The sequence below is a fragment of the Stenella coeruleoalba genome (genome assembly GCF_951394435.1).
Source record: "Stenella coeruleoalba genome assembly, chromosome: 5".
Classification (NCBI taxonomy): domain Eukaryota; kingdom Metazoa; phylum Chordata; class Mammalia; order Artiodactyla; family Delphinidae; genus Stenella; species Stenella coeruleoalba.
This window is the reverse complement of record NC_137150.1, coordinates 87,372,730-87,596,097: the sequence shown is the minus strand read 5'-3', so window position 1 is coordinate 87,596,097 and position 223,368 is coordinate 87,372,730. Positions and strand designations below refer to the sequence as shown.

At 37.0% G+C, this 223,368-nt stretch overlaps 1 long non-coding RNA gene across 1 annotated transcript; it reads right to left on the bottom strand.

The window, feature by feature from the left end:
- Positions 1 to 61,645: 61,645 nt before the first annotated feature.
- On the bottom strand, positions 61,646 to 203,194 carry LOC307186546. The gene is made up of 5 exons (XR_013828398.1): positions 203,082 to 203,194; positions 192,235 to 192,309; positions 182,418 to 182,474; positions 95,569 to 95,786; positions 61,646 to 61,911 (listed from the first exon to the last, which is right to left on the bottom strand). It is a non-coding gene; the product is annotated as an uncharacterized lncRNA (long non-coding RNA).
- Positions 203,195 to 223,368: the final 20,174 nt, after the last annotated feature.

Here is a 223,368-nt window from a genome sequence, read left to right as displayed (position 1 = left end):
GACAGTCCCACACAGGATAAATCCTAGGAAAAACACACCACGACACATATTAATCAAACTAGCAAAAATTGAATTCAAAGAGAAAATATTAAAATCAGCAAGGAAAAAAACAAAAAATAACATAAAAAGGAATCCCCATAAGATTATCAGCTGATTTTTCAGCAGAAACTCTGCAGGCCAGAAGGGAGTAGAAGGATATACTTAAAGTGATGAAAGGGAAAAACCTACAACCAAGATTACTCTACCCAGCAAGGATCTCATTCAGATTTGATGGAGAAGTCAAAAGCTTTTCAGACAAACAAAAGCTAAGAGAATTCAGCACCACCAAACCAGCTTTACAACAAAGGCTAAAGAAACTTCTCTAAGTGGGGAAACACAAAAGAAGAAAAAGACCCACAAAAACAAACCCAAAACAATTAAGAAAATGGTAATAGGAACATACATATGGATAACAACCTTGAATGTAAATGGATTAAATGCCCTAAACAAAAGACACAGACTGGCTGAATGGATACAAAAACAAGACCCATATATATGCTGTCTACAAGAGACCCACTTAAGACCTAGGGACACATATGGACTGTAAGTGAAGGGATGAAAAAAGATATTCCATGCAAATGGAAATCTAAAGAAAGCTGGAGTAGCAATATTCGTATCAGATAAAATTGACTTAAAGACTGTTACAAGACATAAGGAGAGACACTACATAATGATCAAAGGATCATCCAACAAGAAGCTATAACAATTATAAATGTTTATGCACCCAACATAGGAGCACCTCAATACATAAGGCAAATGCTAACAACCATGAAAGGAGAAATCGACAGTAACACAATCATAGTAGGGGACTTTAACACCCCACTTTCACCAATGGACAGATCATCCAAAATGAAAATAAATAAGGAAACACAAGCTTTAAATGACACAACAGACCAGATAGATCTAATTGATATTTATAGAACATTGCACCCAACAGTGGCAGAATACTCTTTCTTCTTAAGTGCTCATGTAACATTCTCCAGGATAGATCACATCTTGGGTCAAAAATCAAGCCTCAGAAAATTTAAGAAAATTGAAATCATATCAAGCATCTTTTTTGACCACAACACTATGAGATTGGAAATGAATTACAGGAAAAAAAACTGTAAAAAACACAAATACATGAAGACTAAACAGTGTACTACTAAATAACCAAGAAATCACTGAAGAAATCAAAGAAGAAATTTAAAAATACATAGAAAAAAATGACAAAGAAAACACAATGACCCAAAACCTATGGGATGCAGCAAAAGCAGTTCTAAGAGGGAAGTTTATAGCAATTCAATCTCACCTCAAGAAACAAGAAACATCTCAAGTAAACAATCTAACACCACACTTAAAACAACGAGAGAAAGAAGAACAAAGAAAACTCAGTAGAAGGAAAGAAATCATAAAGATCAGAGCAGAAATAAATGAAATAGAAATGAAGAAAACAGTAGCAAAGATCAATAAAACCAAAATCTGCTTCTTTGAGAAGATAACATTGATAAACCATTAGCCAGACTCATCAAGAAAAAAGGGGAAAGGATGCAAATCAATAAAATTAGAAATGAAAAAGGAGAAATCACAACTGATACTGCAGAAATACAAAGAATTATAAGAGACTACTACAAACAACTATATGACAATAAAATGGACACCATGAAGAAATGGACAAATTCTTGGTAAGGTACAATTTTCCAAGACTGAACCAGGAAGAATTAGAAAATATAAACGGACCTATCACAAGTAATGAAATTGAAACCATAATTTAAAATCTTCCAACAAACTACAGTCCAGGACCAGATGGCTTCATAGGCAAATTCTATCAAACATTCAGAGAAGAGCTAACACCGATCCTTCTCAAATTCTTCCAAAAAATTGCAGAGGGAGAAACACTCCCAAATTCAGTCTACGAAGCCAACATCACCCTGATACCAAAACCAGAAAAAGATATCACACAGAAAAGAAAATTATAGACCAATATCATTGATGAACATAGATGCAAAAATCCTGAACAAAATACTAGCAAAGAGAATCCAACAGCACATTAAAAGAATCATACACCATGATCAAGTGGGATTTATCCCAGGGATGCAAGGATTCTTCAATATACGCAAATCAATCGATGTGGTACACCACATTAACAAATTAAGGAATAAAAATGATATGATCATCTCAATAGATGCAGAAAAAGCTTTTGACAAAATTCAACACCGATTTATGATAAAAACTCTCCAGAAAATGGGCATAGAGGGAACCTACCTCAACATAATAAAAGTCATATATGACAAACCCACAGCAAGCATCATACTCAATGGTAAAAAACTGAAAGCATTTCCACTAAGATCAGGAACAAGACAAGGATGTCCACTCTTGCCACTCTTATTCAACATAGTTTTGGAAGTCCTAGTCACAGTAATCAGAGAAGAAAAAGAAATAAAAGGAATACAAATTGGAAAAGAAGGTAAAACTGTCACTGTTTGCCTAGGACATGACACTATACATAGAAAATCCTAAAGATGCCACCAGGAAACTACTAGAACTAATCAATGAATTTGGTAAGGTTGCAAGATACAAAATTAATGCACAGAAATCTCTGGCATTCCTATACACCAACAATGAAAAATCAGAAAGACAAATTAAGGAAACACCCCCATTTACCATTGTAACAAAAGGAATAAAATACCTAGGAATAAACCTGCCTAAGGAGGCAAAAGACTTGTACTCAGAAAACTGTAAGACACTGATGAAAGAAATCAAAGATGACATAAACAGATGGAGAAATATACCATGTTCTTGGATTGGAAGAATCAATATTGTGAAAATGACTACACTACCCAAAGCAATCTACATATTCAGTGAAATCCCTTTCAAACTACCAATGGCATTCTTCACAGAATTAGAACAAAAAATCTTACAATTCATATGGAAACACAAAACACCCCAAATAGCCAAAGCAACCTTGAGAAAGAAAAACAGAGTTTGAGAAATCAGGCTCTCTGACTTCAAACTATACCACAAAGCTACAGTAATCAAGACAGTATGGTACTGGCACAAAAACAGAAATATAGATCAATGGTACAGGATAGAATGCCCAGAGATAAACCCACGCACATATGGGCACGTAATTTACAAAAAAGGAGGCAAGAACATACATGGTGAAAAGACAGCCTCTTCAATAAGTGTTGCTGGGAAAACTGGACAGCTACATATAGAAGAATGAAATTAGAACACTCCCTAACACCATACACAAAAATAAACTCCAAATAGATTAAATACTTAAATGTAAGACCATACACTATAAAACTCTTAGAGGAAAACATAGGAAAAACACTCTTTGACAAAAATCACAGCAAGATCTTTTTTGACCCACCTCCTAGAGTAATGAAAATAAAAACAAAAATAAACAAATGGGACCTAATGAAACTTAAAAGCTTGTGCACATCAAAGGAAACCATAAACAAGACAAAAATACAACCCTCAGAATGGGAGAAAATATTTGCAAATGAAACAACAGACAAAGGATTAATCTCCAAACTATACAAACAGCTCATGGAGCTCAATATCAAAAAAACAAACAATCCAGTTAAAAAATGGGTGGAAGACCTAAATAGACATTTCACCAATGAAGACATACAGATGGCCAAGAGGCACATGAAAAGATGCTCAACATCACTAATTATTAGAGAAATGCAAATCAAAACTACAATGAAGTATCACCTCACGCCAGTCAGAACGGCCATTATCAAAAAATCCAGAAACAATAAATGCTGGAAAGGGTATGGTGAAAAGGGAACCCTCTTGCACTGTTGGTGGGAATATCAATTGATACAACCACTATGGAAAACAGTAAGGAGGTTTCTTAAAAAACTAAAAGTAGAACTACCATATGACCCAGCAATCCCACTCCTGGGCATATACCCTGAGAAAACCATAATTCAAAAAGAAACATGTACCACAATGTTCATTGCAGCACTATTTACAATAGCCAGGACATGGAACCAACCTAAATGTCCATCTACAGATGAATGGATAAAGAAGATGTGGCACATATATACAATGGAATATTACTCAGCCATAAAAATAAATGAAACTGAGTTATTTGTAGTAAGGTAGATGGACCTAGAGTCTGTCATACAGAGTGAATGAAGTAAGTCAGAAAGAGAAAAACAAATATGGAATCTAAAAAAACCCACAAATGGTACTGATGAACCTAGTTGCAGGGCAGGAATAAAGAGGCAGACATAGAGAATGGACTTGAGGACATGGGGTGGGAGGGCAAAGCTGGGGTGAAGTAAGAGTAGCATCGACATATATAAACTACTGAATGTAAAATAGTTGGCTGGTGGGAAGCAGCTGCATAGCACAGGAGATCGCCTCGGTGGTTTGCGATGACCTAGAGGCGGTGGGATAGGGAGGGTGGGAGGGAGGCTCAAGAGGAAGAGGATAAAGGGACATGTGTATGCATATGGCTGATTCGCTTTGCTGTGCAACAGAAACTAACACAGTAAAGCAATTATACTCCAAAAAAGATCTATTTAAAAAAAAAAAGAACAGTTGTGTGGCAAACAGCACTACGGGGCTTAGAAAACTCCAAACGGAAAACTAAAGAATGAGAATTCTAGAACTTGCCATTTTAAGTTCTTGAGATGCTGGAGATAAGGCAAAAGGATAGAGGAAGTCAAATAAGTAAAAGAATAAAAGGAAGAAAGTAAAATTTTAAGGTCACTGACAGCATAGGAACTAAAAATAAAAAGAAATAATAGCAGAATGCTAAAGATGCAGGCTGTGACTCCACATCTCAGTTAATTCAGTTCAGTTATCCAGGCTTATGTTTATAAGATTTTTGTCCATTCTGGATTCATACGGATTACCACATGGAGCCTCCTCATTTCCTCTGTGAGACTCAAATCTGCTATTTCCTGATCTCGCTAACACATCCACTTTAATTTGCCTTGCAATTCCCAGCGATTTCAACTTCAGTTTAATGCTAGCAATAATTGACTTCTGGTTAATTCTGAGCTTCATTTACAGGAAAGAGGTCAACATTGTGTGCTGCAGTTTCTGAGAGCCACCCTGACAGCACTCAGAGGGAGCCAGACCTAGCATTTTAAAGACAGAAATCATGGGATTTATTGAACACAGTGAAGCAAACGTCACAAAATAGAAGCTAGTAGTCAGCTCAACTCTAGAGTTTGAGGCAAAGTCCACATGAGCAGCATTTCTGACTCAAAAAAAATCCCAAAGAGATTCTCTTACGTTTTTGTTTATTAAATAATCATAATTCAGGCAGAAGAAGATGTATTTTACAGTGATTCAGAACAGTGTGTAGACTATCTTCTCAGAGTTTGTGTGAAAAATAACCTTTCATATTAAAACAGCAAAATAAACAACATTCTATATTATAACATTCTAAATAATTGTGTTATTCAATGTGTTTCCAAATACCTTCCATTGTTTTATCTTCAGAGCAGGAGACAGATTTGATCCATTGTGTTTTATAGTGAGAAGCCAATATCTAGACTAATGAAAGATCTTGCCACAAATCATTCAGTAGGGCATCGGTGGAGACGAGATCAGAAATCAGGTCTCACCATTCTGAGGCCTTGGATAGTGTCATTATCTACTCTGTTATCCCTAATTAATTAATAGCAACATTTAAGATGTATTCTTAGATAAAAGTGTCCCAGGAAAAAGGATAAAGGCATGCAAGCAGTATATAATATATATATATATAAAATATATGATATATGATATGACGTCTCATATGACATGAGAACTTATTAAATTTGACAGATAATCGAGACATGCTAAGAATACAATGGTAGCCAAAAATCTGTAATCCTGCACTATGCTTTTGTTTCCTTACCTGTACAATGTAGATAATATTAGTATTTACGAAACAGAATCACTGTGCAGATTAAAAGGGTTAATTCCCATAAAACAGCATATGCAATGGCATTTTACTTATAAATGATATTGGTATAGTCATAAAATATGAGAGATAATGTATTAATTCACATTTAACTTTAAAAATTTTTAAACATGAAATGCTCCAAACGTACACAAAAACACAGAAAATAATATAATGGACATCTATATGTTGAAAATTCAGACTTATCAAATGTTAACATTGGCTGTATTTCTTCCAAATCACTCTTTTTCAATAATAAAACATTACAGATACAGCTATGACTCCACTCTCTATTCCTTCTCCCTCTTTCCCCAGAGGCAACCACTACTCTGATGTTGGTGTGGATCAGTTTCAAGTATTTATCTTTTTATATGTATCATTTATATATTTTTAAATTTACATATACATCATCACACTGTGAAATATCTTTTTATCACTCAACCTATTGATGTTTATATATATAAAATATAAATATATATTTTGCTACATGAATCTCTGGTTGATTCATTTTAATTAGTAAGTAGCACTCTACTTTATCAATTAAAACTATACTTATTGGGGCTTCCCTGGTGGTGCAGTGGTTGAGAGTCCGCCTGCCGATGCAGGGGACGCGGGTTCGTGCCCCGGTCCGAGAGGATCCCACATGCCGTGGAGCGACTGGGCCCGTGAGCCATGGCCGCTCAGCCTGCGCGTCCGGAGCCTGTGCTCCGCAACGGGAGAGACCACAACAGTGAGAGGCCCGCGTACCGCAAAAAACTAAACTTATTAATTCCCCTATTAAGAGATGATTAGGTAGGTTGTTTTCATTTTTCTTCTATTACAAAGATACTACAATGATCTTTCTGCACATTTGGGAGAATTTTTCTGAGTAGATATCTAGATAGCCACTACTCTAGATATCAAGTAGATTCCATGGGCATCGTTGGCTCTCTAGGTTCCAACAAATTGCTTTCCAAAGTTTTGGTAATAATTCACTCTCCTACCAGCAAGACTATTTTCCTGCACCCTTACCATATTATCAGACTCAAATTTTGCCAACTGAAAGTATATGAAATGGTATACAATTGCTTTTAAGGCAGCAAGCATCTTTTAAAACCTCTCTCAATGGGGCTTCCCTGGTGGTTCAGTGGTTGGGGGTCTGCCTGCCGATGCCGGGGACACGGGTTCGTGCTCCGGTCCAGGAGGATCCCACATGCCGCGGAGCGGCTGGTCCCGTGAGCCATGGCCGCTGAGCCTGCACGTCCGGAGCCTGTGCTCCACAACGGGAGAGGCCACAGCGGTGAGAGGCCCGCATACCGCAAAAAAAATAAATAAATAAATAAAAGAAAAGAAAACCTCTCTCGAGAACCTCAACAATAGCATTTATAAACAGAAAAATAATCCGTAATCACTTACACTGACTTTGTTGTGTTTGTATTACAGCACCCATTCTCATGATTCTTATGCACTTACTCTGCTCTTCTTAAAATAATCGGCAACCACAGAGAAAAACAAAATCATACAATAAGAATAACTTGGAATAATGTGATACATTTCTCTCAAAACTGAGATGAATGAGTAAACTCCCACACGCCTAACTGGGATAAAATGACCCTTTGAATATTTAAGTGAGTTATGACTCTGAAAAATTCAATTAATGAGCAACAACTAAAACACAATAAAAGGCCAGCATGGACAAAGTCTATCGGCTGCTTCTGAGACAGGAAGACTAACACGACTATGAAATAGCTTCTTATTTTTAATTAAAGTACCATCAATCATATAAGATTTTACTGTGGGGCATCTTTCTAGAAAAAATCATCCACTGTGTCTCATGAAAATTGAAAATGAAAATTCTTAATTTCTCCATTCACTGTAATTACATTTGATATTAATTGCCATAGACTTTGTGGATACCTTGGGTGGGATGTTTCAAACAAGCACAATTACTATGACAGCTCTGCATTTTATGACATTTTCTATTTTTCCCTGATTTATATGCTTTTAGGTTATCCATTAACATGCTTTGTTGCATTCCTTATAAAATGAAATGGGATCAATACACATCTTAAACTCATTATGCTGATATTACAAATGCAAATTGCCTGCTACCTACAGAGTAGTTAAATATCATCCTGCAGTTTCCTGTTACTTATAAACAATTTAGAAATAACATCTGTAATTTTAAATATGTTTCCTTTGTCTACTCAACCTTGTAGTGCTCCCAAATATATGCCGTATCTTGGAGGAAGACTTGCAAGGTCAAACAGACTACCATCCCAGAGCTTGTCAGATTATTGAGTTAAAAATAAAAGTGCAGAGTCACTTGTTTTCAAGTTGAAATACTAGGAAATTATGAATCACTTTATCGTACATCTAGCATTTCCATCTCTCTGTTGAAGTGTCAACACAAACACTTTGCTGACCAGAGGTCACACTTTCAGGGAGGTGGCTTTCAGTCTTCAGTGCCTCCCATGACAAAGCAGCAAACACTGACTATCCCTGTGATCTCAAAGCCATGTTTTGTGAAGCTTCTCCCACAAGCAGCATCACAGAATGGTACTAATCAGGAAATGAATACCCAATTTGGCCCCAGTATATGACAGCATTTCCAGGACAATATAGGCTTCAAAAGCATAATTACAGGACCAGTTCCTGCTTGCAAATGTCATGGGAGAAGTTTGATCAATTAGTATGAAGGACATATTCAATTCTTAATCATCAGAAAATGTTTGACTCCTTTGACTCTCTTGGACCTCACCCTTTCCAAAGACTAGACTCAGGGTTCAATTATGATTTCTCTTCTCCTCTGTAGACTTGGGACTTACTAGGTTTCTCAGTGAATGAAAATTTACAGCTTCCTTTTTTTAAAATCTCTACTCCCTTTATTTCTTCTGTACACATCCATCACTTGTCTATTTGTACATGCTCCTTCCTGGATCTCATCTCCTGACTGTTTGTGAACTTTACAGACCAGCAATTAGCTAATCTGATAAACTCATCCATGACTCTGTTCCAATGGAAAGAGAACAAAGAAGTAAAGATACTTACTGATGGCTACATTTAAAGATTTCTTTCTGTATTTCTTTCCTGTTGTCCAAGTAGTTAACTTTAATTGGAAATTTCAAGCCAGGAGGAAGACAAAGACAGTGAAAGAGTGGTTTAGAAATATAAGAGAAGGTGGTATTTTGGGTTAGGTTAAGCCTTAAATACAATGTGTGAGATCCCTTTCATGTCTTTCACTGCAGTATATCTAAGGGTGGTCCCATGTATAATGATAATTCAAACAATTATCCATTTATTTCATCATGATGAAATTTTATAATTAAATTTACATGATGAAATATTAATGAGGACATTGTATTGGTTTCCCAAGGATTCCCTGACAAAACACCACAGACTGGGTGACTTAAACAATAGAAATTAATTTTCTCACAATTCTGGAATTCCAAGATCAAGGTTTCAGCAGGTTTGGTTTCTCTTGAGGCCTCTCTCCTTGGCTTACATATGGCTGCCTTCTCAGTGTGTCCTTACACGGCCTTCCCTCTATGTTTGCATGCCTGCTGTCTCTTCCTGTGTCCAAATTTCCTCTTTTAAAAGGACACCAGTCAGATTGGATTAGGGCCCACCCTAAAGGCCTGATTTTAACTTAATCACTCTTTAAAGATCCTATCTCCAAATACAATCAGATTCTGAGGTACTGGGCATTAGGGCTTCAACATTCAAATTTGGGAGGACACAATTCAGCCCATAAGAGACCTGAAAATAATTATGCTCCATTTTTAATGCTTAAAGTTTGAAGTGCTTTAAGAGGCATTCTGACAAAATAAAGTGTATGTATAGCATCATAAGACAGTTCTGAATCTACTCACTCTTGCCTTCAGAAAACAGTTATGCCAGTCGGTCATGACAAACACTTGGCGCAAGTAATGTCACTTCTCTGTCTCACCAACCCGACTGTTGTTAGTAACTAATTAAAGCGTTCCAAGCCCAGACATAGTTTCTGAGTCTTTTCACCATATTTCTAGGCTATTGTTAATAATCAGTAAGAGTTGGTACATAAAAAGAAACTTATTTTCCCTATCCAATTCATACTTTAAACTGCATGACATAAAATTTAAAAAAAAATAATATAGATGAATTTTAGTTAATAGCTTGGTTTTTCCCTTCATACCTAGACACCATTCTATTAACAGAACCTATAATTGGAATTGCTCAGTTTTTCAAAGATGGCATTATAGGCATTTCATGTAGAACTATTCTTCATTGTGCTAGACTTTCCTCTGCATTATCTTCTACTAAACGTATGCAATGTCCCCAGTCATTGTTAACAACCCAAACATCCCCTCACATTTCCAAATATCTCCTGAGATAAGTTCTGCTACCAGTTTTAAAACATAGACCTGAAGCAGCCACACATTAGTAGAATAACATCATCTAAAATTCTTTAATATTTTTCAGTGATAGTGCTTCTCACACTTGCTGTGCTTATTTACAGAGTCTTGTAGGTGCACCTGTTAAATATCATCTTGTTGATTCCCCTGTATACATTACAATTTGAAGGAGTTTACACTTTTGACCTTGTATTTGACCTTGTATAAGTAAAGGTACTTATAGGCAAGTATATAGAGATGAATACACATGGATGTTTATAAAGACATTTTTTGTAATGACAATAAATGTCAAGCTACTATATATTAGTAGGAGGAGATTGCCTAGTGGAGTATTATATAGCCATTATCAAGATCAATGAGATATAAATGTATTAACTTGGAAAGATGACAATAACTAAGAAAATAATAAAAAAAGTTACCATATGATCTCATTTTACAAAGTTTGTGTGTATATAAATACACATAAAATTATTAGTATATATCAAGCTTTATAATTGATGGTTTCAAGGTACTAGAATAAATTAATATATACGTTAAATTAATATTTGTGTTTATATGTATGACAACTTGCATATAACTTTTTTATATGGCTCTAATTTTTTACAATAATATATATTGCATTTATAGTTATAAAATTTTTTTTCAAAATTATCACATTTAATCCATAATTCCACCCTAAGATCTGTGGATTCTGTTTCAATCATTTGATGTAGTGATAGTCTATATTATTTCTAAATCTGAAAAAGAAAGTCTCCAAATCTTTACTTAAATTTTAGATAAAAACACTCAACTACACAGGACTAAGGACAGAGCTTAATCTAAGCACTAGAAACATTCATTTATTAGTCAATACCCTCTCACTAAAGTTAATCAACCATGTAGCCCGCAAGGGTATCAGAAGAAATATAGTGTATGAAATTTCTGAAATGGTATATCAATTACATTGTTTTTATTCATTCAGAGCACTAGTTAGGAAATGTTAAAGAAGAAGAAGGAGGAGGAGGAGGAGAATGTGGGAAGGAAGGCAGGGAAAAAGAAAGAGAGAAACCAAGAAACAAAAAAAGAAACAAAGAAGGAAATTTAATAATTTGATTTGATTTTTTTTAAATCCATGCATGCTAATCCCTAATAACACCTTCAATGAACTGTTTAAGAATCTTTTTTTTACCCCCTAATATGTCTTTCAACTACATCATGCTCTTCTTTGCCTTCAGATCTTGGCCTATGTCATCTTTTCCTTCTGGAAAGTTCTCTCAGTGTCCCTCCCCCAATTTGTCCTGCCCACTCCCCCCCTCCCCCACACACAGGTCTTCACCTCTTAATCTCTTAGTGAGTCTTCTGATAAGAGAGTAAAATCTTCCTCCCACTTCAGGCTCTTTTGAATTCCATTTTGTATTACTTGTATTAATTGCCTATTTACTTGTCTGTAATCCCCACTGGATTACAAACTCTTTAAAGTAATGAAGTTTCCCCTTTATTTCTGTACCCCAACACCTAATACCATGTCTGGCACATCTGAGTTCAATAAATGATTACTCAATAACTGAATCAAAGAATTAATCAATCAGTCAATGTATTACTCACGGTAGACATCAAAGTCACTAGCAGTCTGGGGTTCACGCAACCTTCCCATTTTGCCTTTTTGTATTCTGAAATTACATCTGCTTGTTTGCAACCTTCTGGGAATCTGTTCATCCTCTAAAAGCCCTTCTAATTCCAAGCTGAACCTGCAGCCTTGAATTTATTTAAGGGACCCAAAGCCTCTTTTATTTTTTCTGGCCTCAGTTCCCTTTTACCAATGTCTCTTCACATGCTTTTTATTCTGTAGAAAATCCAACTTGGGATTCATGTTTAATCAATGAAAATCATGAAAGTCAGTGATGTAATTTAAACTCCTACAAAATAAATCCTTGATTTTAATTTTTTTAAAGCAAAGTGATTTTTTCAGGATTAATAAACACAAAGTGTTTGAGTATTTACATTTTGAAAACCAAAAGAAATTTGGCAGAGAAATCTATGAACTAACCCCTGGTAAATGTTGACCAGAAATAATTAAATGATAATGGTGATAATCAGAATCATGAAAGTAACCAAGTCTGGCATCTCTTCTCACATTTAAATGCTCTCAACTGTAAAACTCATTATAGACTGTGAAATTACAATTGTTTCATAGCAGGAGTGATCATTAATAGTGCTTTTGACCAGTTCCTAATTGAAATAGAATTTTATTATTTTTTTATTGAAGTACAGTTGATTTACAATGTTGTGCCAGTCTCTGCTGTCCAGCAAAGTGACTCAGTTTTACACATATATACATTCGTTTTTAATATTCTTTTCCATTATGGTTTATCCCAGGAGACTGGGTATAGTTCCCTGCACTATACAGTAGGACCTTGTTGTTTATCCATTCTAAATGTAATAGCTTGCATCTACCAACCCCAAATTCCCACTCCATCCCTCTCCCTCACCCCCTTCCCTTGGCAATAACAAGTCTGATCTCTATGGGTCTGTTTCTGTTTTGTAAATAGGTTCATTTTATTTTTATTTTTTGAAAATTTTTATTGGAGTACAGTTGCTTTACAATGTTGTGTTAGTTTCTACTGTATAGCAAAGTGAATCACCTATATGTATACATAATCCCCTCTTTTTTGGATTTCCTTCCCATTTAGGTCGCCACAGAGCACTGAGTAGAGTTCCCTGTGCTATACAGTAGGTTCTCATTAGTTATCTATTTTATACATAGTATCAATAATGTATATATGTCAATCCCAATCTCCCAATTCATCCCACCACCACCCCTTGCCCCCTTGGTATCCATGCGTTTGTTCTTTACATCTGTGTCTCTATTTCTAATTTGTAAATAAGATCGTCGATAAACATCTGCCTCTGATTCATGATATTGGAGAAACACAGACACACAAACTGCAATTTTATTATGCACATTTTTCTGGCTCACAAGCACTAGATTTTTTTCAAATAATTTATTTAATATGTTGGCATTGTCTAATAAGTATCAACCGTTTTATTGCCCAGAGGTTATAAAAGGGCTTATTGGGCATTAGCTCCATTTGCCTTCACAATTCCAAAGACTTTTTTCCAGAGGAGATAATCCACATAGAGAGACGCTAGAAAGGAGGATGCAGTGCAGAGGTGAATTAAATAGGAGGTTATACTAATGACTTTCTGAAAAAAAAATAGCAAAAGCAAAAGGGAAAAAAGTTGACAAAAATTTTAGAAGCAGTCTTTTAATATAGACAAAAATAATTCACTTCCAAAGGCATGTTGTTTACCACTCTGCTGAGTGAGAAGATCAAATACTTAAATTCTGGTCCATAAATCATGGTACATATATCTCTGTAATTTAAATATACAGTCCGGTTAGTTCTGAAACACAAATGTGTAAAATTCCCTCAGAACAGACCTGAAGAGTGAATACTGTCTTCTGTGGAATTCCTGAGGGCTTTCTGGGAACTGTAAGTCTCACTTTCACTCCTACGCTAGCAAGCTGGTAGGGTCCATGACAAAGAGAAGCTTCTCAAAGCAACCAAACAAATACGAGTTTAGCAGAGTCACAATGGGATGATTTGTTTAGTCCTTTGAGAGATTTTTTAAATAAAAGAATAATTAGCTGGGGTCATGGATGACTATTCATTTTCTACCTTAAGCTTTCCTCTAGTTTCCTAACTTCTCACAGTTTGCATGTATTATGTTTGCAATTGTAATCAAAATTAAACGTTTTGTTGTGGTTGTTGAGGATGAGGTGGCACAGCCTGGCCGGAGTGCAAAAGAATAAACGTAGATTATTGAAGAGGTTTGGACTAAATCACACTAAAGATTGTTTTAAAATAGAGTCACAAGGAGATTGGGGAAAGGAAAATGTCATTTGGTCAGAATAGAAGTGGCTTTTAAGAAGCAAATTACTGGTAAGGATAATTGATTACTTCTATCTACGGCAAAGGGTAAAGAGTGGGGTTCTTCATGAATAATTCTGGGATCAGTTTTACTTAACATCTTATAAATGATCTGAAGCAGGAGGAGTGCAGAGTGAAATTTCACAGTTTGGGTGCACACAGCTCTTACAGAGTATAAAGTGACAAGTGAATGAAGATAACAGTAGTTTCTCGGAATCTGGGCAAGTAGATAGAAGTACAGCAGATAGAGCCCTTTGAAGGCAGAGACTACATTCATCTATGTATCTCCAGCCCCAATCACAGGGTATGGACCCCAATATTCTTGTGTGAAAAAAAGAAAAGTTCGTAAGATGAACAATTTAAAAGTTAAGAAGTCAAGAAGAGGAAATCTAAGACACAGGTACAAACTAAAGAACAGTCAGCAGTTATTCACAACCCTGCAAAGGAATGTGGGAATGGATGGAAGAAGTTGGCTCAGTATGCCCGGGGGACCAAGAAAGGCATCAAAATTAATTCGTTGGATTCAGCAAACATTAAGTACATAAGAAGACCCAGGCACAGATAGACCTGAAGTGAAAGGAGGCAAAGAGGACTGGATTAAATCATTCCACTCCCACTTGTGCATAATTAAACTCATTACGACTCCAATTTTAGTTAGCTATTGGTGCTTAGTGGATACTATGATAAATCCCTATACCTGTAGTAAAGTAACTTTAGCCAAGACGATGACCTAAATATGTGTTGCTACAGAGACTTTAGAACAGGAGATGAAGTTGAAAGACTTTCCAAGAATGAAGCCCTGGAGGATTTGAGTGGTGCCCACAGAAAGGACAGCTGGGGAGACAGCTACCGCTTCTCCCTCAGTAAGCATTTAGCTTGTATTTATTAAGTCTCTATCATGTGCCCAGTACTGAAGATATGAAAGTAGAAGCAATAAAGGATTACCAAAAATTCATCTAATTAAAAAATGCACCAGAACTTTCTGTACAACAAACATATTTAATCCAATCCAAATTAGTCACCTGTGATGGAGAGGGAAAGGATACAAGGAAAGAAAGAGATTCCAAGGAGAAGAGGAACTGTAAAATATCTAATGCTTCTAATGCATAAAATATTTTTACAATTCCCTTTGGAAACTGGCTTCTGAGGTGGTGGGCGCTGTATTGAGCATTATCCATTATGGCAGGCTCTCTTCACTTGAAGAGATTTTTTTATTATTTATAATTTTAATGGAAAATTTCAAATATATACAAAAGAAGAGTAAAGGCATGATAAATCACCATGTACCTATCAGTCAGCTGCAACAAGTATAATCCCATAGCCAATCATGCTTCATATGCCCTTGACCCATTTCTTCAACCTCAGATTATTTTGAACCCAATTCCAGGCATCATATCATTTCATTTCTAGTTTTTACAGTTTTCTGAATCACTAAAGGATAAGGACTCTTAAAAATGTAACCACAATACCATTTTTTAAAAATAATGCCATTTGCAGCAACATGGATTGATCTAGAGATTGTCATACTGAGTGAAGTAAGTCAGACACAGAAAAACAAATATATGGTATCACTTATATATAGAATCTTAAAAAAGGGTACAAATGAACTTATTTACAAAACAGAAGTAGAATTACAGATGTAGAAAACAAACTTATGGTTATCGGGGGTAAGTGGGGGGAGGGATAAATTGGGAGATTGGGATTGACATATATACACTGCTATATAAAAAACATAATGAATAAGAACCTGCTGTATAGTACAGGGAACTCTACTCAATACTCTGTAATGGCCTATATGGGAAAAGAATCTTAAAAAAAAAAAGAGTGGATGTATGTATATGTATAACTGATTCACTTTGCTGTACAGCAGAAAGTAACAAAACATTGTAAATCGAGTATATTCCAATAAAAATTAAAAAATTAAAAAATTAAATTAAAATTAACAATACCATTTTAATAACCATTTAATAACAGTATAATAATTCCTTAATATCATTAACTATTTAATCAGTGTTCAAATTGCCTATATTGTCTCATTTTTTATAATTTGCTTACTTAGATCAAGATTCCAAAAGATTTATGCATTGGAAATAGTTATGTTTAAGATTTTAAAAATTTCTTTGATTTATAGATTCTATCACCATCACCTTTTATTTTTTCATTGCAAATTCAAATTTTTGGTCCTGAGACTTTTCCAGGCTGGATGTTGTGGACTGTATTCCCATGGCAACATTTAACACACTTCTCTGTCCCCTTGATTTCCTGTAAATTGATAATTAGTTTTACAGATTTCAGCAGATTCAGGTTCAACTTTCAGAAAGACTAGTATTTGAGGATATATTTATTTTAAAGAAATACCTAAAGGTTTTTCAGAGTCCAATGTAATGAGAAAGATGGGGTGTTCACTTAAATAATACCACTTTAAGGGTATATCTTAGAAGAAATGTGATTCAAAGATAAAAAGATTTATTTATTCATTTTACTCAAAATGGCCCTACATGCAATTCCAAGAATGGTTGCAAAGACTTTTTTTTAAAGCAATAGCAATGACATTGAAATAAATAGAAAATTGTCCCAAGGTGATGTTAACTTTTTGTGAAGTATGAAGTTTGAAAAATTGGCTCTTGTTGCTTTTGCTTTAATATGTTTTATGACTATGACTCTCAAGACCTTAAAGCCTTTTTGGGAACACACAGTAAATACAATTAAACAATTAAAGAATACAAACTAATGCATGAGAAGTTACTATGAAATGTGTTTCAAAGAGAGAATTCTCACCAAAAAGAATAGAGCATATTCTATATTTGGGAAATACAACATACTATAAAAAGCTTGATAATTAAGCCAAGTTGGAAAAGGTATAGTCAATGGCAGGAAGAGATGCTTAAGGATAGAGTCATTGGATGACAGAAAAAGAATGGTAGAAAGAAAAATAACCATTAAAACTATTTGATTTTCATAAAAGCAAAAATAAACAAATGGGACCTAGTCAAACTTATAAGCTTTTGCACAGCTAAGGAAACCATAAGCAAGCCAAAAAGACAACCTATGGACTGGGAGAAAATATTTGCAAATGATAAAACTGACAAGGGATTAATTTCTAAAATATACAAACAGCTCATACAACTCAATAACAAAAAAACAATCCAATCCAAAAATGGTCAGAAGACCTAAATAGACATTTCTCCAAAGAAGACATACAGATGTCCAAGAGGCACATGAAAAGATGCTCAACCTCGCTAATTATTAGAGAAATGCAAATCAAAACTACAGTAAGATACCACCTCAGGATGGCCGTCATTAAAAAGTCAGCAAATAACAAGTGCTGAAGAGGGTGTGGAGAAAAGGGAACCCTCCTACACTTGTTGGTAGGAATGTAAATTGGTGCAGCCACTATGAAAAACAGTACGGAGGGTCCTTAAAAAAACAGTTGCCATATGATCCAGCAATCCCACTCCTGGGCATATATCCACAGAAAACTCTTAATTCGAAAAGATACATGCACCCCAATGTTCATAGCAGTACTATTTACAATAGCTAAGAAACAGAAGCAACCTAAATGTCCATCGACAGATGAATGGATAAAGAAAATGTGGTATATATACACAATGAAATACTACTCAGCCATAAAAGAGAATGAAATAATGCTATTTGCAGCAACATGGATGGACCTAGAGATTATCACACTAAGTGAAGTAAGTCAGAAAGAGAAAGATAAATTCCATATGACATCACTTATATATGGAATCTAAAATGTGACACAAATGAACTTATTTACCAAACAGGAACAGACTCACAGACACAGAAAACAAACTTATGGTTACCAAAGGGATAAATTAGAAGTTTGGGGTTAGCAGATACAAACTAGTATACATAAAATAGATAAACAACAAGGTCCTACTTTAGCACAGGGAACTAAATCCAATATCCTGTGATAAACCATAATGGGAAAGAATATGAAAAAAAAATATATATATATATCTGAATCATTTTGCTGTACACCAGAAACTAATAAAACATTGCAAATCAACTATACTTCAGTAACTAAAAGAAAAAAACTATTTGATTTCCCCAAATTCGATGAATATACAAATGTTTAGACAAGTTACACCTGTGCTTAATTTTAGATTTCTATAAGACAGACTTCAGACAGGTGCAATCCTGTTTTGTTGAATGCAGCAAAATTAGTAGTAAATATGATTGTATTGTCTATGAATAAACAAATTCGTTGTAATTTTAATAACCTGTGAGGATAAGTGAGGAAGTAGTAGGTTAGAAAACATCACTGTATGTTGATAGAGTCACTTACATTAACAGAATCAGAGTGTGCAAATGTGTTCAGAGGAAGTTATCAGTAGAGTAAGCTTATCAAAAAAAAATTCAACAGAACTTCTCATCCAAGGACATTTCTCTATTGAGATTTTTATTTAGGAATTCTCACATAACACCTTCTGAGAATAACAAATATGCCTTAATGAGACACGCTGATCAGTGGAATCCAAAATATACTGTATGGCAAAATATCATGCGATTCTACAGTGAGACTCAATGTGGTGAGATGTGATCCAGCGATAGTATAGTATAATGTAACTTGAAAATTGCCTAATGACAATTTTGCGTGGGCAAAATACAAAGCATGTTTGTGCCACCCCATCTCCTTTGCTCATCATGGATCTTATGAGAAAAACCTGGATTTTGCCCACAGGACATCACCTTACAATGCATTGTGGAGAAAGAAGAGCTCCCAGTATCAACCTACAGTAATCATAGCATTTAAAAAAATATGTGCCTGGGGCTTCCCTGGTGGCGCAGTGGTTGAGAGTCCGCCTGCCGATGCAGGGGACGCGGGTTCGTGCCCGGTCCGGGAAGATCCCACATGCCGCGGAGCGTCTGGGCCCGTGAGCCATGGCCGCTGAGCCTGCGCGTCCGGAGCCTGTGCTCCACAATGGGAGAGGCCACACAGTGAGAGGCCAGCGTACCGCAAAAAAAAAAAAAAGTGCCTGTACTTGTGTGTGTATGCTTGTATATTTATTTGAGATGAAACTGTGACTAATAAATTTTGTGCCCCTTGGGAATTTACCTAAATGTTCTCTCTGGTATTTCACATGGCAAAAGATAGCAGATGTTTCATTTATCCTCCTGACATTTGTTCAAACATATTTCCAGTGACAAAGACAATGTATTCTAACTAATGCATCTTACTTGATCTATCAGCAGCATTTGACACATAATCATTCCCCATTTATTGAAATTCTTCTCTCCTGGCTCCCACCATCCTTCTCATTTCCCTTCTACCTCCCCGGTTGCTCCTTTTGCATTCTCCTTTTCCTGGTTTCTCATCCTTCTGGTCTCAAAATATCAGTGTATCTTTTCTTTATCTACACTCAGACCCTTGGTGATCTTATTCAGTCTAGTAACTTTAAATACCATTCCTACGCCAAAGACTCTCAAATTTAGTCTTCCAGCATAGACTTTCCCTCAAACTGCAGTCTCATGTTTCCAACTGCCTCTTCAGCACCTGTGCTTGGCTATCAAATGGGCATCTCAAATGCAACATGTCACAAACTGTATTCCTGGTTTCCAGCCTCCTCCTGTTTCCCCTGTAGTCACCTCCATCTATTAAATGTGATGCCATCTTTCCAGGTGCTCAAACAGGAACATGAGAGTCAGCTTTGGCTCTTCTTTTCCTCTCAAACTCCAAATCCAGTCTCTCAGCAAATCCTGTTGGTTCTAGTTTCAAAATATGTTTAGAACTATTTCTCTCCATTTCCTGGACCCTGGTTTATAAGCACCCAGTTCCAAACCGTTGTCGTACCTCGCCTGGATTAATTCAGGAGCCTTCTAACTGGTCTCCCTGCTTCAAACTTTGGCCACCACCCCTCCCACTCCATTTCTGTCTGTCCTAAACCCAGAGGCCAGAGAGACCCTTTTGAACCTAAGTCATGGCATGAAACTCTTTTGCTCAAACCAATTTTGATCTTACCCAGAGTAAAATCACCCTGGAAGAGTGAAAAAAAGAGATAAGGTCATAGAGGAAACGGAGTTGGAGCAGATCATAGGGACTCTGAAGTCCTTTGTGAGAGCTTAGGATTTTACTGTGAGAGTGGGGGAAGCTTTGCAGTTTTTTTAATAGGTGATTATATCAGATGGTGATAGCTACTGCAAGAAAATATAAAGCAGGGAAATGGGAAAAAGGTAGTGCTAGTGGGAGAGGCTAGTTGTAATAATACACAGGGTGGGTTAGAAAAGACCCTAAAACCCATGTGGAAGCAAGCTCTATGAAGATCTGCGGGATTGTTCCAGGCAGAAAAAACAGCAAGTGTAAAGGCCCTGATTCATGAGCATGGCTTACTTATTCAAATAAATTTCAAGAAGGACAAGGTTTTTTGAAACCAATCACAAATCATAATCTCTTGCCTCCCCCTTAGAATGTATATTTCATGAGATTTTGGACTTCAACATTTTCCTTTTCACGTCTATATCCTCAAGTTCTAAAACAATACGTCATATGATATACATTTAATAACTTGTTGAACAAATGAATAGATAATGCTATAGTACGGTGTAAATACATATGCTGATTCAAACTTAAAAATTATTTTCAGTGACCTGATTCCGTAATTAATAAGATCTCAGTGTATCCCAGAATCCACTGGCTTTTACATGGCATGAGCTAAAAAGAACAGAGAATTCTATGAGTACACGTAAAAAAAATCCTCTCCTGACCTCCACAGTCGCCCCCCGCAGTCTGGGTAAGGTGCCCCTTCTCTGTGTATTATTGTACTCTCTATGACACTTATTTTAACACTCATTATACTGAATGTACTTGTCTCTACTCCCACCATTGAGATTTTAGGGTTTAATAAATAAATCCTTCTTCCTTGCCCAAGAAAGATAGATAGACACAGGAATCAAACAGAGAGAGATTTTTAAATGTCAGTTTTTGTAGTGACTTATAAAAAGGAAAAACACTGAAATGAAGGATATGGCTGAGGTATACGAGCAAATGGTCATGATAATTATTTGCCACTGAGTTTGATATACATAGTATTCACTCTATACTCATCGCAGTTGGACAACCACTGCCTTCTGCCTGCATGGAAAGTGTCCCTTTTACTGCATGACAGAGAGCAGACCTGAGCACTTGCTATCTGCAAACAGAAAGCCTCAAATCTGAGTGGTTCCACAAGGGAGAAGCCAGGCATATGCAGTATCCGATCCTAAACTCCCCATCAGATAAACCACTAAATGTCTTCTGAGAAGGAATGATAAAAGGGCAGAGAAAATCCAGGATTGATAATTATCCTCTACTTGGAAACATGAAAAGTAGGGAAAACTTGACCATCCCACCTCCAACACCCACTGAACTATAAATCATGAATGCGTGTCTGTTGTGTTCTCCATTTAATTCCCAGTGCTTAAGAAAAAGCCTGGTACATATAAAATGGAAAATATATATATTTCAACTAAGTTGTTGAAGGATCATGTCTAAGAAACTAATATTATCCTCCCTCCAAAAAAAAAAAAAATCATCCAGAGGCAGAGTAGACAGAATATATGCTTAAGCATCTTACTTGCCTTCCACTGGCCCCAGTAAAAATTTCCAGAACTTATTTTTATGTCTAGTTTAAAATTAATCAGTAGTATAGGATTTCCCATGCAGAATAACTGCACACTGAGAACAATATCAATAACAACTCTTCTGCTTTGGATGAGTAGAGCCAAGGACTGGTCAGAGGGTATGGAAGGGACCATCAGGGTGATCCAACACAGCACAGACAAAAGGGATGTTCCATCCAACTGAGGAGCCATTCCAAAGAAACCAGGCAGAGATGTAAATTCAATTTTAACACAGCAATTTAGAAGCTAGGAATACTAGAACAGAGCACAAGAGGGTAGGCAGGAAAAGTAGGAGACAATGCCTGAAGAGATTGCCACTCAGATAATCCAGAGAGTTAATGTTTATGCCTTCGACCCTTCAAATCCTTACTATCATAATCAGCAAAACTTTAGATCCACATTCACTTGCTTTTGCATGAGGAGGGATCAAGAAAATGAAAATCCACATAGAAGAAGCACGTTTCAATTGACGTGCTTACTGACACACTGGGAATCATTTCACATGTTTATGTGAAACTCCCTTCTACCATAAAGGATCTTATTTATGACAGGATGGCAGGGGGTGTGCTACCTTCTTTGAGTTTTATTTTTAGTTTCCAGTATGTCTGATTTTAAGCACCTTAAGAAATAATTAAATAATCACCTCCTAGCATTCTTATCATGGCTTTCCTCCATGTAATACAGATTGTGCTCCCCTATTTCAACTCCTTTAAAAATTTTCCTCTCATGTTTTTTCAGAATTTGGACTATGGTGTGTGTAGGTGTGGTTTTCCTCACATTTATTCTGTTTGAAGTCTCTAGGGTTCGTGGATAAGCGGTTGATGTTTTGATCAAATTTGGAAAAATTTTAGCTAATATTCCTTCAAAGTATGTTTTGCTCCATTGCATTACTCTTCTTCTGAAACTCAAAGTACAGATATGTAACTCTTAAAACTATCCCACAAATTTCTGAAGTTCTGTTCACTTTTTTTCAACTTTTAAAAATCTGTTTCAATTTAAACGAATGCTATTTCCTGTTTTCAAGTTTATTGATTTTTTTTATCTGCTTTTATATCTTTCAATATACTTCTTAAAATTTCGAACAGTGCATTTTTAGATCTTTGATTACATTTGATTTTTTTAAACAGTTTAAAAATACCTCCTGTCAATGTACACATTATATGATTCTTAGTTTATTTAACAGTTACTTTAAAATCCTTGACTAATAATTTTAACATCTGGGTTACCTGTCAGTCTGCTTCTGTTGATACTTTTATGATTTTTGTATGTTTTGTATTCTTTTAAGTTTAATACTGAGCAATGTGTCTAAAAGGACAATAAAGATCTCTGGCAGGCAGACTTCTAGAATGGTCCCCGATTACATCTAACTTCTGGCATTCTTGCCCTCGTATAATGACCTCCTATTATGTGTGGACTAGACTTCGTGATTTGCTTCTAACCAACAGAATTTGTGAAGGTAACGGAATAGCACTTCCATAATCAGGTGACAAGAGAGTGTGACTTCCATCTAGATAGCTGACTGTCTGTTGACTTATTGTCTCACACACTTGTATGAAGCAAGCCACCTTTTGGGAATGGCTGTTTGGGAGAAGCCCATGTGACAAGGAACTGAGGATTATTTTGGTGTTTGGCAATACTCTAGACTCAAATTCAACATTCAGCACACAGGCGCATCAAAAGTTCAGGTGGTTTCTCTTTCTCTGAGCAAAGACTGTCCTTCTGCAGACTGACTCCTCTGCTTGCCATCCCCCACATCAGCAACTGGATCCAAACACGAAAGCATCCTATGCTGCTTGCTCATGTAGGGCTTTTCCCTCTGCAGTTTTAAATGCTTTAGACTTATTTGTGTACACAGTTTCTCAAGGAAATTTTTAAATGTCTGATTTTTTTGGGTTTTTCCTTTAATTTTTGCTGTGTCAGCAAGAATGAAGGTGTTACCCTCCTTCTCCATTATATCCAAAAGCAAGACACTTGTATTTATTTATGAAATCATAAAATTACTAGTTAAAGTAAGGTGACTCTCTTTTATCTGTACTAACCTTCTACCTATATGATCACTAACTGAAGTGAATACGCAGAACAATAATTAAAATCTCAAAGCGAACATATTCTTAGGTTGCTAGAATACATGTTAGGTGTGATTATCTATTCTAGCTCAAACTTTGTATTATTTTTGCCTAAAGAAGGATGAAATGAAATGCATATTTCCATTCTTATAAAAGACCTTAGAGAATCCAGCTGAGGCTTGTGACTGGGCTTTAAACATGGAGAAGGGTCAAGAAATATCTTTTGTCTGATTAATTAATCTCACCTTCTATTTGTATAGCAGGACTAAATCAAACAGAAAATAAATTGTGCTATTAAGATCTAGTTCCAGAATTTTGACGTATTGCATTCTCAAATCAAATTGATAAAATTCACTTCTAAAATTTCTCTACAGAATCATGAAATTGTTGTGTAATCAACTTAAGATATAAATATTAGGGACTTCCCTGGTGGTCCAGTGGTTAAGACTGCGCCTCCCAATGCAGAGGGTGCAGGTTCGATCCCTGGTTAGGAAGCTAAGATCCCACATGCCTCGCAGACAAAAAACCAAAACATAAAACAGAAGCAATATTGTAACAAATTCAATAAAGACTTTAAAAATGGTCCACATCAAGGTGGGAGGGAGGTGCAAGAGGGAGGGGATATGGGGATATATCTATACATACAGCTGATTCACTTTGTTATACAGTAGAAACTAACACAACAGTGTAAAGCAGTTATATTCCAATAAATATTTTTTTTTAAAAAAGTTCACACCAAAAAAATCTTTAAAAAATCTTAAGACATAAATTTTAAATGATTTCCCCAAGTTCAAACATTTATATTTATAAATGAGGAAATTTTACATTTATTTACTGAGAGGCAAAGAAATTGACCACTATTTTGTATGAAAAATGTTTATATTTTCCTTCTTTAATATCTTAATCCCTTTGATTTGATGTAATTACAGTGAACTTTCTTCTAAAATATAGGTTTAATTGTTAAACCTATGATAAATAACCTACAATAACTAACCTATACTTCTAAAGTATAGGTTTTGTTTTCTTCAAAGGACATAGGAGAAGGGCAGAGAAAGGACATGATTAGGTAATTTATATTGGAAAACCATCTTTTAATTTAAAATTGAATAATTAAATTCCAACAGTGGTCAGTGTTCACAAGAAAAATCTCTAATGAAATATCAGAAAATAACATTGCTTCTTTTCCCTGCATTTGAAACTACAAAAAGTACAAAAAAATTATTAGTTATTCTGAAGGTTCTAAACAAAAGAGGAGTACCCTCCTCCAATTATCAGATAATTTTATTTAACTTAATTTACTATTTCAAATCAGTACCAGTCCTTATTAAACAAACATAAAAAATACTCAGACTTGTTGATTTATATAAACAGTGATGGAGCTTATTTTATAAATATATTTTTTCAAAACTTATGCAAAAAACTTCATTCAAAAATCACTTAAATGGTGTCATAGAACATGGAAGAAACTTGAGAAAGAACAAAAAACAAACAGGGGGACTCTGAGAGTTGACGTCTTAGTCTCTTGTGAATTCTGGAAGATTCCTTAATAGAATTGAGGCCCATTTTATTATGACCTACATTTGAACTAAGCTAACAATAACAGGAAAATATGCACAGCATTTCAAAGGTTTGGGGCTGTTGTTAAGTAAATTATTTGTTTTTTTCATTATAATTTTTCACCAAGTGAAATAATTCATTAGGACTTTATGTCTACCAGAAAGCTCATAAGTAAAGAATACAAATGTTATCTTCTTACATACATTATTTCTATAATGAGACTCAAAATGAATGCACCACATTGTTCACCTAGTTATATTAGCATTATGGGAAAGGAAAATAGCTATGGTGGGCATAAGTTGATATTACAAATTGAGCTGAGTTCAGAACTGGCCCAGGTGGCAATTTCATAAAATGGGCTATACAGCTTTACACTAGGCAAGAGTGGCCCATTATTTCTGGGCCTCAGGTTGAAAGCAAACTTTCCAATCTGAACCTCTTAACCTCTAAATTTTAAAGGATATGGTCATACTTTACTTTTTCTATACTCAAACAGCACTTTTAACTTACATAACTGGATAATTTTAATCTTATATCAACTATTATTTGTGGGTCAAAGAGCCTTTTACTTTCATTTTCTTTTCCTTTTTAATCCTAAAACTTCCCCTCAATCCATTTCTAAATAAATGCTAACCCCATATTGACTTTGCAAAAGAATTCCAACTTTTTAAAAAATGAATAAACGTTACCTTCGAGCACAAAACAGATATGGGCAGTTTTACTGGGAGATCAATGATTTAGTTTCTAATACATCCAAGATATATGCCTTCATTGTAAAGTTAGTCAGCGAAGAGAAAATGAGAAGCCAGACGACACATCTGCATACCACAATAATGAAAACAATAATGTTTTCAAATGTCTCAGCATACCTAACTCCTGTATTCAAAATGAAGTCCTGTAGCACAGAGTGCAAAAAATCTATACTCTGCCACACTGTATTGATAGCCTTGATACAGGAAGCTACAAGTTTTCTTAATGACCTCAGATTCTGAGCTCTTTTCCCACACATCAACAGTAGCGAAGATGGTATGCACTGATGAAGTAAGAGGGTAATTTTCTTTCCAAATCAGTGGTGCTCTTGGAGCACTGTCTTACCTCTTTTAATTCTCGTATGCCACCTTTATCCTTTCCTATCTACTTTCATCTGTAAAGGCTCTTGAACTCCTGAAAATAATATATGCTTCATTTTCTATCAGTATAGTTTTAACAAGATGAGATCAGGTTAAATAAAAAGGGCAGCCACTAAGGGATCCAAAATTTACAAATTGTACTGAGGGGACTTGTACTTATGAGACTCATACATAGCTTTATGCTATTGAATTAGTATGGCATAATTTTAATACCTCAGTTAGCATTTTTGAAGCTTCCTTTGTTTCTCTCTCCTCTAGCTGGTAGATCCTTTCTCTATTGCATATATTTAAGTCAGTATGGTTTAATCTCAGCTAAGTACAGCAGAAATATATTGAACACCCACTGTATGCCACAGCTACATGATAAGCATACATCGTCTTTGTCTCAGCAATACTTAATATTTAGCAAGACAAAATATTATACACAAGGGAGACTTCAAGGCAAATTCAAAAACTATGATGTTTCATCAGCAAGAGAGAGCATCTTCTTATAGATTTGACAAACTAAGATGCTATTGGATTAATTCCCTGCCCAAAACAACCATGAAACATGGACATAATGCAAAAAACTTTGAGAGTACTGGAGACCAACAGAAACAGATTCTCTCAGAAGCGCATAATAATTTGAGAAAGAAACACAGGAGCTACACTGGTAAGTAAGTCTACAAGGCTTTTAATCTTGAACTAAATTCAGTCCACACTGTTTACACAGTGGCAACAAAGACATATGTGTTAAGATCCACAGTCTTTCTAACCTGGGGAAAATACTGAAGCCAGAAAACAATAAATGCTGAAGAGAGCAGGGGGGATCTCAAAGGAGAAAGGGTCAACTCAGCTAAAGACAAAAGATCAGAACTGAGATCAGAGATGCTGCCCAAGAGTCAGAGTTTACAGCTCAATTCCAGCCCAGAGATGCTGCCCAAGAGTCAGAGCTTACAGCTCAATTCCAGCCCAAAGAAACTGACATTATAGGACAAAGGAAACACTCACTGGAGAAAATAGCACAGTCCAGAATCTCTACAACTTAACATTCATACTGTCCAAAATACCACCCAAAATTAACTGAAATAAGGAGAACCAAGAAAAAGGAACCCTTTCTCAAGAGGAAAGAAAATCTACTGAGTCTGACTGCTAAATAAACCAGATATTGGAACAAATGGGCACGGATTGTAAAGCAGATGTTGTTAAGTTGTTCTCAATGAACTAAAACAAAACATGTTTCCAATGAATAAAAATATAAGCAAAATCATAGAAAGCATCTGCCAAGAAACAGAAACAATGAAAAACAACCAAATGGAAATTCTAATATAAAATTCTGAAATAAAAATTTGATGATGAACTTGAGACAACAACAACCAAAAAAGACAACCTCTCCACCCAAGACAGCAGAGAAAAGATTGTTAGATAGATGATAGATAGATAGATAGATAGACAATGTTATATTATTCAACCACAAAAATGAAGAAAATCTTGACATTTGCAACAACATGGATGGACCTCGAGGATATTATGCTATGTGAAATAAGCCAAACAGAGGAAGATTAATACTATACAATCTCACTTATATGTGCAATCTCAAAAGCCAAACTCATAGAACCAGAGAGTATACCAGTGATTGTCAGGGGCTGGGCAGATGGGGGTGGGGGAAAATAATGAGGAGCTGTTGTTCAAAGGGTACAAATTTTCCATTATAAGATCAATAAATCTTGGGGATCTAATGTAAAACATGGTGACTATAGTTAATAATACAGCACTGTATACTTGAAATTTGCTAAGAGAGTAAATTCTAAGTGTTCTCATCCCACCAAAACAAACAAAAAAATTAACTGTGTGAGGTGACGGATATGTGAATGAACTTGATTGTGGTAACCATTTCAAGTGAAGTGTATATGTCTACCTAACCATCACATCGTACACTTTAAACACATACATTTTTTATTTGTCAATTATACCTCAGTAAGCTGGGGAACAACAGGAGAAAAGGGAAAATAAAGGCATTTTCAGGGAATCAACAGATGCAAACCTGCACTACAAGAAGAACTAAAGGAAATTCTTCAGTCTAAAGGAACATGATACCAGATAAAAACTGATTCCCAGAAAAGAATGAACAAGTGGTAAAGAGCTATATAAATGGTAAATATGGAAATGGTAAATGTCTGGATAACTGCAAGTTATTTTTCATGTTGCCTTTTACAAATTTGTTTCTTTATAAATCATGCAATGTTTAATACAAAATTTAAAACATTTCCTTTTAGGATTTTAAAATGTATTTATGTAACATAAGTAACATTTTTTATTAAACAAGTTTCATATATATATATCAAATAAAACAAAAAGGAAGGGAAAATGGATCTACTGTATATGTTTGCAAGATTTCTATAATTTATTTCAAGTAATATGTATTAACTGTAAGTGGACTGTGAAAAGTTAATGATGTATGCTGCTGTTATTCTATAAGGCAACCACTTAAAATGTAGACATATAACCCAAAATTTCACAGGAAATTTTAAGGGGAATTCTAAAAAGAATATCCAAATAATAATTTTTTTAAAAATCAGGAAAAGAGGAACAGAGAAACGAAACTAAAAGAGACAAATAAAAGAAGAGTAAAATAGCAGACTCAAATTTAAAAGATAGCAATTATTACACTAAAAGTTAATTAACTAAATACTTTAATTAAAAGGTAGAGATTGTCCAAATGTTTTTTTAAAACTCATAGTCTACCTCCAAGAGACACACTTTAAAGCATAAAGCTAGATTGGCTAGAGGTAAATAAATGGAAGAGATATACCATACATATACTAAGCATAAGAAAGCTATAGTAGAATATATAATATATATATCTATCAGAGAAAGTAGATATTAGGACAGAAAGAGGGGCACTTGATAATAAAGTGCCAATTCATCAGGAAAAGATAAAAATCATAAATATGCAAGTACCTAATAACAGAAGTTTAAAATACATGAAGCAAAACTTAACAGAATTGAAAGGAGAATTATAAAATTCCACAATTTTACATGACGATTTTAACACACGTTTTCTAAGCAATTTATTAAATAACCAGGCAAAAATCAACAGACATGGAAAATCTGAAGAGCACTATCAAATATCTTGACTTAATTAACATTTATAAAACTCTACATCCCAAGGTAGCAGAATGAACATCCTTTTCAAATGCACTGGTATGTTTACCAGGATAACCATATTTTGAGTAATTAAAAAAAAGCATCAATAAATTTTTAAAAGTTTGAAAGCATACAGAATATATTCTCTAACCCCAATATAATTAAATTAAAACCCAATAATAATAGGATTGCCAGAAAAATTCCAGATGTTTGGAAATTAAACAACATATTTCTAAATAAATATTGGGTTGAATAAAAAATTAAAGATCAATAATAAGAAAATATATCACAATTTGTGGGCTGCAGCTAGAGCAATGCTTAGAGGGAAATGTTTAGCACTAAAAGCCTATATTAGAAAAAAAGAGGAGTCTGAAATGAATGACCTAAGCTTCTACTCTAATAAACTAAAAAGAGAATTAAATTAAATTAAGCCCAAGTCACGCAGAAATTGGGAAATAAATCTTAGAGCAGAAATCAATGAAATAGAAAACAGAAAACAATAGATAAAATCAATGAAATTAAAATATTTTGGGGGAGAATCATTTGGAAAATGGATAAATGTTTAGCCAGAGAGAGAGAGAAAGAAGGAAGGAAAGAAGGGAGGGAAGGATAGAAGGAGGAAGGAATGAAAGAGATGACATCATTACAGAGCCTTCAGACTTTAACAGGATAATAAGGGAATAGAGTGAACAACTTTATGGCAATAAATATGGCAACCTGTATGAAATGGACACATTTCTTAAAGACACAAACTACCAAAACTCATCCAAGAAAAAGAGAAAAATTGTGCTGCCTATATAAATTTTTAAAATTGAATTCATAATTAACACTCTCCCCTACCTCCAACACACACACATGCACAATCCCTTAGGCTCAGATTGTTCCACTGAAAATTTTTTTCCAAACATTTACAAAGGTTATAATTCCAATCCTTCACTTTCAGAAAAAAGGAAAGGGAATGATTCCCAACTCATTTTGTGAGGTTAATGTTACCTTGACTTCAAAAATACATAAAGACATCACAGGAAAAGAGAACCACAGACTAATATTCCTCATGAACATAGACATAAAAATTTCTTAAGGAAACATTAGCAAATAAAATCCAACAAACGTACAAAAAGAATAATACATTATGACTATGTGGAAGTCAATCCTGGGAATTCAAAGTTGGTTTAATACTTGAGAAACCAATCAATATGATTCACAATAATAATCAAATAAAGGATAAACCATATGGTCACTTCAGTGGATGCAGGAAATTGATAACCTATTTTAAAATTTATATTGAAATGCAAAAGACCAAGAAGAACCAAAATAATTTTGGAAAATAAGCACAAAGTTGAAGCACTTACACTGTCTAATTTTAAGACTTACCCTAAAGATACAGTACTAAGACAATATGATCTTGGTATAAGGGTAGACCAATTGATCAATGGAACAGATTAGAGAGTCGAGGAATAGACCCATATGTATACAATAAATTGATTTTTGACAAAGGTGCAAAGTTAATTAATTGAGAAAAAAATATATCCTTTTCAACAAAGATGCAAGAACTGGATATCTTTTTCTCTTGGTTGTTTTATCTTTTTATAATTTTGTATTTACTTGTTAAGATTTCGTAATTTGAAAGTATCTTTCTCTTTGCTTTGAAAGAATATTTAAAATTGGTGAGCTAGATTTATTTGTTGTTTTCTGTTGCAATTAACTTTCCTTATGTGTTATCGCTGTGTTTTTTTTTTCTTTCCAGTTTTGCTGAGATATAATTGACATACAGCACTATATAATGATGTGACTTACATGCATCATGAAATGATTACCACAATGCTGGATATGTGTATGGAAAAGAAAACTTTGACCCTCACTTCTCAGCATATGCAGAAATTAAGTCAAATAGGTAATAAACTAAAACTATGAAACTGCAAAAGAAAACACAGAAGAAAATCTTTGTGACACCAGGTTGGGCAATGAATTTTTAAACAGGACCCAAAAAGCATAAATTTTTTAAAAGAAAAACTTGATAAAATAAACATCAAATTTAAAACTCTTTCTTTCTGAAATCCATCATTACCAGAACCAAAAGGCAAGTGACAAAATGTGATAAAGTTTTTGCAAAAATATATCCAACAAACAGCTTATCCCCAGAATATATAAAGAACACTTACAAGTCAATTATAAGACAATAAATAGATAGATGAAATAAATGAAAAGATACTTCACAAAAGCACATACACAAATGCCCAGTAAGCACACAGAGTGTTGCTCATCATCACAACTATCAGAGAAATTAAAACCACAAGGAGATACCACTACACATGCATTCGAATGGCTAGAGTTAAAAAGACTGACCACATCAAGTGTTGGTGAGGATACGGAACAAATAGAACTCTCTCAAACATTGCTGGTGGGAATGCAAAATGTTATAGTCACTTTTGAAACCAATATGCAGTATCTTATATAATTAAACATATATTTATTCTAATTCTAGGTATCGACCTAAGAGAAATGAAAACACATGTTCACACAAAGACATGTACATGTATGGTCATAGCAATAATAAGCAAAAATTAGGAACAAACCAAATGTTCATCAACTGGGCAATTGATGAACAAGTCGTGCTATATCCATACTATAGAATATTGCTCAGCAACACAAACAAAATAGTAATACAGCCAACAACATGAATGCATCTCCGAAACATTTTGCTAAGTGAAAGAAGTCACACGGTGTACTTTATGGTATTGATTATATGATATTCTAGGAAAGACAAACTTATAGTAACACCAGGTGGATCAGTGGTTACCTGGGGGGGAAATCAACAGCAAAGTGGCATGAGAATACTTCTAAGATAAAGGGAGCTGTATACATTTTTATTAAAATGGTGCTTACACAATTTTATACAATTACCAAAATTCATCCAGCTATAGCCTTAAAATGGCTTTATTGTACATAAATAATATATTTTAAAAGAGCAAGAAAGACCTGCTCAGAGGGTCACAAGAGCTTTTATTAAGAGCTCAGTCCTTGCTCAGAGGGTCACAAGAGCTTTTATTAACAGTTTGTTGTGGAAGCTGGGGCTTGAATTATAAATGAAATGCCCTGATAGGTAAGAAAACACCAGTCGTGGGGACCTCATTGCTTGGCACAGAACCTAGTAGATATAAGAACACTAGAAATGCTTATGGAGGAAAGAAGGGGAAAAGAAAAGAAGAATAGAAAGAGATCAGCCATGGTCAAAAGAGAAGAGAAAGTCCAGGACGGCCAATTTTCTCAAATTCCTTGATTGCTGAAGAAGAGTCCTTGATTTGGTAAAGCATTTGGATTTTACTTAGACTGTGATATAAATCCACTGGAGAGTTTGGAAAAGTGGAAAGACATTTTCTCATTTATGTTTTAAGAAGATTTTTCTGGCTGCTGGGTGAATTGTATATAAAAAGGAAGACAAAAGTGGACACAGGAAGATCGGATAGAAGGCTATTATCACAGTCCACATAAGAGGTAATGTTTGGTAGAGTGGTGACCCTGAAAATAGAAAAGTGAATGGATATATTTTGGAAACAGATCTACAAGACTTGCTAGAGTGGTGTGCAGGAACATGAAGACTCAAGGATGATTACCTATACAGATGGTTTGAGTAACTAAGTAAGTAGTGATGCCATCTCCTTAGATGGACAAGATTTTATCTAAAAGCAGAGGTGATATTGTGAAATTTTAGTATTTTAAAACTCTTCTCTTTAATATGTATCACTTGAATTTTCAACATTCAATTTTTATGAACATAATATGTATGAAAGTAGGGAAGACTCTATATTTAAAGCGGGTTTGCTATATCACACTTCACAACTGGGTGCTGACCTCTAATATTCTAAGCAGTAATGTTCTTAAATGTGAGACTTTTGATATCAAAATATAAGACTGCATGGGAAAGATATAATTTCATTAAGCATTAGGATATAAGGTATAAGATAAATATATCAGATGGAATGACTAAGGGTTTTACAATGCTGCTTAAACAATCATTGGCTGGCTCTGACCCCATTTTCCTAATTTCTCCGGAATCCTGACAAAATACAATCTGAGACAAAAAGAAATCATTTTTCACATGGTTCCCTGGTGATATCTTGTCTGTCATAAATTACTTCATTAAAATTAAACCACTCATTGTTATGAGGATTAAGATGACTTGAAATTAAAATGAACCTCCATGGAAAAAGAATCTCCTATTACTTATATTTATGAGCACTAGAAATCCTGGGAGTTTGCAAGTCCACACAATACTGCAGAATTTAAACTAACAAACATATCTCTGAAGAGATGACTCAGATTTAAAGTTCCAAAGCTGACAGAAACTTTAATAGAATTAGTTTTTTGTAATTTATTAAAGTCCAGGAATAAGGACCCAGAGCCTATTCTCTGCCCCCAACATACCTGGCTCTGTAACTCTGAAGCCTCCCCTTCAGAAAGAAGACATACAGATGGCCAAAAGGCACATGAAAAGATGCTCAACATCACTAATTATTAGAGAAATGCAGATCAAAACTACAATCAAAACTCACCTCACACCAGTCAGAATGGCCATCATCAAAAAATCTACAATTAATAAATGCTGGAGAGAGTGTGGAGAAAATGAATGCTCCTACCCTGTTGGTGGGAATGTAAATTGGTACAGCCACTAAGAAGAACAGTATAGTAGTGCCTTAAAAACCTAAAAATAGAGCTACCACATAATTCTTCAATACCACTCCTGGGCATACATTCAGAGAAAACCGTACTTCAAAAAGGTGCATGCACCCAAATGTGCAGCACTATTTACAGTATCCAAGACATGGAAGCAACTTAAATGTCCATGGACAGATGATTGGATAAAGAAGATGTGGTATACATATACAATGGAATATTACTCAGCCATAAAAAAGAATGAAACAATGCCATTTGCAGAAACATGGATGGACCTAGAGATTGCCATACTAAGTGAAGTAAGCCAGACAGAGAAAGACAAATACCATATGATATCTCTTATATGTGATATATTTTTAAAAATACAAATGAACTTATATACAAAACAGAAATAGATCCACAGACATAGAAAACAAACTTATGGTTACCAGAGGGGGAGAGGGGGGAGGGATAAATTAGGAGTTTGAAATTAACATATACACACTACTATATATAAAATAGATAAGCAACAAGTACCTGAACCACTTTGCTGTATACCTGTAACTAACACAACATTGTAAATCAACTGTACTTCAATAAAAATAAATAATAAATAAATAAAAATTAAAATAAATTAAAAAGGCAATTGTTTCCCCGTCCACCAAAAAATGAAGGAAATCTGTAGGGAACATGCCAGAACTAGATGGTGGTTTTACAGAGCATGATGGAAGCACTGTGAGTCAAGTACCTGTGTTTTAAGATTAAAATTTGGTGTTCAGGAACTTCTTAGTATATGAATGATCTCCTTCAGGCAAGGAAAGGTAGGGGTATAGACGAGAGCAAGACACTTCAAACAGTGCTGAGTAGACACACAGCAGGCATTCAGTAAATTTCTGCCTACTGATATATTAATTGCAAAAAAGCATTCAAAGGGGAATGGAAGAGATACAATTCCACATCTTGAAAATACCTCATTTTACCATAATATTTACAAATAATACCATGAGTGGTATATGTGATTTGGAAGCAGATTAGAAAGTTTGCAAAATAAACCACCTTTTGTTAATTCTTTGTATAACTCTTCAGGGCTTTAAAAATTTTTTTTTGCATTTACATTTACACGAGGCCATTCCTGTTCACTACAGATTATAGAACATTTTAGATAGAGAGAGTTACAGGGTTTAATTTTAAAAGAAAAAAACTCCACGTTATTTCAAATACTAATCAAATACAATTTGAAATAACTTTTGAAATAATTTGGTTTAAAGGCAAACTATTGTTTTCGCTGGTGCCCTCCATAAACGTTTGCAAAATAAATTAATTTTTTTAAATAAGGAGGCCTCTCCTCCACTCCTTGGCACCATTGCTATCACAGCTGTACTGAGGAATATAATTTTCAATGCATTTTCAAGCGCACTTACCTGAATTGATGTACTCAATCCTTCCATACACAGTACTGAACACCTGCTCTGTACCAGGCATCATCATATTAGGCTTTGAGAAATATGACATTCATAATAAACCATTTTAATTATTCATTAAAATATATGCCCAAATCCTTTCTAGGCAACACTTTGCTAGCCTATATTAAAACAGTAATTTTGCCAATAATAAATCTGAATTTATTTTGTAATAGTTTAAAAGTCTTACAGGCCTTGCTCCTATCAGGCTGAAATGACAAATGCATCTGACACCTCATGCCCTTCTCAGGGTCAGGTCTTCTCAGCATCCCCCTCCAACTGCAGTCCTTTCTGGCAACACCTTTGACAAAGTCTAACATGATAGCATCAACCCTCAGCTCTACCATGACTTTCTCACATCTATTCTTGGGCTTTCTGACAGAGCAGCAAGCACTCACAAAAATGCAATGGAAAAACTGAGGGAGTTAATACCCCCATGGAGCAGTTGTGAATAAATGCTCCCTTCTTCCGTCCCTTGGGTAATCATTTTGTGGGATAGCTCCTCAGAAGCACCCTATACAGGGCCTGCTTAGTATTGAAGCTGCATTGGCTTTACCTCCTTCCCTATTTCCCTTCTTGTCCCTCACTCCTGATTCCTGGGGTAACTTCTCAACATAAACAACTTCCATGCAAGCCCTTCTCTCAGCCTCTGCTTTTATAGGGGAACAAAGCTAGGATAGGGAGGTTTCACTAGTCACAAAATCCTCAGTGAGGCACATAGCTGCAAATCCATACACCACTGAAGTCATTCTCCTCCCCTCAAGAAAGCCTTCATTAATATATTCTTCTATTCACAGCTTATTTAACAAAACCTAAATTTCTTGCCTAATGCTAAAGGTTCTGAATAATCTTCACCTCCACCTCAGCTACCTCCACTCTCAATATCCAGGCTTACTCCCTCCTTTTTGCTCAGCCAGAACCTCCCTCTAGATGTCCTCTCACTACTAGTCAAGCATAACCGGCCTTGACCTGTGCTCTGAACTCCCATGGCTTTCAGAGCCTGTACCACCAAGTTCAAAACAACAGTATTGTCTCAAAATCTGATTATTTTTTTTTACTCTCTCCAATTACACTTTTAGGATCGAGGCACTAGTTATATTCTATTTTTGCATTTCACAGCACTTAGCAAAATGTGGACACATAGCAGGTCCTTAATAAATGTATACTGTTGATAGATTTTCCTTCCAGAATACTTCACAGGACACTGCAAGCTATTCCAACATTAGCTGGGCAAGAAAGAGAACCTAGGTTTTCCCCAAGGTCAGACTTGTTACTCTCTGCTTTTGAGAAAAATGAAGGATATGACCAAATCTGACAGAAATTAGCATGCATAAATGCATGTACTCACCCCCCAAAAATAACTACTATGCTTCTGCTTCAGGTTAAAATGTCCTTTTTTTTTTTTTTTTCAAAAGAAGTGTTTAATCAGTGTCAGTGACTCAAATTGTTAGGGAAATGTAACTCTTCAACTTTTGGGGGAAGTTCAGGGTACAGAGAAAAAGCTATCTGTGAGGAATCACTACCAGTAGGTTACTTCCAGACTCCAGTTATAGCCTGTTATTGAACCCCCTTCCTACAGTCGATAGAACTTAGCAGTGTATAGAGCAGTTTGGGGGATGACCATTTCTGAAGTGCTGAACGTTCCTGGCAAGCTCTAACAACAACAGCAAGATGTGTTTGTTTGCTGTCATCTATAGTCACTGCCTTAGTTCAAGCCCGTATTATTCCTTTTCTGGATTAGTATAAAATTTCCCAGGGACTATCCACTGAATAAAAGTCAATCTTTTTACTATGACCTCCGAGGTCCTTCCTGGTTTGATCTCTGAATACTTCTTCAGTGGGATCTCTCACACACTTCTACCCCTCCCAAACCTAAATTCTAATCATTCAAAATTAATTGCAGTTTTCTTTCAACTCTGCCTTTGAACATTTTGTTTCCTCTTTTTGAAATGCATCACCCTTTCTTTGCTTGATTAACTCATTTTTGATGTTCACACTCACCTCAGTCACCATTTCCTCCAGAGAGAAACCCCTAATGCATCTACCTCACTTAAGAATTTATTGGTATGTGTCCATCATTATAATTCTATGTATTACACTGAATTTTATTTAGCTGATTTTCTGTACCTGAGTTCCATTAGGGCATTAACCAGTTTATATTTGTATTGGTTTCCTCAACATATACTAAGCCATCAATAAATTTTTAAAGAATAAATAAATTAATACTAGAGGATATTGAAATAAAAGCTAGTATGTTATTGCTGTTAGAAAGTAAATGGTAAGGCAAAGGTCTTAATTATAAAGAGATATTTGGAAAAAACAGGACTAAAATGAAGCGAGAAAAGTATAGAGGAACAATGTGGAACAGAGGTGGTCACACGAATCTATCACTGGTGATCCCCAAGATCCCAGGATGGCCTAGGGAGGGACAAAAGAGCTCAGATCAGAGAGATTTAGGTAAAGAGCTATGTACATGTAGTTTGCTGTATAAGATTTACAGACTGAAATTTCTGACACTGGTAAGCATCTCGTATACACTAATTGACTAAATGATGACTGAATTTGGGTTTTTGAGCTACTCTGATGGGTACAGATCCTGGATCCACCCTTTACCTGCTGTATGTGCTTAACCTCTCTGAACCTGTTTCTTCACCTACAACATAGGGCTACCTGAGTATTGGGGTTGTAGCGAGGATTAACACTGATGTGTGCAGAGAATGTAATACAGATGCTCAGAGAGTATTTATGTAATAAATGGCAGCTATATTAGTCAGAGTTGTCCAGAGAAACAGAATATAAGGATATGAAAAAATATATATATATTCATAAATATACATATATTCCAAGCTGGAGACGCAGGAACGCCGGCAGTGTAGCCTGAAGGCCTGAGAATCAGGAGCACAAAGGGCAGGAGAAGATCAATTTCCCAACTCAAAGAGTTAATCAGGGAGAAAATTCAATTTTTCTTTGCCTTCTTGTTCTATTCAGACCTTCAATGGACTGGATGTTGCCCACCCACATTGGGGAGGGCTATCTACTTTACTCAGTCCCTCAATTCAACTCTAATCTCTTTCAGAAACACCCTTACAGACACACCCAGAAATAATGTTTAACTACCTATGTGGGCATCCCTTGGCCCTGTCAATTTGACATGTAAAATTAACCACCACATTGGCTGTTGCTCTAGTAGCAGTAGTACCAGTAGTGGTTGTTGTTTTCATTTTAGTAGTAATAATAATCATCTTATCTAAAGAAGAGATACCCTTGATTCTTTGGGTGTCAGTAGCAGAACTCGCCAAAGGTAAAGGTGGGAACTCCTCTACTAAGAGTCCACTTTTATCATTGGCTCTGGACCATTTCCTCCTTTCTCAAATTTGCTGCCCTCAACAGTCTGGGCCATCTCAAGCATACCAAACTGTGCTAGTACAGATTAAGTGAGAGAGAGCATCATGGCTACTCTGAGTTCTTCATTACCATATTTAACTAAGAAAATGCTTGAGTAATCCTTCTCTCCATTAGGAGCATTCCAGTAACTGAGCATCTTCTCACCCCTTCATTTCATGACCATTTTAAGACCAACAGAAAAAAGTCACAATGTTGAATAGATTGGATGTAGAACTATTTTTCATTATTCTTCTACCGTGTTTTAAATTATCTCTAAGCCCGCCTGCTAGCAGCTCCAGACACCTCTAAATCCCTGAGGCTAGGCAAATGTATTCTCTAAAATGCCTGAATAGCAAATTATTTTTAACAGCATCCCATCTCTCTTTCCAAGCAGAGCATGACTCAGAAACCACCCTTTCTCCTGCTGACTGCCATCCCTCTTTCATCTCAGGATAAACAGACCACTTTAGTGTTGATAACCAGTCCATTTATGTTGAGACTGCCAAATTAAAGGGACCCACACTTGATGTTTGTGGGGATCCAATTATCGATAGCTATTACTAACAAACATGAGATTTGTGGGTTGTTTTTTTTTTAGTTTTGATGTGCTGCAACCAGGATCTTTCTTGCAACTCACCTTTAATTCAAGTTTGAAGCAAAATATAATAATGAGACACAGGTCTACTGAACAATATTCAAATATCCGTCTGATGGCAAAACTCATTAAAAGCCATGGGCCTCTTATGATGAGCCAGTACTTTCTGCTAGACACCAAAACAATATGTGCATGAACTGCTCAAAGAACCAGCTGGAAGTATACCTTATCAAAAAGCAGGGTCAAACTTATGCATCAGCCCATAAAGTTTACACAAAACTTACTAGCATACTGGAAGAGTCAAGAAACAACAAACCAACTGCCTGCAGTAGTGTCCATTTAATGATTAAAAAGAAAACATTGGATTTCTGTGATAATCTATCTTCACAGCTTTTACAGACACCTAGTCCTAACATCTAGCAAATTTCAGAAATATAAAATGAATAAATTTTATCCTCAAATTTATATAGGATATCTTTTCCATTTCACCATATTACTTTAGTAAACAACAGAAATATTTAAAAATAAATACAAAAAGGAATAGCTTTGCAATGATGCATTTGAATGTAGTATGTATAATCACACAGAGAGGAAACTTTATGGAATTACACTCACTGCTATACAAATTAAAGCACAAAATAGGACAACATATTATCAAAGACCTATACTTATTACTCTATCTAATTCGTAACATAGCAGCTTTCAGGAAAATTACATGTTTCTATAAAAAGCCAACCCACAGTCTTTGGTTGATATTATTCCTTTGAAGCTGTATGCTCCTAAAACTAGGAATTTGGAGTTTTAGAATGTCATACCTGTACAATCAGATACTGTTCTTCATGCTATTGTCCAACCAATTCTTATCCCAAACTCCACTTATAGCAATAACAGCAACACATTTTTTTCTGTCATTAAGTATAATCATGATTATAACAATGGCAAAAATGTATATACTTTTTTCTCAGAAGGGCATGGAGACATTTACAGATGTGTATATTTACAGATGCATTGTCTTTGTGAAATAGGTTGAAATGGATTATACACAGTTTTCACCTAGAAAAATGGGAGCAGAATAATTTTCCTAAGGTTGGCCTTGGTATGACTATATCATGGGTTTTTATTTATCAACTAGTTAAACACTTATTTCACTCTGTTCCCCTCTCTGTAATGTTAAACATCCAATCAGAAATAATTTTTTATTCATGTAATATCTATACTTCTATGATTCTTACCAGTAGTTCCTAAATATACCCTCAAATTAAAATGAGCTTTTCTCACATGTCTACTAGTGTTTTTCCTAACCACTTTATAACACCCACTACTTTTACTTATCACATTTTTTTTTTTCCTAGCCATAGCAGTTCAGTGAGAAGCTCTCTGAGATATCTTTGATATGGAAGAGAGCCACTGAAAAAGGAAGCTTTGAAAAAAACAGGAAATTCTATTTCTAAACACTGAAGTATAGAAATAAACACAGTCACGCACTGGTGAAGATAACATACTGTTGCTATCATAATGAGGTATGGTATTTGGATTAAGTTGAAAGGAAAGCATATCTAATTATACAGCTAAATGGCAGATGACAATTTGAACTGCTTGATAGAGTTTATAGATTAAAAAGTTCACAGAGCCTTTATCTAATTTTTTCTCCCCATCCTTTGATAACCTCTTAAATGGAATGTTGAGAAGAGCAAACTTCAAGTGACTGAGCACATAGGAGACTTAACTTTTCCTAATGACCTTTTAATGCAAAGCAAAAGGTCAACAGTTAGTGCTACTCACATTGAGGCTGACAAAGAATGCGGACTAAGTCTAAATGACAAAAGCTTGTTGTTGGAGGTCACTTCTCAATTGACTTTCTTGACATTAATGCTTGTTATAACCCAGGCAACTAGTTTTCAAGTTGCTGTTCTCTCTTCAAAGCCTTGCTTATTATAGATAAGATATTTGTCAAAGACATAGTTAGCTTACTCAGTTACTTGAATAGTCTGTACAAATAAACCTTCAAATGTTGCTCATTCTTTCACAAGAAACATATTTTAGTACATTTTCTTTAAACTAGGTTGAAATTTTGAGCTGCGTCTCTAGAACATACATGTAATGAGCTTTAGGTCTTTGGCATTCCTTGATGTGTCAGTGGTGTTAATACTGTGGGTATATTCTCAGGGTCTTCTTGGTTTATGTGCATTTTCAGAAGGTGTGGTTCAGTGGAATGTGTACTGGATTCACTCAGCTGAGCAGAGTCGCAGTGCCCACTCTGATATTCACCAGTTTTTAAATTAGCATTGTTTGAGAAGCTGCTCTTAAACTCAGGGGCTGCCTAAACGTTTATATGAGAGTCTAGTGGACAAGAGTCCTGTTTGGGTCTCAGTTTTCTAATTTATACATTTGGGATTTGTATAAATGATCTGTAATTTTACCTACACTGATATTGTATTTCACACGTTTGTCCTCTGTCACCTTTAGCTGAATTATAACATCTTGAACATTCAATAGCCCCATCTGTTCATACTAGATTGAACACTCTGCTCTCTCCCACTCCTTCAGTTTTGGCAAACATGTTTTTACAGTAATTTGGACGATCTGAGGCATGTTCCTCAGCCTTTTCCAGCTAGGATATATTTCTTTCTCATATGGGGCACAGAAGAAAGAATTGTCCCATAACTTCAAATTCAAAGAATCATATAATTTTAGGCTAGAAGAGAGCTTAAACAAATACTTCAACTGTGTTACTCATTCATCATTCAAATTGGTTGTCCCCCTGCCAAAAGGTCTACTAGACCTGCACCATCCAATAAGGAGTCACTAGCCATATGTTTATGCATAAATTTAAATTAATGAAAAATTTTAAGTAAATATCCAGTTCTTCAGTTGTGTTAGCCACATTTCATGTGCTCATAAGCTGACACATAGGGCTAGTGGCTTCCCTATTGAACAGCAGAGGTATAGATCATTTCCACCACCATGGAAAATTCTATTAGGTATTGCCAATGTAAACTAAGCTTTAACACTATCATTACAGAAAACTCACTACCTCCCAAGAGTATCTATGATGCTTTTAGAATGCAATTTTGGGGGGAATGTTTTCCATATATGTAATCAAACTTCTACCCATTTGTACTAGTTCCATTCTCTAAGATGAGCCTACAAATTACATGTTCTTCTACATGGTACCCTTTCAAATATTTCAAGAAATTTGTCATGGGCCTCCTCTTCTTTTTGTGTCCTTTTACATGACTATCTCCTGTATTTTAGGTACATAATAGAATTTGATGACTTTGCCTTAAAAATTCTGAAGTGTGAGTTTTATTCTGAGTCACAAATTTACAAACCTAGGGCACAAATATATAAATGCATAAACATTTTACATAAAAAGAAACAGTTAACACTCCCAAATTCCTTCTATGAGGCCACCATCACCTTGATACCAAAACCAGACAAGGATGTCACAAAGAAAGAAAACTACAGGCCAATATCACTGATGAACACAGATGCAAAAATCCTCAACAAAATACTAGCAAACAGACTCCAACAGCACATTAAAAGGATCATACACCATTATCAAGTGGGGTTTATTCCAGGAATGCAAGGATTCTTCAATATATGCAAATCTATCAATGTGATAAACCATATTAACAAATTGAAGGAGAAAAATCATATGATCATCTCAATAGATGCAGAGAAAGCTTTTGACAAAATTCAACACCCATTTATGATAAAAACCCTGCAGAAAGTAGGCATAGAGGGAACTTTCCTCAACATAATAAAGGCCATATATGACAAACCCACAGCCAACATCGTCTTCAATGGTGAAAAACTGAAACCATTTCCACTAAGATTAGGAACAAGACAAGGTTGCCCACTCTCACCACTCTTATTCTACATCGTTTTGGAAGTTTTAGCCACAGCAATCAGAGAAGAAAAGGAAATAAAAGGAATCCAAATTGGAAAAGAAGAAGTAAACCTGTCACTGTTTGCAGATGACATGATCCTATACATAGAGAATCCTAAAGATGCTACCACAAAACTACTAGAGCTAATCAATGAATTTGGTAAAGTAGCAGAATACAAAATTAATGCACAGAAATCTCTTGCATTCCTATACACTAATGATGAAAAATCTGAAAATGAAATCAATAAAACACTCCCATTTACCACTGCAACAAAAAGAATAAAATATCTAGGAATAAACCTACCTAAGGAGACAAAAGACCTGTAGGCAGAAAATTATAAGACATTGATGAAAGAAATTAAAGATGATACAAATAGATGGAGAGATTTACCATGTTCTTGGATTGGAAGAATCAACATTGTGAAAATGACTCTACTACCCAAAGCAATCTATACATTCAATACAATCCCTATCAAACTACCACTGGCATTTTTCACAGAACTAGAACAAAAAATTTCACAATTTGTATGGAAACACAAAAGACCCCGAATAGCCAAAGCAATCTTGAGAACGAAAAAAGGAGCTGGAGGAATCAGGCTCCCGGACTTCAGACTATACTACAAAGGTACAGTAATCAAGACAGTAGGGTACTGGCACAAAAACAGAAAGATAGATCAATGGAACAGGATAGAAAGCCCAGAGATAAACCCACGCACATATGGACACCTTATCTTTGATAAAGGTGGCAGGAATGTACAGTGGAGAAAGGACAGCCTCTTCAATAAGTGGTGCTGGGAAAACTGGACAGGTACATGTAAAAGTATGAGATTAGATCACTCCCTAACACCATACACAAAAATAAGCTCAAAATGGATTAAAGACCTAAATGTAAGGCCAGACACTATCAAACTCTTAGAGGAAAACATAGGCAGAACACTCTATGACATAAATCACAGCAAGATCCTTTCTGACCCACCTCCTAGAGTAATGGAAATAAAAACAAAAATAAACAAATGGGACCTAATAAAACTTCAAAGCTTTTGCACAGCAAAGGAAACCATAAACAAGACCAAAAGACAACCCTCAGAATGGGAGAAAATATTTGCAAATGAAGCAACTGACAAAGGATTAATCTCCAAAATTTATAAGCAGCTCTTGCAGCTCAATAACAAAAAAACAAACAACCCAATCCAAAAATGGGCAGAAGACCTAAATAGACATTTCTCCAAAGAAGATATACAGACAAACACATGAAAGAATGCTCAACATCATTAATCATTAGAGAAATGCAAATCACAATTGAGATATCATCTCACACCAGTCAGAATGGCCATCATCAAAAAATCTAGAAACAATAAATGCCGGAGAGGGTGTGGAGAAAAGGGAACACTCTTGCACTGCTGGTGGGAATGTGAATTGGTTCAGCCACTATGGAGAACAGTATGGAGGTTCCTTAAAAAACTACAAATAGAACTACCATATGACCCAGCAATCCCACTACTGGGCATATACCCTGAGAAAACCATAATTCAAAAAGAGTCATGTACCAAAATGTTCATTGCAGCTCTATTTACAATAGCCCGAGATGGAAACAACCTAAGTGCCCATCATCGGATGAATGGATAAAGAAGATGTGGCACATATATACAATGGAATATTACTCAGCCATAAAAAGAAACGAAATTGAGCTATTTGTAATGAGGTGGATAGACCTAGAGTCTGTCATACAGAGTGAAGTAAGTCAGAAAGAAAAAGACAAATACCGTATGCTAACACATATATATGGAATTTAAGAAGAGAAAAAAATGTCATGAAGAACCTAGGGGTAAGACAGGAATAAAGACACAGACCTACTGGAGAACGGACTTGAGGATATGGGGAGGGGGAAGGGTGAGCTGTGACAGGGCGAGAGAGAGTCATGGACATATACACACTAACAAACGTAAGGTAGATAGCTAGTGGGAAGCAGCCGCATAGCACAGGGAGATCAGCTCGGTGCTTTGTGACTACCTGGAGGGGTGAGATAGGGAGGGTGGGAGGGAGGGAGACACAAGAGGGAAGAGATATGGGAACATATGTATATGTATAACTGATTCACTTTGTTATAAAGCAGAAACTAACACACCATTGTAAAGCAATTATACCCCAATAAAGATGTTAAAAAAAAAAAAAAAGAAACAGTTATGTATCCTCCAAATTCTCCCTTCCCATCCTGACTGCCATGCATAGAATAGGCAATCAATAAATACTGGTTGAATTAATAAATGAATAAATTTAACCAGGACATGTTGCTCTTAATATATCAATAGCTTGCTCTTGATGTGTAATCTTCTCCATGTAGTAAATTTAAAACTCTTCTGATTATAAAATAATAATATTCATCATAGATAACCTTGAATATGCACAAGGAAAAGTAACCAAGATGCTACCACTTAGAGATAACTACTATTAATCTTTTTGTTGCCGCAGTTTTTTTGTGAACAAATTTGGAGTATATGTTCATATTTTAGAAACACTTTTTTCATCTAATACATCATGAGTTTTGTTTTGTGTCACTGAGGAAATTTCTAACGGCTTCTATTTCTTTATTAGCTATATTGTATTAAATTATTTTATATTACTTCATTTTGGATTAGTAAATATTTAATTTATGGACTGAATTGTTTCCCTTCCCAATACATGTGTTGAATCCCTAACCACCAGTCTCTCAGAAGGTGACTGTATTTGGAGATAGGGTCTTTAAAAAGGTAACTAAATGGGATCCTTAGTGTGGACCCTAATTCAATATGACTTCATAATCTTATAAAAAGTAGAAATTAGGACACAGACAACAGAGACAGTGGGGTGACCATGTGAGGACATAGCCAGAAGGCAGCATCTGCAAATCTGCAAGTCAGTGAGAGAGAGAGGCCTCAGAAGAAACCAAACTGGCTGACACCTTGATCTTGGACTTCTAGCTTCTGGAATTATGAGAATATACATTTCTGTTTTATAAGCCACCCAGTCTGTGATCTTTTCTTATGGCAGCCCTAGTAAACTAATATGCTTTATTTCCAATTTTTAATTTTCGTAAATAAAGCTATTGTTTCAAAAAACATCTTTGTGCACATCTCTGATTATTTTCTCACATAAAAGTTTTACAAAAAATTGTTTTAAAATTTTTATGGAAAAACCTTTAATATACATTTTCAAATGGTCTCATTAAAAGTTATATTTTGAACCATGCAAAAATTTTACCAACTCAATAAACAAAGAAAAAAACATATCACCCTGTGTTTAATTTTGCATTTTTTCAAATTCAAGTGAAGTAGAACTTTTTTCAAATGGTTATTGGCCATTGTTTTTGTGGTATTGTGATGTGCAAACTTTATAGTCTTAATGCACATGTAAGTACACAGTGATTAGTTTTGCATGTATTCGAACATATATATTTACATATGATATGTGTTCTCTGCCCTTGCTTTTATCAGTCAACATTACTTCGATATTTATTTGCATGGTACAGTTAGTTGCATGGTATAACATTATTCTGTATGACTACATCTCAATTATTTACCTATTCTCTTATCAATGGATTTTTCGATTATTTGTTTTTTTATTACCAACATAATTGCTATGAGCATATTTGTATCTTTGCACCTTGGACAAAACTTTGCTATGATATGTGTCAATAAATGAAGTTACTGCCTTTACTAGTTGGAAGGAACAGTGTAATATAATGGTTAAGAGGATGAACTCTGAAGCCAGACTGCCTAGATTCAATGCTGTTTGTACCAGTAATGGGCTTTTGATGTTGGCCAAGTTACCCAAACTCTCTATGTCAATTCCCTCATATATAAAGTGATAAAAATTACAGTATGTACCTCACAGCTATAAAGATAAAATGAAATAGTATTTGTAAATTTAGGAAAATAACTGGAACATAGTAAACACTCCACAATGTTCACTGTATTTCCAACAATATAAGATAATAATAAATTATTTTCCAAAGTGGTCATATGAATTGATACTTCCACTAGTGGCACATATGAGTTCATGCACTTGATGTTGTGGGCTTTAGTCCAAGATAAATGGAAATAGCTATAATTTTCACTGTCACTGTTATACATTTTTCAAGTGTATTCATTTATCTCAGTTTAGTCATTCTCCTTTCAAAAAACTTTTAGGGCTTCCCTGGTGGCACAGTGGTTGAGAATTTGCCTGCTAATGCAGGGGACACGGGTTCGAGCCCTGGTCTGGGAGGATCCCACATGCCGCGGAGCAACTAGGCCTGTGAGCCACAACTACTGAGCCTGTGCGTCTGGAGCTTGTACTCCGCAACAAGAGAGGCCGCAATAGTGAGAGGCCGGCGCACTGCGATGAAGAGTGGCCCCCGCTTGCCACAACTAGAGAAAGCCCTCGCATAGAAACGAAGACCCAACACAGCAAAGATAAACAAATAAGAAAAAAAAAAACTTTTAGATTGTTCTCAATCTAATCTTGCTATTACAAACATCACTGCTTTGAATATTTTTGTATGTGACTCTTGGTGTCTGTTGGCAAACGTTTCCCCCGGTTCATGCAAAATGTAGGTTATCTCAAAGATAAGAATGTATACAATATTTGAGAGTAAATCAATTACAGAGCCCTAGATGATGTATCTATGTCTAAGGTTTAGATTCTAATGTCCAATTCTCAAAGATTTCTAGAATTTTTTTCTCCCAAGCAGTCCTAATATGTAGTCTATTCCCAAGATATAAAAGCTGATTAGTTTTCTCTACTTGGAATGGATTCAGTTGTGGCTGTATTTCTGGAAAGGAATGGAGAGTTTAACAGAACTTCAGAAATGGAGTAATAAGTGCCATAGCATACCCAGAGACTATATATCATATATAAATAAATATATTTAATACCCTCAGGATTTCAGAGCTGTATCTGCCCTCCACCAGCCATAGTTTCTCACCATTGGACAGCAGCAGGAATCATCATGGAATAAAGGAAACATTCCAAGGTTATTCCAGAATGTGCAGGTGAGGCACATGCAGCCTCTGAGACTAAGAAAAAAAGTGTCTTCTGCCTTCCCTTTTTGCTGAGATGACATCAATCATCCTCAATTTCTTGCCCTCTTATTTAGTCACTTCTTTAGTATTCATCTCTACTAACGTGTCACCACAGCCTGTCATTATAATCAAAGGATAAAATCAAACATAAAATGTGAATAGAGGCTACATTAAAAAATTATCTGTGTGCTCGTCGCAGAACCACTGGCAGCTGCCTTAATTCACAGTTGGCTCCATCATCTTATTTGCCCTTCCTCAGGCTGGGGCTCTCATCCTTCCTTCTGCAATGGCCAGAGTCATTGGTTTCATCCACCTTGTCAGCTGCAAGGTGGGAAAAAACATTAATGGGTACAAATGACCTTTTAAGTAATCACTAACCCCAGAAAAACAAGACGGTAGGAGTCTCCACTGGATTAGATTATAGTATGTCTTTCAAACTAATTCAGATCTAGAGTCCTAGGTCTTGAAATAAAGACAGAATGAAAGTGTCAAACATTGTGTTTTTACAAATATGATGAAAATGACACACAAAGTTAGTGCTGGTTTACAAACTACTTGAGCTCAGGGCTTCAAATTCCTCGTAGTTATGGTGCTAAAAGTTGTTTTAAAGAAGCACAATGGTTCATGTTAACATGGCTAAAACAAGATGGAAAAGTGAAACGAGCACTGGAAATGAAGTCAAGAGGCATCACTGGTCTTTTACAGGCTGTGTTACTTTGTGCAAGCCACTAAATTCTCTGACTTTATATTCTTACTTTGGTAAGAATAAACATGGAATTCAATAATTATTTTCACTCAATAACCTGAATAGTTGTCTCCTTGATCCATGTAGGAAGGCAAATGGGCAGAAGTCTGGGATGTTCCTCTCCATGTTAACCAGAGTTACTTTGATCTGTTTCATATACTGGATTAGACAATCTCTGAGGTGCTTTGCATGGTCTCTGAATCAACTTAGAAAACTACAACTGTTGTTCTCAACCCCGGCTGCAATTAGAATCTTCTTGGGAACTATAACAATCCCAGTACCTGGAACACATCCTCAGAGACTGACTTAATTGGCCATGGTAGGGACATGCCAGCAATAATATTTAAAAGCTCTCCAGGAGATTCTCTGCAACTAGGGTCAAGAAACCCTGCTCTCAGGGTTTATGAATACATGACTGGATTGGGACTCCTGCTTTGTCCATTTACATTAGTCCACATGCCAAACACCCAAAACCTTTCAGTCGGCAAGAAATTAGGCAGCAGACTTGAAAGAAATTGAATAAATATTTCCTCTTTTTATTAATCTCTCTGGCTAGACTTTTCATGGAGATGGATTGTTATGAGTCTGAGCAGCAACTGGTGTGTTCCTAGGCCACTGAGATGATGAGCAGGGGAGAGTCTGGGAAAAGCTAGACTAGGATGAATAGATTCAGTGAACCTCAGTGCATTTATAGGAAACTTGGTAAGCCTTTCAGAAAGCCAGCAGACTTCCTAAATCAATATCCTAGGGCAGCGTTTCAGCAATAACCATGCCAATCTTTCCTACTGTGTATGGGTGAAGCAGCAAGAATCCATGAATTAGTGACAGTTCCATTCTCATTCAATATACACCTAATCTGTCCCTGGTTCAACAGTTGTGGCTACTCAGCTGACTCCTGTTGACTCTTCTCAGCTCCAAACTTTGTGGCCTAGAAAATCTGTCCTTCCTATATACATAGCAACTCAGTACCCGATTCATTAGCTCTACTAACATTCTTCCCAAGACATGGGATCATTCTACATTTCATGTTTTACAGAGATGCTTTTGTAAAATTTGCATCAGAGAGCTGTATTAATTCCATTTCTATTGCCAAAAATGCAAAAATTTATTAATCTATTTTAAACACAAGTGAGAAAAACTATTAAACTTTCTTTGTAATATGAATGTACCTATTATGAACATAAGCTTGATTAAATGAAAAGTTGACTTTTATTACAATACGGCAGCATACTGATAAGTGATAAATGGGGATAATAGTTTATTATTAATATGTATGACAATGCAGTAATTATTCATAACCTTAGGTATACAGTCTGAAAAATAGCTTAATAAAAGTAGACAGATGATAGCTAGAGATAGATACTCATAAATCAGGGAGAGTATGAAAATGGCCTATGAAATCATTAAAAATGAATAGTCTAGGAATGGCAAAGAACAGAGTTATACCAGACACCAGTGCATCCATCCTTATTTTAATTCAGAAGCTACCTTAGGCAAGGGGATGATTGGTCCTGGTTCAAGGCTGCTAAGTACAATGTCAAGTTTTAAATACTTAACATGCAAATGCTCAGATTTTAGGGTAAATGGTTGAGAGTAGAGGAAAAGATGGTCTCTCCTCTTTGTTTGAGAAAATAAGTGATAAAAAAGAAACCATTAAGATGTAATAACTAAATACAGTAATAATAGGGGCTATCATTTAAAATCACTATGTGCCAGGCACTAATAGATATAATAGATGTTTTATATATTTGATCTCATTGAATCATGCAAGATGTATATTATTACCTTGTGTTACAGGTGAAGAAACTGCCTCTTAAATATTAAATAACTAGCCCAATCCATATAACTCCTAAATAACAGAGGTAAATTCAAACCCAGGTCTCTCTGTTTTAGTTCTCTGTGAGTGTCAGTGGATATAATTATTAGGATGCATAGCAACTGACATATGAAGCCAGGAACTATTTTGACTAAAGCATTGGTAAAACATCTTGGGGAAAATAAGCCATTTATTAGCTATTTTCTGTGTCAGTCCCTATTTCCTCATTTCCAGAATGAATAACCGCACCTTCCTGGAAGCAAGTTCATGCTCATTTAATGAGATTCCCATAGCCCCCATTCCATGAATAGCACCTTTATTCACCCAGCTAGATACCTGAAAGTCAACCTGACCTCACACCCATGTCTGATTTGGCCAAGTCTAATTGTTTCCAATTCTAAATAGCTCTCATATCCCTCTCTTAATTTCTATCTCACTTACATACATTAGTTCAAAGACATATCAGTTCTCACCTGGATTATTCTCACTATTCTTTAATCCATTATTTTCACTGCTATGAGAAAGATCTGTCTAAAAGGTTAATTTGATCACTTTTTCATGATTCTGCAATCAGGCATGTACTATAGTTCAACAACTTCATCCCTATGGATATACCCAACAGAAATGCATACATGTTCACCAAATGGCATATACTAGAATGTTCATAACAATTCTATACAAAATAGTAAAAATTAGAGACCACCTAACTGCCTGCCTTTGGAATGGATAAAAACATTGTGGCATATGTACACAATGAAATATCATATAGCAATGAGGACAAAAAAAACTGAACTACATACAAGTAAAATGTTTGTATGTACAAACATTTTAAAAAGTCAAAAACATGCAAAACTAAGCTATGCTTTTAGAAATAGGACCAAGTTTATTCATGGAGCTGGGGATAGCATCTGGAAGTGGGTGCTGGTAATGTCCCATTTTTCTGTCTAGGTCTTGGTTACATGTGTGTGTTCATATGAATAGTTATAAACAGTATTAACACTTATGATATGTTCACTTTTCTTTTATGTGTGTTATATGTCAATAAAAAGTAAAACAAAAAAGAAAAGAACAAAAAACCTTCAATCATTCTCCAGTGCCTTTCAACTCTTGCTTCTCTCCTACATATATCTGTATTAGTCAGGATTCTCCAGAGAAACAGAACCATTCAAGTCCAAAGGTGGGTTAAGGAAGAATTCCCTCTTCTTCAAGGGAGGTCAGTCTTTTTCTATTAAGGCCTTCAGTTGATTGGATGAGGCTCACCCACATAATTAAAGGGAATCTGCTTTACTCAGTCTGCTGATTTAAATGTTAATCTCATTTTTAAAATACCTTCACAGACACATCTAGAATAACACTTGATCAAGAATCTGGTTACTGTGGCCTAGTCAAATTGACACATAAAATTCACCATCACAGTACTCTCTTATAAGCCATATGGAATTACTTAGCGTTCCTCAAATGTACCCATGTCTGTAATATCTTTTTACTAGCACATCTTTATCCGCCTTCCTCCTCAGACCTTTGCTTTATCACTTTCCCACTCTCCTTTTCTGTGTCATTTACTCCCATTCATTCTTCAAGTCACAGTTCAGGCATTACTTCCTTTGAAAATCCTTCCTGAACCTCCACCTTTTTAGTCTTACCTCTGCCATAAAACTTAACCACCGCACCCCGGTATCATATTGATTGGTCTAGTTCTCTCCCTCTCTCTCTAAAGCACTGAGTTTCACTGAGACCAAGTCAGCACATATTTAAAATCAGAGGCATCTGGGGTGGTTACCTTGGGGTCCAATGTGCTATGCAGACACTGAAGATGATGAGATCTGGTTAAATGAAGGAATGAGTGAGGGAATGTACAAATAGGATTCACACCTTCTAATACAGATTTCCTAGACACTACTGTTGCTATACCGAGCTTTGGCCCCACTGCCTCCCCTTCCTCGCTCTAGCCATTTTTGTCTCACAGCAAATGTCTGAGGTCATCTCCATACAATACCAAAACCATCACTTGGTTCAGTTGTCAGTAAAATCAAACAAAAATAGTCTGATCACTTGCTTTTAAGATGACCATATTGATTGTTACTGAGTTAACAGCCTAGGGTACTCAAAATAATTGATTACACCACTGAAGCCTCAATGTAAACTTCTAATAACTCTAACACATACCATCCAGTTAAATTGGGAAGTAATTGGTATAAGTTCACATTAGTGGAGTTTTTCATATACAAGATGGGATTATGTCACAGGTAAAGAACAGGTAGATCAATCACCTTCTCAGGGATTCTTTTTTTCAGAAGCAGTGGTAACTATTGGTTTGTACTCTGTTCCTCACTATTTCTGAGCAATATTAAACTGGTTTAGGTCTTCTTGTCCTTCTCCCAGCACCTCATTAGTAAATCTTTTTTTGTATTTAATACAAAATGTAGCCCATAGGCATTAATGAGGACTCATTCAAAAAGTCACAAGGTCATATTTAATAAGAAAATTCTTTTATAGATCATTGCTTCATGCCAAGTTATGCTCTGTTCTGAAAATGCCCAAACTGAAGAAAATAGTCATTTGCTTGCTGAATAAAGTTAATATTTCACTGCTTAAAAATGTAGCTTGTTAACAATTTTTGAATCCATTTCCTTTTATAAATTAATTTAAACTTTCCCAAAGTCCAAGAAAGTGTTTACCCAAACAGGGAAATCCATGCTCAAACATCTTTAATGAATGTTGCGTGCTATGATGTATCAACTTGACTAGATTCACAACAAATATGTCTTCTTAAAACCTTTGAAAAGTCTTGCTGTAAGAAAATCTGATCAACCCAGCATTTTCTAAACCTATGTGACCATAGAATTTCCCAATTTTTAAACCAAATAAACCATTGCATTCATTTATCCTCTTTTAAAATTCTATCACTATTATACTAATTTTCAGTAACTTTTATTAATTGTTATTATTGCCTTACTCCATGCAGGGCACTATCTAGGCATGGAAAATGTGGAGTGGGATAAGACATGACTCCTGAACAGAAGGTGCAATAAATTCTAGAAGAAAGAGAGAAGATACTTACTATTACTAATAAACTGTAAGTTCAAACAGACTTGAGTTTAAACTTCAGCTCAGCCACCTAAGAATTTTGCAACCTTGGACATAATATTTAAACTATTTTTATATCAATGTCTTCATTTGTAAAATGAAGATAAATAATACTGTGTACTTCAAGTCATTATTTTAGGAATTAGATATTGTGTATAAAATATTTAATACAGTATATGAATCATAGTAAAGGCCCAATAAATGGCACCGATAATGATAGTAAAAAATGAGGAAGGGGACAGGAGCAGAAGGAGGACAATTTGATGGAGGCAAAAAGATAACATAAGAGATTTTGTTAAAGGTCAAATTAATTATGCAATTATTCTGATCAATGGTGGAAAAGATCAACTAAGGTGGACGAAATAGATCAATCAAAAAGAACCAACTTAGAAGTTATGTAGAGATTTGTGGTTTGTATTCATACTTTGCCATATATATCTTTTCTTATTTAAATGCAATGTTAATGTTAATAATTTTCATTTTCTTTTTTATACTTATCATTATATAATTTATTATATTGTGTGAGCCTTGAAACAGGCAGATGCTGTGATTTTATTTCTATATTAGAGATGAAACTCCACAGAAGAAAACTGCCAGTTAGAAACAAAGACTCCAGATAAATAGAATCTTCTAGTTCCTGACAAGTTATCATCCATTAGACTTCATTAATTCCAGGATCTAGTCCTAGCCCCAGAATACAAATATGTTACTTTTCTCCTATCTGATTCTCCTATCTATGAACAAAATGGCATGGCTTTCAAATCACATGCTGACAAAATTTGCTTTAAAGCATCACAACTAATTAGCTTTGTAAATAGTAAGAATATTTACAGGGGTATGCAAATGTCTTCTATAAAGAGCTAGATAGTAAATATTTTAAGCTTTGCAGGCCATATGGTCTCTGTCACAAATACCCAACTCTGCCATTTTAGCACAAGAGCAGACACAGATACACACACACACACACACACACACACACAGAGGCACACCACAAGCCATTATTATTAATATCATTTTAAGCTTTAAAAACTGGTTTAACTGTACATTCCCTTTAATTCTTTTGAGGAATATGTTATTGGTATATTGTTGCTCTTGAAGTTAATGAGTATTCATTACCTCTGAATTATTTTCCTTGTTTTAGTTTCACTCATTCTATTTTAATACATATGGGTGTGCTTTTATTATATTCCATTCTTTCTTCAAAAATTTCTTCTTTCCACTCTCTCTCTCTCTATTCTGCACCTAGGATTCTACTCACATATATGTTGGATCCTTTCACACATTCTAGAGTTGCTGCTTACCTTTTCTTCTGTATTTTCCACCTTTTAATGCCTCATTGATTTTAATACTTTCTCTGGTCCTGTACTCTCTTCTTTTATATCAAGTATGCAGTTAAATCACTTTTTTAAATCAGTGCCTAATAAGTCTCAGAGATATGTTACCCAAACAAAAAATAAGCTAAATTAATCATGTACTAGCTTGTTGGCATTAGTAGTTGAGGCTACTTTGGGAGAACTGAATATTCAAAGCTTGCAGTCTTCTCATACATAAGACAAATACACTTCACCAGGAAGACAAAAACTCTCAGGAAGAAAGTCCAACAGATTTTCAACATGTAGAAGTGAGTGCACTGAGATAACTGCTGTAGCACTAAACATGGATGCTATGAACTCTCTCTGGGATCTTGGATCCTCAAGTTCTTTCTTCCTTGGAACCTGACTTCCTTCATGGATCTTCAAGAACTTAGTATTTTCCTGTGTCTTATAATATTTATTTCAGCTTTAATAATTTTTCTTGGTGGGAAAGAAAATTTTCAGCCAAAATGACCAGAAGCAGAAGTCAACTAATTCTTCTATTTTTTTTAATTTAAAATATGAACAGTGAGATATAAGCTCCAGAACACTAGAGATGAGTCCATGATGACTTCTAGTAACTAGTCCTACAAAATACTAGGTTTGAAGCTAAACAAAAATGAACACTTGGGGGAAATTCTCAAATATTTGGAAACCAAATAGCACACTACTACATAAGCCATGAGTTAAGGAAGAAATCAAAAGAGACACTAGAAAGTGTTTTGGGTTAAATGAGAATGAAAATAAATTAAAATTTGTGGAATTTAGTTAAAGCATTGTTTAGAGGGATAATATAGCACTAAATGACTATATTAGAAAAGAAGAAAGATCTCAAGCCAGTTCTTAGCTTCTACTTTAAAAATTAGAAAAGAAAATTAAAAATTTTTAAAAAGCAGAAGAAACACCAGAAAATAAATCAATGAAATAGAAAGCAGAAAAACAATAAAGAATACCAATAAAATGAAAAAACTAGTTCTTTAAGAAGATCAATAAAATTGATAAATCCTCAGTCAGACTAATTGAAAAGAAAAAAAGATATATATGTCCAATATCAGGAACGAGAGAAGTGACATCGCTAGATTCTATATATATTAAAAACAAAGTCAGAAAATAACATAAACAAGTTTATGCTCATAAATTTGGCAACTTATAAATAGAAAAATTCTTTGAAATACACAAATCCAAAAATAAACCAAATAAGAGATTACTACAAGCAACTATAATGCCAATAAAATGAACAACCTGGAAGAAATGGACAAATTCGTAGAAATGCACAACCTTCCGAGACTGAACCAGGAAGAAATAGAAAATATGAACAGACCAATCACAAGCACTGAAATTGAAACTGTGATTAAAAAACTTCCAACAAACAAAAGCCCAGGACCAGACGGCTTCACAGGTGAATTCTATCAAACATTTAGAGAAGAGTTAACACCTATGCTTCTCAAACTCTTCCAAAATATAGCACAGGGAGGAACACTCCCAAACTCATTCTATGGGGCCACGATCACTCTGATACCAAAACCAGACAAACATATTACAAAAAAAGAAAATTAGAGACCACTGACACTGATGAACATAGATGCAAAAATCCTCAACAAAATACTGGCAATCCGAATCCAACAATATATTAAAAGGATCATACCATGATCAAGTGGGATTCATCCCAGGGATGCAAGGATTCTTCAATATATGCAAATCAATGTGACACACCATATTAACAAGTTGACGAATAAAAACCATATGATCATCTCAAAAGATGCACAAAAAGCTTTTGACAAAATTCAACACCGATTTATGATAAAAACCCTCCAGAAAGTAGGCATAGAGGGAACTTACCTCAACATAATACAGGCCATATATGACAAGCCCACAGCCAACATCATCTTCAATGGTGAAAAACTGAAACCATTTCCACTAAGATCAGGAACAAGACAAGGTTGTCCACTCTCACCACTATTATTCAACATAGTTTTGGAAGTCTTAGCCACAGCAATCTGAAAAGAAAAAGAAATAAAAGGAATCCAAATCGGAAAAGAAGTTGTCACTGTTTGCAAATGACATGACACTATACATAGAGAATCCTAAAGATGCTACCACAAAACTACTAGAGCTAATCAATGAATTTGGTAAAGTAGCAGGATACAAAATTAATGCACAGAAATCTCTTGCATTCCTATACACTAATGATGAAAAATCTGAAAATGAAATCAATAAAACACTCCCATTTACCACTGCAACAAAAAGAATAAAATATCTAGGAATAAACCTACCTAAGGAGACAAATGACCTGTATGCAGATAACTATAAGACACTGATGAAAGAAATTAAAGAGGATACAAATAGATGGAGAGATTTACCATGTTCTTGGATTGGAAGAATCAACATTGTGAAAATGACTCTACTACCCCAAGCAATCTACAGATTCAATGAAATCCCTATCAAACTACCACTGGCATTTGTCCCAGAAGTAAGACAAAAAATTTCAGTTTGTATGGAAACACAAAAGACCCCGAATAGCCACAGCAATCTTGAGAAAGAAAAATGGAGCTGGAGGAATCAGGCTCCCTGACTTCAGACTATACTACAAAGCTACAGTAATCAAGACAGTATGGTACTGGCACAAAAACAGAAATACAGATCAATGGAACAGGATAGAAAGCCCAGAGATAAACCCACGCACATATGGTCACCTTGTCTTTGATAAAGGAGGCAAGAATATACAGTGGAGGAAAGACAGCCTCTTCAATAAGTGGTGCTGGGAAAACTGGACAGCTACATGTAAAAGAATGAAATTAGAACACTCCCTAACACCATACACAAAAATAAACTCCAAATGGATTAAAGACCTAAATATAAGGCCAGACACTATCAAACTCTTAGAGGAAAACATAGGCAGAATACTCTATGACATAAATCACAGCAAGATCCTTTTTGACCCACCTGCCACAGAAATGGAAATAAAAACAAAAATAAACAAATGGGACCTAATGAAACTTCAAAGCTTTTGCACAGCAAAGGAAACCATAAACAAGATGAAAAGACAGCCCTCAGAATGGGAGAAAATATTTGCAAATGAAGCAACTGGCAAAGGATTAATCTCCAAAATTTACAAGCAGTTCATGTAGCTCAATAACAAAAAAAACAAACAACCCAATCCAAAAATGGGCAGAAGACCTAAATAGACATTTCTCCAAAGAAGATATACAGATTGCCAACAAACTCATGAAAGAACGCTCAACATCATTAATCATTAGAGAAATGCAAAACAAAACTATAATGAGATATCATCTCACACCAGTCAGAATGGTCATCATCAAAAAATCTACAAAAATAAATGCTGGAGAGGGTGTGTAGAAAAGGGAACGCTCTTGCACTGTTGGTGGGAATGTAAATTGGTATAGCCACTATGGAGAACAGTAAGGAGGTTCCTTAAAAAACTACAAATAGAACTACCATATGACCCAGCAATCCCACTACTGGGCATATACCCTGAGAAAACCATAATTCAAAAAGAGTCATGTACCACAATGTTCACTGCAGCTCTATTTACAATAGCCAGGTCATGGAAGCAACCTAAGTGTCCATCAACAGATGAAGGGACAAAGAACATTTGGCACATATATACAATGGAATATTACTCAGCCATAAAATGAAACGAAATTGAGTTATTTGTAGTGAGGTGGATGTCATACAGAGTGAAGTAAGTCAGAAAGAGAAAAACAAATACCGTATGCTAACACATATATATGGAATCTAAAAAACAAAACTAAAATGGTCATGAAGAACCTAAGGGCAAGACAGGAATAAAGACGCAGACCTTCTAGAGGATGGACTTGAGGATATGGGGAGGGGGAAGGGTAAGCTGGGACAAAGTGAGAGAGTGGCATGGACATATATACACTACCAAACGTAAGGTAGATAGCTAGTGGGAAGCAGCCTCAAAGCACAGGGAGATCAGCTCAGTGCTTTCTGACCACCTAGAGGGGTGGGATAGAGAAGGTGGGATGGAGGGAGATGCAAGAGGGAAGAGATATGGGGATATATGTATATGTATAACTGATTTACTTTGTTATAAAGCAGAAACTAACATACCATTGTAAAGCAATTATATTCTAATAAAGATGTTAAAAAATTAAAAAAATAAACCAAATAGCCTTCTATTAAATAGATTTATTTTACAGCAAAAAAAGTGTCCATAAAGTAAATTCTAGGCCCAGATGACTTTATTAATGAATGCTATCAAATAGTTAGGAAGAAAATAAGAGAAATCCTCCAATGAAAAACAGCATTACCCTGAAACCAAAACCAGACAAAGATGTTAGGAGAAAGAAAACTACAGACCAATATTCTTCATGAGTATAATACAGATACTTAAATTTTTGTTTTTTAAATTAAGAAATCAAATCCTATGATATACAAATCATGTCCAATTGGGGTTTATACCAAGAATGCAAAATATTTAAAAATCAGTCAATATAATTCACCATATTTTCAAACTAACAAAAGAAAAACCATGTGATATTCTTAAGAAATGCAGAAGAAAGCATTTGACAAAATCCAACATATACTCCTGATAAAAATTCTTAGCACAAAGGGAATGGAAAGAAGCCTCCGTACCTTGATATAGTGCATCTACAAAAAACATATAGCTAATAAATAAATAAAATTATCTATGTAGAAAATTCTATGGAACATAGAAAAACACTACTACAACTAATAAGTGAGTTTGCAAAATAGAAGATTGTCATATAAAAATCAATTGTTTTTCTATGTATAGTATTAGCAAAAAATTGGAAATTTCAATTTAAAAATGTCATTTACAATATCATCAAAAAACTATGAAATACTTAAGGGTAAATCTAACAAAATGTGTTCAAGACCTGTACACTGAAAACTACAATATATTGCTGAGAGAAATTAAAGATCTCTAAAAGCACAGAAAGTGACATATACAAAGCTCATGTGTCATAAATCTCAGTATTTTTAAATACCAATTCTCCACAAATTGGTTTATATATTTTACACAATACTATACAAAATCTCAACAGTATTTTTGAAGATATTAAAAAGCTAATTTTAAAATTCATATGGAAATGCAAATGGCAGAGAATAGTTAAAACAGCTTTGAAAGGACTTTAAGAGTTCTTTAAGTTATAGTAATCAAGAGGGGTTGAATTGGCATAAAAATAGGCAAATAGATCAATGCAACAAAACAGAGTTCAGAAATAAACATACACGTGTATAGAAAACTGACTTTTGACAAGGGAAAGATCAATTTAGTGGAGAAAAAAATAGCCCCTCACTAAATGGTACTTCAACAACTGGATATGGTTATGTCAAAATAAAAGCAAATAAGCAAAACAAAATAAAATACAGCAGAAAAACTTTATACCTATACATTTAAAAAAACTGAAAATGGATCTTAAAACTATAAAATTCTAGAAGAAAATCTTTATAAATTTGGATTAGGTTGATTTCTTAGAAGTAATATCAAAAATATCATCCATACAAGAAAAGAAAACATAAATTAGACCTTAACAAAATAAAAACCTTCTGTTTTCTGGCACAATTAACAAAACAAAAACATAAGCCACAGACTGGGAGAAAATATTTGGAAATGATATATTTGCTAAAGGACTTGTATCCAGAATATAATTTTTAAAGCTCCAAATTCAATAATAATAAAACAAACAACTCAGTTAAAAAATGGACCAAAGATTTCAACAGTTACTTCACCAAAATGGCAAATAAGCACATAAAAAGATGATCATCTTTTCTTTTTCTCACCTTAATTAGTCATTAAGGAAAGGCAAATTAAAACCACAGTGAGATACAACTGTTCACCTGCTAGAATGGCTAAAAGACTGACATACCAAGTACTGGGAAGAATGTGAAGGAATTGGAACTATTATATATAACTGGTAGGAATGTAAAATGGTTCAAGCACTTACTTTGACAGTTTCTTTGAAAGTTAGACATGGGCTTCCCTGGTGGCGCAGTGGTTGGGAGTCCGCCTGCCGATGCAGGAGACGCGGGTTTGTGCCCCGGTCCGGGAGGATCCCGCATGCCATGGAGCGGCTGGGCCCGTGAGCCATGGCCGTTGAGCCTGCGTGTCTGGAGCCTGTGCTCCACAACGGGAGAGGCCACAGCAGTGAGAGGCCCGCATACTGCAAAAAAAAAAAAAGTTAGACATACATTTAGCATATTATCTTGCCATTCCATTCTTAGGTACATGTTAACCCAAGAGAAATAAAAGAATACCCACACAAAGACTTAAACACAAATGTATTTGTCATGTATTTGTCATGTATTTGTAATTGTAGTTGTAATACTCATGTATTTATAACGTATAAAAACTAGAAACAACCCAAAAATCTATCACAGGTAAATGGATAAACAAACTGTTGTATATTGGTACTATGGAATACTAATCAATGATGAAAAGAATGAACTGTTTATACATACAATAACATAGATGCATCTCAAGTTAATTATACTGAGTGACAGAAACAGTTCTAAAAAATGCAAGCAGACAGCAGATCAGTTGTTGCCTGAAGACAAGGGAATGGGAAGACTAGAAGGGGAGACTACAAAGGGGCATGAGGGAACTTTTGCAGGTGATGGATAGGTCCACTATCTTGATGGTAGCGGTGGTTTCATGAGTGCATTCATACATCTAAATTTATAAAATTGAACATTTTAAATGTGAAATGTGTTCAACATCCTACATCAGTGAAACTGTTTCCGTTTTGTAAGATGAAGAAGTTCTGGAGATTGGTTGCACAACAATGTGAATATATTTAATACTACTGAACTATACACTTAGAAATGGTTAAGATGGTAAATTTTATATTATGTGGTATTTTGTACCACAGTCTTTTAAAAATCCACTTTTAAAAAAGTTCAAAGCATTCAGGACATCCATTTATTTATTGTTGGGAACAGACAGGATATTCTACCTGCCACACCCAAACGTGGGTCTGAGATGACTACCTTCACTTGTAGAGGAATGATGGGAAGTGGAAAAAATTCACTCATAACTCTGGAACACCATTTGAGGCAGTTGCAATAGATAGACTTGTTTTAGTCTTTAGTAAAAGCATTAACAAATCTATGAAGAATAATTTCTGTGAAAGAAAGCTCTCACAAAAAATGTTGATAGAATTACTCATTATAGTATTTTATTTTTAAGGAAAGGCCTACAAAGCCTCATGCAATCCACTTCATTGTCACAAGTATTAATTCTGTTTTTCCCAAGAAAGAGAAAAAGTTATTAGTTTCATGGTGAAAGTCAAGGGGATCTTTAGACTCAAAAAGGGAAATTTTACCCGAGATTGTACTAGATTGTACCAAGAACCAAGGTGTATCGTGAACTGGGTCTTAAATGCCAAAATTTGACAAGGGAGAGGATGTTTTAGGTATAGGAAACAGAATGGTCAAATCACAGTTTTGAAATAAGATTAATGAAAAATGTAGAGTTTTTTTTCAAATATCAATTTTATTGCTTTCCCCACTTTTCAGTTATCTGCTGAAATGCCACCTCATCAGTCAGGACTCCCAATACCACATTGCATAATGTTAACCCTCAACCTTCTTGCTCTATCACCTTACTCAAATTTATTTTTTTCTTCAGAGAATTGTTAGTACCTGATATTACATTATGTAGTAATGGAATACTTATTTGTTTACTCTCTTGCCTACAATAAAATAATATCCATGAATGCAGAGACACTGTCCACATGTCATTCACACTATGTCCTCAGAGCCTAAAATATTGCCTGGTGCACAGAAGGCACTGATTAAATATTTGAATGAATGGAGTTAAAATACCCGTTGGATTTGTGTATCTCCCTTGTAACTACTGTGCCATGAGGGGATTAGGAGTCAATCAATGAACTAGATTCTATCCTGCCATTTCTCACCCCAAACTCAAAGCATTTGTGGGTCACAAACACGTTCTAACATAATCATTTGGAGTCAAAGCCCATACTTCATTTTAGTTCTTTTTTTATGTGTTCTATATCCCAGTCAGGTGTAAAATTCCCTTACAACTCACATTCTAGAAAGTCTCCTCATTATAGGCTCCCTGGATATCCTTGTAAATAACAAAGGAAATCAGCAAAAAAGAGTTAAATCTGCATCTCTGGACTGGCAGATTTATTTTATTTTCTGTCATAAATGTAGCTCTTGGAAAAAAAATTCACTAAGATTTATGCAGGTCATTACCAAGAAACTTCACACTGTAAAACTCTTAGAATAAAACAAAAAGAATCCTCATTAGTATAGCCAGATATCCCTGGGTGCTGACAAGGTTCTGTAAACATAGAGACGGGCATCTGCTTGGTGAGTTTGATGAACCACTATAAAAACAGGTACCAGGCACCCTCTCTTTAGCTCTCCTGGGTCCCATCCCTGGAGATCATAACCTCCTCCACTTTAGAGATGCAGGGTCAATTGTCCCAGCATCAGGACTTCCAGATGGGTCTGAAGGTAAAAAATTACATGGGTTGCTATGACAACTGTCTGACAGTGATATCTTGATCCCACATAATTTTAATAATGTCTATCGTCACTTCTATAAGCTGTAGGAGAGAGAAGTTCTGGAATAAGTTCTCCTAATGATAACCGGGTGTAAAGCAATTAGAACTAAAATATGCTTGAACCACTTCACAGCCACACCTCAAAATGCCACTTACCTGTAATTAACCACAGCTCCCAAGGCTCAATCATCCCCTACTATTACAGGTGCCCCCAAATTAAAATTACTTAAGAGATGACAACAGAAAGGAGGAGTGATAAAAATCAAATTATGCTGCAAAATACATTTCCCCATCTAGGTGTCAAGAGCTGGAAGGACTCTAATTAATGAGATGCGTAGATCCTGGTCCAACTGACATAAAGAAGGGGAGGTTCAGGAGGTTAAACAAAGGAGGCACTGTAGGAGGAGGCAGAGCTAGAAGAAACCTGGGTCCCCCAACCACCATTTCAGTGCTTCTTCTACAAATACCTATAACATTCTAGAGTTGTGGTGTCTCAACATTTTTTCTTTTGTGGAAGAACCCCTTTCTCAAATTCCAGCTCAAAGCCTGATGTTACCAACAGGTAAAAGAGAGGTGATCTTACGGTAGAATTGGGGAGATATTCCCTAACACAAAATAGCAGGGCCCCAGCTTTGGTTTTCCTATCCATAGTTGAAGATTGGAAGGAACGACTAAGAAACAATTGAAAAGTTGTTGCAATCTGTCATTAGTGCTCATAGAACTGCTGCTCTACTACCCTCTTCTCTCTTTGGTAACCTGGCCTGTCCCTACTCCTGATGCATATAGCCCTTCTGTGTGCTAACCCTCTCTTATTTAAAGCTGAAAGCAGTCACTGATACATTGATTTGAAACTATTCACACTAATACGTACACAATCACAGTCCAATTTGCTTTATAAGGCTTTCTTTTCTCTTTAATTGTGAGATATAAGCTCCTCTCCCATTGAACATTTCACACCATTAGGACCAGTTTGGGGTAATCATTTAGATGAAAGAGCTCTAGTGTGCTCCATGATTTCCAATGACAGTGGTCACCATGTAGTGAAAAGAATGGAATAGGCACTTGAAACCTAGTAAAGAGCAATTTTTAAAAAAATGATATCTTTCTAATAACATAAATAATGCTGACATATATTAATGTTCTAAAAGAAAAGAAGGCTACAACAAAGACTTCAAAGTTTCCAGTCAGGATGCTTAGAGAAACAGCAATATCATTTACAGCAATAGTTGAAGTAGAACAAGCTGGAAGGATTATTAATTGAGTATGAGATAATAGTAAATACCCCAATTGAAATGCCCAGAAAGATGGAAAATTTCAAATCTGTAAAACCTTCAAACTGGATTATTTGCCAAAAGATAACATTAAACTTAATTATTGGTGCATCACATTCTTGCTCAGCTAATTAGTTTGTCAAATGCCGTAGATGGAAGAAAAGAAAATTCACATTAAAAGGTCCACTAAGAATTGTTTCTAATGCAACAATGAGAGGAAAGCCCAATATTTTGATTTGTTCATATAATTGACAGTAATGAATACTGGTTTTGCTCAGATAAGGTGAAGAAATTCAGGATTTTCGAAGCAGTAGCCAAGTATGATTTATTGGCTTCATCCATAATCTTCTTCTACATGAGAGTCTCTTTCTGAAGAAATGTACACTTCTTCCTCCTAAGGTCTTTATAAAGGAGTGGAGTGCATTTCACTTTGGCAGATTTAATTTAATTTAATTTAATTATTTATTTTATTTTTAAATTTTTAAATTTATTTACTTATTATTTTTTTAACATCTTTATTGAAGTATAATTGCTCTACAATGGTGTGTTAGTTTCTGCTTTATAACAAAGTGAATCAGCCATACATATACCTATATCCCCATATCTCCTCCCTCTTGCGTCTCACTCCCACCCTCCCTATCCCACCCCTCTAGGCGGTCACAAAGCACCGAGCTGATCTCCCTGTGCTGTGCCGCTGCTTCCCACTAGATATTGATTTTACATTTGGCAGTGTATATATGTCCATGCCACTCTCTCACTTCATCCCAGCTTACCCTTCCCCCTCCCCATGTCCTCAAGTCCATTCTCTATAATTTTATTTTATAATTAACAGTAACTAGTTTGGGAGTTACACTGTGGTGTCTCTTGGTTTTGAATTTTCATTGAGTTTTTTAAATGAAAAACTTACGAACTCATGAAAGGGACTGCTGTAGTTTGTTGCCATGGATAATCGTCTCTAAATAAACTCAAGGGTAGTTAAGTGGATATGAACAGATGGAAATAAATGGATGGAAGTTGACTATTGAGTCTCTTGGCTCCTATTTATTTGTCACCAGCAGTGTATTTTTTTGTCTTGTCATGCCTGGCATTTTATGCACTTGAACTTTAACAATGTCAGCTGGATTCCCCCTCAGAGTCTGTGTAAAACTGAACTCCAGGATAGAGCTCTCTGCAAACCTGGCCAGAGCCACAGTAGAGACCAATGGCCTAATCACAGTTCTCTAAGCCCTACAGAAAGGAAGGTCACACTTATTGGTACAGCTGTCTAACCACGTCCATGTTTACCTAACCTCAGTTGGAATTGCAGGCAGGCTCTGTTAAGCACCACCATTTCTCTCCCCTTATTTAACACATAAGGAAAATAAAGCCAGGGGAGAGGAAATGACTCAGCCTAGTGTTTAGTCATTCATTGAGTTAATTTCACAATTAGTTATTAGGTGCCAACCATAGACTAGCCACTATTCTGGACACTGGGAATACAATAGTGACAAGGCACCGTCTCTGCCCTGGTCGAGCTCACAACCCAGTAGGGGAAAGGGACAGGTCACCAGAAAATTAAAATGTGGCATGGTAAGCATATCTCAGAGTGGTATGGGAGCTATAAGAGGGGCACTTAATGCAGTTTTGATTAGTGGAGAAATAGCTTCTTAAAGAAGGGACACCTTAGTTGTGACTTGAAAGATGAGTACTAAATGGTTGATTGGGAAAATAACTCACTGCCAAACTTACTGCCCATCTAACCAAACCCCTACATATTTCACTTTAAACCAGTAAATGCTTAGGGGGAACTTGTATGTTTCTAACATTCTCATAGAAATTTCAAGAGGATCCCAGAAAGATATAATACCAAGATGCCTGCCCTCAAAAGATTGCAATTTTGTTGGAGAAAACAGAATCAAAACACTTGAATCAATTAGGGTACAGTACAAAAGAATACTTTATTATAAATTAAGATATATAATGTAAATAATATTGTCACATGAGAGATCCTCAGAGTAGTTCAATAGCCTTCAGTTAAAAGGTAGAACTAAGCTGAGGCTTGAAAGGTGGGTGAACAGTGAGGCTGAGAATTTGTGTCTTCTCCTTCTGATTTCATTAATCTCATCAAGTTCTTATTAGATTCTATGCCCAATATTAATTCTGAATATACTTTTTAGCCTGATTCTTTTGGAAACCACTTCTTTTTATCAAACCAATTCTCATGGGTTGTATTGTGTTACCCAAAAATATAGGTTGAAGTCATAACCCTTGGAGCTTGTGAATATGACCTTATATATAAATAGGGTCTATGCAGATGTAATCAGGTTAAAATGAGGTCCTACTAGATTAAATTCTAATCCAATATACTAATCCTACTATAAGAAGAAAAGGGACACAGAGAAGGAAGATGATGTGGAAGCACACAGAGAGAATGTCACATGACAAGTGATAGCATATTTAAGATCATTTAAAAATCAAAATGGAGTAACTGCGGTTCAGGCATCCGAAATGGAGCCTGGTAGCCATCATGGATGTAATTTCAGACACACTTATGCATCAGTGAGAACTTGAATTTTCTCTGAACTGTATTAAACTCAAGGACACTACTAGCCATTTTCAAAACAGCATCTAATAGAAGCTGCTAGCTGCAACTCTGTCATTTCAAAGTCCCACCACCCACTCTTCACAACTCTGTAATCATTTCAAACCCCCGCCCATCCTTGCTAAACAGGCACCTTTAAGCTCCAACACTAATTCTTGACAAACAATTTATATAATCTTGCTTTTCTTTTGCCTTTATAAGCTTCCCCCATTTTGTAGTCCAGCAGAACACAATTTAAGTGATTCTTGAATCTGTGTCTCCCGGCTGCAGTCCTAACAAACTCCAAATAAACACCTCTTTATTTCAATTAGGTCTCTGTTTCTGAAGTTTTGGTTAACACAACCGAGGCAGAGATTAGAATGATGTGTCTACCAGCCAAGGAATGCCAAGGATTGCTAGCAACTCAGAAGCCAAGAAAAAAGCATGGAACAGACTCAACCATAAAGCCTTCAGGAAGAACATGGCCCTGTGGTACCTTGATTTTGGATTTCTAGCTTTCAGAATTGTGAGAGAATTTCTGTTGTTTTAAGCCACCAGGTTTGGGATACTTGGTTATGACAGCCCCAGCCCACTAATACACCAACTAAGCACGTGGTCCCTGAAAGGAATTTGGCATCTATGAATACCCTATATGAATAATATCTTTAAGATCACTTGAAATACTGAATGATGTCAAAGACAAAGAATTCAGCAGCAGGATGCATCTGAAGATTACTCAGAGTGGTTATTGCAGATGGCAAGCTGCTCAACACAGGCATCAGGCCTTCCACAGCACCAGGCTCAGACATAACGACACAAGGAGCCAAAGAATATCAGCTGTCACAGCTGGTGCTGGGTTCTTTGGACCACTGACTCTCCCCCCCCAGGAATATCATTTTAGAATGAAAGATCATAATATTTAAGATGTTAATATTTTGCTCAGTGGGTACCAAAATTGAAATAGTATTTTGTGCAGTTCTGATTAACTGATCAGTTTTATATCACACAGTTATTTTATAGTGTATTTTGAAAAAGAAAAACAAAAGCTGGGGTGGACAGATAATATATGATGTATAATATTTGTAAATACTATAAGTAAAATATGTTTTATTAATTTAAATATGTAAAGATTTTCTGATAGTTATTAGAATGCCTATAAAACTTCAAATAACTAAGTGAGCAAAGTAAGATGAAAGAGACTATCAATACAGGCAATATCAATAAATATGCAGGGCAATGTTCACACTTGTTAGTTCATGAAATTAAAAGTAAACTTTAGAATGATTTTATAATATTCGAAAATTGTTTATATGTGTGTGTGTGTGTGTGTGTGTGTGTGTGTGTGTGTGTGTTTCAAATACTAGGAAGCACACCTTTATATTGATGGTGGCATTGTAAACATCCTGCCAGCTCTACCTTGAAAATATATATGGAATCTGACTACTCTCCAAAAACATCCCAGCTACCACCATGGTCCAAGGCACCTCCTAACAGATCTCCCTGCCTTTACTATTACCCCATAAGAGTCAACACAGTTGCAAGAGTAATTCTGTTAACAAGTCAATGCATATCATTTCTCTGCTTAAAACTCTTCAATAGCTCCCTTTCTCACCTAGAGTGAAAGACAGTCAGAGCCCTTACAGAATTCCTCAAGACTATATAAGATCTGGACTGCATTACTTATCTGACCTCCTCTTCCACTGCTCCAGTCACATGAACTCCTTGCTCTTCCTAGGACCAGAATCATGCTGGACATGTTCCTGCCCCAAGCCAGATATTCTGTGACTTATTCCTCACTTCTTTAAGTCTGCTCAAGTGTCACCTTCTCAACAGGTCTCTCAGACCATCCTATTAAATGACATCTTCTACCCTCTACATTCTCCAGCCCCTTCCCTCTTTATTTTTCTCCAATGCACTTATCAACTTCAGGTATACCACATAATTTGCTCATTTAATTTATTTCCTGTGTTCTTTCCCAGTGGATATAAGGTCCATGAGGGGAGGAATTTTCATCTCTTGACTCATATATTTTATTGCCTAGAATGGTACATGGGACATAGTAGGCACTCAATAAGTATTTATTCAATGATGGGATAAGCTATTTACCTTAGCATTATTTAAAATAGCAAAATACTGGAAACAACTGGTATGTTTAACTAAGGAATGGCTAAATGATTATGGAAGCTTTTCAATAGAATATTATATACCTATTAAATTATTGATTATATTAGCTACATCCTCTGTATGAAAGTTTACAATGAAATAACTTTAAAAGTAGAACTCACTCAGGGCAACTACATCAAATTACCTATGAATATGGAACAAAGAAAAGTTTTTAAATGCTTTGTTAATATGACAGGGTTATGGTACATTTTTTGGTTTTTAAATGATGTTTAATGCCTTTGTTACCATAAATTTTTTTAAGTGAAGTTGAGCTATATTGGAATACTAAAAACAGAACCAGAGTTATATTTTGAGCTAGTTGGATATATTGTCACTTGGTGGAATTAAAAAACAAACAAAAAAAACTAGCTTTTTTCTGATGACTGAAACTAATGGCTTCATTCTTTGAGAGCAGATAACTTCATTGATTTGTTCAAAATACATTGATGAAATAAAACTTCTCTGTCCTGTGATGCTTAGTTAAACTATTACAAAGTTTTAATTTTACTCTGAAAATTATGAACATAAAGTTTCCCCGTTGATGTAGAGAGGTATCATTATGTTGACAATACAGTCCTTGGGTTTAGATTGGCTTAGAGAAATTTAGGATTTTCAAATATCTCGAAGTAGAACCATATGTAATAAAACCTGAATATCAACAGGGGAGCCCAGGGCTTTAGAAGAAACACTGTTTATGAGAAAAAAGGTCCCAGTCATGGAGAAAGGCTGATACATTTCCAGGAAAATTTATGTCTAACACTTAGGTGAAGTTATTTTCTGGCTTTACTGTAATCACTGCCATATCGTCAACCTTTTCTAAAAGCCTGTGACACCCAACAGTCTTGCATTAATGGTGCTCTGCAGAACCTGGTGCATTCTTAGAACTGTACAGGGCCGAGAGCAGAAAACAGTCACAGGAGTTTGGAGGAAAATTGGAGCTGGTGCTGGGCAGACCACTGCACACCTGAGGAGGGGCGGAAGGGGAAGAAGTAGGGGGGACGCTGGACCCTGCTCCTTCGTGGGTGGAGACCATGCAAGTGGGGACCACTTAGGTCATACCCAGTTCCTTTCCTATCCTCAAGGTTATATCTTATGTTTTATGAAAATTAATGGAACAACACACATGGTAGTTCATTTTTACACACACACAAAATAAGTAAAAATAAATAATAATATAAATAAATGAGTGAAAGAATTAATGAGAAGGAAGAAAAGGAAAGGGAAGAGAAAGGAGTGAAAAGAAAGAAATACCATCTTGAATATGAAAATCAGGAAAAAGGAAAGCAAAATAAATCACTATAAAATATTGAAATGAAATAGATAAAAAAGAATCAGGAAAAGGGAAGAAATTGAACTAAGATAGGAATCTGGGAAAGGAAGCAGAAGGGGACAAAAGAAAGAAAAAAAAAAGCATGTCTAAGCTTCCTCAAAATTCTGTAGGAGTCACACATGCAGAGGGAAGCATGACTTTGTCTTGGAGTAGATTGGAGAGATGCCAATGGAAAGATACATATAAAACATTGGTTTTAAGGTACCTAGTCATATTTGCTCTTTTATCACTTCGTGTATTTGCAATCAATCATGCTGAAAGAGTATTTCGCTAATATTATGTTTATAATTACCTTGCGACAAAACACTGCATATTCCAAAAAGCACATTACATCCTGAGGCAGATATCAAAGAATTCATGAACCCTTTTATGAAGGACATTAGTATTATTGCATTGAAAGGCTAATTAATATTTAAAATGACTCATTTTAAAGATGTTACATCTCTGATGAAAGTTAAAAGTCCTAAAAGAAAAGTTCTAGGGATTGGTTGCACAACACTGTAAATGCACTTAACGCTACTGAACTGTACACTTTAAAATGTCTAAGATGGTAAATTCTATGTTGTGTATCATATTTTACCACAACTTTTTAAAATCTAAAAGCAAAAGGCTTGCCTTAGATCATACAGCAAGATCACAATGGCTGGGGAGCAGCATGGTTAGATCATAGGAAGTCTGACATAAATTTAAATTGCAAAATCTAAACACCTATCCTGAAGCAACTTTTTTTTTTTTTTTACAATTTGTAAAGACCTTAAAATTAGGCAATGTGGGAAATTATGAGTGTAATAAGACAGTCGCCTAGGAGATCAAACTCTGTAAAATAAAACAGAGTCTGCATCTAGAAGCCATTAACTTCTAGCAGCTTGATAAATAAATGTCCACAAGATTCCAGATCTTAAAAATTCTTTATTTTTGCTGTTTATTTCTCAGTCCCAAATGCTAGAAATTATATGCATGCATATTTTATATTCCACTATCTGACCATCTCCAGATCTTTTTATTCCCTCTTTGCTAACCTATACATATTCCCTACTTCTCTTATCGAGGGCCCAGGAGAGTGCCTATAGCTCTTTGCTTTTTTTCTACCTTCACCATCAATAGCCGAGTTTCAGTTTAACTTCTCTGTTGCTTAAGAAAACGTCACCATTCAAACACTTACTTTGGCAAAATGCCTCAGAAGCTTGCCTGTGGAGAAAAAAATTACATGCTGAACTTCAGAGCAAATCAGTGTATTATATGTGGTGAAAAAAATATGAAAATTCTCTTTTATAGAGATCCTGCAGAAAAATTGAGGTCTCAATGCTACCCATGCATTAGAGCATGAAACAGTTCAGTACCAGTGAGGCAGAATTTCACATAATAAGGGTGGATGTTTGACAGATTTAGATAGAAAACAGCCAAATGTCAACCTTGGCCCTCTCCCTTTCAAGGATACTCGCCCTAAATAGGTCAGGGAATGCTAATAGGTGTGCCCGCCCAGACTGAGAGTGACACCTAACAGCTCCACTACCACGGAGATTTTTAAGGCGCAGACACTTGCACTTCATTTTTATGTGATGGGAGGGAACATTTAAATTATAAGTACTTATGTTCACCCATTCAGACACCCTTCTCGCAGCATTTTAAGGAATATAGGCCCATGAATGTATCATTTATATTTAGCTGTATAAGGTGAATGCAAGTAAGAGAAGCAAAGTCCAGCCTGGCCCACTTTACTACAAAGGTTGCCAATTTGAATGTCCAAGAAGTGGCCAAGTGGAAGCTGCTAACTGCCGTGAAGCATAGAGTAAAAGGTACCGTAAGGGAAGAAAGCACAGGGTCACCAGATCTGGTTTGCCAAGGGAAGCAGAGATATCTGGATTTTAACATGAACTATTCTGACTTTCAAAGGTTGGCAACTAACTCAAATTTTTTAACACTCTGTAAAGGCCAAACTCCAAATACCCATGGGCTATATTCAGACTGCAGGTCATCCAGCGGTGACCTCAGCTTTACATACCAAAGACTGAGCCTGAGCCACCTGAGGGGGTACTGGGAGGGAAAGATAAGAAAGACAGAGCTTTAGGTAGCTCTTCTGTGGAGGAAATTTGGAAGGAGATTCTTAAGGGAAAATTTCAGAGATGTTTTCAATATGATGAGTGGTGTAACTGAATTTGTAAACCAAAACACTTTCAGTCCTTTTAAAATTGGATTTGTGTCTTTTTCTTTTGGATGTGTTAATACGCTAATGCTGTCCTTAAAATAAGAGGGGAACAAGCCTGGCTATATGTGCTTACATTTATAAATGATAAATATTGTCCAGCCACATTTTTATAAAAAGATCATATTGGATTTCATGTCAGAGTTTATGATAAAAACTTAGGTCTCAGGGATTTAGTAAGGCCTTCAAAGCCATTCAAATACAGCATCACAGTGTAATGCATCGCCAGGTTATCACTATTTCCAACCAACAGATCCACTCAATACAGAGGATCAGTGCTAAAAGATGGACTGAATGATTCTAAGACACCTGCCTGTTTTCTGATCTCCACCAGATACACATGCACACACACATGTGCTTAGTTGTCCAGTAGATACTCCGTATTTGCAATGTATCATTGAAAAAGCATTTGTAAAACTTTCTTCCACTGAGTCTTCCCTGATACAACCTCAGAAATCGCCATCATCCATTCAACCGATTAGAATAAATTTTAAAATCAGTCCTTAAATAGGGTGTCATCATGGAAGACCACATTTAACACTGTTAGCTATTTTCCTCCTTTAAATGCAGTTTTTAAATTTAGTTCTTGCAGTCTCCATAACACTATAAATATTACTTGTAAAATCTGCAATCCACATTATGTTAAATGAAAGAATGTAGTTTTATTTAAAGAAGACAGGCTTTGAAGTTAGCAAGACCAAAGTTAGACGGTGACTCTATCACACGCTGTGTGGTATTAGCTACCTTATTTAACTTATCTGAGCCTGAGATTTCAGCTTTCTAAAATAGGGATATTATTCCCTACCTGGTAGGATTTTTTTAAATGTTAAAATGAGATTTGTAAAGCATCTAACACTATGGAAACCACGAAATTTATTTTACCTTTTCCTCTTAAAAATGAAGCTATGGCTTAAATCCAACTACAGTGATTTTTAGAATTGTCCTTTGTTAGTTGTAAGGGGCCAAGTTTTCCCTTGAAGCAACTGCCAATTCAGGGGGAGGTAGCTAAAAAGTCTAAGAACCTGATCAGAACTAATGAGACCAAGGGGAAAAAAATAAAAGTGAAAGGTTGGACTCTAGGGCCTGCCAGAGTCAAGATCTCTTAAAAATGCAAGTTTCAGGTTGAAACCATGAAGGACTACAGACTAGGAGTAAGACTGAACCAGAGGTAGATCAGCCCTTGGTGTAACTAAAGCCCAGTATTGAGGAACTCAAACTCTGAAAATAGATGAAGGAAATTTTAGTTTTCTATTGTCCCAGATTGCCAGAAAAAAAATATATATCCACTCTGAGGTAGATATTATCATTCTAGGTTGTAAATTATTTCTAAAATTTTTCACATACATTATCCAGCATTCAATCAAAAATAATAATGCCTGTGAAGAATCAAAACAATATGAAAGAAATACAAAAGCAGACAAGAGCAACAGATCTATAAAGGCTTGAGAGACAAAGTTAAGTTACACAGAAAAAGTTTGATCTTTTCTGATCTAGCTTTTAAGCAAGGCTGCTTCTTGGGCATGTGACCTGGTCAGTCACACAGGGACCAGTGCTTAGAGAGGTTCTAAGCTTGGTTTAGTACTCTACTCTTGACAGTTTCAAAGTCTTAATGATTGTGAACGAGGGGCCTGGCGTTTCCATTTTGCACTGGGTCCCACAAATTATGTACTTGGTCTTGCTTTTAAGATTTGTTAGGTGGAACCAGAGCAATGTACTCCATCCCAGTGCCCTGTCTGAAGGGGATCAGATTTTCTAGTCTGAAGGGGATCGGGCACTATTTCCATCTTGTGTGAGTACCAAGTGTTATTCCCTCTAAAATGGTTCTTTCCCTCCACCTCAGGTAGTTTCCTTGCTTGTATGTGCTGATTAGTTTTCTCCTGAGCACTCAAGGGGAACCTTCAAGATTCCCAGAGTTCTCTCTGTGCTGCTGTCTCCACTCTTACACTCCCCCTTACAAACTCAAGGAGTCTACTTGGAATCCCCCTCCTGCACCATGGACTGGAAACTCTCCAGACAGTAATCTGGGATAACCACAGGGCGACTTCATGCATTTCCATCTCATGGGGATCACTGTCCTTCACTGTCTGATGACCAACCTCTTGAAAACAGTTGTCCAGTTTTGTTGTTATTTCAGATGAAATGATGTATCCCTGTTATTCCATCTAGGTTGGTAGCAGCCGACAGCATTTTTTTGTAATAGCCCCAAAACCTAAACATCCCCAATGTTCATCAGCATAAAATACATAAATAAATTGTGGTATGTTCATAAATTGAAATAGTATTACAGAAATAAAAATAAATGAAATATAACCATATTCAGTGCAAAGATGAGTCTCACAAACAATTGAACAAAAGAAATCAGATATAAACTAAGGTATGATGTGTGACTCCAAAAACAGGCAAAACTAAACTATTCTATTAGAAGTCAGGATAGTGGTTACCTTTGAAAAGAAAGGAGGGAGTGTCATGATCTATAGGCGATCCACAGGAGGCTTCTGTGCCTCCTTCCTGGGTGGTAGTTGTGCAAATCATTGTGTTAATTATTGAGCTGTACAATGTATGTTTGGTGCAGTCTTCTGTATTCATGATGAAGTATAACACAAATAATATAAAAATAATAACAGATAGTAAAAGGAAACATATATAATACACAATAGTACATATCATTTTCACAAAACTCAGAACTGCAATGAGCACATTTGGAAAACATTTTTGTCAGGAGGTGTGTAACATCTTTGCTGGGAATATGCTAAAATTACTGAGAGGCAAGCTGTAAGATGGCTTATGAAGCAGTGTGGTTTTCTGACATTGATATACATTGTTATGAAGTATGTTATGTGTCAAAAAATCTTTCTGCTAAAGCCACATTTCACTAAATTGCTTCCTTGTTGATGGAGTTTTTAACTGTATTTATCAGTAATCATTTCCATTAAAATGTTTAGTAAATGACTATTACCTTATTTCTAGATTACTGACAGGTGGCTTGACACTCCCTTTGAAGTTCCCAGGTACTGCTAAGAATGCAATTCTGTAGCCAGTTCAGCTCAAATGTCCAGATTCATCCACACCTGCAGCTTATGTGGCAGAGCTAGAGGCTAATAGAAAACATCAGCTCTGGCTTTGCTTTGTTATCAAATCATATGTGATAATGTCACGACCAGTAAGTTTTGTTTTCAGATATGTGTTTGTACTGACTTGACAGTGAACCTAAAAAGTGAAATAGATATGAAAGAACAAGAGAAATTCTAAATTCTCACCCTTCAGGAGTTTTGATACTATCAACTGCCCGTGTTATGTTAAAAAAAAAAAAATCATACAAAAATAAGTCTCTCGGGGCTTCCCTGGTGGCGCAGTGGTTGAGAGTCCGCCTGCCGATGCAGGGGACACGGGTTCGTGCCCTGGTCTGGGAAGATCCCACATGCCGCGGAGCGGCTGGGCCCGTGAGCCATGGCCGCTGAGCCTGCGCGTCCGCAGCCTGTGCTCCACAACGGGAGAGGCCACAGCGGTGAGAGGCCCGCGTGTACCGCAAAAAAAAAAAAAAAAGTCTCTTCTTTCATTACCATTACCCTCAAGGTAAAGAAGATCAGGACAAGTACTATAGTAGCAAATTAATGACAATACTAAGCCAAGTTATTTTGAACTTGATAAAATATTTTGATTTGTAATCTACATTGTCTTCCCACTACAAATAGCAAAGCACTTTGAGGTGACAGAGAAGGGAGAGTATCTGAAGGTGGAAGCTCAGAATTGAACTCTCCACCCTACCACTTACGAGCTGTGCTACCTTAATTAAATCACCAAATGTGTTTAATTTGATTATCATTTTTCCTATCTATGAAATGATGAAAATATTAATGTGTCTCACTGGGCAGTTATGGATATAAATGGAGGTGAGGAAAAGATATTCTATGTCCTAAAACTGTATGAATAGCACCTATACAACAAGCCCCTCATTTTACAGAGGTGTAAACTGAGACTCAGAGAAGTTAGGCAACCTGCTGACCAAGGTCGCAACTGACAAAATCCCTTGCATTTGATGTTCCCTTTTATTGAGTAAACCGACTCCCTCCTTCACATTCCCATGTTGTGCTGTCCTCACCAGTGCTGTGAGGACCTCGGCCAACAAGCTCAGTCCCCTCAGATGTTCTGAGGGCTGTGAATGGAGGAGTCTTTATGACGAGAAAGTGAGTGTCCCTGCAGCTCAGTTTTCATTAAATAATGGGGTTGTTTCAATGCCAGTGAACATTTTAATTTTTCATCACAGCCTTTAGTCATAATTGACTTAACAAGAGCAAAATCTTTTCAACTAGATTCTATCACACAATTTACTCATATTTGGTTGATGTGATTCTCAGCAATATCACGTAACATGTTTTTCTGTGCCAATCCTTTTTTAAAATTAAAAAAAAATTTTTTTTACTTATACATGTATCTATTCTTTTTCAAATTCTTTTCCCATTTATTACAGAATATTAAGCAGAGTTCCCTGTGCTATACAGTAGGTCCTTGCTGGTTATCTAGTTTCAATATAGCAGTATGTACATGTCAATCCCAAACTCCCAATCCATCCCTGCCCACGCACTCTTTCCCCCAACTCTGAACCCGTAAGTTCGGGTAACAACATATTTTTTAAAAATAGATGGTAGAACTTTGTCAGATTCTGAATCCCCATTGGGGTTCAGATCTACCGAAAGCTCCACTCCAGCTTTTCATCCTGTGATTCTCCCTTTATTCACAATAAACCTCCCTCACATAGGCTTCTGCCAGCAAGCTTCCCCTCATTTCATATTTGGAAAATACTTTTAGGTAATGAAGGCCACTTATTTTATTTAATCAATCAGTGTCGATTAAAAATATACATGAATGCGCTTTACAAGTTTTAAAGTGCTGCATAAATTTAAGCAGCTATTGAAATGGGGAAAGAAATCTACAGATTAGGATTGTAAAAGATTTTGTTGAACATCTTAGTTCTATACTACAGGCAATGAAAGGTTACAAAAATTAAAATAACATAAAAGAGAGTCTCTAACTTCATAGAACTCATGATCTCATTACGGAGGCAATATGGATATCCATAAAATGTCAAATAACAATACTAGGCATTTTATGATTAAAGGTAGAATTAATTAGAATAAGAACTTAAGGAATTATGGGCTGGAAGAAATGTTACTTGATCTGGGTTTTGAATAATAAGAAGTATTTCCACAGTGGGAAGGAGAGAAGAAACAGCAGGAGCAAAAGTGAGGAAGCAAAAACAAATTCCACATGCCTGCAGAGGCTGTGTCAGGAAGCTGTGGAGGAGATATAAAAAACCTTAAATTCTTCTCACTGAACAATCAGACAAGCTCTAGATAATGGAAAACCACTGAAAGCTGTACCATCCTCTGGTAGTCAGCGACCTAAGCTCCGTGTATACTCTGTCCCAGAGTTGCACTCTCAGACACTGCCATAAATAAAATAACTTCCTTCCTAGTCTGATTCTGATGCAGACTGAAAACGTACTGAAGATACTGATAGATACGTATTCTTTTTAACACTAGATTAGATATTTGAGACAGGGGACCAATGACTGATCTCCCTGTTCCCACACTTATTAAGCATCACACATGCTCTCTGCAAGCACAGATGATGATAACGATGAAGCCTGGTCAGTGTTTACCCCCTCAAACACCTGAAGCGATACCTTACGAATGGTTTAGATCATGTCCCATACTAGGCGAAGGAGAGGCATTTCCTGGTATCTACCCAAATGAGTCAGCAATAATCCCAATTGTTCTGCATAGTAACTGATGGAGAAAGGGTAGTTGTTCCAGGAACTCTTGAGTGCTCTCAGAGTTTATTAGTGTAGTAATTTAGAAACAAGATTCTGATGACTGCAAACTGTATTTGCCTCAAAATATCAACCAATACCCAATATCTTGGGGCAACCAAGAAACTTCTTGGAATTATAATTTTTTTTTATTTTCATTCAATCTAAAGGCTGCGTTATGTGATTAGAAAAGGGGGTAAAATTTTCTCTCTCTTTTAACAAAATATACTGAATGGAAATTACTGCCTATGGCACAGTAATAGAAAGTATATCAGAACCAGAAAATACAGCTTAAATGCAGTTATCGACAGCCCTCAGAAGCATTTGAAATTTTCAAAACAAGTGAAAAACTTTATTACCATTAACATCACCATCATCTTTATCTTCAATGAGCTATTTGTAATTTAATAAGCAGCTTTCAGTAGTGGTGTTTTGATTTGAAGCATTTCTTAAAATACATTTTTTTAAAAATTCACCCAAGACAAAGATTATAAGACCATTCAGTTAATCACTTAAGCACGTATATTCATTGGGGGAAAAAAGAGAGAGAAAAAGAAAAAGAATATTTTTTTAAAAAGGAAGCACTTATCTGACTGGTTAACTAATATACGGATCCTGATAAGCCCTAGATTTCCTAAGTCTCAACTTTAGGCCACTAGCTGCATTTTCCTTCTGTCCATCTGATATTCCCAAACTGTAGAGCAATTGATGCTGTTTGAGGAGCAAAATAAACATTTAATAAAATATTTTTGATAATTATTTAGAAAAACTTCAGCACTGCAAGAAAAAGTTATATTCCAGGTACTGCCTACATCCTTAACAGCATAGTTTGAAACACTTTGATTCCTCAAAGACCACAACCTCTAAAGTCTGCCAAAACCAGAGCCATTCACACTTTCCTGAAAGCAATCACTGGCCCAATGCAAGAGCCTAAGAAGTGGGGATGACTCCGTAACTGGTTGGGGGCCAAGACCCTGGTTGACATACTGCAGTTGGTTTTAACGGACTTTGAAAACCATCATTTTCTCTAGGACACCTCAGACAGAGCCATGAAATGAAATAATAGTGACAGCTGGAAGCAAATTTTTGAAATTTCAAGGCACAGGTGAGAGAAAATTAAAGACAAAAAATTCATGTGAAGGAAGCTTAGAAATTACTTCTTATGCAACATTTCCAAGTGAAAATGTAAGAAGTAACTTTATGTAGCATAATACTGATTGGAATTTGCAAACAAAAATAAAGCTTATCCCAAATATATCAATCTAAATACACCTCTGAATAATTTGTTGATATATATGTATGTATATGTATATATGTTTGTACATGTGTATATATGAATATCCACCCTATTGTTATTATATATGTTTTTAGGGTACATAGATATGGTATGCAGAATTTTAAGATAGGCCCCCAAGATTTCCACACCCTAGAGTACCTATCTTTATATAATACTTTCCCAATAAGTATAAGTACCATCTGTGATTATAATGGATGTCACTCCTGTGATTAAGTTGTATGGAAAAGATGAAGAGGTTTTGCAGCCATAATTAAGGTCCCAAATCAGTGCGAGTTAATCAAAAGGGTGATTGTTTTAGGTGGGCCTGACCTAACTAGGTGAGCCATTTAAAAGAGTTATCCAAGCCTTCTCTAAAAGGGAAATTCACAGTGAAAGTCTCCTGCTGGCTTTGAAGAAGCAAACTGCCATGCTTTGGATAGGGCCACATGGCAGGAGGCCTATATTCCCTGAAAATGCCATCTGGCTAATAGCCGGCAAGAAATGAGAGACCTCAGTCCTACAACCACAAGGAATGGAACTCTACAAACCACTGCAGGCACACCTCATTTTATCGTGCCCCACAGTTATTGCATTTATTAGAAATTTAAGGTTTGTGGCAACCCTGCCTGAAGCAACTCTATTGGCACCATTTTTTCAACAGCATTTTCTCACTTCATGTCTCTGTGTTACATTTTGGTAATTCCAGCAATATTTCAAACTTTTCATTATTAGTAGTATTATATCATTATTATTATTATTGTATTTGTTATGGTGATCTGTGATCAGTGTTCTTTGATGTTACTATTGAAGTTGTTTTGGGGCACCATTAACCCATGCCCATATAAGATGGCGACCTTAATCAATAAATGTGTGTGCTCCAAATGCTCCACTGACTGGCCTTTCCCCCTTCGCTCTCCCTCTCCTCAGGCCTCTCTAATCCCTGAGTCACAACAATACTGAAATTAGGTCAATTCATAACCCTACAGTGACCTCTAAGTGTTCAATTAAAAGGAAGAGTCACAGGTCTCTTACTTTAAATCAAAAGCTAGAAGTGATTAGGCTTAGTGAGGAAGGCATGTTGAGAGCTGAGATAGGCCAAAAGCTAGGCCTCTTGCACCAAACAGTTAGCCAAATTGTAAATGCAAAGGAAAAGTTCTTGAAGGAAATTAAAAGTGCTATTCCAGTGAGCATATGAATGATTAGAAAGAGAACCAGCCTTATTACCGATGTAGTGGAAGTTCTGATATAAAGTTAGTGGTCTGGATAGAAGATCAAACCAGCCACTACATTTCCTTAAGCCAAAGCCTAATCCAGAGCAAGGTCATAACTCTCTTCAATTCTATGAAGGCTGACAGAGGTGAGGAAGTTGCAGAAGAAAAGTCTGAAGCTAGGAAAGGTTAGCTCATGAGGTTTAAGGAAAGAAGCCATCTCCATAACATCAAAGTTCAAGGTGAAGCAGCAAGTGCTGATGTAGAAGCTACAACAAGTTATCTTGAAGATCTAGCTAAGGTAATTCATGAAGGTGTCTACCCTAAACAACAGATTTTCAAAGTAGATGAAACAGCCTTCTGTTGGAAGAAGATGCCATCTAGGATTTTCATAGCTAAGGAGGAGAAGTCAATGCTTCGCTTCAAAGCTTCACAGGACAGGCTGACTCGGACAGGCTGACTCTCTTGTTAGGGGCTAATGCAGCTAGTGATTTTAAGTTGAAGCCAGTGCTTATTTACCATTTCAGAAATCCTAGGGCCCTTAAGAATTATACTAACTTGACTCTACCTGTGTTCTGTAAACAGAACAACAAAGCCTGGATGACAGCACATCTGTTTATGACATGGTTTACTGAATATTTAAAGCCCATTATTGAGGTATACTGCTCAGAAAAAAGATTCCTTTCAAAATATTACTGCTCATTGGCAATGCCCCTAGTCTCCCAAAACTCTGATGGAGATGTACAACAGGATTCATGTTGCTTTCATGCCTGCTAACACATCCATTCTGCAGCCCATGATTCAGGGATTAATTTCAACTTTCAGGATCATTTAAGAAATACATTTAGTGAGGCTACAGTTGCCATAGATAGTGATTCCTCTGATGGCTTGGGGAATGTAAACTGAAAACCTTCTGGAAAGAAGTCACCATTCTAGATGTCATTAAGAATATTCATTATTCTTGGTAAGAGGTCAAAATATCAACATAAATAGGAGTTTGAAAGAAGTTGATTCCAACCCTCATGGATGATTTTGATCAAGACTTCCATGGAACAAGTAACTGCAGATGTGGAAAAAGTAAGAGAACTAGAATTAGAAGTGGAACCTAAAGATGTGACTGAATTCCTGCAATCTCATGATAAACCTTTAAGGGATGAATAATCAATCGCTTCTTAAGGATGAGCAAAGAAAGTGGTTTCTTGAGATGGAATCTCGCCCTGGTAAAGATGCTATGAAGACTGTTGAAATGACAGCAAAAGACTTAGAATATTCCATAAACTTAGTTGATAAAGCAGCGGCCAGATTTGAGAGAACTGACTCCAATTTTGAAAGAAATTCTACTGTGGGTAAAATCCTTCAAATAGCATTGCACGCTACAGTGGTTTTTCATGAAAGGAAGAGTCAACTGATGCAGCAAACTTCGTTGTCTTCTTGTAAGAAACGTCCACAGCCACCCCAGCCTTCAGCAAACACCACCCTGATCAGTCGGCAGCCATCAACAGCGAGGCAAGACCCTCCACCAGCAAAAAGATGATGACACACTGAAGGCTCAGATGATGGTTAGCATTTTTTAGCAACGGAGTATCTTTTAATCAAGGCATGTACATTGTTTTTTTTTTTAAGACACAATGTTATTGCACACTTACCAGACTACTGTAGAGTATAAAGCTAACTTTCATATGCACGGGGAAACCAAAAAATTTGTGACTCGCTTTATTTCAGTATCCACCTTATTGCAGTGGTCTGGAACTGAACCTGCAATATCTCCTGTAGGTGGTTTTGTCAGAAGATTCTGAGCTCCAGATTAGCAGGCAGCCATAGCTGACACCCTGATTTCAGACTTGTGAGACCCTGAACAGAGAACCCTGCTATGCCTCGTTCAGACTTCTGACAGACACTGTGAAAGCATCATTAATGGGTGTATTTTAAGGTGCTGAGTCTGTGGCAATTTGTTATTCAGCGTAGAAATCTAAAACTGTAGGTTCGTATTGGATAACTATAATTTTTGCCCCTTCCCTATCTCCCTAACTACCCATTACTTTTTGCCCTTGCTCTGGAAGTAAATCTCATTTCCTTTGGCAAACTAGTCCTCCCAAACTCCAACCACATGGCTGTTGCTGGAGAGGTTGCTAATCACAGTATCATTTACCTTGGACTTAAGAAAAGGGCCCGTGACTATTCAAACCAGGTGTAGAATCCAGTCGTGGTGACCTGGCATGCTGAGTGGTCCAAGCATAAGTAAATGGCATAAACCAGGCCAAGAGCATCCCTCTACAGGATGGTTCACAGCATAAGTAGCCAATAGAAAAAGTTCTTTTTAGTCACTCAACTGGAATTTTGCGTGTGGTTCTGTTCTCTGAGTCATGGAGAAAGTCCGATTGCAATAAGAGACTGTAAGACCAATAACTAAAGGAAAGCAAAGAGGAAAGATGGCAAGAAAGAGAGCCCTGACAGCAATGAAGTCCCCAGTTCTAATCCTTGGTGCTGCCCTTGTCCCTACCCTGTTTTTCCCATTACTTATGCTCCCTTAAGGGTTTTTTGTTGGATTTTAGTAACCAAAAGATTGCTGAGTCAGGTTTTGGTAACCAAGAGTGATGCTCTTTACTTCTCACTTTCTCACTCCAAAATTTCTAACGTGACATCCACCATTTTTTCTCTTGCTACAAAAAATTAACCTAGAGGAGGTCAAATCTTTGCTCTTTTTTCTGTGCCAAAAGCAAACCCATGCTCTTTTTTCTTGTTAAGTAGGAGGAGAGTGGAAACAACAGTCAATTCTTAAAAAAAAAAAAAGAAAGGCAGAATCAAGACACAGTTATGTGTTCATTAAAGCTTTCTTTCTTTTTCATTCTCCACAAAGTTAGTCTCGTCAGGAAAACCACTGCTTTTTTAAGTAAGAATTTTAAATTTCTCAAATTGATGATGTTATCACACCCAAAAATGAAAACACCAGTCCCTCCAGGTTGCCTGCTGGGAACGGAGGTCAATGCAGGCAGAGGATGACCAAGGTAATTACTCAGTTTAGACAACTCCCAATGAAAAAAGTTATGAAATCATTTCAGGAGTGTGTACCAAAGTCCTTATTACAACCTGCACATGAGGATTCTGTAACACTCTGGAGTTTGATACTTCAACGTTTAGCTAGCTCATCTGTAAGACATCTCAATGATCTCAGCCCTAAATCCTCATTGGTAATAGCACTGGGATCTTCAGTTCTTGATGGTCTTAATAGGGTGCTGTAAAGGCCCAAGACCTTTTGAAGCAGAAGTGTTCTTTATGCAAGAACTAAGGTAAATAGAATTAAAAAAAAAATAGAGCTAAGAGGCCCTGCCTTTCTTTTAGACCAGCTTCTACCTTTGGTATCCATCTCAGTGATACAATTACTACACTTCAATATCTGCCCCCTACTCACCACACTAAAATTTGAAAAGGAAATTCATGTTTTTCTCATGTGGAATTGGAAGGACGCATTATATAAATTAAGAAATATAAATGACTTCCCCCTATTAAGAGTAAAGTAAGAGAGTGAACAGTGATTACTTCTTCCAGTCCTTCTTATACAAGGCCCATCTGTGAGAGTATCGCCCTGCACTCTGTGCTGATCCCCAGCAATGGCATCCAGTGGAGATTTTCTCTATTTAAGTGGCAAACATGCTTATCAAAGTGGAGGGGAAATTTTTATGACTAAATATAATAATTTAATTTTATAATTACTTGTTGAATGAAAATTATTAGCTGAGTGATGTCAGGACATGAAAAAGTATGAAACATGGTTTCTACCCTCAAACCTAATATAATTGGAAAAAAGAAAAAAGCCAAACAAAGTAAAACTTCTAAGGAAGAATAAAAGATTGTGCATAATTAGCTTTTGGAAGAGCTTAATACATAATTGTGAATGAATGTTAGCAAAATACCTTTTATAATTTTTAACTTCTCGAGGTGCCAGTGTCTTCATCAATAAGATGTAAGAAAACACCTGCACAAAGTGAGGATTAAATGGGATAAGGTATAAAGTGATGATGATGTATTGATATACAGCAGATCCTCAATATGTGGGACTATTGTTATTACTCTTGACTTTTTTTTTATAGGTTATACTGTTACCCCTTTTCTTATAGGCCAAGCAATGAAATGTGAGAGATCTAAGCCTATTAAAGTGAGAAGATTGCTAAATAGAGGAAAAGATTATCAAACCAGGTAATTTATGTCGATACAAATAAGATATAAACTCAGGTGCTTAAATATAGTCAAAAGAAATTTCTGCTGGAAGAAACGGAAAAGAGAAAGAGTTTGTAAGTTGATCTATATTTCAGGGTTTAAATAACAATGACCAAAAAAATGTCAATTAACTATCAGAAGCAGATTAACTAAAAATGACTTAAAAAAATCTTGTGCTCAATGCATATTTGCTGTGAAAGAAAAAAGAATGAGAACAGAGATCTCTATGCATGTGAAACCTAGGATTTTGAAAGGGCTTGAATTTTAGTCCAGGCAAACGGCAAACTAGTAGCTGTAGCCTCTCACCAGTAGCAATCCCCTCTCACCTGGGGATTACCCCAGGATTCCTCCAAAGAACACAGGAACTAAGAAAAGAGAAGGTGCTTGCTCAGCAAACATGGCTTCAGAACAATAATCTAGTTCACCTTCTAAACAGGTTGACAAACCTAAGACACTTCTATCTAAAAATTCTAGCCCCACCACTGTCTGAGTGCAGGGTCCACAGAGGCCAGGCAGAAGGGACAGTGCTTGCCTCAGTCACTGTCTTAGATTGGGTGTATGAAGATACATATGAGAGAAGAAACTGAAAATGAAATGAGAGGTGACAGTTCAAGTCTGATCATTATTTTAAGCTCAGTGAAGCAGAATTGAATAACAAGACTGGTATTTGTCATTTTAGAGGTTTCTCTTTGCAAGATTTTGTTAGATTTGCAACAATGAGTGATTCTTACCAGTTGAGCACTGATCTGAACTACAGATAAAAGGTACAGATCTAAACCATGAATTTCCCTCTCATTATCCTTGTTAAATGAATTAGAAAATCTGATTGAAATTGATGGAAAGAAACATGAACTAGTATTACTAGACATTATGTTTAGATGAAATAAGATTTCTAAAATATGAATCTGGTATTGTTATATCATGTAATCACCAATTCAGGAGAATTGGACCTTACTTGTTTACTTATTTTTTCACTTTGCCTGTTTTAAGTAAGTAACCAAAAGAAAAAGGAGAAAAAAAAAAAGTGAGAAAAATAATTTAAATAGTGCAGATAATTCTGCGGACCACTCCATCCAGCAAGTACACACCATACCTAGAATGAGTGTGAGATGGGAGATGTGCATCTTCTGTTGTTATTTTAATCTTTTTCATTTCCCTTATGCCTCTCTGTGCGTGATCATTTTATTGTATCGAATGTGATTCAAATATTTAAAGATTACTATATATGTATAGACACACACACACATATATGATTGCACGTGCACATCTATATTTTTTCCTCACCATAGCTTTTAAACACAAGCCAACCACTCGTTCCTGCTAAAAAGGAACATCATTGTGTGTACATTGCATATTTATAGATGCATAATACTGTACACGGTTGCAAGTTTTAAAAAGCATCTATTCTGTACTCTGTGGACATTTCAGAGGTTCTTTTCAAGCTTAATTTGGACTCTATGCAGTTTTAACCTTATGCACAGATAGCACTACCTAACTTCTACCAAGGCTGCCTCTATGCCTATTAATTTATGTGAGGAATAAGCTTTCTGGGACACTAGAAAACTGAAGGCAGAAATACAGCTCAGCATTAACCCTCTTTGTAATCATAGATGAGGAAATGTCTCAAGAATCTGGGGGGCCCCCGGAGGGGGCAGAAATAACCACACAAATATCAGTTTTAGGTAAAATAATGTTTAGAAAAAAGTGAAAAGTGTGATGAGAAGCCTTCAGAGAATGCTCACATAGTGATCAAAATCAAATAAATATGAGAAGGGAAAAAGAAGTTTTTAAAAGATTGACAGATCAGAAAGAAGTAGATATAAAAAGTTGTGGGGCCTGCCTTAGAGAAACTTAAAATAGAGAATTAAGAAAAGTTCGATAAGGAGTAGGGCAGTGAAAATGGTGGTGAGAAAAACTGAAGGAAAGGAAGGGAGGGGGAAACAAATCAGAGGATCTGAACGAGGTCAGGGTACCCCCAAATGAGAAACTATTCACGGAAATGTCTGTGAATGGAAACTGTGAGCACAATTGCTTAGGGGATCGGGAAGCTGCTTTACCACAGAGGACCTCAAGGATTTATTGGGAAGTAGAGGGAAACTGGGCCCGGAACTTCTCTTTCTCTTTGGGTGGAGGCCAGAAGAGATACTAGGAAGTGATGATAGGAAGTGTAGGAAAAATAAAATAATATGCTTACTGGTGGGGGGGGGGTGGTACTTTCAGTTCTAGAATGAACTAAAACCACGAGCCAACTGCAGAGATTGAGACTGCGGGCAAAGGGAATGAGCTGCTTAATCTATGTATGAGGCTGAAAGTAGGAATGTGTAAATATCCAATTCATGCAGAAACCGAACCAAAACAAAATGAGAACTACAAAATATGTGCTTGCTAATCCCATTTATTCAATCTGTAGTCCAAGATCCCCGGGTTGGTGACGTGCTTAGGGCGAAGAGATGGAATGACAAGCAATGGGATCAAGCTAACATCAGGCCAGGAAAGAGAGCTCTGTAGGTAGCTCTGCACACTGAAGATAGACCTTTGATGCCCGCCCTGCCCCTGCCCTAGGGAAGGTCAGAGCTTGTTTCTGAAAGGGGTATCTCAGACATCCTGCTCTTGATTTTCTCTGCACTAAAGTTTCAGGTAATCTCCGCTACTCCAAACTGGTAAGTGGCAACAATGTCGCCATTGAGAAGAGGTACAAAGTCTTACAGAATTAGTATATTTTTTCTTTCAAAAAAATTTTTTTAGTTTTATATTGGAGTATAATTGATTAACAGTGTTGTGTTAGTTTCAGGTGTACAGCAAAGTGAGTCAGTTTTACATATACGTGTATCTATTCTTTTTCAAATTCTTTTCCCATTTAGGTTATTACAGAATACTGAGCAGAGTTCCCTGCTGCAAAAATATTTTTAATGAAATAACTGATAAATGCCAAAGAAGTTACTAAATTTCTTTTATCTGGTTAAATGTCTAGAACATCAATTAACCTAACAGATAGAAATCTCAAGTTTTAGAATTAAACAAACACAGATTTTAATCCCAGTTTTTCCACCTAGCAGATATGAGATATTTGCAAATTCTGTAAAGTTAATGAACTTCAGTTTCCTCAGCTTTTAATCAGTGATAAAAATAGCTAGCTTGAAGAATTGTTGAGAGTACAAAATGAGATAATATATGTAAATACTTAGGACTCTGCCAAAAAATAAGTACTTAATAGAGGTAACTATAATTATTACTTATACATCTCTTAAAATACATATTTTTAAACCTTGTCTCTAGATCCCATCTGAGGCTAGTACAGCTCATGACAAAGACACGAACCTCCACATCCACAGTTTCAGTGACCATGGAACTCGTTAGGTACTTGAATACCTACCATGGTACAGCACCTTCACTTACTAGAGCCTTACATTTTAGAAGTACTAAGTTAACACGGACAAAACAACAATGATTTCTAACTACTGTAATCACACACTTGAGCTCTACGTAAACATAAGCAAACATGTAAATGCTGTTTTATTATCCTGAAGGGAAAAATGAGAAGTGATAAATTGAATTTTTTTAAAGACTTGTTTGTTTTCAAATAACAAAAGATTCAAGTTATTCAATATTTAAATAACTAAGAAAATCTAATCATTTGATCATTGCATATCACATTGGATACCGTTAGACAAAATCCAAGGACATATTTTCAAGTCATAAGTATTAATAAGCCCAGTTTGACTTCAAATTTTAATGTGGTTGAATCAGCCAGATGTTCTTCCATTTATTTCTGTTATTTTGGTTTCTGCCCAGGTATTCATTCTACCATAAAAATGCCTTCAAAGATTATGAAAATATCACTAGAAATTGAAAGATAAAAATAAATGGAATGTTGTGTGCTTCCTGAATCTCTTATTGGCTCATACCTACTATGGCTGTACTAATAATCCCATCCAGACATCAACATTTAATTTGAGAAGGTATATGAAACAGTAGGTCAAATAAAGGGCCAGCTGAAGGATTAAATGATATTCAGTGTCTGGTTCTGCACTGTCCTTGTCTCTCTCCAGCAAGCATAGAAAATCAGCAGCTCTTGGCTAAACGGTGTACCTTCCACACACATCCACACACATTGAAGGGAAAGAATGTCATTATAATATTTGTTAAAACCAACATGACTCTCAAAACTTTGCATTAAAAGATGTGGTAATCACCTATGAACCATGTCTCCTGTGCCTTTCCTCTGCTTCATTTACGTGCAGGGACTCTACCCTTCTAAGTTCTTGGTTGGGACTCATATAACAAAAGACAGATTAACAAGAGAAAAACAAACAGAAGTACAGTAACATGTATATCCCATATACACATTAGACACACCCAGGGAAATGAGTAACTCAAAGAGGTGGCTTAGAATTCAGGTTTAAATATCATCTTCAGCTAAATCAAAGAAGGGAAGGTGTGGGCGGATGCCAGTTATGGGAAGGTGACCAGGAAAAAGTATGACAGACGAGTAAAGTTTTTTAATGCAGATTTATATTAGTGCCTTCTCCACTGACAGGATTCTCTTATGATTTAGAATCATCCTCTTTCTGGTATAGAGAGGGAAATATCCTTACAAATGTTTATCTTTACAAATGGGAGATAGTCTTACGAAAAGATAACTTCTACTTTGCAGAGGTTCTCCTGTGTCTGCTATTTCTCAAAATAATTAGCTCAAAATAATCCTCATGTCAAAGAGGTATGTTTTGAGTAGCGTACTATAGTCTCCTACAGTCATAGTCTGGGGTGGCATATTCTGGTCTCCTGCAGTACCATGAGATGGGAATCAACGACATGACAAATGGAAAAAAGCAGTGACCATAAGAAACAGTATTGATTAAGGAGTCAGATAAGAACCAGAAACAAATGGTTACAGCAGAAACCAGTAAACATTACAATGACTCAGTATATATTTACAGAACGGATATTTCATTTAACCCCACAAGTAACCCAGTAAAATATGCATTTTTATTCCCCATTAATAAATAAGAAAACTGATGGTGAAATGGATTGGGTAAATTGTCCCACAGCAAACAAGTAGCAAATCGGAATGAAAACTAACACAAGTTAGGAAGCAAAGCACACATTCTTGCCATTATACCATTCTTGCCTTCCCACTGGTCTCTGTCTATATATGTAAAGCTCTCTCTATATCTCTCTTCATTTTCATATTGTTTCCTCCTATCTCCTTTGTCTCTTTCTTCCTTAAAATAACCATACCATCATGCAGAACTTTAGAATATTTTCTGTGATTACTGGGTAACATTTTACATTCTCTGGTTCTTATTTTAAAAAGGGGTTGGAAGCATGAAGGAAAATGTTGAATTTCTTTCATGAAAGAAAGAGAGTAAGGTCAAGACCCTATAATTTTTCCTCTCCCCTGTGGACCAGGTTAATGATTAAAAAAAATGAATTTTCTCTCCCTCCTTATAACCTAAAACAGCATCTTATGTTTTACTGCTATCAGGCAAGTAAGCCAAGATCAAAGCACCTCATATGTTTGAATGTTTATACTTGAATAACTTACAATATAAAAGGAAATACAACAGATGTAGGAACAGAAAAGATAAAGCCATTTTTAGTTAATTACACTTTTTGAAGGGACATTTATTTTTAATCCCATTCTGCTGCATTTACCACGGTCACCCTGAAGTCAAGTGAAACAGGAAGAAAAAAGGCAGTGGGTGAGATCAGAAAAAGGGAGACAGCAGATAAAAGATGTTAGGGCAGGCAAGGACTGGGAGAAGAGGGAACAAGAACAAATCTGGAAAGATAATGTTTCATATAAGGAGGTTTAAGATATATATATATATATTTTTTTTTTTCAAAAAAGTCGCAGGGGAGAAAAGAGAGCTTCCAAAGCATCATAAACCCCTTGGCACCCCAGGGAATCCATTTCTGTTGACAAAGCTTCCCCCTTACATGTACCCCTGGTAACTAAGGTATAAACATCTGAGCGTCATGTCAGGTGTACTCTTCTGCTTCCTTTACTTCCCACAGACAGGAGATACATAAAAGAATGAAATAATCAAACAGGCAGTTCAGCTCACCTTTAAATGCCAGTTTGTAAAGCTTCCTATCACTTCTTTCAAGACTGAATTAGGACTTTCCAGAAGTTGTCCCTGATGAGGCACACTCCATCCTAATCTCTCCTTCTCCACTTCCGCTCTTCCATTCATTCAGGTATTCTATTTGTACTAGATAATTTTAAATATTTTAATGTAGAATCAAAACGCCAGAAAAGAATTCATTAGAGTAGAATTTAAATTCCCTTCTGGTAATCTTTCTTGTTCTAACCAAGATAAGGACTAGAGAGGTTAGGCAGCTTGTCAAAAGTCACATAGCCAATTAAAGGCACCCAAATCCCATTCCAGGGCTCCTTCTACTAGATCACGTTGTTCGATTCATTTATTCCTTCTAAAATGATTAATGGCTGTGTGTTTTGAAGATTTGAAAAGAATACTTTAGTCATTATTAACCTGCTTACATTTAAATAACCCCACAAATCCAGTAGGTACAAAATTTCGTATCTAATGTAAAATTCCATGTTTTAAATATAATATTTTAAAATGTTTGAGACTCCTAACATAAGCAAAGCTAAACATTCAAATAATGCTATTTCCTACAAAATCCTGACAGAGGAAAATATTCAGGACATGTATTGATCTCAGATAAAATAACACACACACACAGATATAAAGGACAACTTTGGACCCTCCCCAATCTGGAAAATTCTAATCTATAATATTCTTTACCTCGACCTCACAAGAAGACTCCATTCTCATTCTTGCCCTTTAATAACAACAATAGCGATAACTACCAAAATTTATAGAGTACTTTCTGTGTGCTGCTAGGCACTGAGCTACATTGGAGGAAAGAAAGAAAAGGAGAGAGAGAAGAAGAGAAGAAGAAGGAGAAGGAGAAGAAAAATGGATGTAGATTTGCAGCTTAATGGAGAAGATAGGCATCTAATCAGATTTTTCATGTACTGTGGAAAGAGATGGCATTGAGGCTTGCCAGGGTGCCCACAGTGACATAGATAAATCATTAAGGTGCTTAGTCCAATCTGCGGATTTAGGGAGAGAGGTATTCTGGGAGCTTTGCCCAAGAAAAGCCTTAAAAGATGTCAGCGTTACCAAGAAAAGTAAAGGACATTTTAGGCCAAGCAAAATCACAGAACTAGAAGAATGTGTTGTATACAGGGAGCCATAAGCAATCTGAAGTCACTGAAATATAGTATGTAATGTGAAGAGCAGTGGGAAAGAGTTATGAGAAACAGATATGGGCAGGTTCATAGGGGGCCTTTCCTCTGTGTAAGAGTTTTACCTGGAATTGATATGAAATAGTATGATCTGCAGTCATCTCTTGATTACCTTTCAATTATTGTAAAGTAGATTTGTTTATATTTTCCCAGCCTTCTACTACCACTACCACCTTTCATAAAAAATTAAAGTGAACACATATGAGACTAATAATCTTTAGTATTCTTTCAAAGACAGCTGTGGGTAAGATGAATGCATTAAATGTTTTTAAAATGGAGACTTACTGAAAACTATGAAAATATAAGTGAATATTCCTGATAGCTGAGATTATTCATATGCCTCTGACATAGAGAAATAAACTTAGTAAACAAAATGGCAAATATTTTTTATTTTTGTCCCTCACAAATGGATAGTAGCAAAGCCTTGTTTTTCAGTTGCTTTTTTATAAAGAAATCACAGACGAAGCTTTTGAAGAGTATGGAGATCCCAGAAAATTGTGAAGCAGCCATGCAGCACTGGAGCCCTCTGTTCCTGATCCCCTTCCAGGCCTAATGACTATTTTCAGACATTGTAAAATGTAGGTAAATCAACAAAATCCAAATCAAGCTGCTCCGCAGCGAGCACCTGACCTTGAGTCACCTACAGTTTCTTTTCACTCAGATAGGATGTCGCCTTTCAAATTCTCTTCTCCATTTAACACATGCAATCTCAAGCTACATCATGTGTTCACTTTCTTGGTTCTCCTGAGAAACTTGCCCTGCTCTTGGCATGCTGGGATAACTAAATAAATTTCCCTTCCAAAGGCCAAATTTTCCTAAGCTCATGGATTTATTCCAGTCAGCATCCATCAACTTTTGAGTATCTGTGTGCGTTCAGAGCTGTGCTAGGCACAGCGGGAGACACCAATAAAAGACCAAATCCCAGCACTTGCTCACACTGAGTTTATGATCGAGTCCGGGGAGACAAGATGAACATACATGCAACAACTGGGAAACAATTTGAGACAGTATATAATTAAGTGCTGAATGTAATACTGACTGTAAGTGCACAATTCTTCACTAATTACCAGTTGCTTGAAGGAATTAATACTTAACTTTGGGGATTTCAATCACAATTTCTCTATAAGCGTTAATTCTTGTAACCAGCAATTCATTTCCAAGAGTTACAAACATACCCTAGTTTTAGCAAATTATCAGCGTTGTTCTCATAAACGCTTTTTTCCATTAAGCAATTAATTTAAATCCTGATTGTTCTGACCTCCAGGGCATTTGGAGGGGTGCTGGCACCTCAGACATAATTTAATTTTTCAAATGAATTTTTTGGCTGGTGCAGGATTCAGAACCCGGAGGGGAAGGAACCTGCTTTCTCCCCCGGAGCAGGGCAACAGGAGACCTCTGGGTCCAGAGCAGTCTCACTCTCCCCTCTGACACGGGTAGATAAACTCCAGTACTGGGCTCCTTTCTTTACCTTGTCTTCCGTACTTTTTTTTACTCCAACTCCTTTCCCTCCTCCTGTCTCCCCTGCTTTGGTTCTCTTCTTTTCCCTCTTCTCCTACCTTTGTTTCAGTCTGACCAAGAGCATCTGCAGAGAAAGTTTCCCTAGCTAGTAACCCTCAGGATGGAGGAGGATGCTAACCCAGCCTCCCCTGTCAGCAGGGTCTAGCAGGGATCATGGCCCTAGAGAACAAGCTCAGTCCACCTTCTGGAGCTTCAGTCATTTTCTCATCAGCCAGCAGATGTGCTAGGAGAATTGCAAACTATTTTCGAATGTCCTTCCACAGACCTCACTGTCTTCTCACACCTGCCCTGACCCCTCCTGAGCACCTTCGTGACCTTGCTCCACCTGGAACAGCATGCAGGGCTCTGGCAGACAACCACAGGTGGGCATAACCACATCCAAACCTGCTTTCTGTTTACCTTTAACCAAGACATAATTGGCCACTAATATGTGTGAGATGACACACTCTTACCTGAGCGTGGTAGAGGGTAGAAGGCAAGTTCAAGCTACTTCGCTCCCCTAAGCTTCTGTTTGCCCAGTATGAGAAAGTGGTATCCACCCAGTGGGCTGCTGTGGGGATTATATGGTGGTGAAGAGCCAGGTTTCCTGGCTTCAAGTCTCAATTCTGCCTCTTCCTAGCTGGGTAACCACAGCAAGTTGTGTCACTTTTCTCTGTTTCAAGTCGCTCATCTGTAAAACAGGAAGAATAAGACAATCTACTTCAGAGACTTTATATCCCAGGATAAAATAAGTTGAATTATGTAATACACATACAAAACACTCTATAAATATCAGCTTTTATTAGATAAAGTAACTTGCATACCATGGATGCTCTATAACACCAGCTCTTTCCATTCATTTGTACCAAGTTAGTGGAGGGTAAAATGCCCAGGAGAGCGACTGCTCCACAGCTGTCAACTAGGAAATGTCCCTTCCTTTGGCCAGAACTAGATAGCTTCAGCCCTGTTCCCCCACTCAAAAGCACCATATTTACCATCAGTAGAAGTAATATGTTCTATGATCTCATAAACTTCAGAAATATGCACTGAAATCTTCCTGAACAGAACAGAAAAACATTAAAGACTGGTCCAAAAACAGGTGTCACCATTAAAAACATTTTTGCAGTGAAACATGTCCCATGAGATCTTATATAAACTGTGCAATTAGGGGATTTTGATTTGATGAAAATAAAGATTCCGAGAATACTTTAATAACCTAGAAGATGGACGTGGAGCCAAGTGGACTTGGGAAAGTTCTGTCATTATTCTACTTCCTACAAGTCAATGGAAAATAAAATTGGGGGAATAGATGAATAAAGATAGCTTTTCTCTTAACTGTGCCCTACCACAGTTAATAGCATTTCTCTCCTTCTACCTAGGAGGAGGGTTCAAGAGTTGTTTTTGTTTTTGTTTTTTTTTCGGTACGCGGGCCTCTCACTGCTGCGGCCTCTCCCGTTGCGGAGCACAGGCTCCGGACGCGCAGGCTCAGCGGCCATGGCTCACGGGCCCAGCTGCTCCGCGGCATGTGGGATCTTCCCGGACCGGGGCACGAACCCGCATCCCCTGCATCGGCAGGCGGACTCTCACCCACTGCGCCACCAGGGAAGCCCCAAGAGTTGTTCTGACTACGAGCACATTTCTAGAGTGACCAGACTGATGGCAGGAACCTAAAAGTACAATTTCCAGTAAGTCTCCCACCCTCCAACTACTAAAGTTTGGAGGAACAATTTATTTTCAGAATTAAACTCATCAGGAGCCAAATGACTTCGATGACAATGATGATGATGATGGTGATGGCTGATATTTACTGAGTGCTTGCTGTACATCAGGCACCATCCAAAACATTTTACATATATTATCTCACCTAATCCACTTATATGATCTCATTCAATCCTATCACAACCTAAGAGGCAGAAACTATGCTTATTTCCATTTTACTAATGAGGAAGTTGGTTCAGAGAGTTAAAGATCAAGCAGCCAAAAAAGGATGATTTTTTTTCTAGTAAGAAGGCGAACAAGGCAACTCCAAAAGCACATTGCAGTGAAATTTTAAAGCAATTGAATTAGGTCAGGCTTTGTCAACGGCAGGAGTATCATAATATAAAAATCTGAACACTCGTTAATTTTTATGGTAGCAATATTGACTTTAAATACCAACTACCTCCTTATTTGTAAAGTCATATAATTCTGCTCTTAGGAGCCAAAGACTAAGAAAACTCACAAGCTACCACCAACATCCAGTCTTATTTGTACTGCACCAAATCCTTCCAATCCAGTTTATAAGCCGGGAACCCTTTCATAATAGATAAGATCAGAATACAATTTAATCATTCTTTTCCTTTCACAAAAGAACAACTGACAAGGCTGCAGGCCAGTTTATACGACAGGTACTATGGGCTTCAAATTTCTCTGTCTTCTGGTTATCAAGGAAGTTAATTATTATCAAATCCCCAGCTCTCAAAAGGAAGGCAAAAGTCACCTTGCTCCAAAGCACTTGCCAGGTAAATAATGTAGGTTAAAAAATGGTAGTTTTATTGTGAACCGAATTCTTGATGCTTTAGAATAACACAGATAACTTTAGGAAACCAGATAAAATTTTTTAGAAAAGTTGCTATATGGGACTGGGAGTAGGGGGTTAGGGGTGTGAGAGAGTGAATTACTTAAGAATCACAAAGATAGATAGTTCTGAATAGATGATCAACTATTTCTAAGGCCATATGATAGAGCTTGAGTAATGTATGTTAAAGCATTGCTTAATGAAGAACTAATCTAATAAGGTCAACTGCTCTTTTAATGTGCCTAGAATCTTAAAAGCTATCCAGGCAGTGTCTGGAGAAGAAATGCCCATAAAAGATCTGAATGCTTTGGAATTCATGCTCTGCAGAATCCCTTCCATGCTCATAACCAGTCTGAAGCATAGAATAAGGGCACAGTCCACATATCTCCATATGCAGAGAGTGTAGGGGGAGAGAAAGTAGAGAGGGAAAGAGAGGAAAAGAGATGACAAAGAATGAATTTCAAAGAAAAGCCCATAGTCAGAATATTTTTTAGTTTACAGAGTCATTTAAAGAGTTCAAATTCTTGTTTGTATGGGGATTTTGGAAAAATGGATTTTTTCCCTAAAGCCAAATAATGAGTGAATTGTATTTTCACACAGATCAAAGTAAAAGTAATCATGGTAGCCTTTAACATTCTCACAAGTGACTCTCTTGGCTTTGAACATATGGAGTGATGTGGATTTAACAGATTCTAAGAGAATTCTAATTTATAAACCCAATTTGTTCAGATGCATTAGGAAAAATAATAATAATCTATGCAGGAATATTTTTTAACGTAGTTGAGCCAAAGAAGAAACAACTTTGTAGTGAAGTTGATAGTGTATATGAAAATTTGATTAGGAAGTATTGATTCTATAAGCCATTCTAAAAAAAAAAAACACTTTAATTCATGAACTAACCATCATATCATATTATATCATGATACAGAAATAGTACAGCATCACATATAATTTATGTGATTCTTGAATGATTGTATTCTGGCAAAAAGAACCAGTGTCAACTGGGTTTGCAACAAGTCAATTGTCCGAATGACATGGAAAGTGTATGTATCACATTCTACACTTCCAGAGAAAAAGGCAATGCCTCTCTCTTTCAAATGGACAACTTTACAGTTATCTTCTTTCGCAACAGTGATTACATTTGGGTTTTACATTATGGGTGCAATGAAGCTGGCATTTACTGCCTGAATAATAGATCAAAGCAAATCAGAAAGTAATTAGTTGATAGAGCAAAGGGCTGCTTATCTGAATGACTTGGTTTATAGAACATAAAGGAACAGGAAACCCTTGACTTAAAGCTTTTGAAATAAAGAAGAGGAAAAACTATATCCAAGCGCAGTTTATCAGTACGGAGGATATCAACTACATCTATTCTTTTCTCTTGCAAATTAGGTCCCTTTCTTACTTGGTACTAAATTTCCTAATCTGAGAATCCATTTCCCTTCATTGCATATGTTTCTCTGGAGGTTGCATATTCATTTTCTGGATATTAGATACCCTATTTTCCACAGCCTGTAGCCTGGAGACACTTGCTGTGCAGGGTTTTTCCCCTCCCCTCTCAACACAGAATTTTACAGTAAAAATGACTGATAAAGGAAGTGAGTGACAGACCCCTGTTGGGCAGCCAGTGATCACTACACATTTCGATTTTATATTATTATTATTTAGCATATTAAGTGCCCACTCTCTCATCATCGTAGGTGACTTCTCAGGGGGTAACAGAGCACTCAGCTTTAGGAGGACAGGGTTTAATATGAGGTTGAAAATGGTTAACAGGCCGAAAGCCTAATGAAAACACATTTAGAAAGTCAACCAGAGGGATTTTTATTTTAATGAAAAAGAATAATGAAAAGCTCTCTGTAGGGAGAGCAAATTTGACAAGGTTATTTAAATATATATGTAGGCTTTAATGTTTCAAAAGAGTTGTGTTTTTTTTTTCAAATAATGGGATTTAATCTAATTTGTGGGTTTGGGCCTGAGTCGCAGGGTGGTTGCAAGATAGTCTTAGAAAGCAAGACTCCCTTGCCAAGTAAGAGTTTAGAATAGATTTTAGGATGTTTGAGTTGGATGAGGACTTAGAGATGATCTAATGTGACCTTCTCACTCATTGGACAAGATACAGAAGCCCAAAAATATGAAATGAGTTCCCCGAGGCCACGCCGTTAGTAATAGAGCTGTACTGAGGGTGACATATGGAGAGCACTTATGCAGGCCACGATGGTTAGTAACCTTCCTCACAATAGTCCGTGAGCAAGTATTATTAGTGCCAGTCTGTAGACAAAGAAATAGAAACTCAGAGGAATTACGTAATTTACCAAAGGTCACACAGCTAGAAAAAGGTGAAACACACATTTAACCTGTATGATCCTAAAGGTGCCTTATCCGCTCACCCCAACAGGAGGCAGAGCTCTCTGTTGTTTTCCACAGGCCTTCAGCCTCCGGGACACTGGGGTTCTGCAGATCCAGTCAGGCTCTGTCTACTAAACCTACCACTTGTCCTATTTCTTAGTTACTAATGCTGTAATTCCGACATCCCCGACTTGGTATCTTGAACCCGCCCTAGTTTCCACTTCAGCCCTAACTCCTCCAGATGTTAGATTCTATTCCCCTTGAACCCTGCCTGGGATCATTCCCACTCCTCCCCGCCTCCAAGTCCAGCTCCTGAGACCCCAGCTCAAGCCAATGTCCCTGGTCTAGAATCAGCTGAGAGGCAGGTCAGATGGAAATAAAAATCTACCCAATTCCAAATACAGGTGTAATGGAAAGTGAGGTAGAGGCCTAAGCTACTATCAGCGGCTGGTCAGAGCTCCAGCTGAGACACACCTGATAAGTAATTGAAGAACTAAATAAAAGGGCCAAGGCTAGTTTTTCACACAGTTACCAAGGAAAAGAGAGAAAAGGAAGACATACATATCCAAGGAAGAAAGTCAGGAGAAGGAATGGATCTGGGACAAATCTGGTAGCCCAGTGATTCAGCTACCAACTGTGCCACCAGATTCTAGGTTCAGTGATAGAACATAACCCTACAGCCTGTCTCAGTCTGGGGCAGAAGCTCCTGCCTGGAGGAGAACAGCTTCAGAACACAGTCAGAGCTAGTGGCAGCAGGAACCATGCACAGCCCCAGAAGCGAGGAAATGGGGAGGAACAAAGCAGGGGACCCGAGGCAGGGCCTGAGATGATGGCATGGAGAGACAGGAATTGATCAGTACCTCCCTTTATACGTCAGAGTTGTCCCTGTAATTGACTAGAGGCTTAATCTTTGGTCTGAATAAAGTTCATCTCTTTCGTTACCAGCTACCTTCTCATTTCTTTTGTTTCAATTGGGGAATACTTGCTTTACAATGTTCTGTTAGTTTCTGCCGTGCAAGGAAGTGAATCAGCTATATGTATACATAATGTATACGTATATCCCCACCCTCTTGGACCTCCTTCCCAACCCCTCCCCTATCCCACCCATCTAGGTCATCACAGAGCACAGATGTGAGCTCCCTGCGCTATACAGCAGGTTCCCACTAGCCACCTATTTTACATATGGCAGTGCACATACATCGATCCCAATCACCCAGCTCTTCCCACCTTCCTCTCCCCACCCCCACGTCCACACATCCACTCTCTAAGTTTGCAGCTCTATTCCTGCCCTGCAAATAGGTTCATCTGTACCATTTTTCTACATTCTACATATGTGTTAATATACGATATTTGTCTTTCTCCTTCTGACTTACTTCACTCTGTATGACAGACTCTAGGTCCATCCATGTCTCTACAAATGACCCAGTTTCATTCCTTTTTATGGCTGAGTAATACTCCATTGTATATATGTACCACATCTTCTTTATCCATTCATCTGTCGATGGACACTTAGTTTGCTTCCATGTCCTGGCTATTGTAAATAGAGCTGCAATGAACATTGTGGTACATGTCTCTTTTTGAATTATGGTTTTCTCAGGGTGTATGCCCAGGAGCGGGAATGCTGGGTCATATGGTAGTTCTATTTTTAGTTTTTTAAGACTGTTCTCCACAGTGGCTGTATTAATTTACATTCCCACCAACAGTGTATGAGAGTTCCCTTTTCTCCACACCCTCTCCAGCATTTATTGTTTGTAGATTTTTTGATGATGGCCATTCTGACCAGTGTGAGGTAATACCTCATTGTAGTTTTGATCACTATAGAACTCTTAGAGGAAAACATAGGAAGAATACTATTTGACATAAATTGCAGCAAGATCTTTTTTGACCCACCTCCTAGAGTAATGAAAAGAAAAAGAAAAATTAACAAATGGGACCTAATTAAACTTAAAGGCTTTTGCACAGCAAAGAAAACCATAAGTGAGACGAAAACACAACCCTCAGAATGGGAGAAAATATTTGCAAATGAAGCAACTGACAAGGGATTAATCTCCAAAATATACAAACAGCTCATGCAGCTCAATATCAAAAAAACAAGCAACCCAATCAAAAAGAACAGACAACCCGATCAAAAAATGGGTGGAAGACCTAAACAGACATTTCTCCAAAGAAGACATACAGATGGCCAAGAGACACATGAAGAGATGCTCAACATCACTAATTATTAGAGAAATGCAGATCAAAACTACTTTCTCATTTCTTGAAGACACTGAACAAGTCACAGCAGAGTTACCATGGCCTCTGGGCCTCTTTCCTGATCAACTTGGTTGCATCCATCATGGGCCAGATAAGTTTGGTCATCGTACTTAGCTACCTAAAGGCCTGTAACTCCTGTGGTTCTGTAGATCAAGCTCTCCGAAGTCCCTACTTAAGTTCTTCTCTCTTATTGCAATATTGGGTTTAGTATCATCTATCTCATTACTTGAAAAGGCACTGGGACATCAGGTAGCATGTCAGGTATAGACTACCTGATCCAGTTCAGATTCAAACTGATCTGGCCCATGGTGGATCCATCCCTGTGCCATCCCAGTTCCCCTGGAGAGCTGCCATGACTGCCTCACCTGTCTTCAGGTGAGACCTGTTGCAGATAGTCAGCACTGATAGGACCAACCAGCCTACTTTATCCCATAGGCATGCCACCTTGGTGGGAGAATCATGGTTTTTGAATTTTCCTCCATTATAACCTGAGCCCACCCTTTACTATCACGGCTTGCAAGAGCCTTTTAACCTCTTTCAGCCTCAGTTTTGTTGTCTCTTAAACTGTGTATACCTCAAAAGTTTTATATGAAGAATGGATGGGAATTTCATTACAGCTTGTGGCTCCAACTCTGAGGTTCCCTACTGGTAGTGCATTAGGGTTCTACAGAGAAACAGGCCAATAGGATGTGTGTGTATTTGAGTGTGGTTGGGCAGATAGATAGATAGATAGACAGACTTGTCATAAGGAACTGGCTCACGCAATTATGGAGGCAAGCAAGCTCCAGGATCTGCAGAGTGAGCCAGCAAGCCGCAGACTCAGGAGAGCCAATGATACAGTTCCAGTCTGAAGGGCAGCAGGCTCGAGACCCAGGAAGAGAGGATGTTTCAATTAAAGTCTGAAGGTAGGAAAAAAACTGATGCTCCAGTTTGAACGCAGTCAGCCAGAAAGAATTTTCTCTTAGGATGGTCAGCCTTTTTATTTTATTCAAATTTTCAACTGATTGGATAAAGCTCACCTACATTAGAGAGGGCAATCTGCTTTACTCAGTCTATCTAGTTAAATGTGAATCTCATCCAAAGACACACTCACAGAAACACCCAGAATGATGTTTGACCCAATATCTGGGCACCCTGTGGCCCAGACAAACTGACATGTAAAATTAACCTTCACACCTAGCAAACTTAAACATGCTAAACATGAGCCAACTTAGGCCAGCAGATAAATGGGGAAAAATTCACAGATATACTTCTAGTTTTATGATGAATTTTTATGTCAGGTAAATCATATTTTGTTATTCAAACTCACAATCAATGTGCCTGAAAACCATGACTAATATGGCATATATCATAAAAATATGGGAGCTTCCAAAGGAAATTTAAGAAACCACATCCTAATAAAACTAATTTTCTTTCTTGGGTAAGTTCATTGAGAATTTAATTAAGGGCAAACCAGTATGCTCATAGTATAAAGTTTACAGAGTCAAAGAAACAACTCTCAAAAAAAAAAAAAAATAAGAGGTGCATCTCTAATTTATTAACCCCCACCCCGTTTTAAATAAGATCTACTTAAATCATACTATATAAGTAACCCAGTAAGTATAATTTGCTCAGCTTTTTCGAAAAGCTTTCTAAGTTTCCTTCTAACAGATTACTAAGGGAAAGAAGTCACTAGAGGATAGAGGGCAGAATAGTGCCAAGAGTTGCTGTGAAAAGCCATAGAAGCAGTCGTAGTGAACAGCTGTGCCAGGGAGTGAAGTTAATAATTAGACACCCAGGGGTCTAGCACTGGTTCTGGCATTGTTCAATAGCGTATTTAATGAGGAGGAGGAGATACTGGGAGAAGAGTTGGTAGGCATATAGGGTCTGACTGCCAAATCTACAGTGATTCTGCTTTAGGTAAGCAGAGGACATCAGTCAAGAATGATGAAAGTGACTACATGGATTCTGTGCTCTGGGATTTCAGCAAAAATGAAAGCACTTAAAATGCAACTTGTATTGGGCTTCCCTGGTGGCGCAGTGGTTGAGAGTCCACCTGCCGATGCAGGGGACCTGGGTTCGTGCCCCAGTCCGGCAAGATCCCACATGCCGCGGAGCTGCTGGGCCCGTGAGCCATGGCCGCTGAGCCTGCGCGTCCAGAGCCTGTGCTCCGCAACGGGAGAGGCCACAACAGTGAGAGGCCCGCGTACCGCAAAAAAAAAAAAAAAAAAAAAAGCAACTTGTATCAATTGTGATTCCAGCAGAAATTAAGTCAAATCTCTCTGAAATCACTTCTTAGACATTAAACTGTTTAAAGGATGATCTAACATCTACCCAAGTAAACAAGAGACAAGACAGGAATGCAGTTATAACAAATAATGCAGTTACACAAATGCCGTTGTACAAATAAGGAATTTAACAGGTTATCCATAGATTTCTGTAAAATCATGGTAGCAAAGACAACTGCTCATTGATTTTAAAAGGATTCAATACTCCTTGGTTTCAATTTGAAGGAGTCAATTTGAAGTTGGATTCAGGAAGAAAGAAAATAATTCTGTGATATTCAGAAACAAAGTCATTGGTGTAAAACCATACAGGATTAAAGCTACTCTTAGTGATTGTTGGATATTCTCATTAGCCTGCATTGCTCTAGGACTTACCAGCCTGTGGCACAAACGAATTCACATTAGCATTGATATACACATTTCCGTGCCTAATAGCCTTCACTTGCAAAACTGCCTCAAAGACTTCAGGGTTTCCTGGAGAACTACATAAAACACTAGCATCATTCCTTTCCTGTTTCCTTATCTGGATCTCCTGTGCTGTCTTTTGCCTAAGAGCCAGGAAAAGGGCACACTGCACCACTAGAACTGATGCTTAAACACTGTATGAGAAACCTGCATCTCTAATGTCTCCTCAGCACTTCTGAAACTGCTTAAGTGTGATGAACTTCTGCAACCACATGAGTATGGAAGGATGGTATTTTCCGAAATTGGTCACAGCATTACTTTTGGTCCCGCCTGCTCTTCCAGGATTTTGCCACTCCCTCATCAAGAAGCAGATTCTCTTTATCCTCCCCTTGAACCTGGGAAGCTAATGGCTGTTGAGTGCAATAGAGCAAAGCAGAGGTGATGTGTGACTTCCAAGACTAGATCACAGAAAAGATACAGCTTCCTCCTGACTCTCCCCTTTAGAATCCTGGCACTTATAACCCGGCCACCATATTGTGAGGAAACACAAGCCACATGGAGAGGCCATGTGTTTCCCCCAGCAGCCCTAGCTAAGGTTTCAGCCCACAACCAGCATAAATTGCTAGATGTGTAAAAAGAGAGACCTTCAGATCATTCCAGGCCCCAGCTTTAGAAAGGCCCCAGCTTTAGAAAGGCCCCAGCTGACACCTCGTTGAGCAGCATTGAGTTATTCCTGCCAAACCCCGCACAAAATGCAGAAAAGTGAGCAAAAGAAAGCTGTTATTGCTTTAAGTCGCTATTTTTAGGTGGTTTGTTATGCAGCGCTGCATAGCTAAAACAATCCTTCATCAGACCTCACATAATTCAACACAGAACTGAGGAGGATACCAACATCCCCAGTTCTATGTGGACTTTTGAATGTAAATTCCAAGCATACGCCTACCCAAATACTAAAGATGCCGTCATGATAGCAAGCCTCTAAGCTTCTGCTTTAGACACTAAATAAGAAGCAGCTGAAGATCCTTGGCCAGGCACCATGCTGTCATCTTCATCTCGCTATTTCCCCCCAAGGAACATTAACCCTAAATTTCCTCTTGGCAGATTCCTCTCCTGAGTGCATTTTGACTCGTGTAAATAGATGCCTAGAGGTTGGGGGTAGGTGTGAGGAACATCATTTCTGATGGAATAACCAGACTGACTGAAAACCCCATTTCAGGCCCATACCTACTCCCACTATTTTTTATAAAACATTTCTGAGAAAGAAACCTTCTAAGTGGCTGTGATTTCATTTTCTGTCATGGTAATGTCATTTTTCATGGAGTAAAGCGGCCGGGAAATACAAATAAGAACAAAAGAGATTTTGGAGAGAGAAACGTTCTTGTCAGAAATGTACTTTATGAAGGTTATGGGGCTCCAACAGAAGAAACTTCAGGTATTTTGTAGCTCTTAGAAAGCTCCCATGCTACCAATTTAACGTCTAGTGAGGTGAGATGGGAGGGCTATAGAAAAATCTCTTCATGCTTTATACAACTAAGAAAAAGCATCAGCTGAAGGGCCCTACGCTAGACAATTAGAGAAAAGCTGAAAGAGTATTTCAAATAAGAGATCAGCAAGGGAACAAATGTCTTACTAAGAAACGAATGGAATCTAAAATCAAATACAAAACTCTGTAACCCTCACCCCACCCTGTAAGATTGTGTATGCTCTTTATGGCAGAGGACTTTCCTACACAAACATTGCATTTCAAGGTAGCCAACTGAGATACTCAGAATTTAAAGTAGGTACAGTAATTTTATATTTTCCTTTTTGTTAACCTAATCCTACTCACCAATACAATTTGGCGAGTTGTAAATTTATATTCAAAATAAATACAAATTTGAAGAACATACTTAAATATAATGGTCTATAATATCTCATAAGTCCATTTTAATAGTTTTATTTGGGGCTATGTTTGGCTTTATAATTTCTAAAAAATTATGGGTTTTTAATTTTAATATCTAATTACAGCTAATAATAACTGTAGCTGTAAGCTGTTTAGAACTCTATGGAGCCAGTTGCTGTACTAATTGCTAACAGTATTTCCCTTCATACTCACAACAACCCTTTGTTGTTGATATTACAACAAGGTAGATATTATTATTATTTATTATCTCTAGACTCAAAGAACTTAAATAACGTGCCCAGTATCCCACAGCTGGTAGACGAGTCATCTAAGGTAGGTCTGTCCTATCCCAAAACCTATGTTCTGGATTCCTGCAGTAAAATCCTCCCGCACACAGTCACGTGGACTGCAACATCAAAACTTCTGTGTTTAAAAACGTCCTGCACACCTCAGTTTACAGTTAGTAAAACACTACAAGCTGAGTCCATTTCTGATTGTTCTTCTCTCACTGCCTCCCTCCCAGAAAAGAAGCCAGTTTTCTTCTCTCTCCCCTGTAACAACCACTACAGCATTCTGCCTCAGTGATCTTGATTTCCCTGTATATTGCAAGAGTAAGATCCAGGACCCAGAATTTAAGGTGTATCAGGAATAGGAATTTAGTTCTTAAAGAAAAGATTACTTCCATGCCAACTCTCATCACAACCACATACCTCAAAACTCTGTCAACCTCCGAACTTCTCTTTTGCTTTTTAATTTTCTTAAGAAAATATTCAAAATTCGTTCAAGCCAATGCAATGACACTTGCTTCTCATTTAAAAGGTCAGACAATTTGGCTTTTAGAAAAGGAAGTAATGGTAGGCAAATTCCAAATATTGAAACTTCTAACTAGTTTGGGCAGAAAGGACATTCCAGTCTGTCAATCACTAAGCTACGAAATCACTGATGGTCAGCCTTACGTGATCAGCAGTGTCAGAGACTTAATGCAAATATACATTTTGCACTTTATTAAAGGGTGACCACTGAGTCAATCTTGTCTCTTAGCCAGAACAATTTGTCCTTAAGATAGCACATATTTTAACGATTGATACTTACGTTATTTAATGTACTCTCAGACAACATTTGTAGGAGGGCTGACTTAATTATTATGATATAACTAACAATAGAGACTCACAAATAAAAGAAAGTTATCAAACAACCATCATAGATGTTCCAGGGGATGTGGCTGAGGTTGATTGTGGAAAGTGACAATAATCTTTCCCATGAACCTTTGCAATGCAACCTTGCAGCTCTTCCCATCAAGAGGAAGCGTCCGTTTCCTCTGTCCTTACATCTATACTGGACTTATAGCTTCTTTGACAAATAAAATGTGGCAGAAGTAAGGCTGTGTCAATTCCAAGCCTATACAACAAAAGGCTGGCAGCTTCCACTTTAACTCTTGAGACCAAGCCCAGCCACCATAAAAAATAGCTCAGGCTGGGCTACAGAATAATGAGAGACTCTATGGAAAGAAAGGTCTCAGCCTTCAGCCATCACAGACATAGAGATGAAGACACATAAGACCCTCTAACTCCAACTCAGAAGACCCCTCAGAAAAGCATGAGTGATGTCAAGTAAGAGCAGCATAAGCATTCCACAGCCAGACCACAGAACTGTGAGACATAGTAAAACATTGTTTTAAGCCACTAAGTTTTGGGATGGTTTATTATCCAGCAAGGGACAGTCAACACAGTGAATTAACTTAATGCAAAAATAAGTTTGGCTCTTGTTTGGCTCTTGTCCTCAAATACCATTAATTAAAAGTGCTTCTCAAAATTTAATCATGTCAAGGATAGTTAGTCCCCAAAATTAATATACATGTTTACGCTGACAGATTAATCGGCATTCTTGTTCAATGTCAGCTATAGACCAGATATTATACCTTACTCTTATCAACAGTTGATAAAGAAATAACATTGTTACCTTAACATATCGATTACCTTGCCTGAAAGAACTGGTCTATTGCTTAACCCCTTGTTTTAGCTTTGATGAAAATGATTTTTTTTCTCTGAAGCACCAATGTCAGAGTTCCCACATCTCTCCAATGGATGAAGGGGAAACCCCTTATCCTTCTAAATCCCATTCCAAGCTTAAGAGCTTTGACTCAAACTCTGGGGGTGGGGAGGTTCAAAATTTAAAACTTTTAAAATAATGTCATGTTTCATGAGAAGGACAATAAATACTAAGGGGAAAAAAATGTGTGTACTGAATCTAATTTACAATCCACTCACACTTCAGCTGCCAGTGTCACTTAGTTCAGAACTAAACACAACCTTGAGGGGTCACTGGTTCAGTGTTTTTTAAATGCTGTTTTTAATCCATAGATGTTTTCTTTCCTTCCCTCATGCCTTACTTTTCCCCAAAACAAAAAAGTTAAAGAATTCCCCAGCTTAATAATGATTTGGTTAAGAAATATTTTATTCAAATATTCAAAATTATAAGTGGAAGGGTAATTTTTTTTTCTTTCAGGTAATCTTTTGCAGTGGTGTGTGGTAAATGTTTAACAAGCAGTTCTCGGGGAAAAATGTGTGCATATAAACACGTACGTAATTTTCTACAAGTTTATTAAAAGATGTGTGGCACACAATTTATAAAAAGTAACATATGAAATACTATTTATTATAAATTACGTGCAGCCAATTGATTGTCACAGAACGCTTCCATTAATTTTTGCCTGTCTTTTCTCCATAGCCAACCTATGGTGCAAATTCACTTATTATGTGACAAACAGAATTGCATCTCAATCCAGTAATTCTTTTCCCAATAAATTTATTGTCATTAAATATGATATGTGATGTGCAATTAAACTAATTCTCACTTTTGTATAAATTCTAAGCATAAAACTGAACCCTCTTTCAGCTTCAGCACTGGACATGACACACTTTTAAGTTTAATTTTCATTATTAACATTTTCTTCCTCTAGGTACTTTCTTAAGTCTAGACAATCAACAAAACAATAAATCAAACCTTTATCCCAGTGCCTGCTGATTTCCATGGTGTAAATACCCTCACCATGGCTGGCTTCAAGCTATCAACACCACTGAAGTCAGCATCACTGAATTCAGAGTTGGAAGGATGGGTGCAGTAACATGCCATTAAATGGCATTTCCACATTCAAAGACGTAAGAAACCTCAAGAAGTCAGTAAAATCATTAGAAAGGGATGAGGTTTGAGAATTTATTACCTTTGTTTTTAGTATAATTTATTTAATTTTAACTCTATATAATTTAATTTTAAATGGTGGTTATGATTAATAGTAGGTTTGTAAAATCCTGTGAGCCTGTATTAACTGGATCCAGTATATACTGTTTAAGTGCAGTCAGGTGAAGGTTATTACTTTCGTTTCAGTTTCTAAAGAAAGAATTTCTCATCAAGGCTACCTCTATAGTAAAGTTAGACCTAAGCAGAAAGGAACAGGACAAGAAAACTAAATTTAGAGAAGGAAAATGCACAGCCTTATATGTGGTTATGAAATTCTTTTTTATATTAATCTCTTATATTCCTATTTCCTTATTCTGTTCTTTGTGGATATGAAAAATAAATGGGTTTTGACGTATATACAAATCTGTTCCATCATAAGCTTAATGTCTATTTGGCTATGACGACTATCGTTCTTAAAATATGATTTTATTTCTCATTATCCAATGTCAAAACTCCTAAAATAAGGAGATAAAGATAAGCAATTTGAATTTAGGAAGAAGAGTGATATATAAAAAGAAATCAGGGAAAATGTTTAAAATCATATATATCAACATTAAAGCATCCTCATTTCAATCTAATCACAGTGTAGATCCAGGCAGTTGGTCAAGCCTCACAGACAAGCAGACTCCAGTCTGACAAACCCACAAGGCCAGAAACCCTTGAACTCTTCTCGCTCACCTGATCAGATAAAAACCTTCCTGATTCTTAATGCCAGGCTCCAGGACAGAGGTGGTTGAGATGAATGCCTTTTAAACTCTAGTACTGCAGCTGTGCTCAGGAGGACTTCTAAAGAACTCATTAACGCGTCAGGTTAATATCCCATTTGTCTGCTAATGTACCCAGAGAATGCTCTTCTGCATTTACCAGTCAGATGCTCAGAACCTCCACTAAGATAGTACATATTCAAGATTGAATTTTCACACTTAACTCTGGCCAAGTTTCTGAATGATAAGCTAAGCACTAATTGTAGGTAAATTCCTTTATTTCCTTGGCTTTTTTTTTTGACTGTAGGCAAATGGTTTCTCTGGGACCTTCTTTGAAAGTAAAACGCAGTTTCTGCTTTAAAGTCATTTATGGCCTTTACCTTCATTTTCTGTGTTTTGGTCTTTGTGTGTCTTTCCAATCCTCCTTCCTAGACTGTAATCTCTTTGAGAGAAGGGAGGGTGTCTTATTCTTCCTCATGTCCTCTAAAGGTCTTAGCAAAATGTATTGCACAAATCATAATCGATGTTCTGTAAGGTATCTTACAGAATCTATGTAAGGCAAGGCCTGAGCTCTTTGTCTTATTTTACAGGTGCACAAGACTGAAGAATGCCAAACTCATTAGTCCCTTATATGTCTAGGTAGAACAAGTACATCAATCAAGCAAATAAATGTTGTATTTATTTAAAGGATTTTTCCTATGTGAATAGTGTTTTTTATTTGACAAGAAGGTGAAGCACAGTATCTGGAAACAGAAATTTTGAGCAGGTCAGTAACAAGTGTCAAAAATGAAGTTCAGAAAAAGCATAAACCAACTTTAGTGATAAATTAATTTAGAAGAATGAATTTTGGTGACTTCCCTGTGGCACAGTGGCTGGGAATCCGCCTGCCAATGCAGGTGACACAGGTTCGAGCCCTGGTCTGGGAACCTGACTAAGCAACTAAGCCCATGCGCCACAACTACTGAGCCTGCGGTCTGGAGCCAGCTAGCCACAACCACTGAGCCCGTGTGCCACAACTACTGAAGCCCGTGTGCCTAGAGCCCATGCTCCGCAACAGGACAAGACACTGCATTGAGAAGCCTGCGCACCGCAATGAAGAGTGGCCCCCAGTCGCCACAACTAGAGAAAGCCCGCGCAAAGCAACAAAGACCCAACGTGGCCAAAAAATTTAAAAAAAAAAAAAAAGAACAAATTTTTTATAATCTTAGATGGTAAATATTGCAATTGATGAATTCAAGGTATGTTAGAGATTTTTGCCTCTTTCCCTTCAGCTTGTAGAGTGCTTTCTCTATATGCTTGTCTCTTATATGAAACACTGAGGACACAAAGATTAGTAAAATATTGGCCCTATGTTTAAGAAGCCACAGTCAAAAAAGAGCTTCTTTCCTGACTGGGGAGAAACTGCCAATATTTCTGTGTCCAGCCAGGGGAAAAGCATGGAAAATACATTGAACATTTACTCTGTGCTAGACACTGGCTAGGTACTTTGTACACAGGCTCTCATTTGCTGCTGTGCTGTTGTGTGCTACATCATTACTGTGCTAGCTTATACGGCTGTGGGGCTTGTCTTCCCAGTGGGCATATAAACTCCTGTGTTTAAATTCTTTATGCTGCCATGGTACTTTAGCAAAGTAAATAACATCTGAACGAAACATTTTCCAAACTGAATTTTATTTCCTAGTGTTCAAAGAACTGCTTCTTTTACCTACTTTAGATTTTTTTCTTTAGTTGTCCTTTTCTATAGTTTCCGTTTCAATTCCATGCCAATTCTCCTTTCAAAGTTCCTAATATCCCACCCACCTCCTATAGGCTCCTAATACTTGTATATGGATATGCACATTCATGTTTTGTCCATCATCACTCCTATAATAGTAGGTATGTATTTATTGATTATATCTACATATCTTTCCTCTGTATATTCTTGTATTTTAAATTCAAACAATACTAAATGACAAAATATTTAAGTGGAGATTTAATGCTTGTGTGAGCCTACTACATCAGAAGTATTATGTAATAAATTAGCCATCTTTTGTTACTATAATAATCTTTCATCCCAAACTACCCCAAACTCAGTGACTTATGAGTATTTACTTTCCTTGCCAATGGGTCTGTGAGTTGTCTGGGTCATCTTTGCTTCAGGTTGAAGTTTGGATTTTCAGGATTTCCCCACATATATTCATTATAGATCATTCTAGGCTGAAGGGACAATGACTTCTCAGGGCATGTTCTTTTTATGAGAGATCATGAGAGTGAAAGAGTAAGCTCTAAGGTTTCTTAAGGCCTTAGCGTGAAACTGGCACACTACCACATCTGCCCTCATTCAATCCACCAAAATGAGCTGCATGATGAAGGCCAGATCAATGCGTAGGAAGTATACATCACTCATTCTTGTGCACTGCAAGACCACATGGTGGAAGAGAATAAAGACTGGGGAACAATCCAGTCCACAACACATGGTTTATCTCATTTATTCTCCATATAGGGAGGTGTTAATACCTCCATTGTAAACATGAGTAAACTGTCGCTCTGAGAAATAAAAAGCCCAAAGTCACAAAGCAAATGACAGCATAAGTAGTAATTTGAATAAGGTATAGTTTTGACGTTATAAACCACATATTATTTTCATGCAACAGTCATCTCTTCTACAACACTCATATTCCTGGTTTAAAAAGAATAGGAAAGTTGAGATTTTGTAGGTGGTAAAGCTCTTTTTGCTATACAATGGATTAAGATACAAAAACAAATGGAGGTACTTATAGTCAATAGCATCAATCACTCCTTTGTTCTTAGCCCTGGAAAAGAAATGGAGTTGGCCTCAGAGTGACTCTCTTTCCATTGTTACATAAATTATCTATTGTGGCTGCAACCACTGGAGTCCACACAGCATATGCTGTTAATTAGCTATGTGTGGTGGCTTAAAATAAAGCCTTTCAGGAGGCTTGTAAAGTTAATTTAACTTTCTCTTTCTAGGTGAAGAAGTACTGTAAAGGGTGACTGTAGTAACAATGAGAGTAATTTTAATGCAGTTCTTCAAAAACAAAGATGAGAACCAACAGAAGGTAAATTTTCATTAATGTTCCATGAATTGGGGGGTAAACTTATTATGACTGAAAGTTTATGTTCAATGACCAATTACAGTGAGAGGGTCACCTTGGGCCAACACATCCACCCAAAGCACCTTCTCTGCAGAGATGGGGCTTATGCCCATGGCTTTGGCTCCTAAGCAACATTGTCTAATGCACTGTTTTCCAAATTTGTCAGATCTTAAAATTCACCTTGGTTTGCTTGTTAAAATTACAGATTACCAGGTTACTTAGCTGGAGAATCTGATTTGGTAGATAGAGTATACTCCCGAAAGCTGAATTTTTACATATTGCTCCTAATGATTTTCATGATCAAACAAATATAGGGGTTAATGCATAAAAAAACTGAGTAGTTTTAAGGAAGACATACCTATTCTCTAAAATCTCTTTCAGAGGATAGAAGCAGAGAAAATACTTCCTAACTCATTCTATGAGGCTAGTCTTACCCTAACACCAAGACCAGACAAAGACATTACAAGAAAAGAAAACTACCAATTAATATCTCTCATGAACAAAAATGGAAAAATCCTCAACAAAATATTAGCAAATCAAATCTAACAATGTATAAAAAGAATAATACAGCACAACCAAGAGGGATTTATCTCAGGCATACAAGGCTGACTCAACTTCTGAAAATCAGTTAATGTAATCCATTACATAAAGAGACAAAAAAAAAAAAAGGAAAAACTACATGATCATGTCAATAGATGCAGGAAAAACATTTGACAAAATGTTTACCTATGCATGATGAAAAGTCTCAGTAAACTTGAATAGAAGGAAAATTTCTCAACTTCATATACACTATCTACAAAAACCCTACAGCTAGCATTATACTTAATGATGAGAAACTCAAAGCTTCCTCACTAAGATCACGTACAAGGCAAGGATGTCCCCTCTCACCACTCCTTTTTCAACATTGTGCTGAAAGTCCTTGCTAATTCAATAAGGCAAGAAAAGGAAATAAAATATACACAGATTGGGATGGAACATAAAACTGTCTTTGTTCATAGATGACATGATTTTCTATGTAGAAAGCCCAAAAGAATTGACCAAAAAAAACCTTCTGGAACCAATAAGTGATTACAGCAAGGTTTCAGGTTACAAAGTTAATATGCAAAAGTCAGTTGCTTTTCCTATACCAAAAATGAACAAGTGGAATTTGAAATTGAAAATCCAGTACCATTTACATTAGCACACCCCAAAATATTTAAGTATAATTCTAACAAAATACATACAAGGTCTATATGAGGAAAACAACAAAACTCTGATGTAAGAAATCAAAGACTAAATGGAGAGACAGTCCCTGTTCACACACAGAAAGACTCAATATTGTCAAGATGTCAGTTCTTCCCAATTTGATCTATAGATTCAATGTAGTCCTGCTCAAAATCCTAGCAAATTGTATTATGGATATTGACAAACTGATTCTAAAGTTTCTATGGAATGGCAAAAGACCCAGAGTAGCCAACACAACATTAAAGAAGAAGAACAAAATCGGAGAACTGATACTACTTGACTTTAAGGCTTACTATAAAGCTATGGTAATCAAGACAGTATGGTAAAAAAAAAAAAAAAAAAAAGGCACTATGGTATTGGCAAAAGCATAAACACATTGATCAGTGGAAAAGAATGGTGAGCCCAGAAATAGGCTCACATAAATACACTCAACTGATCTTTGAAAAAAGGAACAAAGACAATACAATGGGGCAAAGGTAGTCTCTTACAAATTGTACTGGAAAAATTGGACAAAAAATGAATATAGACACAGACCATACATCCTTTACAAAAAAATTAACTCAAAATGGATCACAGACCTAAATTTTAAATGGAAAACCATAAAACTCCTAGAAGATAACATAGGTGAAAACTTAGAATACCTTGGGTATGGTGATGACTTTTTGATACAACATCAAAGACAATTCATGAAAGAAATAATTCACTAAAATTAAAAACTTCTGCACAGAAAGACAATGTGAAGAGAATGAGAAGACAAGTCACAGACTGAAAGAATATATTTGCAAAAGACAAAATTATGAAAGACTCTTATCCAAAGTTTTTAACACTCAACAAAATAACAAAACAATTTAAAATGGGCAAAAGACTTAACAGACACCTCACCAAAGAAGATAGAGAGATGAGAAAAAGTAATTAAAAAGATGCTCCACATCATATGTCATCAGGGAAATGCAAATTAAAATAAGAGTGGGATCCCGCTGCACACCTATTAGAATGGCCAAAATCCAGAACACTGACAACACCAAATGCTGTTGAGGATGTAGAGCAACAAGAACCCTTATTCATTGCTGGTAGGAGCATAAAATGATACAACCACTTTGGAAAACAATTTCCTAGTTTCTTATACAACTTAAAATACGATCCAGCAATGATGCTACTTGGTATTTACACAAAGGAGTTGAAAACTTATGTTCATGCAAAAAACCTGCACACCAATGTTTATAGCAGCTTTATGTATAATTGCCAAAGCCTGGAAGCAACCAAGATGTCCTTTAGCAGGTGAACGGATAAATAAACTGTAGTACCTACAGACAGTGGAATATTAGTCAGTACTAAAAAGAAATGAGCTAGCAAGTCATAAAAAGACATGGAGGAAATAAGTGCATATTATTAAATGAAAGAAGCCAATTTGAAAAGGCTACATACTATATTATTCCAACTATATGACATTCTGGAAAAGGCAAAACTATGGAGACAGTAAAAAGATCAGTGGTTGCCAGGGGTAGGGGCAGGAGGAGAGATGAATAGGCGAAGGATTTTTAAGGCAGTGAAAATACTCTGTATGATATTATAATAATGAATGTATGACATTGTCCATTTGTCCAAACCCAGAGTCCACAAGACCAAGAGTGAACTCTAAGGTAAACAATGGACTTTGAGTGATTATGATGTATCAATGTAGGTTCATTGTTGATAAAAACATACCATTCTGGTGAGTTATGCTGATAATGGGGGAGGCTATGTATGTGTGCAGGTAGGGGGCATATGGGAAATTTCTGTACCTTCCTTTCAATTTTACTGTAAACCTAAAACAGCTCTAAGAAAATTATCTTTTTTAAAAACTAAAAAAAACAAAAAAACAAAAACCTAAAAACGAAAACTGATCAGTCATGATTCATGTTGGATGGTTGTTCCTCACAGCACTTGGAATTTAGATGAAAGCTGATGCTTTAAGAGTCTGTCTCACATTATTCTTAAGCACTTTCTATTTTCTAACTTCAAAATTATAATGTATATGCATTTTGAACTGTAATTACATTCTTGTAAATCTGTTTGGGGGAAGTCATGAAATTTTTTAAATCTTGAAATTTTTTTCTTTATATCCAGTTGTTTAAACTTTCTCAGACTTCTTCCTATTTTCCATTCTTCATTGTGTTTCTTTTCCATTGCTTGATCCTTTGCATCTTGGCCCACATTCTCCTACAGCATACTTCTGACTCCTCTCCAAACTACATGGATGCAAGTAACCTCACTTGGTTACTATCTGCCCTGTGCACTGCATCCCTCCTTCAGATAACAGCAGCTGCATTTCTCTGCATTCTCTCTCAATAGATTGGGGCATAGGCTTCATACATTCTTTTTTTTTTTTAATTTAATTTAATTTATTTTTTTATACAGCAGTTCTTATTAGTTAAACATTTTATACTTATTGGTGTATACATGTCAATCCCAGTCTCCCAATTTATCACACCACCACCACCCCCTCTCCACTTTCCCCCCTTGGTGTCCATACATTTGTTCTCTATATTCTTCAAAATTAATGGAGAAACAGGGAAATCTGATGGGATGACAAATAGTTCTATATCTGCAAAAGGAATATCAGAAAATATTATTATGTTGGGATTGTGATTGAGATTAAATCTAAGGTAGGGCTCAGACTGGATTTACTTTTAAACCAAATCTCTTTTTGTGGCCATTTGTGGACTGTGTGTGTGGTCCACTGAACACCAGTTTGAAATGAGATTACACATCTTTCATTAGCAGCAATTGTGTAGTGTGCTTGAATTTGGCTTGTTTTATAAAATGCCTGTCAAAATGATCCTTTTAGGTATGCGTCCAGCTACAACTTGATCATACCTTAGTATGTGTCATCATGAGCATATTCTGGTGAATGGCAAATTACCCTGCATGACAGAAAGCTGAAATCTATTTTCTGTCTGGGCTACTGATTGGCTGCCGCTGTGGTCAAGTCTTTCAACTTTTTCTGTCTCAAATTTGGAGCTGCAACATAAACGAGCTGATGTAAAACACGTTCCCTATAAAACAGCTGTCTTCAAAATTCTAAGCATAATCATTTGTGATTGTTATCTAGGCAGTTCAGAAGCAAATGAAAAAGTTAGTCTTTTGCAGAAGCAACACAGATTAGCAATGATATGTCCAAGAAGGGATCTCGATGGTATATCTTTTCTTTTCACTCTTCTTTTTACAATCCAAAAGATTTTTCTTTCTTTTCATTATACAAGAATTCATGGGATACGATATCTGCATGAAAGAGATTGCTAAATCTTTGAAACCCCTCGAAGGGCATAACCCTGTATCATTGTAGTCATGGGTACATTGTGTGACAACCAGCAATATCTACATCACTACTATGAAGTTTCTTTTTGGTTTTTCTTCTCATACTGAGTGAAAACCTGCTATACTGCAGGTTTCATTCATTGGTTATTTATGTATTTGTTTATTTAATGCTCTGTATCATTATTAGAAAAATGTTCACAATTAAATAGGACAAAATAAATTTAAATTAAATGAGGAAATTAGAGAAAATAAAAGGAAAAATAAGGCAATACCAGGAACTAAATTATTACATAAAAGACTTTCCTTGATCTTGTACATTTGCTAAAAATGGGACATTAATTTCCATCCAAGATTTCTAACAGCTACCCATTGGTGTGACTTTTGCTCCCTGAAGCTCCACAAGGAAGTCCCTCAGATACCCAAAAAAGGTTCTGAGTCCTTTAAGCTAAATCAGAATGAATAATCTTACCCATTGCCCAGAAAACATTATTAATTTACTTCACCTTTGGAAGAAAATTCTAGTCTGTTCTATTGCTTCTATGCAACAGGACTCTAGGGCATTCAATTGCCTAACTTCATTCCATTTGACTTTTAAAAGTAGAACACATTTTTACATGGAATTGAGCCATTTGTAGATGAACAGTAGAACTGACAATAGCAAGTCCTTGATGGTACCAAAGTCAACCTTTCAAACTTTCTGTCCCATCCTAGGTGAAGTCAGAACCCATTTTGGCATTCCTTCCTACTGACCCACAATAACCTGCATAGACTGAGAGTCATTTTAATACTAGGGACTTGAGTAGTTAATGGTTTTCCTTCCTGGCTTGATAAAATTACATTAAAACCATTTAGACCTTCTATTTTTAAAAATCTCTGGCTAAGGGGGTTATGTTCAGGCATTGGATATTAGCATGATTTAGCTAATGTCAGCATTGTAGTTCAATCTCTTTAACTGTTAGGTGTGCTAGGCCTTTCTCTCACTCTCTCTCCTGCATATGTTTCTTCTTCACCAAAGCCTGGCATTTGGTGAAGAAGAAGACATTGTCAGACAAGGTCTCTCCTCAGAAAAAGCACAGAAGTGTCTGAATGCCCGTGTTCCAACTCCAGTGAACATCTCTGAGCATATTTGAGCAAAAGAAACTAAAAAGTCTTTTCATCTATGGTCAGTAGAATCAGATTCTGCCTCAGCTTTTTAAATCGTGGAAAGTTTTAAAATATATTCAAGCACATCCACATCACCACCCACCCACTGCCACTGTAGGCAGGAAACAACCAGTGTCTCTGTCTGCAATGATCCCACAGCATATCAGTCTGAACCACATACCATCTGGCAGCTTTAATATGTTTAAATATCCCTCAAATTCAAGCGGCAATTACGCATCAGCCAGCTGTGATCTTCATCTAATTTATCACCACATTCTTCTCAGAGATCATTCGATTCGGCAATCTGGAAAGACTCAAGATGAACAAAGACCTCAGAGATGAGAGGTAAATATGTTCCCCATGGTTGTGTCCAGAGTAATTAGAGTTCAAAATTCCCAAAAGACAAAAATATTGCTTCAGCTACATCATGAACCAACAATAAGCCTGCTAAGCATCATCTTATTATTATAATCGCTGTAGAACCAAAGATTTCACAGCGGTGTCTCCTGGAATTTATTTTCACCTTCAACCTCTCAGATATAAGTGGCTCAAAGTTATAAAGCCATTTTTGATAGGCAGAGTGGTGATGGTACCCACGGCAAGTAAGGCAGTGTTCAGTTGTCTTGGCAACAAGATTCAAGAGGAGTCCAGAATTCAAACACTGCTCTTGTATATTGTTTTTGAACCTGGTCCCTTGGCCTTCTTCAGCATTCAGTTACCAGAGCAATAAAACAACAATTTTTTTCGTATCGTCATATAGACATATGATTTGAGAGATAGCCACCGTACCTCTTCCCAAGAGGATATCAGACTTTTAATAGTCATCCAAGATACTTTGAAAAATCCTACAACTGCAAACACTGAAAAAAAAAATAACACAATCAGAACTCCAGGAAAAGAAATATAACTGTGCAAGAAAGGCACGGTCCAAATGAAAGGCAAACTACAATACAGGAGCATGAGTTTGAATGACTGGTGAAATATATATCAAAAAAATAAACTTGAAATTTATACCAAGGCTAGAATATTTTGTTTATCACAGGGACTGTGACCCTGGAACTGTAGAAAAGGATATCTTATCATTGTAAATTACTTGGGTATATAGTGAACAAAAGTACTTCCCATAATGATATAAGCACATTTTTTAAACTTTTAGGACCAATCTACGGACAAATCACAGAAGTCATCAAACTTGACTGTGCACAGTTCATTATAAGTTTCCAGATAGATGTGATAAGAATAGACAGAGGAAATACATCCCCTTCTTCCAAGGTGGAGAAGAAAGTATTTTATATGATTTATGGAATAAGAAATAAATATTTAAATTATATGAATAGAAGTTGAAGTGAAAAAATGTAGAGTAGCAAAAAGTTAGAGACAGAGATGGGTGAATGAGAAATTTTGCATCTCTATAGTAGGAGGAAATTCTAAACAATTTCTAAAGTCAATATTTTGAGCAGTAGTTATAGTACCATGGTTAATAGGATTATAGAGGCATCACCAGATGAACTAAGTAGAGAAATGGGAATAAGTAGTTGTTTCTGAGGAGTGGAGCTGGGAATGGAAAGGATAGAGTAGGGAGGGGGTTTTTACTTTTCCATTATAAAAAGTTCTGTATTATTTGTATTTAAATAGCCATGTAACTAAATTTTTTTTCAAAGCTATCCGTGCCTATTTCCTCTGTACATTCAACAGAAATCCAGATAGACATCTACCATTGAAGTAGAAACTGAGAGAGGGCCTAGAACTTTCCTGAGAGCCCAAGGACATGTCATAAAATTTACCTAAAGTGCATGGTTATGTGGATAGAGATCACAGGAATGAAGAGAAGAAAAAAAACTTAGATTTCTGTTTTTGATAGAAACAGAGTTAACTTCAGTCTGAAGTTATAAGTGCCACTACATTTAGTAAAAAAACTTTCAAGATCTACAGATCAGTTTGTGCTTCTAATCACTCCCACACAGCCTCTCTGCAATGAAATGTGACTCTGCTGTGCAGGAACCCTAAGGAAGAAATGTGTTTAAGAACATAAAGCTATGGTACTTATATACAATGGAATATTACCCAGCAAGAAAAAAAGAGTGAAATAATGCCATTTGCAGCAACATGGATGGACCTAGAGATGGTCATAGTGAATGAAATAAGTCTGACAAACACCATATGATATCACTTATACGTGGAATCTAAAAAAGATGGTACAAATTAATTTCTCTACAAAGCAGAAATAGAGTCACAGATGTAGAAAATAAACGTATGGTTACCAGGGGGTAAGGAGGGGTATAAATTGGGAGATTGGGTTTGACACATACACACTACTATATATAAAATAAATAACTAATAAGGACCTGCTGTATAGCACAGGGAACTCTAGCCAGTACTCTGTAATGACCTATATGAGAAAAGAATCTAAAAAAGTGTGGATATATGTATATGTATAATCGAGTCACTGTGCTGTACACCTGAAACTAACACAACATTGTAAATGAACTCTACTCCAATAAAAAAATTTTAAAAAAAGAACATAAAGATAGGGATGATATAATGATTTGTTTGTATAGCACATGAACTCCTAAAGGCTCAGATTTTTTTGCTGTTGATATTAATTTATCTAAATTTTAAGTGGGGGAGGTTGGAAACAGTGAAGTTATTTCTCTCAAAATTAAGTCACTTCTTATAAGGTCACCTGGTCAACGGAGAATGTAGGCCTCAAATACAAGTGATCTGACTCAAATTCAGTGTTCGATTTGCTAGGCCCAGACTCACAATAATAGCCACCCTTTATTGAACACTAACTATGTGCTAGTCTCTGCATATGGCTCATTTATTCCTCACAAGGTACTATTATCATACCCATTTACCAGTAATAAAACTGAGGAATGGAGAAACAAATTTACCCTAGCAGGCTTGGGGCAAGTAATAAATCTAGCATTTGATCCCAGAGATCACTTGCATAACATAGGCTTAGATTGGAAGAGACGTGTGAAGTCATTTTAGCCTAACTTCTTCATTTTATAATGGAGAAAAGCCTGGATCATAGAAGAAAATTAACTTGTCCAAAATTACACAGCTGGTCAGTAACAGAGCCAAGACTAGAACCCACATATTCTGGCTTCCAGTCCAATTCTTTTCAACCACAGAAGGTCAGAAAATGTTAAACTCTTTGAGACTCTGCAGCCCATCTGGGTTTTTGAAGTGCCAGTATTGTAAGTCTCAAGGTTAAGTTAACTTACAATCTGAAGATACTGAAAACTACCACAACGTTCACATTTGGCAGAGCCATGAGATGTCATGGAAAATCACTGCACCAATGGTACTTATGGTATTTATGTTTTTATTTAAATGGATGTCCTAGAGCATGTGATGTGTTCACGCTGTGGCTTTGCATAACTCCTAGAGCTCCCCTTAGGGATTCAGAGACCCCCAATTTAAGAATTATGATCACTGGTGGTATGTGGAAATGGGAAAAAACTATAACTCAAGGTGAAAAGAGAGCAATTTTTCAGTACGACTTTTCATAAGCTAGAAACAACAAGCTTACACAAACTCTTCTGATGTTTGCAAAAGTAGAAACAATTCCTAGCTCTTTAATAGGTAAGCATAACCTCGATTCTAAAATCTGCCAAAAACGTTAAAGAAAAACCTAAATAAGCTAACTGAGTAAGCAAACTCCAGGAGCCCAAGAATAGCTCTCTGAAGAGAGTTAGTCTCAAGTACAACCATTAGAAGGAAATATACCCAGAAGCTGGGGAAGAAATGCAGGACCCAGTGGTTTCTGGACAGAGGACCAACAGTGTTCATATAGGCATTCCACCGAAGTAAATATCCAAATGGCCATCATGCATATGAAAAATTTCTCAGCCTCATTAGGGAAATACAAATTAAAACCCAGTAGGATATCACTTCACACCAACCACAATGACTAAAATTAAATAGATTAATAATACTAAGGGTCAGCCAGAATGATACGGACTGTGGCGAACACACACACTGATGCTGAGAGTGTAAATTGGAGAAACATGCCGCTCTGCGGCATGTGGGATCTTCCCGGACCGGGGCACGAACCCGTGTCCCCTGTATCGGCAGGTGGACTCTCAACCACTGCACCACCAGGGAAGTGTAAACTGGGGAAACTGGTGATACCTATGAATGCTGAACCTAGACATCCTCTTTGATTTTATCATTGCACTCCACAGCAATTCACAAATATGTTTACCAAAAGCATGCACCTGAATGTTCCTATCAGTGCTATTCATAGTAATACCAAACTGTACATTATAAATTTCCGCCAAAAGTAGAATAGATGAACAAATGGTGGCATATCTACATAAGGAATACTACACAATAATAAAAATAAATGAAAGGGCTTCCGGGAAGATGGCGGAAGAGTAAGATGCGGAGATCACCTTCCTCCCCACAGATACACCAGAAATACATCTACACGTGGAACAACTCCTACAGAACACCTACTGAATGCTGGCAGAAAACCGCAGACCTCCCAAAAGGCAAGAAACCCGCTGGCAGGGACGGGACCTGCACCAGTGGGAGGGAGCTGTGAAGGAGGAAAGTTTTCCACACACTAGGAAGCCCCTTCGAGGGCGCAGACTGCAGGTGGAAGAGGGGGAAAGCTTCGGAGCCGTGGAGGAGAGCACAGCAACAGGGGTGCGGAGGGCAAAGCAGAGAGTTTCCCGCACAGAGGATCAGGGCCGACTGGCACTCACCAGCTCGAGAGGCTTGTCCGCTCCCCCGCCGGGACGGGCGGGGCTGGGAGTTGAGGCTCAGGCTTCGGTGGGAGCACCAGGAGAGGACTGGGGTTGGCGGAGTGAACACAGCCTGCAGGGGGTTAGTGCACCACGGCTAGCCGGGAGGGAGTCCGGAGAAAAGTCTGGACCTGCTGAAGAGGCAAGAGACTTTTTCTTCCCTCTTTGTTTCCTGGTGCGCGAGGAGAGGAGATTAAGACCGCTGCTTAAAGGAGCTCCAGAGACGGGCGCGAGCCGCGGCTAAAAGCACGGACCCCAGAGATGGGCAGGAGACGCTAAGGCTGCTGCCGCCGCCAGCAGGACGCCTGTGTGTGAGCGCGGGTTACTGTCCACGCCCCCGTTCCGGGGAGCCTGTGCAGCCCGCCACTGCCGAGGTCCCGGCATCCAGGAACGGCTCTCCCAGGAGAGCACACGGTGCGTCTCAGGCTGCTGCGGCCTCTCACCGGCTTCCGCCGCCACGGTCCACGGACTCGCCCCCGCGCTCCATGCCCCTCCCTCCACCCCCGGCCTGAATGAGCCAGAGCCTGCTAATCAGCGGCTCCTTTAACCCCGTCCTGTCTGAGCGCAGAACAAACGCCCTCCACCGACCTACACGCAGAGGCGGGGCCAAATGCAAAGCTGAGCACCTGGGAGCTGTGAGAATAAAGAAGATAAAGGGAAATCTCTCCCAGCAGCCTCAGAAGCAGCGAATTAAAGCTCCACAATCAACTTGATGTACCCTGCATCTGTGGAATACATGAATAGACAACAAATCATCCCAAATTGAGTAGGTGGACTTTCAGAGCAAGATTTATGATTTTTCCCCATTTTCCTCTTTTTGTGAGTGTGTATGTGTATGCTTCTGTGCGAGATTTTTGTCTGTATAGCTTTGCTTCCACCATTTGTCCTAGGGTTCTATCCGTCCGTTTTAATTTTTTCTTTCTTAACAATTACTGTTTTATTTTAAGAACTTTATTATATTTTATCTTACTTTACTTTACCTTCTTTCTTTCTTTCTTTTTTTCCTTCCTTCCCTCCTTCCTTCCTTCCTTCCTCCCTCCCTCCCTCCTTTCTTTCTTTCTACTTCTACTGATTCTTTCTTTCTACTTTTTCTCCCTTTTATTCTGAGCCATGTGGATGAAAGGCTCTTGGTGCTCCAGCCAGGAGTCAGTGCTGTGCCTCTGAGATGGGAGAGCCAACTTCAGGACACTGGTCCACAAGAGACCTCCCAGCTCCATGTAATATCAAATGGCGAAAATCTCCCAGAGATCTCCATCTCAACACCAGCACCCAGCTTCACTCAACGACCAGTAAGCTACAGTGCTGGACATCCTATGCCAAACAACTAGCAAGACAGGAACACAACCCCACCCATTAGCAGACAGGCTGCCTAAAATCATAATAAGTCCACAGACACCCCAAAACACACCACCAAACGTGGACCTGCCCACCAGAAAGACAATATCCATCCTCATCCACTAGAACACAGGCACTACTCCCTCCACCAGGAAGCCTACACAACCCACTGAACCAACCTTAGCCACTGGGGACAGACACCAAAAACAACGGGAAATACGAACCTGCAGCCTGCAAAAAGGAGACCCCAAACACAGTAAGATAAGCAAAATGAGAAGACAGAAAAACACACAGCAGATGAAGGAGCAAGATAAAAACGCACCAGACCTAACAAATGAAGAGGAAATAGGCAGTCTACCTGAAAAAGAATTCAGAATAATGATAGTAAAGATGATCCAAAATCTTGGAAATAGAATGGACAAAATGCAAGAAACATTTAACAAGGACCTAGAAGACCTAAAGATGAAACAAGCAATGATGAACAACACAATAAATGAAATTAAAAATACTCTAGATGGGATGAATACCAGAATAACTGAGGCAGAAGAACGGATAAGTGACCTGGAAGGTAAAATAGTGGAAATAACTACTGCAGAGCAGAATAAAGAAAAAAGAATGAAAAGAACTGAGGACAGTCTCAGAGACCTCTAGGACAACATTGAGCACACCAACATTAGAATTATACGGGTTCCAGAAGAAGAGAAAAAGAAAGGGACTGAGAAAATATTTGAAGAGATTCCCTAGTATGGGAAAGGAAATAGTTAATCAAGTCCAGGAAGGACAGAGAGTCCCATACAGGATAAATCCAAGGACAAATATGCCAAGACACATATTAATCAAACTATCAAAAATTAAATACAAAGAAAACATATTAAAAGCAGCAAGGGAAAAACAACAAATAACACACAAGGCAATCCCCACAAGGTTAATAGCTGATCTTTCAGCAGAAACTCTACAAGCCAGAAGGTACTGGCAGGACATATTTAAAGTGATGGAGAAAAACCTGCAACCAAGATTACTCTACCCAGCAAGGATCTCATTCAGATTCGATGGAGAAATTAAAACCTTTACAGACAAGCAAAAGCTGAGAGAGTTCAGCACCACCAAACCAGCTCTACAACAAATGCTAAAGGAACTTCTCTAGGCAAGAAACACAAGACAAGGAAAACAGCTACAATAACGAACCCAAAACAATTAAGAAAATGGGAATAGGAACATACATATCGATAATTACCTTAAATGTACATGGACTAAATGCTACCATCAAAAGACACAGATTGGCTGAATGGATACAAAAACAAGACCCATATATTTGCTGTCTACAAGAGACCCACTTCAGACCTAGAGACACATACAGAATGAAAGTAAGGGGATGGAAAAAGATATTCCATGCAAATGGAAATCAAAAGAAGGCTGGAGTAGCAATTCTCATATCAGACAAAATAGACTTTAAAATAAAGACTGTTAGAAGAGACAAAGAAGGACACTACATAATGATCAAGGGATCGATCCAAGAAGAAGATATAACAATTGTAAATATTTATGCACCCAACATAGGAGCACCTCAATACATAAGGCAAATACTAACAGCCGTAAAAGGGGAAATTGACAGTAACACATTCATAGTAGGGGACTTTAACACCCCATTTTCACCAATGGAAAGATCATCCAAAATGAAAATAAGTAAGGAAACACAAGCTTTAAATGATACATTAAACAAGATGGACTTAATTGATATTTATAGGACATTCCATCAAAAAACAACACAATACACATTTTTCTCAAGTGCCCATGGAAGATTCTCCAGGATAGATTATATCTTGGGTCACAAGTCAAGCCGTGGTAAATTTAAGAAAATTGTAATTGTTTCGAGTATGTTTTCCGACCACAACACTATGAGACTAGATATCAATTACAGTAAAAGATCTGTAAAAAATACAAACACATGGAGGCTAAACAATACACTACTTAATAACGAAGTGATCACTGAAGAAATCAAAGAGGAAATCAAAAAATCCCTAGACACAAATGAAAATGGAGACACGATGACCCAAACAAAACCTATGGGATGCATCAAAAGCACTTCTAAGAGGGAAGTTTATAGCAGTACAATCCTACCTTAAGAAACAGGAAACATCTCGAATAAACAACCTAACCTTGCACCTAAAGCAATTAGAGAAAGAAGAACAAACAAACCCCAAAGTTAGCAGAAGGAAAGAAATCATAAAAATCAGATCAGAAATAAAGGAAAAAGAAATGAAGAAACGATAGCAAAGATCAATAAAACTAAAAGCTGTTTCTTTGAGAAGATAAACAAAATTGATAAACCATTAGCCAGACTCATCAAGAAAAAAAGGGAGAAGACTCAAATCAATACAATTAGAAATGAAAAAGGAGAAGTAACAACTGACACTGCAGAAGTACAAAAGATCATTAGAGAATACTACAAGCAACTCTGTGCCAATAAAATGGACAACCTGGAAGAAATGGACAAATTCTTATAAATGCACAACCTGCCAAGACTGAATCAGGAAGAAATAGAAAATATGAACAGACCAATCACAAGCACTGAAATTGAAACTGTGATTAAAAATCTTCCAACAGGGCTTCCCTGGTGGCACAGTGGTTGAGAGTCTGCCTGCCGATGCAGGGGACGCGGGTTCGTGCCCCAGTACAGGAAGATCCCACATGCCACGGAGCGGCTGGGCCCGTGAGCCATGGCTGCTGAGCCTGCGTGTCAGGAGCCTGTGCTCCACAACGGGAGAGGCCACAACAGTGAGAGGCCCACATACAAAAGAAAAAAAAAAATCTTCTGACAAACAAAAGCTCAGGACCAGATGGCTCCACAGGCAAATTATATCAAACATTTAGAGAAGAGCTAAAACCTATCCTTCTCAAACTCTTCCAAAATATAGCAGAGGGAGGAACACTCCCAAACTCATTCTACGAGGCCACCATCACCTTGATACCAAAACGAGACAAGGAAGTCACAAAGAAAGAAAACTACAGGCAAATATCACTGATGAATATAGATGCAAAACTCCTCAACAAAATACTAGCAAACAGAATCCAACAGCACATTAAAAGGATCATACACCATGATCAAGTGGGCTTTATCCCAGGAGTGCAAGGATTCTTCAGTATATGCAAAACAATCAGTGTGATAAACCATATTAACAAATTGAAGGAAAAAAACCATATGATCATCTCAATAGATGCAGAGAAAGCTTTCAATAAAATTCAACACCCATTTATGATAAAAACACTGCAGAAAGTAGGCATAGAGGGAACTTTCCTCAACATAATAAAGGCCATATATGACAAACCCACAGCCAACATCGTCCTCAATGGTGAAAAACTGAAAGCATTTCCACTAAGATTAGGAACAAGACAAGGTTGCCCACTCTCACCACTCTTATTCTACATCGTTTTGGTAGTTTTAGCCACAGCAATCAGAGAATAAAAGGAAATAAAAGGAATCCAAATCGGAAAAGAAGTAAAGCTGTCACTGTTTGCAGATGACATGATACTATACATAGAGAATCCTAAAGATGCTACCAGAAAACAACTAGAGCTAATCAATGAATTTGGTAAAGTAGCAGGATACAAAATTAATGCACAGAAATCTCTGGCATTCCTATACACTAATGATGAAAAATCTGAAAGTGAAATCAAGAAAACACTCCCATTTACCACTGCAACAAAAAGAATAAAATATCTAGGAATAAACCTACCTAAGGAGACAAAAGACCTGTATGCAGAAAATTACAAGACACTGATGAAAGAAATTAAAGATGATACAAATAGATGGAGAGATATACCATGTTCTTGGATTGGAAGAATCAACATTGTGAAAATGACTCTACTACCCAAAGCAATCTACAGATTCAATGCAATCCCTATCAAACTACCACTGGCATTTTTCACAGAACTAGAACAAAAAATTTCACAATTTGTATGGAAACACAAAAGACCCCGAATAGCCAAAGCAATCTTGAGAATGAAAAAAGGAGCTGGAGGAATCAGGCTCCCTGACTTCAGACTGTACTACAAAGCTACAGTAATCAAGACAGTATGGTACTGGCACAAAAACAGAAAGATAGATCAATGCAACAGGATAGAAATCCCAGAGATAAATCCATGCACATATGGTCACCTTATCTTTGATAAAGGAGGCAGGAATGTACAGTGGAGAAAGGATAGCCTCTTCAATAAGTGGTGCTGGGAAAACTGGACAGATACATGTAAAAGTATGAGATTAGATCACTCTGTAACACCATACACAAAAATACGCTCAAAATGGATTAAAGACCTCAATGTAAGGCCAGAAACTATCAAACTCTTAGAGGAAAACTCTATGACATAAATCACAGCAAGATCCTTTCGGCCCACCTCTCAGAGAAATGGAAATTAAAACAAAAATAAACAAATGGGACCTAATGAAGCTTCAAAGCTTTTGCACAGCAAAGGAAACCATAAACAAGACCAAAAGACAACCCTCAGAATGGGAGAAAATATCTGCAAATGAAGCAACTGAGAAAGGATTAATCTCCAAAATTTATAAGCAGCTCTTGCAGCTCAATAACAAAACAAACAACCCAATCCAAAAATGCACAGAAGACCTAAATAGACATTTCTCCAAAGAAGATATACAGACTGCCAACAAACACATGAAAGAATGCTCAACTTCATTAATCATTAGAGAAATGCAAATCAAAACTACAATGAGATATCATCTCACACCAGTCAGAATGGCCATCATCAAAAAATCTAGAAACAATAAATGCTGGAGAGGGTGTGGAGAAAAGGGAACCCTCTTGCACTGTTGATGAGAATGTAAATTGATACAGCCACTGTGGAGAACAGTATGGAAGTTCCTTAAAAAACTACAAATAAAACTACCAGATGATGCAGCAATCCCACTACTGGGCATATACCCTGAGAAAACCATAATTCAAAAAGAGTCATGTACCAAAATGTCCATTGCAGCTCTATTTTCAATAGCCAGGAGATGGAAACAACCTAAGTGTCCATCATCGGATGAATGGATAAAGAAGATGTGGCACATTTATACAATGGAATATTACTCAGCCATAAAAAGAAACGAAATTGAGCTATTTGTAATGAGGTGGATAGACCTAGAGTCTGTCATACAGAGTGAAGTAAGTCAGAAAGAGAAAGACAAATACTGTATGCTAACACATGTATATGGAATTTAAGAAAAAAAAATGTCATGAAGAACCTAGGGTTAAGACAGGAATAAAGACACAGACCTACTAGAGAATGGACTTGAGGATATGGGCAGGGGGAAGGGTGAGCTGTGACAAAGCGAGAGAGTGGCATGGACATATATACACTACCAAACGTAAGGTAGATAGCTAGTGGGAAGCAGCCGCATAGCACAGGGAGATCAGCTCGGTGCTTTGTGACCTCCTGGAGGGGTGGGATAGGGAGGGTGGGAGGGAGGGAGACGTAAGAGGGAAGAGATATGGGAACATATGTATATGTATAACTGATTCACTTTGTTATAAAGCAGAAAATAACACACCATTGTAAAGCAATTATACTCCAATAAAGATGTAAAAAAATAAAAATAAAAAAATAAATGAACTGTTGCTATGCACAACCACATGGATGAACCAAACACACACAAAATTGATCAAAATAAGACAGTCAAAAATGAGTACATATGGTATGATTCTATTTATACCATGTTCAAAAACATGCAAACCTAATTATGGGATTAGAATTAGTGAAAACTTTTGAGAGATTTCCTTTGGAGAGTGGTGAGTAGTGAGTGACTGGGTAGGCGATCAAGAGGAATTTCTGCTATGATAGCAATGCTGTATTTCCTAATGAAAGTAGTGGTTTAATTGATATGCTCTTTTTGTGTATATTAAGATATATACTTATGATTCGTGCACTTTTCTGTATGTATGTTATCCTTCAATTAAATTTACTTAAAACTAGTAACTTTGCAGAAAACTTTAACAGGAAACAAAGTATCGCATGTTCTAACATTCATGTAATTGACTCATGAAAACTTTAAATTATTAATTTACCAATTAAATTGTTGATTGATTAAAAATATATAGCATAAGTGGGAAGAAAAGTTTTGGGACAAAAAAATGTGAAACCTGATATCACTGAATACTAAACTGTTCTCTGTCATGACTGCCAAGAGTGAAACGGAAAGATGATGGTTTATATAGCCACATTTTTAAAAAAATGTTCACAAAGCATACGAAGTCACCAGAAAAACAGGATGGCATTAATTTTGGAACAAATTTATCATATTTATTAATATATCTTGAACATGGGGTCTTCCCAAGCTTCAAGAGTGAGATCCATTACTTTCTCACAATTAGAAATTTTCAACATTACTGATATCATATGAGATAAAGAATTCAGGAATATTCTTATCAAAATGAGCTTGAACTTGGTAACTATCAATATTCAGAAAGCAATCAATATTTCTTGAGTAGCACGATATTCCAAGCATACTATCAAAAATCATGGAAATGCAGATAAATGTAAGTTATTACCTTTGTCTTCCTTGGGCATTTAATTTAATTGGGTATAATAGGAATACACTTTATAATAAAAATAGATCTTACCTGTGTTATGGTCATATTAATGCTTTTAGAAAACAACCACTAAACCTCAGCAGCATAGAGGGCACACATTAATTTAACTCACCAGTCTGCAAGTTAAATGGGCATTGGACGATCCGAGATGACTTCCTTGGGATTTCTGCTAAATAGAACTCAAAGATGCCCCCCCCCCCCATGAATTCCAGCTCCTGACACTCTGACCCTTGTAAAAAACCCTCCTCTTGCATCTGGAATGAGTCTAAAATTTTTTTTTTTAATTTTTATAAAAGCTTCTAGATTCATGAGAGGTTGCATAGAAATGTGCAGGGAAATCTCATGCACCCCTCTCCAGCCTACCCCAATATTAATATCCTATACAATTATATTATCAAAACCAATAAATAGTCCACTTATGAGTCCAGTCCACTGGTGAACTTATTTTCACCAGTTGCACATGCACTGTGTATGTGTGCGTATGTGTTTATATGTGTATATAGCTCTATATAATTTTATCACATATGTGGCCTTACACAACCACCACCATAATCAAGATAATCAACTGCAGCATTACAAGACTCCCTCAGGTTACCTCAGGTTACTATGGGTACAGACCTACCCACCGCCTCTTCCCCCAGTTCCCAACCACTGTAAACCACAAGTATGTTCGCCATCTCTGTAACTGTGCTACTTCACAAATAATACATCAATGGAGTCATAAAGTATTTATCCTTTTAAAATCAGCTTTTTCACTCAGCAGAATTTTCTTGAGGTCTGTCCAAGTTATTGTGTGTATGAAAAATTTGTTCCTTTTTATTACTGAATCATATCCCATGATATGGATATACTAGTTTCTTTAACCACTGACCCGTTAAAGGACATTTGGGTACTTTTCAGTTTGGGTTACTATGAATTAGTGGCTAGGAACATTTGTGTACAAGTTTCTGTGTGAAAATAAGTCTTCATTTCTCTTGGATAAATGTCAACAAATACAACTGCTAGGTCTAATGATAAGTCCACGTTTAGGTTTGAAAGGAACTGCCAAACTATTTTCTAGAGAGACTGTACCATTCTACCTACTATATATCCTTTTCAGCAAAGTGTCTGTGCATGGTTTTTTTTCCCATTTTGAACTGAAATTTTTTTCTGCATTCTACTCCCCTCAACTCTTTCCCAAAGGTAACTCTCATCCTGAATTCCTTTAACAATCACTCCTTTAACAATCACAATGATTCTGATACATAGTAACATTTAAAAATTAGAGCCCAAGGAAAGGAAATTGATGGAGAGCCTGAAGAGACAGCCAAAGCTCTGCTCTGATCATTTAGAGAACGCCACCACCAAGGGATGGGGGAAAGGAAGATGAGAAGATGGGAAAGGGTCTCAAGAGAGAAGTGAAAAACCCCAAAGATAAATATGATTTCCTTTGCATTGTAATTCACCCAACTGTGCTGCTACTGGAAATCACCCTTCAGAGACTGCTCCCCCAGAGTGTGCTCTTGGGGGACCCTGCAAAGTGGGACCATGACTTTGCTGAAGGCAGAAACCTGGGCCAAGTAGTCTTTCCAGGTCTTTTCCATCTCTGTGGCAATAACAGCTGTGGGAAAGTGGAGTAGAGGGTGTACTGAGCCAGAGCTGACGGTGAGAACAGATAGCTGACAAAACTGGCATATTAACCTTAAACCCACTTCACACTCTGTTGCTCTTTCAGCTGAAAACAGTAATGTTCCCAACTGTGAAAGCATCTAAGAGAAAGGAAGGGGCAAAACTCTGAGGTTTCCTCCAAGTATCACAGGGAACTGAGTGGAACTTTGGACTGCAAGAAGCTGAGTGAGCAAACTGTGACTCTGGTCTTGAACAATTATTAACTGAGAGAGTTCAATGCACACTTGACCTCTGCATGGCTGACTTTGTTTTTATGAAGTAGTAATAAATTGGGCAGATTCCTAGACCACTTTAGCAAAGTTTACAAGAGTCAATCTGGAGAGTCTGCCGGTGGTATTTAAAATAGTTGATGTGGACTTCATCTAAGGATGATGCTAACCTTCAGAGTTTAGGTTTCCTGCTTCCTTTATCAACTCCCTTTCTGTTCCTCTTGGAGTCTGGCAGAGTTTTATGTCCCGTAGCAGATGGCACTCACCCGGGCAGGCTTGGGAGGGTCCCAGCAACTCACAGACAGTTAAATGTTTTTCTGGAACATTTCAGTCAGGAAAGAAAAAGTGGTCTTTTAGGAGGCTAACTCTCCTAAAAATATTGTAGACCAAATGCCCCCTTTACATAGTAATCCTCAGTTGAATCAAACACACTTCAGAAGCTGTTTCAGCAGAGATTTCTAATAGAACAAATACCCAAGCCTGATGGAATAGCATATCAAAGTTTAATGAGAAGTTAAGGCATCTTTTTTTTATTAAATTTATGGTTGAAAATCTTTTAATGAGTCAAGTTTTTTGTTATTTTTTTTTAACAGCCTCCTGGCTTCATCCAACCAGCCATCACATTGACCAAGTTCAACAGAATTGCCACAAGAGGAAAAATGTCTCCAGCCATCAGCAGTATTAATTAGCTCTGACTATAAATTTTCAAGCAAAAGTTGACATCATCATGTAGGGCAACAACCTCTGTGGTTTCTCCGTAAGGACAAAATCGGGCAGTGACTGAAGGAAACCAAAACTGAATACTCTGCTAAAGGCTTAATATCACAGGAAGTATGAATCTAATCCATTGATGTAAACATTGTTTAGTGTCAGAGAGTAGTAAAAGGGAAAGGAAAGGAAAGAGAAAGAGTGCAGAAAGAAGGCAAGGGGAAAAGGAAAAGCAAAGACAAGAGATCAATTTGAACACTGGAGGTTTGTGCTAAACAGATTATAAGTTTCTAGGAGCCGGGCAGATCTGCATGTATTTAATAGATCTGTGTTATGTATCAGTAAAAAGCATGCCCGTATGATGTCAGGTATTCATTAGAATATTTGTTATTTATATTCTGCCTCCCTATAAAGAAAAAATGCAATAGTTTACCACAAACACATTAAACGCGTGGATATAATTGGGGAAGGAGAGAGAGTGTTGCTTGACTGAATGGACATATTATCTATTGAACAGAATCCAAAAAGCAATTCTCCCTCCAAGTTAAAATAGGCTGCTAGAATGATGAGAGACAATAAACATAAGAGGTGAGGACCTCTCAACACAGTGACGTTAGGGATGGTAGTTGTACCATAAGATTCTCTGTTCAGTAGGAACAGCTACTCAACATCATGGCTTCCTGAAGACAAAATGCCAAGAGATCTGGCTCAAGAAGGCAGGATCTAGGCTGTAAGCCCTAAGAGAGCAGGGGCAATGGTCTTCTGCCTTCACTACTGAATTCCTGGCACATAGACCAGGGCCTGGCATGTAATAAACACACAGTGGGAAAGAGTGAGACTGGTTTGACCCAGACAAAGCTGAGAAATAATTCCTCTAAAAGTCAGCCCATACCCATGAGTCCTGGGAAACTTGAAAGAATGGAAGATGTAAAGAAAAGAATTCCAAGCTCTTCAGGAAAAGGAATAAAGAGTTACTAATTATGAAGTGATAATTTGAATAGATTTTGCAGACTGCAAACCTGTGTTATCATTAATGTCTATATGCAGTTGGTATATTTCAGGTAATATATATATATAATATATATTAAATTGTACAAGTAATATTAGAGTATTTGTTTACTCATAAAGTATTAGATTAGATTATTTTTGTTAATTAAACTTCTTAATATTACTCTGTGAAATGACTGCTTGCCCTGTTTCAAATTTATCCAGAGTTTGGGTAAAGTTGATTCTGTCACCCTGAAATACCCCATGGAACAAACTGTCTAAAGAAATTGATACAAAATTACATACATGAATATGATAATACAAAATTTAAAAACTTGGAGCCAAGGAAAATTAGAGTTGAAAGTGAAGACTGAGGTTAATACACAGAATTCCTAGGCCATGACCAGCAAATGCCCACATTCCTGCCACCTCCCTTACAGTCCTGCTGATGGGACAGTAAGAGGAAGATCACAGCACCCTTCCCTTTAAGTTTTCATGCTGCCATGTAACTTTCCAACCAGTGTTCCAGTTATCCAAAAGGAACTGATTGCTCTGCAGGATGAAACTTCTTCACAATCCCTGACTTTGGCCATAAGATGTTATTAGCTGCTTAAAAAAAAGCAACCCAAATTTACATTCCTAATAGCCTACGCAAAAATGGAGTGAGTTATACAGGTTTAATTGGTAAAATCAAAGCAGTTCTTAGAGGAAGCAACACATTTTTTAGTACTTCTTCCTATAAAAGAAATTTCTCATAAAGCCTTTTTATAGGGACACTATATTCTCAAAATATTTGTATAGGAAATGTAACAGGTTTCCTTATTTTCCTGGATCATTGCTCAGTGAAACCAAGTTACATAAGAACAATAAAGCATTATTTGGTGAAGGCAAAAACTATTTGGTGAAGGCAATAGTCCAAAAGGACAGCATTCTGTCCTCTGGATCTGGAGACTGTCCAAGGAGAGAGCAGAGAAAAATTAGAGAAATGACTGGCCTATGTGTCCTTCAAACACCACCTTTCTCAGCATAATTTTGATAGCAGTTTGAGCTTGCAAGATCTGGAAAATGAAGCTTTCTGTGTTTTTATTCTCATTAGATATCAGGTTGCTATTCTTTTGTAGAAAATAAAGGGCACAATCAAAATCACTCAAAGGATTCTTCCCTTGGAGGAAGGTGGGTGATGAAAACATTTATTGATTTTAAAACAATGATTGAATACCTACATTGTGGCAACCACTGTGGTAGTCACCACAGGAACAAAAATAAAACAAAAGTTCATGATTTTAGTGAGCTGAAGAGTGAATAGAAATGAGGAAATGGAGACCCAGTGAAACACAGACTATTCTTGCAAGACGCTGGCTCTCAAAGAAAAGGAGTGATACAGCTAACAATGAATGTAAGTCAGGCTCACTTAAATCTTATTATGGAAATGCCTGAAATATAAGACAACCAGTCTGCCCCAAATCTGTGATGTCCAAGCTTCCACCATTACAATTTCTTGGTATTAAACCATAACACTGACAATTATTTTAAAGACAATATTTTTAAATAAGATATCCATTGATCAGAAACTAGCTATATACAGTTGTTTATATTGTAATACTCTCAAAAGTAGCATGAGAGATTGGAACTAGAGATTATCAAAATATATTATTTAAAGAACAAAACTACAGCTGGACTTTGCATTTAAAAATATATCTGAATAAGTCATAAGGGTTATTTGATCCAATCTCTTCATTTTAAATATAATTCTTACAAAACTATTCTTCTGCTCTATCACTTTCTGCCTTCCTTTATATTCTTTTATTCATTAAATGTTGACGTTTCAAGGAACCTTAAGAGATAAGGTCCAAATGAACCATCCTCAGAGGAGAGAAAGAAGAATGGAGGCTAGTCCTTCAAGACTAAGAAACAGCCTGGGAAGAATTATACAAAAAGCCCTGGGATACTATGTAAAAATACAAAGTCTTATTTTACTGATTTCCCGTTGTTGTTATAATAAATCACCACAAATTTAGTGGTTTAGAGAACATAAAATTATTCTCTTACAGTTCTGTAGGGACGGAAATCTGAAATCAGTTTCACTTGGCTGAAGTCAAGATGCGGGCGGGGACATGGTCCCTCTGGAGGCTTTAGGGGAGAATCTGTTTCCTTGCTTTTATCCAGCTTCTAGAGCTGCATTTCTTGGCTCACAGCCCCTTACTCAATCTTTAAAACCAGCAGCATAGCATCTCCAAAGCTCTCTCTGCTTCCATCATGTCACCTTCTCCTCTGTAGGAAAACCTCCCTCTTTCTGTCTCTCATAAGGACACTTGTGATTACATTTAGGTCCCATTCAGAAAGCACAGAATACTTGCCTTATCTCAAGATCTTTAACTTAAACATATCTGCAAAGTCCTTTTTGCTACATAAGGTAACAGTCACACATTCCAGAGATTAGGACCTAGGTACCTTCGTGGCCAACTACGATACCAGGCTTATACAGGGAAACACATCTTTCCAAAAGGCCATTGAGGTTGTTCTAAAGGTGCTTATACAGAACATACTCCTCTGCTCTGGTCAATAAATACATATATATATATATATATATATATATATATATATTTATATACACACATATACAAATATACACTCGCTTGGAAAAAAAAAGTACAAACTTACAAGTAACTATTTTTTTCACTCAAAGATATAATAAACATTTTCTCCTGTCTTCTTCCACAACGTAATTTTTAATTACATTAATATTCCACACTGTGGCTGCATTTTTGTTCTTATACACTGTTGAAATAGCATTCATGTATATGCCTGGTTAGTTCCTTAGGATATTTATCCTAAGTATCCAAGAAGTAGAATTGCTGATTCACAGGATGCGAACAGTTTTAAGGTTTTTAATGCACATTCTTATCCATTCTTCAAGACACATCACACATCATGGCCTCTGTCATGGCTTTCTTGATGACCCTCTACCCCAACCCAGAGGAAGCATTATTTTCTGTTCTCTTATACTATGTACTTTACAGCTGCCTCTATACACTATACATATAATACAGTATTGTATAATCATTTCTTAATGTGTCTGTCTCTCCTGTAAGCTCCTTTAGTAAGTAACAACCATTCCTTATTTTTCTCTTCATCACCAGCACAATATCTGAAACAATAAGAGCATTTAATAAATACTTCTTGGAAGGAGTGAATACATGAATAAACAAACAAAATAATAAAGGAAAGAATTAATAAAAAAAACTATGTGTCCTTTTCAATCATTGAATTTAGGTTTTCTATTATCCTTATATGGAAAATTCTTATCCGTCATTTTGTGAAGGAAAAGACAATAATTTTCCTCTCCTTTCCTCAAATTGCCCCAATTCACCTGCTCTTCTAGCTTTCTGAGCGACAGAGGTTTTCGTCTCAAAGCCCAAACACTTTTCAGTGCATGGGAATAGACTCAGTCCACAGCCATTGTCAGTGAAGGATCTGAGCAGACACAGCCAAGTAAATAGAGATGGTGACCTCTTGCAGTATTATATTATAGAGTTTTCTCTGACTGTCATGGTCATCTTTGGGGGAAAAGCAGTGAGACTGCCTTGTACTAGTCATAATCTTTTATTCACTTTCCTTAGTTGGAAAGGCACATCTTAAAAATAGATATGAAATTTAATTATTCATTAAGAAGGTATGTACCCCACTTTCACATGCATAATCTCATATAATAATTTAATCAAAACCAAGAAAATAACAAACCAAGTGGAAATTGCTCTTCCCATTTGGAAGACAAGAAATAAAAGGACATCAGCTAGTCAGAGCCCAAACCCATCCCCTAACACACAGATTCTTCTCCTTATCATGCCAGAAGCTGTAGAAAAACAGAAACATTGGTTTTGTTCTCTGAGATCAAAAAGACAAATATATATCTCTCTGTGATCTCCGCTGTCTGACAGAGACATCCCTGCTTCACCTCGAGATAACGAGAGCGATGATATGGTTGGCCTCTTAATCTCTCTCCACTTTTTTTGCATCAGTAGCAGATCTCCTTGCACACTCCTATCTCTTTTTATATGCACTGAACATGCATTAGCATCAGAATCACACAAGGAAACTTGCCATGGTCAGCAGAAGCATAAAATCAGTCCCTATGCTAAGTGGTTGTCATAGATTTCCACTTCTGTGCTGTCAAATCTCCAAAGAACTGCAGTTCTGGACAGCTTATTTGCTGAACCTGGGGGTAAAAAGGGTCAGAAGTGTGAAAGTAGAAGAGGCAAATAGGTAAGTAAAGTACCTCAAACCCCAGGAAGGATTAGGACTGCTGTTCCACCCCTTTATCCCTATAGTGGAATTTCAAGCATTTGGGAGATCTCACAGACTTTCCATTTCAAGGATGACTAGAACAAATGTACTTAGAGAAACGTCTAACCTTTTTAAACATCTGATTCTTCATATGAGGAAAACACTAACAATCATTGTATTTAAATTTTGTTTATTTTGGCAAAAACTGAATATTTCTCCTAACCTTAGTATTCCAGAATACAGCTACTGCAAACAGATATTTTTGATGTGATAAGTGGAAAGGGAGCAGAAGCCCAGATTAAGCATTCTTTGGAAACTGCTTTGAATCAGTAAAGGAAATGCTTGGCAAAGCATATTACACCATAGTGAACCTGCTAGAAATAATTTTTACTTGCTTTACAAGGCCCATGTGCAACCTGTTTATTCTTCTTAGAACTACCTGTAAAGAGCAGTTTATCAGTCTCCATTTCAGTGAGTGTTATAACTTCTGGGGTTTATGTGTAAGTTGTTCCTGTGATACTGGGAGTGGCTCACTAGTAATGGTTTCATTTTGTTTCTTCTCCCAAAGTTAAGATGAGCAATACTATTATATGAGTATCATCTAAGTCCTAAAATGATGCTTAAAGAAATGACATCTGGCTTCATCTGAATTTAGAGTATACTTTAGATGCCTTTCTCAAAAGTATTCAAACTTGACCCTAAAGAAATAGGACCGAGAACATTCACTCTTTTTTTATATATATATTTATATATATATTTTTATATATATATATTTATATATATATATTTAGTACTCTTGGAACCTTACTACTTCTACTTCCTAAATTAAAGATTAGCTACTCAAAGCCATTTGTCTATGTTTTAATTTCTCAACATAGCAGGGATATTTGTATCTCATTTGTCCCACTTTTCATATACCAGAATGGTTTAGGATCTTCTAGAACTTATTGCTACTCAGAGTGCAATCCACACATCAGCAGCATCTTGTGGACAAGGGAGGTGCCTTGTTAGAGATGCAGGAACTCAGGCCCTGCCCCCAATGATCTATTGAATCAGAATCTGCATTTTAACAAGACCACAGGGTGATTCGTATGCATCCTCAAATTTGAGAAGCATGCTGCAGAATAAAACTAGGTGTCTTAATCAGTTCAGGCTGCTGCAACAGAATACAATGGACTGGGTGGCTTAAAAAACATTCCTCACACTTCTGGAAGCTGGGAAGTCCAAGATTAAGGCATCAGCAGATCCAGTGTCTGGTGAGGTCCTGCTTCCTGGTTTGCAGATGGCCATCTTCTGGCTGTATCCTCACATGACATGACTCTTTGCAGAGAGAGAGCACACGCTCCTCTGTCTCTTTTAGAAGGGCACTAAATCCCATTCATGAAGGCTCCACCCTCATGACCTAATTACCTCCAAGGCCCCATGTACTAACACTATCATATTGGGGGTTAGGATTTCAACATATGAATTTGGAGGGGGACACAGGCATTTAGTCTATTGCAATAGGCAAGTAAATTCCACTGTCTTTTTGGTCCGGCTTCAACGAGATGAAAGCAAATATATGTAAGTCTATAAGGACAAATAAGAACTGACTTCATAGGAAGGTGAAGTAGAAAGCAGACTATATGGTATAATTTAATACTCTCCAAAAGGAATTAAGCAACAGTGCTTCCGCTGGGACAAACCTATATTAGCAGCTCTCACTTATATTTGCCATTTCACAAACCTACTATGCCATTGTGGCAGAAAACAACCAAATATGCTGTTCTAAAGCTTTTCACGCCCCTTTCACATGGAAAGGGGCGTGAAGTCTTTCCATGTACCTGGTTCTGTGGCAATGTTTTATATGCATTATCTCTTTTAATCTCATTCAAATAATTATTCTATGGTGCTCCAGTTTCATATCCCTATTGCTTCTCAGGAGGACAAAATGTCCTAGGCCTCAGGTTCCATGTTGGCAGTTACTGTCAATAGAGATGTTACAAGTTTCTGGTACGTGACTCAGAGGGGCCCAAGGTTGTAGAAAGATCAAACACCAATAGATCAAGTGTAAAAGACCTCTAATACCAATGGAATGTAGTGAAGATAGTGTCAATCACAGTGCCAGAAAAAGCAAGATCAAAGGAATAAGCTAGAAGAGGGACACAAATTATTTGGGAATAGCATCAGAGGCCATCTGGAAACAGGTAGAAATCCAGATCAGAAGTTTCCAGAGCACAATCCAGAAACCAAGCTGGGCAGTCCTTGCTTTGGCCTCAGCTCCCTGTTTGTAACGGCCTCCAGTCTGCCTTTTTTGCCATAACTTAAAGATCACCACGTACAAATGCCACCATGTGATAAAAAGTGGACTCTGGGAAAATTCTTTTTGCACTGTTACTCATCCTGTGTAACTTAGTTTTAATCCACATAAACCTTAGTTACATGGGGCTTCAGAAGTCTGAGTTTTGAACTACAGTTTATGCCAAACAACATCAGACGGCTCAAATACATATAGGTATACACAGATTTTTTTTTTTTTTTTTTTTTTTGTGATACGCGGGCCTCTCACTGTTGTGGCCTCTCCCGTTGCGGAGCACAGGCTCCGTACGCGCAGGCTCTGCGGCCATGGCTTACAGGCCCAGCCGCTCCGCGGCATGTGGGATCTTCCCGGACCAGGGCACAAACCCGTATCCCCTGCATCAGCAGGCGGACTCTCAACCACTGCGCCACTAGGGAAGCCCTATACACACATTTTAAAATATATAATTAATTATATTTATGTAATTATAATTTTCCTCACTTCCAGGTGCTCTCAGGAAAGTAAATGCCCAGATGATATGATAAGTATTAATGACAGCTGGGCTGGCTGACATCACTTCTCTACATGTTGCCTTCTGCTAATGCTGCTTCTCTGGGCACAAATACCATTTTTTAAAGAACTGAGGGTAAGGATTCCGGGGAAAATGTTTGTATTTTTACATGTCCTTATGGTTTTAGGTATTCGTCGTTAATAAGAAAAAGCCTTTTTATTTCTAGCAGCTATGTTTCTAAAGAGAAAATATTGAAGGCTTTTTTCCTGTCTTAAGTGGATTTGGTCTGTATTTGCTGTGCATGAAAAGAGTTTTTCTTATTATTAATGTCCTATGAACCATGAAAGTAAATATAGGAGAAAATTAATATGTTTACCTGCAAAGAAGCATCAATTGATATTGAGGGTTTTTTTGGGGGTGGTGGGGGTGGCGGGATTGTTGCCTTGGATTAGCTCCACAGGGTAGTACGTAGATGCCAAGAAGAATCCTATTTAAAGCTCAGAATTGCAGTTTAAGTTCTATGTACATTTTGACCTATCAGCTCTCATATCCATGTAGCAATATATTCTATAATAATAATAATAACAGCTCTGACAAATAATTTCTATAGAATGTTTACATGACTTTTGCTAGTTGGTTTATGTAAATTATCTCATTTAATGCTTACAGTAACCCTAGGAGGAGAAACAAATGCCCTTATTTGGTGGCCCAAGATGTTGAATCACAGGCAGGATATTTCCCAGCATGACACAGGTAATAATGATGGAGACTGAATTCACATCCAGGCAGGCTGACTCCTGAGCCCAAGCTCTTAGCCATCATGCTAGCTTGACCAAAAAGGAAGAAAGGGGTTTCCCAAAATCCAGTCCAGGACTTCAACTAGATGGGTAGTAGAGGAAGATTCTAGCAGGCTCACGAGAAGAAGGCAGAGGGTGGGGAGTTCTCTCCAATTCCATATCCCACTAGATGCTCAGCCACTCAAAAGGGAGACCCAGGACCCAAACTACTTTTAATTTGTTGTGGGTTCAATGCAGAACAAGGGAAACAATGACAATTAACGTTCCTAAACATGGACACTGCTGTGCTAAGAATGGCCCACTCTGCAGCTCTCTGTTTCCCAGAGAGCTGAAAGAAGAAAAAGAAAAAAAAAAAAACTTAGACCAGAATAATAGAGAAAATAATTCATTAAAAGCAGCCTTTCTGGCATCAGGAACTCAAAATGAACTGTCTAAGAAATGGAAGATGCTCTTAAATCCTGCTGTTAACAGCTAAAACACCAGGATAGTGATTTTTTGAAAAGTGAAGCAAGACCTGAAAGTTACGCTGAGTTAAGGTTTGGGGACGACTGACATCTTTATGTTACACTTGTTTTATTTTACAACCTATACACCTCCTATCTCTCTAGCTAGTTATCAGCTCCCCAAGGTCAGGGAAACGGTTATATGCATTTTGATCTCTCTCTTATGATGCCAACACATTAAAGAAAAGCACAGGAGGCAGTCTCTTCTCTCCCACCCTCCTCCCCACATTATTGTACTCATTGTTGGTAGCATGTTCTGAGAAATAAAATTCATTAAACAGCACTTATGCATGAGAGCAATGTACATGGCTTTTACCATTCCAAATATCAAACGCTACTCCTAAAACTGCAGTTCTACCCCTAAAACTGGGGAGTTACTGGCTCCATGGCCTTGGCAAAATAGATTACACTTATTGTAACGTGTGTTCATTTTCAGAAGTCCAGATTATTCCATGTTTGCCCTAGTCTCTGTATTACATTTACTAAGATTACTAAACTAATCTTAACTTTTGCAGTTTCCAGAAGGAGAGTCGTTAAGTATCTTCTATGGAACATGCTGTTTTCCTCCAATAATCTTAGAAAATGCTGGCTGATGACTTGCTTTCCTTGTTAGCTCACTTGAATAACAAAGTGAATAAGAACACAGCCTCAGACTTGCAGGCTACAATGTCAATACTGTGTGACTGTGGAGAAGTTATTTAACTCCTCTCAGCCTGTGCCCTTATCTGAAGAAATCATATGAAAATAGTTACCTCAGAGGGTCAGTACAAAGATAAAATGACATATCAAGCACCTAATATAATATCTGGTATACAGTTCACACTGAATAAGTGTTGGGCATTATTATTATCTTTCTTTTTAATCCCTTAATGCTTGAGTTTCTGTTACCATGTCCTTCTTTGGAACATTATGAACCTTCCTGGATACCATCTTAAAATGTCACCCTGGGGTCAGTTGCTTCACACCTTCCACCAAGGTACTGGAGATTATCATTGGAGACACTGCACTGCAATTTCCCACTAAGTGTCTTTAACATGTAACTTCTCTTCACACAGAACTTTATTCACCTCTCTCCATTCTGAAGTTGACCCCACCTATCTCAATCCATGGGTTTTATTTGCGCTCAGTGCAGCCTGAAGGCAATTTCATCAACAGGTTTTAGTCTTTCTCTATCAGTATGATTTACTGTATATCTGCAGGGTCTGGGCTAAAACAGTCTAAATGTGATTAGCTATGAACAAAAGCAATACACGATAAAGAATGACACAGCCACTGTCGTGTCCTTCAGGGTGTTAAGAGTGATCACATTTTCCTACTTTATTGGGGAAAACCTCGTTCTGCTGAAGGCATTAGGGCAAGGTGATTAAATGTTACTGTGTATAATTTGATATTAGGTATTACCTTTATAATACCTATGTCTTCCTGCCACTGAAGCTAAACCATTTGCGAACATTAATGTGGTGCAATTGAGTACAAACCATTTTCCTTTGTGTCTCCTTGGCTGTGGTGGAGTTAAAATGATAATAATAATCATAAAGTGTTTTTTGTTTGCAAGGCAAATGATTAGCAATAAAGATGAATAAATTTTTATTAAAAATTAGAGTAAATAACAGATGGCTGAACCCTTGGATACCCCAATAGAAAAAAATCCGTGGTGTTCTAGCTTGAGCACTTTGGGAAATGTGTATGGTACTTACTTTCTGATGAGTAACAGCATGCAGCATTGTTAAGCTTGATTAAACAAATTTCATTAGCGTTAGTCAATACATTTTTGTAAGTGGATAAAATATATTCCAGTTTAGGCATGACTGTTAATCTTTAATTTATGAGATAAAAGTTAAAATGCAACCATAAAATATTAAAATTGCAATAAACTGCACTTAAAGGAACTGATTTTGTTAGATTTTCTCAATTATTTTTTAATTCTACAATTCAAAGGAAATTGCCTTAGTGTTTCCCTGTTTCTTCAGTTTTGTTATTATATATCAGTTAGCAGAGGTAAAAATGGTAACATGAGCCCTGCATTCCCAACTGAGGATATCTAATTTCTAAATGAACTAGGACTGCATTACTCTAAAACCAGGCTTTATAACATTCTTCAAACCTGGGCTTTTTGTTGTATAGGACTTAACTTATTTAGGGTTCTGGAGACTAAAGACAGGAGGAAAATCTAAATCAAAATCTCATCTTAGAAAATAAAATGACCTTAGAAAAAAATAACAAATTAATTAATTTAAATATTCAGAAATCATTCAAACAAGATATTCTCAAGATTTCAGGAAATCACATCCCAAACTAACTTGAGACTTTTCAAGTCTCAATTCATACTTTTAACGCTAGTCACTAATAATTAAGCAGACCCTGGCAGAGTGCAGGACCTTTTGCTCCACACAATTAGCCTTCCTGAAAAATACTGCAGCCTGATCAAGCACAGGCACAAGATTTTATGGAGTTTTCTAGAACTTGTATGTCATAGCCAACCATGATAGAAGAAAGATTTGTAAAAAAAAACATTATTTTAGAAATGTGTTTAAAATTATTATCTCTCTCTGACTCTTCTTTTCTCAGACTCTCTTTTTCTGCCTTTCTCTCTCTCTTCCAGATCAGCTGCTCTAAAGTTTAAAAAGCTGGTCAGAATAAAGCGCATGTGTGTGTGTGTGTGTGTGTGTGTGTGTGCGCGCGTGCGTGTGTGTGTGTTCGTGGACATATATGGAGGCAGGTGGAGAGAGCATTTGAGCCTAGCCACTTTACAGGAAAATGGGAGCGTTGGCCTGATCAATCTGATCCCCAAAGTTATCAAATCCCAAATCCCAGCAGGAGCTCTAAAAATGGTAGCCACAAACATTGCTCCCAAGAGCATGCCTGGCCACATAGGGAGACCCCTCCCCACTGGTGTAGGAGCACTGAGACTGCAGACCTCAGAAGTACGTGTTTTTTGACTATGGATATAGTGGGGGAGGGATTGTGAGAAACGGAAAAAGCTGTACAGATTCATGGTGAGGATGTGGTTACAAGGTCAGAATGGGAGACGTATCCTCATTCAGAACACTCATTTCATGTATTCATGCAGTCAATGTGCCAGGCACTATGATAACTGCTAGGGTTACAACACTGAGCAAAACTGACACAGTTATTATATTTCATGGAAAATTTACATGAAAAAGCTTACCAGAGGAAAGAGACAGGAAAATTCCACAAAGTCCTTCATTATCTAGCTCCTGTCCGTTTCTCTCATCTGTTTCCCCTCACTCCCGACTTACCACCTTTGTCCTATCCATACAAAACTAATTGAAGCTTCATCAAAATGCATGATCATACTTCCTTGACTTTTCACCTCCTCTGAGAAGCTCTTTGATTTCTCTCTTCTGGTTTGGTGCACACCCTATGATCTTATCCTCTCCCATGGTAAATAAAAAAGATTATGTGTATACATATATTTTTTCTTGTCTTCCCTTAATTTCTTTAAAAGTCATATGATAGTTAAAAGCAAAAACTATTATTCTGTATTTTTGGTATACAACTATATTGATGTTTTATAGAATATCAATATAGAATTCTATAGTCTAATTTTATATATATATATTTATTTTACTGCAACTAATTCAATATCAACCTTTAGTATTCTGTTTTAATTTGTCTACTGTGATTTTGACTATATATCTTTATATCTTTTTTAGTGGTTGTTCTTGTAATTATAAAATACATACTTGACTGTTCACACTCTATTTAGAATCATATTTTGCCATTTCAGTTGTAATGTAGAAATCATATTGTTATACAGGTGCTATTATTTTTCCTTCTTTATGTTATAGTTGTCATATATATTACAACTATAAACATTTAAATTCCCATCAGAAAATATTATCCTTTTTGCTTTCAAATGCCCAGTATATTTTAAAGAATTCAACAGAAGATTTCTCTACTGTATTTAGTAATTTTATTTCTCTTCCTTTATTCCTGATGTTCTAAGTTTTTTCCGGTTTTTATATTTTTCAGTTCAAAATTTTCATTTCTTTATGTTATGTATTTCCTTGTTAATCTTTCAGTTTTAACTTTTATGATAGCTGCTTTTAAAATCTTTGTCAGGTAATTCTTATCTTGCCATTGGCATCTGTTAATCATCTTTTCCCATGAAAGTTGATATTTTTGCCTTATTCTTTGTATGCAGAATAATTTCCATTGAATTCTGGGTATTTTGAATATTTCCTTATGAGAATCTATATCTTGTTTAAACCCTATGGAGAATATTGATATTTTTGTTTTAGCAGGCACATGACTTGGCTAGTTTCATCCCACAGGTTCCAATCCATCTTCTGTGGCCTATGGTTTCAAAGTTAGTTCAGTTATCAATGCCTTTGTAGTTAGGGCTACCAGATAAAATATAGGACACCAAATATTGCATGAGATATACATATACTAAAATATTTATATTTTTATCTGAATTTATTTATATATATATGTGTATGTATGTATATAGAATTTATCTGAAATTCAAATTCAACTGGCATCCTGTATTTTTATTTGCTAAATCTGGCGGCCCTATTTGCAGACTTTGAATTTGTCCTACATGTTAGCTACCCAGTGGTGGTCTATATCTTATTTCCCAAATTAAAAATATATATATATCTATATGTCTTCATCTTAGTTCTCAAAGCCATTAGTATGCTAATAAAGATCAGACTCCAGTAAGTACAGGTCAAGGATGAGCCCAGCAGTACATTTCCTTTGTGCTTCCCCCTTTCTGAGACTTCTGCAGCAGTTTCTGATCCCCTGTGCCTCCTCTTTTACGTCTCCTGGCCAGAAACTGCCCACTTCTATAATTGTACTACATCCTGGCCCATGTAGAGGGAGACCAGAGAGACAGGAAAGTGAAAACCAACAGGCTTTGGCCACGCCCTCATAGCCACAGCTGCACTAAAAGGAGAGGAAGCTGCTCTTCCTGGCATGCCACTGCCCTCATTGCACAATAGCCAGGTCCTGAGGATTTGAGAATAAGGTAAAGGGAGAGGAAAAAAACTGGATGCTATGGGCTGAATGTTTGTGTGCCCCCCAGAATTCATATGTCGAAATCTTAACCTTAAAGGTGATGGTATTAGGAGATGAGGCTTTGGGGAGGTGATTTGGTCATCAGGGCAGAGCCCTCATGAATGTGATTAGTGCCCTTAAAAGAGACCCTAGAGAGAGATCCCTTACCCCTTCCACCATGTGAGGACAGAGAGAGGAGTCAGCGGTCTGCAGCCTGAAAGACAGCCTTCATCAGACACCAGATCTACTGGTGCCTTGATCTTGGACTTCTCAGCCTCCAGAACTGTGAAAAATACATCTCTGTTGTTTATATGTTACCCAGTCTAATACTATTTTTGTTACAGCAGCCCAAAAGGACTGAGACACTGGGGTATTTTCCCAGTGAGCTTTAAAATTTCCCTGTTTTACTCCTCAAGCCAGAACTGGAGGATTTCTCCTGGATCTCTTTCTGTATGTCCCACATTGCCCATGTCAGGGTTTCAGACTGCTCTTGAGTTTAGGCTGGGGGATACTGGAAGTAAAAATTGGTAAACTCTCTGTCAGTTCAGTGGTACTTCAGAATCTGGTATTCTTTCCCAATTTTCATGCCAACATTTACTTTTCGGAGTTCTTTTCAGGGAATGCTGTCTATAGTTTCTCAAGTTTTCATAATTGCAATAGGAGAGGAAGGTTGACATGTGTTTATTCCATCTTACCCAGAGCCTACAACATTAAATCTTAGATGACTGCAATGAGTTAAAGATACATGTTATAATCCTTAGAGAAATCAATAACAAATAATGAAAACATATATAACAACAGATTCAAAAGAGAAACTAAAATATATACTAAAAAGATTTTTAAATATAAAAAGTGCAAGAAAGGAAGAATAGAGGAACCAAAAAGACATGAGACAAATAATAAATAAATAGCAAGATGGCAGACCTAAATACAACCGTATCAATAGTTACATTAAAGAAAAATGGGCTTCTATATACATTATTTTGGAAAGACTAGAGATTAGCAAAGTACATTTTATTAGCAGCCCCTTAAAATTTAATATAGGATAGAGCTGAGAGGCTGGGAGTCAAGAAAAGCCCTAAGTATTCAAGATGGTTGTCTGTGGGAAAGAGAAGGTGAGGAAGAGAAGAAGTCTGGGAAGAGAGCATGCCTACACTGGACCTGGTCATTCTTGGAAAAAATGAAATACTGATGACATTAGTTACTTCTAGATCTCTTTGTTTTACCTTCTCCTTCTCAAACAACATTTGGACAATAGATCCTCCTTTAGATCAGACTCTTCTGAGATGTTCAAAAATCACTGAGACTAGCCAAAACCTTTGGCAATTTTCCCCTAGTTTGAGTCAAATGCTTACACACTATCAGGTGCCACACTTCAGTATATGATAGATAGGTAGATAAGATAGATAGATAGATACTCTTTTCATAGTCGTCAATCAGCACAGGATACATTATAGTCCATTTTATAGTTAAAGAAGCACATGGTTTAAAAGTGTAAATAATTTGCCCTAGGTAATACAGCCATGAAGCAGTGGGGCTCAGACTTTGAATCCAGGATTGTCTTTAAATCAAATCCATGCTCTTTCCACTATACAATGCTTTCTTCTTGTCAACAGACCTGAACATCTACAACAGATAAAGTGAAGACACTTTATTGGAACAATTATTGGGAGCCTTATGTAGAACTGAAGCAAGACCAATCTAGACTATAACAACCAGAAAATGGATGAAAAAGCATGGAGACTGAAAACCTTTTTGACTTGCTACTCAATGTTGTATCATATTGCCAACTCCCCAAGGAAAGGAGACAATGCTTGACTGATGATTGAAGAGATACACAAGTGAAGCAAATGTCAACATTTCAAGAACAACCAATCACTGAGTACATGTCAACAAGCAAAAGGCCACTTATTTGGCAATTATACAATTGAAATGGATCATTCAAAAAAAAGGCATTATTAGTGCTACAAGCACAATATTTGACATTTCTAACAAGGGTTAATAGTTAAAAGGCAAGGACCAATTTAAATAAAACTATATTCAAATCAAAATCAAATTAAAATTCTAAAGATGCAGAGCACCTGGAAATTAGCTTTTCCAGACCTTTAAGTTAACAAATAGAGTTCTAAATTACTCAAGTGTTTTTTACTCTTTTAATAAAAATGCTGCATTTCATATTTTTAAGACATAGCAAAGTATTTTTAATTCAATCAAATTAAGAGTCATTTTCTATATGTGCTGAACATGTAATAAAGCATTCTCCATTCAATTTATTTTGGGGGAACAGAACTTGAAAATATACATTCATTTAAATTTAATAAAGCAGGAATAATCTGACCTGTGCTCCTACATTATACATAAATGCCAGGGGAGTCCACACTTCAGGGTTAGCATTAATGCATCTTTGGCATTCCTGTACTTATATGCTGTGGTGATTTATGTTGGGGTTAAGCGAGATCATATTTACAGCGATAAAACTCTCTTTTTATTGAAGAGAGTCATCCTTTACTTCTGTTGCAGTTATTCAGTACCACTCCATGTGTTCACGAATGGGATATTGTTAAAAAGTAACTCAGCAACAGTAGGCAGTGTAAATTCACTCTCAAGAACTGCTGGCACACGAACAAACATGGCCTCTAATGAAGGAATCTTGATGCTCAGCTTCTGAGCACATATGAAACAGTCAATCTGCCTGCTTTTTAAGATTCTTAAGAAGAAGGAGAAAAAAGCACTAATGTTTTATGAAGTACTTACCATGCACCATGGTCCATGAAACAATCTCATTTAAAACTTACAACTAAACCCCCTTTTTTTTTTACAGATGAGGAAACTGAGAATCCAATCTGTTCAGATAACACAATAAAAGATTTCCATCCGTCTTTTAAGAAAAGAAAACCAAAGGTCACTGATTGTAGTACACTGTGCTTCTATCTGCCTATGAGACTCTAATACTGCCAAAAAAAGAACCTATTCCAAATAAAGCACATTGTATCAGGGTTCTGCAGAGACAAGATTAATAGGATGGATACATAGATAGATAGATACATAGATAGATGTCTCAACTCAAAGGGAGTTGGGCAGGAGTTCCCTCTTACTCAGTCTTTTTGTTCTATTCAGGGCTTCAACTGATTGAATGAAGCCCACTCGCTTTAGGGAGAGCAATCTGCTTTACTCAGCCTACTGATTCAGATATTAATCACATCCAGGAACACCCTCACACATATACACAGAATAATGTTTGATCAAATATCTGACCACTCTGTGACGCAGTCAAGTTGATGCATAAAATTAACCATCACACACATGCTAGCACTGCACCTATCCTTTCAGCCACTGTCCCAAACTATTGATTTACTAACAATATTAACAACTGCTTAGAAGTATTATGAGTTACACTGCAACCTGTTTCAACACTAACATAGGGACTGTCTTAAATGTGATAGTTATCATAACCTTCAGTGATGCCTACCAGCAGTGGTAAATTTGGCACCTAAAGACTTTAAAATCTATCCTACAGGACTACACAAGGCATAGGTACAGTATATCTGTGGACACCAGCTTTATTTGTAATGTTGGAAACTTAAGGCAAAGTAAATATCCAACAATAATAAAAGAACTAAATAAATTATAGTGCAACCATATCATAGGATACTATTTAGTCATTAAAAATCATTCAATATGTTTTTATTGGCATATAAAATGTTTATGATGCATTTCATGATCATACTTTTATAAAAATATATTTAAACACATGTATATATACATCTATCTATCTATCTATCTATATGTGTGTGTGTGTGTGTGTGTGTGTGTGTGTGTATGCACAGATCTGAAGTTTACAAGTCACAATGGTTTTCCCTGAGAAGTAAGAGGTCATATGCTTTCATTGTGAGAAGAAACAATTCCTGCCACATGGCTAGGAGTTGAGGGTGACCTCTAGGAAATGAGAATGATCCACTGCTGATAGCCAGCAAGGAAATATAAACATCATTCCTACAACCACAAGGAATTGTATTCAGCCAAGAACTGAACTGATTTGAGAGAGCACTCTCATCTCTGGATGAAAATGCAGTCAGTTGACACCTTGATTTCTGCCTTGTGTGACCCCAAGCAGAAGACTCAGCTATTCTGTGCCTGGACTTCGGACCTACAGATCTGTGAAGTAATAAATGTCTTTTTGTAGCCACTGTTTGTAATAACTTGTTATATAGCACTAGGAAACTACTATAATCATTTAGCATAATACAGAAATGCTGTACATTCTCAATAAAAATAATAATAATATGATAAATGGGAAAAACTGGATTTTCAAAATAATCATTTGATTTACTAAGTTGAATAATGTTATTAAAATTTTTGTAAATTTGTATGGTGACAAATGAAAGATAGACTTACCTTGTTGATCATTTTGCAACGTATACAAATGTTAAATCATTATTGTACACCTGAAACTAATATAATGCTGTATGTCAATTACACTTCAGTTAAAAAAAATTCCTTATCAGAGTTTTAATTTAAATATCAAGCAAAAAAGAAAGTTGTCAAAGCTGCATAGGTTTGAAATTACCTGCATTTTCAGTTTTTAAAATATATACAAATATCTTCAATTAAATGATATGCAGGACCAAGTAATAGATTTTAATTTAATTATGGATAGGTAAATTGCTATGGAATAAACTAAAAACTTGCAATGTTTCAAAAGCATTCATTCACTTTTATCTCAAGGCAACTGGAAATCTTCAGTGGTATCTCAATACATCAAAATAAATCGTAGACTACAATGTTTTCCACAATTGGATTCTGTTTTGTTTTTTTCCCAATTTGTGACTTAACTCCACCTTATTGACCTCATCATATTGACTGTCTACTACTGTTTTCTTCCCATTTTATGTGTCTTTGCTCAAGACCTTCCCTCAGCCTGCCTCTTAGGTGGAAGTCTTACCAGCTAGGTAAGGAAGACCCAGCTCAATTCCTCTAAGAAGTCTGCCTTCCTCCTTATTCACTACCAGTAGAACCCATCACTCCCTCCCCACATTTCCAAAGAACTTGTTGGGTTTACTATGATAAAATATACTGTCATCGGTTTTGTTTTACATTTATATACGCATGTGATGTCACCATCACTAGACTCTGAGTTCCTAAATGGCAGGGACTGTCCTCTTCCTGGTCTGTAACACCTGGTAGAGTGCTATACATTTTGTTTATGGTCAGAAAAGTGATTACTGAGTTTTTAAAAACTTCCATCTTGCCAATGCACAAGAACAAGACATGAACATAAGTATATAATTTTAACTTAAGAAAGTCGGAGTCCAAATAAAGATCTAATGAGAAGCAGAGAGAGAAATTCAGGTTTTTAAAGATGAGGAGAATGATTTTGCTCAGAGATTGAACAGATCATAATAATTGACAAATAAAATTGGGAGCACAATAAAAGATTCAGAACAGGAGGAAGGTCATATTTAAGAACTAGAAATACAGCACAATATGTATAATATTCATTACACCTCTACAGTTCCTGCTGTAGCATTTTACATTATTCAAATCTTTTTATCACTGCTTATGACAATATTTGCCTCCCTTATGAATTCATTTTCAGTACAGTCTGGTACTGTGGTTGAATTTGAAAGATATTCTAATTTAAGTTTATCAGAATTGGACAGAGGACCATATTGACTGAATAATAGGAAGTTTTATGCATATGAAATTCAGAATGCCTCAAACGTAACTAAAATCACTACAAGCCCAAGGGAAGTATAAAATACTATGTACTAGTAACTAGTTTACTATCTCTACTTCACATGCATTTACACTTTCTGAAAATAATATTGATGTACTTGTATAAAATACAAATAATATAAAAGGGTGGTTGAGATGTCCACTTATTCAGTTGAATATTATTGAGTACACAGCATATGCAAAATTTATTATTATATTCTGTAAATGATACAAATATAAAGATATAAATATAAGGAGGAAGGAGAAGTGGAGGAAAACGGAAAGTTAATTAAACATATTTAGTACTCTATCTATGCCAAGCCCTGCGTTGGAATATTGATAATAATAGCTAATATTTGCTGACTGTTTACTATATCTAGTTATAATTCTGAGTGTTTATATTGATTGAATCATGTAATATTTAGAACAAATCTATGAGCTTAATAATATTAATTTTCCCATTTTTTTAGATGAGGAAATTGCAGCATAGGGATTAAGAAACTTGCTAAATGTTGCAAAACTAGGAATTTCAAAGGTGAAACTTGAATTTAACAGCAGACACTTTGAACCTAACCTCTACATTATATACTTCCTATTAGGTTTTATTAGCTCCATTTTGCAGAGTAAGAACTTGAGATGCAGAGCAATTAAGTGGGTTTCCCAAGATCATATTCCTGGTCAGTGACAGGGTTAGCATTCAAAATCAAATATGTCTGATTCCAAATCCTTTGCCAATTCCTCTACATCACCTCCAAACTACAGGAAAGAAAATATTAATAAAATGTATTCAAACTATATTTCATCTCTTCTATTATTTAAAACCAACTGCATCTCTTCAAACTGCATCTGGTTGTGTGATATTAGTTGAGGCAAATTACTTAATCCCTGTCTACTTCAGTTTCCTCATTTGTAAAATGAGGATAATATAATTGTTTGGAGGATTAAATATGATAAAGCAGTTGAATAGGAACTAGCACAAACTTATTATCATTGTTATTATCATTATTACTATTATTATTGTTTGTAGATCATTATACTTAATAGAGACAAGGAATATCTATGAATAATACTGCTAATAGGTTAAGTGCTGATCTAAACACTTTTCAGCATTATCTCACTCCAACATTCCAATTATGTAGATACTGTTGTATCATTTTACAGATGATGAAACAGGGGCTTTGGGAAATGAAGGAAGTGACCCAGAATCATACAGCCAGTGAGTGGCAGGACCAGATATCAAACCTGGGTTTACTGACTACAAAGGCCACAGGGTAGTATGATATCAGTGTCAAAAGAAAGGTGCAATCCAAGTTCTGAAGATATTTGGAAAATACAGAACACTTCCTGACTAGAGATTGAGAAGGGTTTGCCTAGGTGGGTTAACATTTGAGCTAATCTCTGAAGGTAAGTAGAGTTCAATAGGTTAGAAGTACATCTTTTTTTTTTTAACATCTTTATTGGAGTATAATTGCTTTACAATGGTGTGTTAGTTTCTGCTTTACAACAAAGTGAATCAGCTATACATATACATATATCCCCATATCTCTTCCCTCTTGTGTCTCCCTCCCATCCTCCCTATCCCATTCCTCAAGGTGGTCACAAAGCACTGAGCTGATCTAATATTACTCAACCATAAAAAGAAACAAAATTGAGTTACTTGTAGTGAGGTGGATGGACCTAGAGTCTGTCATACAGAGTGAAGTAAGTCAGAAAGAGAAAAACAAATACCGTATGCTAACACATATATATGGAATCTAAAAACAAAACAAAACAAAAAAAATTGGTTCTGAAGAACCTATGGGCACGACAGGAATAAAGATGCAGACGTAGAGAATGGACTTGAGGACACGGGGATGGGGAGGGGTAAGCTGGGAAGAAGTACATCTTTTGAAGGATAAAACAAGCTTACCTGGTATAGCATGAATAAAGGTCTCGAGACAGGTTTAATACATCTGCCATTGTAGGGAAGCAGTAGAAGACAGAGCTGGAAATGAGTTAATGTAAACTTCATGAGGGTGGGGCCTATGCTTCTGAAAGTGTGCTATTTAACATGTCGCCATGAGACACACGTAGATTGTGAAACGTGGCTATAGAGACTAAGGAACTGAGTTTCAAATTGTGTTTAATTTCAATTAAATAAAATTTAAATCTAAAAACTGATACTCAACCTACTTACTGAAAATTCTTAAGTATGTTTGAAGCAACGTAGATATGTGGGTCTGCTTTTTCAACTGTACATCTTATGAAATCTAAATACAAATTAAGGATTTTCAATGAAAATTTGCCTTCTGAATTTAGATGTGATGTAAGTGTAAAATATATATTGATACTTGAGATTTCTTAAAAATGAATGTAAAATATATCATTAGTAATATTTAATATTCTTTATATTTTGATATTTTATATATTGGATTAAATGAAATGTATTATTTAAATTAAGGTTAACTAATTATTTTTACTTTTTTAATATGGCTACTAAAAAATTTAAAATTATATATGTGAGTTGTTATATTTCTATTAGAGATGTTCTATCTTATTCCTGGTACACAGTAGGTACTCAATAAAATATTTGCTCACCAACGGCAGTAAGAACCAGATTGTAACTTCAAAGGCAGACTAAGGATTTTGCATTTTCTTCAATAGACAAGAGAGTTACTGAAACCTCTCAGTGGGGAAGTGATATGCTTTCTCAGAGTACTATTTTAGGAGGCTCCTTCTGGAAGAGCAACTAAAACAGAGGAGGAGATGTTCGATTAGAAGAATATTGCAATATTAAAGTAGGACCTGAAACCCCCAAAATTCTTCCAAAGCAGCTCAGCTGAGCAGCAAAACATTGTGTAAAAGTTCAATATTTCTCATAAAAATGCTAAACACTCTCGCATGTAAAAGGCAATTCCTTCTTGAGTCAAGCCTTACCCCTCTGTGCTCCTGATTTCATCACTGTTACTTTTTTTTTTTTTTTTTGCGGTATGCGGGCCTCTCACTGTTTTGGCCTCTCCCATTGCGGAGCACAGGCTCCGGACGCGCAGGCTCAGCGGCCATGGCTCACGGGCCCAGCCACTCCGCGGCATGTGGGATCTTCCTGGACCGGGGCACGAACCCGTGTCCCCTGCATCGGCAGGCGGACTCTCAACCACTGCGCCACCAGGGAAGCCCCATTGTTACTTTTAAAGAGAATCAAACCCAGAATCATCGGGGTTATCTCTGAAAAAAAAAGTCATTTGGGCTATAAGTCTCTTCATTATAGCAATCATCTCTCAAATATAGCTCCATAGCAGAATTCTGAAATATGCACAAGTGTAGCTACAGGTATGAAAAAGCCTGAATATACCACTCTATTCTCCACCCGGTGACCAGAGTTTTGTCTGTTTGTTTCTTCATCACATCTCTCTGATTGTGTCATTCCATGTTGAAAAGCTTTAATGTTATACCGTAGCTTAAAGGATGAAGTCCAAACTCAATTAGCAGCCCTTCCCCAACCAATCCTGTTCAGCCTCAACTCTCTCCAAGCCTTCCTATAAACCCTCACACAGGTCTCTCTAAGTAGCAGGTGACAGGAATCCAACCCAAACTAGTCAAGGAATTTGTTGGTCCCACAATAGGTAAATGTTAATAAAGAGATCGACACATAAACTGATGGGTGAATGGCTATCTTGATTCTGTTGTTCCCTAGGTGCTGGCCACATTCACCCCTGCTATAGACAGACTTGCTCCATGTGGCAGAATAAATGTCTGTCTTCAGTCCCTACCTCACTTTCTTCCAACCACTTGACCAAAAATGCAAAGCACATTTTCCTCCACTCTAAGTAAATAAATGCCACCATGGAGAGTGTGTACCATGTTCCAGGCACTGTTCTCCATGCCATATATATATATATATATATATATGCCATATCACTTTATATATATATATATATAAAGTTTATATATATATAAAGAACCATATATAAATATATAATCACTTTATATATATATATATATATATATATATATATATGGTTCTCCATGCCATATATATAAAGTGATTTGGTCCTCACAAAAACCCTATCATCAGCCCCAATTTGGAGGTTGAGACACTTAAGCATAGAGGGGCAGAGTAACTTGCCCAAGATCACTGTGGTAAGAAATGGCAGGACCGGAATTTAAAGCCAAACAGGCAGACTTTGCTATCCAAGCATCTCTACAGGACTCACTGTGGTCAGAGGAAAAGGAATTTTGATTGGCTATGCCTAAGTCGTTGATGAGTCCCCATGGGGAGTAGGGGAGTACTGGGAATGACAGCCCCCACCAGAATCACAAGGTACTATGGAGTAGGAGAAAGAGGGATTAATAGGCAGATCAAAACAACAGTCTGAGATAGGTTCTATATTCCAACCATAGTGAACAGTACAGGACAGCCTTTTTCAAATTTTCCATGCACTCTTTTGTCTCTATAATTTGCCCCTCTTTCCATCCCTACTTCCCAACCCTCTTTCTGGAGAACTGCTATTTATCAATCTATGAGGCCAATCTCAAGCAATGAACTATCTTTTCAGCAACATTTCCTCAGTCCTTAGAGGCAGAATAAATCACTCTCTCCTCTGTGTTCCTTTGGTGTCCCATGCAATCCAACATCCATAGAGCAAACAGAAGTTCTGTGTGCAAGCCTTATCACTCCTGCTCCTCTAAAAGGAGTCTGTGGTAGCAAGACTCAGTCTAGTAGGATTAAAATAAACCTCCCGGACATTTTTCCTCCACTTATTCATAATTGTTTCTTTCTTTGGATCACTTCAGGGTCTTGAGAGTAGTACTGTTCCTCTACACTCGCAGGTTCTCTCTGATATCAGGCATTGGTGGTGGCTTCCCTCTCTACTCTCTGCTCTTGCCTCTGACCGGCTCTGCATTTGACAGTCATTTCTTTAGTATGGATTCCTGGCATGGTTTTAAGGGGCTTGTCTCTGACATACACCTTGGGCATATCCCCATTATGGTGCTCATTTCACTGACTTACAGTTCTTTGTTTTGATGTCTATCTCTCCTGTAAGACTCTGAGCTCCTTTGGGCAGGCATTAAGACCTAAATCACCTTGTTATTCCTAATGCTGAAAGAAGCTCAACATAAAGGGAAGGAAGGAGGAAAGAAGGAAGGAGAAGGGAGAAAGAGACCAAAGTGTGAGATTATTCCAGTACCTACATTTTTTCTTGGGAAAAGGCAAATACAAAATAGTATGCTCAATTCAAACTTAAGTCAAATAATCTTCTAAATTTACGATGGTGAAAAAAATTAAATTAATGAAACAAAGCAGTTTCTCTTTTTGGTTAAGAAAGAAAGTTCTCAGAAACAAACTTTTTCCTTAAGATCTTGAGCACATTTGCCTTTAACTCATATGACAACTTGAACCTATGGTGATAATGCAAGAAAATTGGGTTGATTGAAGTAAATCTATCTCCTTTCAGACCCAGACAAGTAGTTTAGAATAGAGGACTGCTCATCTGATCATTTTGTCCTAACCTCAATCTAGCCTCCAAACAGAATAGAGTTGGCATTGCCCTGTGTCTGGAATTGACACTGACCTTGGCAATGATTTTGTCACCCAGTTTCTTTCCTTGCTGTGCCCAGGACAGAGTGGTGTGTTTGGAAATGTCTGATGGCTGAATCTGAGCAAGAATGCTCACTGATTCACAAGTGTACTTTGTTTTTTGACATGCTTCAAGAGATCCTATGTCTGACTCTACAGAACAAATATTATGAGAGGTAATTTCCTGAGGAGCAACATCTGTCTCTCTCTACAAAATGAATGAATGAATGAGTGCTAACATTTAATACACTAGAGTGGCTAAAAGCATCAGCTCCGGAGTTGGATGATTTTTAGCTCAATCTTGATCTTTCAGTTTATTGACTGTATGACCTTGGCCAAGCTACGCTAATCAACCTGCGCCTCAGTTTCCCCAACTGTACACAGAGATAACAGCACTTACCCCATATAGTTGTGGGGATTAAATTAGCTATATTTTTAAAGTACTTATATACCACTGTGTCCAGCACACAGAAAGAACTTGTGCTTGTTAAAGAAATAAAATTAATTCAGCATACAATATAAGGTATATAAACACCTTTGAAATATTACCTAAAATACTAAGAATAAAGAGAAATCCAAACAAAATAATAAATACATACACCTTATAATCTGTAGAAATATATTAAGTAATATGGAATAAACCTCAAATTTCTTGAAAATTTTAAATAATATGGGCACAAGAGTTTTATCATTTCTTTAGTCATTAGGATATTGCATTAAAATTATTCTATTGGATAAAATTCAAAAAACCTCATGCTTCCTTATATAGCTAGTGTGACTTCTCTGAAATTAAGTTTAATGTTTCCAACAACCCATAAAATATTGCTTAAAACCTTTTAAGTAAACCATTAATTGTATTTAAAGTATTCTAGGAGAGCAGTGCCGTATACTGTCACAGAAAAGAAAAATTATAAATTTTATAAATCCCACAGAAGTTTGAAAGTATCCAGAGATCAATAAGCACTATGTCCCCTAAACTCTGTCAATTTCTTCTCAGGCTGTGTCTTCATCAGATGTCTGCCTATATCTAGAAACAAAAGATTGCAACACCCAATTTTTAAAGAGTGAATAACCAAAGAGAGAGATTTTGGTGACTGTGCCTAACAGCAATCTTATTGGTTATTATTTGCGTGTTTGCTATGTTATTTTTTAAAAGTTCATGAGACCCAAATTTCAGAGTAACAATTAATAAAATCAATGGCAAAAAAAAGAGGGTTGGCAAGAGGACATCACACCTACCTGCCTTAACCAAAGTATCATTTTATGTTTCAGCTGTTTACCATGCAAATTAGATATTTGGGGAAGCTCACCAAAGCCCAGAGATTTTTCTCTTCCCCGATATTTTTGGGAATACATTTGAAAAAATCCAAATAGTACTAAAATGGAGAAAAATCACATGATTAGTGAGGCCAAAAACATTATGTTGAAAAACGCAGGGCTGTGTTATTTCGAAGTGAACAAAAAATATTTTCCATCTGTACTCTCACAAAAGCACAAAAGTAAATAGAGTGAAATGTTCTGTACGCTTCTGCATACAATTTGAAAAAGTCCCAAATGATCACAAAGTGATCATTTCCTAACCCTATTCTCCCATCAGCATCCTTCCTTCCCCCGACAGGAATCAATTTCCCATCTAATTAATATTGTTGTCAGATATGCTATGACTGGATTTAAATGTTTAAGAGGAGAATTGTGCAGCCAAGGGAAGATGAAGCAAACTTTATGAAAGAAAGGATGTTGAAGGAAAACCCTAGGCATACCTAAGGCCTAATCTCACTGACTTGGTCACAAAATGAGCTTAAGGGAAAACGGAAATTTATTGGAAGAATACAAGGTTATCTCTTGAAATCCAAGGTCAAAATATGCAGCTGGGCCTTGTGAGAGACTAACACCAAGAAAAGGAAAGTCAGTGGGAGCCAACACAGCTGTTATTTCCAACATTTTTGTTTTCTCAGGGAAGCAAGATCTGACTTTTCTCTTTCTCTCCGCAGACTGGCTTCATTCTTCAGTCTTGACATGGATCGACTTCCTAAATTCTGCTTACAAATGGACCCCTGACTATTATCATCACAAATTCCTTGGGGAAAGAATCTGACTGGAGGAGACAAGCTTCCCAGATTGGTTCTCTTGGTACACTGAGTGTTGGCCATTGGGGTTATGGAAATAATGCATAATAAGGGTCATGGCAGTAGGGTACACAAGAGTTGCTACGTTTTTTTCTGTAAAAGGCCATATAGTCAATATTTGTGGTTTTGGGAATCATATATTCTCTTTCAAAACTACTCAACTCTGCTGTTGTAGCACAGAAGCAGTCACAGGCAATACGTATGAATGGGTGTAGCTGTGTTCCAATGAAACTTTATTTACAAAAATAGGTGTTGGGCCAGATTTGTTCCACGGGCTATAATTTGCTGACCCCTGGTCTACAGCTACACTATGAGCAGGAAAGACTTTTTAAGAAAGGGTTGGGGCAGGGTGATCATTAGTAAACACACCCAGCACTGAGCATTGGAAGCAGAGAGCTGCAATCTGTGGGGGAACCTGAAACTTGGCCGCCCTGTTGGCTGCTAAGTCGCAAAGCATCAGCATCACATTCAGAGAAAGCTTTCATTCTATCAATAAAATCCCCACCCCAGCAACATGCCTGTATCCCCTCAGAAGAGACATGGAAGAGAAAGCTCAGAAGGAAAGTGACCATTTCAGCAGACTGGAGTTGGAATAGAGAGAACCGTGCTAGTGGAGGAGGGCCAGGTTTTCAGAAATACATGCCTGACAAACTCTTATCTAGCTACAGCACTGCTGGGAATTGTATATTGTGGGGAAAGTGGTAGGTAAACTCACAAGGTGAAGTTGGAAAACGTGCAGTAGGCAATTTTAAAGTCCTATTTTGAGCTAGGGAGAAGAAGAGGGTATAAATATTGCATGAGGTTGTATTCTGAAACGATATTCCATCCATTTCAGCAAAGCAGATACTCAGTGCTTAATGGCAACTGAAGCAAGGTGTGATAAGGATGAAGGGGAGACAGGTGCACCACTGGAGCAGCTGCCCCAGTAGCCTTGGAAGAACTGAAAACAAGAGGTAAAAGGCATGTTTGCTTGATACTTTCCCTAAGCTACTAGTGTGACCCAAGGGGTTCTACAGGAATGGTTTAGCACTTGCTGCAGCCCAAATATGGTCAGCAAGACCCAGCTCTGCAATCACTGGAAGAGGACAACCAATGATGGCTGTCAGTGACCTTCTTAGTAGCAGTTTTCCTTTGTGCCTTCAAGAGATTCACTGGTTTGCAGTTAGCTCCTTGGCAGGACTGTTCTTCCCCTCTCTGCCATAGAGATAGGCTGGAAAAGAGAGGGTGGTATCAACTACTGAAGCAGGTGGATATCACAAGTGTTTTAAAAATACTAAATAGCGCTTCCTTGGTGGCGCAGTGGTTGAGAGTCCGCCTGCCGATGCAGGGGACGCGGGTTTGTGCCCCGGTCTGGGAAGATCCCACACACTGCGGAGCGGCTGGGCCCGTGAGCCATGGCCACTGAGCCTGTGCGTCCGGAGCCTGTGCTCCGCAACGGGAGAGGCCACAGCAGTGAGAGGCCCGCGTATCGCAAAAAAAAAAAAAAAAATTAAATAATATTAAAATTCAAAAACTAAAAAGCAAATGGCTTCCAAATATATTTTCCACTGCCTGGAGGCAATGTAACAGAAAGGCTAAAAGCAAGCCCAGATTTTGTGTCTCAGCATGCACCAGCTGTAGAAGTCAGTTACCTATCCTCTCTCAGCCTCATTTTCTCATCTGAAAAGTGAGACTGAGCAATTACTACCTCATAGAATTGTTGTACCTCTTAAATGAGATAAAATACACAAAGAGCTGAGGTTAACACACTTGTGCTTATCTTAAATCCTAGTTATTATTATATTATCATAAACTAGGTAGTTAGAAGTTAAAGAGATGAAATTATTATTGTGATACATGTGAGACAATTAGAGCTCAGAAATGTTGAGGTACATTTTATTATTCCTTGAGTCAGTGCTCACAAAACTCCAGGCTTGGCTACTTCTGTCAGAAGGAAAATGGTGATAACTAGTTTCATTTTTCGGTGTCTTACATGCTCTCCTATATATGATGTTTCATTTTATCATGCCACAGGATTCCTTTGGACCTAAAGAACATTGAACCACCCCTTCATTATTTAGCAAATATGCCTTCTATCAGGGCACCTCATGTTATGCACTTGAGATATAATCATGACAGAAACACTGACCCTGTCCTCCTGGGGGATTACTGTCTGATCCACAGGTATATCCTCTGCAGAGTACCTTGGAGCTCTTTTGTTTACTGGGAAAAGATGTTTACTTTTCCCAGGAAAGATGAGTAAGATGTTTACTTGCTCATCTGTTTACTGCAGAGATGTTGTAGTAGGTATGATATTTGAGGCAACAAAAGGAGGTAACTTTATTTTTCTATAAATGAGATTAGTTTCTATCTTGAGACCTCATTCTGTCAGGTAGTAAAAAGGTAATCTTGGGTAGTTTGGAGTGAACTCCCCATCATCTCAGGGTTTCTTCCTTTGCTCTTTCCCATGAAGTTTCATTTCCTTCCCTGGACTACGTAGCCTTAAGCTATCTGGTCAGGAGAATTGTCTTGTCCCTGGTACTTACTGAAAGATTTATTATCACATTGTCACCTCCACCATCACTACGCTCTTAACACCAAAGACTGCAGGGTCATCCACCTTTCCACCTGATATCTAGCTGCACAGTCATCCTTGCCTCAAGACTTCATCAAGTCTATCAGGCCTCCTACCTGTCCTTTACACCCTTCCCAGATTTACAAAAAAAACTGCTGACCCATTCTGAGGCTGTCTCAGGACCTCTCTGTTCAGTACCCCTTGAAACTCTCTTTCGTGGAGATTTGACATAATGATAATACAGGAAAATATCTGTAAAGCTGCCTTGCCCAGGGCTCCCAGAAAACAAGCGAGTACAGGGCTCCTTTACTCTCATATCCTGAATCTGTAAAAGAATTCTATTGATCTCACCAACCTGAGGAGGCAGAGGTAGGGTCTTCTCTCAGAGATCCATACCAGCAACTCCTATTGTTTTTATTCCCTCAGTTTCACTGTTTATATTGTACTCCTCTAGAGCTCTTCCCTTTCCCTCCAAATCATAGAGTTTTCACCTCCACTGATGCAGGAAAAATTTGTATCAGGAAGCATTTATCCAACTCTGTTGCTTTATTCAAGGTCCTTAGCTTCTGAAGCTCAAAAGTCAATAAATAAATGTTTTCTTTATTTTACCTACTTGGTGAGTTTATGTATTATGTCTAGATATCCCAATGAAATAACGATACGGGGCAAAATAAATTTCCAAGGGTGAAACAATGACAAACTCTTATTCTGCTATAATGTTAAGAGGAAGAGTCCTCTTTGAGAAAAGGGAGCATGTGTGATAATACCTGCAGTCAGAGGAGCCAGGTCCATATCTTCATGTCCAGATAATGATGGGATATTTTCTCAACACTAAATCTTAAGTCTGATCTCTATACCGAATGCTAGGGGTTGAATTGTGTCTCCCCAGAAAGATATGTTAAAGTCCTTACCCTGGTACCTCTGGATAAAATCTTATTTGGAAATAGGGTCTTTGCAAATGTAATCAAGTTAAGATGAGTTCATTAGGGTGGGACCTAATCCCAGATGACTGCTGTCCTTATAAGAAGAGGAGAATAGACATGGAAACATAGGCACACAAGGGGAGAACACCATGCGGTAATGGAAACAGAGACTGATGAACTATAGCCGTAAGCCAAGAAATGCCAACAATTGGCAGCCTCCACCAGAAGCCAGGAAGAGGCAAGGAACGATTCTTCCCTAGAGCCTTTGGGGGGATCATGGCCCTTTTGACACACTGACTTTGGATTTCTGTAAGACAATACATTTCTGTTCCTTTAAGTCATCTGTTTGTGATATTTTGTTACGCCAGCCCTAGGAAGCCCATGTACCAACTAAACTCAGCACCTCAAGGGTTGCTCATTTGAAAGGATGTAAGTTTCAAAAAAAATTGGCTCATATTATTTAAGTTCTCTTGACACTTCACTAATTTCTAGAAAACTGAAAAGAGCCCTAGACAAATCCAGCAAACTAATTTTAACCATGTCTCCTCTGGGCTACATTGCTTGAAATCCCGTGCTGAGTCCTAAGGCATCTGAGGAAGACAAGAGGTGAGACAGAGGCGGCTCTAGAATTCAGTTGGAGTTGTTTTGGGTGGCCACAGTTTTGATCCCTGGGAGAAGGTGGGGAGAGTGTGTCTGCAGTAGCAAAAAAGGGCCCAAAATTCTATATAAAAGGAATGGCCAGAATCAGAAATGTACGACACATCACAGACCCTAAAGAGGAAACAGGTTTGGGAGGCAAATGCTCAAAATAAACTTTGAAGCAGGGCTTCCCTGGTGACGCAGTGGTTGAGGGTCCGCCTGACGATGCAGTGGACACGGGTTTGTGCCCCGGTCCGGGAAGATCCCACATGCCGCGGAGCGGCTGGGCCCGTGAGCCATGGCCGCTGAGCCTGCGCGTCCGGAGCCTGTGCTCCGCAACGGGAGAGGCCCCAACAGTGAGAGGCCCGCGTACCGCAAAAAAATAAATAAATAAACTTTGAAGCAGATTCCAAGGAAGAAGGAGACTTCACCTGAGCCTGTGAGGTGAAGGCAGCTGTGACACACACTAAGCTCTGTCAGATACCCTCGCTTGCTGGGTTCTGCCATTCCCTGATGGGTCTTTCACTTCTCTCAGGTCCAAAACCTGGACGTTTGGCTCATAGGAGTACACCATCCTCAGAAAAAGTTCTCATGCTTCCTGAGCCCCAGAGACTAATTTCTACAAAAGTGCCACTTTATTTATTAATTTTCTGTGAGAAATATACTGCTCATTGATGCCTTCTCTTCCCACTGGGAAAAACTACTTGAGAAAACTAAATAAATTTCCAAAGCTATTAGTGAAACAAAACTAAAACACAGGAAATTACATGGCTGTGAGGAATTTTTCATCAGACTGTACATTCTGATGAATCATCTCTCTCCACAGAAGGGATACACCTGTCAAGAGAAAAGCCATGGCTGTGATAGACCCCAAAGGTCCCTTCCCATAAAAGCCCTCCCCTGACTTCTACCCAGCAATACTGGATACAGAACCTACATCCTTTTAAAGCATGTTTTTCTGTCTTTTGTATATACTTCAGGGATTGGTACAGATATTTTTAATTATATTTATTTTTACTGGCTTATATTTGAAACATACCAAACATGTAAGCATCAATAATGAGGGTACATGTTTCCAGATATAGGTATGTGGTACTTTCATGACTTCATAGGTGCTCTTTAAGACCCACTTGGGACCACAGTTCTCTTTTTCCAAAATGTAACTATCAAATAAGGACAAAGTAAATAAATGCTTCACTCTCAGGAGGAATTTTCGTCTAGCTGCCATAGCCTGAAGGGTCACCTCTTCCATTCTTCAGATAATTCTGTTTACAAACCAAGGCTGGTCATCAGGAATTTGAATGCACTCTCTCCAAGATGGTTCCAAATAGACTTTGGCTAATCTTTATTTTCAGAGTCTGGACTGAGGGAGTAAATTTTTTCAGAAGAATTAACATAACATCTAAATTATTGGAGCACCTCAAGGCTCACTCATGGGGCCCCTTTACTTTACTTTTTAAACTCTCCACCTGGGTAGTATCATAGAGTCCCATCACCTTAAATACTGTATATGTGCTGATGGATATATTGCTCTATGTCTGACCTCTCCAATAAACTCAGACTTCTATATCCAACTCTCTACTTGACATTTCCATTTGGTTGCTGCCCTGCAATTCAACTTTACATTTCCAAATCAGAAATCATGATCCATAATACTCTCCCTGCCAAAACTGTACCTACTCTGATATTCTCCATCTCGGTAAATTACACCTCCATCCAGCCATTTCACCTGTCCTAAAACTCAGGTGTACCCCAGATACCATTGCTAAGCAATTCCAGTCAATTATACTTCCTAATTATATCACCCTCCTAGTTATTCCTCTGTGACACCATCATCTATCACCTAGACTTCCTACAATAACCTCCTTTTACCTTATAGTACATTTCCCACTCATTCACCAGAGTGATTTTTTTTATTTAAAACATCAGGTCATTACTAAAAAATCCTCCAGTTGCTTCCATTTGTCCATAAAATAAAATCATAATCCCATTCTCAACATATGGCATTACATGACCTGGCCTCTACCTATCTCTCTGACAGAAACCCCTTTAATTTAACACTTCTATTCTTGGCTAAAATGAACTTGTTCCTGCCTCAGGGCATTGACACATGCTGTTTCCTTTGTCTAGAATGTCCTTGTTTACTGCTACATTGCTGAGGGTGACACACTAGTGTCAGTTTGTCTGGCAGTTCCCCAGTTTTAGCACACAAAGCCCTGTGTCTTCAGAACTGCTTCAGTCCCAGGCAGACTGGAAAGGCTGTTTACCCTATGACTGAGTGTATGTACTCAATAAATATTTCTCAAATAAATGCATTTAGTGACGATGTCAGTAAAAGTAATTTTTGAATACTGAGGACAGTAATTTCCTGTTATGGAAAAAAACTATTCAACTTAAAAAAAGCTCCAGGCTGCTCTAACTATTAATGAAATTTTAAAATAGTTTGCAAAGGTAAAAATTTAAACTGGTTGTCTACAGTTTCACTGAGAAATGGAGAAATTAAAATAAGTTTAGGACAAAATATTCAAAATTAAAATATGGTCCTGGGATTAAGGAAAACTAATGGAAAAAACAAATCAACCCATCAAAAATGTTTATATTGGAAACTATAACTAGACCTGCATTTCCTAAAATGTGGTCTGATGAAATGGTCCTATAATATGCAAGAAGGGAGAAAAAGTTGGGGATGCAGAAGATACAACATCTCCCTCGTGGAAGTTCACAATACATATTAGTGTATTTGAGGGCTCTGAGAAGTCAGAGAGCAGGGACAACTTCTCAGCATTGATAAACCCAGAATTTTACATATTGGACTATAGAATTCCTTTTATTTGTAACATTTATTTATACACTACAGCATTTAGGCATACATTTTGAGAAATGCTGCCATAAACCACAGAGTCCCAACCATCAACCAGAATCCACTAAGAAACTTCAAAGCCTAACCCGGTAGATATGCAAGCTCTGTCCCAATCTGTCTCTTCGTGGTTTGCAGAGATTTGCAGCAGGCAAAGAAGTGCTAATGGCAGCACCACTCCTTTAAGATGGCCTTACTAGGACTTCCCTGGCGGTCCAGTGGCTAAGACTCTGTGCTCCCCAATGCAGGGGTCCCAGGTTCGATCCCTGGTCAGGGAACTAGATCCCACATGCATGCCACAACTAAGAGCTCGCATGCTGTAACTAAAGATCTCGCATGCCGCAACCAAGACCCAACACAGCCTAAATAAATAAATATTTTAAAAAAGAAAGAACAACCAACCATTAAAAAAAAACCCAACTGGCTGGACATGGCCTATTCTTTAAGATAGGCTTACTGTCAGCACCTCCAGCCCTGTGATCTGAAGTCTAAAAGAAATTAAGGCAGCTCTTCATGAAAAGTAGGCACAATGGAACCCTCACCATCTGGAAACAAATGATGTGGAAATTATAAGCAATTTGATTGTGAGGAGGCTGATGTTTAGCTAAAGCGCTATCAAAAGAAGTTAAAGGTCAGTTTGAAGATTCAAAAGAAGATTAAACATATATAGTACACTGCTCATAATTAAGTTCAAAACCATAGTAATGTGATGGGTTATTATTATTTATTAATAAAATTATCAAGCCATATAACTGAGCATCATCAAAGATTTGTGGAGGGTCACCAAAAAAGACAGAACGACCATTTTGGAAGGACCTAGTATTCAATTAAAAAAAAGGAAGGAGGGCTTCCCTGGTGGCGCAGTGGTTGAGCGTCCGCCTGCCGATGCAGGGGACACGGGTTCGTGCCCCAGTCCGGGAAGATCCCTCATGCCGTGGAGCGGCTAGGCCCATGAGCCATGGCCGCTGAGCCTGCGCGTCCGGAGCCTGCGCGTCCGGAGCCTGTGCTCCATCCGCAACGGGAGAGGCCACAACAGTGAGAGGCCCGCGCACCGCAGAAAAAAAAAAAAAAAAAAAAAAAAGGAAGGAATCAAGATATAATTTGAGGGTGGCATTTACTAAATTAAGCTTTGATTAATAGAGCACACAATTCAGGGAAATCACTTGGGATAAGGCATATTTTAAAGAATTACACATTGGAATAAAATAACATATATAATGTATAAACATTTTCTATTTCTAAGGGAAGTACAAAAAGTATCGGTAAACTTTTTTGTCTGAAGACTGGAGAATGAAGGATAAAATGGTGGTAAACAAAAAGTGATACATAAAATGGATTGCTATTTCCAGGGAAAGCTAAGTGACTTAAAATTCAGAATGAGTAATAGATTATTGTAAATATTTTAAGGGGGAAGAAAAAGAGTCCACGTAAGCTCCTTAATAAATTAGGACTATTAAATCCATAATGGGTAAAATGCTGAGCCACTGAATTTGTTTTAATTGTCTTTTAGGTAAAAAAATGGAAGGAAGCTTTCAGGAGAGAGAAGATTCAATATGAGAATTATGTGGTTCCTTTGGGAAGATGAGGGGTACGTACTAAGAGGAGTAAGGTGATGGTAGGGATGGGGGAGAAGGGGGTGTGTTTAGTACAAACTTCATTTATTTGGCTTCCTCAGAACTCTAACTTTTGACTGTTGAAACTGATTCTCAGTTGCCCAGTTCCCCATAAACTATGTGGAGGACAGGGTTTGCTAAGCAAATTACTAGTGTAAACACAATTTAAAAACTATTGTTTAAACAAATCTGGCAGGTTCTTTGCTTGGCAACCTTTGGGTAGCCATTAGCCGGAGTTACTTATTAACCTGCTCCATCTGTTCTTTTCTCTTCACAGTCTCTCCCTTGGAGAGTGAGCGCATCTATGCTTGTGACTCTCACTATCACCTCGCTGCTAATGGCTCCCAAAACTTTCCTATCTATCTCTCAACCCTTCCCAAGTGCTAGCCTCACAAGTTCAAAAGCTAAACCAAAATCTGTGCGTATAAAGCCAAATTCATTGTGCTTTTCCCCAACACTGCCTCCTGCCCTAATTTCCCTACCTTTGTCAATGGCACCATCCTTCTGCCAAGCAATCAGTCTTAATAACTTGGAGCAACTTAGAATTACTTTTATCCTCATAGCTCACATGTAGTAAGTTCCCAAAGTCTCCATTCCAATAACCCCACCCTAGGCTATAGACCCTATAGACTCATTACTGAAATGCCACCTGGGGTCTCTGATCTTACTCTTCCCCAACATACACACTTCCCTATGTATAGCTTTAGTTGCGTCAGTCCCCTCATCGAAAACTGTCATTTCCTTCCTACACCATGCTTATGAGATAGTGTAACAAAGGTAATAAAAGTGTGGATTCTGGGGGCTTCCCTGGTGGCGCAGTGGTTGAGAGTCTGCCTGCCGATGCAGGGGACACGGGTTTGTGCCCCGGTCCGGGAGGATCCCACATGACGCGGAGCGGCTAGGCCCGTGAGCCATGGCTGCTGGGCCTGCGCGTCCGGAGCCTGTGCTCCACAACGGGAGAGGCCACAACAGTGAGAGGCCCGCGTACCACAAAAAAAAAAAAAAAAAAAGCATGGATTCTGGAGCCAGACTACTTGAATTCAAAGGCCAACTCTGCAACATCTTTGCTGTAAGGCCTTTGGCAAGTGAGTCAAACCTTCTGTGCTTCCGTTTCCTCCTCTGTAAAATGATAATAATAATTATACCATAGTCTTATAACAAGGATTAAATGGGTTAATATATTAAAAGCATTTAGAATAATGCCTGGCACACAGTTAATGTGCAATAAATATTAGCTATCATCATTATAACAAAATGCATCTGTTTCATTTTCAAGTTTCCCTAAATCAAACTTCATCTCGGCCTAATAGTCCTATTTCAGGTGGTTTTACAACATGAACTCCCATGCATTATGCTGGCCACTTCACTATTAGATAAGAACATGTGATTTCTTGCCTCCATGCCCTCCTTCCAGGGAATATCTTATGTTTCCCAACCCCCCAAAACCCACTGGCTCCCATCGACCCCCACCACAGCACCTCCAGCCTGATGGGTCAGTCCGCTTGCTGAGATTCCCCAAGCATTTATGGGTAACAGTTTGAATTTTAATTGCACAGTCGTTTATAAGAGTTCACTCTTGGTTCCTTTGTACGATTCTTGCTTTTCTTGCTTTACAGCATGGGCGATGTAAAAAGCTCTGGACTGGGGGGCTTCCCTGGTGGCGCAGTGGTTGAGAATCTGCCTGCTAATGCAGGGGACACAGGTTCGAGCCCTGGTCTGGGAGGATCCCACATGTCGCGGAGTAACTAGGCCTGTGAGCCACAACTACTGAGCCTGCACGTCTGGAGCTTGTGCTCTGCAGCAAGAGAGGCCGCGATAGTGAGAGGCCCGCGCACCGTGATGAAGAGTGGCCCCCGCTTGCCACAACTAGAGAAAGCCCTCGCACAGAAACGAAGACCCAACACAGCAAAAATAAATTAATTAATAAACTCCTACCCCCAACATAAAAAAAAAAAAAAAAGCCCTGGACTGGAGTCAGACAAACTACCTTTACGACCTCAGCCAGTAATTCAAGCATGTGTTCCTTATTGCTTCTATTCACCACACAGTACCTGGCATATCATGAGCACTTGATAAATATATGATAGGTAAGTGAATGAATGAAGAAAAACAAAAAGGAAGTATCGAGGGGTATATCACCAAAAAGACGCATTTCAGCTAACGTTCAAGAGATGCAGTCTGTAGCCTGTCTTTTCTCTTTGCTGTATCTCAGAACAGTGCTGAGAAAGCAAAGGAGGAGCAGCAGGGAAGGAGGGATTGATCAACGACTTCGTGATAGGCAGTTTACTTATATGATCTCATTTAATCCCCTGTGGAGTGGGTGTTAGTAACATCGTTTTATAAAGAAAGAGTTTACATTCAGAACTATGAATAAAACTGGAAAAGGGCACTTCACTGGAAAACCCATTTCTTTCAACTACCCCGGACTACTTCTCTCATACATACTTGTCAATAAATAATTCTGTAAGTTCAGTTTACTGTGTATACTTGAAAATAAAGGTCACAAGTATTTTAAAATATGCATATTTTTTCATGCTATCCTATACTCTCTATAATATTTAGGGAATTAATGTTTTCTGGTTCAGAAATTTTAACAACTTATTCATAATTTTCCCCAATATTTTCCAAATTGGTAAATTTTCAGTGAACTTAATAAGCTAAAATGCATGTTGGTTTATGCTCTTTTGTATCCTTATCTGATTTCTTTAAACATCTGCATCTGATTTGCTAGGCATCACTAATTAGAGCACCAGCTATCAGTTAAATAAACTGATCTTCAGGTTGCAAACCAATTTAGTGATTATTACTTAAATACAAGTTTTGAAGAAATTACATAATTCACTCTATAAGCCACCAATAGCTTAAAAATTAGACGAATTAAAGAAACAAATGCCAATAAGTTACAAAAGAGAAATTCAAATAAGCTATACAATATGTTTAAAACAAAAGCAACAGTAGCAATTACCATTAATGTAAGCAGAGATAGCATTGGACATGGAGTCAAAGAAGCCGAGCGTGCAGACTAGCTGAGCCATTCCCTGACTATGTAACATTGGACAAAGCACTTTACCTCTCTCACTAAATCTCAAGTCACTCATTTACAAGATATATTATCTAATTTTCATGTGTGCATATATGTGTGTACTATTTACCCTCTTCATCTATACATAAAATAAAATAATTTACAAATATAAATATATTAATAAGATTACATTTATAATATCCATATGTTTGATTTGTAAAGCATAAAGGGATATTAAATAGCAAACACTAATATAAATATTAATTGAAAGATGAGAATTTCTAGAAGAAAATAATATAAAAGCTTTATATATCAATAAGATTTTTTTAAAACAATGCAATCAAATACAATGAATTTTTTAAAGTCATTATTTAAAGTCATTATCGGAAAGTAATACAACAAGACTTCTTGAAACAAGGCTACCAAATTTTTGCAGGGAAATATTCAGTTTGACATGACTCAATATTACACAGCGTGAAAATCATTTAAAGGAGGTTTTCAAATGGTGAGAAACAGAAGTTTTAAGAGGAAGAATTTTATAAAATAATGTGACTCATAGAGCTGGATTCAAGTTGTTTTTGACCTTCAAATAATCTTAAAGAATATTGCCAGGTTCTGTCCTCAAACACAAGGAATACCAATGTAGATAGCAAGAGAAAAATAATAAATGTCTTTTGCATGCAATGTCACAGTCAGGAAGAGCACAGAGGAGTCCCAAACTCTAAGTGCCACTTTAAGTGATGTGAACTTCAATTCAAATAGTAGGGAATTTATCAGAAGTATTTCCCCTGATTCATCTTTGTATCATTTCTCAGTATAAGCCACCCTATTTAATCTCATCATCTCTTCAGCCTATTCTTTTGAATATTTCCTCCTTAAAAGTAGGGGAAAAGAAGGAAATTAACATTCATGTCTAGATCTCTTCTCTATTGTCAACCCTTCAAATTACAGTAGTCATTGAGATCCTTTCTTCATTTGCTGAACAGCAAAGACTCGTGAGAACTGAACAATTGTTGGTGGAAAGTTCACGGTCATCCAGAGTTTATAACATTTCTACTTGCTCTGGAAGTCGTACCTATCCATTTAAAAAAGATACTCAAGAAAGTCTGTTTCATAAAGGTTATGGGTATTTTTGTGAGAAAAAGAAAGAGAGGAACATAATTTGCATCCATCAAAATATAGTTTTTATAATGTATCCTTTCAAGTTTTTGTCTCAGATTTTATTCTGAAGGGAAAAAGACTTAGCAGCCAACTCAAGCACAGTTGAGTGCTATAGCTGTGCCCATAAAGGAGGATGTGAATTAAGAAGGAAAAGCACCAAATGGCCAGTCTATGAAAAATAAGGGAAAGGAAGGAACAAGGACCTGAGAAATAGTTGGCAAGAGCAGAGGAGAAAGAATTGACTAAACCTCCTCCCACACATCACCGTTAGCAGCTGATCATGCCCTTTGTTTTCCTTCACAAGGAGAAGGCACATTTTGCTCATTAAATCATCTGCTAGTGGCTTTGTTGTTACTTGAAAAAACAAAAACTTATTTGTGTTGAAAGTAACAAGATGGATTCATGCATGGCAAATAGCTTACCTGAGACTCTTTCCAAAATGCAGATGGAAAGAAACGTTCTGGCAGAAGTAGGATACATGAGTCAATTCAATAATTCATGATTTAAAGACTTAAACATAAAGTTTTTAGGTAGTGCCACTTGCATAAATGAGCAGGTCAATTCTGGATATCTTTTTGGAAAACAGTGATGTCTTTTTTAACTTGTATACCAGGTTGGTCTATTATAGCATCCTTCCCATCTATAGTTTTCTACCCTGCTTGAACTGTAAGTTGAAATTGTCTAGAATAGCATCCTCCTTGTCTGATCATAAGAACCCGCAGTGATACTTGTTAAAAACACAGCTTCCGCAGCCCCCTTCCAAAGCTACTGAATCAGAAACTTTCCCAGAGAATTTTTAATCCCCAGGTAACTTTGATGATCAGTAAATTCTGGCTAACTGCCAGTGAACATTACTGTGATCCTCCCTGACCTTGATTCTGTATCCTCCTGTCCCTTCTCCCCAAATGTACACATCAAGGTAAAGGAGCCAAAATCATATAACTTTAATTCAAACTGGTTGTCTATGCTCTCGGAATAATTTCATCACTATTTTCTTCTCACCATATGTCAAAGAATCTTAATATTAGAGTTATGAATATCTTTTTCTAACAGATAGAACTTATAATACTAGTAAGTATCAAATCATATGTTCTAACTCACATCCTTGAAACCATTCAAGATAAGAGGGCATGGGGAGCAACGCATGAGGAGGAAGCAAACAATTATAGACCAGGCTTTTTTTCTCTGCCTGGCATGAGCCAGAGGTTGGAATGAGAAGCCCATTCCATGTCACAAAGTGAAAGTATACAAGGTTGACTGAGGTTAAAGACTTGTAGAAAAAGGTCTGAACAACAACTTTAAAGAGACGATACAGATCCCTGGTACACAAGTAACCATAGATGGTTCAAGAGACTAACTGCTTCAGATGTCAGTCTGTAACCACGAAAGTTTCTAAGTAAAGATAGTAATTATCTTTCCTATGCTTAAAAATTTCCAAAAGCAGGGACTTGCTGGGATTACTGTTCTATCATCTCTATAGCATAACTGTTTCTTATGTATAATGGACAGTAATTTCTCACCAAAGTTCAAATTCACAAGGTTTTTTCACTTGGGCATATTATCATTATAAGATGAATAGTGAGGAATTTCAGGGAAAAAATAGCCACAACCAGCTATCAAATTCAATGGCCATCTGAATTCTCCCTATAAGGTTTCTTCAAAGTAAGCACTTAGCTTTGGTTTGAATGTTTCCAGCAAGGTGGCCTGTTCATCTTTTGCCACCCCGATTAGAAAGCCCCTTATTATTCTAAGTTACATAAGTCCATCTCCCCCTAACTTTTGCCCATTTCTCCTAGTTCAACTCACTGAAGTCATCTCAAGAAGGTCTGATCCTGGGCTTCCCTGGTGGCACAGTGGTTGAGAGTCTGCCTGCCGATGCAGGTGACATGGGTTCGTGCCCCGGTCCGGGAAGATCCCACATGCCGCAGAGCGGCTGGGCCCGTGAGCCATGGCCGCTGAGCCTGCACGTCCAGAGCCTGTGCTCCACAACAGTGAGAGGCCAGCCTACCGCAAAAAAAAAAAAAAAAGAAGGTCTGATCCTTCTTCCATTTGACATTTCTTACAAATATTGGCATCAAATCAATTTGAAGCTTCTTATCTCCTGGTTAAAGTTCTCTTATAGCTTTGACTCTTCCATGTAAGATACCATGTTGATTGCTGCTTATCACACTATAGCTTGTCTTTGTCTTACAAATAGTGAAGACCAATAATATACCAAAAGAACTGCTGGAAGAGATCATCAAGAGGATGCGAAGGCCAGCTGACCCATAATAACCTGGACCCAGGCAATCAGAGTCTCCTCACCCCCAATTCTGTCCTTGGAATCTCTTGCCCACTGTTTTTACAGCTAGATCCATTTTCAGGGATGCACCTAGAGAGAGCAATGTGTTGTTGAGACCATCTGGACTGGATATGTGACTGAACACCATTAAGGCCTCTATATAAATGTTCAACATTTTGGCAGATGGGTGCAGAGATCTACTCTCTCCTGGCTTCCCAAGACAAGCCCCCGTATGTACGTTTCCTCGTATTAAACTTACTGCCAACTAATCTAGAGTGGGCTGCCTCTTTCTTTTGCCTCTCCTTGTGTACATGTAGTGGAGGAGTAGTTTCAGATACCACCACAGGAACTCCCCTGGTTTTGAACCAACAGGAACACACTGTCACTTTCTTCATCTTTGTACTGTGCATCTAGCAATATATCTAAAATTACAATATTATTGTGTAGCCACGTTACATTGCTGCCTCACGTTGCACTTACTGTGATGCAGGATCCCTTCTTTACTCTGCTAAAGAAACATCTCCTACATTAGGTATTGTGAAGCTATCTTCGGACCCAAAAGCAAGAGCTCAAATTTGTTCATTTTGACAGACTCAGCCTTTACTTCAGCCTGTGAAGATCCTTTTGGTCCTGATTCTCTCATCTAGCATATTCACTATCATTCCCATCTTTGGGTCATCTATAAGTCTAATAAAACATCATCTATATTTTAATAGATTAAAAACTCTGACAACACAAGGCTTAAGAAAATTGAGAGAAGCCCCACAGCAGGATAATTTGAAGCCACTCTTCATTACCCTTAGTTAGTAATGTAACCAGTTTCAAATCTTCTAATAATACTATCACTCTATTTTTCCATTGCATCCAGGAGGCTACCATGGAATGCCTTTTCCAGAAGGAATACAGATGGAGAAAATTTAGAGAAGCAGTAAAACATTATGATTAGCTGGGAATATCTAAATTACCTGATATCTTTTCAGGGGGAATTTTTAAAAGCTCAAAAGCTCAAACTTCAATAATCCTATACTCTATACTCCAAATGAATATTTAGTATTGATGCAACTTCCTTGCACTACTGCAAGTCTTCTGAAGAAAAAAACCTTAGTTCAGTGTCATTTGTTCATCAAAGAAATAGACAAATTTATCTAAAAAGAATGTGAAGCCCACACAGACATCAAGCATGCAAAGCAGAAATAGATTTTGGTTGATCTTATTGGCAAAGCAAAGACTCCTGAAAGCAATATGGTGTACTTTCCAAACTTATGCCAGAGTTCTGTGTATTAGCAGTTAATTTAAGAAAGCAGGATCTCTAGATACAAATAGAATTTAGAACCAAATAGTTCTCCATTTTCTCATGTGACAATATGACTTGTTCTCGAAACTAAGTGACGCAAACTCCATCCGGCAGTGAGTAGAGAGCCAGGCAGGTAGAGAAGCTAATGGTTCCTTCAGGTGGGTCTCTCCCTGGCATTCAAGTTCAGATATCCCACCCAGCTTTGAAGATTTCCCAAGTCCCTCAGAATCTGGGACTTCAATTCAGAAAGCTGATTCATCCATTATTCATCATTACTTCACACCAAATTTCTAAATTAGTATATGACCTGGAAAAAGAAACAGCTGGCTCCTTTCAATTTGAGGAGTTGTGCAATAATGTGATGGAAGGTAACACAATGTGACAGATCAAAGGAAGGGCACCATTTGAGATTTTGCAACTCAATTTGAGATTTCTTTTATTCCACACATAAAAAATCGAGTTGCCTACCACTCCTAAACACCCTAATCTTCATCTGTCAAGATAATAACTGTCAAGGGAAAAAATTGCATTAAAAACTGTTGTAAATTCCCACCATGCTTTCTAATACAAAGTTTGACATTCTTTCTGATGACTTCTTACTATGGACGAGAGCTGAGTTCTTATAATTTAGGTTTAAGGAGAAAGTGGTTTTACTAAGAGAAATGAAAAACGAGACCAGACCAAGTTAATCCCATGGTGCAAAGATCCCATTTCTTTCTTTTGGTCCTAAGAAGTATATTTCAAGGAAGTCTAATAGTTATATAACCAATGCCATTGTGTGGTTTTCAGCTGGATTTGTTTCTATAACACGGTCATGCTCAGCCTGTAGCAGCACAAGTAATGAGTGAAATGCAAATGTTCAAAGTGTTTGCTGTTGCAAGTCAAAGAGAATCTGTTTACCGAGAGGAGAGCTGATCTGTGGAGTTCGGAGGAGAGAGGGCTCCCTGAGCCTGTAGAACCTAAGACTGCTGTTGTCAGTTCAAATAATAGGACCACACACAACTGTGTTAATTGCCAGGAGGCAGGTCTGAGAGGTTCTCTTAATTAGAATGAATGGATTTCTACCCAAATATTTCAGCCTATTGTCAGGGTTTCTATTGTCTTCCCTAAAGCTGCCTCATTTAAGAGCCTGGTTTGAACGTTATGTGCAGTGAATGTGAATGATCCCAAGCTGAGGGACCTCTGCAGACAAACTCAGGTAGTCTTATTACCAATGCTAATAACACTCTACTTGTCAAATGTTGGGCTGGGTTTCGACATCTCTGCACTGCTGCATGTTGTGTACAGATGTGCTAAGAGTCTTGAGTCACAGGGAGAATATCAACACCAAATCTTACCAGCAGGAAGGAAAGTTATACCACTGTGCAAAAAACGTAGTGTTGTGTGCTGTGAAGACTAGTGGAAATGTCCATTGTACCCTGTCTACCATACTAGGGCCTGCATGAATGAATAAATCACTAGAAGTCAAATGAAGAATCAGCTAAGGGAGGGGTCTACTACATAATAACTGATGGAAATAAAGCAGACCCAATGAAGTCTCTTCAATAGGAGCTTATCATAGTCTTTGAAATGAATGAATAACTATGTGAAATAAACACTGCATTTTCTTTAATAAGCAAAATTATACTGCAAAGAAAAGCTCCTTTTACACCTGATTAGTTTCACAAATTTCACCAGTTTCACCTATCCATCTTACCATTAATGTAATTAATGGTACACTATACATTATAAGGACACTATATTTCTAGCATAATACTGGGTGGAATGGGTGCTATAAAATATACATTTATGACAGAATCTTTGCCTTTGACGGGCTTAAAAATGTTATTTAGACTACATATATTGACTAAGCTGTCATGGGCAAAGCAATGTCCTGGGTTCTGGAGACAAAGAAAAGGAAAAGTTAGAAAGTAAGAGAAACCCTCTTGCTCCAAGCTCCCTCCCTGGAGGGAAAAGAGACTAATGATTACAGTTCAGTGTGAGAAGTCAGACCTGAGGTCAGGGAAGGAACGTGTCATTTGGGTTGAGGGCTAGGAATTTGTCTTTAAATAAACCAGATTTCAAATTATGACTCTGCTTCTTACTAACCAAGTCCTTTGAACAAGTTGCAGTTGTCTGATGCTTAAAATAGTGATGACAAAACCCAAATCCTAAATTGTTGTGAGGATGAGGGGAAACAATATACGTAAAAACACTTGAAAGAAGGCCTTGCCCCTGTCAACATATAGTACGTTTCCATTATCTCAGAAAAAATAATCTTCACACTCTACTCAACATTCCAGGAAAAGTTTTAAAATGATTGACCTAAACATCTCTCTGAGAAAAGAATATTGCAGGTCTCCATTGGGAAATATGATAGCACTAGAAGTCAAGAAACTCTGAGTAGGGACTTGAGCCGTCCCATATACAAACCAGACCAATGCTTCCCAATCAGGAATCCTGAACCTACATTATAAATCTTTTTATAATTGTTTTATTTTGACAAAATATCAAACATACAGAAAAGTTAGAAGAAACTTCTGTGTACCTTTTGCCTAGGTTTACCAATGGTTTACATGTTGTCTCATTTGCTCTATCATTCTGAACCATCTGAGAGTAAGTTGGAGATATAATGTCCCCTTGCCCCTGTATACCTCAGTCTGTATAGCTTTGGACATTCTCTTGCATAGCCATAGTATAATGATCAAAATCAGGAAATTTAACATTCGTACAATACTATCCTCTAATCCACAGTCCACATTCAACTTTCAACAATTGTTTCAATAATATCTTTAACAACTTTTCTTTTTCTGGTCCAGAATACAGTTCAGGATCATACACTGCATTTGTTTCTCTTTTATCGCCTTTAATCTGCGAAAGTTTTCAAGCTTTCTATTTTGAAAATGAAAAAAATATATATTTTTGTTGAATGTCTCTCAATTTGGTTTGTTTGATGTTTATTCATGATTAGATTCAGGTCAGATATCTTGGGCAGGAATAAAAGAGAAATGTTGTTATGTCTTCCTTAGTGTATCATTTCAGAAGGCATATGAAATATTTTTCTTCCAATATTGAACACACAGTTTTAATCACTTAGTTAAGATGATATCTGCCAACATGCACCCCAATGTTCATAGCAGCACTATTTACAATAACCAAGACATGGAAGCAACCTAAGTGTCCATCAACAGATGAATGGATAAAGAAGATATGGTACATATATACAATGAAATATTACTCAGCCATATAAAAGAATGAAATAATGCCATTTGCAGCAACATGGATGGACCTAGAGATTATAATACTAAGTGAAGTAAGCCAGACAGAGAAAGATAAATATCATATGATATCACTTATATGTGGAATCTAAAAAAATGGTACAAATGAATTTATTTACAAAACAGAAATAAAATCACAGACATAGAAAGCAAACTTATGGTTACCAAAGGGGAAAGTGGGGGAAGGGAAGGATAAATTAGGAGTTTGGGATTAACAGGTATACATCATTATATACATAAAATAGATAAAAAACAAGAACCTACCATATAGCGCAGGGAACTATATTCAATATCTTGTAGTAGTCTATAATGGAAAAGAATCTGAAAAATAATATATATATATGTATATCTCTGAATCACTTTGCTATACACCTGAAACTAACACAACATTCTAAATCAACTATACTTCAATTTAAAAAGAAAATAGCACATGCCAGATTTCTTCCCCCCAAGTTACTATTTTTTCTTTATAATTAATAATTTGTGGGGAGATAATTATTCTGATCATCATTATTCTGATCAGACTTCCCCTCACTAGTTTTAGTATCCACTGATTATTTCTAACTTCATCATTCCTTCTACATTTATTAAGCGCCATTCAAGAGTCAGAAAGAGCTTTCTCTTCATCCTCTTTTATTTATTCAATTACTTATTTATGTTCATATGAACTTATGCATTCTTATTTTATTTAATGGGCTATAGTCCATTACTATCATTATTGATTTTAATGCTCAAATTTTTCCAAGTTTGGTTAGTGGGTCTCCCTTCAAGAGAAGTTATGTGTTCTTTTAATATACCTCCACAATTCTTTTTATCATTTCCTCACTTTCTGGCACACAGACATTCCAGACTTTTCTTGTACTTTTTGTATCCCAGCCCCAGAATAAGTCATTTCTCCCAGGAGCCCTGGTTCCTGTTAATGGAGAGTTATATGAAGAAACCAGTATTTGACCCTAGTGTGTTCACTGTTACTGGTGTATCATTGTTTCTAGGCTCTCTCAGCAGTGGACAATGCTAGAAAAATAAATATATATATAATCATAAAATATTATAAATATACACATATTTATTCAAAATTGTGAATTCATACTAATATCACCAATTCCAATCCAAAGCCATAGGATACATTCAAGTGTTACCTCTTTTAATTTTTGTAAATCTGTTATTAACTGCACAAAATCTGGCTGCCATTATTATTCCCACTGCTTTTACTCATTCGCTTAATCCTAGAATTTACACAAAATGGTTACAGAGTTGTTAAACCACAGCAATGCAAAAATGAAGCCTACTAATTATAATTGTGTATTTGCATAACAGTGTACGAGGTTAGGTAAAATTCATATATGATGAAATTCATAAATCTTAAGTATATAATTTGATGAGTTTTGACAAATGCATATATTCATGTAACCCTATACCCTATCAACAGCCAAAACGTTTTCATCAACTCAGAAAGTTCCCTTGTAATCCCCCATTCCCAGAGCAAGCACTTCTCTGCTTTTATTTACCATAAATTAGTTTTCCTATTCTAGAACTTCAAGTAAAAGGAATCACACAATATATGTGTGCCAATATATCACATAATATATTTGTTTCCAGCTTGTTTTGTTCAGCATTTCTGTAAGATTCATACATGTGGTAGTTTATATCAGCAGTTTATTCCTGAGTAGTATTCCATCGTATGGTTATACTACAATTGTTATACTACAATTTGTTTATCAATTCTTTTAATAAGTATTTGGATCATTTCCATTTTGGGGCTTTTATGAATAAAGCTGCTATGAATGTTCATGTACAAGCCTTATTTTGGAAATATACTTTAGTTTGTCTTGGAGAAATAGCTTTAAAATAAATTGCTAAGTCATAGAGTAGGTATACATTTAACTTCATGAGAAATTGCCAAACATTTTTGCCAAAATGATGGTAACACTGTACTCTTCCAAATGATAGTTCATTAGTTCTATCTATTTTCTCACCAAATTCTATCTCATCTAAATTCTCACCAGCATTTTATATTGTCAGTTCTTTTAATTTTAGCCACTAGAGTGTCTGTGTAGAATTATCTCATGTGGTTCCAATCTTCATCTCCCTAAGGGCTAATGATGTTGATCACACTTCAGGTGCTTATGTCCATTCATTTACCTTCCTTTTTGAAGCATCTGTTCAAGTCTTTTGCTTATTGTCTATTGGATTGTCTTATAATTGCATCATAGTAATTTTATTATGTATGCTAGATATAGGTCCTCTTTGAAATATGGGTTTAGAAAATATTTTTCCCAGTGTATGGATTGTTTATTTGTTTAAATGTGCCTTTGGATGAGCATATATTTCTAAATTGGATAAATTCTAATTTATAATTTTTTCTCAAAGTACTGATCAGTGCATGCATGTAAGGACACTAACATAAAGCTGGGGAAAATTTTCCAAAAGGATAAAACAGAACAGTCCTCAGAAGCTGCATAGGAATGACGTAATGCCTCTTCCCACTAACCAGACTGTAAAACCTTCATGGGGACATTAGGTAGAGTAGGCTCTTGCTTCAGTAGTGAGAAATAATTAGCTCTATATTGAATGCTGTCCTGGTCCACTTACGAACTTTAAAAGTAAGAATCAAAAGTATCAACCTCTTTCCAAGTAATTTAACTGCACCCCAGAACAAAGTTCAAGAACATTGAACTTGAAGACAAAAATATGAACTTATGAAGACAAAAATATTCAGCAACCAACAAGTTAAAATTCACAATGTCTAGTATCTCATCAAAAGTTACGTGACATGTATACACTGATGTGTATAAAATAGATGACTAATAAGGACCTGCTGTATAAAAAAATAAACTAAATAAAATGAAAAAATTTTAAAAAAAAGTTACATGACATACAGAGAAACAGAAAAATGTAAGCCATAATGAGAAGAAAGTTCAGTCAAAACCAAACCAGAACTGACATTGACATTAGAATTACCAGAGAAGGATATTAAAACAGTTCTTACAACTGTATTCTATTTGTTCAAAAAGCTAGAGGAAAGACTAAGCATGATAAGTAGAAACATAGAAGATATTAAATGACCCAAATCTAACTTCTTGGGGTGAAAACTACAGTGTCTAAAATGAAAATAAACTGGATAGGATTAAAAGCAGATTATATATTATATGAGAAAAATTAATAAACTTGAAGACATAAAAATAGAAGTTATCTAAAAGAAAACACAGCAAAAAATGATTCCAAATATGAAAGAACAGAATATCAGTGAGATGTGGGACAAATTCCAGCAGCCTAGTACAAGTGTAATTTGAGTACCAAAAAGAAAGAAGAGAGAGGAGGGGAGAAAAAATATGTGTAGAAATAGTGGCAAAAATTTTTCCAAATATTGGGTTGGTCAAAAGTTTCATTCCGTTTTTTCCATAAGATGGCTCTAGTAGCACTTAGTTGTCTTTAATTTCATTTGAAACAATTTTGTTAGACTGTATGTGACAGCTGTCATATCAGCGGGCATTTAAAAAAAGACTTACCAAAATTGGTGAATTTTTGTGTAGCCATTTTATTATTGAAGATGGAAGAAAAACAGCAACATTTTCAACATATTATTTCAATAAAGGTAAAAACTCAACTGAAATGCAAGAAAAAAGATTTGTGCAGTGTATGGAGATGTTGCTGTGACTGACTGTGTCAAAGTGGTTTGTGAAGTTTCGTGCTGGAGATTTCTCACTGGACAATGCTTCACAGTCGGGTAGACCAGTTAAAGTTCATAGGTATCAAATCGAGACATTAATTGAGAACCATCAACGTGATACCACCTGGGAGATAGCCAGCATACTCAGAATATCCAAATCAAGCATCGAAAATCATTTGCACTAGCTGGGTTATGTTCAGCGCTTTGATGTTGGGGCTCCACATAAGTTAAGCGAAAAAAACCTTCTTGACTGTATTTCCACATGTGATTCTCTACTTAAATGTAATGAAAACATTCCATTTTTAAAACAAATTGTGACAGGCAGTAAAAAGTAGATATTGTACAATAACGTGGAATGGAAGAGATTGTGGGGCAAGCGAAATGAACCACCACCAACCACACCAAAGGCCAATCTTCATCCAAAGAAGGTGATGTTGTGTATATGGTGGGATTGGAAAGGAGTCCTCTTGTATGAGCTCCTTCCGGAAAACCAAACGATTAATTCCAACAAGTACTGCCCCCATTTAGACCAACTGAAAGCAGCACTTGACGAAAAGCAACCGTAATAAGTCAACAGAAAACACATAATCTTCCATCAGGAGACCACGTGTTTATTTGATGACCAGGCAATAACTGCTACAGCTTGGCTGGGAAGTTCTGATTCATCTGCCATATTCACCAGATATTGCACCTTTGGATTTCCATGTATTGAGGTTTTTATTAAATCCTCTTAATGGGAAAAATTTCAATTCCCTGAATGACTGTAAAACGCACCTGGAACAGTTCTTTGCTCAAAAAAATACAAAGTTTTGGGAAGATGTAGTTATGAAGTTGCCTGAAAAATGGCAGAAGGTAGTGGAACAAAAGGGTGAATACGTTGTTTAATAAAGTTCTTGGTGAAAATAAAAAATGTGTCTTTCATTTTTACTTAAAAACTGAAGGCACTTTTTGGCCAACCCAATATATAAATTCACCAGCCTAAGAAGCTCAATGAACCTAAAACAAAAGAAACATGAAAATAACTACACTAAGTCACACATTAAACAAATTGCTCAAAAAATGACGAAGAGAAAATATTAAAATCAGCCTGAGAAAAACGACACAATACATGGAGAGGAATAACACTTAAAAAAAATAAAACTGTCAATCTAGAAGTCTATATCCAGTGAAAACGCCTTTCAAGCATAGATGCTACAGTCTAACCATGAAATATACACACACACCAAACAAATTCCAATAGACAGGCATCCTACAAAATACCTGACCAGTACCCCTCAACACTATTGAAGTCATCAAAATAATGAAAGTCTGAGTATCACAGCCAAAAGAGTCTAATGAGACATGACAACTGAATGTATTGTGGTATAATGGATGAGATACTGGAACAAAGATGAGCATTAGATAAAAACTAAGAAAATCTGAATAAACTTTAGTTAATGAAAATATATCAGTATTGGTTCATCAGTTATAGCAAATGCACCATGCTAAGGTAAAATATTAATAATAGAAAAAATTGGATGTGAGATCCATGGGAACTCTCTATAATATCTTTTAATTTTTCTATTAGTTTAAAACTGTTCTAAAAAGTAAAGTCTATGAAATACGAAGGCAAAATCAAGACTTTCCAGACATACAAACACTGAAAGAATACATCACCAGCAGACCTATAAGACAAAAAATTTTAAAGGAATCTTCCATGAAGAAGGAAAATGATCCAAGATGGAGAAATATGAATCATGCAAAGTAATGGAAAACACTAGAAATGATAACTCTGTGTGTAAACATATATCTCTCTTGTTATTTAAAGACATTTAAAATATAAGTGACTATTTAAAAAGCTAACCGAAGAAAAATAACCATACAACATCAGGATGATAGCATAAAGAGAAATAAAATATATGAGACCAAGCTTATAGACCAAGAGGGGAGAAATGAAAATATATTATTGTAAGATTATTGGGGATCTGTTTTTCTCTTTGCTCTTCAGATTGTATAATTTCTATTGATCTCTTTTTAAGTTCATTGAACATCACTTCTGCCACCTCAATCAGCTGTTAACCCCATCCAGTAAATTTTTCCATTTTAAATATTGCATTCTTAAATTTTAGAATTTCCATTCGATTCTTTTTTAGGCTGAAATTCCTTATCTGATCATTCATTAAGACCATGATTTCCTTTACACCCCTGTCATATTTATAAAAGCTGCTTTTAAGTCTTAGTCTTCTAATTCCAACATCTGGTTCAGCTCATCTGTTTCTACTAAGTTGGACTGGGGAATATCCTCAGGTGAAAAACCAAATAAAAGTCAAACTGACCCAGTTCAGTGTCTGCCACAGTTTCTTTTTCTGTTGTGTTTTTGTTTTGTCTTGTCACTCTCTATTGCCTTTGAATAGTTGTGTATGCATGTGTTTGTTTCCTTTCATTATTTTGTCCAAAGATTATAATTATTATTTGTGAGGATAGTCCAATATAATCTATTCTACTATTACTAAAAGCATAACTTCTTCAAGATGTTTTAAGCTTGAAGAAAGCACACCTTTTCTGCCATCATGTTTCATGAGAGAGCTGGAAGAACTTTCTTTTCCCTTTGAGCTGAAATTTTATGAATTAAGTATGTATAACCCTTAACTATGACCTACTGATCTTATCTGTCTTCCAATATTCATTCAAAAATATTGTCAACTATGTGCCAGTCACTCCCGTAAGAAGTGATATAATTGTGAATGAGATAAAGCCCTTATCTATAAAACTTATATTTAACAACCATTATATTAAATTTTAGTCTTAGAAAAACTAAGTGCTATAAGAACAAGTTAGTAGAACAAAGAGTGATCAGGTGATAGGAGGGGCAGAACCATTTACACTGAATAGTTAGAGAAAGCCTCATCTGGATAGGTGTTGTGTGAACTACAACCTGAATGCTTTCTAAATGATTATAAAGAATTAGTTATGAGAAAATCTAAGGATGGGTTTCTCAACCTTGTAAATGTTGACGTTTGGGGCCAAATAAGAAAGAGAAGAAGGTTGTCCTGTGTACTGCAGGATGTTTAGCAGGATCCCCAGTGTCTACCCACCAGATGTCAGTAGCACCCCCCACCTCAGATTTTGATGATGAAAAAATGTCTACAAACATTGCCAAATGTCCCCTTGGGGGCAAAATCACCCCCAGTTGAGAATGACTAATCTAGATGAAGAATATTTCAGGCATAAGTTATAGCAAGAGCAAAGATTTTGAGGCAGGAACAAGTTCAGCAAGCTCAAAGAAGAGAAAGGACAGTGGAGATGACAGTGAGTGAGTAGAAACGTTGTCAAGATAGGCTCAGAAAAATAGAGGAAAGACCATATGATTGCTTAGTTTGAAAGAAGGAGAAAATGAATTATTATTCTTTTAATGTTGTTTGATTAAAAATATATATATTAATATTGGTATCCATGAAAGTTGGTGTGAATTATAAAGGCCCTCAGTAACGAAATATTTGTGGACTAATTTAGAATGCAAGAAGCTGTGGCCTGGAGGCAAGAAGTTGCAGCATAAAAACCAGAAACCTTCTGGTACATATAAGAATTTGCCTCATTTTCTATACATGACTCTTTCTGCTGTAGAAAATCCCACATGATGACATATTCTCCATAGTCAACCACACAGTGGTCACTTCCTTGGTTAGCATCAGTGTGATACCAAGTAACATAAAGACAGATTTATGGAATACCTAATTTGGATCCAAATTATTATTATTATTATTTTTTTTTATTTTTATTTTTTTGCGGTACGCGGGCCTCTCACTGTTGTGGCCTCTCCCGTTGCGGAGCACAGGCTCCGGACGCGCAGGCTCAGCGGCCATGGCTCATGGGCCCAGCCGCTCTGCGACATGTGGGATCTTCCCGGACCGGGGCACGAACCCGCGTCCCCTGCATCGGCAGGCGGACTCTCAACCACTGCGCCACCAGGGAAGCCCCCAAATTATTTTTAATAGGCATTATATAATAGCATATTTCTGTTTAATAAATTTGAATAAAATAGCATTAAAATGAGAGTTGAAGGAGAAAAGAAAGAATAATCTATAATTAGTATTTCTTAATCTGAAAATAATGTCAACTTCCATTCACTCCTAGAAAATGTTTCCAGTTTGTTCCCCTTTGTTTTATGTCAATAGCAGTCTTCAAGTCCAGGATTCTTTGTTTAAAAACGAAATTCTACTTTTGGGGAACTACTGACAGATTTCAGGAGATTACTTTTAGGTTAGTCAATTCTATTATAAATTTCATTCCTTGCTTTCCCTCTATAAGATTTCAGGTTCAAGTAGTATAGATATCAGTGCATTTTCTCATCTGTTAAATGAAAAAAATTTGTTTTAGAAAATGGAAATGTTTTTATAGCAATTCTATGGATATGTTCCAGCATGTAGAGTAACAAGATATTCTTCCAAATCCCTTTATCTTATGTAGAAAGGATGACATGGATTTTTCCATGTCTTAGTGGTATTAAGATGTCAGTCAACATGAAATGCTATTTTAAATTTCTAGTATCTATTTTCTGCCTTTAATTCCCTTAATGCTGTTTATTTAGGTTGTATCTAAACATGTTCTAATCTTATAAACTTATGACAGACTGGAAAGAAATACCATACATTTATTTATGTTTTCATCATAGTATTTAGGTCAAAATACAAAATAGAATAAAAAGAATGGTTCGTGATTTGGTGAAGTCATATGCTTTGCACATCAAAGGCATCTAATTATGAATGAATGAATGAGTAGTGTTTTAGAGCTGAAAGGGATCTTAAAGACCATCCAATTCAACCCTCCCAATTTATCAAAGAAAAAACCCTAAGGCCAAAATATTTGATCAAAAGAAATTAATTTTCCCAAAGCTTACCAGATATCTGATAACCCTCTCTGACTACTTTTGCTCATATTAATTATTTTAACATAGTCATATCCAACTAGCCACACATACCCATTCATATAGTAATATATTTATCTATTTATTGATATATTATCAAAATTATTGAGCATTCTCTAAGTACTAGGCATGGCCCTTAGGTAATATGGATACAGTAGGGAATAAGACATAGTCTTTATGCTTCAGGAGCTTATTATCTGGCAGAAAGAAATATATGTAAAAAGGAATTAAAGAGTAAGACATGCTATGACAAAGCATAAGAACAGTTTAATGAGCACCAGAAGAAAGATACATTGGTTCTACCTGAAAAAGCTTGGAACTGCTCCTAAAGAAGGTGAATTGTTATTGAGCCTCAAGGTTGAATAAGAGTATGATAGACTTAAAACATAAAAGCATTCTAGGAAGAGGAATGTGCATGTACAAGCCCCACGTGTGAAAGCTCAGAACAGACTTCAGGAGCATGGTACACACTGAGGAGCACCAGAGTTGAGACTAGAAATGTGCATCTAAGCTAGATTGCCGAGAGTCTGGTAAAGGGCCAGACTTTAGAAAAGTGCAAACTTCAAAGGATATATCAGCAGCACAACACAAACAGATCAGTGTTTCTGAAAGACATCAGTTGGCAGTAAGAAAGATGGATTCAAGATAACAGAGATACAGAGGCAGAGAAAGGAGTTAAGAGGTTAATGCTGGAGTCCAGATGACAGAAGATGAGGGCCGGGACTAAGATAGTGTCAGGGCTGATAGAGAAGGGAAGCTCAGCCCTTGGTAGGTGGTTGGATCAGGCAAGCAGACAAGGAGAAAAAGATGAAGTTAACAGGTCTGAGGGTTTTCTGGGACAACTAGGCGGATTAATTTTCTTTGCTGCCATTCTTAAAAATATTATAAATTGATTGCTATATTCTGTGTAAAAGCCAAAATCCTTACAATGCCCTACCAGGCCTGCATTATGTGGTTCCTATTGCCTATTTGACCTCATCTCCCATGACTACTTAATCCCTCACTACCAGCTCTATCCTAGCCACAGCGGCCTCCAAGCTTGCCTTCAAGAATGCAAGGTGCACTCAACCACGGGACTTCCCTGACCTAACAGCTTAAAACTGTAGCCCTCTACTTTGGTGTTTCTCCCTATCTCTCTCCCCTGCTTTAGGTTTCCCTTTCTATGTGGCACTTATCATTCATCCTCATAATTTTATATCTGTGTGTGTATGTGTATAATGATTGCCTTTCTCTCCCTACCAGGTTGTTAACACATAAGGACCAGGGTTATTTTCAGTTTTTATTTACTTCTATCTCCCAGCACACAGAAGACTGTCCAATAGATGTTCAAAAATATTTGTTGAATACAGTAATGCATGCATACATGAATGAATGCATAATGGATTAATAGTGCCTTAAGTAGAAATATTAATTAATACTTTAACATGTTTTAGTCATGTTTCTAAATCTGACAATTTATGTCTTTATTCCAGAAAATGACACAGGAAGGGAAAAAATTTGCCACTTACCCTCTTCGATTAATTCTAGACAATGGGTTTGATGAATCTGTTTTAAGTTCAGTTCAGGCTTTCATCCTCTGTTTCCTACATGGTTTTTAGAATATGAAAAAGTTTTAGGAGGCTTATACTATTCATATCAAAGGATTTCATTTTTTATTGTCATGAATTTTATCTTACATCTTTACCCTTCATAGTATTATTTAAATTATACTTCCAGTCTATATATAAATTCATACCTATTTCCACCCCAGGAATTTTTCAGAAACTCATTCTCCCTCCTTTACTTTACTATCCCTATTTCTACTCTCTGGAAATTTAAAATAAGGCATATCCTCTTTTATTCTCCCACAAGTTTCTTTTTCCATCTAGATAGACCCCCCATATCTGATCTTATGATTACTCTTACATCCTCAGAATAAAGGAAAGAAGAAAGTACTATATATATAAAACTATTTAATTGTCTCATGATATAATTAGTTTAATTTAAAATTAAATTAAAATAAAGCATATTATTGTAGAGTTAAAATAGAAGGCAGAAAACACAACTATTGAGCTAATATTCTGAAGCTAAGCTACATAATAGGTTTGTACTTTGCACAGATCTGTAAAGATAGGTATAATTGATTTTGCAGGTGAGGATACTTAGGCTAAGAGAGGTCCAATGACTTGCCCATGGTTGCTACTAAGTGGCAAGGCAAGAATTTGAATGCAATTCTGCTGCTAAAATCTATACACTTTTTTCCTAGGGATAGGGAGAAATGTCCTGATAAAAGAATTAGGCTAAATGATCCCTGAGATTGCTTTGAGCAGCAATATTCTATGGGTCTAAAAATCCATGCAGTGATATCAGCCTATGACTATGGTAACTTCAAAACAAAGCAACGTCAAATGAATATTTATTTTCATCTAACAACTACGGGTAAACAAAGATAAGCAAAATCACCTGAAAATATCTAAGAAGGCTACAAAAGTATGATTTGAGATAGAAAAGTAGAAGGTCCAATTCCTAATTACTTTTCCACCACACCCCAAGTCTATTCATAACAAGTGTTTGGAGTTTAAGTGACAAAATTTAGACAAATGGACAAGCCACAGTTTAACTTAATGTCGTATCAAATATCAACAGTATGCCTAGTATAAACTAGGATATTCACAGCATTCCTTGTCATCAGAAAAGCATGCTATTATTACCAAATTAAGACACGCAAGTATTCCTGTGCCCTGCCCTTCAGCTTCAAAGCCGAGTGGCTGAGGATCAAAACACCAACATTATGGTCGTTGGTAATCCCAGTTAACTCGTGCAGCGCAATGATCCATCCATATACGGCAATGGCATGCCCTGTGACTCACAGCCCAGGGGCTCTGCAGAGAAAGCAGGCTCTGGGAGGCCCGCAGGTCATGAACATTGAGCTCTGCATGGGCAAGAGAGCAAATGGCTCATTCTTCTCATTTGCCAAATGTGCTTATCATGAAGTAAGAGATAAAGTTCCCTCAGAGATAATGCCCACCCCATTACCACCTCTAACAGACCCCAAGGTACAGAGAAGCATGGAATGCTTGAGCTTGAAGAGCAGTTGGGCTGACGTAATACAGCCTCCTGGATTCACGTGGTTGTCAGAGAGTAAGTGCCCAACACAAAGATGGAGTGAGTTTGAGGCAGAGTCGGGGTCACAGTTGTCTTTCTTTCCAATCCTTTCTGAAGGTGATATTGCAGAGTGGTTAAAAGGTCTGAATCAGACTTGGTCCTGCTTTGAAATTCTGCTTCTGTTTTATGTTAACTCTTTGTGTGAGTCTAGGTCACTTGATTTGAGCCTCATTGGTGAGGTGCAAATAGGACACTGCATGACAGGTATTGCCACCAAGCCTCACACAGGTAGGTGTTTAATAAATGCTAACTAGTTACATAAATTTTGTTATTTATCCTCAGTATCAAATATAGTATGACTTACCATTCGTAAAAAGAAGGGATAAAAATAGGAAGAGTGGGCTATTTTAAGTAGTTTATACCTTTGTTCTTTTCGGGCATCACCTTATTCTATATAATGTGACCCCCCCCCAGTGTGACTATGAATGCTTGACCCGGCACTTGTCATTAACCGGCAGCTTCAGAGTCCAACCTTCACAAAGGATCCTAACCTTCCTCCAAACCTGCAGAATGTCCAATTGATTTCAATTTCAGTAATTTCTCTTTCAATTAAGTTAAATTCAATTTAAGTTAAAGTAATTGGAAGGATTTAGGTTTGTAGAATGCAGTGATTAGGTTTATCAAACAATCATAACATGTGCAAAACCTCACAGTTAGAACAAGTCCTAGTGAAGTTTGGCAAACCTGCCTCCTCTTTCCTCTTCCAAAACCCTGCTCCCCTCTTCTGAGTCTGCCTCTCAATGTCTCACACTGGCCCAGGTGCCCTTACCTTCCGTGAAAGTTTGCAGCTTCCCTGGACATGTCTTACTGACTTTATACTAACAAAACTGTGGTCTGAAAAGGAGCCAATTGACTCACATTCAGATGTTATAACAGAATGATGTGTGACCCTCTTCAGGGACATTTGTATTCAAAAGGAGTTGAGATTTTAGCAAAGAAATTAACCTTCAGTCAAAGAATTTTAAGTAAGTAAAGAGGAATATATTTTGAGGCACATGGTTTTCCCAGCTCCTCCCAGATAATGTCATTTCAAGATCCACCTACTCTGTTGATGAAAAATATTAGGTAAAAACTTCTTTTAAAATATTTGAACTTAAAGGGAATGTTTAAGCTTAATTTGCTGTTTTAAGATTCAGTCAGCTGAGTGAAACTAAAACTAGTAGGCCCCTTTCTCGAAAACAGTCCAGTGGCCTTCTCCACCACAGCCCCACAGCAAGATGGCTCAAGTACATGCACTGACTTAACATTAGCCCAATAACGGAACACCTGCTATGGGCAAGACATAGTACTAGACAACATGGGAATAGAAAGATTATTTTTTTAGTCAGATGCCAGGGACTCAGTCAGAATTAGTCTTATTTGTGTATTTGTCTCCAAAGTTCTTTATTTATTGCTCAACATTAGTAACTAATGACTTAATTGTTGTTAAGTCATTAGTAACTAATTGACTTAATTATGTGGTTAATTGTGTTCATGACTGCCTTCATCATTAGATGAGATTCCTCTCCACAGAAGGAAAAATTTTCTGGACATTTCTGGAGGCCTCAACACTTAACACAATACTTTGTCCTTAGGAAGTACCTCTAGACACCAAGTCCTGAACATCTCAACCCTACAGCCATTTTCTAAAACTGATAAACAAGTTCTCTCAGTTAGAAGACTCACTTCCAAAGTGAAGAAATTCAGTTACTGAAATCCAGAATGAGAGTAAAAATAGAAAGTTATCACATGTTACTTATTATCTATATGTTTTGTTTCATGACAAAATTTGAGACACATTGTTAAAAAATATTTTCCATATCTAAATTAATATTGAAGATCATATGATAAAATTGTATCAATCACATGACTAAATACTTTTTCCTAAAAAAATAAAATTATATGAAATGCAACACAAAACTCAATAAAATAATCACTTAAATTTAGGTTGCCACTTTAGTTATTTCACTATTAGTAAAATGGATAATATCTTATTAGATTTAGTAAAAATTTTAGTCTGGTGTTTAAAAATTTATATATTGTTTTTTCTCCTAAAAAAATTGGCAGCTCTTTTGTTTCTGATGTCCAAAAGTTATTTTTTAAGGAAAACAACCTTTCTTTCATAGCATCTGTACATAACAATGAGACAATGAACCCACATAATGTCTTTGTATGTGCTTCAAATCCTAATATTCTTATGCCAAACATCTTCATATCCTCTTAGCCAACTCTGCTCTGTAGAGTCTTTCTACTCACCTTATTCTGCTCACAAACTCTCACTAAAATATAATTTTAGAACGTGTTTATTTAAAAGATTATTTCCTTAAAAGTGAGAAAACCCTCCTTGAATTTACAAAATAAAAGTCTCCCTTTTTCTACTTGTAAGTTAATAGAGCCTAAAATAAATCAATTTTTCTTTGTCTGTCTGAGTATATGAAGGCGTATCAAATTCCCAATGCTAGCAGTATATATCTCATTTCTACAATGTGCACAATATCACTTGTGATTACTGGTTATTATTTTAACTGGATATTCCTTTTACCCAGTTGCTGGAAAAGTATACATTTTCTTGACTTTTAAATTCATTTTGACATAAATATGAAATATAATTTCTTTTGAACACATTTCAAAGAATGCTAGCAATGTAGGCAAGTAACTGTCTTCAATTACACTTGGAAATATTTGTCATCCTTATCATCTTGAATCAGTGACTCAGCTTTGCCTTGCTCAGGCAGACACAGCAACTGCCCTGGCATTAACATTAGGATGTCTTCGAAGAGAGGAAGATTAGTAAAGCACATAAAATCTCCTGCATATGTTTCTGTGAACTTTCCATTTCTCTTCAACCTCTGCCTTGAGTCATTCCACTGTTATTGCCAAATTTTGGGAATTCCTGTGGCATTTTGCTGTTTTAAGACACTAGTAAGGTACAGTGTTTAAAATCAGGACTGTCCCAGAAATTTTTGTAATCTGATTTAAGAACAACCCAGATAGATGAGTAAATAATGTTATGTAGGAATGTCTTCACAACAGAAGCTGACAATATATTCCAGGGCTTGTCACTGACTTTAGATTCCTTTCTCAGTAAAAAAGAAGTACCATGGAGGGGCAGAGTCAAGATGGCAGACTAGGAGGACACAGATTTCACATCTCTGCAAAACTAGGGCACCTACCAGGCACTGGTGGGGGACCACAGACACCTAAGGGGATGGGAAACCCCCCTCAGTGACCGGCTTGTGGGATCCTGGTTCCCAGGCCAGAGGTCAGGTCTGAGCTCCTGTGGTGGGAGCTCCAAGTCCAAACCACTGGAATAACACAGAACCTCAGGCGCCAGGGAATATTAATTGGAGTGAGGCCTCCTGGAGGTCCTCATCTCAGCACCAAGACCCAGACCCAGCTCTATCCAACTGCCTGCAAACTCCAGTGCTGGACACCTAAGCCAAACAACCAGTAAGACAGGAAGACAGCCCCACAAATCAAAAAAGAAACAACAGAAAAATATGTTACAGACGAAGGAGCAAGGTAAAAACCTACAAGACCAAATAAATGAAGACAAAATAGGCATCCTACCTGAAAAAGAATTCAGAGTAATGATAGTAAAGATGATCCAAAATCTTGGAAACAGAATGGAGAGAATACAAGAAACATTTAACAACAATCTAGAAGAACTAAAGAGCAAACAAACAGTGATGAACAACACGATAACTGAAATTAAAAATACTCTGCGCGTCAGGAGACTGTGCTCCACGGCGGGGGAGGCCGCAGCAGTGAGAGGTCTGTGTACCGCAAAAAAAAAAAAAAAAAAAAAAATACTCTAGAAGGAATCAATAACAGAATAACTGAAGCAGACAAACGGGTAAGTGACCTGGAAGATAAAATAGTAGAAATAACTGCTGCAGAGCAGAATAAACAAAAAATATTGAAAAGAATTGAGGACAGTCTCAGAGACATGAACATACGTATCGATAACTACCTTAAATGTATATGGATTAAATACTCCAACCAAAGGACATAGACTGGCTGAATGGATACAAAAACAAGACCCATATATATGCTATCTACAAGGGACCTACTTCAGACTTAGGGACACATACCAACTGAAAGTGAGGGGATAGAAAAAGATATTCCATGCAAATGAAAATCAAAAGAAAGCTGAAGTAGCAATTCTCATATCAGACAAAACAGACTTTAAAATAAAGACTATTACAAGAGACTAAGAGGGACACTACATAATGATCTAGGGATCAATCCAAGAAGAAGATATAACAATTGTAAATATTTATGCACCCAACATAGGAGCACCTCAATACATAAGGCAAATGCTAACAGCCATAAAAGGGTAAATCAACAGTAACACAATCATAGTAGGGGACTCTAACACTCCACTTTCACCAGTGGACAGATCATCCAAAATGAAAATAAATAAGGAAACACAAGCTTTAAATTACACATTAAACAAGATGGACTTAATTGATATTTATAGGATGTTCCATCTAAAAACAACAGAATACCCTTTCTTCTCAAGTGCTCATGGAACATTCTCCAGGATAGACCATATCTTGGGTCACAAATCAAGCCTTGGTAAATTTAAGAAAATTGAAATTGTATCAAGTATCTTTTCTGACCACAACGCTATGAGACTAGATATCAATTACAGGAAAAAAACTGTAAAAAATACAAACACATGGAGGCTAAACAATATGCTACTAAATAAACAAGAGATCACTGAAGAAACCAAAGATGAAATAAAAACTACCTAGAAACAAATGACAATGAAAACACAACAACCCAAAACCTATGAGATGCAGCAAAAGTAGTTCTAAGAGGGAAGTTTATAGCAGTACAATCCTACCTCAAGAAACAGAAAAATCTCAAATAAACAACCTAACCTTATACTTAAAGCAATTAGAGAAAAAAGAACAAAAATTAGGGAAAAAAGAACAAAAAACCCCCCAAAGTTAGCAGAAGGAAAGAAATCATAAAGATCAGATCAGAAATAAATGAAAAAGAAATGAAGAAAACAATAGCAAAGATCAGTAAAACTAAAAGCTGGATTTTTGAGAAGAAAAACAAAATTGATAAACCATTAGGTGGACTCATCAAGAAAAATAGGGAGAAGACTCAAATCAACAGAATTAGAAATAAAAAGGTGAAGTAACAACTGACACTGCAGAAATACAAAGGATCATGAGAGATTACTACAAGCAACTATATGCCAATAAAATGGATAACCTGGAAGAAATGGACAAATTCTTACAAAAACACAACCTTCCGAGACTGAACCAGGAAGAAATATAAACAGACCAATCACAAGCACTGAAATTGAAGCTGTGACTAAAAATCTTCCAACAAACAAAAGCCCATGACCTAATGGCTTCACAGGCAAATTCTATCAAACATTTAGAGAAGAGCTAACACCTATTCTTCTCAAACTCTTCCAAAATATAGCCGAGGGAGGAACACTCCCAAACTCATTCTACGAGGCCATCGTCACCCTGATACCAAACCCAGACAAAGATGTCACAAAGAAAGAAAACTACAGGTCAATATCACTGATGAACATAGATGCAAAAACCCTCCACAAAATACTAGCATACAGAATCCAACAGCACATTAAAAGGATCATACACCATGATCAAGTGGGGTTTAGCCCAGGAATGCAAGGATTCTTCAATATATGCAAAGCAATCAACGTGATACATCATATTGACAAACTGAAGGAGGAAAATCATATGATCATCTCAATAGATACAGAAAAAGTTTTCGACAAAATTCAACACCCATTTATGATAAAACTCTCCAGAAAGTAGGCATAGAAGGAAACTACCTCAACATAATAAAGGCAATATATGACAAACCCACAGCCAGCATCGTCCTCAATGGTGAAAAAATGAAACCACTTCCTCTAAGATCAGGAATAAGACAAGGTTACCCACTCCCACCACTATTATTCAACACAGTTTTGGAATTTTTAGCCACATTGATAAGAGATGTAAAAGAAATAAAAGGAGTCCAAATCAGAAAAGAAGATGCAAAACTGTCACTGTTTGCAGATGACATGATACTATACATAGAGAATCCTAAAGATGCTACCACAAAACTACTAGAGCTAATCAATGAATTTGGTAGACTAGAAGGATACAAAATTAATGTACAGAAATCTCTTGCATTCCTATACACTAATGATGAAAAATATGAAAGAGAAATTAAGGAACCACTCCCATTTACCACTGCAACACAAAGAATAAAATACCTAGGAATAAACTTACCTAAGGAGACAAAAGACGTGTGTGAAGAAAGCTATAAGACACTGATGAAATAAATTAAAGATGATACAAACAGATGGAGAGATTACACCATGTTCTTGGATTGGAAGAATCAACATTGTGAAAATGACCTTACTATCCAAAGCAATCTACAGGTCCAATGTAATCCCTATCAAACTACCAATGGCATTTTTCACAGACCTAGAACAAAAAATTTCAAAATTTCTATGGAAACACAAAACACCCCGAAGAGCCAAAGCAATCTTGAGAAAGAAAAACAGAGCTGGTGGAATCAGGCTCCCTGGCTTCAGACTATACTACAAAGCTGTAGTAATCAAGACAGTATGGTACTGGCACAGGAAGAGAAATATAGATCAGTGGAATAGGATAGAAAGCCCAGAGATAAACCCATGCACATATGGTCACCTTATCTTTGATAAAGGAGGCAAGAGTATACAATGGAGAAAAGGCAGCCTCTTCAATAAGTGGTGCCTGGAAAACTGGACAGCTACATGTAAAAGAATGAAATTAGAACACTTCCTAACACCATACACAAAAAAAAACTCAAAATGGATTAAAGACCTAAATGTAAGGTCAGACACTATAAAACTCTTAGAGGAAAACATAGGCAGAACACTCTATGACATAAATCACAGCACGATCCTTTTGATCCACCTCCTAGAGAAATGGAAATAAAAACAAACGTAAACAAATGGGACCTAATGAAAGTTCAAGGTTTTTGCACAGCAAAGGAAACCAGAAACAAGACAAAGAGACAACCCTCAGAATGGGAGAAAATATGTGCAAACAAAGCAACTGACAAAGGATTAATCTCCAAAATATACAAGCAGCTCATGCAGCTCAATATCAAAAAACCCAGTCCAAAAATGGGCAGAAGACCTAAATAGACATTTCTCCAAAGAAGACATACCAATTTCCAACAAACACATGAAAGGATGCTCAACATCACTAATCATTAGAGAAATGCAAATCAAAACTACAATGAGGGATCACCTCACAGCAGTCAGAAAGGCCATCATCAAAAAATCTACAAAGAAAAAACGCTGGAGAGGGTGTGGAGAAAAGGGAATACTCTTGCACTGTTGGTTGGAATGTAAATTGATACAGCCACTATGGAGAACAGTATGGAGGTTCCTTGAAAAACTAAAAATAGAACTACCATATGACCCAGCAATCCCACTACTGGGCATATACCCTGAGAAAACCATAATTCAAAAAGAGTCATGTACCACAGTGTTCATTGCAGCACTATTTACAATAGCCAGGACATGGAAGCAACCTAAGTGTCCATCGACAGATGAATGGATAAAGAAGTTGTGGCCGATATATACAATGGAATATTACTCAGTCATAAAAAGAACCAAAATTGAGTTATTTGTAGTGAGATGGATGGACCTAATAGTCTGTCATACAGAGTGAAGTTAAGTCAGAAAGAGTAAAACAAATACCGTATGCTAACACATATATATGGAATCTAAAAAAAAAAAAAAAAAAAGCTTCTGAGGAACCTATGGGCAGGACAGGAATAAAGAGGCAGACGTAGAGAGTGGACTTGAGGACAAAGGGAGGGTGAAGGATAACATGGGACAAAGTTAGAGAGTAGCATTAACATATATACACTACCAAATGTAAAATAGATAGCTAGTGGGAAGCAGCTGCATAGCACTAGGAGATCAGATCTGTGCTTTGTGACCACCTAGAGGGGTGGGATAGGGAGAGTGGGAGGGAGACACAAGAGGGAGGGGATATGGGGATATACGTATGCATATAGCTGATTGACTTTGTTATATACCAGAAACTAACACCACATTATAAAGCAATTATACTCCAATAATGATGTTTAAAAAAAAAGAAACGATGAAAAGAAGAAGCACCATGAGTCCTTGAACAGTAATCAGTATCCATAATTAGTGCTATTTGCCAAACCACTATTGCCTACTGGGTATGTTATTTTGGGGGAAAGCGGGTTATTATTCAGAAGTATGAATTTGACCTTTCCAAAGGAGTATTGTCTGACCGGTTGAATGTTCTTTTTCTCTTTGCTTGTAGCTATGTATCAATGAAATACAATAGAATATAAGGTGGCACATTAAAGAGGAAAATAGTACATATGTGAACATGAACTAGCTAAATCTTCTAATACCACCTCTTTACCAAAGAGCTACTATTTCCTGATAGCTCTCTGTATCACAAAATTTGAACTGAAGTTTGTGTCAAAGTATATCTAAGTCTCATAAAAATCCAATAGTACATCTTTTATTAGGAGAGTCCAGGATATGCTCAGGAGACATTAGGACCAATATGGAATTTAGGGTTCAGAAATGAAGCAGAATGTAGCCATGTGGTGTGGGGTTGCTATTAAAAAGAGTGGAACTAACAGCCCACGTCATCTTCCACCAGAGGAGGCTGCTGCTAAATTAGAACTGTCCCAGTTTGGGCATGTAAGATTTAAAAAACCATTGGATCCTCTGCATTCTAAGATTATACAAGCAGAAATGTCATAGAAGCTTGGCTTTAGATGGGGTTCTACCATAAACTAGTTTTAAAACCTTATAAATTAATTTAGTAACTTATTCACCAGTAATTTACGGACCACCAACCTTAAGCTAGACACTCTTTAGTGCTGGAAATACAGGCGAAGGAAAGAGACAGGGCCTCTGCTCTCCTGAAGCTTACAATTGAGCATGGCTGACAAATATTAAATACAATCTTATAATGTGCAATAAATACTATAAACAAAAAGTATAGTCAATTAGGAATTCTAACAGGAAGTGAGTCAGAGAAGGCTTCTTTGAGAAAATAACATTTAAGCCAGTAGTTCTAAAGTTTGCACATTAAAATCACCTGGAGGAGCTTTAAAATCAATGAGTGCTTGACCCCATACCAGATCAAAGGAACTGAATCTGAGATTGAGGTCCAGGTAGTATTATTTATTAAAATCTCACCCAAGTGGGCTTCCCTGGTGGCGCAGTGGCTGGGAGTCCGCCTGCCGATGCGGGGGACGCGGGCTCGTGCCCCGGTCCGGGAATATTCCCACATGCCGCGGAGCGGCTGGGCCCGTGAGTCATGGCCGCTGAGCCTGCGCGTCCGGAGTGGGAGAGGCTACAACGGTGAGAGGCCGCGTAGCGCAAAAAAAAAAAAAAATCTCACCCAAGTGAATGTAATTTGCAGCCGGCATTGAGACCACACATTTCAGCTGATGTCAGATGGTAGGAAGAGGCTGAGTAGAGAGTACACGGGAAAGTTTTCAAGGCACAAAGAATGATATTTGTCAAAGCACTGGAAAGAGCCTGCCATGTTTAGGAATTAAAAGGAATGCACTGGGAGATGCATTAGGCAGAGACATTGGATCTGGGTCTCTCTGCAAGCGAGCTGAAGGATTTGGGATTTTATCCTAAGTACAATGTAAAGCTATTAAACAGAACTGACATGACCAATTTTTAAAGATTGCTTTTTCTCCTCTCTTTAGAAATCACCGGAATGGTCAAAAGAGGAACAAGGGATGAAGGAGATAAGAGATCATGATGATGGCTTGCACTGGGCTTGTAGCCGTAGAGATGGAGAAGGAATTATTTTGAGCTATTTCAGAAGTAGAACTGACATTTTGATGAATTGAATAAAGGAGGGTGAGGGAAAGGTATGAAAGAAGATTCCCAGGTCTCTAGTTTGAACAGCTGGGCAAAAGCATGCACATTTGCTGAGATATGTAACACTGGAGAAGATAAAATGCTTGTGCCTGTAAATTTGAGGTACCTGTGACACTCAAGTACAGGTGTCAAGCAACCGGTTGGATATGTGTCTTAGGAAAAAAGTCTAGACATTCCAGTTTGGAAGTCAGCAGCATATAGATAGTACTTGAAGCTGTATGTGATATGAAAGCCTGGAGAGAGCACAGAATAAAAGGGCTGAGGTAGTCTCAGTCACCATTTTGTTTTTGTAAAATGAAAGGATTGGATATGATCAGTGGTTCTCAAACTTCAGTGTGCCTCAGAGTCATCCAGAGGACTTGTTAAAACATCAGTTGTTGCGTTCACCTTTGAAAGTCTCTGATTTTGTGGGTCTGGGGTAGGGCCTGTGAACTTGCATCTCCAGCAAGTTTCCTGGGGGATATTAATGCCGGCAGATAGAAGCCATACGTGAAAACTAGATACTCTAAGATCTCCCTTCCTTCTCTAATATTCTACAGTAACATCGCTGTGCTATCTGCAAAAATTCACAGGAAAACATGTGCAAATGTCAGAGATTTTAGTATTGCAAAAGGAAAGAATTGTAAAATGAAAAGATAGATGTGAGCACAGGAATGGTTAAGAGTTGTTTCATGCCTTCACAATTTGTTTTTTTAATGTTGGGCAAATTGAGCAGTTGACAAATATTTATTGAGCACCTTCATGGAAAACATTGTATGGAAAAGTAAATCTGCAATTCTCTCAAAGTTAAGTGTATACATTCTCTTCTTGGTGTTGCAGCTGTTTTTGAACAACCTATTGAAATTTAGAGAATTCAGTTCTTTAAGCATCATTCTGTCATTCGCAAAGAAACCTTGAGGAAGAGATAAGCAACACAGACCACAATATAGGCATTTTGCACCTTGCACACACACACGCACAGAGAATCAATTAAGACTGTGAGAATTGGACTCCCCTCGTGGCGCAGTGGTTAAGAATCTGGCTGCCAAGGCAGGGGACACGGGTTCAAGCCCTGGTCCAGGAAGATCCCACGTGCCATGGAGCAACTAAGCCCATGCACCACAGCTACTGAGCCTGCGCTCTAGAGCCTGCAAGCCACAACTACTGAAGCCCGTGCACCTAGAGCCCAAGTTCATCAACAAGAGAAGCCACGGCAATGAGAAGCCCATGCACCGCGATGAAGAGTAGCCCCTGCTCGCAGCAACTAGAGAAAGCCTGCACACAGCAACGAAGACCCAAAGCAGCCAAAAAAAAAAAACGATTGTACAAATAGTGTTTTATTTTACTCTTATTACTTCATCTCATTCACGCTTCACATTAAGAAGTACACAGCTCATCACTTAAAGGAAGGTTTAAGGTACATTATTATTATTAGTTATTGGCAACCAAAATTTTAAGAAAGCAAACATATTCCCTACCTAGACTTCTCAATTGTCACATCATCAAAGAATTTGGATTACACATTTTTCATAGAATTGTCAAAACAGATACATTATTCAATCTCAACCTGCCTCTTCTGTGGATGGTTCCTGGATGAGTAAAGCTGATGCTTCAAAAAGGACACAGTAAACAAACTTACCAAAACCATTTGAGAGAACTCTACCTACTCTTCCAATTTCTAAAGCAGCATAGTGATATTATTTATGCAGATACAACCACATACTCTTCCTCCAAATCCTAATTTTCTAACAGGTTGTGTTTGTATTCAAGAGCAGTAGTTACAAGGTTGCTGATTGAGCTGAGAGCCTCATTCTGCTGAAAAAATGAAATAGATCAAAGTGTCATAGAACATTGCTAAAGTGAACAGCAACTCCCCTGTCTGGGCTGGGCATTTGCTGTGATTTTTTAATGTCACCAAATAAAAGTTTTAAGCTACCCAGGGACAAAGACCAAAGGATTTTTTTTTATTCATTGGTTTCCTGCCCAAGACATTCCATTTAAATAACACTTGCATTGTTTCCAGCCCTCAACTGAAGGTGATGAGCTTTACTTCAAACATTGTAGGTCCAAGATCCCTAAGTTGATAAGCTTGTTTGGACAAAATGGTGCACCCACAGACAAGCTCCTATGCATGAAGAGCAGGTGCTTCAAAGAGAGGAGGTCACCTGCCCTCTTTTTTTACCTCTCAATGACGGAAGTCATGAACCTTGGGTAATATCCAGCCACAACTCTCACCTCATGTGACGTGAGTTCCATGTGATATCCAAACACAACTTCCTAACCTCAGTTAAGACACTGCAGGACAGCTCCTCTCTATTCTCTGGTAGAAATGTTAAGCTATAAGTAAGCAGAATTTCTGGACAATGAGAGTCTTCTCGTGGGAGTTTTGCAAGCAACACACATCCTGTTCTCTTGCTGAGTGACAAGGGAAGGGACAAAAAACCTTGGAGTGCTTTAATATTTCTTAATCCATTTATTTCCCATGAGAAAGAAAAAAGTATTACTTTTTTATGGGTCTTCAGTCTATTAATTTAATTTTTTTTTATTAATTTTAATTATGGATTCTTCAGTTCCACAAAGGGGAATCTGACTGAGGTCTCTTATTACAAAATGGCTGACAAAGGTATTAAAATATAAATAGCAGAACGTTCTAAATCAAAATCATGGATGTAAGCAGAAGCACAAGAACCTATACATATGTGATATGTGAATAGAAGTAAACAATATTTTTTAAAACAACCAATTAGGTAGCTGTGTTAATTTGAGTCCTCTGAGAAACAGATGTTAAGAGAGGATTAGACCTCTGAAAAAGAATAGTAATGTTCTTTCCAGCAAAACATTTCAGATGAAAAAGAAGAGTATTGATTTAGTTGCATTAATAATAATACAACTGATATTCATTGAGTTTTTTATCAGGTTCCTGGCACTAGTACGTATATATTTTACATGTTCTATGTCACTTAATTCTCACAAGCAACCTGTATGATGTGTGCAGGGGGTCTGTTGTTACTCTCACTTAACAGATGAGGAAATTTATTGAAGCAATTTACCCAAAGTACAGCCAGTAAATGATAGGGCTGAGATTTCAGTCTAGTTAGTCTGATAAAAAAGTCCTTTCCCTTAAACTGATTTGTACCCCCCAAACAAATGAAAATAATCAGTAAATCGATAAACATGCATTTATTGGACATCTACTGTGTTCTCAGTGCTCTGAAGGATCCTAAAAAACAGGAATCTTTGGTGTTTATGACTGTACAGCGTAAAGATGCAACAAGAAATACAAATCTTTTATAGATAAATGATATGAGACTATATACAATTAACTACTAAATTATATGGTTCATTCTGGAAGTGCTGTGGGAGTTTAGAGGAAAGATTATTAAATAAGTATTTAAGTGAGACAGAGCAGAATTCCTAAGGAGATGGGATTGGAACCGCTCTTTGGATCATGCATAAAGTTTAAATAGGCAGAGAGTCAAAAGGAAGGACTTACAGCCGAAGAGAATAATAGGAACAAAAACTTAAGGGCGGAAATGAGTGACACATTCCAAGGACCACGACAGGTGGAAGCCACAAGACAGGTAACATATCTATCCAATTACATTGGAAGTTTTGTTTGAGAAAGTCAGGTGCTCCATAAATGTTCATAAGTCAGTGAATCAACGAATAAGTGAATGAGTAAATGATGATCATATGTCCAAAATTATAGAAGGATGAAGCTAAATTCTCTCTTTAAATTCAATTTCTTCTCTTTTTTTCTGTGTCTTTAAGTTTAGTGATAAAATGCCATGAAAAGGTTAAAATAGAAAACTAAATCTCTGGAGAATCCTGTATTCACAGGATTCACTTCAAAATTTACCCCTAAAAATCAGACACCTAGAATCCTAATAGAAAATGCTCCTTTAGTTATCTATGTATTTCTGTAAAATTTCTCTGATTTCAGCCACACTATGACTTTATTTTTTTAAAAAAATCATTAATAGTATCCCTTACTGAAGCTGAATCTTAAAAAGAGAAATTTTCTCAAGGGATAGACAACATCAGAGAATTATGAAAAGCATAAAGTAACAAAATGAATTACATGTTTTCAATGGGAAAATGAAACATGAACACCTAAGTATTTTCTTTAAAATACATTGAGAAATATTTCCCAAATATACATGGGAAGTTAATGGTAACTTGATAAGTCAATTTAAAATATCTAATGTGAAGAATTTTTCTAGGCTTGAAGGAATTGGGGTCAGAGAATAGAGACTCTTTCTTTATCAAGCAATAGATCATGCAGTGACAACCCGTGTGAACACACAGCACATCTTCAGAATCTCAAGGCTGCAGGAAGGTCAGCATGTGGCACTGTGTTCTTTGTTTCATATCTCCAGTCAAGCTTAGAATGTTTTGTGTGTAACAATGAGAGAAAAAAAACACTTTAAAATGACCTCTGGCATGAGGGGAAAATTCCCCTGGCTTTGTTGAAATAATCATTACCATTCAATTTACACTAATCATTTGACCAATTCTATACCCCCGCACATAAAACATCCAGCAAAAGATTGCTATAGGTGAAAAGAAAATGCAAACCTCACCCTTCCCTACCATATGAAGTCAGCAACAGGGAACGCAATTAGTAAACTAGCAAATTGTGTTAAAAGAACTCCATAACCAATCAAGTTCAGTATTTCTAGGGCTGGGATATCATCTGTGGTACTGAGGTACTGCTTTGTCAACAAGGATTCCCTTGACAACGTGAAACAGCAATTCCCAATTAAAACGTTTTAAAAATTTAAAGCCATTCAAGTGCTACACAAATTATGTTTTCTCAACCAGAGAAGCTCCAGTTACTCTTTGGATTGATGGGAAGATTTATACAGGATGATACCTCCCAAAGTGTGTTAAATGAAACCTTAGTTCCAAAGTATGTTCACAGCTGTGACAGGAAGAAATGGTCCTGTGATTAAAGGCTGGAGGAAACAAATGTCTTTACTACTGGGATTCCCAAACTCCTTCATATGATGATGTTCATTATTAATATGAAGGGGGAATAGTATGTGACATTTTCCCAATATGATGGACTATAAAACTCACTTTTAATTGGGCGTAGGGTAACTTTCCAGGAAGTATAATTTAAGCATTTTTTAAAGAGAAGGGGAGGAGAAAAACATGAAAACGCTAAAGATGAGGCAACTCATTTTGAACCTGTTCAAACAACGTGGGCTGTTTTATGTGTGTGTGTGTATGTGTGTGTGTGTGTGAGTTGAAAATGAAACTACAAAATTCTTCAAAGCCAAAGTACATTTGAGTTTGGCAAAAATATGATTTTTTTAAGGTACTATGTTGTTCCAGCTTCCTTTTCAATTACCTTAAGCATTCTGCAGGTAGAAAAATGTTTTTTTTTTAAAGTAGAATTTTGTGTGGAAGTTAAAACATTAGAGGATTTACAGTAACATATTTTAAATTAAATTCTTTAGAAGAAAAATGCACAAAATGGAAAAAATGTATCATAAAACATGAATAAATGAGAACTTAAAAAATCTGATATTTTGCCACCCTTACACGTCTACTAGCATCCCTATTAAAAGCAATCATTTAAAACATATCAAAATTTTTATAATTATTTTCCATCAATTGCTAGGGAATAGAAATTAAAACTATACTTAACTATAACCTGGCCACAGATGTTTACTATTCTTTGAAAATGTTAATCTCAAAATCTGGAGCATCTTATATTTTCTATAAAATGAGATGAAACTAAATCTTTATAATATCTTTATAATATCTTTAAAATTTTTAATTACATTAGAAAATTTTCATGAAGAATTCTTTTGTAATAACATTTTGAATATTTTATAATCATATGCAAACATAGAGAATCAACTGCTATTTAAAATAATAGCAATTTCCAAAATGACTTCAAAGATGAAATAGGGGAGCTGACCTACTTGAAAATAGCTGAAAGAAGAAGGATTTTATAAAAAACTGAATGGAAGAGTAAAAAGAGGAAGGTGCTACTTGAACAAAGTAAAAGAGTCAGAGAAGCATGACATGTGTGGGTCAGGGAAGAGAGTAACCCAGGCCTTAAATGTTCTGAAGCTTATTAGCAGGAGAATTAAATATAAAACTACTCTCTGGTTTAATATAAGAAGTTACAGACAATGTGTTCCTTGTGTCAATTTCAATCAAATTCAGAATACAAGATATCCCTGATGTCTTTTCCCAGATCTTCATCAGTATACAAGGAATAAGTATTTATTTTGCAAAGCATAGTTATTTTAAAAGTAAGAAAAGAAAGCACAAAGAATGTTATAGAAGCAAAGCATTTTTCTTGCATAAATAGCCAAGCAAATAAAGCACTCAATAAACGTCCAGATGTTTGGATCTTAAAGTATCTTACAAGAGTTGGAGTTGATTTTAGGACTGGTTAATTCAGCTGCTTGGAGCCTGGGTTCTTTCCTCTTCTCAGTCCAGTCACCCTCAACTATCCAACAGGATAGTTGGTTCTACCCTTAGACATAGAATAGTATGGCGACCAGAGTTTCAGGAAAATATCCAGACATGACAACATTCAGCGATAGTTTTTCTTCTACGGAATTTTCTTAGAAATGAGGAAAACTCTTCCCAGATCCTCCTAGAAGAACTGCCCTAATAATTGATTGGCCAAAGTTGGTTCACAAACCCACTCTTCAAAGAATCACTAGGACTATCCTTAATGCAATGAGTCCACTACCAAAGCTGGAATGATGATCAGCTTTTCCAGAGGCACAGGGCTGGTTAAGGAAGAGGTAAGTATCTGGAAATGATTTTTTTTTTAAAGGATTCACTCAGGAAGAAGAAAGAATGAAAGCTAGGTAGAAACCAACAGTGTCCTTCACACATGTACACGTTGTCTACATTTTTAAAGACAAAAGATACATAATATTTTTGGAGTTTACACAGTAACACTAAAGAAAGCTTAACTTAAATCAAATATATGAATAAACAGCCCATATTTGAATAAGTTTCCTCTTCTGAGAAAGGCAGTAAACTCCTAAGAGCTCAGTTTCTGGAAACCTCATTTCTTAAACATTTACTCTGGTATCCTGCTTCTTTCCTGCAAACAGCCTACTACATATATCTGTGCAATAACTCATTTAAGAATAATGACAATGCTCTCAGGCAGTTAATCTCATCTGCTTCCCAAGGAAAGACAAATTGTGACATAGTGATGTTCGCGGCTCCCAGAAGTCTGCCACAGCCCTCCTTTCCCTGCATGCTCATGAGAACACCTACAAGTATCAATCCATTCAGTGTCCCATTCTTGTCCTGACGAGCAGTTGTTTACCGTTGTTAACAAATCCCTGTTAAGATGGTCATAGGTAATTAATGTCCTGGTGGGTAAAATTAGTGCTAAAGTGAGATTTAAAGAATAACTACCTCTATAAGAGTCATATTTAAAAAGACAGAAACGAAATTATCTTTCATTTCCACACAGCATGAAACTAGAGTGGTCACTAAGATTTGATGGGATCAGAAGTGACACCAAATGGCAATGACAAAGTACTATTAGAGCATGAAGAAAATCTCAATCAACCTGCCTCTTCCTGCTTCAGCCTTTTGTCCCCACCCTAGCCTCACCCCCGGTGGGGAGGGGTATTTAAACTCAATAATTCAAAGAAGTTTTTCTATGAAAGCAGATGGTTAATAGCAAGACGAAGTGTTTCTTTATCTGGTATGTTCTCTGTTTTGAGAAATACGAGGATCACCATAAAATAGGGCTTGATGGAGCACAGGGCATTGCAACAGGATTAAGTAGAGAAAGGAGTAGAAAAAAGTAAAGGAAAAGGATAGGGGACTTCTAGTACCTGTGAGAAGTTTGTGCAATATTGAGAAACAAATACTTATGAGGAACAAATACTTGTTTCTCAGTAAAGAATAAGAAAGGTTTGCACTCTGCTTTGAATCCTAGTCAGTCATAAATAACATTAGATCTTTCCTGATGATGGGTAAAATCTATGAGTCTCTTCAGTGCATCATAACAAGGGCACACCTATCATAGGGAAACTTCACCCAAGGTTCAAATTCCAGCTACTCTCAAAGTTCAATTCTGGCTCCAGGATTGGGGTTAGCATGGGTCGCTGGCTTCACCTTCTCACTTAGGAAGATATTTAGCTTTTTGCTACCTCCTTCGTCTAACTAGAGAATAATGTTTACTTCAACATCTAAGAGGTAATGAAGCAAACTGCAGCTGGGTATCCCCACAGGCAACACAACAGCTCACCTTGGTTCCAGAACATTGGCCATGTGACAGCATTAGTGCAAAGCAAACCACAGCTCTATCAACTTCATCTTTTTTATAGATTAGGAAAACAGAAGTTTCCAAAGCCTCCTTATTAATAATAACTGATAGGAGGTACATGAAAGTCCAGCTATAGTGCCATGTTATACGGGAGGACAGTGAGCAGTGGGTCTAGCTGCAATTGATTGCTCCAATTAAAATAATATTTAACTTCAAATGTGTACCAAATCAGAGGTAAGGAACATTGGCTGGCATGCCTTTTGTTCATTCAATGATTAGCAAATATATATTAAGTACATATTACTACGTGCCAGTAATTTGTTATAGGTGTTAGAGAGATACATTGTTAAATGAAACTGACCTTCTCTGCAGCTAAATGTAGCCAAAACGAAACCACAGTATTTCTGGAGTTTACATAGAAACACTAAGGAAAGCTTCACATCCACAGAAGAATGATTTTATATCCAAATAACGTTTCTATCTGAATCACTCAGAACATGTTTTAGCAAAGATACCATGTTCAGTTCAGTGATAAACAAGCTATGCAGTGTAAATGGAAACAAATAGTCCAAATGACAGCATAAGTATCAGGCAGCTTTAGTAGCGTATAAACAAAACTTGCTGTTAAAAGGCCAGTGGGTGACTTCATGACCATCTCACCACAGCCAGACTCAGGCATTCCCATTTTACAGACGAAGACGCAGAGAGGATATACTTACATAAGTTCATTCAGCTACCACATGTTGGGCCAGAATTTTTCCCAAGTCACCTAGTGTGCATTCTCACTTCAGGTCATGTCCCTGTAGCCCTTTACTCCTTTCTTCTGATTATCCCCCAATTTCTTCACCTTTGTCCATACTTGTTCTGAGCACATTTTAGTGTATTTACACAAATCTACATGAATTATTCATACCAACTTAAAACATAAAATAAAGATTGTTAGGATTTCTGAGGTTATTTGCAGTTAAATAGCACTTGAAGTATTCGCTTCATGGCCAGTCTAAGCAGCTGCCCCTCAGAGTTCTAAGTATTTGTCATTTGTTCCCAGAACCACTGCCTAAACCCAGACCCTTGGCCCTTGGTTTTCTTTAAAGAGCTAAAGGGATAGTCATTCCTCCATGTTTTCTTCAGCGCCCAATCTCCCCATTCCAGACAGCTATTATCTACCATCAACAAGTCCATGTTTACCTCTTGACTGCATCCTTTTTTAAATCTGAGGAGGTTTTCTGCTAAAACAGCTCAGTCTTGTTTTCACCTTGTAGGTGAGTGGTTCTCATACACTAGCTTGTCTCAGAATCACCATGAGGGCTTGTTAAAATAGATTTCTGGACCCCACCCCCAGAGTTTCTGATTCTGTTGGTCTAGGGTGGGGCTTGAGAATTTGCATTTCTAACAAGTTCCCAGGTGATGCTGATGCTGTAGGTCCAGAGACCGCTCTTTAAGAACCACTGCTCTAGTTCAGTGATGCTCAATACTGACTACCTATATGAGTCCTCTGAAGAGATTCTGTTAAATGGAGATATCCAATTTCTCCAGAGATTTTGATTCAAATGTCAGACTAGGGCAGGCCCCAAGCATCATTTTTTAAAAACTTTCTACATCTGTGAGAACAGGTAAAGTTTTAAATTGTGGCAATACAAAATGCTGACCATGATACAGAGAAACTGGATCTCTCATACTTTGCTGATGGGGTTGTAAATGGTGCAGCCATGAGGGAAAATGGTTTGATAGTTTCTTTAAGAACTAAACATACACTTACCATACAGTCCAGTCATTGTACTCCTGGGCATTTATTCCAGAGAAATGAACACATGTTCACACAGAAACCTCTACATGATAGTTCATGGCAGTTTTATATGTAATAGCCCCAAAATGGAAACAACCAAAATGTCCTTCAAAAAGTGAATGGTATATCTCCACTCAGTAATACTACTCAGCAATTGAAAGGAATGAACTACTGCTACAGGCAACAACTTGGATAGCTCTCAAGGGCATTATGCCAAGTTTAAAAAAACAGATCTCAAAAAGTTACATACTGTATGATTCCATTTATACAACACTTTTGAGATGATTAAATTATAGACATGGAAGACAAATTAGCGTTGTCAGGAGTTAGGAATTGTTGGAGGGGTGAGAGTGACTATAAAGAGAACACAAAGGAGATCTTTGTGGTGAAGGGATAGTTCCCTATCTTGATTGTGGTGGTGGTTACAGGAATTGACACGTGATAAATGACATAGAGCTATACCCAAGGATTATATCAATGTCAGTTTCCTGGCTTGGATATTGTACTATAATTATGTAAGATGTAACCATTGAGGAGGAACTGGTTGAAGTGTACACTGGTCTTCTCTCTACTTCTTTGCAACTTCCTGTGAATCTATAATTATTTCAAAATTAAAAGTTAAAAAAAAAAGAAAAAAGAACCTTACCCTGAGCAGCCAGGGTTTGGAAACACAAACCCGGCTCTGGCTGAGCACAATCCTGATGCCCACCCCTATGCTTCTGTTTCAAGCCTCTGTCTTTCTTGAGGCCTCTGCACTGCTCTGTCCACACCTGGCTCAAATCTGTGTAGATTACTTCTTCTTTTACAATTCCCTATATTGGCTGACTTTTTCATATGCTGCTGTAGAGAATTAACTGAGATTACCTATTAGGAGAGGCAACTGGGCAATATCTATCAAGACCCTTAAAAATATTTATACCCTTTCAGCCAGTCTTTCCCATCCTAGCAATCTATCTTAAGGAAAACACCAGAGATGCGGTCAAAAGACTTACTGCAGTTCTAATCACAATAGCAAAAAACTGAATGCAACCTAAGTAGCTAAATAAATGTAGACACATCCACATGCTAAAATGAGGCATGCTTTTAAAATAAAATTATTGATAAATATTTGCTAAATCTTATAAAGAATGATTCCAAAAACTGTATGTGGATTTTGTCTTCAGTTACGTTAATTTGTATTTGCAAAGAAAAAATGCTAAAATGTAAATGGAGATAATATTAAGTGATTGGATTATAAGTAATTTTGGATTTTCTAAGTTTTTCTGAATTTTCTAATTTTATATGATGTGCATGAACTTTTATCATTAAAATAATGCTTTCCAAAGCAGATATTGCTTAAGAGTCACCTCTACAGGCTTTCAGAACGCTTAAAAAGAAACCTTGCCCCTAAACATATATAGAAACACAGTCTACTTCTGTCCACACTCTATTTCAGGCTCTCTTGTAAACCTCTGGATTCTCCCAGCTAACACAAAGTCAGACTCTTTTCCAAATGCATGACAATGGCCATTCATTCTGGCTCCCATCACCTACCTCACCCAACCTTCAGCTTATGCCCCTACCATTCTGCCATCTGGTACCACCACAGTATTTCCTCCCTCCATCCCCTCAGATATGAGAGTACTAGAGCTATTAAAAGAGACAAAGGGAGCAGTAATTTCTGTTTACATCTAATTAAAAATCTTCCATAAACACTGAGAAATTGTCCTATAGCTCTTGGCTGCCAATAAAAATTCCTTTAAATGAATACTTTCAATGTTTATGACTTAGAAATACAGTTTTAAGGGCCACAGTATTGTGTTATCAATTTCTTTTTCTGTAATTAAGTTTCTCTCTGGCAGTTTGAACTAGTCCAATGAAGGGCTTTAATAACAAAAATTGTTTGTGTTTTACTTTTCCTGGATTCAAGTTTTATTTTAAAGAAGAACACACAAAAATAAGTTATCTCTCTTTAATTTAATTATATTCTACCCATCAAAATATTTATATAAATCTCATTAAAATATGAATAAGTATTTTTATGGTGCTTGATTTTACAGCACTCCCTGGGGTTCTTTTAAACGTCTTCTCTTGTATATTTTCTAGATTATAGATCGTCACAGTGCTGTCCTTCACATTGCCTCATTCATCTTAATAATCTAAAGATCTTCCAGTAATTACAGTTCAGAGATACACTTTCTGTTGGTGTTTTCAGCACCGCAAATCTGAATCTCTTATTTTAACCATTTGAGAAACAGATATACCCTAAAAGTGTTACAGAGTAACTACAACCACTGGAGTCCCAAATTGTAGTTCACCTCTCACATTCACTGCATTGACTTGGCAGATCAGTAACCTCAGTGTTCTCAGGTGTAAATTGAAAACACTGGATCAGATGATTTCTAAAAGCTGTCTGATGGATTCCATCTTGTTTTCTGAGCTTAAGATGCTTAGCTCTGTATAGATACAGGAAACTAGACTACTCCCGCTGTTGCAATCCATTTCCTAGCAGCATGGATCTTGGATACGCTTTTTTTAAGAAGTGAGATCAAGTAAGCGATACCTGGGCTTCAGATGCCAAAGTCTGATTCCTATCAACTCTAAAATGCAGAGAAACATGCACTTAAAATATTATAATTTAAGTTCAAATTTCCTCAAATCAGGTGCATAGCTTCTTGGATAGATTTATACTAGTGTAAAGCGTCAGGAGACCAATCTTGAGTTAGTTTTGGACTGATGGACGGTCATTTGACAAGACTCCAGTTAAACTCCAGAGAATGTTGTAAACTCACAGGGCACTTCCATTACAAAGTGCCACAATGACTGGCTAAAGACTTTTCTTTGTTCTTATTTGTTGATGATTGAAAACCAACCATGAGAAATCTCAGAAAGAGGGAGTGCCAAGAGCCTACACCTGATGGACAGGTTAATTTAGATTGCAATCCAGAGCTTACATTTTATTCACAGTGAGTGAAACTTTGAGAAATTTTAAAATGACGAAACAAATCAGAATTAAAATGTGGGGGTTATAATTTATACAGAGCTTCATTTTGGGTTTACCTTTCTAATTATTAACATAATTAGTACTAACGATTAAAATTTTCAGCAAGCATTGATTATCTACATTGTATATTTCTTTGTGTTAGAGTATATGTAATTGAGAAGATATATATTCACTGTCATTCTTTCCACAAATATTTATTAAATGTGTATAACACGAAAAACCCTATGCTAAAAGAAACATGAATCTTAAGTAAATAACAACAACAATAATAGCTAACAATTATGGAGTGTCATAGCACTGTTATGGCACTGTCATAAATATATATATATATATATATGTATTAACTCTAATCTTTCCAGCAACCCATGAGATTGGTAATATTATCACTTCCATTTTACAAATAAGAAACTGGAGGCATAGTTGCCTTGCCCAGGATCTGGGTTGCAGATCTATTATTTGGCATGGACTCTAAGTTCAGAGTCTCAGGATCTTCACTACTATAATGCAAGTATTAGGGGTGAAACATGAAATTGCAGGGGTTTTTTTGGTCAAAATGGTTTAATATCATCAATTTCATATGGTTCAACCAGGTTTGCATGCATAAAATAAAAAGTCAGTTCTCCTAACAACAGGCTGTAGGAATTTAAAGGTGGTAGAAATAACCAAAGAGCTTGTGTGCTCAAACAAGGTTTCATGAAGAAGCTGGAAATTGATCTCAGCTTTAAAGGGCAGAGCTTAGATAAAGGAGAAAACAAGAAGTGTTTTCCAAGTGAGAAGCCAGGGAGGTAAGAATGTATGCATGTCTTCTGTAAACATTGACCTTCACTTGGTCCTTGTTATAGAGTCTTACCCTTATCTCCTGCCTAATTTCAAGATTCCAGTGACCCCCAGTACCACCACCAACTAACTTTCCCTAAACAGGGGTGTTACGGGTTGAATTGTGTCCCCTCCCCCATCCCAAAATCAAATTTTGAAGTCCTAACCCTCAGTACCTCAGAATGTGACCTTGTTTGGAAACACAGTCACTGCAGATATAATTAGTTATGATGAGGTTATTAGGGTGGGCCTTAATCCAATATTACCAGATTCCTTAATTAAAGGGGAAATTTGCCACAGACACACACATGGGAGAACACATGGGAGGATGAAGGCAGAGGCTGAAGATGAAGCACAGAAATGCTCTTTACAAACCAAGGAACACCAGAAATTGCCAGCAAACCATTAGAAGCTAGGTAAGAAACGTGAAACACATTCTCTTTCACAACCCTCAGAAGTAACCAACCCCGTTGACACCTAGACTTTGGACTTCTGGCGTCCAGAACTGTGAAACAGTAAATTTCAGGTTGTTTAAGTCACCTGGTTATTGGTACTTTATTATGGCAGCCTTGGCAAACTATACGAGGGGAAACACAGGAGACCTTCATCTTCCACTCACTACTTGGGTGTCCTTATCTTTCCTCCCCTCCCCCATCATGCACACTGGGAAGAGAGTCACAGGAATTCCTCTGGCCTCCAAATCCTGAGCCTTGATCAGCACATCAGTCCTTCTCTCTCAATGTTTTATCATTAAAAAACTTGGCCATTAACCCAAACTCTCTTCTTTAAACATCTGACTTTTGCATCTTCCAAATTACATATTTTTGTGGTATAAGAATCTATTAAGATCTATTAGACCTGTGTCTAATAGATCCCATTAGACCTGTGTGTACAGTTGTCTCTTTCTTAGTCTCAGCCTTTTTTTTTTTAATTTAAATAATTCTTTTTTTTTTTTGCGTTACGCGGGCCTCTCACTGCTGTGGCCTCTCCTGTTGGGGAGCACAGGCTCCGGACGCGCAGGCTCAGCGGCCATGGCTCACGGGCCCAGCCACTCCGCGGCATGTGGGATCTTTCCGGACCGGGGCACAAACCTGTGTCCCCTGCATCGGCAGGCGGACTCTCAACCACCGCGCCACTAGGGAAGCCCTAGTCTCAGCATTTTAATCTTCCAGTTTAAGAATTGCTATAAGAAACCTAAGGGAAAAGAATCTGAAAAAGAATTATATAACTGAATCACATTGCTGTACTCCTGAACTAACAAGACATTGTAAATCAACTATACTTCAATAACGGGTTTGTTTGTGTTGAGTAATTAGACCCCTGACTTGATTTCTTCATTCCAGTATGTTCCTCACTGGCATGAAATTCCTTCTAAATATCAGTATTTAATATCAGTTTTTGTTGGTGATGGTTAACATTTATTCATTTTCAATCATTAGAGGTACAAACAAAGGTTTCTGAAATTCCTTAGGAGGCTTCTGTTGATTATACTATGAAGGAGACACAGTGCACATTCTTTCTGTCCTCTTCTCCTGCATGGATAGAGTGAGAGAAATCCCCATCATTGAAGAAATTTGGTCCCAGAAAGAAACATAATAATAGACTCAGACACCAGACTGAGGAGAAGGAGCCCAGGGCTTAATTACTCTGTATAGGATACAAACTAAGGACTGGAAGCACCATGCCAGTTCTTTGCATTGCCAACTCTTTTAAAATATAGGATATTAATACAAAATTGAGTTATATCAGGGCCAACAGATCAGGAAATGATTGCCATTGAAGAAAACTAGTCTATTGCTCACAGTTCCCAAGAGGAAGGGACACACCATGCAAGACCACATGAGGAAAGAGCAGGGTTGGTCAGGAGGCAGAGGGAGAAGGGGGAACTGTAGGTAAGAGCCTTTATTGTGATTTCCATAGGAATAAAAGAGGTAACACAGGGTAAGCAGGCTTAGGATTGGGTATTTTGAATAATTCCAATGGGCTCTGAGGCACAGGGATTGCCCCTAGCTATCTGGTAGCTGGGCAGGTGGATAGTAGTCCAGATTGTGAGAACTCAATAAAGGAGGTGGTTAGATTGTAGACTCAGGATTGGTTAGTGTGTATTGGAAAAGTGCACTCACACGTGAATTCTTTACTATTTCTAGCTATTGGCTAACCCTAGGAGGGGATGTTCCTCCAAGGCCCCAGATGTCAAAGCATCAGAATAAAGAAAAGGCATGGTTAATACACCAACTAGATGACCACTGAGCTGTTGAATGGTGGGTTTTTTTCCATTTTTAACTTAAAAAAATTTTTTTATTTAAAATTTTTACCTTTATCATAATTTGCACATGTGTTTTTATTTTGCTATATTCTAATATTTCAGAAGAAAAAAATAACTTCTCATGAACAAAGAGGCTTTTAGGAATTACTAGGTGGATACAGATTGCTTTAAGAAATAGTGAAAATCGCAGTATAAGTAACAATTATTTTACAAATTCATCATATACAGCATCATTGCAATGTTTGAACATGATACGCAAATATGCAAATTGTATGGTCCATTTTTTAGGATATATGGAATTGTTGGTTACTGTGCTGCATAATAATTGCCATGAACAGTAAACATTTGGTGTAAATGCTTGAGGGTTGAACTGCATTAACTGAGACATTCTGAGATCATTCTCTGGGCAATGAAAAGAAGAATGGTTTTGAGTCTGGAAAGCGACTATCATGGAGAATCTGGCCCAGCCCTACCCGAACCCCAGCCCCTAACCCCAGCCCTCCTCCCTGCTGTCAGAGAAGTCTTGTTGACAATGCTGCTGTCCCCATGGTCGCTGCTCAGGTGGAGCCAGGAAGCGTGAATGCAAAAGGAGGTTAAAGCTCCATGAGCTTGAGGAAGAGAAGGCCTTGTTCTGCGGTCTGTGTGGGCACTGCACTTTGATTAAGTACCTGTCTTCAAGCCCCACAATCCACATTAGTGTTCACAATTTTCTGTTTTAGGAACTCAGAGCAGACTCACCAAGGGACCAAATGGCAGAAGCTAATTGCCAGCCAGTGCTCCCTATCACATGCACTTTTCCTATGTCCCGGAAGAGAATTTATGTCCACTGACATCAGCTGTATTTCTATGTGCTCTCTCTCTCTCTTCTTTATTTTTTTATTTTTATTTATTTATTTATTTTGCGGTACGTGGGCTTCTCACTGTTGTGGCCTCTCCCATTGCGGAGCACAGGCTCCGGACGCATAGACTCAGCAGCCATGGCTCACGGGCCCAGCCGCTCCACGCCATGTGGGATCTTCCCAGACCGGGGCACGAACCCACGTCCCCTGCATCGGCAGGTGGACTCTAAACCACTGCGCCACCAGGGAAGCCCTGTGCTCGCTCTCTTTTTCTGACTAGATCTAATCCAAAATTTCCCCTAAATCTAACATTTTACTCACCCAGAATTTTAGGGATGTTTCTGCAGATAGGAAACCACATGACTAGTCTCAAGCTTCCAGAACTGATTATGCTTCTCACATTCTCCTGAATCCTGTAAAACACTATGTACTACTCAGAACCACAGATTACACTTCAAAGAAGTAGATTCCAAATTACACAAAAAAAGCATATATACATCTATATCAATGAGTTTCATAATTATGAGTCAGATAGCTGGGTTCAAGTTCTAATATATAAGAGATTAATGGGCAAATCAATTACCTACCCTTGCTCCCTCTTCCTCCTCTGTAAAGTGGGGGGAAATTATCACCTCCGCATTGCGATGATCAAATAAGATTGCCTATACTGTAAAGAGATGGAGAGAAAATACCCCCAAGGCAACCATTCTAGGGTTGTGCTTTACCAAAGCTATTCTCTGGCCAAAATCTTAAAGAGGAAAGGGTCTGGATGTTTGTTTTTGATAGACTTGAACAAGTTAGGGTACAAGGCCAACATTCACAAGCAATCATGGGTAGAGACAACCCTGAAGATATAGATTATATGGTGAAAATTTTAATAAGAAAGGGGGAGGATGTTGTATCTCTAAGGCAGCTGGGAAGCAAGGAAAGGGAAGAACCGGGAACTGGTCTAGGTTGTGAAGACATAACAAAGAGCTGGGCCCCTGTATTTTCCCAGCAGTGCTACACAGGTAAGGTGCAGTTTTATATTACTTTCAACAAAGAGTTCCATTTACACTAAATATATATATATACATTTTTTTGCGGTATGCAGTCCTCTCACTGTTGTGGCCTCTCCCATTGCAGAGCACAGGCTCCGGACGCGCAGGCTCAGTGGCCATGGCTCACGGACCCAGCCACTCCGCGGCATGTGGGATCTTCCCAGATCGGGGCACGAACCCGTGTCCCCTGCATCAGCAAGCGGACTCTCAACCACTGCGCCACCAGGGAAGCCGAAAGATTTTGTTTTTTGTTCACCTCATCTGCCCAGAAAAACTTTCAAAGTGCTATGCTAAGCATTGTTTCCTTATGAGTTAAAATAAGTAATTCTCTTACAAATATTTAAAAGAAATCACCATAGAATGCCTTACTATAGCAGTACACATATCAAAGGAAATTTCTACAATCACAAATATAGAAATGTATGTGTAAATGTGCTCCAAGGCCTCCAGAACTACCTAAGTGCTACAATAGCTTTAAATACATTCTATCAATTTCTGGGACAAGAATCCCATTACAAAAACACAAACTGTTAGTTAAAACAAAGACATCACTCAACCAAAGAAATGAGTCACTTCTTCAAAAAAGTAGATCACTGACCTGGAAAGCTGATACACACAGACACACACACACATACACATAAATATCTGCACATACTTGTACGTTAATTATATGTCTATATAAACACATAGATACAGATTATATATAGATACTACATAAAAGTCTAAAAATTACATTTGACCCTTCAGCAACATGGATTTGAACTGCAGGGGTCTACTTATATATGGATCTTTTTAAATAGTAAATACTACAGTACTATACAGATGAATCTGTGGATACAGAGGGTCAAATATAAACTATATTTGGATTAACCCCTGTGTTGTTAAACAGTCAACTCTGTGCACATTTCTTTTTTCAATTCCATAATCCTTTAATGCAATTTTAAGAAAAGATGTTCCTTTTAAAGAAGCACTTGGATAGACATTAGAACAATCTGCTTGAGAAAAGGAAGCAGTAACTATTCTTAATACAATTTATAGCCCGTATTTTTGATTCATTGAATATATAGTCTTGTTAATCTGGTGAAAAATTAGACAAATCTATGTTCCCTTAAAGCAGATGATTGTCTGAAACTAATTACAAAGTCAAGTGTTTGTGTAATTGTGTAAACATTTCTAATAAATTAGTCATTTTTCCACACTATCAAACAATTTGAGACTTAAATTTTCAGGTTTTCATCCCCTGATTGGCAAGTTATTTACTGAAACAAAACCCCCAAATCACTATACACTGTAATTAAATGCTTGCATATGCTTTGAAGATAAAGCAATGATTACAAATTATTCAAAAGCATTATTTTAGGAATAAGTCCAACAAATACACGGATGCACAGGTGTTTCAGGTAGAAATATGCCTCTTTTCCTAACCTGTCATAACAGCTGTAGTGATTACAGCTAGTTTTAAACACTTTCTGTTCTGGAAAAGGCCAACAGCAAGAGCGGGTGGCTCCTTGAAATGTAAACATATTCTAAGATTTTGTTGGTTCTGTTTTTATTATAATTGTCTTGTCTATTCTCTCCCTCTTTCCCTTCCTCAGAACAAAATATCA